Source organism: Delphinus delphis, chromosome 4, assembly GCF_949987515.2.
Source record: "Delphinus delphis chromosome 4, mDelDel1.2, whole genome shotgun sequence".
NCBI lineage: Eukaryota > Metazoa > Chordata > Mammalia > Artiodactyla > Delphinidae > Delphinus > Delphinus delphis.
The window spans coordinates 118988052-119221614 of NC_082686.1; the positions used below are offsets into that span (position 1 = coordinate 118988052).

General features: G+C 36.6%; 2 protein-coding genes across 3 annotated transcripts; both read right to left on the minus strand.

Annotated features, from left to right (window-relative positions):
• Positions 1 to 14990: 14990 nt before the first annotated feature.
• XRN1 (5'-3' exoribonuclease 1) lies at positions 14991 to 116187 on the minus strand. Of its 2 annotated transcripts, none has more exons than XM_060011367.1 (42): positions 116077 to 116187; positions 108326 to 108558; positions 104742 to 104839; positions 103458 to 103567; positions 103257 to 103367; positions 101186 to 101268; positions 98880 to 98967; positions 98629 to 98797; positions 97660 to 97727; positions 97205 to 97342; positions 95441 to 95507; positions 95121 to 95226; positions 91708 to 91797; positions 89516 to 89672; positions 87616 to 87735; positions 82713 to 82882; positions 81395 to 81515; positions 81197 to 81295; positions 76947 to 77050; positions 74414 to 74545; positions 71543 to 71705; positions 70729 to 70842; positions 68303 to 68401; positions 65765 to 65880; positions 65105 to 65251; positions 59240 to 59329; positions 58716 to 58851; positions 47885 to 47941; positions 47613 to 47745; positions 44927 to 44996; positions 42154 to 42361; positions 40519 to 40614; positions 33903 to 34005; positions 30887 to 30948; positions 28883 to 29005; positions 28321 to 28468; positions 25772 to 25953; positions 23818 to 23931; positions 23621 to 23723; positions 21299 to 21337; positions 20777 to 20937; positions 14991 to 20294 (listed from the first exon to the last, which is right to left on the minus strand). In XM_060011367.1, the coding sequence occupies exons 1-42, from the start codon at positions 116149 to 116151 to the stop codon at positions 19995 to 19997; spliced, it is 5103 nt and encodes a 1700-aa protein (XP_059867350.1). In that variant the 5' UTR covers positions 116152 to 116187; the 3' UTR covers positions 14991 to 19994. The 2 variants fall into 2 exon arrangements, with proteins under 2 accessions (XP_059867350.1, XP_059867349.1); XM_060011366.1 differs by having other exon boundaries at positions 28309 to 28468.
• Positions 116188 to 117272: 1085 nt separating this feature from the next.
• ATR (ATR serine/threonine kinase) lies at positions 117273 to 220485 on the minus strand. The gene is made up of 47 exons (XM_060011368.1): positions 220309 to 220485; positions 211246 to 211337; positions 209963 to 210112; positions 207642 to 208519; positions 206652 to 206830; positions 205843 to 206034; positions 204297 to 204490; positions 203445 to 203594; positions 202512 to 202704; positions 202017 to 202279; positions 200299 to 200489; positions 200042 to 200142; positions 199215 to 199386; positions 198421 to 198591; positions 196629 to 196823; positions 194872 to 195057; positions 190006 to 190098; positions 188373 to 188503; positions 186821 to 186964; positions 184656 to 184749; positions 183543 to 183668; positions 176045 to 176251; positions 174853 to 174966; positions 170588 to 170703; positions 166773 to 166893; positions 165286 to 165423; positions 164245 to 164455; positions 162039 to 162217; positions 160018 to 160182; positions 158863 to 158954; positions 155968 to 156059; positions 155554 to 155731; positions 154189 to 154368; positions 153587 to 153746; positions 151145 to 151324; positions 146740 to 146882; positions 135503 to 135600; positions 134679 to 134911; positions 133606 to 133740; positions 131884 to 132084; positions 130383 to 130526; positions 127980 to 128130; positions 125185 to 125341; positions 124917 to 125070; positions 123531 to 123682; positions 118992 to 119097; positions 117273 to 117760 (listed from the first exon to the last, which is right to left on the minus strand). Exons 1-47 carry the CDS (start codon positions 220365 to 220367, stop codon positions 117587 to 117589), a joined length of 7935 nt encoding a protein of 2644 aa, XP_059867351.1. The 5' UTR covers positions 220368 to 220485; the 3' UTR covers positions 117273 to 117586.
• Positions 220486 to 233563: the final 13078 nt, after the last annotated feature.

Sequence of the window (233563 nt, forward strand, 5' to 3'; positions counted from 1 at the left end):
ATAGCTGATTCACTTTGTTATAAAGCAGAAATTAACACACCATTGTAAAGCAATTATACTCCAATAAAGTTAAAAAAAAAAAGAATAGTGTTTTTGCCACCTGTTCTGATAATAGGATAATAAGGTTTGAATTTCAGTTTAATTTAATGCTTTCTAATCAGGATATTCAGTTCTTTTCTGAAAACTAGAATAATGTCATCTGAAAAGTTGATCCTTTTACGTAAACAGTGCACATATTTTGTTTAACCGTGTTTTTAAAAATATCGCATGTTGGAATAAGCAAACCTTTATCTTTTATTAAGTTAAAACTACAAACACAGGCATACCTCCTTTTATTGTTTACATTTTGAAGATATTGCATTTTTTACAGATTGAAGGTTTGTGGCAACCCCATATTGAGCACGCATATCAGCACCGTTTTTCCAACAGCATTATTATTTTTTTAAAAAAATAAATTTATTTATTTTATTTTATTTTTGGCTGCATTGGGTCTTCGTTGCTGCGCGCGGGCTTCCTCTAGTTGCGGCGAGCAGGGACTACTCTTCGTTGCAGTGCGCAGGCTTCTCATTGCAGTGGCTTCTCTTGTTGCAGAGCACGGGCTCTAGGCGCGCGGGCTTCAGTAGTTGTGGTGCACGGGCTTAGTTGCTCCGCGGCACGTGGGATCTTCCTGGGCCAGGGATCAAACCCATGTCCCCTGCATTGGCAGGTGGATTCTTAACCACTGCGCCACCAGGGAAGCCCGCAACAGCATTATTTTTAAATTAAGGTAGGTACATTGCTTTTTTAGACATAATGCAATACTTAAGAGACTATAGTATAGTGTAAACATAACTTGTGTATGCACTGGAAAACCATAAAATTTATGTGACGCACTTTGTTGTGATATTTGCTTTGTTGCGGTGGTTTGGATCCAAACCTGCAATATCTCTGAGGTATGCCTGTATTGAAAATAAGGAGAAATTATTTAAAAAAAGAAAGTTGCCTTGTGGAGTTAAGATAGATTTCATGCAAAAAGACAACTCAGTTTAGGAATGGGCAAAGGACTTGAATAGACATCTCTCAGAAGAAGATATACAGATGGCCAACAAGCACAGAAAATGGTGCTCACTGTCGTCTGTCATTAGGGAAATGCAAATCAAAACCACAGTGAGGGCTTCCCTGGTGGCGCAGTGGTTGAGAGTCTGCCTGCTGATGCAGGCGACGCGGGTTCGTGACCCGGTCCGGGAAGATCCCACATGCCGAGGAGCGGCTGCGCCTGTGAGCCATGGCCGCTGAGCCATGGCCACTGAGCCTGCGCGTCCGGAGCCTGTGCTCCGCAACGGGAGGGGCCACAACAGTGAGAGGCCCGCGTACCGCAAAAAAAAAAAAAAAAAAAAAAAACCACCACAGTGAGATACCACTTCATACCCACTAGACTGGTCATAATAAAAAGGTGGAAAATAATAAGTGTTGGTGAGCGTGTAGGGAAGTTGGAATCTTTGTCCATTTCTGACAGAAATGTAAAATCATGCAGCCACTCAGAGAATGGTTTGGAGATTCCTCAGTACATTACATACCACCCAGCAATTCCACTCTAAAGAATATACTGGGAATATGCTTTAAAGAATTGAAAATAGGTGTTCAAATAAAAACTTGTACATGAATGTTTATAGCAGCACTATTCCTAATAGCCAAAAGGTGGAAACCATCCAAATGTCCATTACATGGATGAAGGAATAAACAGAATGTGGTATATCCGGACAGTGGAATAGTATTCAGCCACAGCAAAGAATGAAGTAGTGACACCTGCTACAACATGGATGAGCCTTGAAAACACTGCAGTCAGTGAAAGAAACCTGACACAAAAGGTTGCTGTACTATAATATTTCACAAGTGCTCTCTTGACCCAATTTGAAGTCATGGTGAAAATTCTCATTTCCCCTTTGTGGGCAGTTTGCTAAGCATCCACCCCAACTACTTCCCTCTGGGGCTCTGACACTCCTGGGGTATGTACAAACATTCCCAACTGCCAGAGGCTCCCAGATACCTAACAGGGGTGACCTCTTCTTCCTTAGACCTACATAATTCTTCAAAATTCCCACTTCCCAGGTAGCCCATAAAACCAAGCTCAATCCCACCCTGCTTGTCACACCTGAGCTGCCTCCTACGGCTCCGGCTTCTTGCTGCCCTGTCCCCTGCCAACCCAGTGCGTTCCTGCAAGGAAGCCTTCTCTCATTTGGAGCTGTAAGTAACAACATGTTCTGCCTTTCATCTACCCAGAGTGCCTTTGTGTTGTGTCCTGGCAACCAAAGAGTCTATAGTCATACCTACTATCCTATAATCATAGAACAGCCACATTTTGTAGTATCCAATTTATATGAAATATCCAGAATGGGAAAATCCGTAGAGACAAAAATCAGATTTGTGGGTGCTGGGGGCTTGGAGGAAGGAGAAGGGTGAGTGAAAAGTGGGGTTTCCATTTGGGCTGTTGAAAAAGTTCTGCAGTTAGATACAGTGATGAGTGGACAGCATCATACATGTACTTAATACCACTGTGTTGTACACTTTAAAATTGTTAAAGTGGTTAATTTCATCATGTGTATTTTGCCACATTTTTAAAAAACTACAGAAAAACAACAAAAAAGAATCTAAGAAAAAAAGAGAGACTGCATGTATATATTTTAAAGTATGTCAATTTCCTGTGAGTGCAAGAAAGCAAAGTCTTAACTTCTCTAAGTGAGGGTACACTTTTTTTCTAAAAACAGACTGATTTTAATGGTATTAATGTGTTTATCAAAGAATAAAGAATACACACCAACAGAATGGCTCATATTAAAGACGAAGAAGACAAACGTTGGTGGACATGTGGAATAAATTGAATTCTCACCCATTGATGGTGAAAGTAGGAGTTAGTATGACCACGTCGAAAAAGTCTGACAGTTTCTTATGTAACTAAACATACGCATATCCTATGACCCACAAATTCCATTGCTAGGTATTTACCCAATATAAATGAAAACAAACGTCTAGGACTTCCCTGGTGGCGCAGTGGTTAAGAATCCGCCTGCCAATGCAGGGGACATGGGTTCGAGCCCTGGTCCACGAAGATCCCACATGCCGCGGAGCAACTAAGCCCGTGCGCCACAACTACTGAACCTGTGCTCTAGAGCCCAGGCCGTGCTCCGCAACAAGACAAGCCACCGCAATGAGAAGCCCGCACACCGCAACGAAGACCCAACGCAGCCAAAAATAAATAAATAAATTTATTTTTTAGAAAAAGTACATTAAAAAACATATTTTAAAAAACCCAACAAATGTCTACAAAAAGCTATGTACAAGAACATTCATAGTAGCTTTATTCATAAGAACCCGAAACTGGAAACAGATCAGCTGTTCATCAGTTGGAGAATAAATCTTAAGCTATCTTCTTCACACAATGGACTACTATTCGGAAATAAAGAGAAGCAAACTACTGATCCACACAACAACATGAATGAATGCTAAAACATTATATTGCGTAAAAGAAACCTAGCATAAACAGTATATACTCTATACTGAACCCCTATGTTGTACACCTGAAACTAATATAATACTGTAAATCAACTATACTTCAATTTTTTTAAAAAAAGAGTACATACTATTTTTTTCCATTGATATGAAGTTCTAGAGCTGGCAAAATTAATTTTTGGTGAAAAAAATTCAGAACAATGGTTGCCTCTGGGCAGTTGAGGATTTATTGGGAGAGGGTGTGAGGGAATTTTGTGTGTGTAATGTTCCTGTTCTGTGCCTTGGTGATGATTTAGGTTGCCTGTGTGTGTATATTTGCCAGACCTCATGGTCCACTTAAAATTTGTGCATTTCACTTTATATAAATTTTACCTGTAAAGAAACAAAAAGGCACCATAAAATATTGAATTCTAGTTAGTGATATGCATGCTCAAGTATCTGGGGGAAGTATACTGATGTCTGCAACTTAGTTTGAAATGCATACAAAAACAAGATGGACCGGTAAATAGAAAGAGAGATGGATCGATGCATAGGTAATAACGTAAGAATAGTAGAACAGTAATGGTAGAATTTAGGTGGTGTGTATATGGATGTTCAGAAGTAATTTTTTTTTAGTGTGTTTGGAAACTTTTTATAATAAGATATAGGGGAAAAGAATAAAATATGCATCGTCAAACACACCCTTATTGTTTGGAGCCTTAAAACGTGGCAAGGAAATTTTTTAAAACTAGCCAAGTACCCCAAATTCTAAGAACTGTTTCTCTTTGTCTAAAAATCTCACTGGTGACCACAAGCAGCAACAAAGCTTCATTGTCTGTCCTGACTGTGCTGACTTTTGACAGCTGGGCCAAACGTTGGGAGCCAAAGGCTTACAAGCTTCTTAGTATCAATTACTAAGCTTTAATGGTCAATTAGAGGGTGAACTGATGAAACCCTCTAATTAGGTAGAATGGATTCTTTACTGCCTGAGAGGGACCACTCTGCAATGTCAATGTCAATTTCCCTTCCCAGCCAATACTGGACTGTGGTCTTTGTAGCCTCCTGGTTTTCCCTCTTCTCCCCTTTCACTGCTGTTGGTGTTATCGTTCTTAAGAAAGAGCACAGATCACTGCACAGTGGTGTACTCACTATGCAGTAATGGCATTCAATAGAAGATGAATGATTCATGGTACATGAAGGAAAGATTACTGGAGCAGAAGTGCGGCCACCCTAGACCTGGCTCCGCTGCTACATAGGTGTGTGACCTTGGGCAAGTCACTTAACTCTGCTGAGCCTCACTTTATTAATCTCTACAACAGAGGAGGCAGGCTGAGAGGTTCTCCAGGCAAGTTCCAGCCCTAAGACTCAACTGCTAAACGTAAAAAGTACTAATTTCCAAATGACATTTATCAAAATTGTAATGTTTCTCCTGTTGGCTTTTTTTTTTTTTAATGTTTATTTATTTATTCAGCTGTGTCCGGTCTTAGTTGTGGCACGCGGGATCTTTTACTTGCAGCATGCGGGATCTTTAGTTGCAGCATGTGAACTCTTAGCTGTGGCATGTGGGATCTAGTTCCCTGATCAGGGATTGAACCTGGGCCCCTTGCATTGGGAACGCAGAGTCTTAGCCGCTGGACCACCAGGGAAGTCCTTCCTGTTGGCTTTGACTGATTTTATTTTATTAGTTTTTATCTTTATCGAGGTTAAATATGTACTATGTAGATATGTAGATAGAGCCCACGCTCAACAAAGCTTATTATGAAACAATACCCCACCAATTCCCACATTTGTTCCTCCTCAGAAGCATTTAAAATCTTTTCTTTTGAATCTGCAGAAGAGTTGACAGAATAGTCTTCAGTATTCTTACCTGAATAGTCCTCATCAAAAGGGCTATTGTTGACATCTGATCACATTCCCTCCATCTTTTTCTATGCTTCCTTTATGCCAGACCATCTGAAAGTGGGAGGCAGGTACATGACACTTCACACCTAAATACAACAGTGTGTGTCTTCCAAGATTATGAACATCTCCTACATAACTGAGGCATCATTGCTGTACCTGAGAAAACTGACCCTAATTCAGTAATATCACTCATATTCAAAGAAGTCCATTGAGCCATAAAGTGCCTTATAAATGTTATTTTTTTCCTAACCTAGATCCAAACAAGGTTCACACATTGTATCTGACCATTAGTTTTCTTGAATCTCTCCCAGCCCTCCCTGCCCCCAACCTCCCTTGGAGAGAACAGGTCAGTTATCTGGCCCTGATTTATGCTGTAAATCCCACGTGTCTCCCTCTACTAGAGTCAGGACAAGCATTTTTGGCAAGAATACCACACTGGAGATGTTGAGTCCTCAACAACTGGCATCACATCAAGAAGTATAGAAGGTCAGTCCTTCCCTACTACTCTTGCAACCGTTGCCAAGCTTGACTGTTTGCTTAAAATAGTGGCTGCCAAATCTCCACACTTTGAAGGTACATTCTCCCCTTCTGTACTTAATAAGTAATCCATGGAGTGATATTTTTGAGACTGTGAGAATCCAGTTTGTGAGAATCCTAATTTAGGATTTTTTGTTTTTCTATTCACGGCATGCGGGATCCTAGTTCCCCAACCAGGGATTGAACCTGCGGCCCCTGCATTGGAAGTGTGGAGTCTTAACCACTGCACCGCTAGGGAAGTCCCTAATTTAGGATTTTTAAATTTCTAATCATTCTTTTTTTTTTTTTTCGGTACGCGGGCCTCTCACTGCTGTGGCCTCTCCAGTTGCGGAGCACAGGCTCCGGACGCGCAGGCTCAGCGGCCATAGCTCACGGGCCCAGCCGCTCCGCGGCATGTGGGATCTTCCCGGACCGGGGCACGAACCCGTCCCCTGCATCGGCAGGCGAACTCTCAACCACTGCGCCACCAGGGAAGCCCCTAATCATTCTTGAGGTGGAGGTTTCACTAGTCAAATGTAGAATTTTCCACCTATGGACCATGAGAATAATAATAATAAGGTGTTAGGGCTGAGAAAGATGTGAGAGGTCTTCTCGGTTAATTCTTTTATTGTTTTATTTCATTTTATTGTAGGCAGTTACATTAAGTCTTCTTTTCGTATTTCCATTAGTGACATATTTTATCAGTTTGGGACATGATCTACTGACGTTCACCATGGAAGAGTACACACGCATTTCCATCCACCACCACCTATGTGCACCCTTTCCATCTTCCTAATACAGTTATAACATGCTTTTGTTTAGATGACTATTTGGCTTCCATTATTATAATCATATGTTTTAACATGCTTATTATAACCATAATCCACAGTTGACCCAATGTATCAGTACTATGCTGTGTCTCTTCTGTTTGCCTTTCCAGATTCACTCTTCATCCTTCTCCATTCTGCTGTGTCTTGGGAGGCTGATCTGCACGGACTCCATCAAAGGGTTCCCTTGCCCCATGGTTACTCAGTTGGGTTTGACCAATAGAAAGCACCAGCAGGACACTGGAGGGAGAAACAATGAGGTCATAGTATATGTTCCCCAGCTCCTGCCCAACTAGGTGGCCATGGGTTAGCTGCTTAGTTCTACAAAAGGTCACAGCTCTTGTCAGGCAACACCCTCCGTCCCTTTGGAGTCAAGTAATGGCATGTTCTTTTTGCCTTTTTTGTCCTGGAGTGGTAACAATTCTTATGTTGTTATTAGTCTTTTTAGTTTTCTTAAGTCTACCTACACCCTTACAAGTTTTTAGTGTCTTTATTAAGGTCTCCTGAATTATGCTATTTTCTGCTAGACCTAAATTATGAATATTTTCCTTTCCTGCAAAACTTTTCCATTTTCTCTGGAGTTAATATTTAATCTGATATTTCTGGTTTTCTATAAATTTATTATTAATTCAATCCAAGTACCTTTTATAATTTTCTAAATCTCCCCTTAGGATGTTCAGAAACATCAGGAATTTTCTCAGTTTCATTTTCTTAAAGCCATCTCTTCTGGGGCTTTCTAACTTTTTCCAGTTTGTACTAGTCAACCTCTAGACCTGATGGACAGCTTCCATACTGAAATCTCCGTTTGCTATCACTGAAGAAATTATCTTGTGTTAATTAGGTTAGAACTTCTCTTTCCATCTGGTTTAAATCTTCAATCTTGGGTCACATTCTCACGTTGTTAGTGCATATCTTCTAATAGTTTCTTGAGAAAGGCCACTTAAAAGTTACATTATTTGGGGCTTCCCTGGCGGCGCAGCGGTTGGGAGTCCACCTGCCGATGCAGGGGACGCGGGTTTGCGCCCCGGTCCGGGAAGATCCCACATGCCGCGGAGCGGCTGGGCCCGTGAGCCATGGCCGCTGAGCCTGTGCGTCCGGAGCCTGTGCTCCGCAACACTGAGAGGACTGCGTACAGGAAAAAAAAAAAAAGTTACATTATTTGAGGGAATTCCATGGTGGTTCAGTGGTTAGGACTATGTGCTTTCACTGCTGAGGGTACGGGTTCAATCCTTGGTTGGGGAACTAAGATCCCACAAGCTGCACAGTGTGGCCAAAAACAAAAAAAAAGTGTTACATTATTTGAGACTTTTACGTTAGAAAATGTCTTTATTATATCCTAATATTTTATCAATACTTTGGTTGAGTATAGAATTGTATGTTAGAAATTATTTCCTTTCAGTATTTTGAAGACTTTGCTTCATTATTCTCTAGCTTCTGGCACTACCTTAAGAGATGTCTTAAATCATTATTACTCCTAACCCTTTGTATGTGATTTTTTTTTCTTGAAAGCTTTCAAGAGCTTCTTTGCCTCAGTATCCTGAAGTGCCATGATGATGGACCCTAGCATATGTTCATTCATTGCTGGGTAGTTGAGGAAAATTTCAATCTGAGGTGGTTGCCAGGGGTTGAAATTGAAGAATTTCTAGTTAATGAGCATAAAGAGTTTTTTTTTTTAATGATTTTTTCCAATTTTTTTTAAAAAAAATTACTTATTTTATTTATTTTTTTGCTGTGTTGAGTCTTCATTGCTGAGCACGGGCTTTCTCTAGTTGTGGCGAGCGGGGGCTACTCTTCGTTGCGGTGCATGGGCTTCTCATTGCAGTGGCTTCTCTTGTTGCAGAGCACGGGCTCTAGGCACGCGGGCTCAGTAGTTGTGGCTCGTGGGCTGTAGAACACAGGCTCAGTAGCTGTGGCGCACGGGCTTAGCTGCTCCGCAGCATGTGGGATCTTCCCGGACCAAACCTGTGTCCCCTGCATTGATAGGCGGATTCTTAACCACTGCGCCACCAGGGAAGTCCCGAGCATAAAGTTTTAAGTTCTACATGAATTCAGTTTACGGGAATAAATTCTAGAGATTTGCTGTACAATATTGCATCTACAGTCAACAGTATTGTGCTCTATATTTAAAATCTTGTAAAGAGGGTAGACCTCATGTTGTGTTCTTACCACAATAAAAAACTTAAAAAATGCCTTTCTCACAACACTGTGGTGAGAGTTAAATGGCAGAATGCTATAAAGCACTTGGTCTGTAAACAGTACTTACTATTGTTGTTCTTATGGACTGGAGTCTACAAGCAGGAAAAAAAGAGGACCATGTCAATAGGCTAAGCTTGAGAAGAAGAGAACCTACATTAAGGTAAGGTAACCATGAGGATGGAGAGAAGAGGGCAGATATAGGAGGTGACATTGCACCACGACAAGCGAAGTGCGTGTGGTGGGTGAAGAAAAGGAGGAATCAAAGATGACTCATGCAGTTGTGACCTCTATTATTAGCAATAAATGTAGAAATATCACATGATGGCATTTCAGGCCAAAATGATGACTTCCTTCACTTAGTGGTGATAAGGAAGTGTCATTGGGAAATTATCATGTGACAACCCCAGAGACACTGGTTAAGACTTCACTGGTGTTTGATTAAGCTATTGAGATGGGGAAAGTTGTTTGCGTGTGTTGAACTCAGGAAGCATTTATCTAGCAATGGTGAACTACAGCTTAAAGAAGAAAAGCAAAGATCACAAAAGCTGCATTAATAGTTTATCTCATAGGGACTTCCCTGGTGGTCCAGTGGGTAAGACACCGCTCTCCCAGTGCAGGGGGCTGGGGTTCGATCCCTGGTTGGGGAACGAGATCCTGCATGCATGCCGCAACTAAGACAGGGGGCAGCCTAAGTAAATAAATAAATAAATAATGTTTTCTACTTAAAAAGAAAAAAAAAATTGTCTCATAGTTTATCCTGCAACGTGTGCAGGCCTGGCGGTTTTAGCTCCCAGACTCCTTGCTATGGACACCCTCGTTTGTCTGATACTGCTCATTTGAGCTTTGCATTGTATTCTCAGTCAAGCCCCCTTATGAGGACTCTCTGATATCACCCTGTAATGTTTTTTTTCTTTCTGGGGGAGAAATAGATGAAATCAGTGAGCTGTGACTAATATCTATTGTGCTTAATCAAGCGTCTGTGTGCTCATTCCCCAGAAGAGAAATATACATTATTTTGCAGCAAAGGAAGAGAGCAAAATTCCCTGTCTAAAGTCCCTCTTTGGCTGGAAATCATGTCAGCTTACTTTTAAATGTTCTGATTAAAAAGAGAAAAAGAAAACTGACCTTGAGGGTCCTGAATTAGGTAGCGGCCTTGTGTGATAAATACACAGTCACCTCTATGTGAAGGGAATAAAGTCTGTATGCTGGCTGAGTCCTGGCTTCTCTTCTCCTTCCTCTGGAGTCCTTCCCTGGAAGCCTGGGTTTCCTGACAGTGCCCAGCCCATAGCAGGCCTTCAACTAATACTTGTGGAACAATATCAAAGCATCTCCTTCAAGCAGTATAGGAAGTTTTCCCTTCTGCACTGCCAGCTCCACTAAATCTATCCTTGGTCCCTGCTGGCACTCCCTCCACTAATTTCTTGCCCTCTGCCAGAAAGTTCACCTCTTCTGGTGCCATATCACCCCTTGCATTCCTTGAGGAACACTTCTGCCTCAGCTATGTGTGGGGATACCACAATGGCCTGTTAGTACATGTCACAGGCCCAATAACCCGAGTCACAGGGGTGGGAATATACTCCTGGAATAAACCTAACTCAAGAATCCCTACAGACAAAACTGCAACCAGAATGCTGTATGCCCGTTAAGTTTTGCTGCAAATAGGCAAAGCCAGCTTTAAGATAATGCTCTGTTTTAAAAAACGTTGATTCATTCATTCACTCTTGGCCACATTCCTTAAAAAAATATCTGCTATGGAGGGACACAAAACCTGGCAAGTTTGTACTTAGAGATCTGTACTGTCTTTACAACCTGCCCCACTGTACTGCACAGTAAGGATCTTGACCACAAATTTCCTCATGTCAAATGAAATAAAGATAGACTTACTGTCATAAATGGTCGTTCCTGACCTCCTGGTGCTGCAAATAGTTGTCTCTCTCAGGGCTGTTTCTCCAGAGGTTTGAGTTGGATAGGGGAAGACCTGGATCCATTTGGGGAAGCTATCGACCATGATGGTTTCCTTGAAGTCAGTCTGGATTCTTGATGGAGCTCTTGGGGCCGCCCTCCCGAAAAGGAGGGACCCAGGATAGTTTGCTTTGGCAGGCTGATATGTAATCCATTCTCTTACAGTCTTTTCAAACCTTAAGTACAATTCTAGGCCATTTTGAGTGATTCCTTCAGTCAAATCGTCTTGGATGTCCTGCAGGATAGGTAGTTTTTCCATAAAAGACATCCTTTCCAGGATAGAGAATTCTGCTGACATCTAACAAACTGGGTTCCACAGGTAGTTTGACCACTGCTCCCCGTGCATCCAGTTAGGTGTCATATGAGTCATTTGACAACCTGAGCAGAGCTGATAGCTCAATGAGGTGCTTCAGGGAGCTCTGCTAATGTGGTTGGATGGATATGTAATAAAGCAAGTATAGTAAATATGTTAACGGTAGAATCTAGGTATTGGGTATATGCATGCTCATTGTATAATATTTGCTATTAGAAAATTTTCATAATGAAATGTTGGAAAAAAGAAAAAAATTCCCTCAAAGTGTCTGGTGCTGTCAGTGGTGATCAGCTGAGATCTTCATCACTACCTCTTACTCTGCCAGGTGTTCAGAGAAGCAGGTGGGCCTAGGAAGGGGAACAGCATGAGTGGCAGAGCAGGCCAAGTCTCAGAGATACTTGCTGAGGGAAACAGGCAAGTTTCAGAATGATGCCTAAAGCATGACGCCATTTATGTAAAATAGAAAAGCAATTATAAGTAGTTGTATGTGCAGATAGGGTGGCATCAAAAAAGGCTAGAAGGACACACACCACATGCTCACAACAATTACTTCTAGAAGGTGGTCCAAAGATTTTACTCTTACCTGCCATACTTTCAAAATTTGTAGGCAATGCAGCCATATGTTGCCTAAATAATTAGAAATTAATTTCAAAAGAGAAAGTAAACTAGAACATGGGTTTGGGGATGCAACAGATCTCTTCTGAATTCCAATTCAGCTGCATATTGTATCTTTGGGCAAGTTAGCCACTTTTGTGTCTTACTTTCCTTATTTGTGAAATGAGTTAATACTATTTTATATTACTGTTGTTTTGAAAATTGAAAGTGTTATATAAAGTGGATGGTACCTAGCAGATAGCCCGTAAGTGGTAACTATTATTATCACTGAGCCTGGAGCACAAACCTTCAGTGCTATATTCATAGAGACATAATTAATGATGTGGCTTGTGCCTGTGAACAATACAAATTGCCCTGCAACCGACATAGTGGAGAAATTCCCAGCCTTGGCCATAACACAAGGGATATCTCCATCAGTTTGTGCTCAGTTGTCTTTTGTAGAACATAATGTACTAACATAATGAGCAAAGAGTACCTACTGTCATTCAGGATTTTGTGATTGAGGCTAGCTCTGACTCCATGTGATACATTCTTGGTAAGAAATGGGAGTTTGTGGGACTCCCCTGGTGGTCCAGTGGGTAAGACTCTGTGCTCCCAATGCAAGGGGCCTGGGTTCGATCCCTGGTCAGGGAATTAGATCCCACATGCATGCCACAACCAAGAGTCTGCATGCTGCAACTAAGTCCACACACTGCAACTAAAAGATCCCGCGTGCCGCAACTAAGACCCAGTGCAGCCAAAATAAATATTAAAAAAAAGAAATAGTTTTTGCTTCTGCTATCCACGAATATAGTTGCAGAAGTCATGTTTGTTTGACATTCTAGGAAGTGTCATCAGGCTGAGAGAGACTTCTTGGAAAGAGCTCATATTTCTTAGATACTAAAGTCAGCAGGTCATACACGGGAGGATGTGGGAGAACGTGATTGTCCTCAGGAAGGCTTGGATCTGTTGTGTTGCTTCCAGACCAGCTACACCATGAATTACAATATGCCAGAGAGAATCTCTGGTAAAATATTAATGGGTCAGCCTGAGAGGGTGATGCTGGAACTCTGATTCCACATTTCTTGTTTCTCTTTGACATTCAACATACTGAATATAGGAGCTTCTAAGAGTTAGTGCAGCTACATCATTCTTACTTGGATGACTGAAACAGCTTTCTGTTTGTGTATGATTTCCACTCTCTCTAATCAATTCTCTGCAATGCCACCAGTTTTCATTTTGAGAGCCAATAACCCCTACTTAATTAAAATCATGTAATAGCTCCTATGAGAATAGCTTTTAGGGGTATCTTCACATCCTGATCTTTCTTGCTCCGAAGAACATCGCTCCACATGAATGGGCCTTGGCAGCCATGTTTGTGTTAGTTGATGTTAATTGCTTACATGGAGGTGGACACCTGATACAAACTTAGCCCATCTGGAATGGAGATGGAGAGATGCTAGTCCGAGGCTGGTTGCTAGAACTAAAGCAATGTACAAAGGGAATATGGAAGGCTTGAGTGATAAACAGAAAGGCAGAGATAAGACTGGAGAAGTTAGGTATCTATGTTTCTGACAGCTTTCTTGCTCTTGGCCCAAGCCCCTTTGAAGCTCAGCCGTGTTTCTGCTTTTGGATTCTAGGTGGTTTCTGTACATCCTGGACTACGAGAGAAGTCCCTGCAGGCCTTCTTTTATGTATGAACTATGAGGACTGACTGCCAGTCCAGAATATGGTTGTTTCTTAAGAGCCTACCTTTGATAGGTCCAAATTTCCTCATCAACCCACAGTCCAGCAGGGGTGGCCCCTCAAGGTGACCTGTCCCCCACCCCCAAATATAGATGTCGGAGCAAAGACCTGATCTACAGAGAGTCACAGACACTATAGAGCCCACGGCCCCATGGAGAGGAGACAGAGAGTGAATTGGAAGGTGACACCTCGACTAAGGTTCAGTTCCTGAGAAGCCTGCTTGGATTCTCTGAGATAGCCCCATATTCTTACAGCAAATTTCCTTTTCTTAAGCTAGCTTGAGTGGGTTTTGGTTTGTTTAGTTTTGATTTTCAAGTAAAAAAACTGACACCAAGGTTGGGGGAGCCCAGTGATGCTACAGAGTTGGGGTAGACAGGGGTGGTTACTGTGGGGGGCTGGCGGTCTGGGGGATGAAGTGGAAAAGCAGCTGGCGATGTCTCCACTGGTGATCCCAGGCCTCGTGCCTTCTGCTGGATGAAGGTGGCCCAACACCGTATCAGAATGTGACCACTCCTTGGGGTCTTGAGTAAAAGTACAACAGTAGAGACAGACTCAGGTTGAAGGGGCAGAGCTGGAAGCAGATTTAGTAGGTAGAGATTGTCTTCCCTCTTTAACCCTTTCTTTCCAACTCCTTCCCACCCCTACCATAGAGAGATTTTGGTAATACGCATAATAATGCATTGGAGTTATATTGTGAGACATGGCCAATTAGCAAGATGTTAGTATTGTAGGTTCCCCAGTCTTATGAGTAAGAATTAAAGCCTCTTCCAACATGGCTCTGTAAGAACCTTCCCCTTGGTAGAAAAGCTAGAGGGGATCAATGGCAGGGAAAAGGAAGAACAGAAAGAGAAAAGTCTCCCAGATGCCTAAGAGAGGCATGGGGACTCTGCATGAACTGAATACCGGAGAGGGACTCAGTGGGAAAAGCATAGAGGTATTTGGCACCATACAGGACTCTGTGTGTTTGGGTACATGTGACAAATCCTTATTTACTAACATCTGTAATATACCTGCTATGTACCCAGTGCTTTAAACATATTAACCATACAAGGGGTGTTGTTTTCTTCCTTTAGGAGATGAAGAAACTGAGGCGTAGGTATTACATAACTTGCCAGTCCTAAAATGAGAATGATTTATTTACAATTAGAAGTAGAGGTAGGATCTGAACAGTGGCCAACAGAATCTATAGTCCAACTTTCTCCACCAATCGTGCTGTTTAGTTTATGCTAACTGACATAGTTTCAAAATACCAATATAAAAGGATATGGAGTTTGGGACTTCCCTTGTGGTCCAGTGGGTGAGAATCCGCCTTCCAACGCAAGGGATGCAGGTTTGATCCCCGGATGGGGAACTGAGATCCCACATGCTGCAGTGCAGCTAAGCCTGTGCGCCACAACTACCGAGACTGCATGCTCTGGAGCCTGCGTGCCACAACTAGAGAGAAGCCTGCACGCTGCAACTAGAGAAGCCTGTGCACTGCAACAAAAGATCCCACATGCCTCAACGAAGATCCCACGTGCTGCAACTAAGACCCGACACAGCCAAATAAGTAAATAAATACTTTTTATAAAAACTTGCTAAAAAAAGGATATGAGGTTTAAGTGAATACTGTAATGTTTCTGCTTTTAATATCACTGCAAACATACAAGAACAAACAACTTATGAAATCATTCTCAAAGGTTTAATTAAAATCCATATATCATTTAACATGTATAGATGTTTAAACTCTTTCAGTGATTCATATATTTTAAAATCCTTTTGCACATTTTGAGGCTAACTTCATGCTAGAAATCTACAAATGTACAGCTTAACACAAAAATACATTCGGAGTCCATTCCAATGCAAGTTTAAAACACTTTAATTGAAGACAATGTAAAGATATTTATAAACCAAAAACTACAAAATGAGCACATAAAAGTCTTCCCTTTTGAACTTTTAATAAAATACTGCTCTGTATAAGATCTAATGAAAAATTCCGGTTACTTATAAAATACTTATGTGAGGAAAGAAAGGAATTAAGATATATATATGTATGAGTTATACTTACTTACATTGTTTAAAAGAACAAAACTTTGGAACACTCTGATGATATAGTACACTATCTATTACTCATATATCAAAATAGATGAAAACACTCAAAGAAGCAACTGGGTGCAGGCAAAAGAAAATGTATGACACTTCAGGCAAAAAAAAGCCCCCAAGCTCCAAAACAAACAAAAAAGTCCTTTAACTGTAAGGGAAAGAAAGGAATAAGAGAACTTAAAGCAAACTGAGGACCAAATTCTCATTCTTTATGAGAAAACAGTATGAGGATTTGGCTCAAATTACTAAAACATCTACAGAAATTTAATTATTTGGCCTGGGCAATTTAATAGTATACCAATTGCTGAAATAATAGCAATAGGTGTACTGTTGAAAAAAAATTAATTTTTACAGGTTTAACTACGTAAAACTTTATCTGTTGGAAACCAGAGTCTCCATCATGAATTGCACTTGAGATGGCTGAATGCGATTGAGCAAGGCATTACTGCTGGTTCACTCTCTCTCTCTCTCTCACACACACACACACACACACACACACACACACACACACACACAAAGCAGCTATGGATTGGTGATATTCTTAACTATGAAAACTATTTTATACCTGTCTTTTTCTCTCCTTCTAAACAAAGGATAAGTGGTGCTGGAGTTAAGTCAGTGAAACTTCCACCTGCCCCCATTCTGTCTGTCTCGCCGCTGTCTCATACTGCTCCCTGGCAGAAGATGGAGTGGTCTGATGGAAATCTGAACCAGCTCTGTCTGAAACACATTCATTTCTGGAATTTTAAGCATTATCCTAACTAGGAAAGGAAGCTCCTGCAAAAAAACACTGTTTCACTGACAAAACTTATGAAATAAGAACACTGCCAGTTTGAGTTCTATATCACTGTCTCTAAAAAAAATAAGGGAATTTCTGTGATTCATTTCTTTTTAAAGGTTGAGAATGTCTGTCATGGTCATTTCTCTCCAATAAATTAATTCTCCTCCACAGTAAAAACACAATTTGGAAGCCAGATGGTACTAAGAAATATAGCAAACTCAAAAAGCTGGGAGATTGTACACAGTTGCTTTAAAAAAGAGGCTCTGGACAATGAGATGAAGCATATTACAATGAACTTCAAAGGACAGCTGGACAGTCCTAGCTATCTTAAAGGTAAAAATTAGACAACCACTATGAAAATGTATGATTTATTAATACAAATAAAACAGATGATTTAAAAGTGAGTGAATACTAGTATGTATAAAATAGATAACTAGTAAGAACCTGCTGTATAGCACAGGGAACTCTACTTCACTTTGCTGTACAGTAGAAACCAACACAACGTTGTAAAACAACTATACTCCAATTAAAAAAAAAAAATCATAAAAAAAATGAGTGAATAAAAAAGACCCTGCAACTTATCTATTTCCTTGAGCTAGAAAGATATAGTCTAAAAATGCAGTGTTGGATGGGTCTTATTTAACTGTTTCCTTCTTCCAACTGCCTCCCTCTCTGACCCCTCCCCCCAAAACCTAGATTAGTTTGAAAAATATCAGTCTAAAACCAAAGCACGTACCTGATTATAGAAAAGGAAATAAAAAACAAAAAACCTGCATCAGGAGTTTTTCATCTCTCCCACCAACAGGAAAAAAAGATCTCCTTATCTTTTTAGTTCTAAAAGAACTACTTATCCCTCTGAAAAGCAAGGAAAGTCTTAAACTGAAACCAAGATACAGAGGTGAAATTAATTTTTCAGGCAACTGAGTCTCAGACGTTTAAGACGTGAGTCTACATGATGTTTCAGTCAATTAATACAGTCTATCTGTAAAATTATAAAGCTCAGGTAATGTAGGAAATGGTGAAAAGGAACAATGAGACTGAAGGACCAATCTTCAAAATTCACTTAATTTGCTCAAAAAAAAAAAAAGAAAAAAAACTTTATTGAACAAAGATATTTAGAAATAATGTTTCAGCGAGGAGAAGAAGGTTTAAATAGATTTAACTGCTCTTAGTACGTGGAAACATGAAGTATTTTGGGGAATCTGATCCTCTGTGCCCTGTACAGCCCATGGTTTCCACAGAAAGGCCACAACAGACTCAACAGTTGAATGGGCGTATTTCTAAACTTCGGGGTATTCTGAGTCTGCACCATCCAAAAAAGGAAAAACTGTAAGTTTCCCAGTCTATTAGTGGATCTAGTCTCCTCAAGATTGTCATGAGAGATTAAAAACAGTCTCTGCCTCTTACATCCTCCCCAGAGAGGGCACATCTACTTCTCTCAGGTCCACATTTAGAATAGGTGTACAAGGTGAAGAGAACATAGATGAATGCCTGACACTATCTAGTCATTATGGAGCTCTCTCCCATTTTAATCTCTCTTTAGTCTTGACTTTTAGAATAATACATTTTTTAAAATGAGAAGAAAGAATGAAAAGAAAACACTTTTACTGCCTATCCACCTAGAATTGTCAGCTTGCTTTGCTTGAATACTGAGGAAACATCCGTATATGGGTTCAGCGGCACTGTGCTTACCGAAATTTCTCTTGGAGTTTTCAGAAGACGGCACGTGCTCCTTCTTCTGGGCTTTAAAAAAGATGTGGGCTGTACATTGTTTATAGAGTGGTCACAGAGCAATGATGAGTGAGGCAATTCTTGAATGCTGGAGTTTGTAAAGTTACATAAGGTGAAAAATATTATACACTTTAAAGTAGTAAGAGGTTGACATAATCTTACCGTCACAATTTAACTTTTTTGTATTGTATGCCCCAAACAGATGTTCCCTTAAAAAAAAAAAAAAGGTCGTGAGACAATAAGGACAAACACTGAGAATTACTTGAGCCTCATTACTCAAGATCCCATTACAGAGAAACAAATATTCCCCAAAAAAGAAATTCTGGGAACCAATGAACATCTGAATCTAGGAAAATTAATAGAAAATAAAATCACAGAAACTCACATGACTGTGATAAATGACAGATAATGAACATTTATCTCTTACACTAAAGGCACGACTAATATACAAATATCCTATTAACATTTAGAGAAACTCTAACATTTAGCAGTTAGAGAAAGAAATCCATTTAATTCAGTACTAGCATTTTTAAAAACAAACAAAGACTCATAGCAGAGTTTTCAATGAGCCAAATGAAACTAAATATAATCATAATCAGTTCCATACAAAGATTGTTGTTCGTACTTTTAAAAAAGTATGATAACTTACTTCCTTAAAAATACAAGCATATCACAAAAATGAAAGCACAAACATATATATAAAAACTCAGGCCCTGGTACCACTGAGACATTTTCATAAACTCTAAAATAATTTCAACAGCTACAGCTTGAACAATACACACCCACACGTGACATGCAAAGACAAAACGCCAGAGTCCCTGGGCAGTTCAGCATAAAGCTAAAAATATGGAACGAGAATGAGACGGGCACTTGTCATATAAATAATGTACAGTATACACTGATGGTGCCTGTGCACACCTTGTTATTTTTAAAAAATTTAGAATTTCATCAGTTCCAGGAAGCACTACACATGGACCAACAACGGAGCTCTCATGTATGTTTAAGTAAGCAGGTAAAAAGCTATACAAATTGATAACACAATTTATTTTAATTAACATGATTAATATTTTGTACTTTATTCTATTAGAAGATTAATTTGTAATCATTATACCCTGCAGATTTTGAAACTTAATTTTATTAGAAATTACTAATGCTGGTTCTTGAATAATCTAAAAAATTGTAATTATTTACTCAAATCTAGATTGCTATTTATAATTCTAAGCAGTTAAATGAAATATTCTGATCAGTATTCTGAAGTTGCTTTGGTACAAAATTGAGAATAAAGCAAAACTGGCAGCACCACCACAAGTGTGATCACTTCACAACAGGTCCAAAGGACCCTCAGATATAATAAAACCTAAGTTAAAATACCTATAAATAAGAGCCATTCTCCTGACACTTCTGTTACATCATTAAAAAGAGAAATAAAATCCACATTCAGTAAATTATACTTGAGGCCCAATTTTCATGCTCCATTTAATTATCCCTCAATGATAGTGTAAAAAATGTTTATAATTATTGCAATATGATGTCTAATTCATAGTTTAGGATGCTTCTAATGATGAGGCCAATGATTAGAGTGGTACATCTGAATGCTTAGTCCGTTGATATTATTTTAAAACAAGGTTGAATTTAGTCTTTTTTTACAGCTTTATTGAGGTATAATTGATGTAAAACAAATTGCACATACTTAAGATGCACAATTTGATGTATAGTCTTTTAAATAGCATGAAAAGTGCCTGACAACTAAAAATTTAAAAAATTTTAATTGAAATATATTGTTTTAAAATAGTACACTGTAATTTTTTATGAGACACAGATATGGATTTATAAAAAGGTGGGAGGAAAGGAATGAAATTAACTTAATTCCAAGTACAATTTATTCAGAAGGTTTAGAAACTCCAAAATTGACAGCCAGTTTTCTTGATTTTCTTCTTGAGGAGCTTGGTGTTGATTTATGGTGAGACATACTATGGCCTGGGGAGGCAGCTTCAACTTGAAAAGGAGACGCAAGTTGAGTAATCTGAGGGGACTTGAAGGAAGCTGATAAACTCTCCTGTGGAATCACTTTGGTGACATCAGAAGATGCTGACTGGCTAGTCTGAAGTAGGGTGGCTTGACAACTCTGGGCATCCTTGTTCTCAAAATTCTTTTTGTTTGCAACCCTTTTTTTAGTTACCTTTGAGGAATAAAAGCATCATTAATTAACAATGTAGACCAAAAAAGCTAGTGTCAGAAAATACCATAAACCATGCTGCTAATACTTGTCAATCACTGCTGACTTGTGACTTCCACTTATAACCTCCAAACCAGACTTTAGAAATTCAAGGAATATGGTTACAAATAAAATATTTAAAAATTATCCATAACTTAAATATAAAGAAAATTGATATTCCTGATTTTAAATCCCTTTGTTCTAGAAAAGGATGTTATTACTTGTTGCAATTATTATTATCTATTAGAACACAAACTCAGATAGCAGGGAACAGGTCAGACTGGTCACCACTGGTCAAAATATATTCTCAGTACCCAGACCAGTACTGAATGGACCTCTAGTTGGCACTGAATAATTACTGAATAAACAAAATTTTATCAATGGTCTTTGAGCAGTGAGAAACTAATTCTGTTAAAAAAATATAATAATTCTCTTTCAGGTCTCACCTGTAGAGGTATGAACTGATTGTGCACACCAGCTGGCATTCCTCCAGCCATGGGCATGGTCCCAGCATATGAAGTATGATGGAAGGGCTTCCCAGGAACTGGCACTGGTGGTGCCCATGGCATTGAGCCAAAGAGATGAGATGATGAGGGCATTATATTAGCTGTTAAAAATTATGGAAAAGCTGTTTTAGTAAAATGGTATCATAAAAGCCTTGAAATTTAAGACCTCCTTCTGCTACCCTTTTTTGGCTTTTTTTGCTTTGGCAAAGGGCACATACACTTAACTTCTGATTACCCTTGCTTACAATGTTCAACCTCAGGAGCCCCTTAAGGACTGTGAATCATCTACAGAAGTCAGCTTATCATTATGCTGTCTGGCCTACGAAGGCCAATAGTACCATATACTGATATAAGCTTTAGGAATATTTGTAATAATATTTTAAAAAATAATAAAAGGGTCATGAAACTGTCCCTTGGGGGAGAAAAGCCAGGGCACAAAGAGAGAAATCTTAAGAATCTCACCTGCCCCCAATGCTAAGTTGTTTCCATAGTGATCCCAGCCTACAAAAAAACCAAAAAAGCTTAAGTCTTGAAATCTGATCACTTTCATATAACAGTAGAATCTTTCTCCCTATTCTAATATTTGTAATTCAAGAATTTTTAAAAAATTTACATTTTCTTATTAAAAGCACATTGAATCAGTGGTTCCCAAGACTGATTTGTGTATCTGAATCACATAGGGAGCTTATGAAATACAGATTCCTGGGCAAGGCTCCAGACCTAGTACATCAGACTCTGAGAGGCCCAGTAATCTGTATTGTTAATAAGCTCCACAGGTGATTCTTCCACAGTCAGCACCAGTGCAACATTTGGGAACTACTGCATTAAACAATGACAATTGAGACACCAGCACATTGCCACCAAAGAAGGTATGTACTGTGCTCAAACCTTCTTTTTAAAGAGATAAAAAGGCAGCCAGAATTATAAGACAGTATAGCTTAACTAAAACTCAGCTACTTAAAAAATGTTTGGATCAGGAGAGAAGAATCATAATATATTTCAATGTTATGAATTACACATGTAAAAATTCCAGGATAAAGAACAGTCTTAATACGAAACACACTAGTAAGATTTAGAAAGTTATGTGCAAGTTTGGTGGCAGTTATAAGACTAAGAAGACCTATTTAAAAGATGCTATAGTAATCTTATGCATAGGTCAACTCAACCATTTCCCAAAATCACTGTCCTAAATATAAAATGTATTTTTCTCCATTGGGACCCTTTCATACCGTAAAGTGGAAATCTATAAAATAACTTTAAAATCTTAATCTGATGCATAAGTTGTTTTCTCCTGATTAACATTCAAATCTCATGGCTTTTATATCATATATCATTATTGGAACACTGGAGAGCACAAAACCAAAAGAACTCCAATTAAACTTTAAAATTCTTGGTAGGTATGAATACACTAATAAACATGATATAATAATGAACGTAAACATAATAATCAACATTAAAAAGGTAAAATATCAAGCTATAAAATATCAATAATAAATGGGAAAACAATCATTTCTTTTAGATAATATATTCTCATAAGACAAATCCTTTTTGAGAGAAGCTTGTGGGTAGACCTTTAGGTAACCTGCATGAACTAATTACTTAAAATTAATTGATATATAGTTGCTGGATTCATTTTTGAAAGTGAAAAAGTAGTTAAATTAGATTTTCCAGGTTATAGTGGACTTACTACCTTGAGCTATATGAAAACTTCAGATCCACTGTGTCATAAAGATTTTATGCCTACACATTGTTTATACAGGCAAAGGAACGCCAGTGTAGTACAGTAACAAAACTGTGGGCTTTGTAATTAGATATATTTGCTTTTGAATGCTACTACTGCTACTTAGTAACTTATGACCTTAGACAAATTGCATTTTTAAACAAATCAAAGTAAAGATAATTATACACATACATATTGTAATAAAAAGGGTTTTCAACATAATATAGCAGTCATCCGGTCCATCCCAGGTTTAACTGTTTTAGCTGTTTATTTCCAAACTGTTCAATAATTTGCTTATACTGCTAGTTGATTTTTCAATTTTAGGCATTTTTAGACTTCCTGTTATGATAGATCAAAATTCAGTTCTTTCATACCACCCCTCACTACTTACCCTGTCCTCCCAATGTAAGTATATTACAATGTTTGTTTAAAATTATAAAGTGTTTATGATATGTGACTGTATAAATATTATTACTGCAAAGCCAAGTAGGGTACTCTGATTATGTTTCTTTTTTTTTGTAAAACTTAAAAAAAAAATTCTTTTAAGAGTAATTATCTTTTAAAAGCTCTTTAGTCTTCTATGTACCTATCCTTAATGTGAGAGAATATTAAGAAACATACATAGAGTAAGCTCAAAATCCCCTCCGCTCTTCATTTCCCTCATCACCAAGGGCAGTTTCTTTCAAATCCACAGCTTCTTATTCCCTTCATCTCTGTTTTTTCTTCCCACACCTCCCCCAACTCCCTACAACCAACCCCCGCCCCCCCCATCCCTGTGTTTTTGATGTCTACCTTAAACCCAAACTCATGCGTTGGCAGCTACTGGGCTGCCCAAAACGGAGAACAGTCCTACTCTATCTAGCCACACTAGAGACTGTAGGAGGGCAAATGGTATTTTTAGATGAACCTGCAGACTCTGGTTTCAGGCTTACTTCTCACAACTCCTTAAATTACCTAAGCATTTAGGTAATTTTTTTTGTTTCCTCAAAATGATGCTTCTTAAAAGAACTTTCCAAAAACAATATAATTCAATAACTAATATTGAAAAGAGCAAAATACCTTACCAGTAGGTTGGGGAAAAACTGGAGGAATGGTTCCAGGTGGTACAGCAGGAGGATAACTTGGAAATATTGGTGGAGGCAAAGGGAAATTCACTCCTAAGGAGCCCTATGGAAGTATTTAAAAGTTATAAAACAATGCAACAAAAACATCCAGAGGGATTAATTAAAGAGTTAGTAGAGAATTCATGGACAGTTCTCACCAATTGTTGTAAAGCAAAAAGTGCAGCTTTTTCCTTGGCTTCATTTTCAGAATGGCACTGTGGCCCATGTACCAGTAAGCCGTTAGATAATTTTACCTGGCAAACTGTCATTGTCTAAAAAAAAGAACATGAATGGTTATGAAGTTATCTGTCCAGGAAGTCGACCTCCTCCTCCAAAGCTTAGTTTAAACAAATGGAATAATTTCATCTAACATTTTGTAAAAAAAAATTTAAGAATTCAAAAAGGGACTATCAGCTTAAGTTCTGGTTTATGATGCAAAAACTACAATTGTTGCCTTATCTTTCAATGTTTACAAAGTTAAAATGATCTCTAAGCTAGCTGAAGGACCAACCATCATAATGTAAATGAAAGCCAGCAAAACTTTTTTCTTTATATCTCGGATCAGGAAACTAGGTTTTCTACTTGTTTTGTATGTAAGATTTTATTGGAACACAGCCAAGCCCACTCTTATGTATCACCTATGGCTGTTTTCATACTGGAATTGTAGAGGTGAGTAGCTGTGACAGAGACGATATGGCCCACAAAGCCTAAAATATTTACTATCTGGCCATTTATAGAAAAAATCTGCTGACCCCTGCTTTCCACCATCCTTTACAAAGCACATATTTTGCTAATATGAATTAACTGCTAAAATTTAAAAGACTCAGAGGTTCTGACTGATTTTATATTTACATTTAAATGATAACTCTTTACAGTATGCGCTTTTCTTTTATAAAAAAGATTTAAAAAAATGTTACTTTTTCAAAAGGTAGCCATTTTTATGTAGTATTATTAGTTTAATCATGCTTTCTGCTTTAGGTGAGAATGTGTCAAGAATCTGGATGTAAAAAGGAGAAAACAGCCTTCCTGCTGTGGTTCTCAAGGTGCAGTATGGGGATCCTGGAGGTCCTTGAGTCCCTTTCTGGGGATCCTTGAGGTTCAAACTATTTTTATTATAATATGAAAATGCTATTTGCCCTTTTCACTCTCATTTTTTCATAAGTATACAGAGATCAAAAAGTTCATTGATATAATTTCAGATTCTACATTGCACTAACTTTTAAGAAAATACCATGTTTTAATGTAGTATCAAAGAATATCCACAGTTATATGAAAAGGCTATTAAAATTTTCTTCCTTTTTCCAACTATCTATTTGTGTGAGGCCAGATTTTCTTCATATATTTCAACCAAAACCACGTATTACAAGAGATTGATAGTAAGAAGCAGATATGAGAATCTAGCTTCTCTATTCAGCTAGAAGATGGATAAGACTTGCAAAAATGTAGAGCAATGTGACTCTTCTCATTAAATTTTTTTTGAAGTCTTTTTTTTTTTTTTTTTTTTTTTGTGGTACGCGGGCCTCTCACCGTTGTGGCCTCTCCCATTGTGGAGCACAGGTTCCGGACGTGCAGGCTCAGCGGCCATGGCTCATGGGCCCAGCCACTCCGCGGCATGTGGGATCTTCCCGGACCGGGGCACGAACCCGTGTCCCCTGCATCGGCAGGCGGACTCTCAACCACTGCGCCACCAGGGAAGCGCTCGATGTCATTTTTAATTAACAACATTAAAAATTTTTTTCAGTTTTAATTTTTAATTTGGTAAATATGGATATAACACAAGTAAACAAAAGTTCTTTGGGGTCCTCAAAAAAAAGATGGGGAGTTTCTGAGACCAAAAAGTTTGAAAACTGCTGCTAGAGACCAAGATCCCTAGCTCTATCAGTCTGAAGAATCTTGCGAGGCTACCTGCTGCCCAGTTCCTCTACCAGTTTCTCTGAGGGGTCTGGTTATGCATAAATGGAAGACCCAGAGTGAGAGGTATTAATCTATGCTGCTCATAAAGTCAAAAAAATCAGCTCCACTATATTATTTCTAGCCAAAGATTTTCAGTCAATTTATTTAAGCTCAGTGTTCAATAAGTTATGTAAATGGAAGAACGGTAATATACAATACCTGTGGTGTTCTCAGAAAGGAGAAATCTGGTTGTGGCATTCCAACAAGGGAACAAATTCGAGAAAGTTCAGTTACTGGTGTGGACACAGGAGGAATCTGGCTGGCAGCAGGCCAGCACACACTGTCCACAGACTGAACATTATGGTACTCACTAGCACTGTGAGGCTTGTTCATGTAAGATGCTGCCAAAAAAGAGAAAAGGACATATCCACATTAAATGATATCTCAAACTATGCAATTATGGCAGGGCTTTACAGAATAGCAAGGAGGACATTGTTAAAAAGTGAGAAGAGGAATCTCCCATGAAGCAAATATAAGAACTATTTAGTTTTGCCTAAAATGACTAAATTCAATGAAGATTTTAGATGATTATAATTAATTACTGATATATAATTAAGACAAAGATTTAAAAATGTAAGTAGATGACTGCCAAAAATTAGCATTGTGAGAGATTAATGACTACTTAGTTATTCACAGGCAAAATCTAAACATGCAAATGGCTTTCTTGAGCTGATTTACAATTAATTCTTAAGTTCTGAGGCTTTAGCTTCAGTCTTCTCAAAATTCCATCCTATTTTCTGAGACACATGGATGAATGTTTCTTTTGCTCTAAAATAATGCTTCTTAAAAGTTTTTCTGAAATTAAGTCTTTTAAGTGCCTTTATTATGATATAAAAATTCTGAAAGTTCACATTCTTTATAATCAACAAACTCACCAACAGAACAAAAAGCACACCTCAGTGAAGAATGAATCTAAACCTCTTACTGTTACAGATTAAAAAAAAAAAAAAAGTGGGCTTCCCTGGTGGCGCAGTGGTAGGGAGTCCGCCTGCCGATGCAGGGGACACGGGTTCGTGCCCCGGTCCGGGAAGATCCCATATGCCGCGGAGCGGCTGGGCCCGTGAGCCATGGCCGCTGAGCCTGCGCGTCCTGAGCCTGTGCTCCGCAACGGGAGACGCCACAGCAGTGAGAGGCCCACGTACCGCAATTAAGTGGCTTGCCTGAAGTCACACATTAGTTCTGTTACATGAGCTGGATTCCGAGTTCATGACTCTAAGGTAGATGATATTTTTTACTATACTGAAGTATAGTAAAAGTTACTTGCTTTTGACAGTGGGACCATATTTATCCAATATTGTTTTAAAATTTTATTTTGCTCTATTTCAAGAGCATATCTGTCCCTAGGATAAATATTGTTTCCTGATAGTTACTGGAATTTTAAATTATTTATCCCAATACTCAGTGGAGTATAAATGAAGTTAGGTTCTGATTTTGATACTTAATAAACGCAGATTACCTTATTTCAAAATGTTTTTTACCTCTCTGAGAAACTTCTGTCCCCAACCTACTTTTACATGAGTCATTTTTCCTGGTAGGCTTTTGCAGATAATTACAGTCAAAATATTAAAGTACAGGGGATGCAGAAGGTAGGGGTAATGATGGACATCTACTGAAATCCAGCTATGTGCCAGATGTTATGCTATAGGCTTCTTAGACTTTAGGTAAGTGCCCACTTTCCAGCATGTGCCTCCATTAATTATTTTAAATTGATTTTACAGCTTCTCCTATTTTTATGTTGTTCAAGTTATTTTAACGTAATACTAATATCAATTATTCGCACCTATGATGTGTCAGACACAGTGCTAACTGCTTTATATATGTTATACAATTATCACAACCGTCATTTGCAATGTTATTTTGTAGATAAAAGAATTTATAGAAAAGTTAAGTAATGTATTTAAGTTACATAATCATTTTAAAATTACTGAGAAAAAGCTAAAATGTGAAAACCTTTCCAGGTTTGGGATCTCCAGAATGAGTATCTGTAATAGTATAATTTAAGTAGTCACAAGGAGGGACTTCCCTGGTGGCGCAGTGCTTAGGAATCTGCCTTCCAATGCAGGGGATGCTGGTTCGATACCTGGTCAGGGAACTAGATCCCACATGCATGGGGCCTGCTGGTCGCAACTAAGGAACACACGTGCCACAACTAAGGAGCCAGCGAACTGCAACTAAGGAGCCCACCTGCCGCAATTAAGACCCGGTGCAACCAAAAGAAATAATAAAATAAAATAAATAAAATTAAATTAAAAAAATAAACTTATTAAAAAAAGAAATATTGAAAAAAACGTCACAAGAAGACATTTAGGGACTACAGATCTATTGGTTACATAGTTACATTGTTATATAAATGACACAAGTATAAAATTATACTCTTATTTGTTACTCTTTTTTTTTTTTTGAGGGCCTCTCACTGTTGTTGCCTCTCCCGTTGCGGAGCACAGGCTCCGGACGCGCAGGCTCAGCGGCCATGGCTCACGGGCCCAGCCGCTCCACGGCATGTGGGATCTTCCCGGACCGGGGCACAAACCCGTGTTCCCTGCATTGGCAGGCGGACTCTCAACCTCTGTGCCACCAGGGAAGCCCACGTTACTCTTAATTATACTTAATTATCTTTAAAAATCACATGATTAAAAAATAAATGAACTGGATTTTTGAAGTGATTGGTTATTAGTACTAGTACTTAGCTTACTTACTTAATTTCTTACTTTGTTTAGGCTGTGAGGAAGATCCATATTCATCTCTTCTACTGGAGGAAACAGTGACCTTATTACCAAATTGTTTCATCTCATTCTTATGGTCCACAGTGTCAGAGCCATCAATTTTTAGAATTTCTTTAAGCATCCGAGTTCCCTTCTGTTTTGAAAATGATTGGTATGGAGATAGTAGGGATAAGGGAGAAAAGTTAAAAGCTACAGACCTTATTGATGTTTCTTTTAATAAGTTCCATTGTTAAAAATTATGATGATAACTACATTCAGATAGAGAATAAGGAAAATAAGAGTTGAAAAAAATTCACATTTCCTGGCAAAGAAACAATACTTATCATTCTGCTTAACTTTTGACCAAATTGTCTAGTGGCAATGTTTGAAAAGCAAGGGAGCTATGGTGGCTAAATTGCCCAGGGCAGCCCGATCTTTCTCACAGGATGACAATAATAATGCCACACACCAGTCTACATAAGAGAAGGTGTTTTAACTGTTGCACAGAGTATGTGTGGCTAACAGTAATGAAATTACCATAGTGTACAAGCTCTTACAAAATACGAACCATAGCAAATGACTGTGGTGACAAATGTTCTTCGCTTGGAGGCTCTTCATGATGAGATGACTGTACTTCATTTTCTTTGGAGATATTCAAGGATGCTAAGAAGTTCTCAATTCCAGGATTAGGCTAAAAGAATAAATATTTTGTGCATGAAGATGAAAGTACAAGGACACGAAAATAGCTCAGAGTTTTATGTACAAAAATGATCATTTAATTTTCACTCAATCTTCTTCCCAGGTGTTAAAGTTTGGGAAGAGAACTTGTATAAACCAGTCTTTTAGCTTATCAGTGGCATTTGGATAACTAGTTTCAACCTTTCGGTTTTCTGAGACTTCTGCACTCTCATTTCTCTTCAAAAGCTTAACATTACATTTGGCAGGCCCTTCAAACACCTGTAAGAGAGTACGAATGAGTTTTTGTGCAAATAAAATTATAATTCCGACTTAATAGTATTCTAAATAAATTGCTGCAAACTTTTTAATGTGTTATTTTCTCTTTTATACCATGAGAAAAAAGGGGGCCCATAAACTTGATGAGGGAAAAAATTCCATCTTTATTTTCATTAATTTCTAAATGAGACTTAGTATTCCCTTCAATTATGAATGTAGGCAATAAAACACAATGGTGGTGATTCTAATGGTATTTCAATATTACTGGTTTTCTTTCAAATCTTATGTATTTTACTGTAGCATTAAAACTATTATTCTGAGAAAGAGTCCATAGGCTTCACCAAAGAGGTCCACGGCACAAAGAGTTTATGAACCCCTTCTCTAGAAGAAAGGAAATTATAGCATAAGAGATGACTCTGAAAGTCATGCAATTCAACCCTTTATTGGTATCTAAAAATTAACGGGCTGAGAACCTGTTATGTGCCAAGATATCTTCTAAGGTATCTCTTTTTTTTTTGCGGTACGCGGGCCTCTCACTGTTGTGGCCTCTCCCGTTGCGGAGCACAGGCTCCGGACGCACAGGCTCAGCGGCCATGGCTCACGGGCCCAGCCGCTCCGCGGCATGTGGGATCTTCCCGGACCGGGGCACGAACCCGTGTCCCCTGCATCGGCAGGCGGACTCTCAACCACTGAGACACCAGGGAAGCCCTAAGGTATCTTTTATAAATGTAATATATTATAGCTTATAAGAGATCTAATTTTTAAGAACTTTGTGTTATATAATATCCATATAAAATGCACGTAAGTGTACATAAATATTTTTAGACTTAAAATGTTTTTTTGACTATAAAATATATACATACTCCTTATCAAACAACAAACTATATAAAATAAAACATAAATGATCTCAGTTTCCCCCATTAACCTAACTCCACAGAATTAACTGTTAACTTTGCCATGTTGGTCCATATACTTTCATTGAATATACAAACATATTTCTACATATTTTATACATATAATGTATCCACATATATTCATATATGTAAGTATGTTTGTATGTATTTATGTATATACAGACTATATATAATGAGAGACACAAGTGATATATTTTTATCTCCATTTTAAAGATGAAGAAATTGAGGCTGTGAGAAGTGTAGTGAATTGCTCAAGGCCACCCAGCTGTTAAATGGCAGAACCAGAACTTCAGGTCTCTCTAGTTCCAAATCCTGGACTCCAGCTGTACAACCTCCCATCCAAGTGACTGACAGGCTCAGCAACGCTCCTGTCATGCACTTTATGAATCTGGCTGAAAGGGCTACAAAATTCAGTCAGATGCCACAGAGCCACCAACTACAATAAAAAGTGGGCTACTAGCATAGTGCAGGGAGATCAGCTCGGTGCTTTGTGACCACGTAGAGAGGTGAGATAGGGAGGGTGAGAGGGAGGGAGGGAGGGAGGGAGATGCAAGAGGGAAGAGATATGGGGACATATGTATATGTATAACTGATTCACTTTGTTATAAAGCAGAAACTAACACACCATTGTAAAGCAACTGTACTCCAATAAAGATGTTTAAAAAAAAAGTGGGCTACTAGAAATGTGATTTTAAGAAGCTTACCTGCCTATTTGATATTTTTTGTGACTGACTCTCAGTTTTAGGACTCTTACACTCTTCTTTAACTAGAGACAAGAAAACAGAGATTTTGTTAAATGAAATTTGCTGCACATCAATTAAATTTACCAAGTATTTACCATAGCAAGGCACTGTCTAAAAAATTCACAGAATTCCAAGGAAACAAAGGCCCTGATCTTGAGGAACTTATAATTTAGATGAGGGTGAGAAGAGAAACTCACAGATGACAACAATAAGGGAAAAAGAAAGGTGGCATCTAACTGAGCCTTGCAGGACGGCAGGTTTGCAAAGGGCAGAATAAGAGGCTAAGTACTCCAGCAAAGGAAATAATAGGAGAAAAGATAAATAATAGTAGAAGCAGAAAGCAAGGAATATTTGTAGAACTAAAAACAGACCAGTTCTGCTGGAGGTTGAGGAGTATAATGCAGCTTAATTTAACTAGAGAAGCAGGCTGCAGCCACAATCTGCAAAGGACTGAAGACTATGGAATTACACTGGTAGGCAATAGGCACAATCACAGAAAGGTTTTGAGCTGGTAGGAATCTGATCAGAATTGTGCCTTAAGAAAATTATAGTATGGCAGTGGCTTATTAGCTAGGTAGAAGGAGTAAAAGACCAAGCAGGAAGCTATTTTAGTATTCCTGTTAAGGGGAAATGATGGGAACAGAAATAAAGTGAAAAGGATGGATTACAAGAGGAAGAAGGAAAGGGAAAAAAGAAAAGAAGGAAGGAAGAAAAGGTGGAAGAAGGGAGAGAGGGAGAGACAAAAGAGGAAAGAGAGGATGAGGAAAGAAGTAAGGGGAAGGGATGGAAGGGGGAGGGAGGGGATGGAATGAGAGAGGAAGGAAGGGACAAAGATGGGAAGGAAAGGGAAGAGAGGGAACAGAGAGGGGAAAAGAAAGGAAGAGAGGAAGGTAAGGAAGAATTCTTGCAAAAAGGAGGAAAATAAAAAGTGACACCACTGCTATTCAACATTGTACTGGTGGTTTTATCCACAGCAATTAGGCAAGAAAAATAAATAAAAGGCATCCAGACTGTATAGGAAGAAGTAAAACTATCTCTATTTGCAGAAGCCAAAAAAATTAGGGCAAATAAATAAGTTCAACAAGGTGCGAGGATACAAGGTCAATATATAAAAGTCAGTTTTATTTCTATAAATAGTAATGAACAATCTCCCCCCCACAAAATTAAGAACACAGTTCCACTGACAATAGTATTACATAGAATAAAATACTTAGAAATAAATTTAACAAAAAAAGTTCAAGACTTGTACACTGAAAACTACAAGACATCACTGAAAGGAGTAGAAAGGCTTAATATTGCTAAATGACAGTACTACCCAAAGTGGTCTACAGACTCAATATGATCCCTATAAAAATTCCAGCTGCCATATTTGCAGAAACAGACAAGCTGATCCTAAAATTCATATGGCAATGCAAGAGACCAGAACAGACAAAATAATCTTGAAAAAGAAAAACAATGTTGGAGGATTCAAACTTCCCAATTTCAAAACTGATAACAAAGCTATGGTAATGAAGACGGTGTGTTGTTCCAAAAAGATGGCATATAGATAGGTGAAATGGCATTGACAAACTAGAAATAAATCCATACATCTATTGATTTCTGACAAGGGTGCCAAGACAATTCAATGGAGTGCAAAGAGAATTCAATGGGGAAAGAACTGTCTTTTAGCAAATAGTTCTGGGACAACTAGATATCTACATGCAAAAGAGTGAATACGGACCCCTATCTCATACCATGTATATACTTATTCAAAAATGAAAAAAGGACCTAAATGTTAGAGCTAAAACTATAACACTCTTAGAAGAAAACATAGGTGTAAATTTGTGTGACCTTGAATTAGGCAATGGTTTCTTAGATGATACCTAAAGCATAAGCAAACAAAGAAAAAGTAGAAAAAAACAGATAAATCAGACTTGATGAAAATTAAAAACTTTTGTACTTCAAGGACACTGTATAAAAAGTTAAAAGACAACCCAGAGAATAAGAGCACATATTTGCAAATCAAATATCTGCTCAGCATACAGGATACAGAATATAAAAAGAAGTCTTACAACACAAGAATAAAAAGACAACCCAATTTTAAAATGAGCAAAGGATATGAATATATATTTCTCCAAAGAAGATATACAAACAGCCAATAAGCACATGAAAAAATGTTCAACACTATTAGTCATTAATGAATTACAAATGAAAACCACAAGGAGACCCCACTTTACATTCACTAAGATGGCTATAATAAAAAAGATGGATAATAACAAGTGTTATAGAGGATGTAGAGAAATTGGATCCTCATATATTGATGGTGGGAATGTAAAATGGTACAGCTACTTTGGAAAACAGTTTGGTAGTTCCACAAAAAGTTAAGCATAGAGTTAACACATGACTCAATTATTCCATTCATTCATATATACCCAAGAGAACTGCAAACATATGTTCACACAAAAACTTGTACATAAACATCCACAGCAGCATTATTTATTACAGCCCAAAGGTGGAAACAATCCAAATGTCCATCAATGGATGAATGGATAAACAAAATGTAGTATTCATACTATAGAATATTGTTCAGCTGTAAAAAGGAATGAAGTACTGATACATGCTACAACATGGATGAACCTTGAAAAGATTATGCCAAGTGAAAGGAGCCAGTCTCAAAGGTCCCATATTTTATGGTTCTGTTTACAGGAAATATCCAGAATAGGTCAATCCACAGAGGCAGAAGTAAATTAGTGGTTGCCAGGGCTAGGGGAATCACTACTAATAAGTATGGTATTTCTTTTTGGGGAGATGAAATTGTTCTAAATTTAGACAGTGGCACTGGTTGTACAACTTTGTGAAAACACCAAAAAACACTGACTGTATACTTTAAAAGGATGAATTTTATCATGTATGAATTATAACTCAATAAAGCTGTTAATTAACAAAAATAAAAGGAAGCAGTTAGCACCACAAGTATACTTTCTAACTCATAACTTACATTTTCTGTGAGGCTCATGTTTTCTTTGCTTAACGCTGTTCTCATTAAAGCCAGATTTGTGATGTTGAGTTACTTGACTTATTTCTTGAGGTAGAACTGCACCCTGAAAATTAAAATTCTTATAAATGATTTAAACAAACTCTTAAAATTAAAACTACTTCTCTTCCTCAATGCTTAATAAATACTTTATTATTTTTATAAAAGTTATAGAGCTCACTAGAAAAAGATTTAAGGAATGCAGAAAAGTATAGAGAATTTAAGAAAACCACTCAAATTCTACCGCCCCCAAAATAACCATTAACATTACGATCACCACTCCAGACGTTTCTCTATGCATTAGTTAGATAGTAAGGTACACAGAAAACAATCATTTTACAAAAATGCTTTCAACAGAAAGAATTCAATCTAATTTTCTTTGAAGTTAAAGAGAAACTAAAGATTAAACTTTAGGTGAATGTTTCTTCATAACAGAAATATCAGCCTCTAAAGATCCCTCTAGATTTGCTTCAAAATAATCCTATCTCTGGGGTATGTGGGGATAGGAAATGAATAGGTATCATGGAAGAAACAGAAGTGGACATGTTCAAGGTAAAGGATGGGTACATGTAGATTTATTATACTATTTTCTTGACTTCGTTATTTTAAAAATTTCCATCAGAGTTTTAAAAAATTCATCATTCCTGTCCCTATGTTATAAAAGTTGAGGATATTATTAGCCCTTTCACATCCTTTCCCCTAATATCTGATTTTTATTAATTAATATTTATAATGTCAAGGTTTTCAATTGCTGGAAGACTATTACCAGATAGCAAGACTGATTATAAAGCTGCTGTAATTGAGACAGTGCATGAATGGGCAAAATTAGCAAAATGACATGAGTAAGTTTCATATAAAGATCACAGCAGATCCTTTCGCTTTCTGATAGGGAGAAGAGACCTGAAGGCAAAAAGAGACAGATAACTTGCCACAGCTGAAGTGGGAAGGGGAAGCAGAAGTAGGGGCTGGAGATGTTCAATACAAATTAATCACTTTACAATGATTACACAATTTTGCTTTTGGTGGGCCCTATTTAATTTTTTCTGAGCACAGACAAATGAACACTGGGTACATGTGGGCTCTTTACCAGGGCTCTTTACTCTTTTAAAAAAAGGGCTCTTTACTCTTTAAAAAAAAGGGCCAAGAGATTTCCATCCACATAGCACAATGGCTTGTGAGGGATTCTGACTCTAAAGAAGGGAATTAGAACAGCAGGTTCAATAAATTGGTGTGAACGAATACTGTGTGTCTATTATGTGCCAGGCATGGTTAAGATGTACTTTGCATCCATTATCTTAACATCATTATAATAATGCTATAATCATAAAAATGCTATGGTGTATTTTGATTCCATGTTATAGAGGAGTAAACTGAGGCTCAAAGTGATAATGTAATTGGTTACAGAACTAAATAGGAGAGCTGATATCTGAGCTCTAACTCTAAAACCCATGTTCACAGTACCATTTCAGAGAAAAAGTGCCCTAAGTTTAATTAGAAAGAAAATATCCTACTTTTAAGTATGTTTTTTTGAGTTCTTCTGTTTGATGTCTACATAAAGCTATTTGTGTCAGTCACATTGCCATATTCTGCCAATAAAGACTTGAATTTTTTTTAAACACTTTTTTAAAAAAATAAATTTATTTATTTATTTTTGGCTGTGTTGGGTCTTTGTTGCTGGGCACGGGCTTTCTCTAGTTGCGGCGAGCGGGGGCTACTCTTTGTTGCGGTGAGTGGGCTTCTCATTGCGGTGGCTTCTCTTGTGGCGAAGCACGGGCTCTAGGCGCGTGGGCTTCAGTAGTTGTGACACACGGGCTCAGTAGTTGTGGCTCGTGGGCTCTAGAGCACAGGCTCAGTAGTTGTGGCGCACAGGCTTAGTTGCTCTGCGGCATGTGGGACCTTCCCAGACCAGGGCTCGAACCCGTGTCCCCTGCGTTGGCAGGTGGATTCTTAACCACTGCGCCACCAGAAGCCCTTAAAGACTTTTTGAAAGAGCAGTTTTAGGTTCACACCAATACTGAGAGGAAGGTACAGAGATTTCCCCTATACCTCCCGCCCCACACATGCATAGCCTTCCCCATTATCAACATCCCCACTGGAGTGGTGCATTTGTGACAACTGATGAACCTACAATGACATATAATTGTTACCCCAAGTCCTTATTTTACATTGGGTTCACTCTTGGTGTTGTATATTCTATGGGTTTGGACAAGTGTGTAACGACATATGTCCATCACTATAGTATCATACAGAGCATATTCAATGCTCTAAAAATCTTCTGTGCTCCACCAATTCATCTCTCCCATTCCCAATAATCTCTGGCAACCACTGATATTTTTACTGACTCTATAGTTTTGCCTTTTCCAGAAGCATGAATACCTTTTTTTATAAAAAAAAATCATGTTGAGTTCTCTATAATTTGCTTATCAGATGAATTCCAGGCTGCTTATTAAGGCTTCATGGATATAAGTGTTGTATGTGGTGGCTCATAATTCTTAGAATATACAAGACATAAAACATGGGAGTGTTCAGCTGATATAAATAATGAAATAGCACCTAATAATAAGAGATACATACAGAAGATTCTGAGGAAATATAATATCAAGTGTGGCATTCCATCTCAAGGAAATTGGTGGTCATAGCTAGTAGACTTTTTGGCAGTGAGAGAGGAAAGGGCATCCTAAGTGGAAGGAACAATGCAAACACAGAATCTGAAGTGGAAATTACCTGTTTATGGGAAAGGGAAAGTTAGGAGACCAATCTGATTAGAACAAACCATTTTACCAAATAGTTGACATACTTTATATAAGAACTAGGCAGAGTTGGATTATAGAAGCCCTAAATATTAGTTTGAGTTGAGGTTGAATTCCACTACTATTAAACAGGAAGCCCTATACATTCTAGAGTATTTGAACAACACTATTTGAGGGCTGGAAAAGACCTCAGAGTTCATCTAAGTCCAAGCCGTAATTTTATACACGAGGCCACAGAAGCCCAGGGAAATCAGATTTGTGCAACTTGAGGCACAAAACCCAATTTCCTGATTCTGAGTCTAATACCAGATTTATCTTCACTACACTGCCACAGGGCATAAACTGAGTTCAAAAGCAGGAGTCCTTATTATTAGATACGTTGCTCAATTATGCCATGATTGAGCAACACTGGTGAAAGGCTCTTTAGGAAAGATTAGGTAGGAAGTACTATGTAAGAAGGACTAGAAAGGAAAGACATAAGAAACAGGAAGCACAGATAGGAGGTTAATCTAGGGCTGGGATGACAATTTAAGGTCCAGTTGTAAAAACTGAGAAGGGGTAAAAAGATTTGGGGATTCAATGCAAAAAATGTTAGAGAGAAGAAGCAAAAATTTTTGACTTCATGCTTTTCAGATTATATGCCTGAGTAAATGGTTGCGTTAGAAAATAAGGATAAGAGAAGAGGCTTTAGATGAGGTCAGTTGTGAGACATCCTGAAGTCGAGGTGATGGCGGAGCATCCATCTATACCTGTCTTCTAGAAAGTTGGAGATATTGGGTTAGATCTTGATTGAGAGGTTGGAATTAGAGACATAGATTAAGTGTTAATTAGCAGAGAAGAAAGACCCAAAGTCACCAGTCAAGGAATAAGGCAAAAGGGAAAAGAAAACTGTTGCGTTTTAGGGAACAGCCCCCAGTGAAAGGCTGGAAGAACAGAGGTTAACAAAGAACCTGAACAAATAGGGAAAGGAAAGAGGAGAGACTCGGGGTAATGTTTTCTCTTAGAGCAAAACTCCTTGAAAGAATTATCCATATTTGCTGCCTCCAATTTCTCTCTTCCTCTTTTCTCTTAAACCCACGCAAATCAGTATTTCGCTCCTATCACTTAACTGAAACTGTTCTTGTCAAGGTTCCCAATGGCCTGCGTGTGCTAAATTCTGTGCATAGTCAATTCTCAGTTTTCATCTTAATTGATCCATCAGCAGCGTTTGACACAGTTGATTACTCTGTTCTCTCTGACATCTGTTCTTCACGTGGCATCTAGAAACCACCCTTCCCTGATTTTCTTCCCGTCACCAGCCATTCCTTCTCAGTCTTCTTTGTTAGTTCCACCTAGTCTCACTGACTCTTGAAGGATGGAATGCTCTAAGGCTAAGTTGTTGAACTTTTTTTCTATCTATCCACTTTCTTGGATATAGATAAATAGATATAGATATATACACATATATGCACATATGCACATATACACACATATATGTATATGTGTGGGTGTATATACATATATATGTATATAATGATTCCCAAATTTCTCTCTCCAGCCTGGACAACATTGATGACCTTCAGACTCAATGTCCAACTCTACATCTCCACTCAAGTATCTAACTCCAATAACTCTTCTTAAATGTTTAGTATACATCTCAAACTTAACAAAATTGAACTCCTGATCTTCCCCCACAAACCTACCAGATCTGCAGTCTTTCCCACCTCAGTTAATAGCCCCTCTATCCAGGCCTTAACAGTCACGTCCTTTAATACATTCTTTCTCTTTTACCCGCATATCCAATTCATCATCAGCTGGAAATCCCTTCCAAATATGTTTAGAATTTGACCACTTTTCACAGGGTCCTACTATCCTGGTCCAAGTCAATATCAACTCTATCTTGATGATTTCAATAGTCTCTGAACTAGTCTCTGTTTCCACCTTGGTTCCTCTACATTCTATTCTCAAGATAGCAGGCAGAGTGATCCTATTAAAATATAAGTCAAATCATGTCACTCTGCTGTGCAAAACCCTCTGCTGATTCCCTATCTCACTGAGTAAAAAGCCAATGTCCTTATAATGGTCCAGGAGGTCCTACATAGTATCAATCTCTTACCTCTCTAATTCCATTTCCTACAACTCACCCTACTGATTCAGCCAAATGGTCTCCTCATCCTTGTGTATGCCAGGGGTCACCACCCCCAACAGGGCCTTTGACTTTGTCTTGAATACTCTCCCCTCAGATATCTGTATATCCACTCCTCATTTCGTTCAAATCTTTGCTCAAATGTTACCTGAACATTCCACTTAAAACTGCAGGGCATTTCCCTGGTGGTGCAGTGGTTAAGACTCCACACTCCCAAGGCAGGGGGCCCGGGTTCGATCCCTGGTCCGGGAACTAGATCTCACATGCATGCTGCAACTTAGAGTTCGCATGCCACAACTAAGGAGTCCATGTGCTGCAACTAGGAAGCCAGTAAATCGCAACTAAGGAGCCTGTGAGCTGCAACTAAGGAAACTGCCTGCTGCAACTCAGAAGCCCATGTGCCGCAACTAAGGAGCTGATGAGCTGCAACTAAGGAGCCCACCTGCTGCAACTAAGGAGCTGATGAGCTGCAACTAAGGAGCCTGCCTGCTGCAACCAAGACCCAGCACAACCAAAATTAAAAAAAAAACCCAAACCAGAAAACAAATCAACAAAGCAAAAAAAAAAAAAAAACAAAAACCCCCCTAAAAAACCAACAATAAGAAAACAAAAACAAAAACCCTGAAAAACCTTGCCTTCCCCCTCCCCAAAATTCCCTATCCTGCTTCCCTGCAATTTTTCTCAAACTTATATTATCATCTAATATACCATTTTTTTGGTCTTATTTATTGTCCTTTCCTCCCTACAGTACTAACTGTATGAGAGCCAGGATTTTTGTTTTGTTTGCAGCTATATTCTCAGTGCATAGAACAATGCCTGGCACATGGTAGGCACTTAATAAATACACGTTGAATGAATGATAAAAAAGCACTCTTGAGGAATTAGCCATATTAAATAAATGAGAGAGGAAAAGAGGGTTAAAAAATCTGGTTATGGATTACATTTATGTAGAAAGATTTATGAATGATCTAAGGAAAACTTAAAAGAGCATATTGGCAGAAGTGACCTGTGCGTTGTAACTCTCACTTTTTTTTTTACTTTGTTTAGATTATTTTTCCCACTTTATTATTATTTATTTAAAAACTTAAGTACAGTTGACTTACAGTGTTGTTGTCACTCTCACGTTTCATGTTTACTTTACGAACATTCCCTTTGCTATTTTCCCCTCCCTAGCACTGATGATGCCACCATCACGGGGGGACATTAGAATAAATTAGGCCCTCATGGTGCAGGCTACTGGTTTATAAACCTGAGAGGACATTCCTTTTTGACCTAAGCTGAGAAGTTAGGTTAGTAATTAGCAAAAAATGTAGTAGGAATTCATTCCTTTTCTTTTTCCTTTTTTTTGGTGCCTGAGTCTACTCTTTCAGCAGAATTTCTTTCCTTTTCTTAAACTCTATCAAGGAATGTGAATTTGCTCATTCACATCTAAGACAACCAACTGCCAGCATAAAGCTATATATTCAAGTGGAAGTGAATAAGTTAATGAGTGCCATTAAAGCCTTTATTAAAAAGAAAAATTGTCTACATTCTTACTCATTAGTCCAAAAACACATGTAGCCTAAGAGAACTATGAAAATTCAAGATCAAAGTGTTATTTCTATTTTATGAGATTTCAGGAGGAAAAGTAATCACTGCATACCTAAAATAGAAATATAAAATAAATTAAAAAAAATTAAATGTCCATCAAGCAAGGTATACTAACCTTCTCTTGTAGAGGTGGCTGAAAGTGTTGAACCTTTCCAGATCCCTGTAAGGATTGCCAAATGTTGCAAAATTCATCATCATCTTTAGCAGGTACCTGGGAAAGTACAAAAAACTTAAGGAAAACTGAAACATGAAAAAATAAAGATTCAGACTAAAAATCAAATAATTTATTTATTAAAGCTATTTAGCAGTAGACAGGATATTTAAATTTCATTATCTGTTATCTTAGTTCTTTTTTTCTGGAGCTCTGTATAGTAACCATAAAAGTATACTGCTGGAGTGAAAATGTTCTTCTACAGACGTAATTGGTTATTAAAAAATATTTAAAGCATAACAAATGCTATAAAAGATTATACTGAATCAATATCCCACCAGAAGATTTTTTTTTGGTCTTCCAGTGTACTGGCATATTATCTTATTCAAGCTAATATTTAATAATATTTATTTAAAAAATTTTTGGGACTTCCCTAGCGGCTCAGTGGTTAAGAATCCACCTCCAATGCAGGGGACACAGGTTCGATCACTGGTCCAGGAAGATCCCACATGCCGTGGAGCAACCAAACCCCTGCACCACAACTACTGAGCCTGTGTTCTAGAGCCCATGCACCACAACTATTGAGCCCACGCGCCGCAACTACTGAAGCCCGCATGTTATAGGGCCCACGTGCTGTAACTACTGAAGCCCGTGCACCTAGAGCCTGTGCTCCGCAACAAGAAAAGCCACTGCAATGAGAAGGCTGTGCACCACAACAAAGTAGCCCCCTCTCGCTGCAACTAGGCTCGCTGAAAGCCTGCGTGCAGCAACGAAGACCCAATGCAGCCAAAGATAAATAAAATTTTAAAAAAATTAAAAAATTTTTTATCTTACACAAAAATAATCTGATTAAAAAAATCAGCTATTACTTATGGAGAACTGATTTCATGCAAATTAAAAATCTAGAAAAATATGCAACAAAATTTGACAGTGGTTACCTATGAGATTTGAGAGGATTTTTGCTTGTTTCCTTTGTTATCATCTACTTATCTGTTTTCTAATTAGTCTATAATAAACATGTGCTATTTGGATTAAAAAGTTTGGTTAAATGTAAAACAGATAGCTAGTGGGAAGCAGCTGCATAGCACAGGGAGATCAGCTCAGTGCTCTGTGACCACCTAGAGGGGTGGGATAGGGAGGGTGGGAGGGAGGCTCAAGAGGGAGGGGATATGGGGATATATGTATGCATATAGCTGATTCACTTTGTTATACAGCAGCAACTAACACAACAATGTAAAGCAATTATACTCCAATAAAGATGTTTAAAAACAAAACAAAACAAACAAAACAAAAAGTTTGGTTAAAATTTGGGGCCATGGAATTAAATAAAGTTAAGTATCTCACACAAAACAATTCAAGTTTTGCCCTGAGGAAGATGAAATAAAGGAAATCACCCATGAGTTATATGGTGGGAATTTGAAAATTGCCTTTGATAAACATGATATAGTCCTCTCCCTTACCTTTCAAATTAATGTCATTTTGTAGGAGATAATATAGGACATTTGGGTGATATAAGACAAAATAAGTGTTAGTCTACCAAGTAAATATACAAAGAGAAAACAGATATTTTCAAGATCATTATTTAAATAAAAGTCTTACTTGAGTAGGAACAAAAAGTGATTGAGGGGAATGGTTCAGACCTCCCAAATGCCCAGATGAAATTGATGAACTTGAGCTATAGTGATTCACAGCTGGCTGTGGTTTCACAATGGCTGTCAACTTCTGATTTCCTGTTTCAGAGCGACTCCCATGAGACAGGTTCACCAAGGCACTTGTTGGCAGTCGATAACCTCTACCAGGTGAGCACCTAAAGGTAAAAAGTTTTATCAGGGTCAGAGGAAATTAATACTAAAGGGAGCTAAAAGAATCAAATAATTTTGGGGTGGACAGTCCGTAATCCTAATTAAGAAATATTACTTTTAAATTCAGTAAAGGAACTTGAAATCATAGAAAGATCTCAATTTATAAGATTTCTGAAAAGTTTCTGAAAATGTTCTAGAGGTATAGTTGTATGTGTAGAGGTGTGTGTGTGTTAGTTTGTCCTCAGAAGGCTTGCAACATAATAGCTGAGTTAACCAAAAATTCATGAATTAAATGTCAAACTTCTTTAAAAGGTTATGAAGCTACCCCGTGTGGAGCTAGTGTGGCTCTACCTATGCAACAGGGCAAATGTTAGCTTTGATCACTTTTGTCTCCTGATCAATTGTTGAGTCCAGTTCTTTTTATCCTCATCTTCCCATCTTAATGTTCCAGAACTGGGAAGGCTAAGAGACAAGTATTTGCAATTTCCTTCCTTCCTGGCCTTGATAAAAGTGTTTAGATATTAAAATAAGCCTTCTCTGGTCAAAAGTTTTCAACTCTATCACCTCTTTAGAAAGTAATTTTCTTATATTCTGAGATCATGGGGAAGTAGAATTCCTTCATGAGAAATCTTTGTAAGATTTCTAGAAAATATTTTTGTGAGAACTATAGTTTAAGATTCTGCATTATAGAAATGAATATATTGCAGGCATGTAATCTTTTACACAGCTCTCAGTCAGTCAAGAAATCCGGTGTCTCTACCTAGGAGAGGAAAAAAAAAACCCTGAGAAAAAAGTTAATCATCCTAAAAATATATTTCAAAGTTATTTTGCCTAAAGTTATTGGTAATCAAACATTTTCATGAAAAATAAAATCAGATATGGGATCCAGACCCTGCTGCTGCATTTAAGAGTGCAGACAGTAGGGCTTCCCTGGTGGCGCAGTGGTTGAGAGTCCACCTGCCGATGCAGGTCACGCGGGTTCGTGCCCCGGTCCGGGAGGATCCCACAAGCTGCGGAGCGGCTGGGCCCGTGAGCCATGGCCGCTGAGCCTGTGCGTCCGGAGCCTGTGCTCCGCAACGGGAGAGGCCGCAGCAGTGAGAGGCCCACGTACCACAAAAAAAAAAAAAAAAAAAAAGAGTGCAGACAGTAAAGTCTTTGGGTAATAGGCACATTCAAGTTGCAAAACAATAATAGTATTCTGAATGTGATCACTACTTGTAAGGACTGAAGATTGTGATTTTATGCAAATAGGCTAAATAAGGGTAATTAATTTTTTATTTTAATTACCACTAATCAAAACAGAGGAGAAAAAGAAACTAAGCTAACTTCAGTTCAGTTTTCCAGTTGGTGTTTAGAAGGGAGAAAGGAAAACTGGAAAGGATTTCATTTAACCCTCACAATCACCTAGTGAAGTGCACATCTTCATTATAGATGAGGAAATTGAGGGTCAGAATGCTTTTAACTAACCTACCTAAGGTAACACAAAGGTTAAGTGAAAGAGCCCACACTTTCTAATATTCCATGGCACCTCTCATTCTAACATGATCTTTTTCCTATAATTTTAAACTTTCTTTCTATTAATGCTCCCCAAAATAGATTTGAACAAGTCTCCGCCATGTTAAATTAAAAACAAACAATCCAATCCTCTTCCTTTAAACCTCCTCACCCCCAGTTATCTTTTCTCCCCTTCATGGTCAAACTTCTCAAGGGTCAGCTCAGTTTCTTGCCTCCCTTGTTACACCTGCCATTCACTCCTCAAACCAACCCAATCTAGCTTGAGCACCCACAACTCCACTAAAACAAATGACAAAGACTTAAAATGTCACTCAATTCAAAGAACATTTCTATTCCTCAAGTTATTTAACCTTAAAAAAAATGCAAATCTGATCATGTCACATTTCTGATTTTGATGGCTTCACATTGCTTTAATGATAAAGACCATGATACCAAGATCCTTAGCATGTCCTGAAAGTGGCTTACCAGTTCCTGCGTAGTGTGGTCCTTGCTCTTCTCCCTTACTCTAATCTTACACAGTTGCTGAAGTTGACACACCTGCATTCTTTTAGTTTTTAAATGAGTGAAAATGTCCTCTGTTGCATATGCTATTCTTTCTTCCTGACCACTTGTCACTCTTCCTCCAGTTACCTATTCTTCATGTCCCATTTTAAACGTCACTGCTTAAAGAAAGCCTTTCTAGAACTCTCAGGACAGATCATACTCTTATAGACACCTGAAATACTTCTTCCCAGCACTTGTCACATTTTAATTAAAAAATTAATATTGTAGTAAGTTAATTATTGGGTTGGCCAAAAAGTTCGTTCGGGTTTTTGGTACCATCTTACAAAAAACCCGAGCGAACTTTTTGGCCAACTCAATGTATCCCCCCTACTAAAATGAAAGCTCCATGAGGGTAGAAACCATGTCTGTCTTATTCACTGTTACACTCCTGGTAGCAAGTACGATGTCTTGTACATACTAGGAACTGAAATTGTGGACAAATAAACAAGTAATGTAGTTATTGGCCACATGGGCATATTTACAAAGTATAATTATCATCTGGAAATACAAACCTTATTGTTAAACCTCCAGGAAATTCTTCATCAAATAACACTTCAAATAGTACATCAGCTTCTCTATTAGCTGTTTAAAAAAGAGAGAGACTGAAAAATCATACGATAAAAGAAAAATCAGCATGTAAGTTTTTGGGGGATAAGAAGCACTACAACTATCAATACAGAGAGTGAATGAAAAGAAAATAAGCTCACAGAGTAAAATAATACTATTTTAAATTAGATGCTGTGAGAATTAATTATATTTTTCTCTCTGTTTTGCTGTATGTTGGAAATTATTCATAAAAAGAGAGTAAATAAGAGATAACTTTGGAATTTGCGGTTTAGAAGGTCTTACAATCAGACAAAGGAAATGAAGATTTGAAGACATGGCAGTAATGAAAGGAACAGAATGGAGAGAACGGATATACTACTAGATAGAACTGGCAGGAGTTTGTGACCTGTGTAGACAAAAAGAACAGAGATGTCAAAGACTACTCCGAAGTTCTGGCTGAGATGACTTGGTAGTTAATGGATGGCATGACTGAGACATGAGACACGTGAGAAAGACTGTGGTGCAATAAACTTAAGGAGGAACAGAAAAGAATAAATTTTGGCAGAGAGGATGATGGGATATAACTGGAAAGTTTAAATTTACTAAAATGCCAAGATAAAGTGAAATAATTAACTATAATAATATTTGAATTCTAAGCCCAAATTAATAATAGAGTCTATCACATAACTTTAGAATTGACTCTGTCTCTCTCTCTCTCTCTCTCTCTCTCTCTCCCCATCTCTATCCCCACCCCTTTCCACGCTATTGGTTCTGTTTCTCGGGAGAATGCTAATACCATACCTGATACTATGTTAGGGGTTGGGGGATGTTTCCCTCATTCTTGGTCCCTCATTCTTGGTCCCTCATTCTTGGTCCCTCATTGCCCAAATGAAACCAGGCCTGCAGAGCTTACTCATTCTCCCCCATCTAGCTGTACCTTTCACCTGACACTTTTACCTAAAATCTAAACCCAAGAAAGTGGGGCTCAATGGGAGGCAGGAGTTTCTCCTCTGAAGGCTTAAGGTCCACTTTCTAAGTTCCTGTTTCCCGTCTGAGGGAGAAGCCACTTACTCAAAAGATTATTGATAAGAGGATTGTTCACCCCCTTTAGTGGAGATGACAACGGAGATGAGGTATCAGCTGAAGGCAGTAAGACAAATATTTCCCTTTATATTCCATGTCCATGGCAGATATGGTTAATCAATGACAGAGCTTTTTCCACTCAGAGTAGATGTAGCTTTAAAATTTTTGTCAAGACAAAATTCCAAGTGGTCACTACTACTGATAGGGGTTGTCAGAAGAAAGGAAACTTCTATGTTATCAGAGTTCTAAGGCTTTTTCAGGACAATCTAATTAGAGTACAATCCAATAAGCTCAACATTTGAACTGCCAATGCCTGAGGCTGAACAGATAGCAGCAGGAGGGTTGCTTCATTGCACCCATCTGACCCTTACCATACTTAGCCTGGGCTTAACCTACTTAACCTTCCCACCTCCATTTTCAGCACCAGAAATGTACCCAAAAAAACTCAAAGAAAAATCAGGGAAGAAAATTCTCTTTTTAGAGGCAGACCCCAAGAAGATGTGCAAATGTGGAGAACCACTGCTCAAAGTTAGAAAAGAAACAGGGCACAGAGTTCAAATCCCAGCTCTGCCACTTATTTGTGTAAATTTGGGCAAGTCACTTAAACTCTTAGGCGAGGAAATAATATCTCCCTCTCAGGTGGTTGGGAGGGTTAAATGTAAAATGTAAAAGTGCCAGGCACACTGTTGGCAATAAATAAGCAGCTCTCTTAGGCTCATGGCCTGTCTGCTCTTCCTTCTTTCTGGCAGTGAGACCAAGGCTGAGTGCCTGGGATATGGAGGGACAGTGCTGCCAGCGCTCTGACCTCTAGGTACCTGATTTGCTGCTTCATGTTGGGTTGACTTTTTTTTGGAATCTATGCTGCAAAGCTACTCACTCCAGGCATCCCTTTGAGGCATTTTTAGATCCTTAGCTAATTCTTCCCTTTTCTTTCCATACTCTCATTTTTCTTTCTTTTTTTTTTTCTTTTTTTGTAAAAAACATATAATATAAAATTTATCATTGTAACCATTTTTAAATGTATAGTATTGTAGTGTTAACTATATGCACATTGTTATACAACAGATTGATAGGTCTGTTTTACATACAATATCTAGTTGTATTCATAAAATTCAAATAAATATGCAAATCTTTTAACCACAAATAAGCTGATGCATCATGTTTGTTTATTTCTCCACAGATATCAAGAGATTACAATGACAATTAAGGTAAAGCCCTGAACAAGGTTAGATGAAGCCCGATGAAATGTTTCTCTTAGTTTCATGAAAACACAAGTATGTATTCTAAGGTTTTAGATAATTTTAATGTGCTACACATAAGCTACCAAATTTTCAGCAGCCGTTCCTCAACTTCCCCACGTTTTAATCACTTCCCAGATGATTACACAAGATAGAGAAGAAGAATTTTCTCTGAAAACCTAAAGCTGGAAAAAACTTAACTAAAACATAAAAGGATTTAGTGTTTTTCCTGATTTATAGTTGCTTACTGCTTACGTATAACACACACAAGTTTGTGTTTCACTCTACAATATAAACACAGTTGGAGACACGTCAAATATTGAATTATTACCCCCTTTAATTCCTATGATGGTGCCCCGAAGGCCAACTGGAACGGAAAAGTTCTCTCTCACATTTACAACTCGGTCAAAGAGACGAAACTCTGCATCCCGATCAGGAATGACTCCATGTTGCTGTTCTAAAGGCTGAAGAGAAGAAAGATTTAATTATTATTATTAACACTAATTTTAAGAAGTTTTTCTACTAATGTATTGAAAACATTTTGTTCCTTCTATACTTTCAAAGCAAAAACAACAACTCTGAATTCTCTGACAGGAAACTTACTCTGTATAGCAAATGGGGCTTCACTGTCACTCGAACCTTCTTATTATTCTTTCTTTGCTGAGGAAAGAAGAATTTGAAAATATTTTTAAAATATTAAAATTTTAAATTATTTTTCAATATATGGACATGCCTGAATGTTAAAAAGCCAAAAGAAATGAGTAATTTTAAGATTTGTGAATTTCTTTAGATGCAAGCAAGGATGAATAAATAAATTCTTACATTTTTTGAAGTAAAATTTTTTTGTTGATATATAAGACATATAGAAAAATGCAAACTTATAAGTATAAAATCTGATGAATTTTTATAGTATGAGCATATGTATGTATATCCACACTCAGTTCAAGAAACAGAACACTACTAAGCACAACTTAAAAGACCTTGAAAAAAGAAAATAAAAATAGGGAACGCTTGTATTGTCTTCCAGTTACTACCCCTCCCCAATGTAACCTTATTTCTAACACTAAAGATTATACTTGTCAGTTTTGAACTTTATGTAAATGCTATCCTATTCAAATGCCTTTTTATCCTAAGAAGAATTGTATATAATAGTCAATAAAGATTAACAGTAAAGGAAAAACAGGTATAAAGTATTGATCTATGTCAATACTTTGGGTTTTGTGGCTACTTATAAAAATTAAGGTAACATTCATACAAAGTCTTTGCTTTTGAAAACTGGCTTTGGTGTTTAAATTTTTGACTATCTAAAAATGCTGGAAGAAGAGTTTTCTCCTCCATTTGCTACTTGTTAATTCTGTGACCTCACACTTAAGCACCAGCTTCCTTCAATCTGTAAGATGGAAATAATATTACCTGTTCTACCTAATAGAAATGTGAGAATAGGAGTCAAGATGGTTGTGTGGGAAGATGCAAGTTAGCATCGCCCCACAACTAGGGTGCCTGCCAGCCGCTGGTGGGGGACCCTGATGCCCAAGGTGGGGGAACTCAGGGGGGAGGAGAAGTGGAGGCCTGACAGGATGGGTGCCCCTGGGAGATCAGGAAAGGCAGGCAGGAGGGGCCCTCCAAGAGGAGCAGGAAAGGAGCAGAGGGCGATCACCCGGCCCACTCTGGCCCAGGGAGCCTGCTGAGCTCCCAGGCCGGTAGCACCCCCCCCCCCCACCAATGCCTCCTTCAGGCCACGTGGGTCCTAGAGGCATAGGAGGGAGGCTGGGGAGAGCAGGATAGGCAGGCGGGAAGGGCCCTCTGGGAGTAGTGGGAGAGGAGCAGAGGCTGTTTGCCCCACTCATGTGGGCACGGGGAGCCTGCTGAGCTCCCAGGCTGGACCCTGCTCTCCAAAGCCCCCTCCAGGCTGTGGGGGCACAGGAGGGAGGCTGGGGAGATCAGGCGAGGCAGGCGGGAGGGGCCCTCCAGGAGGAGTGGGAGGGGAGCAGAGGGAGTTTGCCCTTCCCAATCAGACTCAGGGAGCCTGCTGGGTTCCCAGGTGAGGCCCTGGCCTCTGAGACCAGGAGTGGGGGGTACGCCTGGGTCCCTCCTGTTCCTTTGAGCCTAAGCCCCACCCCCCACCCCACACAGCCATGAGGGCCTTTTCCCGCCCTGTGGGTCCTGAGCACAGGCCCCACCCACCGCCCAAACCTTGCCCTTGCTTAGGCCCCGCCCTCCACAGCCAAGGCCTCCATCCCTGCCTTTTTTTTCCCCTCTTTTCCCTCTGCCTCCTTTTTACAATTGTACTATTGTACCTTCCAGTTGTTGATTCATCTATATTTTTATTTTTATATTCTTTCTAACATATCTGTTAGCTTCCTAGTCTAATTTTATCTTTTACTTTGTTATTGTTCTCTCTCTCTTTTTTTTTGCCACCCCATTTGGCTTGCGGGATCTTGGTTCACGAGCCAGGGGTCGGGCTGAAGCTCCTGTGGTGGGAGTTCTGTGACGGAACCACTGGACTAACAGAGAACCTCAGACCCCAGCGAATATTCATTGGAGTGAGGTCTCACGAGTTCCTCATCTCAGCACCAAGACCCAGCTCTACCCAACAGCCTACAAACTCCAGTGTTGGAAGCCTCAGGCCAAACAACCAGTAAGACAGGAACACAATCCCGCTCATTAAAAAGAAAAAAGAAAGAGAGAGAGAGACGGCAAAAACATATGTCACAGACGTAAGAGGAAGGTAAAAACCTACAAGACCAAATAAATGAAGAGGAAACAGGCAATTTAGCTGAAAAAGAATTCAGAGTAATGATAGTAAAGATGATCCAGAAGCTCAGAACCAGAATGGAGGCATGGATTGAGAAAATACAAGAAATGTTTAACAAAGATCTAGAAGAACTAAAGAACAAACAAACAGAGATGAACAACACAATAACTGAAATGAAAAACACACTAGAAGGAATCAGTAACAGAATAACTGAGACAGAAGAACAAATAAGTGAGTTGGAAGACAAAATGGTGGAAATAACTGCCGAGGAGCAGAATAAAGAAAAAAGAATGAAAAGAATTGAAGACAATCTCAGAAACCTCTGGAACAACACTAAATTCACCAACAATCAAATTATAGGGGTCCCAGAAGAAGAAGAGAAAAAGAAAGGTCTGAGAAAATATTTGAAGAGATTATAGTCGAAAACTTTCCTAACGTGGGAAAGGAAACAGTCACCCAAGCCCAGGAAGCAAAGAGAATTTCATACAGGATAAACCCTAGGAATAACACACCAAGACACATACATACTAATCAAAGTAACAAAAATTAAATTCAAAGAAAAAGTATTAAAAGCAGCAAGGGAAAAACAAAAAATAACATAAAAAGGAATCCCCATAAGGTTATCAGCTGATTTTTCAGCAAAAACTCTGCAGGCCAGAAGGGAGTGGCAGGATATACTTAAAGTGATGAAAGAGAAAAACCTACAACCAGGATTACTCTACCCAGCAAGAATCTCATTCAGATTCAATGGAGAAATCAAAAGCTTTTCAGACAAACAAAAGCTAAGAGAATTCAGCACCACCAAACCAGCTTTACAACAAATGCTAAAGAAGCTTCTCTAGGCGGAAAACACAAGAGAAGAAAAAGACCCACAAAAACAAACCCAAAACAATTAAGAAAATGGTAACAGGAACATACATATTGATAATAACCTTGAATGTAAACGGATTAAATGCCCCAACCAAAAGACACAGACTGGCTGAAGAGATACCAAAACAAGACCCATATATATGCTGTCTACAAGAGACCCACTTCAGACCTAGGGACACATACAGACTGAAAGTGAAGGGATGGAAAAAGATATCCATGCAAATGGAAATCAAAAGACAGTTGGAGTACCAATACTTGTGTCTGATAAAACAGACTTTAAAATAAAGACTGTTACAAGAGATAAGGAGGGACACTACATAATGATCAAAGGATCAATCCAAGAAGAAGATATAACAATTATAAATGTTTATGGGGCGTCCCTGATGGCACAGTGGTTAACAATCTGCCTGCCAATGCAGGGGACACAGGTTAGAGCCCTGGCCTGAGAAGATTCCACATGCCGTGGAGCAACTAAGCCCGTGCACCACAAGTATTGAGCCTGCACTCTAGAGCCTGTGCTCCACAGCAAGAGAAACCAGTGTAATGAGAAGCCCATGCACCACAACAAAGAGTAGCACTCGCTCGCTGCAACTAGAGTGAGCCCGCTAACGGCAACAAAGACCCAACACAGCCAAAAATAAAATAAAGTAAAAAAAAAAAATGTTTATGCACCCAACATAGGAGCACCTCAATACATAAGGCAAATGCTAACAACCACAAAAGGAGAAATCGACAGTAACACAATAGTAGGGGACTTTAACACCCCGCTTACACCAATGGAAAGATCATACAAACAGAAAATAAATAAGGAAACACAAGTTTTCAATAACACAATAGACCAGGTAGATTTAATTGATATTTATAGAGCATTCCACCCAAAAGTGGCAGAATACACTTTCTTCTCAAGTGCACATGGAACATTCTTCAGGATAGATCACATCTTGGGTCACAAATCAAGCCCCAGAAAATTTAAGAAAATTGAAATCGTATCAAGCATCTTTTCTGACCACAACGTTATGAGACTGGAAATCAATTACAGGAAAAAAACTGTAAAAAACACAAATAACATGGAGGCTAAACAGTGCATTACTAAATAACCAAGAGATCACTAAAGAAATCAAAGAAAAAATAAAAAAATACATAGAAACAAATGACAATGAAAACACGATGACCCAAAACCTATGGGATGCAGCAAAAGCAGTTCCAAGAGGGAAGTTTATAGCAATTCAATCTCACCTCAAGAAACAAGAAAAATCTCAAATAAACAATCTAAACTTACACTGAAAACAATTACAGAAAGAAGAATAAAGAAAACCCAAAGTCAGTAGAAGGAAAGAAATCATAAAAATCTGAGCAGAAATAAATGAAATAGAAATGAAGAAAACAATAGCAAAGATCAATAAAACTAAAAGTTCGTTCTTTGAGAAGATAAACAAAATTGATAAGCCCTTAGCCAGACTCATCAAGAAAAAAAGGGAGAGGATACAAATCAGTAAAATTAGAAATGCAAAGGGAGAAATCAAAACTGACACCGCAGAAATACAAAGGATTATAAGAGACTACTACAAACAACTATATGCCAATAAAATGGACAACCACGAAGAAATGGACAAATTCTTGGAAAGGTACAATTTTCCAAGACTAAACCAGGAAGAATTAGAAAATATAAACAGACCAATCACAAGCACTGAAATTGAAACCCTAATTAAAAATCTTCCAACAAACAAAAGTCCAGGACCAGATGGCTTCACAGGCAAATTCCATCAAACATTTAGAGAAGAGCTAACATTGATCCTTCTCAAACTCTTCCAAAAAATTGCAGAGGGAGAAACACTCCCAAATTCATTCTACGAAGCCACCATCACCCTGATATCAATACCAGAAAAAGATATCACAAAAAAAGAAAATTATAGATGAATACACTGATGAACATAGATGCAAAAATCCTGAACAAAATACTAGCAAACAGAATTCAACAACACATTAAAAGGATCATACACCATGGTCAAGTGGGATTTATCCCAGGGATGCAAGGATTCTTCAATATATGCAAATCAGTCAATGTGGTACATCACATTAACAAATTAAGGAATAAAAACCATATGATCATCTCAACAGATGCAGAAAAAGCTTTTGACAAAATTCAACACCGATTTATGATAAAATCTCTCCAGAAAATTGGCATAGAGGGAACCTACCTCAACATAATAAAGGCCATATATGACAAACCCACAGCAAGCATCATGCTCAATGGTGAAAAACTGAAAGCATTTCCACTAAGATCAGGGACAAAGAAGGATGTCCACTCTCGCCACTCTTATTCAACACAGTTTTGGAAATCCTAGCCACGACAATTAGAGAAGAAAAAGAAATAAAAAGAATACAAATTGGAAAAGAAGAAGTCAAACTGTCATTGTTTGCAGATGACATGATACTGTACATAGAAAATCCTAAAGATGCCACCAGAAAACTACTACTAGAACTAATCAATGAATTTGGTAAGGTTGCAGGATACAAAATTAATGCACAGAAATCTCTAGCATTCCTATACACCAACAACAAAAAATCAGAAAGAGAAATTAAGGAAACAATACCATTTACCATCACAAAAAAAAGAATAAAATACCTAGGAATAAACCTGCCTAAGGAGGTGTAAGAGTTGTACTCAGAAAACTATAAAACACTGATGAAAGAAATCAAAGATGACATAAATAGATGGAGAAATATACCATGTTCTTCGATTGCAAGAATCAATATTGTGAAAATAACTATACTACCCAAAGCTATCTACAGATTCAACGCAATCCCTATCAAACTACCAATGGCATTCTTCACAGAATTAGAACAGAGAATTTTACAATTCGTATGGAAACACAAAAGACCCCGAACAGCCAAAGCAATCTTGAGACAGAAAAACAGAGTTGGAGGAATCAGGCTCCCTGACCTCAAACTATATACCACAAAGGTACAGTAATCAAGACAATATGGTACTGGTACAAAAACAGAAATATAGAGCAATGGTACAGGATAGAAAGCCCAGAGATAAACCCACGCACATATGGTCACCTAATTTATGACAAAGGAGGCAAAAACATTCAATGGAGAAAAAATAGCCTCTTCAATAAGTGGTGCTGGGAAAACTGCACAGCTACATGTGAAAGAACTAGACTAGAACACTCCCTAACACCATACACAAAAATAAACTCCAAATGGTTTAAAGACCTAAATGTAAGACCAGACAATATAAAACTCTTAGAGGAAAACATAGGAAAAATACGCTTCGATATAAACCACAGCAAGATCTCTTTTGATCCACCTCCTAGAGTAATGGAAATAAAAACAAAAATAAGTAAATGGGACTTAATTAAACTTAAAAGCTTTTGCACAGCAAAGCAAACCATAAACAAGACAAAAAGACAACCCTCAGAATGGGAGAAAATACTTGCAAATGAAACAATAGACAAAGGATTAATGTCCAAAATATACAAACAGCTCATGGAGCTCAATAACAAAAAAACAATCCAATTAAAAAATGGGCAGAAGACCTAAACAGACATTTCACCAAGGAAGACATACAGATGGCCAAGAGCCACGTGAAAAGATGCTCAACATCACTAATTATTAGAGAGATGCAAATCAAAACTACAATGAGGTATCATGTCACACCAGTCAGAATGGCAGTTATCAAAAAATGTAGAAACAATAAATGCTGGAAAGGGTGTGGTGAAAAGGGTACCCTCCTGCACTGTTGGTGGGAAGGTACATTGATACAACCACTATGGAGAACCATATGGATGTTCCTTAAAAAACTAAAAATAGAGGGCTTCCCTGGTGGCACAGTGGTTGAGAGTCCGCCTGCCGATGCAGGGGACACGGGTTCGTGCCCCGGTCCGGGAAGATCCCACATGCCGCGGAGTGGCTGGGTCTGTGAGCCATGGCCGCTGAGCCTGTGCATCTGGAGCCTGTGCTCCGCAATGGGAGAGGCCACAACAGTGAGAGGCCCACGTACCGCAAAAAAATAAAAACCAAAAAACTAAAAATAGAACTATCATATGACCCAGGAATCCCACTACTGGGCATATACCCTGAGAAAACCATAATTCAAAAAGAGTCATGTACCAAAATGTTCACTGCAGCTCTATTTACAATAGCCAGGACATGGAAGCAACCTAAATATCCACTGACAGATGAATGGATAAAGAAGATGTGGCGGGTTTCACTGGTGGCACAGCGGTTAAGAATCCGCCTGCCAATGCAGGGGACACGGGTTCGAGCCCTGGCCCGGGAAGATCTCACATGCCGCGGAGCAACTAAGCCTGTGCGTCACAACTACTGAGCCTGCGCTCTAGAGCCCGTGAGCCACAACTACTGAGCCCACGTGCCTCCCACATGCCTAGAGCCCGTGCTCCGCAGCAAGAGAAGCCACCGCACCACAATGCACACCACAATGAAGAGTAGCCCCCGCTCACTGCAACTAGAGAAAAGCCCATGTCCCAACAGAGACCCAATGCAGCCAAAAATAAAATAAATTAATTTTAAAAAAAACACCTTTCACTTTATAAAAGAAAAGATGTGACACATGTATACAATGGAATATTACTCAGCCATGAAAAGAAACAAAATTGAGTTATTTGTAGTGAGGTGGATGGACCCAGAGTCTGTCAATAGAGTGAAGTAAGTCAGAAAGAGAAAAACAAATACCGTATGCTAACGCATATATATGGAATCTAGAAAAAAAAAATGGTATGGATGAACCTAGTTGCAGGGCAGGAATACAGAGGTAGACATAGAGAATGGACTTGAGGACACAGGGTGGGAGGGGGAAGCTGGGGTGAAGTGAGAGTAGCATTGACAATATATACACTACCGAATGTAAAATAGTTAGATAGTGGGAAGCAGCAGCATAGCACAGGGAGATCAGCTCGGTGCTTTGCGATGACCTAGAGGGGTGGAATAGGGAGGATGCGAAGGAGGCTCAAGAGGGAGGGGATATGGGGACATATGTATGCATATGGCTGATTCACTTTGGTGTACAACAGAAACATAGTATTGTGAAGCAATTATACTCCAATAAAGATCTATTAAAAAAATTAACAGGGAAAAATATACTGTGTAAAAAAAAAAGTGAGAATACTTTATAACCATTGCAATCCATTACTATGATTTACATTAAATATTTTCAAAAAGTGAATTCTTACCTGGTAGGAAAAATGGCAGCAGTTTACTTGTAATGATAGTCACCTATTTTTAGACTATAGCTTATGGACATAAGTACAAAAGGGCACAAAACAGCCCTAAGCTACAGAGTCCATGTACTATAGAGTTCTTGTATTTATATACAGTAAAATGCTCCAGCCTTTAAACAGAGTCTATTTTCTTTTATTATAGAGATATTTCATTTCTATCTATCAATAAATATTTACTGAGTTCTATTTATGTGCCATTTATTGATTTAGGTACTGGAGATAGAACAGTGAACTGTTCTTCTATTCTAGTTGCGGGAGACATACAAGAAACAAACTAAGGGAAAAAAATAGCATGTTTGAAGATAAAAAGCATAGAGGAATATAAAGCAGAGAAGGGGGATCAGCAGTGTGGGGAGAGACTGAAATTTTAAATAGGGTGAAAAGCGAAGGTCTTACTGACAAGGTGTCTATGTTTCCAGGGCATAGCAGACTAGAAGTACTGATAGAGTACAACTGGTGCCTACTGACAATAGCAAGAAAAAAGAACATGAGAAAAGATTTAAAGTAATTTAAAAAAGCAGACACAAGAACTGTGCCTGGAGGATTGCATATGAAAAAACAACCCATATGATCTAACACATCCCTAGGCATTATTACTATAATTACAGCATTGATTAGAAAATATGGCATTCAAACCTGACTCACTAGGCAAATTAATAGACTAGGGCATTTTCACTATAGGCCCCAACCCACAGCTACTAAAATGAGAAGTTCTGGGGAATGACTACTGAAAGTGTGATCACCTGGGAGCTTGGTAGAAATGCAGAATATCAAGAGCTGCTCATCCTAGAGCTACTGAATCAGAATCTGTATTTTATCAAGATCCCCCAGTGATTCATTTGCAAAGTTCAAGAAGTACTGCTCTGAGGGTGGAATCCAGAATGCACGTTTTTTAAAAAGCTCCTCCAGTAATTTTGATAATTAGCTGAGTTTGGGAACCACTGTCAATAAGAAAACTAGGAATACTTTTAATGATGACCCAGCATTAAAAAGAAAAGTTTAAATTATATTCAGAATGTTATGTTCATTTTTTAGTTTTTTCTCCTTCTTTTCTTTATTACCCTAATAACATTATAACACTGAAAAGGGGAAAAAAAAAGTCACTCATAACTGCTCCTCCTTGACTCATTAACAGGTTTAATAAAAAAGTCCTGTCTTATCTATATGTACATACATTTTAAAAATGTTGTAATCAAAATAATGGACTACAACTTTGTATGTGTATCTTCAGTTTGCAAAGTAAGGGGAGAATGTGTAAAACATTTTAGAAAGCTCTGCATCCAAATGGGTTCAAATAAAAATTGAGGGCTTAAAGCTATAAACTTTTGTTAAGTGGAAAACTCATTTCAAAAACCATACTGGACAAATAGACTTTACATTGAAAGACAATTAAAAAGAAATACAGGCTTTCTATCCTCAGCTGAATATCATTAACCTTTCAAAATATCAAACTCTTGGCTCTGAGCCTTACATTTTTTCTTAAAGAGTCATCTAGTGGTGGTTTTCCAGACCGAATTCATAGCTCTTGAGCATGTGATAAGAGAATTCAAATAATAATAGCTAAGTATTATTAAGCATTAATAATAGCTAGGCATTATTAGGAGTTTATATGTATTAACTCAGTTAATTCTTTTGAGGACTATATGAGGACTATTTTATTCTTATTTTACCAATCAGGAAATGGAGGCATGGAAAGGTTAACTATCTTGCCTAAGGTTTTAAATACTGAAAGAGGGATGGGGGAAAATGACGTGAGAGACCAGTTCTTAACTTACTCTGCTATTAGTTCAAACAAGAGAGCACTGTGTTAGGAAAGCAACATCATTTTAATAAAAAGGCAAATATATGAAAAATAAAATTGTAAGTTAAAAAAAGGAATCAAATTAACCCATTTTCTATTGCATCAAGATTGGGAATCAAAACAGATAAAACAGTTAAGCCTACACAGGTTACTGCTTTTTAAAATCAAGACATAAAAAAAGGATAGTTTAAGTGGGATTTCAAAAATACTTAGTAACTGAATGAGTTTATCAGTGGGAAATAAAAGTGAAATAAATATAATTTTTATGTTCTATAAAAAGATGAACTGTATCTTTTAAAGAACTTAGAATAGGAAAGAATAGGGAATTAACCTTATTTCTCAATCACAAACTTTCTATTGACTAGACTCAGAAAATATTAATTCTTAAAATTAGAAACACTACAAGGACATAAAATTTAAATGCTATGGCTTTAGGGACTTCCCTGGTGTTCCAGTGGTTAAGACTCCATGCTCCCAATGCAAGGGGCATGGGTTCGATCCCTGGTCGGGGAACTAAGATCCCACATGCCACAGGGTGCGGCCAAAAGAAAAAAGATGGGCATTTATATTTATTTAGACAAACTTAATGGACACTGGAAAAGGCTGGAATATTTTTTTAAATTACAGAATATTTTGACATAATTTAGAATCACTAAGTATATGTTTTATATGATTGAAATACAAATAAATTATTTGTAGGATAACATATAGTTCATTTAACTTCAAATCTCATCAGTAATCTTCGTTATTGAAAATTAGTACCTTGCACTTTTCAACTTCTTCTTCAATTTTCTCAACAATAGCTGCATCCAGAATTTGTAAATCACAAGAAGAACGAGACAAAGTACTGACAGGATGTCCCTTTAGCCAAGTAATAATTTCTTGAACTTTCTCAGCACTATATTAAAAACAATAATTTTTTCACATTAATTGAAACTTTCTGAGGGTTTATATAAAAGGCCTGATATGAACTTTCTGAGGGCTACGAATTATAAAAGATATCAAATATATAATCAATCACACCACTTAATTGGGGCTAATTATGAATCCAATATAAACATGGACATGTTATTTCTCAGTAATTATAATGAAACACAAAAATTAGTTTAAAAGTACTTTACTGATTAAATGAAATAAAAAATTATATTAAGATCATAAAGCAAGAACAAAACAATACAAAACCCTCCCCCCAAGAGTAATATAAATTCTTGATAAACTAACTACTACCCTTCAGTAGAACCACTAAGTTGAACTATGCTGCAATAAATCTCATAAATTTTGCTTACCCATTCTCATTTTCTCCAGGCCAAATGTCGTCTTCATAGAACACATCCTCTTGGCTATTTTTGGCTATATAACTAAACAGTTCTGGAGCTCTAGCCGAACAAACAAACAAAAATACTGCTTTTAAAAATATGGCTAATTTCATATAAACTTCCTATCAAATTTCTGGATCCTAAGGGGATATATTAAATATACTGAGGACTAATTATGTAAACATATAAGGGATAGAGACCAAAAGATTGAAAGTATTCATAGGTCCTCAAAAAAAGATGAGGGAGAAATGATTCAATTCTTAAGTATAATTAAACTATGATTTTTATAACTGAAATTTTTATAATTGAAACTATGATGATTCAATTACTGACTCTATCCCTCTTAGACTATAATGACAGGTGATAAATGGACAAAAATAATGTATACAGGTTCATTTTCTAGTTTTCACAATAAAGCTAGAGCACTCCACAAAAGAGCAAATGAAAATCCACTAAAAGTTTCTTCTGATATTCCTCAAAATTCCATTGTTCTCTAACAGTGTACTGTAGTACTTTCAAATACACATAGCAGACTGAACACATGTGCTTATTTCTGCTCCCTTCCCAGCCTGCTAAAAGAATAGTAAAGTAGAAAAAAGGGCATGGACCTATAAAGACAGATGAAGAGAGAAGCAGAGAATCTGATAGTACATGCTGAGTTAACAAAATTTTAGAAACTGAAAACTGAATAGATATGTATGAACTGACTTGACAGATAGGAATAAGCTGTACCCTAAGTCAACAGAGTGGGAAGTCAACAAGAAGCAAGCTGATGTAAACTGTGAAAGTCTGCAAAAGCTCAGGAGATATGGGCTCCATACATTTTGATGCTGCAGTATGGGGTGGGTTTAACAGGCTTTTAGTTGAAAATTTTGTATAAGTAGTTAGGCAGTCACCTCCACCTCAGCGTAAATCATGTAGTTTACTTTCAGAGAGGCTAAATGGGGGCTGCTCGAGCCTTGGGTAATCCAGGCACAGGAAACTGGATGGGTGGGGCATGAGGAAGAGAGGATAGGTGCCCTACTGAAAACAGGGGATCAGTGAAAATATTACTATACAACATGCCACTAGGAAGCAGGCTAGGAAGTATAACATCTTTAAGAAGCAGACTCTGAGATGGAGATAAACATGGAAAAAGTTTATTAGTGTGTTCTGTGGAAATAACACCTGTGGAAGGGAAAGAAGGAAGGGGAATTGGGCTCAGGGAGAAGTTGGGCTGTGGTTCAATCTTAATGAACTCCTTGGCCAGTAGCATAGAGATCTCAAAGTAGGATGGCTCCTCAGACTTATCCTGAACTGGGGCAATCAGGTTGGCTGAGCCTTTACATCTTCTTGTTGATGAGGTATTGGATGTGTGGCTGTTGTGGGAAAGGGACATAACTTTAGGTGAGGCAGTTCTCTTCTGTCGGGCAATTCCTGAAGAGGGCTCACTGCTGAGGGCTGTGAGACAGCAGCATTCCTGCTGCCCAGGGAGTAGGTCCTGAGTCGTGAAGAGACATCTGGGTGTGTACCACAGTATCCACTATGTAATGAGACCCCCTTACTCTGGTTAATTTCCAGAACACTGGAAGTCAGTTTTGTTCTCCATATCTGTCCTCCAAGAAAAAGGCTGCAGAATACCTTTCTGGGAAAACTACCCAGCTCAAGAGAAAAGATATACATATAGGTAGTGATATTTGGAGATGCTCTGCTGCAACAGCCAAGTCCCACCAGAGAAGCCTCACTGAAGCACATTAAATTTCCAGTCAGCATTTTTTTTTTTTTTTTTTTTTTTGCGGTACGTGGGCCTCTCACTGTTGTGGCCTCTCCCGTTGCGGAGCACAGGCTCCGGACGTGCAGGCTCAGCGGCCATGGCTCATGGGCCCAGCCGCTCCACGGCATGTGGGATCTTCCCAGACCGGGGCATGAAGCCGTGCCCCCTGCATCAGCAGGGAGACTCTCAACCACTGCGCCACCAGGGAAGCCCATCCAGTCACCTCTTTAATCACTGAATAGAAAATATGAACCACAAGACCAAAAAAAAAAAAAACTTTAACATGAAAACAGAGATCAAATCAAACAGAAAAGGAAAAATAAAAGCAATTTGTAGTAAACAGAAAGTATTAAGAATAGAAGAAAATCTAGATTACTATCTTCAGAGAAATAAAAGAAGATATTTCATTCATTATAAGAACAAGATGCTACAAAAAAAGGAATGCCAGAGAATAAGGAAACACTTCTAGAAATTAAAAATGATTAAATAAAAAATAAGTTAAAGCTGAAGAAATCTCCCACAGAGTAGAACAGGAGTATAATACAGAAAACGGATGAAAAGAGATAAGAAAATTAGGAGAATTAATCCAGAAGGTCTAACATCTATCAAAAGGAGTCCTAGGGCTTCCATGGTGGCGCAGTGGTTGAGAGTCCGCCTGCCGATGCAGGGGATGCGGGTTCGTGCCGCGGTCCAGGAAGATCCCACATGCCGCAGAGCGGCTGGGCCCGTGGGCCATGGCCGCTGAGCCTGAGCATCCGGAGCCTGTGCTCCGCAACAGGAGAGGCCACAGCAGTGAGAAGCCCGTGTACCGCAAAAAAAAAAAAAAAAAGAGTCCTAGAAAGAGAGAATGACAACAACAAAATGGTGAGGAGGAAATTATCAAAGAAATAATACAATAAAGTTTCTCAGAATGGAAGGGCATCAGTTTCAAGTTTGAAAGGGCTGAACAGCAAAATGAAAGAAAAAAGACCCATTCCAAGGCACACATCTTCACATTATTAAAATAGTATTGGTAAAGGGAAGATTCTAAAAAGGTTTCAGAAAATGAAAAACAGATCATGCACAAAGATTAAGAATCAGAATAACACAAGACTTCTTGACAGCAAAGGAAACAGGAGAATGGAGCAGCGCTTTTCAAATTCTGAAGGAAAATAATCTGCAATCTAGGATTCTAGACCCAGGCGAGCTATCAACCAAGTATCAGGGAGGTTTAAAGAAATTTCCAGACATGTAAGCTTTCTCAGGAAGCCACTGGCATAAGTGCTCCATCAAAATGGAGACATAAATCAGAAGGAATAAAGCATGAAAGCCCGGAAATAAAGGAATCCTATGCAGAAGAATGGTGAAGGGAATTCCTAGGATGAGAGTAAAGAGAAACTTGAATGAAAGCTGTACAACAGCCCAGGAGAGCAATTAGTTCACACTGAAGCAGGAAGAAAGACAGTTTTAAGAGGAAGTATACAAGAAGAAAATGGAACTGAGAGGTCACATGACCTGTTTGACTGTATTAAGTTTTCCAGCTATGGCACAGAGTTTGGGGCCGCATTGGTTACGTGAACATAGATAAGAAACAAATGAATAAACAACACAGAAAAGAACAAAAATGTGTACAAGAAAGGAAATGCAATACTCTACAAGATCCAGAGGTGACCATTTACATTTACCTTAATCAACTAAACCTTAAGAACAGATTTAATTTAAAAAATTGTGATAAAACTATAATGAGAGGGGAAATGTGTTCATGTGTGTAGGGAGGTAAGGGAATGGGAAGCGGGGCTGGTAAAAGAAAGCTAAAGCTTCATCATTCATGGCATGAAATCAATGCATATGTCAAGTTGAAAAATCAAGAAAAAGCAGTCTAAATATGACATTTTTAAGGAAACATGGAGGTAAATAGAAGAAATTATCTAAATTTTTAGATGGTAATATGCAGTTGAAATGTGTCTCCCCCACGCCCACCCCAACATAAGACATAACTGAAGTCCCAACTCCTAGTACCTCAGAATCTGACTTTATTTTGAAATAGGATTTTAAAAGAAGTAATCAAACTAAAATGTCATTAGGATAGGCTCTAATCCAATATGACTGGTGTCCTTATAAAAAGGGGAAATTTGGACACAGACAGAAACAAAGGAAAGATGATATGCAGCAAAGGAAACCATAAACAAAATGAGAAGACAACCCTTAGAATGGGAGAAGATATTTGCAAATGAAGCGACTGACAAGGGGTTAATCTCCAAAATACACAAACAGTTCATGCAGCTCTATATCAAAAAAATAAGCAACCCAATCAAAAAATGGGCAGATCTAAATAGATATTTTTCCAAAGAAGACATAAAGATGTCCAAAAAGCACATGAAAAGATGCTCAAATCGCTAATTATCAGAGAAATGTAAATCAAAACTAGAATGAGGTATTACCTCACATGGGTCAGAATGGCCATCAGCAAAAATTCCACAAACAGTAAACACTGGACAGGGTGTGGAGAAAAGGGAACCCTCTTACACTGTTGGTGGGAATGTGAATTGGAACAACTATGGAGAAGAGTATAGAGGTTCCTTAAAAAACTAAAAACAGTACTACCATATGATCCAGCAATCCCACTCCTGGGCATATATCTGGAGAAAACCATAATCCGAAAAGACACATACACCCCAATGTTCATTGCAGTACTATTATTTACAATAGCCAAGACATGGAAGCAACCTAAATGTCATCAACAGAGAAATGGATAAAGATGTGGTACGTATGTGCAATCAAATATTACTCAGCTATAAAAAAGAATGAAATAATGTCATTTGCAGCAACATGGATGGACCTAGAGATTATCATACTAAGTGAAGCAAGTCAGACAAAGACAAATATATGATATCACTCATATGTGGAATCTAATTTTCAAAAAAATGATACAAATGTACGTATTTACAAAACAGAAACAGACTTACAGGTATCCAAAACAAACTTATGGTTACCAAAGGGGAAATGTGGCAGGGAGGGATAAATCAGGAGCTTGGGATGAACATACACACACTACTTATATAAGATAGATAACCAACAAGGACATACTGTATAGCACAGGGAACTCTATTCAATATTCTGTGATAACCCGTAAGAGAAAATAATCTAAAAATGAATGAATATATGTATACGTATAACTGAGTAACTTTGCTGTACACCTGAAACTAACACAACATTGTAAATCAACTATACTCCAATAAAATTTTAGAAAAAGATGATATGAAGACACATAAGGAGAGAACCATGTGAAGATGGAAGATTGGGGTGATGCATCTATAGGCTAAGGAACAAAACTCGTGAGGCTACAGGAAGCTAGGAGACAGGTATGGAACAGGTCCTTCCCTAGCACCTTCACGGGAGGCATGGCCCTATCAACATCTTGATTTTGGACTCTGGTGTTCAGAACTGTGAGACAATAAATTTCTGTCGTTTTAAGCCAACCAGTTTGTGGTATTTTGTTAAGGCAGCTCTAGGAAACTAATACAGGGATCCTCAAATATAAGAAGGTTAGAAACCAGTGGAACAATGGACAGAACATTCAATTGCTAACCAGAAGTACAGCATTTCCTATGAATCGTTGACACTAATTCAGTAAATCTTGGTACTCAGATTTCTCAGTTTTATGAGGAGGAGCTGAGACTTGTTGACTTCTTAGACTATTTATTTCAGCAATTAAATTCAGTGATTCTAGGATAGTAATCTATTGTCCAGCTGGAGTTTTAAGAAAATTCACTACGCCAAGAGTTGTTTTGTTTATCCATACCAATCCTCTTACTACTGACACAGACATGCAGAGTAGTGAATAACTTAAGATAGTAAGTTAAGGAAATTTTTAATTAAAAGGAGGCCAATTCTCACCTTCCTTTTTAATTTTGAATAATATAAGTACAGTATTTTTCTACTCTATTGTAACTAGTGGCTATGATGCTTCATGACACTAAATTAAGTTTATATTAACATATGTCACATTTTACTAAAGGAAACATTTTTCTTATCAGCAAGGCAAAATAGTTATCACATTCCTACATTGTTGGATGCCTAGCAGGATCTTGCTAGGCACTTACCTCTCCAAGTACTCTGCAAGAAGTTGCTCTGCTGCAGATGAATACATCCATTCACTTCCAACTTTCTTAGTATATCCAGGTACCTCCTCATTTTTTTTGTTGAATTTGAGATTCAAACCCACATTTGCTTTATGGTCTCCATGAGGGCTGAATTTAAACCACACACACACATACACACAAAAGTTTTAAAATTTTGTTCAAAGAATAAAAAGCTTTGCTTTCAATTTTTAGAAAAGTTTAGTCTTGATTGGTTTTCTACATTTTAGTTATCATGGTTATTTCCAAAGTAGCAGTAGTGGAAAAACTAGAGGAAAGGCTTCAAAACCCAAGTCAACAAAGCATACAAATAGATTATGTAATTGAGAGGAGAATGAAATAAGGAAATGTAGGGAAATATATAATTGAGATTCACACACACCATCTGATACCTTTTTTCAAGGTTCAATTTGTTAGCTGCTAAAAATAAGAACTGTCTTTCCAAACACCTAAAGCATGTGCCATTTAGATAAAAGATCACCATCAGAGGAATCTATGCATAATTTTTAAAGAAAATTCAGAGCAATTAATAAGAGAAAATAAATACTGAAATATTAACCATTTTATCTTTATTATTTAATTTTTTTCTGCCACTTTAAGTAAATTTCTCTAACATAAACTTACTTTCTCCTAGATCCTCTTCCAATAAAAATACTTCCTGTAAACCTTGAAACAAGGTATCCACTCACTCCAAGGCGACTGGCCAACACATATCCTGGGTTGTACTTTATAGAATATTTCTTTAAATATAAAAACAAAAAGGTCAATTATGGAAACACAAAGCATTAAAGCAGCATTTCTTTACCTTTAAAATCTGGAGATAAGACATCACTAACATTTTGGATTGTGGCAATGTAAGGATTCTCAAAAGTAAGTGACCTATTACCCCCCACCCTGCTTTTTGTTAAAGGATTTATAGGCAGAATATTTCTGCTCCTCTCTCTCCTTAAAGAACAGAATTCCCAAGGATGAATGAAAGGGGGAGGAAACATACAGTTTGTGAAACTGCCTCAAGAAATGAACTCTACAGTAAGTATTAGACGGCAAACTCTGTAGGCGAGAACGATTTTTAAAAAATTAATTTTCATGTTCTAAGAAGGACCTGGTAAAATACCTGGGAAAAATTGAGGTCTTGATAATTATTACATTGAATTAAAACATGAGTATGTCATCAAAATAGTTGCTACTGAGCAAAACTGAGTGTCCTTCATATATAGATATAAGTAATATTTGTTTCCCCAAATCATTTATCATATGAAAATAAGTATGAATAGGCTCATAATTAATACATTGTTAATATAATTCAGTCAATGAAATGTAACCTTTATTTGTGTACTTATGGGAAGAAACTATGAAGACAGTCAAATTAAAAAAAAAATTACCAGATCATACAATTTTTAACCAGGAAGTAAATTACTCACAAATCCAGTACCAACTATGGTAAGCTACCATATACTCCTAACATTATGCATGTAATAATAATAATACATACTTATCTTATATGGATTTCATATACTATGTTCATGTAAATGAATATATAAATATAATAAATATACTATATTTAATAAATTATACAAATATTTTATATTCTTATTTCATGGGAATGTAAGGATTTTTATCATCAGCAAAGCAAAATTTACAGAGAATGGTAAGGAATTATTTTCCACGATTATTTTTTTAATGATCATGTCTACAATGACCCCTAAATGGATAAATTTTTTTAGTCACCTGGTACATAAAGTCACTATTAAAATACATTAATATGCTAGTAAAGAATGCAACACAATCAAAAATATTATCAGATATAGAAATAATTTCAGAATATAAAGGAAGAATTAAGGCAATAGTTCTCTATCACAGGTAGTACCACTTTTCTAATAAGTATCTGAAAATGTGTTGAGGCATATTCAGTTACAATAATTGACACAGGTTAAGAACACTTAGTGTCCAGGCACCAAGATGCCAATTGTCTTGCCATATACAGGGCAGTCCTATTTAATACACAGTAGTCCTGCTCAAAATACAATTAGTACTCCTTTTGAAAAATATTGGATTATGGTATAGTTAAAGTTAATTAAATCACCACAAATATCCTAGAAATTATAAAATAAAAAGTAGAGAAAGAAGGCTTGAGTAAAAGATAAAGAAAATATGTAAAGAGAAAGAAAGTATACTGGAGAAGGCATGCCTAGCAACACTGTACCCTTAGAATTGGGCAGGCTCTGTCAGATCTAAAAAAAGCCAGGGATGAAGCAACAAGTTCTTCTGCCTCCACTGACTCCCAAACAGAGTTCCAGCTTCTTCATCTAAAGGGCCACTCTCCTGATTTCCTGACTATGCCTTCTGAATTATTTCTCCAAAAGAGACCTGATGGCAAGATTTTAGGGACTTCTCTGCTTTCCATAAAGGTTCCTCACGGGTATGCTGATGCCTAATGCCTTAAACGCATTTCACAGGAAATGAAGTTTTAGATTTTTACTACTAGCAAAAATAAAATATAAGTAGCAATGGCTGGCTGAATGTGAATTAATTTCAGTCAAGTTAATTATCTAATCAATCAATAAAAACAAATGATAGATATCGGGATTATCCCCTTACTTTAACAGAGAAAAATAAAAGGGTGCCATGAACTTAAGTGCAGTTTCCCAATTTTCTCTAGGGACTGTTCATCTTTAGCTGAGTAGAGACATATAACCTTTGCAAGAAGGTCATTTGTTACTTGTAACTAAAAATGCAGACCTTGATTAATTACGAAAGGTTTAAAAAAACCCAAGTCTATTCCCAGAGGGTATGCTAATCAATGTGCCACTGGGAATTCCCTGGCGGTCCACTGGTTAGGACTCCGGGCTCTCACTCCTGAGGGCCTGGGTTCAATCCTTGGTCATGGAACTAAGATCCCACAAGCCACACTACCAACAACCATTAACAACAACCATTATAGATTAATAGTGGGATCTCAGCAGTTTTTCCCCCAAAGATTTGCATGAAGTTTTGAGCACAGATTCCACTTATTTTTAACTAATACTAGATACAACTGTGAGAGAATTTAATCAGTGTTAAATAAAATATTTGCAATAATTCAAAGGAGGTACCAAAAATATCTTTCTAACATTTTTAAAGGTAATCAATTCTAAATTAAATCACACGGACTATAGTACTCACATGCTGGTTTTGTATTAAAGCATCAAGATTGGGTTCACATGGAATACTGAAAATCACACGAATCCTGCCTTCTGTAATCACATCCCCTGAATCCTGAACCTTGGAGGGAAAAAAAAAAAAAAAAATCACAGTATGTTTTAGTCTCTTTCACTACATTTTATTTACTTGTTTTTCTACTTATTTGAGTAGTGTTTAGTATTTCTGAAATACAGTAACACAATAAAAGTAGATAGTGGACATTTTCTTCGAATTTGTAAGTGGATGTGCTTATAAATTTGAGTCATTGTACCTTGCTTTAACCAGTTGTTAACCAGCCTTTTAAAAAAAATTAACTTTAATTTGCAAATAACTTCAAACTACCAAAAAGTTGCAAAAATAAAACAAGTCAAAGAACATTTACCCAGATTCACCTATTATCGACATTTAACTCCATTTAACATTTGTGCTCTATGTGTGTATTTACATACACATAATTATTTTTTGAAACTTTCTGAGGGTATATTATATATATCATGTCCATTATCCCTAAATATTTTGGTGCATATTTCCTAAGAAGAGGATATTTTATTATATTACCACAGTACAGTTATTAAATACATAAATTTACAACACAATACTTTTATCTAATCCACTGTCCATACACCAGTTTTGTCAGTTGACCTAAAAGTGACCTATATTTATAGAAAACTCTTTACTCCCTCTACTACAGGATCAGGCTAGGATCGGATATTGCATTTAGTTGTCATATCTCTTTAGCCTCTTTTAATATATCCAGAGCCTTTGTCTTTCATACACTGACATTTTGAAGAATATAGTTCATTCCTCCCTCTCTACCCTGACTTTTTTTTTTTTTTTTTTGCGATATGCGGGCCTCTCACTGTTGTGGCCTCTCTCATTGAGGAGCACAGGCTCCGGACGCGCAGGCCCAGCGGCCATAGCTCACGGGCCCAGCCGCTCCGCGGCACGTGGGATCCTCCCGGACCGGGGCACGAACCCATGTCCCCTGCATTGGCAAGCAGACTCTCAACCACTGCGCCACCAGGGAAGCCCCCTACCCTGACTTTTTAAAAACATTTCTACATTTGGGATTTGTCTAGTGTTTCTCGTGATTAGGTTAATGTTACATATTCTCAGCCAGAATAGTGCACAGAGGATGTGTCCTTTGTAGAGTACCCCATCTGGAGGTACATGATGTTCATCTGTTCCTCACTATTTTTTAATTTTGATCACACAATCAAGATGTTGCTCAATTTCTTTACTGTACAGTTATAGTTTTTTGTTTTCCTTGCAACTAAATAAACAATCTGTGGGGAGACACTTTCTAAGACCATGAAAATATCTTGCTCCTGATCAAAAATTCCCCTTAGATTTAGCTTCCAATGATGATTGTTGCCTGATTCAATCTGAATCATTATGCTTGTTAAATGATGGTTTTCCAACTCCCTCATTCCCTCCACAATTATCCCTGACATGATAATATAGGCAAAAGTCTTTCCTTTCTCCATTTATTTACCTATTTATTATCACTATGGAATCATGCATTCCTATTCCCCGCCCCTGATGGTTTATAATTCAATATGTACTCAATTACTTTGGTACTTAAACAGTCCCAGATTTGGCCGGTAGGAGCCTCTTCAACCTGGTACCTGTGTACCACATATGCTCACATCATTCTTGTGAGTACTTCCTTGCTTTCCCGCATAACTAGTAGTTCTAGGCTCATCGTGTACTTATTCTGCCTCAGCCCTGTAATCAGCCATTTCTCTGAGAAGGCCAGTTCCTTTTTGTGGGATATGGTGTTAGAGATCAAGATCAGAGTGTTACATGCTACCAGGGTATCTTTGCTTCCAATCCTTATGAGCAAATAGGGCTAGAAAATATATGTACGTATAGGCACATATGCATTCATATTATCTACAAACATACATAAATATACCCATATACATGTGCCTATATACATACACATACACACGTATAAAGTATTTTAGCAATCATGAGTTCACATTAATACCTCCAATTCTAATCTGTTCCCACAGGTCCTTTCTTGCATTCTCCTGTTCTATACTTACAAGTACCTTTTCCCATGTGAGAGCTGGAGTTCCCCAAAACATCAACACATTTATCAATTCATCAACCCAATAATACATTGAAAATAATTTCAGAATTGCTTCATCCGTACTACAATAAATAAACCTATGAAAAAAGAGATTAGAATCTGAATTCTTCTTCCACCACCTCCTGATCTCAGTGTGCTCAACACTAAAGATATATAGCCAAATATTGTGTTTATAAATTAGATGAATGAACTCTTTCTTTTTCCCCCTTCAGTATTACATTTTATTTTATGCCTAAATGAAGAGAAGTTAAATAACTGTATTAACTTGAAACCATAAAGAAATTTAATAGTAATAATAACAGGTACTAACTTCTCCAGTGCATCCATAATAGGGTGTTCCCAGCATAAAGACCATACTTCTAGGAGGAAACAAGTCATCCAATGTTTTAATATTGGAGAAACGGGAGTCAAAAGCTCGGATGTCCTATGTATAATGAAATATAAAAGTGAATCGTTACAGTCAAAATTTCTATAGACTGCATATCAAGATTTTTTCCTATGGGATTATGACTATGCTGTCTACAAATGTCAAATGTAAAGATTTTCTACATAACAATACCAGAATCTAAAATTTATTATCTCCTTATATGCCAGACACTCTTCTAGGTACTTTACATATTTATTAGTTCATTTCATCCTGAAGACAACCCTCTGTGGCAGAGACCATTACTAGCCCCACTTTATAGATGAGGAAACTAAAGCACAGAAAGGTGATCTTGCCCAAGGTCATATGGCTAAGAAGTCAACTCAGTCAGTACTCTTAATCACTATGCTATACTGCTTCCCCCAAATTACATGATCACTACATGCATTTAAAAAAATTTGCCCCCTTACAACATCTAAGATCACAAACACAAAAGCAAATGCTTTTTGTATTTACTAATTTATTTAAAGCAAACTTTTTGTGAGAATAATAAATAAATACAAAAGAAAAGTTTCCTAACCATACACAGAATGAGTGTCTGAGCGTGTTATACTCCTTTTAAACACTACAGTATTTTGCAAATTACATTAAATAATAATATCTATTATATATTGCTGCATATTAATATGATATAGTGTTTTCTTTATACAGTGTGCAACAGTGTACATTAAGATAGAATTGAGACCTGAAGGAGACTTACTTGGACAATAGTTTGATAAACAAATGGAAGAACTTGTTTTGACCACTGTTTCTCTAGACGGACTTCACCATTTTGATTTACTTGGTATTTACGACCTGTGAGTAACTGACCATATACAACTGCAGATGTTTCATTTATTATTATTCCTTTTCTTCTCAGGTAGCTCAAAGAAAAAATAAAAAATAAATATAGATGTGTATGAGTGTGCATATATTCTAAGATGATAATCATCATTCAAACTACCAACTCATAATCAAATGCTTAAATAAACTTTAAATAAATATGCTAGCAGTTCTGAGTACCTAACTTAAGACTTTTTGCATTATCCTGTGGCTACCTTTCCCAAAGTCTGTAAGATTAAATAAGAACTCATAGAGTTGTAAGAAACTCCTGTGTTTCATACCCACTAGGCTGGCTATAACAAAAAACTGAAAACAAGAAGCGCTGTGGGACTTCCCTGGTGGCGCAGTGGTTAAGAATCAGCCTGCCAGTGCTGGGGACACGGGTTTAAGCCCTGGTCTGGGAAGATCCCACATGCTGTGGAGCAACTAAGCCCATGTGCCACAACTACTGAGCCTGCGCTCTAGAGCCCGTGAGCCACAACTATTGAGCCCGTGTGCCACAACTACTGAAGCCTGTGCACCTAGAGCCCGTGCTCTGCACCAAGAGAAGCCACCACAATGAGAAGCCCGTGCACTGCAATGAAGAGTGGCCTCCACTCGCCACAACTAGAGAAAGCCCACATATAGCAACAAAGACCCAATGCAGCCAAAAAAAAAAAAAAAGAAAAGTGTTGGAAAGGATGTGGAGAGACTGGAACACTTGTATACTGCTGATGGGAATGTAAAACAGTGCAGCCACTGTGGAAAACAGTTTCACAGTTCCTCAAAAAGTTAAACAGAGAACTGCCAAACAGCCTGGCAATTCCACTCCTAAGTATGTAACCAAAGAACTGGAAACAAGTAATCAAACAAATATTTATAGACCTATGCTCATAACAGCACTATTCACAATAGCAAAAAGGTGGAAAGAAGCCATATGTCCAACAGATGAATGCACGAACAAAAGGTGGTATATCCATACAATGAAATATTTGGCCATAAAAAGAAGTAAGTATTGACATATACTACAATATGTATGAACCCCCTAAACATGCTAAGTAAAAGAAGCCAGACACAAAAGGTCACATATTATGTGACTCTATTTATATGAAACATCCAGAATAGGTAAATCCAGAAAGAGAAAATAGAGATTGACAGGGAGGGGCATTCAGTGAGCCTTTTCAGTCTAAAGTAGGGGTTGGCAAACTATGGTAACGGGCTAAATCCAGACTGCCTCCTATTCTTATAAATAAAATTTACTGGAACACAGTCAATCATTTATTTAATATCTATGGCTGCTTTTGTGATATAACAACAGAGTTGAGAAGTTGTGACAAAAACTGTAAAGTCTACAAAGCCTAAAGTATTTAGTATTTGGCCTTTACAGAAAAAGTGTGCTGATTCCTGATATGAAGATGCAATCATTCTTCACCTGAGGGATATTTTCTTGTCTCCTTTCCATTTCCTCTTTCTAGAACTCCTCTCAGCTACATATCAGAAATTCTGACTATACTATTTTCATCTCTTTGTGTACTATGTGCTGAAGAAATTCCTTAGCTTGATCTTTTAGCCCACTGATTCACTTTTCAGTATGCCCATATTACTATTCAGACCATCTACTGAGCTCATTATAGAAATCATAATTTTATTTTCGTATATGTGTTTATACAAAAATATATGTATTATATAATATACACTATATATAGTTAAATAACATTATTATATATACATATATTTTATATAGCTAAATTAAAATTATGGTGAAAAAATCAGATATGTTCCCTACCCTTATGGAGCCTACTATCTATGAAAAGAGTCTTAAAGTAACCACATTCATAAATTTATTATTATGATTCTATTTATATGCGATAAAAGAAAATTCAGAATGATGTGAGCTATGACAGGGGTATCTAACTTACACTATTGGGAGGCCAAAAATGCTCTTCTCCCCCTGACAGCTGTGTTCATCTCCTTTTATGTTGGATAGCTTTTCATGGTCTTTTTACATATTTCCTGTTTAATCATCTTTGAATAAGGATATTATGGCCTGTATTAGCTCCTATAATTGTAGAAGAGGTGTCTCCTTGAGTTCCCATTTATCAATGGATGCTACTACAGTATGAACAGGAGGGCTGACTGATATACATTTATAACACCATTTCACGTGCCACTGCCAGTTTCTATTATTCTGTTTTGGTTTAGGGAATTCTAGTGTTTGGATGAAAAAGGAGAGGTACTGTTAGGGTGGGATCATGGGACACAAAGCACCCTGAAAATTAGCATTCCAAGGAGGGTTAGCTTCTTCTTTACTTAGCTGGTATAGACCTTGCATTTCTGAATTCAGAGCATAAGGGACTTGGGTGTAGGGAGGAGGGGAGTAGGGAGGAGGGAAGGGTGAAGAACAAAGGAGAGTATGCCCTCCTATTTTTATTAGTTACATGTGGCCAAGAAATTCAATGGCCTTATGGTTAGTGAAATTAACTCTCAAATTCAGGCAACTTATGAACTGTGTATTCCTAGTGTAAGTGATTATGTCTTTTCTTTTTTTTTTGTACATCATGAAGTATTTTAGTGACAAACTGGGCAAGGCTCTAACTGCTGCTAACCAGATTTTATTTTAAATTAGAACTCATTACTTTTTTAGACCATAAAATGAAGATGCAGTCAGTATTCAGAGTAATCACACTAAGTGGAAAATAAGTTAAAAAATAAGTACATTAGACCACCACATTCTAGTTCAATGACATTAAATACTATTTATGACACTCACTATTCTGAAATTCCTTGTACTTCTTTTGTCCAGTTAGATTGTTCTTTGTCTCCAAGATGGACCACTTTAGAGGGTGGTGCAGTTCTTCCCAAATAAAGCTTCTGTGTTCCTGCAGGTTCTTCCAAGTAAAACCTTAAAAATTAAAATTATATTACCCGCAAATTTGTGGTTTAATATAGAGTTCTAGTAGTGTGAGTCTTCAAAGTGAAAAGATTTCTACATGGTATAATGGCAAAAACCCAAAAAACAAAAAGCCTCCTTTTTAAAAACTGTAATATGAATTTCAGAACAAACACTTGTAAAAAATTTTAATCAAAATTTAAAACAAATTATTATTCTTTCTCTATAAGAAATTAAACTAAATACATAATAAAAATATAAAATTTTAAAGAATTAATACTCTCAAATTCAATAAAGTAGTTTTTTTTTTTTTTTTTTTTGAGGTACGCGGGCCTCTCACTGTTGTGGCCTCTCCCGTTGAGGAGCACAGGCTCCGGACGCGCAGGCTCAGCGGCCATGGCTCACAGGCCTAGCCGCTCCGCGGCATGTGGGATCTTCCCGGACCGAGGCACGAACCCGTGTCCCCTGCATCGGCAGGTGGACTCTCAAGCACTGCGCCACCAGGGAAGCCCCAATAAAGTAGTTTTGCTAAAAAAGTTTAACTTGATTCTAATCAAGCCACTATACCTAACTCCCAGTTTCACAGGAAACATGTGGGATGGAGGACCAACTTAAATGACACTAAGAGGAAACAACTAGGTAAATTCAGAATTCTAAAAAATAACTGGCTTGGACTTTAAGAAAAAAGGCAGGGAAGTAAGTTTAGCCAGGTCCTAGGATATAAAATCAACATACAGAAATCAATTACATTTCTATATACTGGCTGGGGAAACTGAAATTGAAAACATAATACTATCTATAGTTGCTCCAAAAAGTTTTAAATACTTAGGTAGGTGTAAATCTAACAAAACATATACAGGTTCAGTATGCTGAGGAAACAAAATAGTGATAAAAGAAATCAAAGATTAAAATAAATGGAGAGATAAATGGAGCTTCATTTATCCATTTGGATCAGAAGACTCAACATAGTAAAGATGTCAAATCTCCACAAATTATAAGTTTAGTACAATTCCTATCAAAATTTCTCAAAGATTTTTATAAATATAAAAAAAATTATTCTAAACTATATATAGAAAGGCAAAGGACCAAAAATAGTTAAAACAATTTTGAAAAAAAAAAAAAGTAAGGAATCGCTCTACCTAAGGTTAAGACTTACTACATAGCTACAGTAACAAGACAATGTGGTGTAGGCATAAAAATAGACATAGAGGCAAATGCAACAACACAGAGAACCCACAAGTAGACCCATACAAATATGCTCAACTTATTTTTGACATAGGTGTAAAAGCAAACTAATGGAGGAAGGAGAGTTTTTTCAACAAATAGTACTCGAGTTAATTCAATATTCATAGGTAAACATATGAAACTTGACCCAAACCTCATACCTTATATAAAAATTAATTCAAAATGGATCATGGATTTAAATGTAAAAGGAGAAGGTAAAACTATAAAACTTTTTGGAGAAAATCTTCTTTGGGACCTAGGGCTAGGTCAAGAGTTCTTAGACCAAAAGCACGATCCATAAAACTAAAAACTGATAACTGGACTTCATCAAAAAGGCAGGGGAACTGAATTTTGATGATTAAAAAAGAATGTTCAATACCAGTTCATACTGGTACTGACTTCTCATCAACAAAATTACGCAACAAAACACAACTGAGATACGTTTGCAGAGACCTAAGGAAAAAGGATTAGGCCTCTAACTCTAAACCTATGCATGAGAAAAACAACCAAAAAAACCTTTTGGATATGTAATAACTCAGAAAACATTAACATCCTCACATTTTCTCCGAAAAAAAAATTACTTTAGAAAGTTCTAGACATGAAAAATAACAAAAGAACAAGATATCAGACCAAGTAAAAGATGACAAAGAATAGCTTGTCTAAATAATCACTGATAAAATGATTGTGAACTTGAATAAAATGTTAAGAAATTATTTTTAGAATAGAAGATACGTGTTTTTTAATATATTATTTAAATGAAACCTGGGAAAGGCATGGAAAAGGTAAGGTTACATATGCTATTTATTCTTGTCAGAAAGAAATATATTTGCTAATTTATATAATGATAACTGGTAGAAAAGAATTAGGATATAGAACCTCCAAGCTATTGAAAGGAAAAGAAGGCAAAAGGGAAAAAATAATATATGCATCTCAACATTATAAAGCAACTATACTCCAATAAAATTTAATTTAAAAAATAAAATAAAATACTAATAAAAAATATGCATCTCAAGGTATGTACAATAAACTGTCAATAGTGGTTGAACCTGGAGTGGTATGATTAGAGGACTTTCATTTTCACTATAGAGTGTAAATATCTTACAAATATTATATCAGTTAAAATGTATGAATAAAAGCCAACAAATAGCAAAGCACATATAAACTTTAAAAATTATAAATAAAATCTTACTTAGTTTCTCCATCTGATACACCAACAACTCTAGCTTCTTCAAGATGAGGCCAATTAACAAAGAGAGACTTCCCAAGCACTGATGAAGCTATATTTTCTACACTCTTAAAGTAAAAACAGAAAAGTTCATTCATGTTTTAGGTCCAAGAGAGAATTTTACAGAGACAAAATTAAATAATTAAAACTGGCTTGTGTTTATAACAGTGTACTTAAAATCTATAAAAACCATGCCTTAATAATTAAAACAGATATAAAATATTATTTGATGGCTCAGGCCAATTATTCCCTATTAGTAACTGCTCTTCTCAGCTTTATTCCCACTTAATTATTCCATCCACTTGAATTCAATTTTTAAAATTTCTCTTCTCTAAGTTGTGCCTTTATTGCCAACTACTCTCTGTCTTTCTAGTACATTTTCCAGGATTCCTGTTCTTTTAGATTTTTTCCCTTTCCTTTAAGTTTATTTATTTTTATTTAAAAATTTTTTTTGGCCATGTCATGCGGCATGCAGGATCTTAGTTCCCTGACCAGGGATTGAACCCTAGCCCCCTGCAGTGGAAGCGTGGAGTCTTAACCACTGGACCACCAGAGAAGTCTTCCTTCTTAAAAAAAATTTTTTTTTCAGTTGTTTTTACTTATCTGCCTTTCTTTATTCTTTAATTTATTATGAATCTGTATAAGTTTACCAACTTTACCTTCCCCTCTGCCAATCTCTTCTTATTAGAAGGGAACTATGACCAACTTAAAAGTAATTTTCTGCAGTATAAACATCTCAACACTAGGAAGCTTGCCTCCTCATTTGTTCAGCAGCACTGGCAGTTATTAGTGAAGGATGGCCCACTGATTTTAATCCTAAATGAAATTACTTGGCGAGAAAACAGGTTTCAGTAAAATCAAACAGAAGAACACTGACCTATAATGTGAGTATTACTGTTCACAATAATAGCCAACATTAGTAGAAATAATGTTCAGCAAGAAACCTAGGTTCTTAGTTCTGCTGCTAACTAGCTGAGTGAATGTCCCTTTCCCAATCTCCATTTAAGTTTTTTAATTTGTAAAATTAATGAGCTGGATTAGCTGCCTCACAAAATTCCATCCAGTTGTAAAATTCTATGATTCTATTATTCTCATGATTATCAGCTTATTTTTCTCATGGAAACTGAGAAAAGTGAAAAGAACAGCATAGATGTCTAGAAAAGGGCTATTATTATTTCATATCAAATAATCAGATAGCATAAAACAGAATCTAAAATATGTAATTCATTTCAGTTTGTGGTTGGTATAATTAAATAGAACACTAGACTTATTTCAAGTTAGAAACTATGGGTCCAAAATTGGGTTCTGCCTCTCTTCAGCTATGGACTCTTAGGCAAATCCTTTAATCCCACTGAGTCTCAGTTTTCTTTTATGAGAAGAAGTTATAACATCTACCTCACAATATTTATTTAAGGATAAAATAATATACACAAAAGCTTTTTTAAACTATAAAACACTGCACAGTTGGTCCTCTGTATCCATGGGTTCCACATCTGCAGATTAAACCAACTACTGATGGAGAATATTTAAAAAAACAAAAAGAAAAAACTCCAGAAAGTTTCAACAAATGCTGGCAACTATTTACATAGCATTTACATTGTATTTACAATTATTTATATTGTATTAAGTATTATAAGTAAAAGAGATGATCTAAAGTATAAGGCAGGATGTGTGTAGGTCATATGCAAATATTACACCATTTTATATAAGAGACTTGAGCATCCACAGATTTTGGTATCAGTGGGGAGTCCTGGAACCAATGTCCCATGGATACTGAGGGACAACTGTATAAATATTCTGTATGAAATAATACCTTAAGTACAAATTCTTAAAAGGAAACATTATTATTATTATTACTGTTGGTCAGACAACAACTTTGTGGTAGAAACTGAAGTTGAAATATAAATTTTGATTCACATTTTTTCTTTTCATTATGCTTAATCATTATTAGCAAATACTTCTTTAACAAATAGAGATGACTATTTTTAGACTTTTGGGGGTAACCTTTTATTTTATTTACTATATTTAGACATCTCTTACAGTGAACATATAAAAGAATGACTATTCTGATAAATAAAACAAGTTTCAACATTAGAACTAGGCTCCCTTAATTATCCTTTTCCCTTCTTTCCTAGATTAATCCTTTCCCCGTAAGCCCTAGAGGCAATCCACTTCACATCCTTTCCCTCTACAGTGCCTTTAAGACCTCCTTTCTTCTTGAGCTCTACCTCTCTTCTTTTGTACGGATTTGCTAAATGAGCTGCCTCTTCTTTACCTACAGTTATGTTTCTAGCCCTCTTTTCAATGATAAACTTCTTAACCAAGGGCTTAAGACTTGCTACCTCGACTTCCCACCTAACGAGTCCCGGATTAGTACTTAGGAATTGGACTTCTGCCTCCAACAACCTATGGGAATGGAATCCTCAAAGTCCAGTAATGATGCCCAAAGGACAAACTCACAGACCTTATTTTAGTTTTCACTCTTCTTGAACTGTATGTACCATCTACTCCATGCTTCTGTGACACTACTAAACATGGGAATTATTCTCTTTCTTCTCTGAACACTATGTAACTTTTACTGGTTCCTTTTCCACCCTTTCCACCCATGGGTACTTCCTCATGCTGGGGCCTTGAACCCTGAGAATCCCCTTTCTTCAAGGAAATGAGCCCCGAGGCCCCAGCCATTACTTCCTTGCCAACGCCCTACATATCCCTATTGCTTTACAAGCTCTAGCTCCAGGTATTCAACTGTGTATAAGTTGCCTTTCTTTTTTAATTAATTAATTAAATTTATTTTTTCATTTATTTTTTTCGGTACGCGGGCCTCTCACTTTTGTGGCCTCTCCCGTTGCGGAGCACAGGCTCCGGACGCTCAGCGGCCATGGCTCACGGGCCCAGCCGCTCCGCGGCATGTGGGATCTTCCCGGACCAGGGCACGAACCTGCGTCCCCTGCATCGGCAGGCGGACTCTCAACCACTGCCCCACCAGGGAAGCCCATAAGTTGCCTTTCTTGACTGAAGTTTTTCATCTGAACCACAGAACACAAAAAACAATTTGACTATGTATTTCCCCAATTCTTCCAAGGATGGTACATAACTAGTACCATTCTAAATGCACAAAAGGTAAATTAATCTATTATAAACGAACAGATGACTTAGGGCAAGAGGGCTTAAAACTCTTGTGGAACTCTGTTGAGAAAGGCTGAAAGGGCGGCTCCAGTTAAATGTCCTAGCACCAACTTGAAATTCTATTACTGATAATTAATCCCCTCAAGCCAGTGCCTCTCCCATTTTAACTTCTTTATTCCAATAAACAGTAATTGTTTTTCAGTTAATTAGTCTGATATCTAAGAGTGATTCATATTTAATATTTTCTTTTTCTTTTCATCCCCTATTTTTGAACAAATGATGAAACTTGTGAATTTTATTTAGTCCTGTTCATCTAGATCTATTACCACTTCCACAGTTTATGTCCTTATTGTCTAAGGCTTCTATAACCACAACCTCAACTTGCAGGCTTTTCCATTTTCTTCCATTTTTTTGTATGCACTTTAGTCTACTATATTGCCACCAAATTAATCTTTATGAAAATACCAATTTCAAGATAACAGTCATGAAAAATAAGTCCAAACTCCTTAGCCTGGTATTCAAGGTCCTCCATAATCTGGCCTCAATCTGTTTTTTCAACCTTATTGTCTATTATTTCCCAATATAAGTCCTCTGATTCAGTCAGGTTTATCTATTCCTTCTCCTCAAATACATCACATTTACTCTAAAAAAAGAAAAAGTATTAAAAAAAATTCAGACCTATAAAAAGGTTAAAAAAAATAAGATAATGTATCACATTTATTTTTTACTATAACTCCCAGCTCATGTTATTCTTTTCAACTGGAATACCTTTCCCCTCCTTTTTCCTCTTTGTGATAATCTTTCTTTTAGCACCCAGCTCAAGCTTATTTTCATTTATAGATCTGTACTTAATCTTTAGCTCACACAGCTCATCTCCTCTTCAAATTCCTACAGCATTTTTTTTGCTCATTATGTCACAATTATATATGTCCTTTAATTTGTGTAAATGTTTCTTTACTTTACCCTTATTTCCTGTGAACTTCTGGAGTTACTACATGTTATACCACTTTGGAAAACACGTTGCAGCTAAAACAGTTTTATGCATAATAAGCACCTAAGAAATATATAATGAAGAAAATACTTACAAGTTCATCTGATTCTGCATTCACTAATATTTCCAACATCATGTTTTCTCCACGACTGCTTTGCTGGAATACTTGAACCCCACTTTTCTTCAAAAAAAACTTTAAAAGAAGTCATAGAATTTAATTTTAATTTTTTCTCCATTATCACTTCACATTCAATAAAGTGAAAAAATTTTATGAAAATAAATAGCCACTGACTTTGTGTTTGATGTGTTTCAAAGTAGGAAATCCACAGAAATATAATGCCTTTTGGTCAACCCTGGTTATTTTGTTTTTGCTTATGTCTACACGCCAAGCATCTAATGATATTATTCTATACCTAGAAAATAAATGGAGGCATTTAATTTAAAATTCATACATTGCAAGCAATCACAGGTTTTCAGCATTCCCTTCAGTATTTTGCCAGAGTCCTTCTTGCTTTTAACAGGAGAATTAACAATTCGTCCTTTAAGAGAAAGAAAATATAGAGCAGCAGATTCTTCGTTGGTATTGATCCAGACACAACCATGCCTGTAAGATACTGAGTGGACGTCCTCCCCATTAATTTAAAATATATATATATTAAAAAAATAATATATATAAAATATATAAATTATATATGTATATATACATGATTTTTATACTAAAGGAACATACAAAACATACTACAAATCTCTATATCCTCCATGTTCCAAAACCCAGAATGGAAAATAAACATTTTATAATGTCTATTTCATCTTTCTCTTTGTTTTAACAAAAGGAAAAATCATAACTGAGAAACGTTTATCTGCAACACGACTGCCATCTAGATATTATTTGCAGAGAAGATGAGAGAAGAGAAAAAACAAGGAAGACATCTAAATGAAGAAGAGAAAGTAGAAATAGGTTTGAGGCAAGAAACAGAGGAGCTATTTTTTTTTTTTTTTTTTGCAGTACGCGGGCCTCTCACTGTTGTGGCCTCTCCTGTTGCGGAGCACAGGCTCCGGACGCACAGGCTCAGCGGCCATGGCTCACGGGCCCAGCCGCTCCGCGGCATGTGGGATCTTCCCAGACCGGAGCACGAACCCGTGTCCCCTGCATTGGCAGGCGGACTCTCAACCACTGCACCACCAGGGAAGCCCCCAGAGGAGCTCTTTTATTTCTTGTTCTCCTTCTTTCCAGTTGGGTGGTTGGGGAGTATAAGAGGCAAAGTCATAGCATGTCAAATAATGCTGAGAGCAGACACTGGCAATGGAAACAAAAATTCATAGAACTTCTTGAGGGAGAGAACAGATATATACAGGGGCAGGACAACTTTAACAGAAGACGAAAACAGAGAAGCAGAATTGGACCAAAGCAGAGAACTATAGAAACAACTGTGAGAGAGAGAGAGAGAAAGAGAGAGATGCTATGATTCTTGGCAAGTTGTATGTAATTCATTATCAATTGACTACAACTGTCACAAATTATTTGTTAATTCTCCAAGTAGATATTCAAAAGCTTGCTTTTTTTTTTTTTTTGAGCTCTCTGTTGTTGAAAAATTACCAAACAACATTACCTGGCGCAGCATCGTCCTATGGCAGGGAACTTTTCTGGCCATGGAGAGGGGTACGTGAACTCTGTCTCGCTATCATACCAGCACATTAGGCACTCACTATGTTGGTTTCTTTTCCTCTCTTCTTTTTTCAGGGAGTGGTTGCATGTCTCCATGGCTTCCAACAATCGCTTCTGAATATAAAGATTGGAGAGAGGGGTTAAAAATACAAAAAGTCTGTAATCTCAACATACAGAATAAATATTTTCCCTAGGAATACAGAATTACTATTTGTGTTCTTGAAAAACAAAAATCTTAACTAATACAATTCTTTTCCATTTCATTAAATGAAAAACAGATGTGCTATTCTTGTTTCAAAGGGCCCTAGAATATTGCTTGTCACTACAAATTCCTCTGAAACTTATCACTCTAACAGCAATCACTAACGTGTGGATAAAATCAGCAGAAAATCAAAATTTAAATATGAATTGATCGTAATTATAATTTATCTTAATTCACTGCTCATTGATCTCTTACTTTACAAATTGTACAATGGTATAGGTATGTTCATCTTTCCAATTATCTTTTGTATTTAACATAATTCCAATCAAATCACAATGGTTTAAAATACTTCTTTTTAAAGGACAAAATGATGTTAGTGTTCATATTGGAAGGATGAATGTGTGAGCTGCACAAAGTTACCAGGAACTTGTCTTACCAGATCCTATCACTTTTTATAAAACTACCTGTAAGCAAAACATTTAAGTATTGACACCACAAGAGACCCACAGACCAGAAGAACAAAACAGAGTTCAAAAACAAATCCAAATCTACGTCAAACATGGTATTTCAGATATTTAAATAACGCTTTTGTCATAACTAGCCATCCAGCTAGGAGAGAAAGCACATATATTTTCCAATATCATACCGTATACAAAAGCAAGTGTCAGAGTAATGAGACAACAAAAATAATGGGAAAAAATCTAGGAGATTATTGATAATTTGGAGTGAAAAACTCTTAAATAAGGCAGGAAAAAGCTGAACAGCTTTAAGGAAAAAGACATTTTTCAAGTAAAAGAAAATGTATGTGATAAAAGATGTCACAAAAAAATCAACAGGCAAATGCCACACTGGGGAAAAATATTCCTAATATAAAAAGAGTTGTTCAAAATCAAAGAAAGAAAATGAGGAAAAGGATATAGACAGACAATTTACAAAAGAGAAAATGCAAAAGACAAACATACATCAAAATATACTTAAATTAGGAATCAGGGAAAAATAAATTTGAATGAATGGCATTCTTTATCATCAGTAGACTTTATCAACAAAATTAAATAAAGCAATAATATTCAGGACTAGAAAAGCAGAGAAGTAGGCACTTAAATATTGCTGGTGTAAATTACACCAGTCTTCTTGAAAAAGAAGACTGGTAATATTCATTAAAACAAAAAATACACATTCCCATTAACCAAGCATTCCTGCTTTGGGGATTCTACCTTATAAAAATAAAATCTCTGATATATAAGAATGCATTAACAACAACAACAAAAAAAGAATGCATTAACAAACAAACAAACAAAAAGAATACATAAACACACAAGTCCTTTTTTCATAGCATGTGTACAGTGGCAAAAAACATTAAGATTCATAAGAATTTGCAGAATTAGTAATGGTGTGTTCCCATGTACCTTTCAATGATAACATCTTACAGCCACAGTACATCATCAAAACCAGGAAATTGACACTGGTACATCACTACTACAGATTTATTCGGATTTCACTAGTTTTTATATCTAAATTTTGTGTGTGTATACGGTACTATGGAATTTTTATCATATGCAGAGATTCATGTAACCACCACTAAAACTGGAATACAGAACTGTCACATCATCATAAAGAAACCCCTTCATGTTATCCCTTTATAGTCACACCCTATCCCCAACCCTAACCCCTAACAACCACTGATGTGTTTTATATTACAATAATTTTGTCATTTCAAAAATATTATATAAATGGAACTATATAAAACCTTCCAAGATTGACTTTTTCACTCAAATGAACTTTTTTCCATCTGTTGTTTATATCAATAGTTCTTTTTATTGCTGAGTAGTATGCCTTTATATGGATGTACTACAGTTTTTTTACTCACTCACCCATTGAAGGATATTCAAATTTTTTCCAGTTTGGGGTTATCACAAATAAGTTGCTCTGAACATTAGTGTACAGGTTTTTTCAACATATATAGCCAGCTGTTTCAGCACCAATTGTTGAAAAGCTTTTTCTTTACCCATTGAATAGTTTTGATGTCTTAATTGAAAATTTATTAACTGGACAAGTACAGATCTATGTTTGGACTCAATTCTGTTCCACTGATCTGTCTATTGCCATGTAAGTAACATACTCCCTTGATTACTTTAGCTTCATGGTAAGTCATGAAATCAGAGAATGAAAGTCTTCCAGTATTGTTTTTCTTCCTATAGATTGCTTTGGCTACTCTAGATCCTCTGCAATTTCATAAAGACTTTAGGATTTCTGATTTCTACACAAAAATCTGCTGGCCTTTTCATTGGGATTATGTTGAGTCCAAAGATCAATTTGGGAAGAGGGTACATCTTAACAATACTAAATCTTCTATTCCTTGAACATGGTATGTCCCTCCATTTATTTAGGTTTCTGTATCTCAACACTATTGTAGTATTCAGTGTGCATGCTGTTAAATTTGTAACTGTGTATTTTATATATCTTAATGCTATTGAAAGCAGAATAAAAATCTTTTTATTTAAAAAAATTTATATTTTCCAATTGTTTACTACTAGTATATAGAAACAATTGAATTTTGTATAGATTTTATATAGATTTTGTATAGATTTTCTGTGGCCCTGCTAAATTTCCTTATTGGTTAGAGTATCTTTTTGAAGATTGCTTAGAATTTTTTATATATGTAATAGTGCTATGTGCATATAAAAACAATTTTTCTTCTTCCTTTCTAATTTGCATGCCTTTATTTCTTTTCCTTGACTTAATACACTGGACTTCCAGTACAGTAATAGAATTGGTTAGAATAAACATCCTTGTCTTACTCTTGATTTTACAGAGAAAACATTCAAACTTTTATATTGTTAGCAATATAGTATATTGTTAGCAAGTTTTTTTAAGATGCACTTTATCTGGTTGAGGAAGTGTCATCTTATTTCTAGTACTGTATGTTGAGCATTTTTATTAAAATTGGATGTTGAATACTGATAGTGTGGTAAATCACATCGCAAATCAACACTGTTTCTAAAATAAATGACATTTGGTTATGAGTATTATCCTTCTAACATATTATTGGATCCCATCTGGCTTTATTTTGTTAAACGTTTTTGCATTTACTTTTAGGAAGGATATTAGCAAGTAATTTTCTTTTCTTGTAACATCATTTACTATGGGTATCTGCATCATGCTGGTCTAATATATTGGGAAGTGATTATTCCTATTCTATGTTCTCAAAGTTTGTGTAAAATTAGTATTATTTCTTCCTTGAATGCTTGCTAGAATTCACAAGTCAAGACATCTGAACCTAGAATTTTCTTTGTGAGAAGATTTTAAATCATGAAACTAAATGTCTTTAAAAGATATAGGACTACTCAGATTTTTACATGTTTTTTGGTCAGTTTTGCTAAACTGTGTCTTTAAAGAACTGTGTTCATTTCACTTAGGTTGCTGAATTTGTTGTCATAAAATTGTTCACAATATCCCTTACGGATTCTTTTAATAGCTGTAGAATTTATAGGACAGCTCTTCTTTCATTCCAAATATTGGCAATTTATGTGTTCTCCCCTCGTGCTCTGGCTTTTCTCAGCCTTTCTTGATCTGTCTAGCTAGGATTTATCAATTTTATTAATCTTTTCAGAGGACCAACTTTTGGTTTCATTGATTTTTCTCTATTGTTTGCTCATTTTTCATAGATTTCTGCTATTTTTATTTCCTTCATTCTGCTTAGTTTGGATTTAAATTGCTCTTGTTTTTCTAGCTTCTCATGGTAGAAAGCTTAATTTATTTTAAAATGTCTTATTGCAAAAAAAAAAATGTCTTATTGCTTAGGATAAGCATCTAGAACCTTAAGTCTCCCTTTAAGCCTTGCTTTAGCTTTATCATAGATTACGATACGTGTTCTCATTATCATTCAGATAAAGTATTTTCAAATATCCCTTTTAATTTCTTTAATCTATGGATTATTTACAAGTGTGTTATTTAATTTCAAAATATCTGTAAGTTTCCCAGAGAGTTGTTACTGATTTTAAATTTAATTCCATGTGGTCAGAGAACATTCTCTTTATGATTTCAACCCTTTTAAATTTATTCAGACTTTTTTTTTTTTTTTTTTTGCAGTACGCGGGCCTCTCACTGTTGTGGCCTCTCCCGTTGCGGAGCACAGGCTCGACACGCAGGCTCAGCGGCCATGGCTCACGGGCCCAGCCGCTCTGAGGCATGTGGGATCTTCCCGGACCGGGGCACGAACCCGTGAACCCTGCATCGGCAGGCGGACTCCCAACCACTGTGCCACCAGGGAAGCCCCAGACATGTTTTATGTCTCACCAAATAATCTTGGTGAATGTTCTTTCACTTAAAAATGTGTATTCTTTAGTTGTTGGGCACAGTGTTCTACATATATTAATGAAGTTGAGTAGGTTTACAGTGTTATTCAAGCCTTTCATTTCTGGTAATGCTCCTTGTTCTGAAGCCTACTTTGTCTACTATTAGTAAAGCAATGCCAGCTTTCTTATAATTAGCATACCTACAAGTTTTGATGCACATAATGAAGATTAGAGTAGTTAAAACTCATTAAAAAAACAAAAATGGTGATTAAAATCCACTGCTTATTAATTTATGTGAAATAATATCTGATTAAAATATACATGTATATATAACTATTTCATGCACTGACCTCATCAATAAAAGGTATTAGAACCACAGCTTCCCATTCCTGTTGCTTCCCATTTAGGTCAGTTTTAAAATCAGGTGGATAATATTCTATAATTGGCGAGTCTTCATCTGTCATCAAATGCTGTGAAAATATAAAATAGCGTAATAGAAATGTAACAACTAATATCAATGTAGCTTTTTGTTAATATATTTATAATATTTCCTCAATTGTAACAGTTTAAAATTTCTAAGCAAAGCAAAAGTAAATTTTCACATCTTAGATATGTTGTGATATACTTGTTATATTTTGATTTTCAAGTATGAGGCTTCTAATTTCACCACCATTCACCACTTTCCTGTTCCACTAAGCTAGTTATGTAGCAAAACTATCTTTACTCTGAATTTTATCATTTCTATCTTCTATTGTCTTTTCACTTTACAAGGCCTATCTAAATTGTTTTCCCATTCAGACTTCAGTTCATTTCACACACTCCATTTTTAACCTTAGGCAATTTATTTTCATGTCCTAATCAACTGATTTTATTAAGTTATATAAGAACTAAGATAATTTAAAAAGAAAAAAAATCCTAAAATCCAAAATCTTTTTACTACCAATAGCAAAGATAAGAAGTTCAATATGACGTGTTTATCAGAGATTTTATAACAGAAGTAGATAAAGAAAGTTAAAGATGTCTTCTAGGAATAGAATATAGAAGATTATGATATAAAAAATTTAAAGAAATAGCGTATTTCTCAAGGTCATATTCAAAGTATTTAATAATCAGCAAGTCATGAGCACAGAACAATCAAAACAGATGTGGCTATAAAAACCTGCATGGTTACTGGTCCAGAGTGGTTGAGTATCAATCCTTAATGTATGTGAAGGTAGGAAAAAACCATCAAAGAAACTTAAGAAAGAAAGGCCAGGGGCCAGGATGAAGGACAGGTTAAGTTTCAGAAAGATACAGAAGGAAGCCTGATACTGTTCAAGCAGTGAAGGCAGGTGTGTGTGTTTGTGTTTATATGTGTCTACTCCAGTTCCTTGTACGAGACCATGGAATTAGAAGAAGAGATTGATGCTCTAGAAGAACTAAATGAAGTTTACTCTCAGAATCAGCTTAGCAGGCTTGGCTTAATTTTGGTGACTCAATCACCCCTGAAATATCTTTTTCCTGTTACGTGAAATACGTTAACCAGAGAAAAGCCTTTTATTCCACAATTTGATAAATGAAATGCTTAAAATCCAAATATAAACGGAGGTAATACTTTTGTTGATATAAATAACTTATTAGAATCATCCGTATTCTAATAGGTAGAGGGTAAAAGAGAACTGAAATGAAATCTGTAAACGTTTGGACAAAGTAGATGGCTTCGGATTTTGCCTATCTCAGTTTACTTTCATCAGTGCAGAGACAAATTGAAGATGTGCTTAAAGGTACTGAAAATAAAGAAGCTATGCTCTGAATGGCTTATGAAATTTGTTTGCCTTTTTAAAACAAAGCTAACTTGGGGACTTCCCTGGTGGCGCAGTGGTTAAGACTCCACGCTCCCAATGCAGGGGGCCCAGGTTTGATCCCTGGTCAGGGAACTAGATCCCACATGTATGCTGCAACTAAGAGTTCGCATGCCACAACTAAGGAGCCCACCTGCCGCAACTAAGGAGCCCATATGCTGAAACTAAGGAGCCCACAGGCTGCAACTACAACCCGGCACAACCAAATAAATAAAAATAAAATATAAAACAAAGCTAACTTTAAATCAAGCAACTACTTTTCAAGGGACTTGTTTAAGGAATCCTATATTTGAAACTGAATATAAATATATTTAGCTATTAAAGAAATTTGGGTATGATGTTTCTAAGTTTGCAGGAGGAGCTCCTAAATATTAAAAAGACCGTAAACACATTTAATTCTAAAACTCACCTGGTAGCATGTAGGAAGTAAATTTTTGCTAGCTGCTGGAAGTACAGCAAGAAGCTGTTCAAATGGCTTAAAAGGTTTTCCTAGTTCAAAATGGATTTTGAGTGTACTGATGTTGCGGATATCAGATAGGAAAGGTGCATAATGGTACGGATAAAACCTATAAAACAAAACTGAGTTTTAAACAATTGGCAATTTTATGAAACAGGTCAATAGTAAGTATATACTTCTCCATATTCTATTTTAACAACACATGGCAATAATTCTAAAGACAAAAAAATCATTCATAATTCTGCTACTTGAATATAAAAAATCAGCAATGTTGGAGATTTAGGTCATTTGATGGCAACAAATATTCTATTTCCTTAATTTTTTAAGTGCAGTTTCACACTCAAAATTTGGATGCATGTAAGGATATATATATTAATAATATATAAATATATATAATATATAATTTATTATTTATATATATAAATAAGATAATGGCTGTTCAGTTTCGAAAATGTTGACTGTGAGTCTTCCAAACAATAGATTCTTAGAATGAAGTAATGAGGTACTCAGAAGACGTTCAGTTAGCTCATGTGGGCCTGAGCTTCTCTCGTAAGGACAGAGGGAACAGTGAGTCTGAGCTCATATGGCTGTTACTGGTCAGTTCTAAGAACTTTTATCTTTGCATTAGTATATATATATTGTGTTTGTGGTAAGAATTAAACCACTTATCAATCATACACACCAACTATTTTTGTTTTTAATACCTTCCCATATTTAACTACAGAAAAAATATTTTTACAAAACTTGAAACATACAATTTTTAAAAAACTTTCTATGTTCTTAATGTTTGACTAAAGATACCAACAAAACAATGAAGAAATTTTTTTTTTTTTTTTTTTGCTGTACGCGGGCCTCTCACTGTTGTGCCTCTCCTGTTGCGGAGCACAGGCTCTGGACGCGCAGGCTCAGTGGCCATGGCTCATGGGCCTACGTGCTCCATGGCATGTGGGATCTTCCCAGACCAGGGCATGAACCCGTGTCCCCTGCATCGGCAGGCAGCCTCTCAACCACTGCGCCACCAGGGAAGCCCAAGAAATATTTTTATATTCCACAATTATGTCATACTTCAAAAGGGTGGGAAAGTTTAGGAGGCAGAATGGCATGTGAAACAAGGCAAAACGTATAGACTTTGGGAATCAGACAGCCTTGGACTTGATTCTTGGGTATATGTCATCTTGGAAAGATTACTTAACCTCTCTAATCCTCATCTGTAAAAGGCAGAGAACAATGCTTACTTTAAATAGTTGTGAGGATTATATGAGAACATGCTTTTCAAGTGCCTAGCCTTAACGCCTGGTAATATAATAGGGATAACTTATACTCACCCTCTTAAAAAATGGCAAATCAAGGATTTTTGTCATAGAATACTCTTCAGAGACGCCCTGAGAATCATGTTAGTTATTGCAAAGATTTCTAAAGGCTATTAGTAAGTGAAATCATGTGAAATTAATGCCACGTTATTTTGCACTTGTTTGTTTTGCTGTTGGTGCTTTAAAACAGAGCCTAGCAGGTGTTCTGAAAACAAAACAAAACAAGCTAGCTATCTCATCACTTAAAAGTCTCTGCTTTTCCCTGCAGCATATTTTGGCTTGTTATTTTTTCTATAACAAGTGGATGGTTTGGAAATGTAGATGGAACTTGCTGAAATAGGAAACAAGACAAATTATTATTATTTCCAGGAAAAGCAAGTAATTCCTTTCTCCTTTCTTCTTTACCCTTCCCAGTCTAACATTCATATAACCCATTCTTCAATAATTACTCCTGATAGAAAAATTTTTTCAAACACATAAAAATGTAGAGAAGAATATAATAAACAATCCCACTTAACCACTGCTCAGACCCATTAATTATCAAGACTTTGTCACACTTCATTCATTATAACAGAAAATTTTAAATCCTCAGATTAACAGAGAGCTTTTATTATGGGCCATCTGCTATAGCTGGAAGTATCTTTGTTATAAAAGGGTCTTTTTAAAGTATTTTCATATAAAAAAAGATTACCTGTATTTCATTTAAACTTGGCTGTATGCATCTTTTAAAAAATACTATCATAAACAGAAATAAAAAGAAAAGAGATTCTCAAATGAGCTTACAGTAGAATGAACCATTATAAAAGACAAAACTTTTTGTTTTTATTCCCTCACCAGCTCCAGGACTGAACTCCATGATAGTAATAATGCAAAATCCATTGTATTGCCTGAACATAACATGCAGCTTGATCAGCCAGAAAGTCACTGAAAATAGAAAAGAATATTTTCATTATAACATTATTTTTTGAAGACAGGCCATTGTGTTTAGAGCATATCTCCTGATATCACATTCTGCCTCACGTTTTATTTAATCAATGAATAAACCAAAAACTGCAATCAGAAAAACTCCAAAATATTATTTTTTAAAAATTCCATCATGCCGGATTAAAGGTTTGCCTTATAGTTTTCCTAAACCAACCATCAGAATACTTAAACATGCTGTGCATATTTATTCAGTGAATGTACTGTGCCTTTGGTTTAAAGTTTGAGGATTTAGTTAATGAAACTTTCTATAATGTGGCACTACCAATGCCTTAAATATTCAGGGTGTGACGAGAGATAGGGATGGGAATCTTCTTTATTTGGGAGGATGCCTGAGAGAATCACAGGAGGAAATCAGAAGATCTTAAAATCTAGTTATAGAGCTAGAACACACTTTGAAAAGTGCGATATCCACTGAATAATATTCCCTCTAATCCCTTTTTCTCAAAAACCATCATTTAAGGTAAAATAATCACACACACAATACACACGCACACACACACACACATGCGCATACACACACACACACACACACAGAGCAAAAAAGAGCACTCTAGGTTAAACCCCAAAGTGGCTATAAACCTTGTTAGTGTCTGTTACCAAAATTCAGGTAGAGATACACTTAGATATTCTTGATCTACATTATTTCTGGGAATTACGCTTTTTTTAAAAAAAATAAATTTATTTATTTTATTTATCGATTTTTGGCTCTGTTGGGTCTTTGTTGCTGCACACAGGCTTTCTCTAGTCGCGGCGAGCGGGGGCTACTCTTCTTTGCGGTGCGCAGGCTTCTTATGGTGGTGGTTTCTCTCGTTGTGGAGCATGGGCTCTAGGCACGTGGGCTTCAGTAGTTGTGGCACGTGGGCTCAATAGTTGTGGCTCACGGGCTCTAGAGCACAGGCTCAGTAGTTGTGGCGCCTGGGCTTAGTTGCTCCGCGGCATGTGGGATCTTCCCAGACCAGGGATCAAACCTGTGTCCCCTGCATTGGCAGGCAGATTCTCAACCACTGGGCCACCAGAGAAGCCTTTTTTTTTTTCTTAATTTATTTATTTTTGGCTGTGTTGGGTCTCCATTGCTGCTCGCAGGTTTTCCCTAAGTGAGGCGAGCGGGGGCTACTCTTCATTGTGGTGCACGGGCTTCTCATTGCAGTGGCTTCTCTTGTTGCAGAGCATGGGCTCTAGGCGTGCGGGCTTCAGTAGATGTGGTGCGTGGGCTCAGTAGCTGTGGCTCATGGGCTCTAGAGAGCAGGCTCAGTAGTTGTGGCGCACGGGCTTAGTTGCTCCATGGCATGTGGGATATTCCCGGACCAGGGCTCGAACCCATGTCTCCTGCATTGGCAGGCAGATTCTTAACCACTGTGCCACCAGGGAAGTCTTGGGAGCTATGCTTTTTAAAATGAAATGCATTACTTTTTTATTATAAAAGAAATATTTCCTCATTACTGAAAATACAGATAATGACAAAAAGCATTTTTATCACCTTATAGCAATCACTATTATCTTTTGGTATTTTTTTCAATCTCTTTTCTATGCCCAGGTTTTTTTTGTTTTGTTTTAAGTATTAATGAGAGGATACTGTGCATTATGATTTTTGTATCCTGCTTTTAAAATTTGTACTTAATGATATACTGAAAGTATCTTTCTGAATTGTTATGAACTTCCCATAAGTACCAGTTTAACAGTTCCGCATATTCTGGAAATACTGGAAATGGCAGAGATAGTGACTGTAATGAGGAGGAGGTGGAGACAATTATGATGAACATTCTTACTGGACATGTACATCGTTTCTAATTTTTTACTTTTAAAAAACTTTGTAATAAACTTCCTTGTGTATAAAGATCTTCTGTGTTTAACTTTATATTTTTAGGATATTTTAACAATTAGAATTATTGGGTCAAAGGGATGACTATTTTAAAGGCTTCTGGATATGTAGTTTCCAAAATAATTTTACCAATTTATATTTCCACCAGTAATTAAGGGAAGAAATCTACTACCACTCCTGGACCAACACTGAATATAACAACTTAAAAAGATTTGCTTATTTACTAGGCAAACAAATAGTATCTCATTTTCATAAGTCTATATTTTACTATATAAAAGGAAAAAGAAATAGAACAGAAGACTAGTTTCCTATCAAATTAAGCATTTAATGTCAACTGCATGTACTACAGTTCTATCTAACTGTAATCAAGGAAATATAAGAACAAAGGGAAAAAGGATTAAAAGCATAACTATTTTAAATATGTTATTTCTCAAGTCTCAGAAGTCCTACTTGCTAATGTAATAAGGGTACATAGCATTTCATGAAACTCTTATTTCACTTATACAAAAGCAGCTTCATCTGGTGGTTAGGCATGGGCTCTGGAGCCAGACTGCTTGTGTTTAAATCCTGGCTCTGCCACTCACTACCTATGCATGTCACTTCGAGCAAATCACTTAAATCTCTCATTCCTTAATTTCCTCTATTTTAAGGTAATAATAATTCAACTTATCTTAAAGAATTATTGTGAGAATTACAAGTTAACATTTTCATGTTATATATATATATTTATATGTTTATATTATTAAAATATAAATGAGTTAATATTTTTCAAATGTTTAGAATAGTGCCTGGCACTTGGTAAGCACTTTATAAGTGTTTGTTAATTAAAATAAATAAAATACGAATATATGTAATTCATACTGTGGGCTGTAGTTTAGAAGTGTGGACCCCCATTCTAGAGGTCAAGTTGTTAAGGAACTTTTGTACTAGTTATTAACCTGGGGCTGAGCCAGGTGCCCTCTGAAATAAGTGTGATGTGAGCTTTAGAAGATAGGAAGCAAAACACTAACCATTTTCTATTTGGCAATTTTTATCATAGCACCCTTGAACAATGCAGGAGTTAGGGGCACCAACCCTCTGTGTAGTAGAAAATCCACCTATAACTAGTCGGCTCTCTGTATCTGCGATTCCGCATCTGTGGATTCAACCAGTTGTGGATTCAACCAATTGTGAATCACGTAGTACTGCATTAAGTATTTAGTAAAAACAGTCCGTATATAAGTGGACCTGTGCAGTTCAAACCCGTGTTGTTCAAAGGTCAACTGCATAATACATGTCAATTAATGTTACCTTGTCCAAAACGGTACTAGTTGAAAGGCTTACAATAATTTATGAAAACAAAAAATCCTTTCCACCCATTACCATAACTATCAAAATTATGTCGTTTTCACTGCAAAGTCTAATTTTTTTCTACTTTAATGTAAAAGCATTGGCAAAAACGTACTCAGAAACTACGTCAACTCCCATCTTTGTCATGTAATATGTTCTTTTATATTGTCTAAACTCGGTTTCAAACAAGTCATCATCTTCAGTCTCATCTTCTAAATTGTCTAGAAAAAAGACAGAAAGACAGTGGCTGACAATTACGAATATTCTGTTTTTACATCTAATGCTTTGATAAATACATATCAAAGCAGATGCTTATAAACTATCATAGACATCTATTTCATCCAATATTACTGAATTAGTACTAATAAAGGAAAGATATAACAACTATTCTGTCAAAAAAAATTGCATATATTAAAATACATAGTTTGTACTCACCCTTAGAAGTTACCACTTCTTCTCCATTTTTGTCTAAAGCAGCCCAACATATTGAGTTTTCCTGGCCCTATACAAATTATAAATCAATATAAAATTAAGGCAGGATATACTTTAAGGTGAGACATTTAACAGGAAGATTTAAAAAATACTAAAGATAACTGAATGATCCTTAAGTGACACACTGCAAAAGTCTGTTTTAAAAATATTCCTCAAATGCTGTGTAAATGCTTTTGGTTTTATATCACTGTTTCCTGAAGCTATAAATCTTTATTATGTAGAACTTAACATTCAGACCCCTCAATGATAAATAACAAGTAATGTTCACCAATATAAAAGATAAATATATTTAATTATATATGTGTTCCAAAAACAAAACACTTCAAGAATATTTCATTTACTTAGAGAAAAGTACACAATCAATATCAAATTCTTTCAACTTTAACATTTTTATATGTCAAATTCTGGGCTATTGTTAACACAATCTGTTTGTTTATGATTGAATCCAATAACTACAAACATTACCTATTTTTTTGGGATCTCTGGATCCCATCATTCCTATGACTCTACCAGCCACTTCTAAATTTTCTTCCATGTAACTCATCTGCTTTTCTAAAGTTCTTCCATTTCATCACATCCTTCATATCCTGCCCATCTATTCTTCCTCCTTGTGATTTCATCCTTTCTCTCCTCTACTTCTAACTGCCTATCAACTGCCAGTGCCTCTCATTAGTTCTTCCTACTCCCTTATTCCCAATTTCCTTTTCTTCATCCAAGCTAGGGCCTCTGCCAATTTCCTGCGTCTGGGCTGTTTCTCCAGGTCCTTTCAATCTACCAGTGTCTCTAATGTTAACTACACACCCCTGGATGACTGGTGAAGCTTAAGGACTGAGCTGAGGTGGGCGGAGTCATGGATTATTGATATTTAAGTTTGTGGGTACGGGTCCCCCAAAAGTTGCAGAGCCTGTTTTATTAAGACAAGAAACAGAGTAGAATGCAGACTGACTACTGCTAAGCTCCACTGAGGAAAAGTTAAGCAATTAGAAAGACTGCACTAAAGAAAATCAGGACAGTTGCCCTTCCTGGAGCAAGAGATATTGGGCTTGAGCCTGAATAAAACCAGTACAGCAAAGAGAGTGCAGGAAACTCATCAGTTTCACCAGAATCCAATAACTATGGGTTAGCTGAGGAAAATTTCGGAAGAGGTTTATTTTCCAAGCTAACACACATAAGACATTCTTTAGGGCTTCTTAGAGGTGTTTTACAGTGTACTAGCATATTCTAACTGACTCTAATCACTTATTGAGGACCTAACAGTTACCACATATTGTGCTATTAACTACTCTTAGCCTAGCCTATCACTGTATTTTACACACGATTTTATATATAAATTACTTCTAGAGAAAAATCACTAATCTAGTTAATGTCTCATAACATTAAATGCTATAAATATCCACACTTTAACTAATTTTCTGGGCTCTTATATTTAGAAATGTTTTATATACTTATTAATAGAGTGGAAGAACAAAGAAAACACAATGTTCTTCGATGGTAAAAATAAACTGATTTCTAAAGATCAGATTTAAATGATAGGATCTAATAGAGAAAAAGAAACCAAAACAATTTTTAAAATGTCCATAGAGGAAAAGAAGAAATGAAACTAAAATGAGGCAACCCTAAAATCATAAGAAAGAAAATGAGAAACAAGGAATATCAGTTTTACCTTTACAGCTAAAAAAATGAAAGGACACCTAAAAAAATGGACACCTTTGATTTTTTCTTTTCCTTGTAGTTCTTGGCTTCTTCTGCTGCGACACCTGCTGCTTCATTGAGGTACTTGTTACCAACTTTGCTTTCAAACCACTTTAGGTCCACAAAAACTTCACTGAAGTGCTCTCGATCAAACTGTACAGAAATATTTACATTTATTTTAAAATAACTTAAGTATGTTTAGAAGAATACAGACCAAACTTTTAACAGTGACTACTTCTAGGGCATAGGAAATCAGAGGATATTACTTTTTTACATGGGGACTTCATCTATTACTCTGAAAACTAAAAATGAAAAGCAAATAGAAATAAAAATAACTTAGGTGAAATTACTTATACAGAATGACCAACTTGAGTAGAATCACAAAAACTTTTTCTTCTGGTATTATGTAATTGGTTACTAACCATTTATAGCTACCTGGGACAGGAAAACAAAAACTTCTAGTTACTTACATCTGATAGTTTCACAAGGTATTTCTCAAATCGAGGTAAGTTGAGATGTCCACTTTCATTAATATAACCTAAAAGGAACAAAATCTAAACTTGTACTAAAAGCTGACATTATTTTTTCTAAATAATTCTACAAAATTTTTACAAAACATTGAGTTTTGACATTCTACTAATCAAGAAAAAACAGTGTTGGACTATGTAAGTGGCCCTAGTTTCTATGAACTTGATGTTACTATAATACACAGTATGTAAGAACTGAAGGAAAATATAAAAAATTCCAGGTTTACATAGTAATAATCTTCCCAAATTTCCAAACAACACTGGGAGACAGTTAATTAAATTAAATATGTTCTAGAATCTATCTAGGTCATTCATTTGATATGTTAACTTAAGAAAGAAAAGACTAATGTCCTGCTACTCTGTTGATTGACTGATTGATTAGCTGATTGACTTGCTGTGCAGCGTGACTTGCCGGATCTTAGTTCCCTGACCAGGGATTGAACCCGCGCCTTCTGCAATAAAAATGCGGAATCCTAACCACTGGACGGCCAGGGAATTCCCTGTCGTCTGTTTTATTCAGCATCACCACTGTCAGTTTCCCATTTTAACTTGAAAATCTCTCCCTCATATTAAATACTCTGATGATTATCCATTCAGAAAACTAAATTTCTATGCTTAAATACGAAACGAGCTAAGTGAAACGAGCAACCTCTGCTGGCTTTCTTAAGCCATTTAAGGTGGAGATTAGTTAGGTATCAATAAATGAGACTGCTTAACTGGCGTCATCTTCTTTGCTTGTGAACCATTGAAAATTACAACTTTAGAGAGCTTGGCACCTTAGACTAAAAGAAACTCCAAATTTTTTTCCTACTTTAGTTGTACATACCATAATCTAATAAACTGAGTGACATTTTTAGGGTTAGTTGAGTGCTAACTTAAAGTAGCTTCAAACAAATATTAAACTTTTCTTACCCCCAAGTTCTGGCAGGATGGTAATATATGTTCCATAAAGAAGAGGCAGTGCATCATGATTAATATGTAAATGAGGTAGATGAGGGATAAAATCATTCCCAACAAGAAATCCCATCAAAATCCAATCATCTATTATCCTTTCAATATCATATTTAAATGTGATCTTGTCCTATGCAATATGAAGAGAAGAGTCAAATCCTATGGAAATTTCTGCATATTCATCTTTGGCCCATGGTTATATTAATACTTACTTTTAATGCTGAAAACTCATAGTCAATATACTCTCTCATTAAAGACAAGTGTAGAAGGTGAAATGTGGTTTCTTCTGGTGCGCATACCCTGTAATTAGTCAGATGATCAACACAGAGCTTATTATATTTTTAAGGTTCAAGTTTAAAAACGTAGCTTAAAATAAAACATCATTAGAAAATAGTTAATTCTTGTCATTAAGGCATGTAATTTATAGGCAAGCTGCAGGGTAATGTTAAGATAAAAATATAACTACAATTACAACAGAGATAAAGTTCATAATAATAGGTTTACAATATGCTTTCTGTGGAAGGACTCTCAGAATTGAGAAAGTCTAAATAATACATAATAGATGTAATAAACCAGTGGGATCTGGTCCATTTAAGGCTGGCCACCAGCAGAAAGCATATAGATAAGTGAGTACGTATACTTTTATATCTACTGCAGTACAGTCCAAGGCTTCAATGTTGAGGCACCATCACTTCCTCCTCTTACCTTTTCCGGGCTTGGTATAGGGGTCTATATTCCTGGCTGTGGCCTATACTCCAGGATTAATTACAAGTTAGAATATAAGCTGTTAACAGCATATTAAAAGCATTTATACACCATGAACAAATGGGATTTTCTTCAGGAATGCAAAGATAGTCCAACATAAGAAAATAAATCAATGTAATACACCATATTAATAAACAAAGGGAGAAAAAACCCCGCATAATCATTTAACAGAAAAAGCATACGTCAAAATTCAACACTCTTTCATGATAAAAACATTCAGCAAAGTAGGAACAGAAGGGAATTTCCTTATAGCATAATCAATGGTGAAAGACTGAAAGCTTTCCTCCCAAGGAAAGGAATTCTTGTTCCTAAGATCAGTAACAAGACAAGGATGCCCATTTTCACTATAGTTATTCAACATTATGCTGGAAGTCTAGCCAAGGCAAGTAGGCAAGAAAAGAAATAAAAGGTATCCAAACTGCAAAAGAAGAAGTAAAACTCTATTTACAGATGGTGTAATTCTATATGTAGAAATCCCATAGAATCTACAAAAAAAAAAAATACTACCACTAAAAAATGAATTCAGCATAAGTGCAGGGTATAAGGTCAACACAAAAATCAGTTGTGTTTCTACATACCAGCAATAAACAATCCAAAAAGGAAATTAAGAAACAATTCCACTTACAATACCATCCAAAAGAATAAAACACTCGGAAATAAACTTGACCAAGGAAGCAAAAGAAAAAGCCAGAGGCAAAAAAACTGAAATCAAAGATACAGAAAACAGACTGATGATTCACAAAGGTAGGGGATGGGGGTGGGTGAAATGGGTGAAGGTGGTGAAAAGGTATAAATTTCCAGTTATAAGATAAATAAGCTCTGAGGATGTAATGCACAGCAGGTAACTATATTTAAAAACATTATTTTCAATTAAAGGAAAAAAAAGAAGAAAGGAGGCAAAAGACTTGTACACTAAAACTACAAAACTGAAAGAAATTAAAGAAGACACAAATGAATGGAATGACATTTTATGTTAATAGACTGGAAGACTTGATATCAAGATGTGAATGCTACCCAAAGGGATCTATAGATTCAATGCTGTCCCAATCAAAATCCCAACTTTTTTACAAAAAAACCCAGAAAACCTATCTTAAAAATTATTAACCTCAGGAGACCCCAAACAGCCAAAATAATCGTGAAAAAGAAGAATATAGTTGGAGGTCTCAACCTTCCTGATTTCAAAACTTACTACAAAGCTACAGTTATCAAAATACTTGTGGTACTGGCATAAAGACAGACATACAGACCAACGGAATAGAATACAGATCCCAGAAACAAACCCTTCCATATATGGTCACGTGATTTTTGACCAGGGAGCCAAGATCATTCAATGGGGAAAAGACAGTTTTTCAACAAATGTTGTTCAGAAAACTGGACATCCACATGCAAAAGAATGAAGACAGACCATTACCTTACACCACATATAAAAATTAACTCGACATAGATCAAAGACCTAAATGTTAAGAGTTAATACTTATAAAACCCTTAGAATAAAATGGGAAAAGGCTTTATGACATTGCATTCAGCAATGATTTCTTGCATATTACACTAAAAAGTACAGGCAACAAAAGAAAAAAATAGATTGGAATTCATCAAAATTAAAAATTTTGTACATCAAATGATGCTATCAACAGAGTGAAAAGGCAACCCAGGGACTGGGAGAAAATATTTACAGGTCATATACCTGTTAAGGGATTACTATTCCTAATTTAATTTCTGTTCTACCTTCTGATATATAGGCAGTATGATTTACCTTTGTGTCTTTTTGCCACCAAAACGAACCTCTTCTCTTAAAAGAGAGAAATGTGCTTCATGACTTGTTAATCCAAGCATAATCTGTTGAAAAATGATGAAGAAATGTTTCTATTCTCTCATTTTTTATAGCATCGGGTTCACAAAAGCAATCAAAAAACGTTTCTATATAGAGAACATGCTTATTTAAGGAAAATAATTCATTAGCAAATTAAATGTATAACTATCAAAATATGATACATCTACAGGTTATAAATTGGGTAAATTCTGTGTACTTTTCTAAGAAAAAAATGTTCACTTTAGACTCAAATAACCTTTATAACCACCCCACTGTATCCCCATAAAAAAATTCCAATAATGTTCTCTTGGTTTTTACACCTTTCCACTTGCCACGGAGGAATGGGTAAGGAATTAGGGCAACAGCATTTCCATGACAGAAGAATACAGGACTCTTCTGGAGGCCAAGATACCTTTAGTATGTGGAAACTCAGAAAAAACTGGAAAAGGATATTTTCAGTTAATATTCTCACATACTATTCTAATCCCCAAAGTAAGTCAAATAGTCTAGTGAGCCATATCAACCAACTGCAATGTATATTGTTTATTTTCATTTAATCCTGATTCAAAGAAAATAAAACATTTATGAAGCAATCAGGGAAATGAGAATACTAAATGGTTATTTATATATTAATGATTTGTTAATTTTTGTTTTATGTGGGATATCATTGGGGTTATCATTTTTAATATTCTCCATCATGAAATATTTATAGATTAAATAATACATGTCATATACTTCAGGAATACAGGGGATGGGCTTCCCTCATGGCACAGTGGTTAAGAATCTGCCTGCCAATGCAGGGGACACAGGTTCGAGCCCTGGTCCGGGAAGATCCCACATGCCCTGGAGCAACTAAGCCCGTGCGCCACAACTACTGAGCCTGTGTTCTACAGCCCGTGAGCCACAACTACTGAGCCCACGTGCTACAATTACTGAAGCCCACGTGCCTAGAGCCCGTGCTCTGCAACAGGAGAAGCCACCACAATGAGAAGCCCCGCACACTGCAACGAAGAGTAGCCCCCGCTCGCTGCAACTAGAGAAAGCCCACGCGCAGCAACGAAGACCAACGCAGCCAAAAAATAAATAAATACATAAATTTATTAAAAAAAAAGAAAAAAGTCTTAAAAAAAAAAAGAATCCAGGGGAGGAGAAGGAAGGAGACAGATGATTAGGGAAAGGAGCTGAAGGTTACTGAAGACAGATGAAGGACACAAGGAGGTTCATTATGCTCTCTCCTTTACATCTGTTTATATTTGCAAACTTCTGTAATAGAAAGTTAAAACAAAAAGAGTCTAGCAAACTTGGGTTATGGAGTCATCAGATCAGGTGGTATTAAAAATCGTGTATTAAGAATGAGGGTAAAAAGGGCCCTCTATCCTGACCTCAGCAGAGTATTCATAGCACTAGGGTCAGTCAGGTGTGAACACTAACAATAGAGACCTGTTGATCATAAACTATGGCAAAAGAACTCCTTTTCCAAATGTTTTAGAACTTTGGTAATAGCAGAAGTAGCAATCATTATTATATCTCTGATATTTGTTCCCATAGCCAGAAATCTTCTTAAATGTTTTTTTTAATTTTTAATTTTTTTTTTTGGCTGCGTTTGGTCTTCATTGCTGTGCGTGGGCTTTCTCTAATTGTCGCGAGTGGGGACTACTCTTCGTTGCGGTGTGCGGGCTTCTCATTGTGGTGACTTCTCGTTGTGGAACACAGGCTCTAGGCGTGCGGGCTTCAGTAGCTGTGACACACGAGCTCTAGAGCTCAGGCTCAGTAGTTGTGGCTCGTGGGCTCTAGAGCACAGGCTCAGTAGTTGTGGCACACGGGCTTAGTTGCTCCGCGGCATGTGGGATCTTCCCGGACCAGGGCTCGAACCCGTGTCTCCTGCATTGGCAGGCGGATTCTTAACCACTGCGCCACCAGAGAAGCCCAGAAATCTTCTTTTATTAAGACCAAGTTTCCTAGATATTTTAACTACAATGGCATAAGATTAGAATACAATAAACATTATACCTACCAAGTCAGCATCTAAGCCATAAAGACAGTGTCTGGTGTTTGGATCATGATCTGGCTTTGCCTTCTCGGATCTGATAAATTCCATGATTTTATGTTCTCCTTCTCCAGGAGTCTAAATATAATGTTTAAAAAAAATGTGGTAATATGCTATATTTCTCAAGATTAAATTTAAAAAACTCTTTAAATAAAATAAGATAATAACCTCATGGCCTGAGAAATAGATGGTAACTCCTTGCCACGACTTGTCTGTAGAAATTTTCATATTTACAAAATACTTCAGATGTTCGTGTAACCTGGCCATGAATTCAGTCCCTAAAAATAAAAGGTTTTTAAAAATTTAATCTGAAAGAGATATAAAAACATTGAGTTCCCAGTGACAACATGAAATTGGATCTGGGTATCCAGGGAATAGCTAGGTATAAGATCTCCCAAGGAGGTCAAAAGCTCTCTTGCTTATCTTGAAAAGCGAGTAATGTTGTATCTTTCCCAACCAAATATCACAACTATTTCCAACTTTACCAGGCACCCCAAAATGAAGTTAATGTCAGATGGGGAAATTCAAAGAAGGTTACTGCTGCCTCAGGACTATGCTTCGAATATTTTCACACAAGGGCAGGGTTTCAACACTCCAACAAACTTCACTCTTCTATTTCTCTGCTGGATTCTAAAGTTTTTTGTTTTTTTTTAAGGCATGTAGCTTCAATAAGATTGCCAATAACAACAACTATTATCATTACTATTTTTAACCTGAAAAATTACTATTAATATGGAAACTGAGTCTACAATGATTATGTTTCAGGAAAAGCCCAGATAGTCAATAGTCAAAGGCAATAAGTCTTAAACTGTATAACGATAAAACTGGTTATTAAATTGGGCAATGTGTCATTAGGGGACTTAATGAAAGAGAAAACTAGCATAGCAAAAATTAATGAGATAGTACGATTATAAGATTTTTTTTCAATGTAAAGAATTATAATGATGTTAGACAAAACTCTAGGAAGGGCAGACTGTGCTGTTGCATATAAGATTAAACTTTTAATACTGATAAATTAATTCTTCCTTAAAGTCACAGAAATCTTAACAGCCTCTGAGAAGAAGAGTAAGCACTCTAGACGAGGAAAGTGGGTTTCTTCTCCTGAATACAAGCTAGCTCTATGAACTTGGGTGAACCACAACCTCATTGAGTCAGCTTTCATACAAATAAATGGCAAGAGTAGGACTGATCTTGTAAGTTCCTTCTAGGTCAGGAATTTTGTGCATCTGGGAGAGTCCTGTCCATAGGTGCCCTTATCAGCATCTGTAAATCCCTAGAGTGGGTCTCCATAGGGGCATTTATGACCAAGGTGACCAAACCATCTCATGAAGAGACATAACTGGGAAAATACAGCAAATAGAATCCTAAGGACAAAATACATAGAGGTTAGAAAAGAAATAAATTTACATTTACATTTTAAATCTGCCAGAATTTTTCTCTCAGTGAATTTACCTGGTGTAATACAGTTGGAATCAAATCTGGCCTCTGTAGGAAGAGTTTCTCCTTTTTCTATTGCCTTTTTAATTTTGTCTTCTGCCTCCTTTGCTGACCTTAAATGTTAAGGGGGAAAAGAAGTGCTCAACTTTCTGGAAAAAATAGAGATCTCTACATAAAGTAAAAGGTTATTTAGAAGTTTTTGTAACTAAAATACTAATTCATCAATTTTAAGTTCAAAACATATAAGTTTTGAAATGTCTATAATCAATAAAGATGAGCCTCAGAATTGTTTCTTTTCATTTAAAGAACTGAGTTTTTCAGCTAGGGACTATAGAAGTAGAACATTATAACAGTATAAAACTGACAAAGAATGTTACAAATACTTATTATAAAGTAATTCTTTTCTAATCACAAATATACAGCATATTAGTTCTAGAAATAATTTCAAAAGTATCGCATAAACATTCATTATACACACTACATTTAATAATATCAAATAAGTACATCATTAAAATGATCTCTAAGAATATTATATAAAAATAATTATAAAATTGTAATGTATATCTTTGGGTTTCCTCATGAAAACATCTAAAGCGAAAGCCTAATAACATTAATGACATCAGTAGCCAAAATGATCTCATTTTTGAGGCAACAGGATTTACTAAGAAGAACATGATTTTTAGAGTCCGATAGACACAGGTTTGAATACTGGCATCCCAATTCCAATCTGGCTTCTCCAGTTACCCATGTGTGGCACACAAATATGCCACATGGCATACAAGTTAGGAAGTCCTGCTTTATGTACGTTTTCTACAGCCTTGTTATTAGCTCTATCTACTGTGCCCTGTGGAATTCTATTTCTGCGATAAACAAACTCTTCTTCGTATTTAACCTCTCTCTCTTACCAACCTCTTCAATATAACAAAGACTCTGAAGATATCAACTCATTTGTAATCACTCCAATGGAAGCCATTCTTTCCTCTTTTCTCCCCTTCCTTCTTTGACTGAAGAAATGATTATTCAATGTTACTATGTGACAAGTTCTTGGGTTACAACAAAAAAGAAATGATTCCTCTTCTCGGAATTTACACTCTAGTGGGGAGATAGAAATTAAACAGCCATAATGTCTAATGTAGCTGCAATATAGAGAATGTTTGGGACAGGGGCAAGGCAAAACTATTAAAGTAATCTAGGTAGAAGATTATGGTGGCCTAGGCTGACAGTAGCAGTAAAGATGAAAAGAAGTAAGTAGATATGACTTAGATGTGAGGAATAAGGAAGAGAGAGAAGTCCAATTCCTCTTGGACTTTGGAGTTGAGCAGTTATTTACATGATGTTATTCACAGAAACATAGAAGGAAGGCAGGTTTGAGGCAAAGATGAGTTCAGTTCTGAATATATTAAGCCTGAAATGTATCTATGGTATCCAGAGGAGGCATTTAGCAGGCATTTGGATGTATACAAGCTCTGGAAAGAGATATCCACCAGAAAGATAAGTTTGGGAGTCATCAGTACAGATTCAGTACTTAAAGTCATCGGATAAGATATCTTAGGACCCAGGACGGAACCTTAAGAAACATCAATATTTGAGACAAAGCAGAGGAAGAGAATATAACAAGGAGATTAAGAAGGTACAGTCAGAAAGAATTCCCTGGTGTACAGTGGTTAGAGCTTGGCACTTCCACTGCTGGGGCCCAGGTTCCATCCCCGGTCATAGAGTATAGTTACCTGAAGGTCATGGGAAGGAAGTTCAAGAAAGAAATAATGGTCAACACTGCTAAATACCAGGGATAAATGAAGTAATATAAAGACAGAATTATTCTCTAGATTTAGCCCCTTTAAGGAGTCTATTAATAATCTCGTAAGGAAGTTTCAGTGGCACGGTGGGGATGAAAGACAGATGGCAGCAGATTTAAAAGATGGCAGAGATGCAAAGTGATGAGGATTAAAGATTATGAGCGAAGAAAACAGTCGTCATGGAGAATGAGGAAAAGCTGACTGGGGGATTTGGAGGAAACATGGCACACTCGATGCCGCCACAGTACCGAGCGAACGCTTGTGGTGGTTAGGGTCAACTGGCCCTCGATGCCCATTCCTCTCTCCTAGTCTGTCTTCTGATACTGGAGAGGTTGGAAGAAAGCTATAAAAAAATTAAACTCTCAGGCTTCCCTGCAGCTAGGCTTCTGGATATGACTTAGCTTCTTAATCTCTGGATCAGAGCTAAAGGAATAAATTCCTAGAACTACCTGTTCTGGTCAGGGCCTCTGAACTCCTCACCTTCCTGAATGTTGCAGTAGTGATGCCATCAGTGGGTGAGTTCTATGGTGTTGTTCTGGAAGTCATTCTTAAAGGCTAACCTAAATGCACAACCTTTTGGCTTTTACAATGATTTTTATAAGCACCCAATTCTCTGTATTATATTTCTTTCTGCTCAGAATAGTTAAATTTCTATTACCTGCAACTGATTGATACAGTGGGCTTATATAACCCTTTCTCAACACTAGATTATCTAGCCCAGCAGCGCCCCAAAACTAGTTTAACAAATACCAGGGGAATCTGGTAAACATAGTTTCCAGGGCCTAGTTTTTAGAGGTTCAGATTAAGTAAGTCTTGGGTGGTACTTGAGAATCTAAATTTTAGTAAGAGATGGCCCTTGTCTTCAAGGATTTCACAGTTCCAATATCTTCAGTATCTTTTCTCTTTTGATATTTAAATTAGTAGAGTTTACCATCCCCTACCCATTCTCACTGCTAGCCTTCTCCAAGGTACTCTCCCACCTTCCTTGATGATTTCCACATCTGATTCATAGGTGCCCTTTCTACTTCTTTACCTGCCATTGTGATGAAAGGAAAGGATCTATTAGGCTAATGACCTATCAAACTCACTAGACTCAGGGTTTCTTTCCTTCAGTTCCAACAACCCTCTTAACTTTACTCCTGTTACTCATAACAAGGACACTGCATGTTTTCATTGTTATTTAGAAATATTCCACAGGTCCAGGATTTTGACTTTAAAATCCTCTCTGTATACAACTCCTTTTCAACCTTTTGCTTCTACTACCCAAGTCGTACACTGGGCTGATAATATCTCGAGTGTCCTAACTCAGTTCTCTTCTCATACTCTATCCATCCCCTTCTAATCTAATTTGCCTTTCTACCCAGTGGGGACCCATGTTCAAGCAGGGTCAGCATCTAGCCCAGGGTCAAATTAAATGTCAGTGATATTCTCATTAGAACAATCTCTCAGTTCACTCTGCAGTTCCACAGCTCAGGACGAAATACTCTAGGAACTTTCTCTACTACTACCATTTCCAAATTACCAAGTTTTAGGAAGTCTGAAAAATTTGTGACAGAGAACAACAGAGTAACTTTATACAACCCATCATATACGTTGAGAAATGACACCTCATTTGAATTCCTAATTCATTTACTTGATTGATAAAACATGACATTGTAAGTCTGAGATACTCCCACTTCTGGGGGGAAATTTAAGCAGAAAAGAAACGTGAATGGGAGATGCACTGTGTTAAGTCAATTACCTTTGAAGTAATATATTTTATTAATCTAAATAGTATTCGAAAATAAACCATAAATGTTTTACCTAAAACGCCTCCCACGCTGCTGGTTCATCTTTGCTCGAGGAGCCACACCGTCAACGGCCATGAAGAACACTTTCCTAGGTTTAATAATGCGAAACAACACCTCCAAGTAGTGAAAAATATCAGTAAAGATTTTATCATCTGAAATTCTGAAGTGAACATCATCATCATTAGGATGGGAACATTGATGTATAATACCATTCATATCCAGGTATAAGTTATCAAATTCAGGAATCTAAAAAACAAAGAAAAATGATCAAGATCATTATTATAATCAAACACAGATACCTAGACATCTGATCAAAAGCAGGATACAGGGGCTTATTCTTATTATATAAAAACTGAGTAAACAATCACAGTTGAATAAAGAAAGTAAACAGGAGGAATAAGTAAGACAGAGACATATTATATGGTTACATTATGCACCAAAAGCTTGATCACATTTACTGTCAGGAAATTATCTACTTATTTAAAATAAGATAACCTGAGAAAACACCAAATAAAGCTCTTGGTTGATTTGGTACTCAAAATATTAGTTTCCTTTCTTCCTACAATTTGACATTAACTCCTCAAAGCCTCAATTTCCTCTATAAATGAGTAACATAATGCCCATTTATATCAAAAGGCTATTTGTACATGGTCATTAAAAGGTTTTACAAGTGATTTAAAGCCCTATTGTATATCTGGTTTCACTGAAACAGAATCATTAATTTGGTTATATTAACTTAAAAAGCTTAGATTACGCCAAGAAATTTAGGAAACTTTGAAAACTGATTTGTTTTTTATAGGTGGATTAAATAGTTTCTAAACTTTGGCTAACAGGCATCTACTTTTATAGAAAGGCCTTCGTGGTTCTGACTCTGATTGACGTTTCCTCTATTTAAATGTCTGTGAACAAGTAATGGGAACACTACTGAAACAAATATAAACTAACAAGGAACTAAAATGGGCACAACTTAATATCTAGTGTAATTAAGGGATCTGAGAGTAGTCTGCCTTACATACTAATTGAAGAAAAGTATTTTGAATTTTCAAACATAAAAACATAATGGGCATTTTTGTATAAACTTAATGAAAACTATCTGTGAAACAATTATTCAAATTTTACCATATTCATAGGTAATAATACATTTTCCTGTTATTGAGAAAATAACATGCCTTTGAGTTTTAGGAGTAAAAAGTTTTGGTCTTTGAATCAATGAACACCATAAAAATACATTTATAAAACACCTATTTACATAGGATTGGACTAAGTAAAAAAAAATTTAAATGCCCTTAGTGAGTATTAGACTCGAATGAAATGACAACTGTGATCATGAGGTTTTAAATGTACATTCAAGATTTACTGTTTGTTTCAAGAAATCTAAAAACCTCAATCAAAATCTCAATGTGATTTTTTTTGAGGGGGTGGGGGTACTTTACAAAATGATTACAAAGTTTCCTTAGGAGAATAAACATGTAAGAGAGCATATTAAAGGGAGCGTAATGAAGGAAAACCTGCCCTATATGATATTTTTAATTATAAAATAGACAGTTTAATTGAACCAAATAGTTTAGAAGTAGTCCAAATGTACACAGAAATTTAGTATATAAGAGACATTTCAAATCAGTGAAAGAAAGGGATGGGGCACCTAGGTAACTATTTGGAAACAAAACTGTATTTCACCTTATAACAAAATAAATTCCAGAAGGATTAGAAATTTTAATGTGAGAAATGTAAGTAAAACAATTATATACAAATATTTTGGCAATTTTCATGTGGGAAAGTTAGAAATCATAAATCAAACAAATGATGGAGTTGGCTACCTAAAAATGTATTTTTAAAATCTTGTAGGGAAAAAATAGTGCCATAAACAAGCCCAACTGAAAATGACAAAATGCAGGAAAATACTTGCAAATAAGGACCAAGTCAACATTCCTAATGTACAGAACAACCCTCAAATATCAAGTAAGAAAAAGAGCATATGTTAAAAGTAAGTACGGAAAATGCAAAGCAATTCAAAAGAAGAAACACAAAAGTCTAAATGATATGAAAAAAATGTTCAACATTCCCAAATTTCTAATTAAAATGATACATCATTTTCCCCATCATGTTAGCAAAGATTAGAAAGATGGATGTCACCCATTATTGGTAAGGATTTGGAGAAATGCATATTTCATGTTATTAAAAGCAATAGCTGGCACTTATTAGCTTATTAGGTGCCAAACATTGGGCTAAACACTTACATTCATTCTCTCACTTAATTATGGTAACAATCTTAAAAGAGAGATATTTCGATTCCCCATTTTATATTAGAGGAAAATCACAGGGCTAAAAGGGAGAGAGGTGGCATAGACATATACCCAATAGTCTGGGATGGGAATATAAACTGGTGTAACTAATATGAAAATATATATCAAAATTTGAGGTGTGCACATCTTTTGTGTGTGTGTGTGTGTGTGTGTGTGTGCACATCTGTGACCCAGGACTTCTACTATTGGAAATTTATCCTGAGAAATAATCAGAAATGTGCACAAAGACATAAGTACAAGATTATTCATGGCAGTACTGTTCGGAAAAGATAAAAAATTATATTATGTAACAAATGGGAAAAGAATTTGAAAAAGGATACGTGTCAATATATGTGTAACTGAATCACTTTGCTGTACACCTGAAACTAACACAACATTGTTAATCAACTATACTCCAATATAAAATAAAAAGTTAAAAAAAAGAAAAGATAAAAAATGAAAACAATGCCTAATAATAAAGAAAATTGATAATGGTACATCCACACAAGGGAATACTACAAAGCAATTACAAATTATAATATAGATTCATATTTGGCATGGGATAATGTACATAATACATATGGTCAAGTGACAAAAGTAGTTTATAAAATGGCAGGTAAATTATTATCCCACTTATTGAAAATATTTATCTACATATGTATCTGCATAGAAACTGGACCATAGTGTATGGGCAATTTGTGGTTTCTTAGAATGGTAAATGTTATTGGTCAGAGGGTTTAATTCTTTTCCCCCATCTACCTCCAGTAACCTAGGACATTGAGTAAGCATATAGTAGACATGCAACTTCCCCTTGGATTTTCTGTATTAGGCTTTGTTTTTTGTTTGTTTGGTATTTTATAATCTTTAATTTCCACATTCTGGTCTAGTCTATTGTCCTCAACTTTAAGGAAAGTGCTTTTTTTAAAAAATAATATTTTGCTTGGTTTCATCCCTCCTCCCTCTCCTTTCCTTCCTTTCTTTCTCCCTATTTACTTATTTACTTAACTCCTTACACTCCCAAACCTTCACTGAACAAGAAATATGCTAACAGTAAGATAAGACTGCACAAAGTATTATATATCTCCATATTTTTGGATCCTATGGTATATAATTTTTATATTCAATACAGATGTATGAAATAACTATAATTTTATAGTCATAATATACTTCTACCAAACTACTGGACCACTTGAACTAGGCATCAAAAATAGTTCTAGGTGTGTACACATTCAAACACCAATATAAGTCTTGTATATACTATCCATGTCAAGAATTCTCTAAAATAGGAATAGAGTTAAGCTCTACTATTTGTTTGTGTCACCTTTCTTTCTTTTTTCTAATATTACCAGCCATTGGTGCTTAATGCCTATTTCTATTAACTTATTTGAGGTTGCAAAATGGTGATATTCTATCACTTCTTTTTTTATTAATTGTAATACTCTTATAAAGGGGATCATTCTGCCTCTTGGTTACCCAGTGGTACAGGAAAGGTTTTCAAAATTGCGAACTGTGGGGCTTCCCTGGTGGCGCAGTGGTTGAGAGTCCACCTGCCGATGCAGGGGACACGGGTTCGTGCCCCGGTCCGGGAAGATCCCACATGCCATGGAGCGGCTGGGCCCGTGAGCCATGGCCGCTGAGCCTGCGCGTCCGGAGCCTGTGCTCCGCAACAGGAGAGGCCACAACAGTGAGAGGCCCGTGTACCGCAAAAAAATAAATAAATAAAATAAAATACCCTTTAATTAGGTATTTATCATATCACACACACGAGTTTCAGAAAAACAATATTAATATTACCACTAATATGATTAATGGTAATATAATTTTTTTTGCATAACTTTTCCCCATTCTCTCTTACTCCCATTTATTTTATAGTTGTACTATCTAAACATTGTCAGAACACATAGCCATTATACACTAAACTCTCTCTTCACTCTTATTTTGATTTTGTTCTACAGGAAATTATATTTAATGTTCACCACTGGTATTTATGTTGATATTTCCCCAGTCCTTTTGATTGTCTGAAGCTCATTCTCTGGCAGATTCCTCAAGAAAGTGCTCAAAGGAACAATATTGCCTGACTTCTACACTGATCATTTGACCAGCTTATCGTTTATACTTAAAAGTCAGTTGAGGGCTTCCCTGGTGGTGCAGTGCTTGAGAATCTGCCTGCCAATGCAGGAGAACGGTCCTGGTCTGGGAAGATCCCACATGCCACGAAGCAACTGGGACCGTGAGCCACAACTACTGAGCCTGCGCGTCTGGAGCCTGTGCTCCGCAACAAGAGAGGCCGCGACAGTGAGAGGCCCCCGCTCGCCACAACTAGAGAAAGCCCTCATACAGAAACGAAGACCCAACACAGGCAAAAATAATAAATAAATAAATAAATAAAAATTTTTTTAAAAAGTCAGTTGAGTATCTTTATGTTACTCCATTTTTTTCTGGCATAAAGCACTACTGTGAAAAACTATGATGGGAACCTGATTTTCTTTCCCTTACAAGTCATATGTTCCTTTCTTGTAGGTAACAAAAGCTTTTTTCTCTTTTTCTTTAAAGTCCATGAATTTAACTAGAACATGTCTTGATGTTGGTCATCTGAGTCAATATTCTTGGGTACATGGTATATTCTTTCAACATGGCTTCAATTTTTTTTTTTTAATTTCAGGAAAGGTTTCTTTAATTACAGTTTTAGTATTTGTTCTGTTATATTGCTTTGAACCTTTTTATCTTCTAAAATTTTCTCTTATTTCCACCTTCTATTTTTTTCTTATGGCATTATTTGTTTTTGCCTTGCTACTACTTTAGGCTTCACTTCTGATGTGATTTTGCCATTTATGTCTCATTTTCTTTAGGTTCTGTCACCTTATTCCTGAGTTTTTGTAATTGATATATGTTGTTCTTTCATGTCTTATTTTCTTAGTGCCTTTAGCTCATTCTGAAATAGTAGGTTATAGTTTTGGTCTGTTATGTGTGCATGTTTTTATTGCAAGCTTTTACTGTCTGTATGAATATTATTTTGTTTCCCTTTTCCCCCATAATAACTTTGTATACTATTTGACCTTGACACTTTTCTATCATTCATTTTTATGTAAACTTAATTTTCCTGAACTTTTGGAATGAGAAGGGGTTCAGGAAAGCTTTAACTTTACAAAGCTCCCTCTTCTGCTATTTTGGGGTAGTATTAAAAAATATGGTGGCTTGCCTGGTTTGTTTTCTAAGATTTCTTGACTCTGTAACCCTCCCTCACTTTTATCTTGACCTTATCTCTCTTGTCTCCTTCCTGATAAAATTTTATTTCACTCCCAGCACTTTCTCCTTAGGGTGGGCTCTACCTTAGAATGGTACCTTGCCAAGTCAGTTTTGTGGGTTCACAGGAGTTAGACTACTCCTGCCCTTTAAAACCCCCCAGTTACAGCTACTGCTATCTAATAGGCTTGTAGAGTCTTAGTGAATATTCTGGAGTTCTGCTCTCAGGTTCATCAGATGTTGCCCCATTTCTCCTTCTTCCTCTTGCACACATGCCAATACCAACTGGGTCTAGAGGCTATCAGTAGTCTGTCCCCACCAAATTGTATCTTGGGGTTCATGGGGATACCCTGTCACATGGTTTTGTTGTAATTGTTCTATGGATTTTAAATTTAGCTATCTAGTTTCTCTTTCTGTTTTCAAATGAGGATTCAGAGAAACCAAAAACTATGCTATGTCACCACTGCCACCATCTTCCCAGAACCCACCCCTCCATCCAGTCCCTTTCCCCAAGGACTAGCTTTTGAACTGCTGTGACTTAGGAACTACCATGTTTTAAGTACTGCTTGAGAGAGTAGCTGGTGATTTCTTTTTGAAAGACATCACTTTGATGAACCAAGTTTTAAACCTATTGTTAGTGTTCGTGTCATAAAATTGCCTTAAAGCCATTATTTTTGTTCAGTAACAAAATTCCTCAAGATGGAGAAAATCCAAGATCCTTACACCAAACCAAATTCTGTGCCAAAGAGTAGAGAGTAAAAAGATTACTGAACAGATTGTGCATTGTCAAGTTAGTCTGAATTTTTCAATTTAGAGATAAAGTGCCTGATGCATGGCAGGTACTCAAATATTTGAGTGAAGGATCCAGGAAACGCCTAAGTTAGTTGTCACCATTTTTATCCTCTTCTCTGGAAAGAAATGTTTCCCTAAATCTAATTCAACCCATGCTTCAAATAAATTAAAGACAAACCACCATTCTGGAATTTTTGGTAAGCTTTTTCCTCATATACCAAACCTGACTGGAATCCAACAACAAAGAATCCTTTCCAGAAGTTTAACCCCATCTTCATCCTTACAGTACTTTTTAAAAATAATAAACCATAATTTAATAGACAGCATGATGGTGTTCACTGTATTATTTCTCTCCATGTTAATACAATGCTATCCATCTCAACTAACTCAATTAGCTGTACAAATTTCAAAAATGACTTTGTGTGTGTGTGTGTGTGTGTGTCAGAAGTGGGATTTGAACCCACGCCTCCATTCGGAGACAAAAATGACTTTTTCCTGTAAAATATAAAATGGGCAAAAGAGCTACCAAAACCATTAAATGTGACAAACACTAGACCCAAAGTCCAGTTTACCTAATAGACGACTGCTTACTATTTTTTTCCGCAGTTCTAATACCTAAACTACATTTTTGAAGTCTGCACATAAACGTTGCCCTGGGGTCATTATATACCGAATATTACTATTCCTAGTATTAGTGCTCTAACAATCTGTTTCTCTCACCGTTCACCCCACGTCTCCTTCCTCCCTCATCTCCTTCCTCCCTCTCTCTCCCTTCTCTCTTTCACACGCACACACATTCACACAATGAAGCTTCCAAATAACTGCCCCGGCCCCGTCCAAATGTATTTTTATTTCTTTTGGAACAGGGGATTGGTACGGTCCTTGGGGTAACAGAAAAAGAGTAAGGAACTGTATCATAAATATGAACCATCAGCCACGTCAAAAAGTCTACGCGTTGGGGGTAGGGCGGGATGCAGCTCTAGATACGGGAAAGTAAACAAGGGGATTCAACTGCGTTGGCCGATATTACTGTTTGTACGTAGGCCTGTTGCTCTGGCTGGGGATTGGGGGAAGGTCCTAGGAGGACAACCATCCCACCTCCAAAAAGAAAAACGAAACCTGCAGCTCCCTGGGGAGGAAAGGGAAGCACTCCCGAAAGCGCTCCTCCCCGGGACTTGATTGCGAAGTCGCGGCAGGCCCGGCCCGGGCAGAAGCTGTCAGAACAGCCGCATCCCCGCCGCTCTGCCCACAGGAGAGCGACTTGCGTCTTCGCCCCCACTCAGATCACCAGGGTGTCCTCAAACGTTCTGCTCCCCTCTCTTCGCCACTCAGCCAGCTGACGACGAGCAAGAAGGAGGCGGCGGAGACCCCCGGTCCCAGGGTGGAGAAAGGGCCGCCGAGCCCCGGGTCCTCCGCCTTCTGGGCCTCTGACCCCTTGCTTACCCACCTGATGCTCCTTCACCACTTCGCTGAGGCAGGGATACCGCTCCGAGATCCATCGATAAAACTTAGGGACTCCCATTTCGACCGTCAGTACTAACTCAAGTCAGGGCCAAATCGAAACCAAACGCCCCGCCGGGGCCTACGCTGCCGCCTCCGGCCGTCGCTCCGCAGATGACAACACACTGCCCGGCCAACCATAGAGAGCGGCCGCCGGGCCTAGAGCGGCCGGCTTCGAGACTGCATCTCCGGGGCGGGGCTCTAGCCCCGGCCCGAACTCGCTGCCGCGGAGCTGCCTGGTTACATTTAAGAGCGCCAGGCGTTTTTGAACGCGTGTGTGAAATTCAGTTCTGAAAATGTCAGTTGACAGACCTGAGCGCTGTTAAGTGGATTTGGAAGGGGGTGAAAACCTCACGAGACGACTGGAAGAGTCCTGCCGGCTTCCGTTTTATGGGATTACTAATCTCTGTTTTTCAACACAGATTTGGAAAGGTCTGATGATTTATTTGGTTTAGTTTGTTTTGTGAGCGGAAATTTTTTCTTTCAGGATACAACAAAAATTTCTCTTAAAAACGTTCTTTTCCAAATTATTTGCGTAAAATGATTTCCTAACTCCCCTCCACCCAGCTTCCTCCTTAACTCTTAACATTAGGCCTTCGATAGGAAAGTATACGTTTAGTTTTCACATTTATACCTCTTGGGTTATTATATTTTCCCCCATCACACTTCAACTGTACAAAAAGGCAGAATTTTGTAAGGTAAACTTAAGTGAAATTATCTGTTACAAAAAGATTATGTTTTCATTTATTTGTATGTAATTACCTCTTTGCTTTGGAATTATTTTAAATCTTCTGCAATAAAATGTACCCCCAAATTTAACGTTAAAATTTTTTAGATTATAAAACCTCATGAAATTTTAAGTAATGCTGTTTCCCCCAACCACTGGATTCTGCATTCTGGTACACTTAGTATGGCAGCATCTTTAAAATTACAGAATGTTTATATAGTTTTCATATTCATGTTAATTGGCTAATTTTTTTTCCCTATCACATTTTCAACAAATACAAAAAGAGTATTACTAAGTGAACTTAATGATGTGCTATTTATGTTTACATCTCTCTTACTAGAAAGTTCCCAGAGGGAAGGGGATCCGTGCTTTGTCTACAGTATTTATTCAATATGATTTTTTGTTCAAATGAATCCTTATGTTAGTACTTAAAATCAACGAAAGTTGTAAAATGAAATTAGGCTGGCTTGTTTCTCGCAAATACATCTTTGTAAGAGCATAAGAACATATGATATTCCATTTCTCCAGTTATACACAGTATATGTTAAGAAAGCAGTTTATTTAACAACATATATTATTTTAAATATTGTTAACAATCAGGGAGAAATATCAGTTACTGTGAGAACATAAACATAAGTTGTACTTTGGAACTGAATAGATACAACCACAGATTAATGATCCAAGTGCATTAATTTTAGATTATTAACATATTCTTTGAAGTAACTCCATTTCACATATATGGGGTCCAGCCAAGGTACATCTGGCATAGCAAGTTTTCATCAGTTGCTTCTTGTATAAGGTAATGCACATGTCCTTCAATAGATAACGGCAGTCCTGTCACTCTATTTCGGGTCTTGATTACACCTTGTAGTCTCTGCTCAATGTCAAGAACATGGGTTTTGGCCTAAAAAGAAATTGAAAATCATAAGGACTAAGGACCCAATGACGTAGATGTTTATAATTTGGAATTACTGCCTTTCTTTTATCTAACAAATATTAATGCCATTTTACTGATCATTACCCCTTTTGTAAGAGCAAATGCAGACAAAGGAGAGAAGCAATGAAACAAATACAATAACTTTAGATACTGATCTCGAGGCTTGCAATGTTGATCTAACATCAACTGGACATTTTTCAGGACTCTGAAATACAAGGGAATCTCTTCCATGTTAGGAGTCTAGAAAAATAATAGTATAAAAAAATCTACTCTGAAAAGTGTTTAGGACTTAAACATTTGAATATTAGTATTCTAATAACAGCAACAATACTCTAATGCCTAATGTTTAGATTATGTTATATGCAAATGGGAGTTCTAAGTGAGCTACTTGGAATTCTACATATTTTTCTCAATCAAGAAAGCATATCAGAATGCAAAAGTGAGAATGATGTAATTAGAAAAACCATCCTCAAATCTATTCTAACTTATTTAAAATAACTATCTGGAAAATTTGAGGATTCGGCTAATATAGTCAGCTCTCTGCAGCCAATGATTCAACCAACCACGGACTGAAAATATTCAGGGGAAAAAAATTCCATAAAGTTCCAAAAAGGAAAACTTCAACTTGCCATGCACCAGCAACTATTTACATAGCATTTACACTGTATTTGCAACTATTTACATGGTATTTACATTGTACTAGGTATTATAAGTAATCTAGAGATGACTTAAAGTATATGGGACGATATACACAGGTTATATACAAATCCTACAGCATCTTATATACGGGAGTTGAGCATTCCAGGATTTTCGTATCCACAGGGGGGTCCTGGAACCTATCCCCCATGGAAATCAAGGGGCAAGGGACTACTATGTTAGTAAAGAGTTCTACATATTGAAGCTGAGACCTGCTGCTCTATAAATTCAGGCAATTTGTGTTCAAGTTTTTCCCACTCTATATCATAACTGTGATTTGTTTATGGTTAAACAAGCATGTGTTGAACTCTGTTTTTACTATACTAATGATAAGAATGTTAACATTAGTAATGACAATAAAGAAAACTTATGGCCTTGTCATACTAGATAGAGAACTAAATTTCAGAGTATTCAATGCTCAGTCACTGACAGTATTTAGAATTAGTTCCCATTTGTAGAGATATACAATATCGGTTCATATCAAGCTACACCTTCTACTAACCTTTTCGTTGACAACTTCCCCTGTTTCATTCAGTGGTGCTTTGGAATGCCCTTTCACTGGTTTACTCCATTCCACAAGAGGATCATGTAGAAAAGTCTTTAAGACACTAAAATGGAAACAAATATTATGGTAATAATACAATGTTATCTTTGTAAAAAGAACTCTCATTAAAGTCAACACTTAGGTGAAGGATAACTACTGAAGGATGAGAAGCTAATGGTAATACTCTTACAAAACACATTACTACCGTTTCAGAAAATGCTATGCTTCCTCCTTCAGAGAACTTGCTTTGCCTACATCTAACTATCCAATGTATTCTACCATAATGCCTGGTAGACAGGTTTTAAATAAAAAAGTGAGTAAGTGAGCTTTAAATGTCCTTTCGAAAAACTACTTCCCACAGCTAACATCATATTTAATGGTAAAAGACTGGCTTCTTCACCCCTAAGATTAGGAACAAGACAAGGATGTAGATGTCTCGCCATGGCTATTTGACATTGATCTAGCTAGGGCAATTAGGCAAGAAAAAGAAAAGGCACTGAGATTAGATTAGAAAAAGTAAAACTATCCCTATCTACAGGTGACCTGTTGTTGTAGAGAGAAAATCTTAAGGTATCTGCAAAAATAACTATGACAACTAACAAATGAGTTCATTAAGGTTGCAGGATACAAGATCAATATAAAAATTTAGTTATATTTCTATACACTAGCAATGAACAATCCAAACATGAAATTAAGGAAAAAATTCCATTTAGAAATACTTAGGAACACATTTTTAAAAAGTTAAATACAAGATTTACAAACGAAAAATTATAAAACGTTGAAAGAAATTGAAGAAGACTTAAATAAATGGAAAGATATCCTATGTTCATGGATCAAAAGACTTAAGATGGCAATACTCCCTAAATTGATTTACAGATTCAATGCCATTCCTATCAAAATCCAGGCTGGCCTTTGCAGAAATTGGCAAGATGATCTTAAAATGCATATGGAAATGCAAGAGACTCATAACAGTCAAATAGTCTTGAAAAAGAAAAAAGAAGTCAGAGGATTCACACTTCCTGACTTCAAAACATACTACAAAGCTATAGTAATCAGGAGAATGTGCTATTGGCATAAGGTTAGACATACAGATCAATGGAATAAAACTGAGTATCTAGAAATACACCCTTACATGTATGGTCAATTGATTTTCAACAGAAATGTCAAGACAATTAAATAGAGAAAAATAGGGCTTCCCTGGTGGCACAGTGGTTGGGAGTCCGCCTGCCGATGCAGGGGATGCGGGTTCATGCCCCAGTCCAGGAAGATCCCACATGCCGCGGAGCGGCTGGGCCCGTAAGCCATGGCCGCTGAGCCTGCGCGTCCGGAGCCTGTGCTCCACAACGGGAGAGGCCACGACAGTGAGAGGCCCGCGTACCAAAAAAAGAAGGAAAAAAAAAAAAAAAAGAGAAAAATAATCTCTTCAAAAATGGTGCTGGCAAAAACAGAAATACAGATCAATGGAACAGGGTAGAAAGCCCAGAGATAAACCCACGCATATATGGTCACCTTATTTTTGATAAAGGAGGCAAGAATATACAATGGAAAAAAGACAGCCTCTTCAATAAGTGGTGCTGGGAAAACTGGACAGCTACATGTAAAAGAACAAAATTAGAACAGTCCCTAACACTATACACAAAAATAAACTCAAAATGGGTTAAAGACCTAAATGTAAGGCCAGACACTATCAAACTCTTAGAGGAAAACACAGGCAGAACACTCTATGACATAAATCACAGCAAGATCCTTTCTGACCCACCTCCTAGAGAAATGGAAATAAAAACAAAAATAAACAAATGGGATCTAATGAAACTTAAAAGCTTTTGCACAGCAAAGGAAACCATAAACAAGACAAAAAGACAACCCTCAGAATGGGAGAAAATATTTGCAAACGAAGCAACTGGCCAAGGATTAATCTCCAAAATTTACAAGCAGCTCATGCAGCTCAATATCAAAAAAACAAACAACCCAATCCAAAAATGGGCAGAAGATATAAATATACATTTCTCCAAAGAAGATATACAGATTGCCAACAAACACGTGAAAGAATGCTCAACATCATTAATCGTTAGAGAAATGCAAATCAAAAGTACAATGAGATATCATCTCACACCAGTCAGAATGGCCATCATCAAAAAATCTACAAACGATAAATGCTGGAGAGGGTGTGGAGAAAAGGGAACCCTCTTGCATTGTTGGTGGGAATGTAAACAGATACAGCCACTATGGAGAACAGTATGGAAGTTCCTTATAAAACTAAAAATAGAACTACCATACAACCCAGCAATACCACTACTGGGCATATACCCTGAGAAAACCATAATTCAAAAAGAGTCATGTACCATAATGTTCATTGCAGCAGTATTTACAATAGCCAGGACATGGAAGCAACCTAAGTGTCCATCGACAGATGAATGGATAAAGAAGATGTGGCACATATATACAATGGAATATTACGCAGGCATAAAAAAGAAACAAAATTGAGTTATTTGCAGTGAGGTGGATGGACCTAGGGACTGTCATACAGAGTGAAGTAAGTCAGAAAGGGAAAAACAAATATCGTATGCTAACACATATATATGGAATCTAAAAACAAAATGTTCTGAAGAAACTAGGGACAGGACAGGAATAAAGATGCAGATGTAGAGAATGGGCTTGAGGATATGGGGAGGGGGGAGGGTAATCTGGGATGAAGTGAGAGCATGGCATGGACATATATACACTACCAAATGTAAAATAGATAGCTAGTGGGAAGCAGCTGCATAGCACAGGGAGATCAGCTTGGTGCTTTGTGTCCACCTAGAGGGGTGGGATAGGGAGGGTCGGAGGGAGACGCCAGAGGAAGGAGAAATGGGGATAAATGTATATGTATAGCTGATTCACTTTGTTATACAGCAGAAACTAACACACCATTGTAAAGCAATTATACTCCAATAAAGATGTTAAAAAAACCAAATAATCCAATTAAAAAAAACAGGCAAAGGATTTAAATAGACATTCGTCCAAAGAAGTTATGCGAGTGACCAATAAACATGTAAAGATGCTCAACATAACTGGTCATTAGGGAAATGCAAATTAAAACACAATTAGATACAATTTCATACCCATCAAGATGGATAAAATAATATAGACAGACAATAACAAGTTTTGGTAAGGATGTGGAGAAATTGGAACACTTAGACATTGCTAGTGGGACTATAACATATTACATCTGCTTTGGAAAACAGTTTGAAAGTTCCTCAAAATGTTAAGCTTAGAGTTAACATATCCAGAATCCTACTCATAGGTATAACCAAGAGAACTGAAAACATATATCCACATAAAACCTGTACACAGATGTTCACAGCTACACTATTCACAATAGCCAAAACAATCCCAAATGTCCATTAATTGATGAATGGATAAACGAAAGGTGGTATATCCATATAATAGAATATTATTTGACAATAAAAAAGAATGAAGTACTGATACATGCTAGAGCATAGATAAACCTTAAAAACATCATGCTACTGAAAGAAAACAGACACTAAAGGCCAAATGTTGTATAATTCTACTTATATATGAAATATCCAGAATAGGCAAATCTATAGAGACAGAAAGATTCGTGGTTGCTAGGAGATGGTGGGGAGTAGAGTTAGGGAGTGACTGCTAATTTCTTTTGGAGGTGATGAAAATGTTTCATAATTAGATAGCAGTGATGGTCACACAATCTTGTGAATATACTAAAACCACCATAGTATGTATATTAAAAGACCAGATTTTGGACGTCCCTGGTAATGTAGTGGTTAAGAATCCGCCTGCCAATGCAGGGAACACGGGTTTGAGCCCTGGTCTGGGAAGATCCCACATGCCATGGAGCAACTCAGTCCGTGCACCACAACTACTGAGCCTGTGCTCTAGAGCCTGCGAGCCACAACTACTGAGCCTGCATGCTACAACTACTGAAGCCCGTGTGCCTAGAGCCTGTGCTCCACAACAAAGAGAAGCCACTACAATGAGAAGCCCACGCACTGCAAGGAAGAGTAGCCCCCGCTTGCCGTAACTAGAGAAAGCAGCAATGAAAACCCAATGCAGCCAAAAATAAATTAAGAAAAAAAAAAGACTAAATTTTATGGTATGTAAAATATATCTTAATAAAAGCTATTATTAAAAAACATCTACTTCAGGGCTTCCCTGGTGGCGCAGTGGTTGAGAGTCCGCCTGCCGATGCAGGGGAAGGGTTCGTGCCCCGGTCCGGGAAGATCCCACATGCCGCGGAGCGGCTGGGCCCGTGAGCCATGGCCGTTGAGCCTGCGCATCCAGAGCCTGTGCTCCGCAACGGGAGAGGCCACAACAGTGAGAGGCCCACATACCGAAAAAAAGAAAAAAAAAACCCAAAAAAGCCCCCCAAAAAACATCTACTTCAATCAGTATAAAGTAGCTCTATATAAAGAAAACAACTTAGAAACCAATAATCACATTCAAAGTTACTACTGTTTACAAAATATAGATGATTACCTCATTAAAGGTTCTCTCTGATCTCGCATCAGCCTCATTGTAACTTCACAAGCTCTTCGAAAAAGACCTTCTGTTCCCATAGGACCCATTCCATTAACCATATTATGAGTCATGCGAAATGGAACAATTTCTGGGACCTCAAAGGTTTCTCCCTTAAAACAATGCATTTTATTAAAAAGTAAAGATGCTGGAATTTAAAAATCTTTATGCAAAAAATTAAAAGCTTTTAGGAGAGAGCAAACATACCCTCAAAATATTCGTATGTGCAACTTATGTTAGAGGCCTACATCCTGAAGGAGCCATATGACTCTACCTTTGCTTTTGAGGAGCTGAAACACAACTCCTTGGGTAAGATCTAGAGGATGGATGGATTCATCTTTCACTGAATTACTAAAGTAATTACAGAGAATTATAGAGCAATATTTATGCATTCAATATTTAGCCTTATATTAACTCCCTTAATATCCTTCTTGAATAGTATAAAGTACAAACAAAATACTCTCACAATTTTCTTCTTTTCTTTAAGACTTTCACTTTAAAACAGGACGGGAAAAGAAATAGCCAAGTGTTAGATGCTCACAATCCCTGAGACAGGAAATGTAACATGTAATATAATGAAGTCCAGTTCATTTATTTTCTTCCATTCTCTAACACCTGCCTTTCCTAGGGCTTTTTCATCCCTCCAATCAGTTTCCCTAAATTCCTCTCTTGTATGAATCCCCTATACCAGTGGTTTATCTTTGATTTGTTTTCAGTTGGGTCTGTGACCTTTCTTGGTTTCCTGTGATAGCAGACTGCAACCCATAGAGAACTAAGGATGAAGGAAAAAATGGGTTTAATAATTAGTCTGCCTTTCAGGATCATGACATTGGAAAACTGGAGGGGGCCCTTAAGGAGAGCTGAATGACCTCAATTTATTTCCAGACCCCAGCTGGACCTACACAATCTGAATTTCCTGTGATGTTTCCTAGGTACCTGCATTAAAAAAAAAAAAAAATTCTTAGATGCTGCTGCCAGGTTTGGAAGCAATCACATTAAACTACTCTGTCTCTCTAAAACTGAGTCTCAGTAAAATGAACTGTTCATATATTATATAAACACCCCATGTTCATATAACCAAGAACCAATAAGTCAGAACTTGGATCTATGCTTTTGGACTTCAAGTTCAGTGCTAGTTTTCCTATATGACTCTTCTGAGTTCTCTCCAACCTAAGTTGCTTTACTGAGGTCTATGGGATCCACTGATCAAAACCAGTCAACAAACTCTCAATGTGACTCAACTGTGACTACAGCTGCTACTAACAGGTATGTCTAGGAAGAACAGTTGTTGTGGAAAGGAAATTAGGAGAAAACATACAATTAACTACAGTAAGTCATATCATATACCTTATTGAAGAGACAGTTGAAATCCACATGTACACATTCACCAGTCAAAGAATCAAAGAGAATGTTTTCACCATGACGGTCTCCAAGGCCCAGGATATAACCAACCATTGACATAACGGCAGTGGAACGGCAGTATGCTGATCTGCTGCTGTACCTAAAGGAAACACAATGCCTATCAAGTATCCTTGTATCATATGGGGCCACATACATCTAAAATATTTTTTAAAAAATCTAACCATAACAATGTATTATATTTTTGGTAACTTACCATGATGTAGGATCAGGGAATGTTCTCAGAAACCACTCATGAAAAACAGGAGGATGCCTGGGCAGGAGAAATTCTTGGAATACTTTGAGTTTTTCAGACAAAGCTGCCGATTTTGGTAGCATACACTGGCGAAGTTCCTTCCCTGTCATATAAACTCCTGCAAGGTAGAGTGATTTCCATTAATCACACAAGCCAAATGAGAAAAGGGGCAATGTATTTTTTTTTGGTGAAAATAGGACAGGAAATATCTACTTTTATTCAAAAGCAAGAATAAATGGAAACATTTCAATTATGCATAGGTAAACTTTCTTCTGATACTATATGAAAATAATAAACACATTATCTTCACTTAATACTCATCTAGAGTGAGGCCTCTTGTTGATGATAATCAGTGCCAAGTAAGACCACACATACCAGAAGATACCACTCAGAATAAATCCAATGTGAATAGTGCCCCTGCATGTAAAAATGCTTACAGCCCTCACTAAATTTACAGTGATCTCTCTGTTAATCAGCAGGCAGTATGGGTCCACACTGAATCATTACTAAGAAACCTACAATGGTGCTCTGAAATAATTTACTCTGTGTGAAGGCTAGCCTATAAGATTCACAGGATATGTGATTTTAAAACTAATCTTGTACAATTCAAATCATAAATGGAAGCAGAAGACATTTTCCTTCTGATGTATTTGTGAGTTCATATTATATGGTTGACATGACTCCAGTCTATAAAGTGCCTTTTAGGCCCACCTTCGTTTGGTGCTTTTGGGACCCAAGGTTCAGCTAAAATTTCCATAGACAAGTTTTGAGATTAGAGATTTTTAGCCTCAAATGTTGCACAGTTCAACTATGTTCATGATAGGATGGAAAATATATATATATTTAAAAAAATCCAATAGCAATAACTAACACTTATATAATATTTCATCTTTAAATAAAATAGTCAATAGCAAGTTCCTTGAAATCAGATTCAAGTGTGCTTGAACTTCAGCTCTACAACATATTAGTAACTTGCATTAAGTTACTTCACTGTCCAAAAATAGTGATAATTAGGCTTGTTAACAATAATAAAAAATGATATATACAAAATACTTAGCATAATACCCATAATATAGTAATTTATCAATATTACTTAATGCTATGCGTTGATTGTATCCGTCAAAAAAATAACCCTTGTACCTGTGAATGTGACCTTATTTGAAAATAAGGTCTTTGCCCATGTAATCAGGTTAAGACGAGGTCATTACGGTGAGCCCTTAATATAGTATGACTGATATTTTTATAAGAGAAAACAGGGACATACAGACTTAGGGAGAATGCTGTGTGATGACAGAGGCAGAGAATGGAGTGAAGCATCTACAGCCAAGGAATGTCAAAGATTGCTGGCAACACCAGAAACTTACAGAAAGGCATAGAAAGGATTCTCCCCTTTGGCCTTGAGAGATATTGTGGCCCTACTGACACAGTGATTTTAGACTCCTTGTCTCCACAACTGTGAGAGAGTAAATTTCTGTTGTTTGTGAACAGTTTGTGGTAATGTGTTATGGCAATCCTAGGGAACTAATATTTTTTACTTTACTCTAGTAACTTGATATATTTGTTTTTAATGTATTACATCACAAACATTTTTTTATCATAAACATTTTTAAAACTTTTTATTTTGAAATAATTTTAGTCTTACAAAAAATTGCAAAAAATATACAGATTTCCCATATATTCATCACCCAGATTTTGTCAGTGTTCATCTCTTTCATAACAGAATACAATTACCTAAACCAAGAAATTATTTTTTCATAGTATTATTAACTAACTTTCAGACTTTATTCAACTGTCCCACTATCATCCTTTTTCTGGGTCAGGATCCAATTCAGGATCCCTGACTGCATTCACTTGTCATGTCTCCTTAATGTCCTCGAATCTGGGAAATTTCTGTTTTTGTCTTCCATTACCATGAAATTTTTAAGGAGTTCTGACCTGTTATATTTTTGTTTCTTCATTGTAAAGTTACTACTTTTTCCCCTTTGTAATTAATAAGTATCTGGTGGAGAGATACTTTGAGACTCTGCAAATAACCTATTTTCCATCATACTTTTGCCAACGAATTTCAGCAGTCATTGCTAATCACTGTCTGCAACAATTATTACTGTGATATTTACTAATTGGCAATTTTCTGTTTTCATCATCTCTTCTACATTAATTCATTGTAATTCTACTCTAAGGAAGAACTTGTTCCTACCTTCCTACTTATTTATTTATTAATTCAAGTATTTGTTTACATAAGTGTAGACTCCTGTCTATTTTATTCCATGGGTTATAATCTAATACTATTATTATTTATTTTGGTGCTCAAGTTATCCCAGGTTTGGCCAGTGGGAGACTCTAACTCTAATCTAACACTTTCGGTTTCATTCTAGCTTTCCCTTTCTTTTTCTTTCTCTAATATGAAAAACTAGCTCTCATTAGCCACAATGTATTTATTTATTTGCTGAAGTCTAGTTTACACAAAAGTAGTTTCAGAATTGCTAACCAGTAACTCCTAGAAAAACACATTTTCATATATATTTTTGTAAGCTACCTCAAATTCTTTTGGGATAAAGATAGAGAAAGAATTAAAACGCAAGGAAGGAAAGAAGAAATCACTTAACTACTTCTGTATGTATCAATAGTACCAAGAAATTTTACTATGGCTTATACCCCCAAAATGTACAATGATAATAACCATTATACCTATATTATATGTTAGCAGCTATTATACCCATATTACATACTTATATAGTAAGAGTTAATTTTAGTACCCTTTTCCTTATACAGTTTGGTCAAAATAGGTCTCAAGCCAGCAGTGTTGTTAACCCATTCAATAATCCCACATTCATCATTCAGTGGAATAACTGCATATGTTCTAATATGAAGTTCTCTTCTACGAGACTCAGCATCTTTTCTTAAGCACTATAAAAAAAAAAACACACATAAACTTAAAAGTTAAAAATTTCTAAATGTTATATCAAACCTATCTAAAGATTGCTCATTTCATAGCAAAATAATGTCCATAAAAGCTTATTATGTAGTATAGATGAATAATTCTTCAGAAAGGTAGAGCAGGAAACTACTAGGACAATATCCTTAATTTATTTGCAAATCATTAAAAATGCCTTGGGTAAGTACTTCTTTTAATTATTCAGTACTAATGTGACAACAATACTGGGTTCAAAAATGTTATAGTTATATATTTAACAATGACAAAATACTCTTTAAAAATTGCTTCTAAGATATTACTGAAATAGTAAGTCCTTGGGCGCAGGGAATGCTGTTTAATTTTACCTAAAACAATGCATGAACAGAAAAGTATGAGTCTTATGATATCCCCAAAACATATATCTTATTCTTACAGTTTAATATCATAGCTTCATTTGAAAAATGATCTCCTAGCAGAAGAAAGCTTTACACATCTCATCTGATTAATCCTGAAATATACTAGGTAAGGATAAACAGTATTTTGTTTAATTCTGGAACTGTATGAAATAAACAAACTAAGCACACATCTCTAATTGTAACCTGTCAAATTTTAAAGCACAATCACTGACCAAAAATACATTTGAAACTTTAGGAATAGATAGGCTACATAAATGTCAGCCAAATAGTATGGCATGAGAATCACATGTAAAGATCAGTATATGGCCTCCTAGACCAACGTAATGAGACGAGTTTTTCACAATCAGGCTATTTTATTTGACCATGTTAATGTGGGGGAAAGGTAATGAAACAACTTAATTGGTAACAAGGCTGATTAAGATAAATTTATAAATTAAATCCAGGCCACCTGATACTCCCAACTAGAAAAACACTCCGGGAGCTTTGGGAATTAAGTTACCAATTTACCAAACAACATTTTAAATAAAAATATTCTTTCCCTTAATACCTATGAAATGGGTTTTTATTGTGGTATTAATTTTTAAATTACTTTTGGTTAAACTAAGCACAAACCATAATTCTCCTTTTTAAAAAATGAACTCATCTGCTGCTATTTATTTTCTATGTTAAAGGTCCATAACTTTTTCCTGTTAATAAAAGAGGTACCAGTAAAATGCAGGAAGGGGATAGAGAGGCAGAACAAAGAGCTTATAGGAAAACAATAAAGTTTTCACAGTATGGTTTAATTTTTTACCAATGGAAAAACAGATGCTATGCACTTATAAATACCTGGCTAGAGAATAATTCAAAACCCCTAAGACTATGCATTTATAATAACCCTTTAGTGAGATTTCTCATATCATCTCTGAGATAGAAATCAAGCACTTACCAACAGAACTGAAAAAAAATACTAATGATCACCTCTAAAAAGTGTGTTGGTAAAAACAGAACCTAACATTTTTTTTTCTGGCATCAAAATATAAAATATAAATAAATCTGATAGAAAAAGTATCTTATAGATAATTTAAACATTAAATAGAAAATATTTTCCTTTGTTAATATGTCTTATACATTTTTCTCAATATAACAAAAAGTATCTTATTTTTAAAAAATTAAGTGAAACCAGCAATTCCACTTCAGGGCACATATCCAAAAGATTGAAAGCAGGGACTTGAACAGTTATCTGTACACTTATCTTCATAGCAGCAATATTCACAATAGCCAAAAAGTGGAAGCAACCCACATATCCACTGATGGCTGAATGGATAAACAAAATTGGTATACACATGCAACTGTATATTATCTAACCTTGTAAAGGAAAGAAATTCTGATGTGCTATAACATGGATGAACCTTGAAGACATAATGCTAAGTGAAGAAAGCCAGTAAAATACAAATACTGTATGACTTCACTTATACAAGGTATCTAGAGTAGTCAAATTCATAGAGACAGAAAGTAGAATGGTGGTTACCAGAGCCTGGGGGGAAGGGGAATAGGGAGTTACTGTTTAACAGATATACAGTTTCAGTTTGAGAAGATGAAAAAGTTCTGGAGAGGGATGGTTGCACAACAGTGTGAATGTACTTAATGCCACTGAATTGAACTGAACACTTAAAAATGGTTAAGATGGTAAATTTTATGTTATGTATATTTTATCCCAATAAAACAAATTAAGTGAAAATGAAAAAGGCAGTGTACTTCATTTCCTCTTTTTAAGAGAGATCTATTTGCCCATATCTCATTGATAGTAATTATGGCAATTCTAAAATAAAAGCAAACTATATCCAAACCTTATTAATCAAGGAATTGAATTCCATTAGTCTACAATCCTTTCTCAAGTCATCTTTTGGCTTACACATCATAATGTAGAACTTCCCATCAGATCCTTTTAAAGAGATCTTCTTTGGTTTCTGAAGAGAAGCAAGAATTTCTACCTAAAAGATGATGAGTTATATATAAATAAAGGTCAAAATTCTTTGTTTAAACTTCTATGTGTATTATAAATATTGTGTTACCTAACACAATAAAAAGGAAAATATAATAACCTATATTATGTAGCAAATTTATTATTTTAATAATTTATCTTAATTATGATCTATGAAAAGAATGGTTGGACATAAATAGAGACACATTTTCACCCATTAGAAATGGCTATTGAAGTAAAAGGATTACTCTGTCTGGGGCTTCCCTGGTGGCACAGTGGTTTAGAATCCGCCTGCCAATGCAAGGGACACAGGTTCGATCCCTGGCCTGGGAAAATTCCACATGCCATGGAGCAACTAAGCCCGTGCGCCACAACTACTGAGCCTGCGCTCTAGAGCCCATGTGCCACAAGTATTGAAGCCCGCGCGCCAAGAGCCCGTGCTCTGCAACAAGAGAAGCCACGACAATGAGAAGCCCGCGCACCTCAACGAAGACCCAACACAGCCAAAAATAAAAACAAACAAATAAATAAATAAATTTATAAAAAAAAAATCAGGATTACTCTGTCAGCAGTGTAAGTAAATACATACACATTCAAATTTAGGCAGCCTCTTAAAGCAGCCGTAATGTTTAAGATTTTTGAAACATTTTCTTAGGACTTTTCTGCAGAACCTAAGATGGTTTTTAAATTTCTTTAATGGTAAGAAATGTTTATCAATGGAAAGTAATTTTATTTTTGACAAAAGAAATGCCTCCAAAATCATGTCCAACTAAAGATGTAAGTAAATAAGTTGAATAATATTAAGTTAAAAACAAAGCATGACTATAAGTGACGAGAATGATTTTATTATGTGGCTTATTAACTGGTCTGAAGCAGTTAAACAAATGTTTTGAGCCACAGAAGTACTGGAATAAATACAGAGTTTTCAAAAGTATTTACTCAGAAGTGCTCTGGTACCATTTCTTTAAGATAGTAACAACAGCAACAAAAAAGAATCAAGCTCTTCCTAGCTGAAATTCACTTCCTCCCAAAATACAAATTACAAACAAAAATTGTATTTCGTTCTCTTTCTGTTCCCCATTTTTAGGACAAAGATGAATATGGAAAAATCAAATTGTGGAAAAAATAAAGATTTTAGTCATATTAAAACAATATGAACATCTGAAAAAATCAAAATACTAGGTTGAACATGAGATTTTTATTAATTTTGTCCCATCACTATATAGTTTTACTTTTCTGTATTTCCAATCATTTTTTCTTTGCAAATAAAATCCATTTAGTCTCTGAGAAAAACACTTTTAAACTTAATTTGAAATTTCAACTTAATTTTAAAAGCATAGTTACAGTTATATAAAATTGCAGTTTACCATATCATCAAAGCCTGCAATATAGGCCCAATGCCCAGGAAATGGCTCATGGTTAGCATGGGCACCCGGAACTGATGGAAGAGTGGGTATCATGACTGATTGTAAAGGAATGAGGATTTCACTAAATGTTGCTTCTTCTACCAGCTTTTTAAGCATTTTAAAATGAGTGCTCATGCTCAGCGTGGAACTACTTCCATCCACCTGGGGGGGGGGGAAAATAGTACATTTTAATTTCTCTGTTTACCTTGAATTATAGAATGCTTACTTTTACTCAAAACAAAAATTTCACTTCTATAATAGCTTAATTACAATGGCTCAGCAGTCTGTACTTTTCTAATTTTTAAAAATACATCACCTCATTTAAACCTTTCTGTACTCTTTTACTTATCAATAAATAGTACCTACATTATACGATGTTAAATGACTAAGGTAGGTAATAGTGGCCTACAATTTGTTATCACACATTACAAATTCCAAAGAGCTCTGTAAATCAAACTTTTTTTTTTGTACCAAATCTCATTTGGCAGCAAAAAGATATCTGAACGTCTCACTTAGTACAAAGATTAATATGTTTCACTGAAGAAATAGTTATGTATCTGATTACAGGATACTCTACCAGATTACCCCTAGTGATGATACTTAATAAAAAGTATATGTACTGCATTACCTTTAAAAATCTAAAAATCCTGAATTTCTAAATGTAGTTGGCCACAAAGGTTTCACATAGAGAACTGGAAGTTTGTACAAGTAAAGCACTTAGAAAAGTGCCAGTGTTTAATAAATGTTGGCCATTATCATAACACTATCTTTCATAATGTCAAGACTGTCAGGGGACAAACAGGATTAATGCAGATAGCAAAAACAGATTACTCTTTCAAGATGTTTATTGGAAGGGAAGGTGAGAAATAGGGTAGTCTCTACCTCCTCAACTGTAAATAGATGATAGAGTAAATATTTGTTAGGGGAAGTCTAGTTATTTACCTTATAGAGTCTGTCCCTCCTTATAATTACCCCTACCCCCACTTTTACCCTTCCTACACATTCTTCAGGATTTTTTCCCCTCCAATTCCTTGGGTAGAATACTAGTTCATTCCTATAAGCATGTCTATACTCTAGTCATAAACCTACTGAAAAAAGTAGTTATACAGTATATGATAACCATCTGAGTGGCTTCCTATGAGACTGTGAGCACTTCAAGGCAGGAGAACATGTCTTACTCATCTTTGTTTCCCTTAGGCACAGTGCTTGTTCCCTGGTAGACAATGAAATGTTACTGAAAGGATGAAACCCAAAACTCCAGTCTTCTTTCCTATCATGTATGTAGGTTAATGTATATGAGCTTTGAAAGTTCAAAGATATGACAGAAAACAATCACAGAGAGAACTTTAACTGAGTATTTTATATTCTTATATTTCATATCCTCTATTATAAAAAACTTCTAATAAATATGGATAATTTACTCTCAGAAGAATTTACACTAAGAAGAACTTTTAGAAATTTAGAGGATATTTGAGAGAGGGACATATGTTAGAAATTTTAAAAACAGCTTTATTAAGGTAAACTGCACGTATTTAAAGTATACAATTTGATAACTTTTGATATATGTGTATACCAACATATATGAGAATTTAAATTTAATTAATCAAATGAAATACAACCAGCTGAAATCATATAGAAGTTTCATCCAACTTGGTCTATAAGTAGTAAGATTTATGATAGTACCGATTTATTGCACAATTCTAGAAGCTTATCTGTTAGGCGAGTTGCATCTCCAACAAACTTTTCTAAGGATTTTTTCATATGAATAGCTTTATTTAGGATTTCCTTGCATCTGTTTACACGCATGGGATAAGAAGACTGTCATAAAAAAAAAAGTTAAATGCAATTGTTAAAAGATAACAAAACTTCTGATTGACAAAAATCAACTTAAACAGTACGCATGATGAAAGTTTACAGTGATAGAAATTTCCTGGAAATCAATTTGGCAATACTATCAATAGCCATAAAAATGCTGCTATCCTGCGACCTGATGAATTCCCTTCTTAGGATCTATCTTGAAGGAATAATCAGAAATGAGAATAAATATAGATGTGTCTAGATGTTTTGCAACAGCAAAGAAAGTAAACAACCTTAATGATCAACAGCAGTTAAATAAATTATAGATGGCTAACCATTATAGAATTTTATAAAATTTTAAAAATTGGTTCTTCAATGAATATTTAACATGGGAACATGATTATGGTAACAATTTTAGGTGAAAAATATGAAATTACATATCTATGCAATCCAAATTTAGTGTTAAAATATGCATAGATAATAAACATACAAAAATACATCAAAATATTAATGATATAAACAGTGAATTTTAATTTTCTTTTTTATATTTCTCTGTATTTTCTAAATTCTCTAAAATATTTATTAATTCAATATATTTACCAATTTGTACATTCCTATTAATAATGCAATAAAATTTTCTAGTATTAATAGTTCTGATACTTTGGATTAAAAAACTTGGAAAAAAATAGGTTACCGTTTTATACCAAGCACTAACACTTTACTATACTTCATAAAGAAAACACATGATAAATCCTTCAATCTTAAACATACTAGTCACTTCATTTGATACAGTAAATATTTCTAAATTTTATAATGAGACATAGTACTATAGTTTCTTTTTAAAAATACTTAAAATTTATCTTCTTGCTACAAATCTAACATAAGAGAGAAACCCTGGAACTTGTATCTACATATTAGCATTAATATGGAAAAAGACACTATTGTGATTAATATATCACCTTTGACACAGCTGTCATCATCCACATTGCTTGTTGAGGATAGGCCAGAAACACTTTGGCTATAATTTCCATCAAGACAACAAAAACTTCATCATGAGAATGACAAATTCGGGAGATTAATTGTGAAAAGGCAGTCAAAAATTGATATGGAGCTAAGTGATTTGTGTGCTCTGTGATAACTTTGTTTATCTTAGCTAAATCATTTCTCATTTGTACACGATCAGAGCGGCCAGCTGGAAAAAAAAAAATCAAAGTTAAAAATAGCAGTAAAAAAGTATATCAATTTCACAGAAAAAAAATTTTGTTTTAAAAACTGCTTTAAGATATATGTTATTCCCAGGTCCAAAGCTAGATCACTTGCCAATTTGTGAAAAGATACTTTTCTCTGTCCAGGTAGGAAAAAATATTTAAGTCCACTGAAAATCTCAAGGCCCGTTTCTTTTCAAATTTTTTAAACAGACTTTATTTATTTATTTATTTAACATCTTTATTGGAGTATAATTGCTTTACAGCGGTGTGTTAGTTTCCGCTGTATAACAAAGTGAATCAGCTATACATATACATATATTTTGACTAGAAGCAAACAGAACAAGCCACAATCCATTGTAATTTTTAACGTAAATTATTTGGCTTAAACTAATATTTTTCAAAATGTGTTAGGTTTACCAAGGAACGAGCAGGTTTACACTTCCAGGCCCTGCAACTCCAACTACTTTAAAAAGTCTATGCTTAGTCTTTCTCCTCTTTTTTAACATTTCGTTTCTTGCTCTCACATAAATCATAATTCTTCTCAGTCCCTTAAAAATTTTACCAAAAAATTATACCTTTTTCCCATTCATATGCCTTAGCACCAAAATCAAGCCATAGTGATAACATTCGTGGCATTGATTGATATATGAACTGATTTCCATACTGTAAAGACCTGCAATTACATAGAAAATATATTAACGTAGTATTCTTTTTTAATTATATGAATTAAATATAAAGACTTAAACTACCACTTGAGAAATATATGGCCTCTGACAAAAATTTTTATAGCATCAGTATTTCTTCCTAGTACACATTATCTTTGACTCCTCTCTCCCCACTTTTTTCTTTCTTCACTCCTCACTAACCTCTATAGTATCAATACACTGACCAAAAATAATTCAAGTTTTGACCTGGTCAAACTCCTGTCAGTACTTCTTTTAAATTGTCCTTAGGATCTGTGCCTTTATTTGTATTCCATGGTCATAAGCCTAGGTCAGGCCCAATCACTCAATTTCTGGGAAATTACAGTAACTTGGTCTCCCTAATTCCACATTTCTTCCCTTCAATAAATTCCAGGCTACCATTTCTGAAATTCTAGCTTTATCATACTCCCCCCGTTTAAAAACAGCAATCACTTACCTTTAGATTAAGACTATATGAATGACTCTGCTCGGGATTCAAATATATACAACCCTTTTTCTTTATAACTTTGCAATCTTAGTCTCTCACTATTCACCACATACATCTTCCATCAAGTTCAATTTCCTCACCATCCTCTCAACAAACCACTCAACCCTGTGCCTCTGCCAAATGTGTGAAAAGTTAGTACAGGCATACCTCGGACATATTGCAGGTTTGGTACTGGACCACTGCGATAAAGCGAATATCACAATAAAGGGAGTCACACGAATTTTTGGGTTTCCCAATGCATATAAAAGTCATGTTTACACTATACTGTAGTCTAATAAGTGTGCAATAGCATATGTCTAAAAAAAGCAATATACATACCTTAATTGTAAAATACTTTATTGCTAAAAAATGCTAATCATCACCTGAGCCTTCAGCGAGTTGTAATCTTGTTGCTGGCGGAGGCTCTTGCCTCGATGTTGATGGACGCTGACTGATCAGGGTGGGGGCTGCTGAAGGCTGGGTGGCCGTGGCGATTTCTTAAAATAAGACAACAATGAAGTGTGCTGCGCTGACTGACTCTTCCTTTCATGAACGATTTCTCTGTTGCGTGCAATGCTGTTTCATAGCATTGTACCCATAGGAAAACTTCTTTCAAAACTGCAGTCAATCCTCTCAAACCCTGCCACTGCTTTATCAACTAAGTTTAGGTGAGATTCTAAATCCTTTGTTGTCATTTCAACAGTGTTCATAGCATCTTCACCAAGAGTAGATTCCATCTCAAGAAATCACTTTCTTTGCTCATCCATAAGAAGCAGCTCCTCATTCGTTTTATTGTGTTTTTATCGTGAGATTACAGCAATTTAGTCACATCTTCAGATTCCACTCCTAATTCTAGTTCTCTTGGCTACTTTCACCACATCTGCAGTTCCTTCCTCCATAGTGGTCTTGAACCTCTCAAAGTCATACATGAGGAATGTAATCAACTTCTTGCAAATTCCTGTTAACGTTGATATTTTCACATCTTCCCATGAATCACAAATGTTCTTAATGGCATCTAGAATGGTGAACCCTTTCCAGAAGGTTTTCAATTTACTTTGCTCAGATCCTTCAGAGGAATCACTATTTATGGCAGCTATTACTTGTGGCAGCTATTACAATATGAAATGTATTTCTTTTTTAAAACATTTACTTTCATTATTTATTTATGTTATTTAGGTTAACACTGGTTTATAACGTTATAAAAGTTTCATGTGTACGTTACATTTCTACTTCTATATACCTTATAGCATGCTCACCACCAAAAATTTAGTTCCCATCCATCATCATACGGTTGATCCCCTTTACCCATTTCACTCTCCCCTTCCCCTCTGTAACCACTACTCTGTATCTACCTGTTTGTTTTTATTTGGTTTGTTTTGTTCATTTGTTTTGTTTTTCTTTGTTTTTTAATATTCCACATATGAATGAAATCATACGGTGTTTGTCTTTCTCTGTTTGACTTATCTCACTTAGCATAATACCCTCAAAGTCCATCCATGTTGTCACAATGGCAAGATTTCATCTTTTTTTAAGGCTGAGTAGTATTCTATTGTATACGTGTATACACCACAACTTCTTTGCCCACTCTTCTGTTGATGGGCACTTTGGTTGTTTCCATATCCTGGCTATTTTAATAATGCTGCGATGGACATAGGGGTGCACATACCTTTTCAAATTAGTGTTTTCATATTCTTTGGATAAATACCCAGAAGTGGAATAGCTGGATCATATGCTAGTTCTATTCTTAAATTTTTGAGGAATCTCCATACTGTTTCCACAGCGGCTGCACCAATTTACATTCCCACCAACACTGTGGGAGGGGTTCCCTTTTCTCTACAACCTCTAACACTTGTTATTTCTCTTGCCTTTTTGATAACTGTCATTCTAACAGGAGTGAGATGATATCTCATTGTGGTTTTGTTTTACATTTCCCTAATAATTAATGATGTTGAACATCTTTTCATGTGTCTGCTGGCCATCTGAATGTCTTTTTTGGAAAAATGTCTATTCAGCTCCTCTGCCCACTTTTTAATTGGGTTGGTTTTTGTTGTTGTTGTGTGAATTCGCATATATTTTGGATATTAACCCCTTATTGGATATACCATTTGCAAATATCTTCTCCTTTTTGGTAGGCTGTCTTTTCATTTTGTTGATGGTTTCATTTGTTGTGCAGAAATGTTTTAGTGCGATGTAGTCCCATTTGTTTATTTTTGCTTTGGTTTCCCTTGCCTAAGGAGTCATATCCACAGGGATATTACTGAGGTGGATGTCAAAGACTGTACTGCCTAGGTTTTCTTCTAGGAGGTTTGTGGTTTCAGGTCTTACATTAAAGTCTTTAATCCATTTTGAGTTGATTTTTGTGTATGGTATGAGATAGTGGTCTAGTCTCATTTTTTTTTTTTGCACATGGATGTCCAGTTTCCTAACATCATTTATTGAAGAGACTACCCTTTCTCCATTGTATATTCTTTGCTGCTTTGTTGAATGTTAGTTGTCCATAGAAGCCTGGGTGTTTTGCTGGTCTCTCAGTTATGTTCCACTGATCTATGTATCTATTTTCTGCCAGTACCATGCTATTTTGATTACCACAGCTTGGTAATATAGTTTGAAATCAGGGCATGTGATACCTCCAACTTTGTTCTTTTTTTTTTCTTTTTTTTACGGTACGTGGGCCTCTCACTGTTGTGGCCCCTCCCGTTGTGAAGCACAGGCTCCAGATGCACAGGCTCAGCGGCCATGGCTCACGGGCCCAGCTGCTCCACAGCATGTGGGATCTTCTCAGACCAGGGCATGAACCCGCGTCCCATGCGTCGGCAGGCGGACTCTCAACCACTGTGCCACCAGGGAAGCCCCCTGTTCTTTTTTCTTAGGTTTGCTTTGCCTATTTGGGGTCCTTTGTGGTTCCATGTAAGTTTTAGAATTTTTTGTTGTATTTCTGTGAAAAATGTCCTTGGGATTTTGATAGGAATTGCACTGAATCTGTAGGTTGCTTTAGGTATGGGCATTTTAACAATGTTAATTCTTCCAGTCCATGAGCACGGAATATCTTTCCATTTATTTGTGTCTTTTTCAATTTCTTTCAGCAATGTCTTATAGTTTTCAGTGTACAGGTCTTTCACCTCCTTGGTTAAATTCACTGCTATGTATTTTATTCTTATTACTGCAATTGTAAATGGGATTGTTTTATTAATTTCTCTTTCTGCTAGCTCACTGCTAGCATGTATAATAGAAATGCAACAGATTTTTGTATACTGATTTTGTATCCTGCAACTTTACTGTATTTGTTTATTATTTCTAATAGTTTTTTCGTGTATTCTTCAGGCTTTTCTATATAAAAAATCATGTCATCCACAAGTAGTGACAATTTTACTTTTTCCTTTACAATTTAGATGGCTTTTATTTCTTTTTCTTGCCTATCTGCTCTGACTACGGCTTCCAATACTATGTTGAATAAGAGTGGTGAGAGGGGGCATCTTTGTCTTGTTCCTGATTTTAAAGGGATAGCTTTCAGTTTTTCATGGTTGACTATGATGTTAGCTGTGGGTTTGACATACATGGCCTTTACTAATTTGTGGTATGTTTCTACTATACCCACTTTATTGACACTTTTTATCAAAAATGGATATTGAATCTTCTCAAACGCTTTTTCTACATCTATTCAGATGATCATATGGTTTTTATCCTTCATTTTGTTAATGTGGTGTACCATGTTGGTTGATTTGTGTATGTTGAATCATCCTTACATCCCTGGAATAAATCCCACTGATCATGGTGTATGATCCTTTTAATGCATCGTAGCAGCTGGTTTGCTAATATTTTATTGAGGATTTTGGTGTCTATGTTCATCAGAGATATTGGCCTATAATTTTCTTTTTTGTGTGTTGTCTTTGTTTGGTTTTGGTATCAGGGTGATGTTGGCCTCATAAAATGAGTTAGGAAGCGTTCCTTCCTCTTCAATTTTTTGGCAGACTTTGAGCATTAAATCTTCTTTGAATGTTTGGTAGAATGCACTGTGAAGCTGTCTGGTCCTTCTGTTTCTTCATGATTCAGTCTTGGAAGGGTGTATGGTTCTAAGAATTTGTCCATTTCTTCTAGGTTGTCCAATTTGTTCATAATATTCTCTTACAATCCTTTGTTTTTCTGTGGTATCCGTTGTTATTTCTCCTCTTTTATTTCTGATTTTATTTATCAGACCCTTCTCTCTTTTTTTCTTGGTGAGTCTAGATAAAGGTTTGTAAATTTTGTTTATCTTTTTAGAGATCCAGCTCTTATTTTCACTGATCTTATCTACTGTCTTTCTAGTCTCTATTTCATTTATTTCCACTCTGATTGTTATTAATTCCTTCCTTCTATGGACTTTGGGCATCGTTTGTTCTTTTTCTATTTCCTTTAGGTGTAAGGTTAGATTGTTTGAGATTTTTCTTGTTTCTTGAGGTAGGCCTGTATTGCTATAAAGTTCCCTCTTAGTACTGCTTTTGCTGCATCCCATAGATTTTTTTGGTATGTCATATTTTCATTTTCATTTGTCTTCAGGTAATTTTTAATTTCTTCTTTGATTTCTTTGTTGACCCAATAGCTCTTCAGTAGCATGCTGTTCAGTCTCCATATACTTGTCATTTTTCTACCTTTCTTCTTGTAGTTGACTTCTAGTTTCATACCATTGTGATTGGGAAAGACGCTTGATATGATTTCAATCTTTTTAAATTTATTGAGATTTGTTCTTTAGAAAGTTCCACGTACACTTGAGAAGAATATGTATTCTGCTGCATTTGAATGTAATGTTCTGTATAGATCTATCAAATCCATCTGGTTCTGCTGTTTCCTTGAATTTCTCTCCAGATGATCTATTCACTGACACAAGTGGGATGTTAAAGTCCCCTACCATTACTGTGTTGCTGTTAATTTCCTTTTTCTTGGTAATTCCTTCACTTTCAGCCTATGTTTGTCTTTAGAGCTGAGCTCCTGGAGGCAGCATATAGTTGGGTCTTGTTTTTTTTAACCCATCCAACCACTTTGTGTCTTTTGGTTGGTGAATTCAATCCGTTTACATTTTAGGTGACAGATGAGGACTTAGCACTGCCAGTTTAGCTTTTGTTTTCTGGTTGCTCTATATATCCACTGTTTTGTTTTGTTTTGTTTTTTCCTTGTGTTTCTGTCTGCCATTTTGGTTTGGAGGTTTTCTGTTTTTCGTAGTTTCCTCTTTTTTTATGTTTCATGTCTCTACTCTATATTTATGTTTTGTGGTTACCATGGGGTTTGTATGAAATCTCTCATAGATAAAATAGTCCTTTTTCTGCTGATAGGATCTTACCTTCATTTACCTATGTAGGTTCCATCCTTTTCCTCTTCCCCTTTTATATTTTTGTTGTCTCAAATTATCCCATTTTATGTTGTGAGTTTGTTACTGAATTGAAGCAGCTATATTTATTTTTTCAACATTTTCCCTCTTTAACCTTTACGCTATAACAAAGTGTTTAAAAACCTGTTGTGATAAAGACTTGCAACTTTTGATTCTGTCTACTTATCGCCTTAGTCAAAGTTTTGTGTACTTTTTGCCATTTTGTTTCTGGTAGAAAAGCTCATTTCAACATTTCTTGTAAGGCAGGTCTCATGTTGATTAACTCTCTTGGCTTTTGGTTGTCTGGGAAAGTCTTTATTTCTCCTTCATATCTGAATGATAACTTTGCTGGATAGAGTATTCCTGAGTGATGACTTTCAGTATTTTGAGAATGTCACTCCACTTCCTCCTGGTCTGTAGAGTTTCTGCTGAGAAATCTGATGGCCCAATGAGGTAGCTTTGTGGGTTACCATTCCTTTTTCCTTAGCTGCCTTTAAAATTCTTTCTTTGTCATTGACTTTTGACAATTTTAATACAATCTGTCTTAGAGAAGGTAATTAGGTGTTCTCTTAGCTTCATGAACTTGTATACCCAGTTTCTTCTCCAGGTTTGGGAAGTTCTCAGCTATTATTTAAATAAATGCTTTGCTCCCTTCTCTCTCTCTTCTCTTCGGGTATACTCATTACCCTAATGTTGCCCTTCCTAAAAGAGTTGAATAGCTCTCTAGAATTTCCTCATTTTTAAAATATCTTCTCTTTCCTGTCCTACTTGTACCATTTCAAGTTTGCTAATTCTCTCTTCCATATGGTCTGCTCTATTTCCAATGCTTTTAAATGTACTCTTCATCTCATTTATTGAGGTCTTCAACTCGAGAATTTCTGTTTGGTTCTTTTTTAGAGTTTCACTCTCTTAGTTAAGTACTCCTTCTGTTCATTAATTTTATTCCTGAGCTCACTGAACTGTTTTTCTAAGTTTTCTTGCAGCTCACTGGGTTTCTTCATGACAGCTATATTGAATTCTCTATCAAATTGCAATATTCTGCATCTTTAAGTCTGGTTCCTGGAAAATCATCATTTGCTTTTTGTGGTACTGTCACTGTGGTTATTCATGGTGCTAGATGAGTTGTTCCTCTGCCAGTACATCTGAAGTAGGGGCAGGTTTGAGATTAGAGGCCTTTCTTTTGTTTTCCAGTAGGTGGCACTATAGCATAGGTTTTTGGTTTCTTTTACCTGAGGCGCCTCTGGCTCTATTTGAGTCGGCCCTTTCCACCTTCCACCTCCTCTGTTAGAGGTGTGACTCCCTGCCCTCATTATCGCACCTTGTGCCTCTGGAGTCGATGGTAGCTCCTTCTCCCACTGTCACTGGTGTTGCTGCTTGGTGCATTTAGATGGTAGGCTCTGCCATCTCATCTAGGATCCCATGAATTGCAGGCTCCACTGCCATGGGGCGAGGGGAATGAGGAGAGTTGGGAGGTGAGCTGAGGTTGCATGGGCCTCTCTGCTGTGTCTGGTATTGTAAGGTTCGTGGGGCTCTGCCACAGTGGACCTGGAGTTGTTGGCGCCTCAGTGGCTGGAGGGACAGGGTCTCAGGCCCCACTGCCACTGTTTCCCAGTTACCCGTGGCCACAGGAGCTGCTGGGGCCAGGAGGCTAGAATCATGTGTACCTCCCTCCTCTGCCACTGTTGGGTTCTCTGGGGCTGCAGACTCAGTTGCTGTGGCTGGACGGCTGGGTTTTGCAGGCACCACCTGCTGTTCTCTTGCTTTCAACTTCTCTATGTGTTTCAGTACACCCACCTTTAGATGTACCAATGTGTGGATTCTCCGGTGTGCTGGTGTGTTGAGCGGAAGTACCCTTGTTGTACTGTGGATGTTTTACTGGTTGTAGATTGATGGGGTGAGACAAAGGTAGCTTTTCACTCTGCCATAATGCTGACATCACTCCAATCACAAAATGTATTTCTTAAACAATAAAACTTGAAAGTTGAAATTGCTCCTTGATTCATGGGCTGCAGAATGGATGCTGTGTTAGCAGGCATGAAAACAACATTAATCTCACTATACATCTCTATCAGAGTTCTTGGGTGACCAAGTGCATTGTCAATGAGCACTGACATTTTGAAAGGAATCTTTGTTTCTGAGCAGTAGGTCTCAACCGTGGGCTTAAAATATGTAGTAAAACATGTTGTAAACAGATGTGGTGTCATCCAGGCTTTGTGGTTCCATTTACAGAGCACGGGCAAAATAGACTTAGCATAAATCTTAGGGCTCTAGGATTTTCAGAGTAGTAAGTCACTAGCTGCATTAGGCCCTAATAAGAGTCAGCCTGTCCTTTGAAGCTTTGAAGCCAGGCATTGACTTCTCCTCTAGCTATGAAAGATGGCATCTTCTTCCAATATAAGGCTGTTTTGTCTACATCGAAATTCTGTTGTTTAGTGTAGCCACCACTAATGATCTTAGCTAGATCTTCTGGATAATGTGCTGCAGCTTCTACATCAGCATTTGTTGCTTCACCTTGCACTTCTCTGTTATGGAGACGGTTTCTTTCCCTAAACCTCATGAACCAATGTCTGCTAGCTTCAGACTTTTTTTCTGCAGCTTTCTCACCTCTTTCAGCCTTCTTAGAATTGAGGCAAGTTAGGGCCTTGCTCTGGATTAGGCTTTGGAAATATGGTGTCCAATTTGATCTCTGTACACTACTAAAATTTTCTCCATATCAGCAATAAAGCTGTTTCACTTTGTTATTATTCATGTGTTAACTGGAGTAGCACTTTTTTTTTTTTTTTTTTTTTGTGGTACGCGGGCCTCTCGCTGCTGTGGTCTCTCCCGTTGCGGAGCACAGGCTCTGGATGCGCAGGCTCAGTGGCCATGGCTCACGGGCCCAGCTGCTCCGCGGCATGTGGGATCCTCCTGGACCGGGGCACGAACCCGCGTCCCCTGCATCGGCAGGCAGACTCTCAACCACTGCGCCACCAGGGAAGCCCTGGAGTAGCACTTTTAATTTCCTTCAAGAACTTTTCCTTTGCATTCACAACTTGGCTAACTCTTTGGCACAAGAGGCCTAGCTTTTTGCCTGTCTCAGCTTTTGACATGGCTTCCTCACTAAGCTTAATCATCTCTAGCTTCTGATTTAAAGTGAGAGATGTGTGACTCTTCCTTTCAACACTTCCTGTGAACACTTAGAGACCATTGTAGGGTTATTGATTGGCTTAACTTCAATGTTGTTGTCTCAGGGAATAGGGAGGCCCAAGGAGAAGAAAAGAGATGGTGGAATGGCCAGTTGGTGGAGCAGTCAGAACACACACAGCATTTATGGAATAAGTTCGCTGTCTTGTATGGGTGCAGTTCATGGTGCCCCAGAACAATTACAATAGTTAACATCAAAGATCACTGACCACAGATCACCATAACAAACACAATAATAATGAAAAAGTTTGAAATATTGCAAGAATTACCAAAATGTGAGTATACAGAGACCTGAAGTGAATAAATGCTGTTGGAAAAATGGAACTGATAGACTTGTTCAACACAGGGTTGCCACAAAACTTCAATTTGTAAAAAACACAGTATCTGTGAAGCTCAATAAAATGAGATATGCCTGTAATGTCCTCTCTTTCTTGAATTTAATTACCTTTTAAATCCTACCTTCTTCACAAGGCCTACCAAACTTCTCTGGCAATGCAGTGCAAAGAGATACTTTTGATATCATGAAGCCAGTGGTTTGAGTTTTGACTTCAGATTTGCCCCAAATCCATGACTCCTGGACTTGTTTGGTTCATTTTTGGTATCTTGCTAGTATCAAAAAGATATTTCTAATATTTGTACCACTTATTTTGATATTTGATCACATTCTACTATGTACCATTATTTAAATATTTTGTGTGCTAAGGTTTCTCTACCCAATTGGACTGTAGCTCCTTGAGGGCAAACACTAATGCTTAATTAGCAATAACACAGTAATTCAATGACTCAGAGGAAAAGCATCGATAGCTGAGCTTATTTACTCCTTTAAGCATCCATATGTTTTATTTTAACTACTATGGATAAAATATATTCTAAAATAGTCTTACTTTCTTAAACTGTACTTTTAAAAATCTCACACTATACCTAATAGTTTTATGCATATCAAGGACTCCAAATAACTCGTTTTAGAAGAAATGTATTAAATAAATTCTGTATACCAATGTATATGATATATGTCAAGACTAAAGAGCAAATGAGAGGTATTATTCATTTTAGAAAAGAAAAATGAATTTAATAACTGTCCTCTGCTTATGCTTCCATTTCAAAATGCCAATATGCCAGGAATTCTTCCTCAATAACAAGTCATTAATAATCAATAAAAAATTAAATTAGGTTTGGATTTTATAAAACTTGAATTCCAGGGAGTTCCCTGGTGGCCTACAGGTTAGGATTCCGGACTTTCACTGCCGTGGCCCAGGTTCAATCCCTGGTTGGGGAATTGAGATCCCACAAGCCATATGGCATGGCCAACAAACAAACAACAAAAAAACAAACAAGCAAACAAAAATTGAATTCCATTTTGGGAAGAAAGGCTTGGCCAAATCTTGCAATCCTAACACTGCTGATGAACAAAAATACATTGCTTTGATTCCTGAAAATATTGAACTGAGAAGTCAAAATACCTGATAATAGGCAACTTTAAATAAATTTATTAGTATGAAGTAAGTTATTCATCAGTAAAGCAATGGTCCACGAGTATGACAAGAAAATGAGTGGAACGTTATTATTACTTCTTAGGAATTAATAATTTGTGATAATATAAACAGTAGGCATGAGACAATACACTATTTGACTATAATACACTAATATACGAAATTAAGTTACATTTCACCTGTTACCTAGTTTAAGCGATAAGCTCTTTCTACAAGTCTAATGTCAAAACCATTTTTATATATACTACTTCTTAGAGAATGGGCTGGAAGGAAACATTCCACAGGCAATTAAATAAAACCATTAAATGTACTAGATTTAGGGCCTTCTGGAATTCTAGGGAAGGGGACTCAGAGGATGAGGGTCCAGAATGGGAAGGACACTTAATTTTCATTGTATATTCTTGGTACTACTGAATTTTAAAAAAACATGCATATATTACTTATTCCATTAAAATAGTTGTTATTTAAAGGGAAGGAAAAAATTGTACAAAGAAAAAATTTATATCTTATCTAAGGTGATAATCATAAAGCAGAAAACATCCTACATATGCTAAGATCTGTGATAATAGTTCAACATCAACAGAGTCACCTTGATATATTTAATCAGCAAACATGCAGTTCTCACTCTCACCTTCCAAAGTGAAGGACTATATACCGAATGAGATCACCCTGCTTTTCCATTTTGTTGTCTGTGACCATGGGCATCAATTTGTCATAGTACTTGGCAAGGTAGAAATGCCCATCCTCCCACTCTGGCAGGAACAAGGTCACATCCTGTAAAAGATAACAGAGAATATCCACTTAATAAAACCCCCCACTATGTTGGGAAGTAAAGTATAAATAGATAATTAGGGATCAAAAGTATGAGACCGACATCTAGGCAGAGCAAAGTCAAAGGCAGACTGACTGGTGTAAATAAGGAATAGCTACTTTCTTACAAAGGTTTTCTCAGGATAGCTGGTGGGTTCTGGTGGGTTGCCCGCTGATCAACATGTCATGCTAATTTGCTATATAGGGAAAAACACTCCACTTACATTGCCACTTTATATGATATATCAAAATAATTTTCAGATGGATTAAGGTATTTCATGTATGTGTGTACAGGTATATTTTTATTGTTTTAAAAAAAAACCTCAGAGAAAGAAGAATACCAAATCTCTGAAGAGGACAGGACTTTAAAGGCATTCAAATATGGTTTAAAAAAGAAATCACATATCATTTTTCTCTAAGATCTACAAGTCATTGCCCTCTCTCTCAACTCCTTCATAATCAGGCTTTTGAAAAGAATTCTCCAACTCACTGTCATTCCTCAAACTATTTCTTTTTGGTTCAGTAGACACCACTCCACTAAAGTAGCAACTTAAACAGACATACTTTCCAATTCTGATCTCATGTGAGTAACCTCTCTTCAGCATGTTTCTGTTGTCCATGCCATTTCTTCTTTGAATCACTTTCTTCCTTTTGCTTTTGTGAGGCCACAATGTTCCAAGTTTTCTCCTACCTTTCTGGCCACTCCTACTCAGTCGCCTTTGTCATTTCCTCTCCCTTTCCCTTATATTTGTATATTGTGTGTGGTTTATTAATTTTTAACTATATTACTTGAAATGTGATGGAAAATACATAGAACAGCTGAGTAAAAAAAAAAATTTTAAATAAAGCTCGACTCTTAATTCAAGCAAATTTGAGAACACAGTTTAGACCAGGAACCTTAAAATGAGATCGTAAGTTTCCTCCAAATCTAATCCTAAAACCTTACAGATACAAACCTGCTTGTGGATAGAGGACAGAATGACATGATTAGATATATGGAACAGATGCTGGATTCATGTGCCTAAAACGGGCCACAGGGACGAGGCTCCCAGTGTGCTTTTCCCATCTAGTCAAAGGAGAAGCAAACGGAATGAAGGAAAATGCTAATTAAGATTGCTTCTAAAAAGATATTTTCAATCTGGTTTCATCATCTTTCTATCTCCCTTCCTTTGCTTTCTTCCTCCCTCCCTCTCTCCTTCCTTCCTGGTTTAAGTTAAAATTTTATTTTAGAAAATAAAATCTACATACAGAAAGATAAATCTTATATGCAAAGCTTGCTCAATTATCACAAAGTGATCACACTTATATAAGAACTCCAGAAACACGAGCCTCCCCCTTCGCCCTCCCAAACACTACTCCCTTTGTTCTCCTCCCAAATAACCACTACTACAGATTAAATATTTGTATGTTGTCCCCCCTCCCCCCTCACCCAATTCATATGTTGAAGCCTAATCCCCAATGTGATGGTATGTGGAGGTGGGGCCTTTGGGAGGTGATTAGGTCATAAGTGTGGAATCCTCATGAATAAGATTAGTGCCCTTATAAAAGAGGCCCCAGGGCCCTCCCTTGCCTCTTCTGCCATGTGAGGTCATAAGGAGAAGATGGCTGTCTATGTAAGCAGGGCCTCACCAGACTGAATCTGCTAGCACCTTAATTCTGGACTTCTCAGCCTCCAGAACTGTTTGAAATAAATGTTGCTTAAGCCACCCAGTATATGGTATGTTTGTTATAGCAGTGCATATGGACTAAAAACAACCACTATCTCCATTTCTGATACAAGAATTTTGTTTTGCTCATTTCTGAACTTTATATAAATGGAATCATACTACATGTATGATTTTTTCATATGACTTTTTTCCTTCAACATTAAGTTTGGGAGAACCATTCAAGTTGTTGGATGTAACTTTGGTTTGTTGGTTTTCATTGGTATACATACAGTATTCCATTATAGGGATATGTTATAATTCGTTTATCCATTCTATAATTGATTGACATTTCTACTTCCAGTTTAAAATCTACAAATAACGTTGGTATAAACATTTTTGTACATGTTCCATGGAGACGTGTTCAGCATTGATAAAGTGGCTGTCACAGTATTATCACCTTTAGGAGAAAACACCAAACTGTTTTCCAAAATGATTGTAATAACTTATACTTCCAGCAGCACTGTATGAGCGTCTAAATACTCTATAGCCTTGCTAACACTTGAAAATATCAATCTTTTAAATTTTAACCATTCTTGTAGGTATATAGTGTTAGCTCATAATACTTTTCTTTAAACTGAACGGCAGTTGATTTATAATATTGTATTAGTTTCATCATAATACTTTTTAAATTTGCATCTATTCCTGTCTACTACAGTGAAGATATTTTCTTTTTTGGGGTCATTTATATATATCCTTCTGTTAAGTCTTCTATTCAATTTTAAAATTGAGTTGTCTGTATTTTTCTTATTGACTTTTAAGAGTTCTTATTATATTCTGGATATAAGCCTCACCATTTATGTATTGCAAATATCTTGTAATCTATTGCTTACCTTTACATTCTTTTAAAAAATATTTATTAATAAATATATATTTTTATTTTTTAAGTAAAAAATAAAAGCTGATGTACAATATCATGTTAGTTTCAGGTGTACTACATAATGATTTGACATTTGCATACACTATAAAATGATCACCATGATAAGTCTAGTAACCACCTGTCCCCATACTAAGTTATTACAATATTATTGACCATATTCTTTATGCTGTATGTCTCCATGACTTATTTATTAAATAATTGAAAGTTTATACCTCTAATCCTCTTCATCTATTCCCCCCTACCCACCTCCCGTCCTTCTTGCCTTTACATTCTCAATGGTATCTTTTGATGAACAGAAATTCATAATTTTAAGTTAGTCAAATTTATTAATCGTTTCTTTTATAGTTATTGTTTTTGATCTGTTTAAGATGTCCTGAGCTACCTCTAGGTTTGAAGATACTCTCCTATATTCTATTTTGGGACCTTTATTATTTTGCCTTTCACATTTAGATCTACAATCTACCTGAAGTTTATTTTTGTTTATGTTGTAAAGAAGGGATCAAGTTTGATTTCTCCTCCCATAAGCTATCCAAATAACACAACAATGTTTACGGAAAAGATCATTCTCTCAACTCTACAATACCACCTAGAATCTGTTTCTGGGTTCTCTCTTCTGTTCTATTGGTTATTTGCCTAGCCTTACATGAACACAACATCATCTTAATTTCTATACCTTTATAATAAGTCTTGAAACACATCCTGGTTATCCTCAGTTTGCCCCTCTAAAATATACTTGTCACTCCACTCTTTTCTGCTCTATAATCCAAAAGATTGACATTGTTGATTTCTATCAGTGGGCCTATTTGCCTTCTGGAAATTGTTCTTCTTATAGTTCCCCCATGATTGTTCTTTCCTTAGCAGCTGTTTCCAGCTGGGCCTCATAGAGTTTTGAGTTATGCATGTGTATCGTGGTATTCAGTCAAAGACTCAGTGGTGATTCTAATGCAGATCTAGAACTTTTTGTCTAACTCCTTTTTCCAGGTTAGTCTGCTTCACAATTCTAGCCATCCACTCTTATTTTATTATTTTGTATCTTCTATATTCCATGTTTCTAATTTTTTTTCAGTTCCTTTTCTAACTTCTTGAGATGGATTCTTAGCTTATTAATTTTGAGCCTTTATTTTCTTCTAACACATGTAAATAATATTTCAAATTCCCTGTAAGAATGGCTTTAGCTGAATCCAAGTTTTGCCATGTCATATTTTTATTATCATTCAGTTCAAAGTATTTTTCCATTTCCATTGCAATTTTTTCTTTGACCCCATGGGTTACTGAGAAGTATCTCTTTTCTAACACCATCTATGTAAGGCTTAATACGTAGTAAGGAAGGTATATACTGTGTTTGTTCAAAAATTTTCAGGCCAGACTGTGGTTAACTTTGGGAAGGAGGATGAAAGGGTGAGTTCTAGAGCATTAAGAACATTCTACTTCTTGATATGGATGGCGGTTTCATGACTATATTTATTTTGTGATAATTCCTCCAACTATACTTATGTTATATATTCACTAAAAAGCCAAAAAAGCTTCCTGGCTATTTTTATACATGTGCTCTTCCCATATGGACCTTAAAGTAATTTTATCTACTCTCAAAAACAACAAAAAAAGTGAGTTTCTAACTGAAATTGCATTATACATTCACTTACCTTATATTTTTTCATAACTGCATTGCTTTCAAAGTTAGCTGTTTCTTCCATAAAACGGCCCACTAGTAGCATAGCTCGTCCATGGATTAACATGTTCTTACTTTCAGTTGGGGTTTTATTTTCAGGAAAACATAACTCAACACCCTTCTGAAGAACAATTAGTGCCTGGTGAACATCACCCTGAAAGAAAAAAAGGCAACAACAAGCCTTTTAATTTAAGAACATATTTCCATTTTCTGAAAAGCAAATAAAACTGTTAGAATTTAAAGTTCATAAGGTATTTTATGTATAAATCTATTCGTAATTTCATGTTCATCTCTCATTTTCCTCCTATGAAAGTAAAATCCTAAACAGGAATCATTGCTTCATTTCATATAGAACTCCTGTATTCATTCATTCACTTGTTTTTTACAGTCAGTCAAAGTGCAGGGAACTGAAGATATATGTAGATGATTAGGGATAAACAAACATAAATATGTCAAAATCTCTAGCTTAAAAAAGTTCACAGTATGGGCTTCCCTGGTGGCGCAGTGGTTAGAGTCCATCTGCCGATGCAGTGGACGCAGGTTCGTGCCCCGGTCCAGGAGGATCCCACATGCCGCAGAGCGGCTGGGCCCGTGAGCCATGGCCGCTGAGCCTGTGCGTCCGGAGCCTGTGCTCCGCAATGGGAGAGGCCACAACAGTGAGAGGCCCGCGTACCGGAAAAAAAAAAAAAAGTTCATAGTCAAGTGAGGGAATAAACTATAAAACAACAACACAATGTGCTAAGTGTTATTAACAGAAGAATATACATGCATATTATGTAGGAAAGAGAAGACAGTCTGCTAAATCTACCTGAAGATATAGGAAAATGGAGTTGAGCAGTGGTCAGGCAAAGTAATCACATGAGGAAAATCTAAATTAGGTCTTAAAAAATGAGTAGAAATTTTCCTGGCAAAGAATTCAGTGAAGGACACTCTTGGTAGAAGAGTGTCTCAATTTTAGTTGAGAAAAAGGCAAGTAGTCTGGTTTTAGCTGAAGATTAAAGGGTTTGTGAGATAAAGGGTTTGTGAAGACTAAAGGGTTTGTGAATACTAAAGGGTTTGTGACAACTGAACCTGAAGAGGTAGGCTGAGACTCGATGAGAAAGGGCCTTGTGTACTTTCTAAAGTTCTGACTTAATCCTAAAGCCATGAAGAATACTTTGAAGGATTTTAACTGGGGGAGTGACATGATTCAGTGTACATTTTAGAAAGATGACAGACTGCAGTAATGAACACCAAGAAATGGTGAGACCTCAAAAAAAACTTAATATTGCCAGAGGGTGTAAATGCTAAGGGCATGAAGGAAAGCAGCAAAGATAAACAAGAGGGAGAGGATTCAAAAGATATTTCTAAGGTCAGTTTAGTCTCCAACTTGATGTGGAAAGTGAGGGAGAGGAAGAAGTCCAAGATGATGCCCAGATCACTGTCATAAATGAGAGGATGTGACAGAGTCCTACTCAGAAAAATAAGGAATATGGGAGGAGAAACAGGCAGTGAATTTTACATGATGAATTGCATTTTGAGCATACTGAATTTAAGGTATTACAATACATACATGTTCTAGCACTAGTTCTGAAAATGACCTGACTAATGCAGGCTGAATTATTACTTTCATCTCCCATCCAGGAAACATCTCCTCCCCTGTCCTTTCTTAGCCACCATAAAAGTTGGTTTAATCACAGATGGCACCAACTATAGTTGCTAACCGTCAATTTCAGAACATGCTATGCCTACTACTAATTCTAGACTGGTGGCAAGCATGAGGAGACATGAAAGTAAGAGTCCTTTAAATCTGCGGCATGAGCTTTTCAAGGAGTTTGTATATTTTAAAGCCCCCTTCTTATAACTGTAGCTTTAATCTGAGGATTGCTGAGGACGTTTGTTCTGAAGCTAAGCCCTTTCTGACAGGCTAGATTAGAAGTGGATCTTTACAGCAACAGTGGCAAGTCTACACAAAACTAATTATCTGCCAAGAATGTAATAAGGACAGTGTTATGTTCACCTAAACATTTCTTGAGTGCACTCATGTATATATATATGTGTGTGTGTGTGTGTGTGTGTGTGTATATATATATATATATATATATATACACACACACACACACACACACACACACATATATATATACACACACATATATATATGGTAAAAACAAAGTAAAAATTGGTCATTTCCCTCAAGAAAAAAATGGAAGACAGATGAAAACAGAGAGAACTGCACTTTCAGTCTTGAAATGGGAAAATATTTGGGGACTTCAGGATAGAAGGAAGTTTCTTCCAGATGATAGTAGATAAATGATGCAGAAAGGTGACAGAAATAGAAGGTTCTGAATTTAGATTAGGGATCTAATCTCTGTCATGCCTTTGTAGGAAGTACCTATGATGGAAGTATGTACAATGACGTCCCCTTGGCCATTACCTTGGACCACAGCCACTTTGCCCTTTCCACATACAGTTCAGCAAGTCGTGATTCTCCAGCATTAAGGAGAGCATTGTAGGCTGTCTGGTGGTGACCAGCCTTTCGAGCTACTCTGGCACTCTGTAGCCAGCATTCTCCAACCATGTCTTTGTAATCTGGTCTAAAGGAATGTGACAAAATGGGGGGGGAAAGAGCATTTTTAAGTATATTCAACAGCTTAATTAAAATATCTCTTCCTAACATGGAACCTTCTCAATATATCTTTTCAAAGGAATCAAAGAATATTTATTTGTTAAAAAACTAATTTTAATTTTCTTAGAGTTCTCCATTGTTATCAATTACAAGCCTATGAAGACCTTACTATTGACTTATATCTGTACCTCCCCCAGATACGTTTTCAACATTAAAAAAATGATATATTGCACATCAAAGTAATTTTTAAGTTCTAGGCTCATTTTAACTATATAGTGTAGACTTGACAACTGACAATAGAAAAATACAGATTCAGAGAGAAAATTAGGAAAGATAAATACTCCCAAGTAATATGCAAATATAATACTGAATTCACAATAACTGACATGCAAAAAAAAAGTGTGTAAAACCTTTTGTTGAGGCTTAATAAAGCTCTCCGGAGAGCCAGTATGGGCTCCTTTGCTCTGTAGGAATTCTGGGTCATTTCTAGTCGAGCCACCCAATTTAGTGAATCTTCTTGAGTACTGTCACCTGGAGACTGGTGAAAAAGTGGTTTGACGCTATGCTCCAACTCACACAACATGTGCAATCTGAAGACACATAGAGCCTATGTTAATATGTTATAATAGTCAGCCATATTAATCTGACATATAAAGCATGTACTTTAAATTAACCATAAAGAATATGAAATGTGCAGTTTTCTTTGGAAAAACTTTAACCAATATATATATTCTTGGTATATAAACAGTAACATTTAAAACTTTTCAAATTGGGTATAAACACTAATTTATGTTGATTTGAATAGTTAGTGCTTTGCTATGATCCCTAGACCCCTCTAATTAAATTGGAGAAGGGTATATAAAACTAAATTCAAATGTATGAAAGCCAGACTTTACCACCTGTATAAAGATAAAAGAAAATATAAATCAATGTAAATATTTGTATATATTGCTGGTGCTATTGTAAGAGGACCTGGCATAGTAGATGCCAGTAAAAAATTGTGAAATGAATGCAATTTTAATTTTTTTTTCCCTAAGGCTGATGGAAACATTTGTGATACATTCAAATTAACTTTTTCCCATGTCTATAACCCAGTGTTCAAGCATGCAGTTGAGTAGCTACATAATTGAATTAATCCCAGTGGTCCAATCTCTGGTTTCATTAAGCTGTTACCAAAGGGGCTGATACAAAATATAATTTAAAAAATAGCGTATTTTTCTTTTTAATTTACTGTTGTTCAATTACAGCATATGTTTTATTCTTTTCTTCAGGTAAATTAACAGACCTAAAATGTTTTCCATCATTTTCTTCCTTACCTCTAAAAATTAATATTACTTGTGAGTAATATTAATATTACTTGTGAGTAATGTAGTACCTACATTTGAGGGGGGAGTGGGAAATGTCAACTGCATTTCTCAAAGAGAAAAAGGAAAGGGAACCAACAAGTACTGAGCACCAATGTGCCAGGCAGAGTAGACGTCTAGTTATTTAGGTTATATAGAAAATAAACTATGACATCACAACAAGACAAATGTAAGATATTTTTGCTATTTTTTAGAAGTCTCATATTTGCCTTTCTAATTAAAAGGATGTATGTTAGGACATTTTTAAAAAACTATAGATAGGGTGATTGTGAGGTAAAAAAATGAAAAGAGCCATTTTGTGAGCTCTGCGTAACACCAAACACACTATCACTTATTTAGCGAGCACAAAATTCCAAGCCTGTCATATGACACCTACAGACCAGGAATATAAAAATGGAAACCTCAAAATACCTCACAATATATTCATATCCTCGTTGGTAAGAGCCTCTTTCAAAGCTTGCAGCTGAAAGAGGCACAATTTGTTCTGCTCTCACTAGTTTCAATGTGTCATAAAAAGCTGTGATATCTTTTTTTTTAGCTGATAATAATAACTGTCCCAGTCTGACACTCCATGTTGTAGATTTCCCATCTGAAAAACAAATGAAGAGTCAAGGCATGCCATGATAGCTGGATTCCAGAACAAGCTTTATTTCATTTGATAAAATGGTCAACAGAAATTCGGAACAAATAGTTTCATTCCACTTTGAACTTAAACAAGGCAATCATAAAACAAGCTGAGAGATTAATTACGAATGTTGCTTAGCTACTTAAGTCTAAATATTTATGGCATATTAAAACTGCTTATATTTTAAGAAGTAATTTTACCTGCTGCCAAATAGTTTTCTACCAAATCCCACTGTGACAATTTCCAAGCTGCTTCCACTCTGTATGTGTTTAATTCATCTGTCCATTCAGACCTGTTAAAAGAAATACGTATCACTTAAACATTTATTTAAAGTGGCATTTAGAGATTTTTTCATTGGTTTAGATACTCTATTTATTGTAGTTATTTGTTGCTCTATTCATTGTATTTGTATGGTATTGTATTTTGTATGTAGGTACAAAATAATTCTCTCTATCCAAAACAATCCCCCAAATTTTAATGTTTCCAGTCCCCCAAAACATTTTTTTCAATAATTGCTTCTGATACAGCCATTTAAAAATGCCATTTTTTGGGACAAATTTGTCATATATTAGAGCAGAATTAATGCCTGGATAATTACAAAGAGCAGTTGTAAAATGAGTTGCATGCTTAACTTGAACAAAGAGCAGGGAGAAAAAAGAGCCAACTGAACATACATGCATTCAGAGGTAAGCAACTCTAATAACTTGGTATTTTGAATTAAATTTAAGACAAAAAACATAGAAGCTGGTGGCCTGGATAATTACAAAGAGCAGTTGTAAAATGAGTTGCATGCTTAACTTGAACAAAGAGCAGGGAGAAAAAAGAGCCAACTGAACATACATGCATTCAGAGGTAAGCAATTCTAATAACTTGGTATTTTGAATTAAATTTAAGACAAAAAACATAGACGCTGGTGGGGTAGGTTGAGTACTGGGGTACATAGGACACTCAATAATAAAGGCATAACAATGTTACAAATTATGTGTCAATAGTATGACAAAGGATACAAAATTAGCTACCTAAAATACATAACTATTCTTAAATTATTTTCAGTTACTTTAAAATTGGGGTTTTTAAAAGCAGCATTATATAGGTAATTATTTTTTCTAAGTATCCTACTTATGTGACACTAAGATGGCTAGTGATGTTTAGATCATGACTGTATAGAAGAAGCTATACTTCCCCATGTTTCTTCTTTATTAAATCATATCATTTGAATACCTGCTATATACTAGACCCTCAGCTAGGTACATTTTTCTATTTAATTACCTAATAATAACAAAGGTACACATACTATAAATAAGGTAACAGACTCAGGGAGGCTGGGATCAATGCCCTTAAAAGCCCTCCTTGTTCTTTCTGTAGTAAAAACACATAAAGAAAACATAACAAATGAGTCAATTAATTTTTATTAAAAAAAACTAAAGTAGTAGCATAAATATCAAATATTCTCTAATGTCTAAGTACCACCAAGAACAATTTAGAACAAAGCTAAAAGAAATACAATAGAAATATAATTTTCAAAAGTCCAACTTTGAATAACTTCACTAGCTTATCACTCGATGCCAAAGTATCAAAATTTTAGGATACAAATCTGAGTAGAGGCACAGGGATATCGGCTGGGTGCTTTGTGACCGCCTGGAGGGGTGGGATAGGGAGGGTGGGAGGGAGGGAGACGCAAGAGGGAAGAGATATGGGAACATATGTATATGTATAACTGATTCACTTTGTTATAAAGCAGAAACTAACACACCATTGTAAAGCAATTATACCCCAATAAAGATATTAAAAAAAAAAAAATCTGAGTAGAATTAGCAGGAGTTGCTCTCCAGAGGGTATATATCACACCAAGAAGTACCAAATGGCAATGAGGATCAGGCTGTGAGAACTTACTTCCATAAAAGTATTAAAAAAAAGATTGTGTAGGTTAAGCACAGTCAGTAATTTTGGAGAAATATTTGTTTAAATGCAAATATTCTCCCCAAAGAAAACTCATCCCCTCAATGACCATTTGCTTCAAGGATACAGTATCCTTCATTGAATATTGAAACTTGCCTTTCCACAAATCGAACGATCAGGAGGCTCTATGTATCACAGATCCAAAGAGAAGACTGTGCAGTGTGCATCATAAGGAAACATGACACCTCAGCTTGAGCCAAAACAAACTTTCCCAAATTTCTGCAACCCCTTTATTCACAAGGTCTCTCAATTAATCTGGAGAAACATATCTAAAACATATAACAAATCTTTCCTTGCTTCTGTAAAGCTTCTTTCATCATTTCATAAATCCACTAACCATCCAACTAACATTGAGCTTCTCTACTGCCAGACATTGTAGAACAGTGGTCTTTAAAATCACAGTTTGGAATTTATAGAAATTATAGAGCTGTTTTCAGCATGAACTAACTAAAAACAGTGGCCTGTGCTCTTTGGCAAACTAAGATCCCATCACTTTTGACCAGATCTCACTGTCCAGAAAAGTCAACTGGGGTCTGGTAAATACATTAAGGAGTAAGGCTTTTTCAAGAGCACAACCAACCTTCCTAGTAATTCTCTAAACTAGAAGAACCATGCATGTCTTAATCTCTGCCACATGTAAGTACTTTTTTGGGGGGTATCGTTTGGTTTGCTATAAGAAACCCATTTTCTTTAGGAAAGGAAGGCTACTTTCATTTTTACTAGTCTTTTAGGAGAAAATCAACCCACACATTCTAGAGTGGTATTCCTTAGTTCAGTCACAAAGTTTCCCTCTCCCCAGCACAGAAAATAACTGGTGCTGATAATGTAGGCAGAGGTTAGATATCTTCTGGGAATACTAATATGAGCTTCACCAATAGTAGGTAAAGTCTTGCAGGTTCCTGTCATAAAGCAAATTTAATTCAAGGATGACTCTTTGCATAGAAGATAAGCTGTTAAGTGCTAGATTGACTTAAGAGACAGCAGGAAAAATTATTTTTTGGTGTTTATCTCCAATACCATGAAAACAAAAAAGATTTCATTACTTTAGTAAACATTACTTCAACCCAATTAATTAATTAAAAATTTCCCATTCCAAACCAACAACAAAAGAAAATCATTCTTTTAAAAAACATTACCTGTTAGCATGCACTCCATTCACCTGAGTGATTACAGTAGACAGCTGACCAAGACCTAACATGGACTTCACTACGCCATGATAGTGAATGATCTGGAAATTTAAAAGTATATAAAATAGCAACTGTTACTTCAAATACATCTTAGGAACCAAAAAGTGTTTAACTGATATTCATTAAAGAATGCTATTTACCTCACTGAGTCTACCTTTCTTAGTTTAACAACTGACTTGCTTGGCTGTATGGCAGAGCCCTCTACCGATGTCCTAAACACATCTGAATTTTTTTTTTTTAATGGAGATAACCTATAAAAAACCTCAGATTGCATTTATTATCTTTTCCAGATATGGTCTGATTTTTGGTTCAGATCAAATATAAAAGTAACAAGTACTCCTTAATACTTTGTTTAAAGATTATTTGTCATATTATTTCTCACGTAAAAATTAAAACTCAAACGTCACAATATTACTAATATCGATTTTGGGCTTCAGTAACTGAAAAGTTAAATAGGATTGTGAAATATTCTTTAAAATTGAAAACAAGCCTGTGAAAAATAAAGGCCCTACACACTGAATTTCTGAGAAAATGAACATGTCAATTATGACAGAAAGGAATACCCCGAGATTAGAGAGGATCTAAGTCAAGATTATAAATCAATGATTCTAAACCCCTTTCCTGTTCCAACATACATGAGATATGCAACGTCCCCCCATTAGCAACTGTAGCCCAGTGATTCTAAGGGACCATTTCAGAGATTCCCAGATGGTGATAGGGGGCATGTGTAATCTGAAAAAGTTTCTTAGGCTGTAGAGAATCACTATTATTATTAAAAATTGATGCAAGTCTTATACTTTTAATAGCAAACTAAAATTATATCAATTTTAGAGTAATGGAACATAGAGTTTAATGTAAGTATACTTCACAGTAAATCTCATTTATTTGGGAGATTTGTAAGGTCACAGAAGTTTGGTATTGGAAGGGATCTCTGAGATCCTCTAGCATGTCTCTAATTTTATCAATCAGGAAACTCAAGTTCAGAGACGGTTAAATATTTTCCAGACACACTGTGACCCTGGTAGAGACAGTATTGAAATTAAGGTTTCCAAAGTTCCTAGTTCAGAGTTCTTTTTGTTACAAGGCCTTTCATTTATCTCTTACCTGGTCTGGTTCTAACTGAATAGCCCTGTCATAACAAGCAGTGGCATCCCTCAGTAAGCCGATGCTTTCATGTTCAAGGATCTGTTCTTTTAGAGATGGTTCTGCCTTTCGAATTGCGCTTACTCCAGCCACTCCATCTGGTTCATGCATAGCAGCATACAATTTCTTTGTTCAATCATTAAAAAACAATCAAGGGAGGAAAAAAACACAACTGGAAATAAAACTATAAAGCCACCAGTTTATGTAAAAAAAATATATAAGAATTTTTTTCTCAAAGCAACAATATGTATTTGTTTCAAGACAGATTCACAGTGAAACTGCAAACTTATTTCCAGGCATTCTGTTCCACTTAAATATACTCATATTCCGCTTAAATACAAATCTATACTAGTAACTGTTATTGATAATGAGAGCTGTAAAGAACCTCAAAGTCCTGAACTCTTTTAAAAATCCAATATATAATAAATTCTGTTGAGTATAGCTTATAAGTATTTTATTGCATTTTAAAACTTAAAAACATTTTAAACAGCATTTTAATATATTCATATTGAGATGCTTTCAAGAAACACAAGAGACTAAATCTGGGTTCAAAGGAGATGTTCAGGCTGAAGATAAAAATTTGGGAGCAATTAGCACAAAGATGGCAGGGGAAAGGATGAAATGATTTAGGAAATGAATAGAGGGAGAGAAGAAAAGAGGCCTGGGGAAGGACATCAGAGTACCTGTATATTTATAGACAAGGAAGAACTAACAAATGAAACTGAGAGGAGAAGCCAGAGTAGTTTGAAGAAACCTGGAGAATGTGGTATCCCAGAAGCTATTAGAGAAAAGAAAATATCTTAATAAAGAAGTGGTCAAATGATGCCATGAGATTAAGAAAATGAGGACTGGGAAGCATTTATTGGATTTGGTAACATGGAGGCCACCAATTTTCTTAGCAAGAGTAGAGTCAGTGCAATGGAGAAAGAACTCTTGTTGGAATGGGCAAAGAGTAAATGGGAAGTAAAGAAGGAATACAGAGAAGATGGGCAATTCTTTTAAAAACTGACTGTGAAAGGAAACAGAAAGATGGGAAGTATCTGAAGAAGATACTGTAAGATCAAGGGAATTATAAAAAATTAAGATATTTTACAGGCGACACCAGAGCATGTCTATATGCTCTATGGACTCTGGTTGAGAAAGAAAAATTAATGATGTTGGAGAAAGCAGGAATATCTGAAGGATTGAAATCAAGAACAAAAGTAGAAGAACTGAATTTTGGCAGGAAGGGATCCTTCCTTAGGAACAAGAGAAGGGAAGAAAGAGAATATGGTACAGTAGCCAATGTATTTTCGGATTTGGTAGACATCTGGCTTCTACTTTCCTAATGAACAATGAAGCAAGATCATCTCAACAGAGTAAGTAAGGTGGAAGCAGAGAAATGAAGAGAAGGTAAGAAATAGTCATCTTGAAGAGTGCGAAAGTAGTCTTTACTAGAGAAACATAGAATGACTGAAGGCACTGTTAAAGAGTCCCACTGATGTTTGAGACTATGAGTTGAAAGGAAAACCAGTTAAAAATCCATTGTGTGATTTTTCTCCAGTGATGTTCAGCTGCTTACATGCAGACACTGGGAAAGCAGATGGGTGAGTTTATCCAGCACTGGAGTCTTACAAAGTGAATACAACACAGAGGGAGAAAGATGAGGGAGCTGAACATCCTTGTAAAGGAATGACTTTAACAATGAACAAGAGACTCAGAGCTAGACAAGGGAGAAAAAGACAGGAGAGGACTAATCATCCAAAGACTACAAGCTACTCATTTTCCAGTTCTCTCACCACACTCTGCTTTTTGACCTGAAAAGAAGCCCAACAATCTTGACCTATTATTTCATCCATTGTATTAGGCCCACTGGCCCTTACTTTCTTTTCTTCCCTACACTGTCATAGTATTATTGTCTAAACTGATAAAATGAACACTCTAAACATAAAAGACTGGCAATATTAAATGTCATTATTAAGTTCACTATATTAATATCAAACCTGTAAAAATCCAAGATGCTCTTGAATATTTTGCTTCTTTTCTGTAATAAATGATTCAAAGTGCATTACAGCTCGTGTGTATGCTTTGGAGCGAAAGGACGCTACTGCCAGAGTATCCTGAGGTATGAGGTCTAGAAAACGAGTTACACTCTGATAGTCTTCATAATCCACAGTAGGTACTAGATTATAAAAAGATAATTGAGTAATTAAAGACTGAGAAGATGAAATTTTAAAAGTATCCATTTAAATTTCAATTTATTTTTAATCTATTTCATGAAATAAAGTAATCTAAATGTATTAGGGTATCTTACTTAGAATGTAACTACCAACAAGAAGATTGCTCAGAAGATTCTTGCTCCAACAGCACCATTATGACTTATCTTGCCTTGAACAGTCATTTAACTTATTTGAGCTTCTGTTTCCTCATTTAGAAAAGGGAAATATTAGTATCTGTCTTGCCTTACTTACAATTTTGTTGTGACAATTAAATGTAAATTTATATTAAATGTTGAGGAGATATAAAGATAATACAAAAGATACAAAGATGAGTTATTTATTATTAATAACTATAAAAACACTGATAAAGTATAGCTATTAGTAGGAAAAAAGCAGAATTATAGAAATAGCCTTCTTTTTAATTTTAAAATTATTTGTTAACAATCCATTTTTTTCCTGTGTTGCTATATATACAATATTAACTAATACAATGGACATAAAAAGTAAAAGTACCTTTCAAGTAAAATCACAAATACTTTAAAATGGTAATTTTTTTAAAGAGTCTAAGAAAAGACCTAACTGAGGAACTTCTGGACTACCCAGTTTAAGAATTCTTATTTAAAACTTATAAATTTTAATAATGATTCATAACAGCATGTAGAAAACAGGAAACAAATAAATTTCATAATCAAGATAGTAAATTTAAAAGAAATTATATTTAAAATAAATTCTTTACTTCCACCAAAATTTGTAAATCATTTCAAATTATGAGAAATGTTAAAGTATTGTACTTTTGAAACATTACAAATGTTACTCTTAAAAGCTAGAATTTTCATTACTATGTTAGTAAGAAATGGTAATAACGGAGTTCGCGTTTGGTTTTTTGTTATCATTTTCAGATGCAGAAACAGAAACAAACATTCAATTGTTGAAATAATGTAAAATATATCAATAATTAGTCTTACTGCAGAGAAAAACATTCCCCTAAACATAATTATTTGCAAGTCCAAAAAATCTTAGAAAATAACAAACTGTTGTGCTTAACAACAGGAATATATGTGCTTCCACAGATATAGGAACAAGAGGGAGATGCTCACAAACTGAGAACTTGGTGTAAGTGAAGGCCTCTTTAAGGGTCTTAGTCAGTTTTTCCAATTAGCCTCGAAGCTTTGGGGGAAAATCATGTGATCCCACTAAATGGCTAAAGTATACAAGAAGCAGAAGTATCATATACTTTACCCACTTGCTGCAAGAATGAAAAACACAAAAGTTCAAAGACATTAAGAGTATCTATTAATGTCTGATGAATATAATTCTTCTCACCAAGTGCTTGTATCATAGGGGCAAGTGTCATTTTAAACTCTAATGAGATTCCTCTTTTAGACACCTTTGTGGGAGTTGTAATATCACAGGGAAAGAAATAGCACGATAGTAGGTGTAGCAGAGTATAGTATAGTAACATATATTAAGCATATCTGGAGAGCCTGCTGGATACCAAACACTACCAGAGAAAGGGAAAAGAAGAATAAAAAGAATGAGATGAATTTAAAAAAGAAAAAAAAAATAGGCCATGAAATGAATGAAAGTAAACTCTTTGAAATTTAAAACTTAAATGTGAAAAAGACTGCAAAGAGTATCTTATAAGTGAAAAAGTATAAAGAACACTTCACTATTCATATATATACGCACTTAACAATTTATATCATCACCATCCCAATTAATCCTCAATCTTCTAAGGGAGATAAAATCAACCCTATTTTATGCAAAGAAAAATTAGGTATGTGTTTTGCTTAAGGAAGTGACAGTAAGAATTTAAAGAGAGGTTTTCTAACTATAAATTCACTGCTCTTTCTCAGTAAAAAGGCCATCTTAAAGGGAAAAAAAGGCATGCAAGAAAACATAGGTCTTTTAAAAGCTAATGCTTAAATTACTGAAAGGAGCTAACTGGTTAATAATTAAGAGAAGGAAGTATACAGAAGTTATGACTTACTCATGGAGTCCACCTTATTTCTGCTTGATTTGCCTTGTGGAAATTTTTCAGCATTCAGTGCCTGAAATTTGTGCCTTGCCCACTGTGTGAGATGGTCAAGCATGGAGAACACAGTCTGTGTACTGAGCTGACACAGATCAGATGCACTGTCTTGGGTACTTATGGTATGCTGATCGTCATGCTTTAGAACTGCCATAATTTCTGCATAAACCTAAGAAGAATCATTTTATGGTGAATAATATGTCTGCATAATATCATTTTACAATTACCTGACATATAAGACTAACCACTTTAAGGCAATAATTTTCAAAAGAAAAAAATCCATCATACATTAATAATAAATCATTTTTCTCATCTATAATTAAGCCAATAAAATGTTTCCCTGAAAAGAAAATATACTGTAAAAGAGTCACGAGAGTAAATATAAAAATATTTAAAAATTATTCTAGATTATTCAATAAATGATCACGAAACTACTTGTTAACTAGTAGAAAATAAAACTTTAAACAATATCTCACAGTATCTGTAAAAATCAATTTCAGAGTAATTGAAGGGCATGTTAAAATAAAAGGATCAAAAAAATGTAGGAAAATATGTTCATGACATTGGATAAGAGAAGGTATCACATAAAAGGTTTAAATTAAAAAGCTATAAAAGATTTATAAATTTGGCATTTATATTTAAAATTTCTGCATGGCAAAAGGTATAAACAAAGGTTAAAAAGAAAACCACTAACTGGAAAAAATTTCTGTGAGATATGACTGGCACAAACTGGTATCCAGAATACATATCAAACTACCAATTATTTAAAAAGGACACACACATACACAACCACAAATAGGTAAAGGATATGAACTAAGCATTATATAACTCTTTGATAAATAAAAGTATAAAAAAGGATTTTGTAAGCATTTTCATATGTATTTACATATTATAGCATACCTTGATCTACATTTCCTACTAATATGTAGCCTTTTTAACACTAATTACATTGCATAAATGTTTGGACAAACAGAAACCAAATAAAATGATATTTCTTACCTCCTGCTGATCTTCTTGATTACAACCCAACAAAACATACACTAGAATATGTGGAAGAAGATAGATGGTCACCTTGAAATCATGCTTCATCATAATGCTACAGCAGGTGAAGATTTTACTGGCAAGATCATGCCGCACCTATAAACTCCAATGGTTTAGAGAGAGTAAGTAGTTTTATTCATTTTATTCTTTTGATTAATGCCAAAAAACAACATGTGAGCTAATTTAACATTGCAGAGTGGGTATTCTATGGAGAAATGCACTCAAAGCAGGGAGGATTTCACATCACCATCCCTCTGGTCAAGTGCCTGAACTGCTGAGACCCCTACAGCCCCTACCTGGGCTGCCGACTATCTCAGCAAAAATGGTCTTTTCCCCTTACAGTTCATTTTAAAATGAATCACGTTTTGTTACAGATTAACTTCCCTAAATACAGTATATTTTACTTAGCTAACTTTAAATTTAGTATATTTATTCCTTGAGCACATAGATGACGAAAGTAACCAGAAGGTATTCTCTGGGCCAGCACATTAAGTACAAGATCACATTTTTATTAAGTAGTAAACAGTGATTAAGTATAGGAAACAAAATGGAAGAAATAAAAAAATTAAATTACTTGGTGTTAGAGTCAAATTTTATTGGTATAATCTAACCTTCAATTTACCAACATTACTGTTCTCTTATAAAAATTTAAAGGTTTTTCCTTCTTCAAATACAAATCCTTCACTTAAAAAAAAAACAAACTAAACTACAACTAAATAAAATATTCCATAGCTGAAAGTAATTAAAGAGTATTAATTTAATATTTCACATATTATATTTTCAGTATGTTCATTAGAAAATGAGAGACACTTTCTTGAAATTACCAGGTACAAATTATAGTAATATTTTAAAACACTAATAGAAATATGAATTAAAAACAAAAGTTGTGAAATTTAAATACACCTTAAACATTTTGGGTGAACACAGGGTACCTTTTTGTTTGTCAGGTATGTAAAAATTTCATATTAGGAAAACGTCAGAAATATACCTCTATTTTTCCATGAAATTTCATTTTTAAAAAACCTCTACTTTTATTTTGGAGGAAGTTCAGATAATGTATCCTCTTTTAGAAGTAGCCACTAAGGGATAATATTATCTTTTTATTACCTAAGAAATCGTTTTATTATGTAAAAAAGTCTGATAAAGCATTTATATCCTTTTAAACAGTATTATTTTACAACCTTAAATGAACAGACATAATAGACATTTTACAAACACATGAAGAACATAGCAATTTGCTTGATAAAACAACTACCTTCTTACTCAGAAACTGTTACTAGTAACAACAGAGAAATTGTTACTCTCTAGTAGTAAACATTTCCTATGAAAACTTCTATATCAGCACAAATATTACAATTCCTACTGTGTGTACTATGCATTCAGATAGATGTTCTCGTTTCCTTTACAATTTCTGTTCAGTTAAAAATTCTGAACAGAGTTCTTACCTTTGTTATAAGATAACCTGCCCAAGATGCTGACCATTCTGCAAAGTTATTACCTAATTTACTTAAGTAAATTGGCTTCTTTACTCCAGACCAATCTGTTGACTTCTGCGAACTCTTATATCTGTAATTTAAAAAATTGTTTATTAAAATATATATACATATTTTTATAATATAAAAAAATATATATATGTATATATCCATCTGTTTAGAACTTTAGTAAAGAAAGCATAAGAAACTACATCAACTCTTTCACTGACTACCCCACTACTGCCTTGCCTTTACTGAAATCTGGCTAAGGACACTACTTTCCCTAAAGCCTTCTTAATGGCAGGGCAGTAGGTCATTCACGCACACCCCAAGTACTTCAAAGGATTTAAGTCTGCTTCCTCCCTTCCTCAATGCTCTTTTCAGATCCTTCCAACCCCATCATTGTACAAGAAAGATCTGTTCCTTTGAGGTTCAAGCCACCCAGGTATATATACTATTCTCTACTCCTCATTATGGGCATCTACCAAACCCACTGATTACCAAACTCACTGATAAATTTAGTAAATTGCTCTGCATTTTCTTTCTTCACCAAGTTTTATCATCCTGAGTGACTTCAATGTCTGGCTGGACCATCTAGTCAAAATGAAAACTTCTCAATGACTTTCCCCTCACTTCTTTGTCCGGACTCCCTTGCCAATACAGAGAAAGGTCTTCACTTCCAAAATGTACTATTTAGACCTCACTTTATGGCCAGTTTCCCAAAGTTCCAGTTCTTTTGCTCAGTTACTCTGACACATCTGTTCTCTCACTGAGACCTTCTGTCCCTTGACTCTGCTAAACTCTCCTGATCTATAATACCCTCCTTTTCATTACCTCTCTCCCTAGCCAGCTTGGTCTCCACGGTACTTCACTTCAAGTACTCTCTTGGTAATATCCTGTATGCACTCCACTCCCACATTTTCTTTACCAGCTGTACCCATCCACCAAGCTCCCAACCTTGGATCAGTCTAAATGCCTGCCTTCATTGAAATGATACCTAGGCCACTGCATTGATAGAGGAAAAATCACTAAATTGCTTATGAGATTAGTACTACTACATATCTTAGTCTTCAACCTCAATGGACCTCTATGCTGCCCAGAAATCCTTTTAAGTTTTCCTTATCAGCTCTCTCTTCTCTTTCCACAGTGGCTATTTCAAATCATCACCGCTCTCCTTACATCACCTATACCAACTCCACTGCCACTTTCAGCCAATAATCTCATCTCCTATACTTCTTACTTCATGGAAAAAAAAAAAAGAAGAAACCATTAACACAATCCCACAATTAAATCTGTAAAATTTGCTGAGTTCCATCCATTATTTTATCTTCCCCTATTACAGAGAAAGAGATTTCACTTCCTCTAATCTAATCTCCCATTAGATATATGGCTACCATTTGGATGCCCCTCGGGGTCCCTATTATATCAATTACCACTTCTCTCTTCCATAACTTCAACATGATCCTTTCTATTTGCTCCTCAGTGTTAACACTTAAACATGTTCAAACAGGTCTCATCTTACCCATGTGTACAGCAATTTTTTGAGGTGAGTGGGTTCCTTTTTAATCACCAAAGCAAGGTTAGGAAATGACAAATATAATTAATGCCCTATACTCAAGGTTCTCGGCAAACATTATATATTTCACTGTATCACAAATGGCTAAAAACTGAAAAAACCCAATAATCTCTCACTTAACCATCACTATTTTGAATCTTCATGAATTCTCTAGATGATTTTACCAAGTTTTATGGTGAACTTAGTTAGAAAACTACTGATATTGGGGTACAAGTCAGGTTCTGTCAAGACACACCCTGATATTTTCTCCTAAAATTATTTCTGTGGCAATTTTGAACTGTAGTTGATCTATCTAGTTCTAAAAATCAAATCTCCCAAACATAGCCATCCCTTTGATCTACGTTTAGTGACTGCGTATAAACAGCCCAAGTGAAAAAAAAATAAATTAAAGGAGAGTATAGGAGTGTAACTTTAAAGCAGCAAAAACAAGGATATGGTTTTAGGAAGTCTTTTATTTCTCCTAGGCCCTGTGAAGAAAATATCAAGCAGTCCAAGCTATAAAACTGCCCTACAGGCTAACCTGGTATCTTGGTGTTTCATACAAAAGTGAGTCAATTCCATTAATATTGCTCTCTATTGACTTCTTACATTTATGAGGTGGTGATTTCAATGAGCAGATTCCAGCTAGATAAATTGAACTTCTACCATTGAGGGACCATCTGAGAGGTTCCTTCAAACTCCCAGATGTAAAAGTAGAAGGATCATAAGAATTCTCATTGCTTTGCTAAGATCACTCTTATAAATGACCACTTAAATATTCTTCTTATGAAAGAATAAGAAGTTGGCAGAAAATGTTGGCTTCTTAAGAAATACTAAATTGAATAACAAGTGGGCAGAAATGGTGGCTTCTACTTCACATGAAGTAGGGAATAGCCACACTACCCCTTCCTCAGAAAAAAGCAAAATTCAACAAGCTGACATTGAATAAGCATTTATTATTGAGTCTAAGTCAAATGTCAGGCACTCTGCTAGGTACTTTTTAACATTATCTTCTCTATTTCTAACAATCATATAACATAAGTAAAGCTATTCACATTTTCAAGATGAAAAAAACTGAGACTTGGAAATATTAAGTAAATTGCCCAAGATTTTTAGAGTGAGCAAATGCAGAGTCAAGATTCAAATTTCGGGGCTTCCCTGGTGGCGCAGTGGTTGAGAGTCTGCCTGTCAATGCAGGGGACACGGGTTCGTGCCCTGGTCTGGGAAGATCCCACATGCCGCGGAGCGGCTGTTTCCGTGAGCCATGGCCGCTGAGCCTGCACGTCCGGAGCCTGTGCTCCACAACAGGAGAGGCCACAACAGTGAGAGGCCCGCGTACAGCAAAAAAAAAAAAAAAAAAGATTCAAATTTCGGTCTACATGACTCTAAAAACCATAAACTTTCCACGAGATCACAGAAACTCTTAAGCATCTATATGTGCTATAAAATATAGATAAATGGAGAAGTATGGAATCCTCAAAAAAGAAAACACAAACATTTATTTTACATCTTTAAACAATGCTCTTCCTAAGAAATAAAATGATGTTTAAAAGGTTTCTAAATATTAAAGGGTATCTAGCAAATAAGTATGCATACTTAAGGGCTTTTATAAAGAATTTTACTACATGTCTACTAAGGCTCAAAGACTACATTTATGCAAGGTCACATATCCAATAAGCTTGTGACTTAGACTACCTAAAATTAAAGTTTCTAACGAAAAATTATTTATGGCCTTCAATCAGTCCTAACAAAGTTATTAAAATGGGGAGGAAAAAAGGTAGAAAATACTTTTTTTAAAAGTAGAAGGAGAAAATATTTTCATGAGGAGAAATTGGTAGGGCTAAAAATCTCTAATCTCTAACTGGGATTACTAAAGGCTTTGGGATTAGCTTTAAATTCTTAAATTTCTGTGTTAATTAGACCCATCAAAAGTTTCAACTCACATTCAATTTAAAGTAGATTTTTCAAAGTACTACTGACAGTTGAATTAAAAAAAAATCAATCCTTTCAGCTTCACTGAATTTGTCTAAATACTAAATAAAGTTACAGAATTTAAACAATGAGCAGACTATACTTCTCATTTTGACAATATCATAAGCATAAATCTTAGTGCAAAACACATATTAGAACATACTAAAAATACTTTTAATGCTAAAAAGTTATATCAAAGATAACATTTAGTTTATAAAGTTAAAAACAATTTTATGAAAATAGTTTTAATGAGTCTACAGACCTAGTATTTAGATGAGGTTCCAGTATTTCCCGAACATGTTCGGGAAATCTCCTCCACAATTGGTGACCTGGGCCATCAGTCTGCATCTCTCTACAGTCATAAATAGAAAGTAACTCCTACAAATACATATTTTACAGTTGTAAATCGTCAATGAAACAGATAAACCTTTACATCCATCAACATTCTTCACATTACAGCCATAAAAATACATAGAAAAATACATAAAATGATAAAATTTTGGAGTTGTCTCAATGCTTAAAATCATTTAGGTGACTTACTCAAGGTCACAAAGCTGTGGTAATATTTGAACATGCAATTTCTGTGCTGTACATAACATGTATTGAAACAAATGACTAAGCTATTTGGAGGAAAAAATTGGAATTTTCTATATTTGTAGAATTTTTAGAATTTAACCTTTTCTGAATTTTAATGAATGTAACTACAAATCCAAAATAGTTCAAAAATTCAAGATATCTCAATTTCTATATATAAAGTACTGAGCTTAAAATTCTGAAAATAAGATGCAAATGTTAAAGACCAATTTACTATTCAAGTCCATCAATGAAATGGTTATATTTTACTTTCCTGAAAATAAAACAAGTGGGATTTTATAAAGAAAAAAAAAAATCTTTGTCTCCAATACCAATCTTTAAAACAAGACAAATATGTTAGGGTATTATATCTCCCATCATCTACTATTCTTTCTTTCTAATTTCACTGAAAAGGACCACATGCAATAGATGTATTCCTAATAATTATAAAGTATAAATACTGTCTAATAGAATATGTACTTTATATTTAGCATTTTTTAATAAAAGTAAGGAAGTTTATGAAAGTTCAAATACAGAAATATTCAAAACATTTTCATTTAACTTTAAAATGTTATTAAAATTTTGTTTGAAGCCAGCTTTTTCTGATGTTTGCAAAGTCACTCTGGCTACAGAAGTCCTCAGAAGCAACCTCCAATAACAGACTTAGTAAATCAGCAATCGACTAACTTTTTGGTCTTGGGACCATTTATACTTTTAGTGTTAGGGGAGGGGAATTAGATAAAGGCAGTCAAAAGGTACAAACTTCCAGTTATAAATAAATACTAGGGATGTATTGTACAACATGATAAATATTAATTAACACTGCTATATGTTATATATGAAAGTTGTTAAGAGAATAAATCCCAAGAGTTCTAATCACAAGGAAGAATACCTTCTTTAAAATTTAATTTTGTATCTATGAGATAATCGATGTTCACTAAACTTATTGTGATAATCATTTCACAATGTAAGTCAAATCATTATGCTACACGTCTTAGACAGCTCTGTATGTCAATTATATCTCAATAAAATTGGAAGAAAAAACAAAAAACACATACACTTACAGTTGTAGATCTTGCTTCATATTTCACTGAGAAAACAAGCAATCACAAGAGATCTCCACAACTTCCATGCTAATATCTCCCCAGCCTGGCAATATCAGTATCAGTGCTTATATGCTCTGCTTTCTCTTTTGTTACTACAGATGAATTGGTTTCTTCTTTTTAATTTACTCTAATTTAATGAGTCACAATTGTATGTTTTATTTTTTAATTAATTAGTTAATTTATGGCCACGTTGGGTCTTCGTTGCTGTGCGTGGACTTTCTCTAGTTGTGGCGAGCTGGGGCTACTCTTCGCTGCAGTGCGCGAGCTTCTTTTTTTAACATCTTTATTGGAGTATAATTGCTTTACAATGGTGTGTTAGTTTCTGCTTTATAACAAAGTGAATCAGCTATACATATACATATATCCCCACATCTCCTCTCTCTTGCGTCTCCCTCCCACCATCCCTATCTCACCCCTCTAGGTGGTCACAAGGCACCAAGCTGATCTCCCTGTGCTATGTGGCTGGAGGGGGAAGGGTAAGCTGGGACGAAGTGAGAGAGTGGCATGGACATATATACACTACCAAAGGTGCACGGGCTTCTCATTGCGGAGGCTTCTCTTTTTGCAGAGCACGGGCTCTAGGTACGTGGGCTTCAGTAGTTGTGGCGCATGGGCTCAGTAGTTGTGGTTCGCGGGCTCTACAGCACAGGCTCAGTAGCTGTGGCGCATGGGCTTAGTTGCTCTGTGGCATGTGGGATCTTCCCGGACCAGGGCTCAAACTTGTGTCCCCTGCACTGGCAGGCGGATTCTTAAACACTGCGCCACGAGGAAAGTCCCTTGTTTGTTTCTTTTTCTTTTAAATTTTTTTTTTTTGGCTGCACCAGGTCTTAGTTGCGGCATGCAGGCTCTAGTTCCCTGGCCAGGGATCAAACCCAGGCACCCTGCATTGGGAGTGTGGAGTCTTAACCCCTGGACCACCAAGGAAGTCCCAAATTGTGTTTGTTTTTAATTAAGCCTACTCTTTCCACCGGTACACTATATTCCACATCTCTTTACCTATTTAAAATAGTATTATACCAATTCTCTTATACAACAACGCTATCCTCCTCCCACTGAACTGTTTCCAAGCAACAGATAAACATGTTGTTTTTTTGCCATCTTTACGCCCTTTCCTCCCCAGCTACTATCTCATTCTCCCGCTCTCCTTGATAGCAACACTCCTCAAAAGAGTTTCTGTAATTTCTCTAATTCCTCTCTTCCCACATGTTCTTAAAAATACTCTAATGAGGCTTTCTAAACTACACTGAAACTGCTCTTGTCAAGGTCACCAATGACCTTTATGTTAATACAGCCAATGGTCAATTCTCAACCCTGAAATTATCAAACCTATGATCAGCATTTGGATCACTCCATACTTCCTGAAACACTGTCTTCCAGAAAACCATATTCTCCTACCTTATTGGTAGCTCCTTCTCAGTTTTCTTACTTTTTCCCTCTTCTCACTGAGCTCTCATTTTCCAGGTCTCAATTATTAGAACCTTTTAATCTATACATACTCCCTCTCTTGATCATCCCATCCAGAATCACAGTTGTAAATGCCATCTCTACTATGAACTATGAAAACTTCCAAATATGTTTAAATCATACCTCTAACCATGAATTTCAGACCTGAATATCTAACAAAATAAAAAAATCTTTTAATTAAAAAAATATCATGAAAAGGGGCAAAAAAAGTCAAACTGGAAAAATATTTATTACACGTATGGTAGACATAGGGTTAATTTCCACTACATCCAAATAGGTCTTAAAAAATCAGTTAAGGGCTTCCCGGGTGGCGCAGTGGTTGAGAATCTGCCTGCTAATGCAGGGGACACGGGTTCAAGCCCTGGTCTGGGAGGATTCCACATGCCGTGGAGCAACTAGGCTCGTGAGCCACAACTACTGAGCCTGCGCGTCTGGAGCCTGTGCTCCGCAACAGGAGAGGCCGCGATAGTGAGAGGCCTGCGCACCGCGATGAAGAGTGGCTCCCGCTTGCCACAACTAGAGAAAGCCCTCGCACAGAAACGAAGACCCAACACAGCAAAAATAATAAATAAATAAATAAACTCCTACTCCCAGTATCTTAAAAAAAAAAAAAAAAATCAGTTAAAAAAAAGACCAATACCAAGGAAAAAATGGGAAAAGATCATGTAGAGAAAATTCACAAAAAAGCAATAAATATATAAAAGATGTTACACCTCTCTCGTAATTAAATGTAAATTAAAATGAAACAATATCATTTTTTATTTGTCACTGGCAAAGACTTAAAATTTTAATTAAGGGCAGGTTTGTCAAGGGAATATAAACTGGTGAAACTTTTTTGATGAAATCTATCAAACGTAAACTCTGTATCTGCTCTGAGACATTTTAATTTCTGGATATTTATATTATTGATATATATTCACTCAAGTACTTCGAAATTATGCATGTTTTCAGAAATCATTTTTTTGTAAAAAACAAAACATTGAACACAACCTAAATGTGTTAAATAAATTTCTTAAACAAATTACGGCACGTTCATACTGAATATTAAGTCATTGAAAAGAATGAATTAGAGATATATGTACTGACATGGAAAATTACACAAGATAAGACTATTAAGCATAGAAGAAAATAAAGTACTATGATCTGCTTGTTTGGTGGAGAAAACATATATATTTGTATATACATAGAAAAAACTTCAAAGTACATATAATAATCTGTTAGGAGGGTACATTTCTGTACTCTGAAATTTTTGTTAAGAACTTGTATTACTTTGATAATAAAAATGACAGTCAAAAAAAAATAAGAGTTTCTAAAGCATAGAATTTACAACCTTCTTACTAGAATTTAATAACATAAAGCCAGTAATGTCTATATACACTCTTACCTGAATGGCATAAGCAGCTGAATCTTGAGCTCGGCTGTTATCTGCATATGCGAGGTAAGCTCTTGTTAGTTCCATCAATAATCCATAGGCAAAGTTTGCATCTTCTACTCCAGTCTCAATAAGAACAAGAAAAAATTACAGGCTAATTTGTATAAATTTTCTTAAACTGTACCTCATTCCATGGTGAATTTAACTTAGTCACCTAAGTCAATTTAACTTAGAAAAGGAAAGCTCAGTAAGGTTTAAACAAAGTTTGGTACCAAGACTAAAATATAATCTGTAGCTAAGAAGCCAAATCTAAGGCTTTTCAGACCATTTATAAAGTGTTAGATTCATTCAACTTTTACATAAATCCAGCAATTTGCATTTTTTGTTTTTTAACTCTTAGAAAGAAAATTGTACATATAGAATTTCCTAACTTGCATTCTGTAGAACCTTGGTCAGCTGAGAAGCTCCAAAAAATAATTTTCACACACTCTTCTCTAGGAGATTCATAACATTCCCCAATATATTAAAAGTTCTGTTTAATTTTGTTTTACAAGATTTCCCACACTCATTCGACTATGGAAACATTTTTATATACACACTATTAAAACACCCTGGGAATCAGTTTCCCATGGAGACACTTAGCAATTGTGTTTAAATAGTAAAATTTAAATAATTAGATTTTAAGTATCTGTCATGATTAGGTTAGAAAGCTTATTTATTTTTTGTTTTTTATTTATTTTTGGCTGCGTTGGGTCTTCGCTGTGGTGCGTGGGCTTCTCATTGCAGTGGCTTCTCTTGTTGCGGATCATGGGCTCTAGGCGCGGGGGCTTCAGTTGTGACACGCAGCCTCAGCAGTTGTGGCACACGGGCTTAGTTGCTCCACAGCATGTGGGATCTTCCCGGACCAGGGATCGAACCTGTGCCCCCTGCATTGGCAGGCAGATGCTTAACCACTGTGCCACCAGGGAAGTCCCTAGAAAGCTTATTTAAAAGAACATAGCACACTAGACTGGACTCCAACTTTATAGTTTTTGGCTAAAGGTCTCTGCAATAGTATTAAGGAATAAACTCAGAAATTACCTAAATTGTCTAGTTTAGATCAAGCTGCCACTAAGGATAACCTGAACAGTTTCTTGTAAATGCAATATAGAAACCCCATTAGGACAGTGAACTCTTCTGGTCATTCCAAATTACCAGAACTTACCACAAATGTAAAGTCTTTTCCTTGGGTTTCAGTGGTTGAGAAATCTAGCCGACCTGGATCTATTGCTCCCAATTCCCCTAAGCATTCCCCACAGAGCAACCGAGCTTGAGAGTTTGCATCTTGGCAACCTTTCAAAAGCACTGTCACCAACTGTGAAATAACAGGTTCCACTGTTTCACTATCTGTTGCATATCTGATCAGTTTTTCCTAAAATAAAAGTAGAAAGTTTATATATAACTTCTACAAACTAGTATATTGTCCTAACCAGAAAGCTTAAAAATATTAAGGAATATCTGACAAATATTGACAAAATTAAATTACTGTATCTTTAGTCTTTTCACCTAGTTTTTGCTGAGTTCACATAATATAGTCCACAATATGTTCTGTGGGATTAGAACCATTAAGTGTACTTAAAAGTTTTAATCATTAATCCATTAAATAAACAGTTACTAAGTATTATTACATCAGTATACAGAAATAAGACATAGTCTTATCCCAATGAGTTTATAATCTAAAGGGAAAATAAACATGCAAACAAACAGATAAAATATCATACAATGTGTACAATAACAAATATGTGTACAAGGTAAAGAAGAAATGAAGAAGATGAAAAAGAGCTCAAGAGTATCTTTTCAGAGATAATAGATATTTTAGTAAATAAGTCAATAAGGAAGAGCTATTAATTAAAATAAGAAAACTGAGGAGTGTATAAAAAGCTAGTACAGCAGAAAAAGATATGGGAAAAGAGTCCTGTGGGGATGATTTAAAAAAAAAGACGTAGGAAGAAAGAGGTAGGCTTTATGAAAAAATATGTTGGTTCAAGTCATCTTTTTTCATCTATCTACTGAGGATGCTGTAAGAAAAACTGTTAGGCATAAGAAATGACTATTCTCAAGCCAGTTAGATTTAGATATTGTAGCTGTGTGACCACTTTAGAACTACTTTGTTTACATAATTTTCCTTCTAGCAAAAGTAAAGCATATATGAGCATCTCAAACTCCATGTTAAAACTGTGATTCAAATTAGAGTAATACGTTTCAAAAGAAAAATAAAAAGACATTTTATGTCATCCAGAAACTTCAATATTAACTCATTTAAATAACATTAGAGGTTTATTCAGGCATAAATACTTAAAATAGATGAATTAGTAACCAATAAACAGCAAAACTAATATAATTATAGACATACATTACCTTGCTAAAACTAGAAAACAATAAGGAAAAGAACATTTTAGTTGGCAAAGATAAATGCAGTTCATACTCAAGACAATAAATACATGAACACTAAATGAAAGGTAATTTTAAAATATACCTCTCTCCTAAGTGCTTTAAAAATGTTTTTACTTCACTTCTAGGTTAGATAAACTGGGTTTCATTTTTCAGCAAAAAATATTCAATTCCAAAAGAATTTATAAAATGAGTGTGTGTTCAATAAAGAAAGAAAGAAAGAAAGAAAAGAAAAGAAAAAAAGAACAAATCCATGTTTTTATCATGTCCTAAATGTCCATATACACTTGGGTCTATTTCTAGACTTTCTATTTTTTGCCCACTGGTCTGTCTGTTTACTCATGTACCAGTATCACACTGCTATAATTATAGAAGCTGTAGAGTATATTAATGTCTGGGAGGGCTACTGAACTCCCACAGTTTCTTTTTTTTTCAGATTTTTCCTAGCTATTTTTTACATGTTTGTTTTTCCATCTTAACATTAGTATGAACTTCTCTAGTTAAAAAAACAAACAACTTGGCATTTCTTCGGGATGGCATTAAATTTATAAACTATCCTAGGGAGAATTAAAATTTTTGTAATATTGAGTCAACCTACCCAATAAATAAGGGGTATTTCCGTTTGTTTAAATCAATTACATTTTTGTGTCTTTCAGGAGTGTTTCAGTTTTCCTCTTATTGGTTTATACATTTCTTGTTACACTTACTCCTAAGTATATTATCTTTTTCTGTTACTACTGTAAATTGGGTTTTCCAACAAGTCTTCCAACTGGTTATTGTTGCTATATGAAGATTATGATTTTTATATTCTCCTATCTTACTGAATTTGTTTGTTGTCTGAGCTAGTTTATTGATATTTTCTAGAGTTTTCCAAGTATATTAGCATGCCATCTGCAAATAGAGATAGTTTCATGTCTTTTCCAACTCTTATGCCTCTGATTGTTTTCTCTTATCTAAATTCATTGGCCAATATTTCCAACTGAATGTTAAGTTGTAGTGGAGATAATGAGCAAACTTGCTTTCACTGGGAATGCATCTTATTTTCCCATCAAGTGTGCATGCGTGCATGTGTGTGCACGTGTGTATGCAGTATACATAAACACACATATGCATATCTATACATTTATAACATATTAGTACTATCCATCGATTCCTATTTTCTTTAGTGTTTTTATCTGAAATGGATGGTACAGTTTGTCAAAGGCCGTTTCAGCATTTATGAAAATAACAGTATGATTTTTTTCATTAATTCTATTATTAGTTCACTCACCATTTCCTCCCAACCTCCCAGCCCCAGGCAACCACTAATCTATCTTCTGTCTCTATGGGTTTGCTTGCTCAGGAGTATATATATTCATAATGTATCGTCTTTGTAAGTTCCATATCTTCTATTGCATTTTTGTGAATTACAGCTTTTAGTATTATAAAGTACCCTTTTTTGTCACATTTCATACTTTTTGGTTTCTATTCTCCTTTGTCTAGGGGCAGAATCAGAATTCCTGCTTTCTTACTTCAACTTAAAAATCTGCTCACTCCTTTATTTTTAGCCTTTCTAAATAATTTATTTTATACGTGTGTATTACAAACAGCACAGAGTTGTTTCCTGCTTTGTAAGTCAATTTGTAATATTTTTTCTTTTAAGGTCTTTCACATTTATTAATATGACTGATATGCCCGGCCTCAATTCTATAAGTTTTTTAAAATTATAATTAGCTCCTAAAAATTAATTTCTTTTGGTATAGAAGAAAATTTATACTTTTGTTCTAGAGGTACCCTTTACAGAAATATCTTTTGTAATGTCTCTGGTCTCTTTATTTAAGCTTCTTTAACTGTTTACCAGTTTTAAATAGTATATTTTGATTCCTAGTTGTTGCCTACGCAATAGTGACTAAGCTCATTTAATTTATATCTTAGTCTCTTCTTCTCCCATTTAAAAACTTGCATAATTTCTATTTTATTAAAATATATAGCATTTACATAGAATTCTCCCAAATTTGTCCCCACCGTTGTTTTAAATATATAACTAGTAACCATAAGTTCTTTTGCCAAAGTCTCCCCAGTCATCTCTTGATTGAGTGAAGCCATTCTGTAGCATACCTCTTAGGAAGGGCTTGCTTGTGAAACTCATATTTCTTCAATTCTTCTTTTCGTTGCGGAGAACAGGCTCCAGAAGCGTAGGCTCAGCGGCCACGGCTCACGCGCGCAGCCGCTCCGCGGCATGTGGGATCTTCCCGGACCAGGGCACGAACCCGTGTCCCCTGCATCGGCAGGCGGACTCTCAACCACTGCGCCAGGAAAGTCCATTTCTTCAATTCTTGTATGTTAAAACTGTGTTTCTTATCTGTGATATTCTAAGGACAGCTTGGCTTATTTTTGTGTCCCTTACGTTTTTGAAAATGCTGCTATCCTCTAGGCTCACTCTGTATATTGCTGTTGAGAATTCTGATACTTTTCTTGCCCTTTTAAGTGATTTTTAAAAAATATTTTACCTGTAGGTCCTGAAGATTTCTTATTATTAAAGTCTAAGATATGTCTCAGGGTTGACTATTCTGGGGTCAATGTTCACAGGTACACAATGGATCCTTTCATTTTATGAAATGAAAGTCTTTTATTTCCAGAAAATTTTCTTGGGTTATAGTTTTAAATACTAATTATGTTCTATTGTTTTATTCTTCTTTTTGAGAAACTCTATTTGTATGTGAAATCTTTGCCGAGCTTCTATTTCACCTACTTCTTTGATCCTTTGTACTCCTTTCTCTAATCTCATTTTTGTTCTCTTGATAATTCTTCTGCCTTTCGTCAATGCTCCTTACTAAAGTTTTAGTCATATATATTCTCCCCCCACAGTCCTTATAATTTAACCTTCATTTCTTCAATTTCTTCAGTTCAGTCACCTCTTGTTTCATATCTTGTTTTTTTATCCATTTCTCTGTTTAAATTTCTCACTTCTTTTTTTTTTTTGGCCACGCCACACAGCTTGCAGGGTCTTAGTTCCCAGACCAGGGGTTCAACCTGGGCCCTCAGCAGTGAAAGTGTGGAGTCCTAACCACTGGACTGCCAGGAAATTCCCTTAATTCTTCTTTTATATCTGCAAATGCTTGCTTGAAATATTTAATTCAGGTTATAGTGCTAAGTCTAGTTTACTTATGCTTTATGATTGGTTTTGGGGGAGAAACTGTCATCAACCAAAGATTTCATTTTCTGTTTTTGTCTTACAGTAACTTTGTATATGTATAGAACATATATATTTTTTTCTATTTATATTGTGGGCCCTTCATAATAGCTGTATGCAGTTAACAGTAAGGATTTTGTAGTAGCTTACAAGATTCTGATTTTGTAAGTACTCTTTTCTGTCAGCATAGCTCAGTGTAGTTTTTTTCATAAGTAGCTTTTACTGGCAGGAGAGTAGTATGGGGAGGTATATCTTTGATTTTGTGGATTTCTTTTTATTTCTGCAGGACCCTTAAAATTCTCTCTCTTACTTTCTTCCTTCTGTTTACTACTCTCTCCAAAAAGTGCCTTCCCCTACCTATTCTTTTACTTCTCCCCAGAGATAATAGCTTCCAAAGACTGCAACCTTAGGATCTACACACTTTCAAGTACCTTCCCCATAACCAATTCTCTGATGTACCACATCTTAGACCAACTTTCAGTATCGTTGTACCTAGAGTGGGATCGTCTCGGTTGGTGATTTTGTCTTTGCTTTATCATCATCCATAGTTCCTTCAGTCCACTTTTTTTTCATAGGGTCTCCTCAGAATCTAACTGTTCTCAACACAAGCTTGTGGCATGAGCTCCAGAGATAGCTCTGCTGATTACATGTAATTTGAAGTTCATAGTATTCTCAGTCTCACAGTTATGTTGAAGGTGTGACTTATGTGTGGCTTTATTTGCTCTCCTTTTTGCTATTTATGACGTTTTGCAGGGTATACAGAGATTCACATTTAGACATCCACCATTATCCTAGGATAACTTGGAAGTCCCTAGCAGCTTTATTTTCAATGGGCTCATTCTCAGATTTGTAATTATTAGTAAATATATCTTTTTATTATTTATTCTGCATTGTCATCCAAGTTTATTTTGGTCTCAACACAAACAACTTGTCCTTCTGGGATTTAACCATAGGGATTCACTTCAACCTGAACAGCATCAATTTTCATAAAGTGGTTATACGGTTGCTTAGTTTGATCTATAGCCTGATTTTTTTTGACACAGAAGTTAAATTTTTCTGCTATCCACTGAGCTTAGCTGTCCTCTATTCCTTCAAAAATGTATATTCCTCCTTAAAAGTAAGGAGTAGAAGCTGTCATTTCTTTAATGTCAATGATCCTCTGGTGACTACCCTAGAGTACAGCACTTTTGCAAGGTCAGTCCATCAAAGTAGTTACGCATCCAAGGCTACATTAGCCATCACCTTATTAACTGTCACACCATCTTTAAGTGTGCTTTATTACTACATTATACCAAATTATTTGTTTATACAGTTATACAACTTTAGATCTACTTTTAGATAAATACTGTCTTTCAACGCACTCCTAAAGTATCTTTTCCTTTCTCTGTGGCTAAGATTTGAACTTTTAAAAGAATATCTTTTGTGTTTGTTCTTTCATGGACTCTCACAGCATCGCTACAAAGACTCTCTTGATCTCTAACCCTGTTATCTTACATCATTTTCCTACTCTGGTTATTGCTGTAGGTTCTTCTAGAGCTGCACTAAGATAGTCCAATAAGATAGCCACTATCCACATGCAGCTGTTTAAATTTAAATTAAGCAAAATTAAATAAAATATTCAGTTCTTCAATCATACATTTCAAGTGCTCCAGAGAGCCACATGTGGCTAGTGGCTGCAGTGCTTATATAGTGTAGGTGCAGAACATTTCCATCCTCACAGAAAATTCTTTTGGATAGCACTATTCAAGAACTTAACTGAACTGCTTTCAACTTTGATGTTACCTTCTTGCCATAGTTGGCAAAGAAACCATTTCCTTCTCTCTTTTTTCCTAGGTGTTTTGGGCCAGTATACTGACTGTATTATCTACTGATAATCTAGATCTACAGTTAGGAGGGTGTTAAACCTACAGTGAAGGAGATTCAAGGCTCCTCACATGTGGTAGGATCATCTCCATGTTGGCTGTTTCCCACACTGGTTACACAAGTGCACTGACTCTGAAGCATGTACTTGGTTACCATCATGTATATCTTTTGTCCTAAGTAAATGCTTCCTTCTATCATGAAAACAAATATAACACAGTTTTGCAATTCACTAACTCCTGAGGGTCTTAGGCTCTCATATCTTATCATATGGGTTCTTTTTCTTTTTTTTAAGATTTTTTTTTTTTTGCAGTACGCGGGCCTCTCACTGTTGTGGCCTCTCCCATTGTGGAGCGCAGGCTCAGCGGCCTCCGTGGCATGTGGGATCCTCCGGGACCGGGGCACGAACCCATGTCCCCTGCATCAGCAGGCAGACTCTCAACCACTGCGCCACCAGGGAAGCCCTAAGATTTTTTTGATGTAGACCATTTTTAAAGTCTTTATTGAATTTGTTACAATATTGCTTCTGTTTTATGTTTTGGTTTTTTGGCTGCAAGGCATGTGGGATTTTAGCTCCCCAACCAGGGATTGAACCCGCACCCCATGCATTGGAAGGCGAAATCTTAACTACTGGCCCACCAGGGAAGACCCATCATATGGGTTCTTGATATGCAAAAATGAATACCTCATTTAAAATTTTTCCACTTTATGATTTATAGTCTATAGTGATCTGGTATTTTAAATACCAGTTCTCACTCTTACCAAGGTTAGGGATAATCTACATTATGCTGACAAGGAAAAGAATAAAGTTCATGGTCCCATAAAAAAGGAAATTTAAAAATTCAGCTTCATTAAAACATTTAATTCGATCAAAATGTAAAATGGCATAATTACTGAAATTGTATATGAAAGATAGCTACAGGAAGTTATATGAGAAAACTCACAGAAACTGCTGCTGTACAAACACAAACAACCCTTCCTCAGGAAGATGCAGTAAACCTAAAATATAACTGCCAAATCATGACACTTCCAAAACAACAAAAAAATATGCAAAGCTCTTCAGCCTCAAAGGGTAACTCATGAATTACTGATTCTAAGTCATATCTGATAATCTTGGTAAAATAAAAATCACTTCTTTCATTGAACCTACTGAATCTCAAGCAAATACACCAATCGGTCATCTTTTCTTTAAACTTCCAACCTTTCTTTTCTATAGCTCTTTAATTATATCTTGGTATACCTGATTTTTATACAAGGTTTCCTTCAAGCTTGTAAGAGCATGAATACGAACATCTACATTTTCATGTTGAATTGCTTTCATTGATAGCTGAAGAGTTGTCTGAAGATCAGTACTCTCAGAGGTCTCCTATATAAAGAGCACAGAGAGATACACCTTATCAATTAACCACTTCAGGAACCATTTCAGAAGGCCTGTATTTCCTACATAGTTACCATTAAAGTAGTTAAACTGTACCCCAATTGAAAGCAGTTTTAAAAAATAATTTCTATCTCTTCCTTTGTATAGCACATGAACTTTTAGTAATTCTCAGGGAAAGGGATTTCATTCTAAAATCTTTAGATCTGGAGAAAAATTTTATTTCAACTAAAGACCTTACTTATCCAAAATAAATCCTTCTTGGTAAGAAAGGCAAGTTTCCCTTAATTTACAAAGGGCTACACAATAGCCTTGAACGAGGTCTACAGATTAAGCAGATAATTCACCCCTTATTTTGACTACTTACTTTCTTATGACTGATGATTTACCCAGTAAAAAAGCATATAAAGTCTTCAGAATCAATCTTGCGATCTGTAGTAAATACATCTGCTACTCTGACCCAAGGTCAGGTATCCCACTCCCTGCCCTAAAATTCTATGGAATCATCACTAATATTTTTATAATTTCAGAGAGTTCACTGAACTTCAGGATGTTGGAACTACATATGATTCCCCTTGTAAAGCTCAGAATCAGATCTGACACTTCCATAACATGGTTTGTAGCACAAAAAAATTGGAATCCTCCCACAGCTTTTTTTCTTTACTCAGAGTATGCAGCTACAGTCACTTCTTTTAGGGACTGTAAGGAAGAACATAGTGATCTGGGTAGTAAAGGCATAAGAACTGTATCCTTTGCTCTCTGTTCTATCTAATCCTATTACATCTTTGATCTAGATGAAAACTTCCTTCTAAAACTCATGGACTCAAGATAGGATTATCTAGTCATCAGAAATTAGTCATCAGAATATGACTATAATATCCTTAGATATGATTCTAAAGAATCTCTACTCAGTGCTCTGGAACTCAGGAATAATTTTATATCAATGATCTCCTAAACCATACATAAAAAATTAAATACCTTTCTGTATTCCTGTAGAACTGCTTTTATCTTTTTTAATTCTGGGTGATCAGGTAAAAAATATATTTCATGAAGAAAATCTTGCACAGCATCCCTAATAGTTAGTTGGAAGAAAAAGAATTACTTGCCAAATATGAAATAAAAAAAAACACAAAGCAGAGGTTGAAACTAAGGCCAACTTAATTCACACTTGAAAGTGCTAGTTGACTGTTGACATGCAAATTATTTTTCCTAACCATGTCTAGGATTCTCAGGTAATAGTGACAAATAATCAAATCTAACAAAATCACCCTGTGGCAGTCTGCTACATTGGTGGCCCTGAATAATCTCTATGTCTTGGTATATACTCCTATGTGTAGTCACTTCACCTTCAATTTGGGCTACGTGTGTGACTTGCTTTAAAAAACAGAATGTGGCAGAAGAGATGTTGGGCCTATTTGGGGCCTAAGTGTTAAAAAGGTCTGGAAGCTTCTGGTTTTGTCCTCATGAGAGTCCTGAGTCACCATGTAAGAAGTCTGCCTACCATCAGAGACAGGTTACATGGAGACAGAGAGAAGCTCTGAGACTAAATGAAAGAGGGAGAAGCCCAGCCAAGTCTACCTGCTGCCTGACTGCAATGACCATTGGTAAGAACAGCCAAGGAACTGACCAGCTGAACCCAGCCCAGACTGCAAAATCATGAGTAAATAAAAATGCTTGTTGTTTTAAGACACTAGGTTTTGGAGTGGTTTATAATGCGGCAATACAAACCCAACTCCAAAACACAAATTCTCACAAAGATATACTAGAGAAAAATAAGTAAGTAATTCTTACTGAGGCTGCAATTTTTAACTTGCTTCAAATATAAAGCCCTAATATTTCTGGGTCCAAATAAAAGTGTTTCTAAATTCTAGTCTTCATTAACTCATGCAACAAACAGGTATTAAGTAACTACTGTGTGCTACTATTTGCTAGAAACTGGGGATGTAAAAATAAAGAAAGCTGCGGTAACTCCTTCACTCAGAGACCTTAAGGTCTTCTATCTGGCAGAGTGAAAGAGAATTTTTTTATTATATGAAAAGGCAGAGAAATAATTCCTCTAAAATAAACAGCAAAGATATGCTATTTGCTTAATAATCCAAAAGGTATTTAAAAAGTGATCTAGATCAGTGATTATATTGTTCCATTATGTACAAAATACCAAAAATAAGAGTATTTTAATTGGAAAAAACTCCATTAACCTTTTCTTCTGTATTTTCTCCCTGATTGAACAGTTACAGAAAATGATTAATGGAACTGCAACAGAATAAGGATAAGTAGGTAAATAAATAGTACTTAAATCCTAATTTTTCAGAAGTAACTATGACATACAACAGTATGTGTAAAAATGGACAAAAAAACTTTCAGTGTATAGAAAGACATTCCAGGCTAAAAAGCAGCCTGAGTGAAAAATAAAAATGGGAAGGAGTAATGTATATTCTTGCATTAGCAGTCTGGATTGGCTACAGTCTAATATCTGCTTTGAAAAATCTTGGGAAATGATTTTAAGAAATAAGATGTGGCCAGATTTTAGAAAACCTTGAATATCAAAATAAACAATTTGGAATTTATCAGCTAGGAAATGGAGAAACACAGAGTGTCTCTGCACGCTGAAATGATACAGATAAAGAGATGTTTTAAAATATGAACAATATGAAGAAACATAATAAAAGCTTAAAGGAAGGGAGGCTGGTTAATGCAATGAAGTAATAAGGGTTTCAACTAAGGTAAGCTGTAGAAAAAAAGTTATTAGCTCTCCTAATCTTTCTCATGCATTCAATTGTCTGCCTTTTAACTGTGAGAAGAAAGGTAGTATTAGTCTCACCCCTTTCAAAATTGACGAAAAATAATTTTCAGTTATTGATGTACTAACTACTAAGCTTAAAATATAATAATAATAAAAGCCATGTCACAACTGAAAGAGCATCAGTTTGGTATGTACTGACTTAAAGCATGTCAATTACTTCTGTTTATTAACGGACTCTAAATTAAAAAGAATGTGAACAGTTCCACACTACCAACAGTAACCTTAATACCCTGAGACACAAAAATGCAGTAATAGAAAGCTGTTATCTTTATTAATTTCATTTAGACATAAAAATGCAGTAATAGAAAGCTGTTATCTTTATTAATTTCATTTACAATACCTGTTTTCAATTATGAGGTAGTGAAATATAGCTGCAGTTTCTTTAGGCTGGATGTGTATGAGAGGTAACAAAGCTACTATTACATGACTGAGAAGGGAGCCTAGATAAGCGTGATCCAGGCAACGAACAAAGCAGTCCCAAGCCCTATGTGAAAAAACAAAAGTTAAAAGTCACATCATTTTTATTCTTTGCAAAGCTCCATCAGTTAATTATTAGATGAACAAACAATGATACATACAAGCAAAAAGATTACAAGGCAGCTATAAAAATGGAATAAAGATCAGTACTGTATACTCAAATAGAATGATCTCTATAATACACTAAGTCAAAAAAAGCAAGGTGAAAAACAATGCTTATAATATGCTACCTTTTGGTGCAGGGTTAACATGAAAAAAAAAGTATCTGTGAGTAAGTGTGCATTTGCTTATACTTTTAGAAAGGGGGAGATTATACAAAAATTAATAAAAATAGACACATCTATTTTTAGCAATTCAGGAATGAAGGCTAGATTCTCTGAGTGTAACTTGTTACACAAATTTGAATTTGGGACAAAGTAAATGCTTTATATGATTTTTAAATTAAATAAAATAGAAGGAAAAAGCAACCTCTAAAAATTTTAAGCAAACTTAAACTGAACCTAATAATACCAAGTAGATGGCAGAGCTATATAGGAAAGAATTCTTTCACATGACTTTAAAACATATTATTTTTTTTAATTCTTTCTAATATTCTTTTCCATTATGGTTTATCACAGGATTTTGAATATAGTAAAATATATTATTCTGACTGTACATCTCCAATAAAATATAGTCAAGAACAAAAAGAAACTTTCAGAAGCTTAAACTGCATTCGGTAGTTTTATTGTTAGCAGTATTACTGAAATTAAATTAAATTAGCAATCAGCTAAATCCTACACGCCAAAATCTCAGTGGCCTAAAAGAAATGTGGAGAGGAGACTTAAGGGACGAATCTGTTGTAAGAGTTACTTAGGGGGTCAAACAACCAAATGTGTGACATATGCATCTTATGTGGATTCTAATTCAAGCAAACCAACATCTTTGGGAAAAAACATCTTTGAGACAATTGGGGAAAGCTAAATTTTAGATAATATTAAGGAATTCCTATTAGTTCTGCTAAGTATAATAATTTATGATGGTTATATATTTTTTAAAATGTCCTTATCCTCTAGATACATCTGAGGTATATTTAGAAGTACAATGATATGATACTGGGTTTTCTTTAAAACATTCCAAGTAACAATAAAAAAGGTAGAGGTGGAAAGATTAAATAAGATTAACAATATTGATAACTACTGAGGCTGGGAAACGGGTATATAGGGGTTCATTATATTATTCTATTTCCCAATGTATTAAAATACTTCACAGAAAAATGTTTTTAAAGAAGGAAACACATTCCCTTTTCAAAACAAATAGACTTTCTATCTTAACTATTTCTTATTTCTGGTTTGAACCCAAATTCCCTCAAAGAGATTAAGAAATCAAGTTAGTATTGGGAAATGCAAAAAATCTAATGAACTCAGGCAGTCATTTACCTGCAACACAATTCAGGAAAATCATCCTTGAATCGAAGTCCAGTTCTCAGTGTGGTCATCATCTTCACCCTCACAGAACTGACATGTTTGGGTCCCATTAATTTCATCAAAGACATCAAACTGTTCAAGGCCTATAAAATAAGCAGGGCTTCAAAATAAAGCCATAAAGAAGCTGGCAGGAGCAGATGAGCCCTAAGGACAAGTGCTTCCCACACTAATCTCAGAGTACCTATTCTCTGGCAACACAAGGTCTAATAAATGTTGGCAGTTTATTCTGTCCAAGTGCTTATGTAAGAGTTATAAATTGGAAAAACACGAGTTGAGTTCTTTTTTTTTCCCCTCTTTGAAGGTGATTTGTTATTTTGGTTCTGGTGGTCCCCTTAAGCAGTAATTTTCAAATTTATTAAGAATCTAATACCTATTGTTTAATCTTCTTCATATCCATCCCAAACTGCTATGCAGCACATGCATTTTTGTCCTAATGGTACTAAATTCAACATGCTCTAATTTAGTAATAAAACAAATAGGTAACTAATGACATACTCAGAAAATAATACACACATTTGTATTGGTGTGGAATACAGAATCAGACTTGTATGAATAGCTCCAGATTCTAATGAAGGGGTAAAGAAACTCTCCAGTCAACCTTAACTATGTGCCAAAATACGCAAACTCTTTATGGTTTAAAACAAACTCTAGTATTCTTAGATTTGAGGTTATTCTCTCACTTGGGATAACAGTAAGAAAGATTTCACATAGATAGAAGTTATTTGGGGGATTAAGTTTACCAGTTGACATCAAAAGGACAAGTATTGGTTGCTGAAATTTTTAGAGGTTAATTAATTAAGAGAAGGGGAGTACAGACTGAAATAAAAGCTTCCATTCATGGGTTTTCATTATAATTTTACTGACTGAAGAGTGGAGACAAATAAAAAGGGAAATTTAATCAATACCTAAAATTCTATCCCAATCTACAGACAAACATTTCCAGGGGTGACCAATTGTGACAGCAATCATAAGGAAATTTCACTGTGCCAAATGCATTTAAACATACACTGACAAATACTGAAGTTACTTTACTTTCTGTAACTTAACATTTTTGGTATTCAAAAGCACCACGGGCCATGACTCACATGAGACCAATTTGGGCCAATGCATTCAATAATGCAACTTCTGTTTGAGCTATCAGGGACTGCTGGTCTCTTTTCTTCCCACTGAGCTAGATGTTGTGACGACGTGAGCCTGAAGCCGTTAGGGCCATCACCTAGCACTTAAGTTAGAGCCAATCCAAAGGAATTTGAGCTAACTGATTAATTCTGAGAACACCGTGTCCAAAATCAAGCTATGCCCGAAGCTATATTATCCTCACACTTTTAGTTACAGAGCCAACAAATTCCTTTAAGCCAGTCTGGGTGAGTTTTCTGTCCCTTATAAACAAAAGAACAGTAAATGATATAATTTTTCTGTTTAGATTCCCCGAAAGCTTATGTGAGTTGTTCAGGAACACAGAATATCATGCGTTTGATTATTTTTCATCTTTGAATGTTTGCAGCTAGAAGGAGAAGGTCATGTCTCCTGCATATTCTATATGAATTCTGTTCTGGCACTTTGCAACTCAACTATCACCACCTACCATTTTCTTATCTTCAATGCCAACACTGGAGCTCAGTAACTGCATGTTAAAAAAGGCCAAGATGCCCAACAACTTGGGTTGCAAATAATCAGCCTAAGGGGAAAAAAAAACCCACATAAAAAAGGTACTACATAAGTTTTATACAGATCAAATTTCATAAATCAACAATTTATTTATATTATTTCTATTTTATCTAACTACATTAGAATATTGGAAATAAACAGTTGGTAAATTAAATTTTTCCCAAAGTATATATTTTCACATGTAATACTTTAAAAATTAGTGAAACTGATTTACAATCAAAATATGATTAAACAGTACTGTACAGTGAGAAAATCACAAGCTTTTGAATTACAGTTGAGCTACAGTGGGATTTTCAGGATCTGACTCATGTCAGCATCCAGAGTGGAGAGGATATTTATCTTAAGGAGAAGAAGAATAGAGAAAGACAAGTGAATGTCCTTATCCAGAGCATTTAGAGCTAAGGTGGAAAAAAAAAAAGTACTTGATTACGGAACAGGTACCCTGCCAGAATGAAGGTCTGACATAGAGGTCAATATCCACTGATGTAATAGTAATAAAGGGGTACAAGCCTTGGGCATCAACCATTACAGGTTAGGTATCACTGTCCATGGCACTTTGGGTCTCCTGAAGTGGACAGGGTTAATTCTTTCTTGAAAAAGGGTCCTAGAGGAGTGGGTATGGGCTTTAACTCAGCCAAACCTGGGTTTGAATCCCAGTTTTGACACTTCCTAGTATTTGATACTGGATAAGTTACTTAGCTCCTCTGGGTCTGTAAGATGGGACAATGAAAGGACCAACTGCATAGAGTTTGTTGTAGAGATTAAATAAGATATCGCGTGTTAAGTCCTTAGAATATAGTAAAGTGTTAAATAAACTTAAGTTAGTATTATTAAAAACTGGGAATGTGAGTACTCTGCAAAGAAGAATTTTCCCCTCTTTAAAAATCTTTATGTATAGGCAAGAAAAGGGACCAAAAAAAAAGGGGGGGTGCTGGGGAGAAGTAGCAATTAGAATATTTTCCAACTCCAGGAAAAGTTGCATTGTTTGGCATTGAGGCACCTAATTTAAGTATCTCTAGGTTACACACACTGCCAGGCTGGGGTCGGGGGGCAGTAAGAAGGGTGTGCACTACCTCACAGTAGAGAGGAAATTAGGTGTCCAACACGTTCTCCAGGTTAGATGTTGGGATAAACTTTTTTTCTCTTCCAAAGCACAGAGAATCATCAGTTTTACCAAAGCCTAAAATTACATTTAATTTACGAACTTCTGATTTGGATTAAGACTCAGCTTAGGTTTAATAAGCCATAATTCACTAATCGCATGGTTCCAGCCCATTCTTAAATGAAAAGCAGATATAGATGATACTCACATAGTCTGTGTCAACATTCTAATTTTAAAGCTCTTATATTTAGACAAATAGTTCGTTCATCTGCCACTCACCAAATATTTATTATGTATGCCTAGAATACTGTGCCAGGTGTACGAGATAAGCTCTCCCTACTTGCTTACATGGGACACTGATATGAGAAGAAGACATTAAACAAGTACGTACATAAGGTTGTGATAAGTGCTATAAAGAAATAAATGTGATCACATGAGAGAGAACTGGGATGAGGTGATCAGGAACTTAGATAGGGTGATCAGGAAACTCTGAGATCTAAAGAATGAAAAAGATCCAGGATAATATTCCAAGTAAAGAAACTACGTATTGCAAAGGCTGTAAAGCAGGAAAAAAACTTGACATGTTTAAGAAACACAAACAAAACAATGCTGAAATACAGGGAGAAAGGAAGATAAAAGTTGCACAATATGGGGCCTCCCTGGTGGCGCAGTGGTTGAGAGTCCGCCTGCCGATGCAGGGGACGCGGGTTCGTGCCTGGGTCCAGGAAGATCCCACATGCCGCGGAGCGGCTGGGCCCGTGAGCCATGGCCGCTGAGCCCGCGCATCCAGAGCCTGTGCTCCGCAATGGGAGAGGCCACAACAGTGAGAGGCCTGCGTACCGCAAAAAAAAAAAAAAAGTTGCACAATATGATGGTGGAAAGATATACAGACCACGTACAGCCTTATAAGAGCAATGAAAACAATAGAAGGAATTTAGGCAGGAGATAATGTGAGTATAAGTTGTAAGAAGAGTACTTCAAATGCTGTGTAAATAACTGATTAAAGATGCAGGAAAGGAAGAGCAATAGGAGAGAACTGTTAGGAGGTTTTTACAGTATTCCTAGAGAAAGATGACAGTCACTTGTATAAGGGTGGTGGCGGCAGAGATGGAAAGATATATTTTGGGGCTAGACTTGGAAGGCCTTGTTGATACTCAATTTTAAAGGATATAAGAAATGAAGGGCTCATGAATACCTTCCAGGTTTTGAAGCAACTGAGCTTCTAGGTAGACACTGGTACCATCTCCTGAGAAGGGAAGACTGTGAGAGAAACAGGTTAAAGGGAAAATAAAGATTTTTTAACGGACATGTAATGTTCGGAATTGAGATGTTTAAAAGATGGACATATAGAGATTACAAAGAGAAAGCTGGACAGTCTCTATCTGTCATCTTCCCTCATCCTCAGATCCATTCTCTGCTCTTTCCTGCCTTGCTATGTGCCTAGGAGGCTAACCAGATTTCATCACTCAAGATATCTTTCCCTCTGTCTTCCCACTAAATTCAGTCAACAGGAGGCACCAACAAGGGAACAAAGGGCAGGAGGAGAGCATGTGGTATTTATACTTCCTGTTCTCTCTGCATTGTGAGGTGGCCCTGGCAGTGGTTATATACAATGAGAGCCCTTCCCCCGCACCATGATTCTAGCTCTCAACCAGGCTCTGGTAATGCCATTTCTTCCTGCCCAGGACTAAGGGGAGCATATGTTTTCTGCCATTTCTAGTCCCTGGGCTCCTTAACATTCCATGCTGGTTCTCTTAACCTTGCCCATATCAATGAAAATAGTCCCTTCATTAAATTCTTTTCAGTGAAACATTTTTGTGTATTCCATCCGTTTCCTGCCAGGACCTAACTTGCATAAGCCCAAAAGTCCAAAGCTCAAGAGAGGCCTGGACTAGAATTTCCACTATGAAATCATCAAAACGTAAATCATATTACAGGACCAGATGAATTCAGATTCTTTCTCATTTAAAGAGAGAATATTTATAGAGAAAAAGACCCAATTACACAGTACTGAATCAATCTAACATTTAGAGGATAAAGTAGATAAAGTAAAGATTAAGAATGAGTGGACAGGGCTTCTCTGGTGGCGCAGTGATTGAGAGTCCGCCTGCCGGTGCAGGGGACACAGGTTCATGCCCCGGTCCGGGAGGATCCCACATGCCGCGGAGCGGCTGGGCCCGTGAGCCATGGCCGCTGAGCCTGTGCATCCGGAGCCTGTGCTCTGCAACGGGAGAGGCCACAACAGTGAGAGGCCCGTGTACCGTTAAAAAAAAAAAAAAAAAAAATGAGTGGACAAAAAAAAGAAAAAAAAAGAATGAGTGGACAATCAACAGATGAATGGATAAAGATGTGGTACATATATACAATGGAATCCTACTCAGCCATAAAAAAGAATGAAATAATACCATTTGTAGCAACATGGATGAACCAAGGGATTATCATACTATGTGAATACTATGTGAAATAAGTCAGAAAGAGAAAGACAAATACCATATGCTATCACTTACATGTGGAATCTAAAATACGACACAAATGAACTTTATCGACCAAACAGAAACAGACTCACAGACATAGAGAACAGACCTGTGGTTGCCAAGGGGGAGGGGGTGGGGGAGGGATAGATTGAGAGTTTGGGATTAGCAGATATAAACTATTATATATAGAATGGATAAACAACAAGGTCCTACTGTATAGCACAGGGAACTATATTCAGTATTCTGTAATAAACCATAATGGAAAGGACTATGAAAAAGAATATATGTATGTTAACTGAATCACTTTGCTATACAGCAGAAATTAACACATTGTAAATCAACTATACTTCAATAAAATAAATTTTAAAAAAAAGAATGAGTAGACAGTGAAGCAAAAAGAAAATCAAGAAAATGCAGTGTCACAGATGCCACATAAGAAAGGATGGTCAGTTGTACTGAATGCTACTGGAAGCCGAATAAGATAGGAAAAGAGAAGTGACCATTAGATGTGATAGCAGGAAGACTGCTTTTGACCTTAAGATGAGAATTTCAGTAGAATATTTAGAACAGAGTCAGGCTAGAATAAGCTAAAGAATGAATGGGAAATGAGAAAGCAGAGATAGAAACCTCTCAAGATATTTTGCTGATAGTCAAAATATCAGCAAAATATCAGCAAAATTTGAGTCTCTTGAAAGAATGAAAGCAATCAAAAGAAAAAATAGTAAGCCTCAGGATTTATGTTTTTTCAGGTGAAGAAATAAAATAGTAAGATGATTTCAGATACGAATTTAAGACAAGGAAAGAAAAAGGAATAACATATTTTCTAACTTATCTTAAATCTAACAATGGATTTAAATATAGTTAGAAGTGATAAAGTTAGCATGTCATGCCACGGAAGGGGTAGCGTGGGGAGCTACAAACGCACTCTAATCTACAGTGAAAAAGTGGTGAAGAAAAATGAACATTTTTACCCAATGAAAAAATAAAATCTAAGATCATATGAAAATGCATATTTTTCAATGCTAATATGTATGCTGTGACCATGTAATTTAAATCATCAGCCTTTTCAAAATAAAAATCCCAATTGAAAATTTAAATAAATCTCTAACATTTGGAAAATATATAAAACACCTGTTTCTCCAATTTCATAATTAAGCCACAAAAAGGAGAAAAACCAAGCAAAAAACCCATACAACATATTCCTTACCATTAGTTCGGGTGACGTGATATCTCTTGGGCCCTGATATGGATCATCACTAGATGCAAATGAGGCAAGTATTGACAAACCATTGAAAACCTGTTGATAGTGTTCTCCAATACGTAGCAATAATTCATTATGCAGTCCTTGGAAATCTTGTCTCAACAGGCTCCCGAGTTCAATTTCTGTTTCATTCTAACCCAAAGACACATTTCAGAAATTTAAGAAACAAGTTTTTTTTTTCTCCATACTAGTATCTTGGAAATAAGTATACTGATTTTAATACACTATTAGTTAATCAGGAGCTCTAGATCAGGTGACAAGAATTACTAATGATATAAAAAAAGTCATTGGAAAAGGATTCTGACCTTGATTTCTCCTGGTAGGTCTGCCATGGGCTACAGGTAATGAAAATAAGTGATCAGACTTTATTTTGAAATAAAATTTTAAAAACGGAGTCTAGTTTTCTATAAAGGTTCAAAATGTCATTAACTCATTATTCATGGAAATGTAACCCTGACAGGAAAATCAGTGGCTCAGAGCACAGTCTTTCTGGTCAGACTGCTGATATCTAAATTCCAGCTTTATCATTTATTAGTTGTGCTGTGACTTAGACAAGTAACCTAATCTGACCTTTCTCTGCCTTAGTTTTCTCATCTATCAAATGGAAAAATAGTACTTTTATCTCACTGGGTAACTGTGAGGAGTTATCCAAGTGAAATGATCCATAAAAATTGTTTAGTAAAATTTCTGGCATGTAGTAAGAAGTACTGAAATGTTATTATCATTCCACCTTTACAATAAAGATTTTCTTTCTCAAAATGAATAAATACACTCAATATTCAAAAAGTCTCATGTGGAAAGAGATCCATAGCTGGCATATCATGAAATATGTGAAATAAATTAACATCAGAGAAAAAGAGTAGAGTTACATATGCATATCTGATAGGTTCTCTTGTTCCCATACAGCCTCTTATTGCTTAGATACTGTTGCTACTATAACACCAAAAAAAGAAACACAAGCTATAATTTTAAATTTGAAAACTAGCAAGAAACTGGGCCAAACTGTAATCAGAGCACTAAGTAACTAAACTCAGGGCTGACACTGTACTACAGTTGAAGGATACTGCCTCTTCCAATAGATGTAATCACTTGCATATCATTAGTCATTTTACAGCTCCAATCAATTAATAAATTCTAAAATGAAATTAGCTGGGACTTCCCTGGTGGTCCAGTGGGAAGGACTCCATGCTCTCAATGCAGGGGTCCCAGGTTTGATCCCTGGTCGGGGAACTAGATCCGACATGCATGCCACAACTAAGAGTCCGTGTGCTGTAAATAAGAAGCCCACATGCCACAACTAAGAAGTCTGCATGCTGCAACTAGGAAGTCTGCATGCCACAGTGAAGATCCCGCATGCCCCAACTAAGACCCGGCACAGCCAAAATAAAAATAAATAAATAAATAAAATTTAAAAAAAGAAAATGAAATTAGCTGAGAATCTGATCCATGAATGGATGACTACCTATCATATACCATTATGGTAAAACAAAGAATATAACAAAAGAATAATTCTATTTAATACTCTCCTTGGCCCAGGGCAAAGCTTATTTACGTACCATTTGAACTTATATTACCCTAGGATAGACTATAAACTACAGATAGACTATAAACTACTCACTCTATTTCCTATAAGAATGTCACAACAGCTTTCCTATAATGCTAATTTAAACAAAAGAGTAAAATATAAACAAATATTCAATTACCTTTAGATAATGAAGGGCACGTTCTAATTCATCCTTGGAACAGGAACAGACCAAATGGGAAAAAATATACTTGAAATTATTTATTAAAATCTCTCTACGATTGACATTTAATTGTTTTCCTAAAGTTCGAATGAGAGCAGAAGCTGCAGGGCTTGCTTTGGCAGCAAGGTCAGGTAGCAGAACTTGTAACGTTCTCTGAAAAAGAAACACTACAATTACTAAAAAGTACATTTGTCCAGGTGATAAAATATTCATATAAGCTATGTTCAAAAATAATTTAAAATGCCACACAAATTTGGAGTCCACATACAACATATCTGAATTCAGATATACCATTTATTCATTCAACACATATTTAACGAGCATCTATTACGATTCAGGCACTTCAGATACAGCAGTGAAAAAATAGACAAGGTCCCTGATGGCACAGAGTTTACACTGCAGAAGGGGAGAGACAGACAATAAATAAGCTAATGTACAAGTAGCAAAGAAAATAATTTCTCATGAGTATGTGTTAAAATGTACTCATGCTCTTAAGGCAGTGGTTCCAAGCCTGATTTACTATTTGAGCTAACTATAGTATTTAGACAATAAGCAAGAGTAGCCATAAATACAATATTTTAAATTTTTTAAATTAAAAAGTTGATGCTGCAATATTAAAGAAAACCTTTTTAACACACCCACCATTCCAACATGGCAACAAATCTACTTTGATTTTGGTCTGTTTCCTTTAAGATCTCGTTCATAAAATAATACACAAAATTCCAAACATAAAATGGTTGATCTTTCATTTATTATGTATCTAATGAACAACTACTACATGTCAGCCACTATCCTAGGCACCGAAGATGTGACAGCAAATAACACTCAGGCCCTGCCCTCAGAGACACTTAAACCTTATTTCTGTTATGCCTTTCAACTTAATATTAATCCTGTAAGACTGTTATGACATTATAAGGTAGTTTCTCTAAAGTATTTATAATTATTATGTTAAGGTACATAATATTCTAGGACCTAAATATTAGACACCTAGTTTCTTCTCTGGGTTTTGTCTATTTGCTACTTGGAAAATGTGGCAATAAACATCTGTGCTTTGGGGCTCCCAGATGGAACTACCGAGGGAAAAAGTAAGAATATCTTTGTGGTCCTTAGTGTATAGTATCATATTTCCTTCTAGGATTTGTCCAATTTACATGCAATTTAACTTTGTTAAAATATGATAATACTGTAGAGAAAAATTCTGCATGGATCACTATTATAATATTAACTAAGAAAAATAAACTTTGCCTTCAGGAAAACATAAGAAGATAATCTACACCATCCATCTTTCAAACCTCAGCCCCACTAATGACTTTTCAAAGGCTTCCCAAACTACTCCATACTACAAACTCTATCATCTGAATTCACAGGTCATCTACAGCACTAGTTTGTACTATATTACTCCAACTCCTTAGGGGTAGGTAAGATCATATTAGACTTTCCATTACCAATGGAACCAATCATAGCACTAAAGACATAAGGGCTCAGTAAACTGAACTAATTAGCATTAATTAAATAGTATGAACCTTTCAAGATAACTAACTCTATAGAGCAATGACTCAAATCAACACGTATTTCACTTTTATAACATAAGTAATATTATCATATCAAAGTCAAAGGAAAACATGCAAATTTGAAAATCTATGGTCTACATTGTACTTGCCAGATTTTCTTTAAAAAAAATCTAGAATGGAATAAACACAAAATATTAAATTGAAAACCTCAATTAAGTCAACTATACTTTGCAACTTACAGTAAGGAAACGATTAAGGTCAGGAAAGTCAAAAACATTGGCAATTTCAGACAAGGTATTTAAAGCCATTTCTCTCTGGTGAGCCACATCTTGTTTCCGCATCTCAGCATTCTGGCATGGAGTACTAGGAAGCACTGTCATCTGACTGGAGTGGAGGGATTCTACCAAAAACTAAAGCAAAATGATTTATTAGTTTTCACACAAGGAAGAACATTTAACTAATATGTTTTAAGTTAACATAAAGGACAGTATTGGACAGTGTTCTAAACATATTACCTAAATTAGTTCATTTAATTTTTGTAACAACCTTAATGAGGTAGATTGTGCATATACTCCCTTTTACAGATGAAGTAACCAGGCTTAGTTAAGAAACTTGAATATCTTGCTAAGGATTACACCACTAACACAGTGCAAAGCCTGTATTTTAACATATCCTTACTTTTCAGCCTTGAATCAACCTTTTTTTTTTAAAACAAAGTGCCTTATCCATAATATCAAGGCATAAAAAAGTTTATTATCACTAAAAGAAAGGCTAATACAGAAAGGCTTCTCTTAACAGATTAACAATAGAGAGTAATAATTATTATAAGATTTTTCCCCTCTCCCATTTATAAACAATATCTTCAGACCAAGATACGAAAATATAAAATTGATGAGATTTAGATTCTTTTAAATAAACCATTTTTAAAAATACCTCTTTTTTAAAGCAAGAAAAGTAAAACATATATGTGTTCTTTTTTAACTTTTGCAAAGTAATTCTATTTCCTATAGTCAAGGCCAATGCTGACTCTCACCTGACAGATGGGTTTCTTATACTGGTTGAAAAAGTTTTGCAGTTTAACACTTTTAGCTGCAACCAGAGCTCTAATTTCTGTGTATGCTGCTCCAGAGACAGATGCTGACTTGGATAATAAACAATGCAATAAGTGCAAGAGTGCAAAAGGTACCAAATCCCCTTTTGCTGCCCTAAAATTATTAAAAAAAAAAAAAGTTACCATCAATGTTTTGAAAATAAATGGAAATCCACAAATAAATGCATACTGATATCACACTTCTTCCTATAACATTACATCTCTCCTAACACCATTTCTTGTTTTTTTTAATACTTGAAAATCTTTTATTAGTCACCTCTTAAGCTTCTCTGCAACAAAAATGTACACAAATTAGAATTTTAACTGTTTTATGTTCTTGATTCTTTTTTTTTTTAACATCTTTATTGGGGTATAATTGCTTTACAATGGTGTGTTAGTTTCTGCTATATAACAAAGTGAATCAGTTATACATATACATATGTTCCCATATCTCTTCCCTGTTGCATCTCCCTCCCTCTCACCCTCCTTATCCCACCTCTCCAGGCGGTCACAAAGCACTGAGCTGATATCCCTGTGCTATGCAGCTGCTTCCCACTAGCTATCTACCTTACGTTTGTTAGTGTATATATGTCCATGCCTCTCTCTCGCTTTGTCACAGCTCACCCTTCCCCCTCCCCATATCCTCAAGTCCGTTCTCCAGTAGGTCTGTGTCTTTATTCCTGTTCCTATCACCATTTCTAACAGCAGGCAAACAATAAAGGAAAATGGCCAAAATAAATAAGGAAGTATACAAAAGCTGCCAAACATACCTTCCAATATCCCCTGTTGTAAGAATCAAGGTATCCTTCAACTCATTATTTCTTGAGATCTGAGCATGTGTATATGCTTCCTTCATTCTTAAGACAAAAAGCTAGACCAATAAAATTAACTAGTTAAATTTTTAAAGTCAGGTTTATGAAAACACAAAAAAATAAAATTTAAATAAAATAAAATTTTAATAAAATAAAATAAATAAAATAAAAATAAAGTAAAATAAAATTTTAAATTTACAATAAAAATCATCAACCTCTTTTATAAATCCATCTTCAGCATCCAAGGATTCCAATATATGCTTGATATTTCCACTAAAAGCCACTCTAACATCCTTGTCTGGATCTTCCATTAAATTTAATAAAGTTCCGAGAACCATTTTTACATCTGTTTCATCTTCTCTAAAATCAAGGTGCTTACAAAGATGATACAGATTATCTATGAAAGCTAAAGGGCAAAAGCATAAAATACTTAATTTAACACAGTAAACAGAAAAGTTTTACTATAAAAATACTGTCAATAAATAACATACTACAAAGAATGCTAAGTTGTCTAATAAAGTCAATATTTAGTGTTTAAATTTGTAAAGCACACAGAATTGTGGAGGATTAAAACGAATAAATACTGAATACTTATAAAACTGAATACTTATAAATTTAAATTTACTTTTACTTAATAAAAGTTATACATAATTTAAATCTAAAATAAATTCTAGAATTTTTTAAAGTTTTAAAATGACTAGTCACTTAGATTTTGTAGATCATTATATTACTGGGATAGATTTAAAAGCACATTTCACTAATCTAAAGAACTGTGAATTAAGGGCAAGCTTAGCCTTACTGTTAATCTTACTTTGTTTTTACAGATTTATTTATTATTTATTTATTTTATTTATTTTTGGCTGCGTCAGGTCTTAGTTGCGGCATGCGGGATCTTTCATTGCAGTGCTCGGGCTCTTCGCTGTGGTGCACAGGCTTCTCTCTAGTTGTGGCATACGGGTTTTCTCTCTCTAGTTGTTGCGCGCAGGCTCCAGGAAGCACAAGCTCAGTAGCTGTGGCACAGGGGCTTAGTTGCCCCGCGGGTGTGGGATCTTAGTTCCCTGACCAGGGATTGAACCTGCGTGCCCTACACTGTAAGGCGGGTTTTCTACCACTGGATCACCAGGGCAGTCCCTGTTAATCTTATATTACATTACATTACATTACTAGATTTAGGGAGTCCTAGAAATCACCTGTCATACATTGTTTTGAAAACTTGAGGGCAAGTTGTAATTTATTACACAAACAAAGCAATCTTCCAAGTATGTGTATACATCTCATGCTCCCAACAAATCCATACACCATTACCATCGGAAAGCAGCAAAGATACAATCCATACTCCCCAGCTGGGCAAAGTATCTAACTATTTGAAGTTTTAAGGTCCAAAGTAGTGGCAGGGGACACATTAACAAGGTCCCTGGGATCACTGAAGAGGATACAGAATACTGAAACTCACAATATTGAAACAAACATCAGGTATGCCCCATTATACTGTCAAATCACAAAAGCATTTAGAAAATCTAAAAATTATTTCCATTGTTAGTTCTGTGATACAGTCTAATACCAGACATCCCTTTTATGAATGATCATTACCTAAGCATTGACTCTATCAAGCAAGTCTAATTTTTTAAGGCTTTAGCCTAATTCCACCACTGATTTTAAAAACAGAGCTTAAATAGTTGTTTTTTTTTTTTTTTTGTGGTATGTGGGCCTCTCACTGTTGTGGCCTCTCCCGTTGTGGAGCACAGGCTCCGGACGCGCAGGCTCAACGGCCATGGGTCACAGGCCCAGCCGCTCCGCAGCATGTGGGATCTTCCCGAACCGGGGCACAAACCCGTGTCCCCTGCATCGGTAGGCAGACTCTCAACCACTGCACCACTAGGGAAGCCCTTAAATAGGTTTTAAAATATTAAATAAATCATAAAAAACCACTCACCAAGTTTCACAGGACTAGGTAATTTTTTTTTCAGTAGGAAAAGGAATGGCTTGCAAACAGACACTTTTAGTCGAGAAGATGAACATTCATGTTGAGAAGTGACTTTTAGGCTCTTACATAAGAGGTCAATACGTCTATGTTCAGAGAAAGGCTCTGATAAAGAACTTGTCAAATAAAACATGCCATGAAGTGTACAGACAAGCTGACCAAGTATAGATGCAAATTCTTTCTTGACAATGTCAGAATCATCTTTGACTTTATCTCTATGGGGAAAAAAACAAAAAGTACTAAACCTTCTTGCTTAATTTTGTGGTCTAAATAGTCTTGTTTAATTTGAGGCAAAAGTACTGGTAAAACAAAAGGTAGAAGGAAAAAATTTTTAATTCTAAAACTAAAAGCAATGTTTGTTCTATATACCCAGCAATAAACATAAATTTGCATATATGATATCTGTCCAATCAAGTTGTATATTCAAATTAAAATGTTAATACATACATAAGAATCTTGGGAACTCTGTTATAAGAATTCTGCTGCTGTAATAAGATAAAAAATCCATTAATACAACTTGTCCGGATTACTTCATGGGAGCTCTGCAGGGCCCAGCTGTAAACTGCGGTTCTCCACTCAAGGTATATTCTTCTTGGAAAAAGAGTTAGAAGAAATACGCATCGTGACTGTGCCTGTGGTGCTGAAAAAATTAAGTCTATTAATCAAGATTTCTAAGTGTTAATTTTATACACACACACACACACACACACACACATATATTTATTCTCTGTTGTAAAGTCAAATAACATTTAAAATACATATAGTATTTAATTAAAAGCTCCTTTTCCAAAAATAAAGCATGTGCACTGAAAAAGGTCTATGCCCAATCTTACTAGATAATCATGGAAATCCAAATTGAAACACCCATCAGATAGCAAAAAACATATGTTTGTTTAGGTAGTTATGTCTCTGACATTCTTTCTTTCTTTTTTTTTTTTAGCCGCACTGCGTGGCTTGTGGGATTTTAGCTACCTGACCAGGGATCGAACCTGGGCCTTCTGCAGTGAGAGCACAGAGTCCTAACCACTGGACGGCCAAGGAATTCCCTCTTTTTTTTTTTTTAAGATAACAAAATTTTAAAATTTGACAATGCCAAGTGCTGGTGAGGATATGAAACAACAGGAACTCACATATTCTGCTAACAGAAATATAAACTGGAATGACATCTTTGAAGAACAATGTTGGCAGAATAGAGTTGAGGATGTACAAATCCTACAATTTACTCCTTTCTATACATCTAACTCCTTCGTTTTAAATTATTAAAAAATGTACCTTCTCTTCTAATTATTGAAAAAATAGAAATGATAAGTGTTAGAAGTCCTATATAGAGATAAATGAAAAGAAAACAAATCACACATAAAGAATTTTGTGACCACTTACAGTAGCTATCTGAAATCCTCTGGCTTACTGTTAGAAGGCTGGTGGCAAATGTGGTCAACTTTAAAGAGCCATCAGAATGGGAACAAATCCACGGAAGCGAGAGCATTCCACATAAGTCTTCCAGGATATGATCTTCAAATGAAGTTTTTACTACAGAAATACACAATAGGTGATTAATTATACCTTTTCTTTAATCATATTTACCTGTGTCTTCTTTCAATAAAAAAAAGACATTCTAAACATCTTTTACAAGTGGAATTACAGCAAACATTCAATAAACAGGGGTTCTTAACACAGAGATGATGTTCTGAGGTCTGTGAATTCAAAGGAATTAAATGTGACTTTATAAAAATATGCATTTACAGGGGCTTCCCTGGTGGCGCAGTGGTTGGGAGTCCGCCTGCCGATGCAGGGGACACGGGTTTGTGCCCTGGTCCGGGAGGATCCCAGCCGCGGAGCGGCTGGGCCCGTGAGCCATGGCTGCTGAGCCTGCGCGTCCGGAGCCTGTGCTCCACAATGGGAGAGGCCACAACAGTGAGAGGCCCGCGTACCGCAAAAAAAAAAAAAAAAATGCATTTATATGTTTTTTAGGAGAAGAAGCATAGCATTCTTCAGATTCTCAAATCAAAAATTTTAAAGTTATAGTTTCTATTGACTGAAAAAGAATAAATCAAAATGTTAGACAAATAAATTTAGAACTTACAAATTACTCAGCTTAATAGAACTAAAGTCAAGAAAAAACTTTTGGGTAGTCCCAACAATTGCATATTTAAGCCTTAGGCAAAAGAGAAAACCTATTCTATACTGATTACCTTTTAAGGTTATTCTGATCTATTGGGTTTTTGTACTCACCTTGAATATACATCAAAGCATCATATATTTTTACCACTTTGTCAATAATTGCCTCCAGGTCAGGTTTCTGAACAGATTCTAACAAAGTCCTGCAGCTCTTAAGCACTTTTGTGTAAAAATCCAAAGACATCCAAGTTATCACTACTGAAGGTTTCTTCTTACATTTCTGTTTACAGTCCTTGAAATCACAGTAGCTGCAGTTAAAACATTTTTTAAGACATAGAATTAAAATGAATTTTGTTATAGTCAAAACTAGTACCGTAGTAAGCCAAAAGAAACTTTGAGTATGGGACTTCCCTGGTGGTGCAGTGGTTAAGAATCCGCCTGCCAATGCAGGGGATACGGGTTCAAGCCCTGGTCCGGGAAGATCCCACATGGTGCAGAGCAACTAAGCCCGTGCGCCACAACTACTGAGCCTGCACTCAAGAGTTCTCAAGCCACAACTATTGAGCCCACATGCCACAACTACTGAAGGCCACGCGCCTAGAGCCTGTGCTCCGCAACAAGAGAAGCCACTGCAATGAGAAGTCTGCGCACCGCAAGGAAGAGTAGCCCTGGCTCGCTGTAACTAGAGAAAGCCTGTGCGCAGCAGAAGACCCAATGCAGCCAAATATAAATAAACTAATTTAAAAAAATTGTGAGTATGAAACTAACCTATAACTTTAAACTAATTCAAAGTAAATGTGCATATTAATGAATGTATCATTATTATTTTGTTTAATCCCTTTATGCCTAAATCACTCAGGATTTGGTAAAGCTAATCTATGATACCTAAATGTGACACCACCAGGCTTTAAAATAACAGAAGATACGCCTGTGTAAACCGTTTCTTAATTATATGAGAAAGGCAGACTTCAACCTAATTAGCTATTCCTTCAAGTTATCTCAAATTCCAAATTTAATGCAATCTGAATTAATATAGTTTCTTTAAAATCTCCTTCATAACTTTGTATTAGCTAGTTAAGAGTCAGAAAATACAGAATAAATGATTATGTAAAAAATTAACCAGGAGTGTTGGTCTATAATGTGGAAGTAAAAATAAGACTAAATATTCAGAGGGGGTTCACACTTTGTTTCTTCTGATAATTAGCCTATATTAAGAATGCTAAACTGAAAATATACCTCTAACGAGTTTTAAATTCCTACTTTTATGATCAAAGGGCAAAGTTCTCTTGACGAAACGTTTGGCTAGAAGAGCACTGGCTTCTGAGTTGTATAAAAATGTGTTCTACTTTTCTGCCCAGGAAAGTTAGTTTAGGCTTCAGACAAAAACGAGCCTCAATTTCTCTGAGCCTCAATTTCTAGTGTGTAAAGTGGACATGATAGCATTTACTTCATTCACAGAACTGTTGTAAAGATTAAATAAGATATGTACAGTACCTAACACAGTATCTGGCATTTAGCAGGTGCTCAAAAAAAAAGTTTCTATTTCACTGAAATGTTTGTGTTCTAAGGTCACAAAAATCAAGTGAATAAAGAGGTCTTCTAAAACAATAAATTCAAATTTATTACACAAAACCCACCCAGAAAATACAAGTTGTTTTACCAGTCCATGTTTTGATGAGAACAATGAACAGTACACAGAGCAGTCAGTTGTAGGATGACAGCGATTCCTTCTAAAGTCTCAATAACAGGATTCTTCAGGTTATTGAATTCAAGGAAAACCTGAAGGGACTCAGCCTTCTGTATCAGTGCACTCCATAATATGCTCTTTTTGTTCATATCCACATGTTTAGTTCTGTAATTAATTATAACCAGAGTATAAAGATATTCATATTCATATGAACTTACATAATTTTGCTCACATATGAAAAATATTTAAAACAAAAGATAGCATGTAATGGCAACTACTGAAATTTTTTTTTTTTTTTGGCCACACTGTGCGGCTTCTGGGATCTTAGTTCCCCAATCAGGGACTGAACCTGGGCCCCGGCAGTGAAAGCGCCGAGTCCTAACCACTGGACTGCCAGGGACCCTACAACTATTGAAATTTAAAACAACTTTTATAGTTGGCTGAAGCATGGGAATTCTTTGGCTACATTACAAAAAAATAGTTTGTTAACATTTTTTAAATTGCTTATAGATGTAAAGTCTCAGAGATTTTTCATGTATTAAAAAGTTAAATTAGGCAAGTAAAGACTTAAAAAGTCTTTTAAGTAACCATATTTAGCCATGAAATCTCTTATACTAGAATAGACTACAAGCACTATTAAGATATTTTAAGCATTCCTTTGACTACCTATAGAAAGAACAAATGTTCTTTGTGTATTTAAGTCAAAGCACTTACGTAAAAATGATTTTTAAGTGACTAAAGTTTTATTAAGTGGCTAAATACAAACTGAATGAAGGTCATACTCCTCTGTCTGTTTTGGTGCTCTTTTGGAAGAGTTAAGAGATGAGCTGAGTCGACGCCTTTTGGGTGACAGTCCATCGCTATTACTGCTGAGGTTTTCCTGTTGAATTTGGCACTGAACCTCCTCAATGATTTCCATACTTTCCATTTTTAAGGCTGCATAAAGTGGGCCCAACAAATACTGAGAAAGCAAAAATAATTTAAAAAACTAATTCTTAGAAAATAAGTTTATATTATTCATAGCAAAAATGCATTAGGTAGTAAGATGTCAAATAAGGTAAATTATTTTCAGAGTCTCATCAGACAAACAAAAACCTAAGTTAATCTATATTATTTCAGTCTATACATTGACATATGTATAGTTCTATATCTAGAACTATGGTCTATAGTCTTAGAAGGCCTAAGACAAATCCTTCTCTCTATAACCTGTTTTTCCCTAAACCAAAATGACACAAAGAAAAATTCTACAAGGGAATTACTAACTTCTTTTATACTACAAATCTAGCAAGACTTACAGATAAAATAAACTAAAATATTTAATCAATTTATTGTATATCTTATTGTAGTGTCTCCCACAGTCCAAATAGAAAAAAAAGGCATAATTTGGCATGACTAGTACTATATACCCATAGGTTTTCTAGAAGTGACTGATTATAACCTGTCAAAGAAAAATCTATGCGAGTGCTCAAAGTTTTTGCAATGAAGTTGATAACTGGCTCCTTTTTAATTAATAATGCAACGAACATGTTTACACTTCACAAACTCTACTTTAAAACTCCATTGGCAGTTCATTACCAATGTAGTGCACAAATGTTTCTAAAATCAAATTAAAAATCCATAATAGGAAGCCACAATAGATTATGAAAATCATCCCATTCTGAATGTACATTATTAAAGATATTTTATTTTCTCATTATTAATCTTGCATATATGCATACACTTAAATTAAGAACAAATTACATGCTTAACAAGTAACCTTACAAATGACTTACCTCTGCATCTACCTGAACTCCAAGCACATCCACAAGAGCTCTACAAATATTTCTCACGTGAACCTTCCTGACTTGTAAAGCAGATTCATACCCAGCTGGCACATATCTAAGGAAATACTGCAGTAAATGGCACAAAGCTGCTTTTAGCAAATCAGACTTAAGCTGCATAAGCACACCATCTTCAAACATGACACAGAGTTTTTCTAGCAGCATATTTAAATAGACAGGCTCAACATTTCTATAAGCTTCTGCTTCAAAGGGGAATAGTGTCTTTATCAGCTTTGACAATGGCTCTTCATAGAGTTTCAATTGGTCAGCATCCATTTCTACAAGGTGTTTTAATAATTCCAAAAATGAGCTGAAAAAAGTGCTGGCTGGTTGTGCCGGTAGTCCTCCAAGCTCAAAGAGTTCAGTTAAAAGGCTAATTGCTAAGGATTTAACTTTTGGACTACCATACTCTAGCAGAACACAAACTATCCGCCAAAGTAAGAGTTCTTGCCTTCTAAAAAACACAATTGCAATAATACGAATAAGAACCGTTAATAAAGTGACTTCGACAAACTCTAAATTTTGCATGTTCATGAACTGCAAAGGAGCTGGTTGTAAATACCCTACATGTTCATCTAATTGACTTAAAAATCGGCTAACTACCACTGGCCATTCCACAAAGTGTCCCGTTGCATCTCTTTCGTGGAGGTAAATCAAATCTTCAAAAAGATATAATAATTCCTTCGTCAGTACTCCAAAAATGGCAGGACTCTTGCTTTTAAAAAGAAATAATAATGAGCAGATGACTTCACAGATTTTTTTGTGTAACATGTGACAGGATGGAGTTGCTGCAATCCGTAGAAGTCTTGTTATGATCCAGTTACTGAATTCTTTGAAATAAACAAACAAAAAAGATATTAAATAAATAAATACATCAGAGTGCCAATCAATTTGCTAAATGCTTGATGATTTATTTTTAAAGTGTAAACTTCACTAACAAAATAGTCTAAAACATTCCCTACACAATGGAAACATATTATAATAATTTAGAATACCAATTTTGGTGTCAGACAAGTTCCTAGCTCTCCACTTATCAGTCGTGTGAACTTTTCATTTCTCTAAACTTCTGTAACTTCATCTATGAAAGGGGAATAATGACACCTACTTTATATGCTACCCTGATCAAGTAAGATAATATATTTGAAATCTCAGCATAGTGCCTCAAGTTAAATAAAGGCTCAATAAATAGTAATTATCACTCCTTCAACAAATATTATTGAGTAGTGACTCTGTCTCAGATGCATAAGAACAAATCAGTCATAGTCCTGTCCTCCTGAATCCTATAATATAGTTTCTCGAACTTCTTAACTGCAACTAAGAGACATATTTTATATCACAACCCAGTATACATATGCATATTTTTAAAATTTAAATATGTGAAACAAAAGTTTCATGTACTTATTACATGTACATTGCATGTACTTATTACATGCAATGTACTATGATATTTTCTAGTCAATTATATTTCATCTTCAATACCCACTAAATGGGTTATAACCTGTTTTTTAAAAATCAGTGTAGCAAAGAATATTAGACAAACAGATATTTATAATATAGTTTAAAAACTACTATGATAGAAGAAATATAGAACACCCTATACTAACAGCATAAAGAGAGCAACTAAGCCAGTCCTAGAGTAGGCAGTCAGTAATGGTCAGAAAAGACTTTTGAGAGGACATACTATCAAAGTTGAGTCTTAAATTCAAGCAAAAAATTTTTTAAATACTCTATGCATTGTACAGAAAAAGAAAAAGCTATGTGCTTTACACCTCTTTATGAGGAAGCCAATAAAGAGACAAAAGTAGCATTTTAGGCTTGAGGGCCATATGATCTCCATGTCCACTACTCAGTGTTGCCTTTGAAGTAGTTGCAGACAATAAGTAAACGAATGATCATGGCTGTGTTCCAATAAAACTTGTTCACAGAAACAGGCGGCCAGCCTGTGGGCCATGGTTTGCTAACGCCTGATCTAGAAGAAAGAGATTACCAAAATCAGAAAAAAGAAAACTTCTAAAGTTTTCAATGGCATATGAACATATTCAATTACTTCCACTCCATTCTGGGTACCTAGTTCATAATAAAAGAAAACAATAAGGATGCATGAAATAAAACTAACCATTACCATTTTGCTCCCTCAGTTTATACCAAATTTGACAAAAATATGTGTAACAATGTGTATATTGTTATATTTATAATGTTATATTTCAGAAGAGCAGAAGAGGGTAGAAATCATAGAAGAAATTGAAAATGAATGCACAAACAGCAGGACTTACCAATACAACTGCCTTTGGCCTCATTTTGTCCATGGCTTCCATTCACATTTACAAACATAAGTGGGGAGGACTTCATGATATGCTGGATGAAATCAAGCAACATCACAGAGGTTGGCTGAGAGTCAGTCTTCTTTACAAGTTCTAGAGCAACTAAAACAATAAAAGATTCATTTTAAAGAGTCATGACAAATTAAATGGCAGTGCTTTTAAGAAACTAAACTTCGGTGACAAGAATTATGTCCAACACAGTGCTCATGATAAACCGATGGGGCTAAAAACACACTACAATCCTATCTTTCTAATTTTAAATGTTTAATAATCACATGTATTCATCTGTTATATATCCATTCACCAAACATATGCTATAGGCCTACAATACGCCTGGCACTGTGTGAAAATCTGAGGATTAAAAAACCCTCAAAATCAGGTGAGGGAGTCAGACAAATAAACTAGTCATTATATGTTAACTGCACTAATCTACAAAAGAGGAAACAAGTGTCTGGGAATATGCCTGAAGGAGTTGATTCCTAGATGATGAGGAGTTGGTCAAACAGACAGGGTAAGGACAAGTGGTCTAAACAGATGGAGTACCATATGAAAACACATCCTGCAAGTATTCAGTAGTCATTTGTTATTTTTCAGGAACGTATAATTTTACTGATTGAAAAAGAAAGGCTAAATGACTATTGTTAAGTCATGAAATCTGTGTCAAATTTGGAATTAAATTTATAAACCATGAGCCAAATGCCACTCTGTATTATCCCTTCCACGTAATTTTAACAGACATGACACATATGACACCATCTTGCCAAGTTGGTAATATTTGTCTTTTAGATTGCCACAAACAGGAAATAGTTGATTCGACAACTCACAGAATCTTATTACCTCCCATAGACAAAGGTGCCAACCCTTATTTAAAGAGTTTTTTTTTAATGGCATTTGCTGTTTCTCAACCACTGACACAAGAACTAGCTAAAACAGAACTGGCCAAATATTTTTACCTATAATAATATCATATATCAAAGAAGAACTCATAGCAAGCAGCAGAAAATCTAGATAACAAAGAGGAAAACAGAATTACTTTAAAAGCCTAAATCACATTAGGCCTAAATCACATTATGTAACAAGTAATATTGTAAAGAACTTGCTTGAAAATAGTAACTAACATAAACACTAACTATATATCTAAAATTATATGGAGAAAAATGCTAGTATAATGTGTATACACGGAAAAGAAAACAATTTAAGTTATAAAATTTATATCAGAAATAATTGTTTCTTACCAACATTTACATCTGTAAGTATTCGGTCAATGAACTGACAAAGAATTTGTCTTGGCTTCTGTACAACAGTATTATATTCCTCTGGACTGGAACTAAAATACAAATAAAATGTTATTAACCCTTAAAGGGACTCACAATGTCATTTGTAAAAAATTCTCTAAAGTTGAACTTATCAAATGTGCTTAGTTTTAATGTTGACACTGATAGTATTCTTCTGCAAAGTATCCAGTCTGCAAACTCTAGACCTGCCCTGCGCAATATGGACTCTCAACCACTGCGCCACCAGGGAAGCCCCATTTTCTCTTTTATTGTAAGTTTGAAACTTTCCACAATAAAAATTCAATAAATGTTAGGGAAAAATACACATATTGAGTCTTAAGAACAATCAGGAAAAAATAATATTAAAAGGCGATAGGGCCTCCCTGGTGGTGCAGTGGTTGAGAGTCCACCTGCCAATGCAGGGGACGCGGGTTTGTGCCCCGGTCCTGGAGGATCCCACATGCCGCGGAGCGGCTGGGCCCGTGAGCCATGGCCGCTGAGCCTGCGCGTCCGGAGCCTGTGCTCCGCAACGGGAGAGGCCACAGCAGTGAGAGGCCCGTGTACCGTTAAAAAAAAAAAAAAAAAAAAAATATTAAAAGGAGATACAATAATTAAGCAGAGGAAGAGTATCCTAGAATCCTGAATGAACTCGAGTTCCATGATTTGTGTAAATAACCAAGGAATAGAACATAATAATAGAAAGCCTGTGTTCCACCACATAATGAGGAATCATACAGTTATTCGTGTAATCAACAAACATTTACTGAGTACCTATAATGCGCCACACAACACATCAGAAGCTACTGTTGGGAAGGTGAAAGACGACAGTTTAATGGAGGAGACTGATAAATCAATCTAGCCCTCTATCCAGGCTGGATTATGAGGCCATTCACCCAAACAGTTAACACAGGTGGAAGCACACATACGGGAAGAAAAAAAATTCAGTTTTAGAAATACTGAGTTTAAGGTCTCAAGGGAACAACTAAGTGGAATGTCCAAAAGATTTTTGGAATTACAGTTCTAGACCTCAAGTCCTAGCCTAGAGATATAGATTAACTTATCGATATATAATATTACATAACAAGCAAGGCTAAACACATTGTATTATTTCATATTTCACAAGAAATAAGATAGGGATATTAGACCCTAATTTGCATATGTGGAGACTGGTGCTTACAGAGATTATATAATCTACCACTATTAGAGCTAGTAGTAGTGGAAGCCTTGGATATGAACGCAAATGTAATAAATAATAAGAAAGCCAGAGAGAACCCAAAGTTAAGGTTAGTAGAGGCACGAGGAGAAAAGGAAAGGGCCAGAGAAACAGAAAGAAAAACAATGAGAGATGTGTTCTAGAATCCAAGGAGGTTAGAATTTTAAGGAGGGAGTGTTCCACACAATCAAATAAAACTAGTTTGTTAAAATGTCCTTTGGATATATTTTTTTATTATGGTAAAATACACTTAACATAAAATTTACCATTTTAACCATTTTTAAGTGTACAGTTCTGTGGCATTAAGTACATTCACATTATCCTACACCATCACCACCATCCCTCTCCAGAACTTTTTCATCTTCCCAAAGTGAAACTCTACTCATTAAACAATACCTCCCCATTCCCCCGCCGACAATTCTGTCTCTATGAATTTGACTACTTACATCTACACGTTGAATCCTATATTTGTCCTCTTGTGACTGACTTATTTCACTTAGCATACATCTTCACAGTTCATCCATGTTGTAACGTGTCAGGATTTCCTTCCTCTTTAAGGCTAGATAATATTCTACTGTGTTTATACCACATTTATTTATCTATCCATGTTTCCATAGACACTTGGATTGCTTCCACCTTTTGGCTACTGTAACTAATGCCTCTATGAACATGGGTGTACAAGTATCTGTTTCAGTCCCTTTCAATTATTTTGGGTGTATACCTAGAAGTGGAAATGCAAGATCATATGGTACTTCCATGTTTAGTTTTTTGAGATACTGCCATACTGCTTCCACGGTAGCTGCACCATTTTACATTGCTACCAACAACTTACAAAGTTCCAATTTTTCCTTATCCTCACCAACACTTGTTGGTTTTGTTGTTGTTGTTTTAAAATAGCAGCCATCCTCATGGGTCTGCAATGGTATCTCATTGTACTTTTGATTCACAATCCCCTAATAATTAGGGATGTTGAACATTTTTTCATGTGCTTTTTGCCCATTTGTCTTTCTTCTTTGGAGAAAGTCTATTTAAGTCCTTTCCTCATTTTTGAGAGTCTCATACTCTATTGACCCTTTCCTCATTTTTAAATCAGGTTGCTTTTTGTTGTTGATACTGGGCTGTAGTTCTTAATATTTTGGGGATATTAACTCCTTATCAGATATATGACTTGCAAACATTTACTTTCATTCCATAGGTTGTCTTTTCACTCTGTTGATACTGTCCTTTGCTGCACAAAAGTTTTAAATTTTGATAATTTTTAATTTTAAATTTGATCTATTTTTTCATACGCTGTCACGCTTTTGGTGTCATAGCCAAGAAGTTACTGCCGAATCCAATGTCGGGAAGCTTTTCCCCTAAGAGTTCTCTTCTAAGAGTTTTATAGTTTCACATTTAGGTCTTTGATTCATTTTGAGTTAATTTTTTTATGTCCTTTGGATTTTAAAGTTTTAGTGTAGAGATAAAGGCAGAAGCCAGATTGCAAAGGGTGAAAAACAGATGAAATGTGAATATTGAGAATAGCATGCTCTCTCTAAAGCTTGACCATGGAATGAAGAGAAGAATTGGGAGTCAGTGGTAACTAAAGGAATATATGAGGTCAAGAGGGTTTTGTTTCGTTTCCCTTAAGATGGAAAGACTTGAACAATTGATTCTTGAAATTTGGCTTTCCTTCCTGGGACCATGTATAAGTAAAGAGATAATCCTTGGACAGGATGATTATCATTAATCCTAATGACAATCATTAATATATATTTATTAATACAGGAGGAAAGGATGAGTACAGACTTTAATAATACAATAAATTCAAAACACAAATAAAACCAGATGCCCTGCTTCAAGGAAGTCACTGGGGAGAGGGTAAGAAAGCACACAAATAATTTTAATCAGGTGTCATATACACCCAAAGCAGGAAATAACTAGCTCTGCAGAGAGGATTCATGGAAAGTTGTGTATAAATGATTAGCTCACTCCATCACTTCTACTGACAAAACAGCTGAGGATATAGTAGGTAATCTGGTTATTTACACAAAATAAAATTATGTATTTCATATAAATAACAACTTATAACATCCACATAGTACTATAAATGTACATGTTTTCCCACTTAAACAATGCTAAAAGAAAAAATGAGGTTAATTATTTTCTTGATTATTCAATCACAAAGTCCAATCCTAATTGATTACGTACAGGATCCAAGGCATCTACAGCTAATAACTGCCATGATGGAAATGGTCCTGGTACATAGTAAACACTCCAAAAAATTTTGCTGAATGAATGAACGGTTCATAAGAATCTTTCTGCATCTTGTGTCTCCTTCATCCTTAATGTATAAACTTTTTCGGACCTGTGGAATATCTATCTACCTGTTCTCTGCCACTAGACCATAGGCTCCTAGAGGTGGAGACTATGTTTTATTTCTCTATGAATTCCTGCAGCACCACTAGACCATAAGCTCCTGCAGGAGAGAAAATGTGTTTCACTTCCCTTTGCATCGCCTATACCACACCTAGAACTGTGTCTTGCTTGATAGAAAACAACTAAGTTACTGAAGTTAATAAATATTTGCAAGTAATATAAACTCTAGGTGTACAGAATCAAAGAACAAGTAGTTGTATTTATACATGAAAGAGAAAACATTTGTGTTTCTTATCTTATTTAAACCAGCACTGACCAATAGAAATACAATGCAAGCCACATGTGTAGTTTTAAATTTTCTAGTAGTCAATGACATTAAGAATGTAAAAAGAAACAGGCAATTTTAATCCCAATAATATATCCGAAATATTATCTGAACATGTAATAATATAAAAATTATTAATGACATTGTTTACATTCCTTTTGGAGGGGGGTGGTAATTAAGTCTTTGAAACCCAGTATCTTACATTTAGAGCACATCTCAGTTTAGATTAGCCACATGTGAAACGCTCAGTGGCAACATTTGGCTGGTGTCCATAGTAGGTTATAGGACATCACAGATTTAAATATAACAAAAAAAATTTTAAGTCTGAAATTACAAGATAACATGAATTGTTTTAGACAAAGTCAGGAGATTTTGTCATAAACCAAGTGTAATTTGACAAGTGTCATTTAAGAATGTTAATGAGGAGGTTTGTGGTGGAGAGGAACCAGGATTGTGGCTGGTGGTCAGAGTTTCCTATAAAGTAACTCTGTAAAGAAGGTTATGCATTCATATTTCATTTGCATAATTTTTAAAAATCAGTTTTTTAAACTTGAAGTGATTGTCATTTATTAGATGTATTATCAGAATAAAGAAATTCAAGGAAGAGTAAGGATTTCTTATTTTGCAACCTCTACCTTGGAACTGAGCTAAGAGGGTATACTTTTTCAAAAGTATACAGTAACATTTGGGTGGTAATTTATCACATAAAGTTTGGATACATTTAACAAACACTTGAAAACCTCCCGTGGGGTAAGTATCAAACGCCAGGAAAACCAAGGTACCATATATCTGCCCTAAAAGAATTCGTAGTTTAAAGGACAAAAAAGTAAGCAGGCAGTTTTAACACAGCATGGTTAAGTGTTAATAGAGCCAAGATAGAACGTAAGAGGGACACTCAGCCCTGAGCAGGACCTATCAGTCAAGGCTCCCTGGAGGAGGTGACACAAAGCTGAGTCCCTAGGGGGCTAGGCAGGTAAAATAAGGGAAGGAAGGTGAGTATTCCAGCAGAGGAAACAACATGTGCAAAGGGTCAGGAACAAGAACATAAGCTGCTCTAGAAACTGTCAGAGGTTCTACATGGCCAAAGAACAGGGAGGAAATGAAGCTGAAGAGGGAAGATAAGGTCAAAGCGCAAAGGACTAACGAGTTTGAATTTTGTGCTGAAGGGTTCTAAGCAGGTGAGTGAAGGTTAAACATGTTTCTAAAACATGAATTCAATTATGTTATTTCTCTGTTTAAAACACCCCAATGGCTTCCCACTGAACTTAAAATAAAATCTAATTCCTCATTCTGCCCTATAAAGTGCTAAAGGATCTGGCCTCTGCCTACTCTTCCATCCTTAATACTACTCCCATCTTTGCTCCCTATGTTCCAGGCTTCTTCCTCCTCTTTAAAAAGTAGCCTCATTCCCACCTAGAGATCTTTGTATTTTCTATTCCATCTCAGACACTTCTCCTCCCAGTTTCACATGACTGGCTTCTTCTCACCATCCAAACCTCCTCTAGTGGCTAATGTTGCTGCTCCCCAGCCCCTCATCTCCCTCTCATTTCCCATTTAACATTTTAATGGCAACTATCACTGTTGGAAAAGATCTTGTGATTACAAAGTAATTTTAAACAGGAAGGTCAGAGAAGGTTCTTGGAAATGACAACTGAATGGAACTAGCCAGTGTTCAGAGAGAAGAAACGAGTGCAAAGGAATGACGGCAGGAATGATCTTGGTGTATTAAAAAAAAATAAAGCGAATGTCATTGGAGTAGAGTGAGCAAGGGAGGGATGAGGTAGGCAGGATGAGCAAGGCCATGAGGTCAGAGGTAGGCAGAGGCCAGATTATGGCAGACCTTAGAGGCCCTGGGAAGGAATTTGGATTTTATTCTAAGTATGTTGGAAAACCAAAGGAAGATTCTGAGCAGGGGAGTAATATTATATAATCTACAATATGATTTATAGTTGTAAAAATCACTTTGGTTGCTAAGTGGGAAATCCACTGTAAGTGGGTAAAAGTGGAAATGGAAAGATCAGCTGAGAGGTTACTGTAATAGTCCAGATAAGAAATTTTGGTGATAGCAGTGGAGATGGTGAAAAGTGTTTTTTTTTTTTTTTGCAGTACGTGGGCCTCTCACTGTTGTGGCCTCTCCCATTGCGGAGCACAGGGTCCGGACGTGCAGGCTCAGCGGCCATGGCTCACAGGCCCAGCCGCTCCGCGGCATGTGGGATCTTCCCGGACCGGGTCACGAACCCGTGTCCCCTGCATGGGCAGGCAGACTCTCAACCACTGCGCCACCAGGGAAGCCCAAAAAGTGTTTTTAAAGGTACAGTTGACAGGACTTGCTGATGGATTATTAAGGGGTAAGGGAAAAAAAAAAAAATCAAGGATAATTCTTAGGCTTTTGGTTCCTACATTTACAATAAGCTGGGGAAGGAACAGGTTTAAGGACAACAAATCAGCAGTTCTGCTTTGGATATGTTAATTTTCATTTCTGAGTATAGATGTTGAGTAAGCAACCTAATATATATCTCTGGGCTAGAGTGATAAATTTGGGAGTTATCAGCATATAGATGGTATTTTAAGTTATGGGACTAGACAAAGTTACTGAGGAAGAGAGTGAAGATTGAAAGAGGACTAATGATATAGCCCGAAAGCACATACAGAGTCAAGAATGATTCCTAGATTTCCAGTCTGGAAAGAAAAGTGAACACGGTATCATTTACTGAGATATCCCTACCTCAGTGAATAAGAGGAATTAAAAAAAAAAAACCAAAAAGAAAAACCGCTTGCGGGCTTCCCTGGTGGCGCAGTTGTTGAGAGTCCGCCTGCCGATGCAGGGGACGTGGGTTCGTGCCCCGGTCCGGGAGGATCCCACATGCCGCGGAGCGGCTGGGCCCGCGAGCCGTGGCCGCTGAGCCTGCGCGTCTGGAGCCTGTGCTCCGCAACGGGAGAGACCACAACAGTGAGAGGCCCGCGTACCGTAAAAAAAAAAAAAAAAAAAAAAAAACCGCTTGGGATATGCAGAGAATTTAAATTGGATATATTGAGTCTTAACTGCATATAGGACACCCAGGGAACAAATGGGTTATACTAACATAGTCTGCCAGTATACAGTTGCATATATGGTTCTATATGAAAGAAACATAGCTTGGAGACACAGATTTGGAGTCATCAAATAGCAGGTGGTAGTTGAAGGCAGGAAGAGTGGATGAGATCACCCAGAGAGACTAGGCAGAGAAAAGAGTGCTAACAGAATAAAACACTGAAGCAAAATTTATCCCTGAGAGACAGAGGAAGAAGAGCCCACACATTAAAACAGTAACATCTTACTTTTTTCAGAAATCTAATTGCCATGGTCAATGAAGAAAAAAAAAACAACAACTGAGGAGACAAGGTCTTGATGGCTTGAATCTGAAACCCAGCTCTAATACTAACTGCTATCTCTCTGACTTTGGTACTTCAATTTCTGTGACTCTGATTCTTAATAAACAGTGATAATATTTGCTCCATTCTATATCATGGAGATACTGTGAGACTGAATAAGCTTGAATGAAGCAGTTGCAATGAAAAAGTCATGACAAGTAAAAACTATTATCAGACAATTCACTACGGGTCAGTTTTTCTATTCCATCTCTTAGAATGGCTACAAATGAGTGAAAGGTAACTATAAGCTCTGTTGATGAAAGCGACTAAAAATAAATCCAAGATCCTATTATTTTTACTAACAAGTATCACAGAGAAAGAAAGAAAAGGGAAGAGAAGTACTAATCAGCAAATTCTATATTAAAGCAAGGTGGGAAAAGTACACTGAGCTTCACATCGAGCCTGAAAGATGAAATCTGTACATCAACTTCCTATATGAACACTTGCCTTCATCTTCTTTTAGAAAGGTAGATGTTACTTTACAAAATGTTAACACAAGTATGCTTGCAACATTCATACAAAGCGGAAAAAAATCATACACACAACAATATGATGATTCAGTTAAGACAAGTATGGTCCCTTCATTTATATCCTCTTATGTATGTAATCGAGGAAGACTAAATGTCAGTGTCTCTGTACGGTCAACAAGTGGAGATGGACACACAACTGCACTGCAAAAAGAAAGGGAATTAAATATCCCATGGGCTTAACGTCAGCTGTGGCTGTGTGCTAAGTTTCCAACCAGTTCAAGAAATCGGAAAGCAACTATTCCAATTGATAGTTCAACTGCAGCAGTGGTACAAGCTCACTTATTTTCTGTTCACAGTGGGTTACAAATATTTTTTTTTTAAAAAAGCAAACGAACAAAAACCCTGCCTTCTCGTCTTTAGGTCAGGTTTAGGAAAGGCTGTGTGTGTCCTGAATGGGGGCAGCAGCCATCAACATCTACCTACTCTCTTCGGGCAGAATACTGGTTTACACGATTTTACTCTTGGGTTTACAGAAAGGAAAAAAAAAAAAAAGAGCTTTTGCAAATGGAACATTATCTTCAAATGTTGGCAATACTCTGTGCACATTTATATTCTGTGGATTTTGTGGCCGATCCCTGGGGTTTCTGACTAAAATAACGGATTGAGGACTGGATGATCGATATGAAAGGGGTCCCATCTCCAGAATAGCATATGGTTTCACTTAGAAACGAACTTTTCCTAGCAACTGGCCTTCCTTGACAGAAATCAGAACTAGTGATTTTTCTTCCGAGGGTAGTTTTGGGTCAAAACGTAAAGGTAAAAATCAATCCCTCCACCAGCGATCATAAAGCACAGAAACTAAGGAAAGTCCATGCGTCAAGTACTCCATGTAAGGAAAGAGGCTTTCAAGAAGCAAATGAATGTAGGAAAGTGACCAGAAAGTGTTCGGAAGGGACCTTTCCCTCCCGCTGCGGAGGCAATCCCCCTGGGGTTTGAGGGGGGGAGGGAGAGGGACGAGCTCCCCGGCGCCGCTGAGGTAAAGTGGGGCCAGCCGACTACCCCTCCCCTCGGATCCGCAACCCGCAGGTTTGCGGCGACGCCCCGCGTCCTTTCAACGGCCTCTCTGAGGGAGAAGCGCTCAAGTCAGCGGAGGAGCATCTCCACAAGGGCCGCGGCCTGGGTTAGGGGATCGGAGCCGGGACGTGCGTGGCTGGGAAGGGAGAGCACGTGAGACGCCGGCCCGGCCCTACCTGCCCAGCTCCCGCAGGGCCGGGATCATAGACGCCAGCTCCAGGCCATGCTCGCCCATGGTGAGGACGCGAGGCACTCTTCAACCACGCCGAGGCGGGCTCCTGGCGTCTCCTCAGCTCTCTCTGGTGAAAAAGCGCGGCGCCCGACGGGGGCTCGCAGGGCCCAAAACTCCTCCCGGAAGCCGCGGCCGATCCGCTCTCCAGGCCAGAGTTCTTTTCCGCGTAGGACTTGAGGGGGCGGGGCAAGGGGCGGGGCAAGGGCGGGGTGCGCTCCGGTCAAATTTCCAGCGTTGGGGGCGTTCTGAGCCGGGAAAGCTCGGCAGGCGAGATTCGCGAGAGTTTTGGTTTTTTGCGGTCCTGCTCTTGTCACTCACTCCCAGCCTGAGCGGCTCAGATAAGACAGACCCCTGGATCTGGGGAGGAAAGGGGAGTGGTGGGCACCAGCGCAGAACGCCTCGCATCACAAATGTGAAGACTGAGACAATTCAGCAACTAAAGGCCCAGGATTAGACCGCAGGTCTCTCCGCGGAGTCACACCTCCAGGTCCCTCATTTTCTACCACTCTCTTGGCATCCTTTCTGAGAGATACGGGGCAAAAGATGGGCTCCTCCTTGTCCTTTTTGTTTCAGCAGGGTTTTTTTTTGTTTCTTTGTTTTTCCCAACTTGAAGTCTCCCTTAGGTTTCCTTGAGAATTCTCCCAACGTTTAATATTTAAAAAGAGGGTTGAATTATATTTATTTGTGTCTCATTTAGTCAGCAGCAGTACTATGTATTTTTATGTCACCATTACGGGCATCTATTACCTATGATTTAATTTTTAAAGTAAAATCAGTGGCTTTTGGCTGTAGACATTTCCTACCTCAACCCAGTTTGTTTATACGAAAAATGGTCATCATAAGAAGCTGTTAACATGTCAAAATTATGTATTTAATCAGGCAAGGCCATGCAGTGTGCTTACATTGGTTCCTTACACATGAGAATAATCGTTATACAGTATGCTAAAAAAAATCAAAGTGATGGAGTGACAGACAGCCAAATACGCTTCCGCCTCAGGGATTTTGCATTTGCTGTGCCCTTTGCCTTGACCTTAAACACCCCTCTTTCATCACCTCTCTTCAGATGTTTGCTGAAATGTCACCAGAGAGCACATAGACTAGCACACTTACACTCACACTCTTTTCCCCTCCATCCTGCTTTATTTTCTTCACAACACGTAGAACCAAATTATATACTATTTTATTGACTGTCTCCTCCAATTAGAATATAAGCTAAAATCCTGAGAGCAGGATTTTGTCTGTTTTATTCACTGCTTAGATACTCGGGACCTAAAACAGTGCCTGGTACATAGTTGGTGTGTAGTAAATATTTGTAAAATTGTGGAATGCTATAGTGGGAAGAACATGGGATTAGAAGTTGAAGCCCTGTGCAAGTTCTCATTTCACCTGCTAGCAACTATAGTTACTAAAGTTACTCAGTAAAGTTACTTAACCTCTCTGTACTTCAGTTTTTCATCTATAAAATGAGATTAGTAATATCTATCTTGTAAGATTACAGTAAAGATTAAATAAGAGGGGCTTCCCTGGTGGCGCAGTGGTTGAGAGTCCGCCTGCCGATTCAGGGGACACAGGTTCGTGCCCTGGTCCGGGAAGATCCCACATGCCGCGGAGCGGCTGGGCCCGTGAGCCATGGCCGCTGAGCCTGTGCGTCCGGAGGCTGTGCTCCGCAACGGGAGAGGCCACAACAGTGAGAGGCCCGCGTACTGCAAAAAAAAAAAAAAGGTTAAAAAAGAGGTGGTAGTGCCCTACAGTGGAATACCATTTCTTAGTTAAAATGAAGTATGAATTCTAAAAACGATGTTGAGTGAAAAAGAAAGCAAATGGCAAAGGGATACATAACAATATTAAATCACATACCATTTTAAAACCACAAAATAAGACTTTTAGTGAGTGAATTTTGTATACATACATATATGATAAAAGTATAAAAACATGGTTGGGAAGGATATACATCAACTCCAGGAGAGTTGTACCTCTGCAGAGGGAGAGAAGGGAATGAAATGAGAAGGTTTCAACGTATCTGTGAAAGCTTTCTTTTAATAGGATTGGATTAACCATGACAAATTTACAATTTATTATATTTGGATGACGTGCTGATCTCTCCCAAATTCTTCCTTCTGTTCAGATCTCTCTCTGAGCTTTATATTTCATTAAGTCTTCCTTTCTACTGAATTATTTTCCCTTGAATTTTTCCCAGGTATTTTATTTTATTTTATTTTATTTTCTGCCATGTGGCACGTGGGGTCTTAGTTCCCCGATCAGGGATCGAACTCGCACCGCCTGCATTGTAAGCGCAGAGTCTTAACCACTGGACCGCCAGGGAAGTCCCCCCAGCCATTTTATTTTTGTTTAAATTTTTATTATGGAAAGTTTCAAATATATACAAAAGTAGAGAGAGTAGAATAAGGACCCCCTCCTTATGCCCATCATCCAACTTCAACAACTATCAGCCTATGACCAGTCTTTGTTTCATCTATAACTACCCCTCCCAGTTCCCCTGTCTCTAATTGGATTATTTTAAGGAAAATCTCAGACAACTCATCAATTTATCTGTAAACACTTTATTTTGTATCTCTTAAAGATAAGGACTAAATTCTACCTACTAAATATCAAACCCATCCACTTCCCTCCAAATCCCATTATCACCATTCTAGTTTCAGACCATCGCTGTCTTGTGCCCAGATTACTTACATGACATTCTAGCTTGCCTTTCTTCCTTTGGGCTTGTTTCCCCTCCAATGTATTCTCTACACTGAAGTATTACAATTTTTTTTCTCTTCAACAGTATTATTGAAATTTTTAAAATATGCACCCTAATATGTGCATATTTACTAACCACATATGTTTAATAATATATTCTAATATGCATGGACATAATGCAGCTGTTGATCGCTTCCTGTCTTCCTCTCACCCCCTCCCGGTTTTATCATTTGGGAAGTTGAGTGTGTCGGGAGAGTGAAGCAGGAAGCTGAGAGACTGAGGTGGGTGGGTTCCTATGTCCTTGGGACCTTGGTTTCCTAAGCCCAGCATCTCAGATCAAGTTGACAACAGGGCACCAACCAATGTCCTGGAAGTTTCAGCCGGCCTGTGTGTATAGAATTGTCCCCAAGGATGATTAAACTAGAGTGGAAGATGACCACCAGGTGGCACCACAACCCAAATGAGACGAAGATGGACTTCGTTCTCAGTCAGATGCCCAAACCCCTGGCTGCCTAGCTCTGCAAGTTGCATTGTAATGCATTGGATTTTTTTTTTTTTTTTTTTTTTTTTTTTGGCTGCGTTGCGTCTTCGTTGCTGTGCGCGGGGCTTCCTCCAGTTGTGGCGAGCGAGGACTACTCTTCGTTGCGGTGCGCGGGCTTCTCATTGCGGTGGCTTCTCTTGTTACGGAGCACAGGCTTTAGGCGCAAGGGCTTCAGTAGTTGTGGCGCACGGGCTTACTTGCTCCGCGGCATGTGGGATCTTCCCAGACCAGGGCTGGTACCCGTGTTCCCTGCATTGGCAGGCAGATTCTTAACCACTGCGCCACCAGGGAAGTCCCTGGATTTTTTTTTTTTTTAAACTCCATTTTGTCAGGATTTTACTGTGTACACTAAAATAGAAATCTTAAAGAAATGAGATTTAAAAATATAAACAATTTTCCATGTTCCTTTCTACAACTGAATGGACTTCAATATACACCTCCTCGGTACGCACACACACACAAATTTTCATTTTAAATAATGTTTAATAACTTTGATTTTTAATAATTTTTATTTATTTATTTATTTGGCTGCATCAGATCTTAGTTGCGGTACCTGGGATCTTCGTTGAGCCATGTGGGATCTTTCGTTGTGGCGCGGACTTCTCTGTAGTTGTGGCATGCGGGTTTTTCTCTCTCTAGCTGTGGCTGTGGGAGCGTGGGCTCTGTAGTTCGTGGCACACGGGCTTTCTCATTGAGGCGCATGAGCTCTGTAGTTGTGGCGCGCAGGCTTAGTTGCCCTGCGGCATGTGGGATCTTAGTTCCCCCACCAGGGATTGAACCTGCATCCCCTGCATTGGAAGGCGGATTCTTTATCACTAGACCACCAGGGAAGTCCCTCATTTTTAATAATTTTGAAAGTTATTTATTTTTTATTATTTAATAATTTCCATTTTTAATAGTTTCTAAAACTTTGCTCCTAGATGATGCCAGCGTTGTTTGGAATTGTTCTACATGGCAGACAGAGCACCTTTTCAAAACCCAGGTGTGATTATGCAATTCCCCTGCTTCAGTAGCTTGACTGTGTATTGAATATTGTCAGATTAGTGGGTAAAAAGGGGCACATGTCTAACGGTCTTCATTGGCTAAAGACTCAAATAACAGACCAACATAACCACAAGTCAACATTCTGAAACTTAATAAAGCAGAACAAATGATCCTGTACAGCCAAACTGCATTAATGAATTAATTTAATTCTATTAAACCCATTTAGTAGAAACATTGAAAAAGCCCATTATCAAAAAACACCTAGTTGTCATAGAGGAACTTAAAATATTGAAGAAACTTAAATGTAAAGCTATTTGTCTTCCTATCCATGTGGCAGCTTCACATCTGCTAAGGCTGTATTTTGGAGAAGAACTCCATTGTATTTGGATACAATTCAGAAATGACATGGAGTACCTTTGCATGTTTCCAGGAGATTTCTATCTCAGTAATGAATTATTGGCACTGACATTGCTAAGGTCTCAAGCATGACCCTAATCTTATATCAAATGTGTTTAAATGGTAATGATTATTTGCATTTGCAACCATTTTTTTACTTTTCTCAAAATCCTTTCATCTGTTTCATCTGCTGCTATCCTCCCAGTAGCTCTGTAATGAAATAAAGCTTGAGGAGAGGTTTCTGAGTTCTCGAACTTGAGCATGCAGCAGAATCACCTGGAGGGCTTTACTGAAACAGATTTCTGAGCCCCAGCCCATTCGGATTCAATGGGTCTGAAAGAGAATGCAATAACTTGCGTTTTAACAAGCTCTTAGGTAGTGCTGATGCTGCTTGTCCGTGGACCACACTTTGAGTTAGCACTGTTATAGAGTAGCATTTCTTAACCTTGACTATGCATTGAAATTATGTGAGTGGGAAGCTTTTTTTTTTTTGCGGTATGCGGGTCTCTCACTGTTGTGGCCTCTTCCGTTGCGGAGCACAGGCTCGGGACGCGCAGGCTCAGCGGCCATGGCTCACGGGCCCAGCGGCTCCGCGGCGTGTGGGATCTTCCCGGACCAGGGCACGAACCCGTGTCCCCTGCATCGGTAGGCGGACTCTCAACCACTGCGCCACCAGGAAGGCCCAACGAGTGGGAAGCTTTTTAAAAGTATCTGGGTGATGATGGAGCCTCATTAGGGTCCAAGATGGAGGAGTAGGAAGACCTTGAGCTCATCTCCTCTCACAGACACATCAAAATTATAATTTATTTTTTTATATTTATTTTTGGTTGCGTTGGGTCTTCGTTGCTGTGCGCGGGTTTTCTCTAGTTGTGGCGAGTGGGGGCTACTCTTCATTGCGGCGAGTGGGGGCTACTCTTCGTTGCGGTGCACGGGCTTCTCATTGCGGTGGCCTCTCGTTGCGGAGCATGGGCTCTAGACGCGTGGGCTTCAGTAGTTGTGGCTCACGGGCTCAGTAGTTGTGGTTTGTTGGCTCTGGAGCACAGGCTCAGTAGTTGTGGCACACAGGCTTAGTTGCTCCACAGCATGTGGGATCTTCACAGACCGGGGCTCAAACCCGTGTCCCCTGTACTGGCAGGCAGATTCTTAATCACTGTGCCACCAGGGAAGTCCCCCAAATCATAGTTATTTACAGAGCAACTATTGATGAGAAAGACTGGCAGACTAGCAGAAAAGATCTTCTACAACTAAAGATATAAAGAAGGAACCACCATGAGATGGGTAAGAGGGGCAGAAAGACTGTATAGTCAAGACCTAGGTGGACAGCCCACAAACTGGAGGATAATCACAACTGCAGAGGCTCTCCCCAAGGAGCGAGGGGTTTGAGCTCCACATTGGGATCCCCAGCCTTGGGGTCCTGCACCAGGAAGAGGGACCTCAGAAAGTTTGGCTTTGAAGGCAAGTGCGGGAGAGCTAGAGGGCTGGGGGAAATAGAGGCTCTACTCTTAAAGGGCGCACATAAAATCTCACACTCCAGGACCCAGGGCAGAAGGAATAATTTGAAACAAGCCTGGGTCAGACCCACCTGCTGATCTTAGAGAGCCTCTCAGAGAGGCAGGAGCAGCTGGAGCTCATCCTGGGGACAAAGGCACTGGTAGGAGCCATTTGGGGGAGCACCATCTACCCCATGGACACTGGAGCTGACGAATGCCATTTTGAAGTCCTGACTCTAGCTCATTAGCACTAGCGCCCAGCCCTGCCCACCAGCCTTTTGGCACCAGTACTGGAAAACCTCAGGCCGAGCAACTAACTGGATGGAGACACAGCCTCACTACCAGCAGGCTTGCTGCCTTAAGACCCCTTGAGCCCACAGACACCCTAACCCAGCCCCACACAGCAGAGGGCCCAGGAGAGTGCACCAGCACTAGCCCTGGGACCCCACAGCCCTAGAGCCAGAGACCCTGGGATCTGGCTCCATCCACCGAGGGGCTGGCACTAGCCCAAGGACCAGCCTAGCCCACCAGTGGGTAGGCACCAGCCCTAGGACCCCTTGGGCTCCAGCCCCACCCACTGTGGGCCAAAACACCAGCTCCAGGACCCCCAAGCCCTGCAACCAGAGACCCCAGGATGCAACTTTGCCCACCAGTGGGCTGGTACTAGCCCTAGGACCCACCCTTACTCAACAGTGGGTGGACACCAGTCCTAGGACCACTACAGCCCTGCACCCTACCCACCATCCTGCAGGCCAGCACCAGCCCCAGGACCCTCTGGGTCCCAGTCCAGCCCATGAGCAAACTAACACCAGCCCTAGGACACCCCCCACCCGGACACTGACCCTGCCCACCAGCAAGCCGATACCAGCTTTGAGACACATTGTACCCCTCAGCCAGCTGCCCTGGGATCCAGCCACACTCACCCATGGGCCAACACCAGCTTTGGGACACCCTATATCAGGAACTGGCCTCACCCACCAGCAGGCCAATACTAGATCCAGGACCTACAACCCTGTAATCTCATACTCCAGAACCTGACCCTCCCCACCAGTGGGTCAGCACTAGCCCCCAGACCCACCAGGGCCCCAGAGCCAGCAGCCTCTGCGCAAGGCAGGACCTGGCAACCAACCAGACCAGGGACCAGCCATGCCTAACAGACCGCCCACAGTAGTCAGCCCACCACAACAGAAGGGCCCATGCAGCCCAAATGGGGAGCACTCCTAGAATATATAGGTCTGGTGGCCAGAGGGCAGTGTGTTTTGGGATACATAGGACATCTCGTACAAAAGGCCACTTCTCCAAGGTCAGGAAACATAACCAACCTCCCAGATACATAGAAATAAAAGCAGCCAATTTGGCAAACAGAGGCAATAGAGGAATATGTTCTAAATGAAGGAAGAAGATAAAATCCCAGAAGAAGAACTAAGTGGAGATAGGCAATCTACCTGATAGACAGTTCAAGGTAATGATCATAAAGATGTTCAAAAAACTAGGGAGAAGACTGGATGAACAGAGTGAGACATGAGAAGTTGTTTTTTTTGTTTTTTTTTTCAGAGGCCACTGTGGGCTCTTTTTTTTTTTTAAAACAGTTTTTTTTTTTTAATGTATATTTATTTTTGGCTGTGTTGGGTCTTTGATTCTGTGCGAGGGCTTTCTCTAGTTGTGGCAAGCGGGGGCCACTCTTCATCGCGGTGTGCGGGCCTCTCACTATCGCGGCCTCTCTTGTTGCGGAGCACTGGCTCCAGACGCGAAGGCTCAGTAGTTGTGGCTCACGGGCCCAGTTGCTCTGCGGCATGTGGGATCTTCCCAGACCAGGGCTCGAACCCATGTCCGCGGCATTGGCAGGCAGATTCTCAACCACTGCGCCACCAGGGAAGCCCCCATGAGAAATTTTTAACAGAGTTAAAAAATATAAAGAACATAGAGAGATGAAGAATACAATAACTGAAATGAAAAGTATACTAGAAGGAAGCAACAGTAGATTAGATAATACAGAGGAACAGATTAGCAAGCTGGAAGACAGAGTAGTAGAAATCACTGAAGCTGAACAGAAAAAAGAAAAAAAAAAAGAAATGAGAACAGTTTAAGAGACCTCTGAGACAGCATCAAGCACACTAACATTCACATTACAGAGGACCCAGAAGAAGGAGAGAGAAAGGGACAGAAAACATACTTGAAGACATAATAGCTGAAAACGTCCCTAACAGAAGTTAGGAAACAGACAACCAGGTCCAAGAAGCACAGAGAGACCCAAACAGGATCAACCCAAGTGGGACCACACCAAGACACATTGTAATTAAAATGACAAAAATTAAAGATACAGAGAGAATATTAAAAGCAGCAAGGGAAAAGCCACAAGTTATGTACAAGGGAACTCCCATCAGCCTATTAACTGACTTTTCAGTAGAAACTCTGCAGGCCAGAACGGAGTAGCGTGATATATTTAAAGCGATAAAAGGGAAAAACCTACAATCAAGAATACTCAAGCCGGGACTTCCCTGGTGGCGCAGTGGTTAAGAATCTGCCTGCCAATGCAGGGGACACGGGTTCGAGCCCTGGTCCTGGAAGATCCCACATGCCACAGAGCAACTAAGCCCGTGCGCCACAACTACTGAGACTGCGCTCTAGAGCCCGTGAGACACAACTACTGAAGCCCACACACCTAGCGCCCGTGGTCCACAGCAAGAGAAACCACTGCAATGAGAAGCCTGCGCACTACAACGAAGAGTAGCCCCCGCTCACCACAAATAGAGAAAGCCTGCACGCAGCAATGAAGACCCAATGCAGCCAAAAATAAATAAATAAATTTATTAAAAAAAAAAAAAAACTCAAGCTGGCAAGGCTTTCATTCAGATTTGATGGAGAGATCAAAAGTTTTACAGACAAGCCAAAGCTAAAAGAGTTCAGAACCACCAAACCAGCTTTACAAAAAATGTTAAAGGGACTCTGCTGAGCAAAAAAGACCACAACTAGAAACGTGAAAATTATGAAAGGAAAAAGCTCAAAGGCAAATATACAATAAAAGTAGTAAATCTACCATGTATAAAGCTAGTAGGAAGGTTAAAAGACAAACGCAGTAAAATCATCTATATCCATGGTAAGTAGTGAAGGGATACACACACACAAACAAAATGTAAAATACGATGTCGAAAACAGTAAGTGTGGGGTGGGGAGAAAAAAATGCAGGCTTGTTAAAATACCTTTGAACTTAAGGGATCAGCAACTTAAAATAATCACATACATATGGCTATGTGTAGTGTGGGATATATAGTCTATGACTATGTAACATCCTTGTATGGTGACGTATCGTAACTAGATTTATTGTGGTGATCATTTTGAAATATATAGAAATACCAACTCACTATGTTGTGTAACAGGAACTAATATAGTGTTTTAGGTCAGTTATACTTCAAAAATAAACAAACATAGAAAAAGAGATCAGATTTGTGGTTACCAGAGGAGAAGGGTTGGGGGAGGAGGGATTGGATGAAGGTGGTCAAAAGTTACAAATGTCCAGTTATAAGTAAGTACTAGGGATGTAATGTAAAACATGATAAATATAATTAACTGCTATATGTTATATATGAAAGTTGTTAAGAGAATAAATCCTGAGTTCTCATCACAAGAAAACAAATTTTGTTTTTATTCCTTTAATTTTGTATCTGTGAGATGACGGATGTTCACTAAACTTATTATAATAAACATTTCATGAGGTATGTTAGTCAAATCATTATTCTGTACACCCTAAACCTATACAGTGCTGTATGTCAACTATATCTCAATAAAACTGGAAGAAAAAATTATAAAATAATGTAAAAAATAAAAGGTATCTGGGCATTCCCAGAGATTCTGATTTGATTGATTTGGAGTAAGGTGTATATATATATATGCATTTGTCTACTTACCAAAAGGCTCAAGCATCTACTCATATGTCTATTAATCATTTGGATTTTGTTTTCTGTTAATTACCTACTCAGGACTTTATGAGTTTTATTTTGGTTGTATCTTTTTATTGATTTATAGGAGCATTTTAATATATTATGGATATTAACCCTTTTCTGATAGATACTCTGAAAATATTTTCTCTTTGTCAGTTGCTTCTTGTCATACAGAAATTTTAATTTTTATTGTATCAAATCTGTCCATATCTTCCCTTACGGCTTCTGGGTTTTGAGTCTTGCCTAAGAAGGTTAACCCCAAGATTAAAAGTGTTCTTTTGTACTTTTTACTAAGATTTTTGTATTTGAGTTTCCTAGTATTCATTTTCTCATTTATTTACTGATCATTTTCAAATAAGACAACGTGTTTCCCAGATGGAACATGCATTTGTCAGTATCGAAGTCCCTTTTGCTAGTTTAAGAATAAAGAGGTTTATTACAAGATGCAGATAATACATGGAATCATTGGGAGAAACAGACTTCATCGTGAGAATCCAAGAACTCCCCAAATTACCGTAAAGGCAGTTGCTAACTCTGACAGGATCAGGAAGCTGCCAGAAGAGGATCATGCTTTCCCCCTCTCCTCATGCGATTCAATTTTCAACCAAAGTCTTACATGACCTGATGAAACCTAAATCATATCTGGAACCATACCTACAAGTAAATCTGGGAAATGTAGTTTTTGGCTTTCCAGGAAGGGATTAAAGAAGCGAGTTAGGGCAATCCACAGTGTCTGTTAATGTGTTATCGACTAGTCCATCACTTTCCCATTATTATTATTATTATTTTTTTGTGGTACGCGGGCCTCTCACTGCTGTGGCCTCTCCCATTGCAGAGCACAGGCTCCGGACACGCAGGCTCAGCGGCCATGGCTCACAGGCCCAGCCGCTCCGTGGCATGTGGGATCTTCCCAGACCGGGGCACAAACCCGTGTCCCCTGCATCGGCAGGCGGACTCTCAACCACTGCGCCACCAGGAAAGCCCTCCCATTATTTTGATGTATCATTGTTTTCATAAGTACAGCACAGATGAAAAAATACTTGAGGACAATCAGTCTTTGCCACACTCCACAGCTGTTTTCCTATTTCCCATCTGTTTCAGTTAATGTTGTACATGAGTTTATTTTTTTCAACTAAGGATGGGCAGGGTGTGGAGGGAGGATAAAGAATGTAGTAAACTGCCCCAGATCATCTTTCTATGCCCTGAAGCCGTTTCCACCCCATTGCCTGTTAGGCTGACTTCATCCTGAAATAATTCCTCAGCTTGATCTTCCAGTCCCTACCTGCTCATCATCTGCGTCTTTTCTGAAACCTGGATCATCCATTCAGTTCTTTATCTCAGTCACCAAAGTTTTAAATTCCCAACTATCTGGTCAAAATTTCTGTACTTGCGACATCTTCTCATGATTATTTGAAGGTATTAATTATACTTTGCAAATGTCATCTTCTGATAGTTGCCTACCTCTGTTTTCTCTACTGTTAGTTGTAGAGATGGTGCTTCTCTCATAGTTGTTTTTTCCTCAAATGTATGATATAATGTTTAGTTATCTGTTCAATTTTGTATTTTATTTTATTTATTTATTTTTATTGAAGTAGTGTTGATTTAACAATTTTGTATTTTAGAATCTCTATTCATTTTACCTTTTTATTCACTGTAGCCATCCTTTGCCAATTTGGGGTAAGGAACAGTACTCGAGAGGCCAGGATGTATTGGCAGCTCACCCTCCGGGTATGGGAGACTCGTGTTCTTCCTGGAAGTCTGTAGCTATCAGGACCACAGTTTAGACCCGGCTGCGGAGGAAAAAGGTGTTGACTAGCCTAGCTGCTCTAAATCTCTTTCCCCAGTTACTCTCTCTGACCAGTGCCTCAGTGCCCTCCTTCCATTTCTTGATCTGTTAGCTGAGTTTGCACGCCCTTCCCCCAACTGCTCCATCCTTTGCCTTAGCCTCCTCCTCTGTATGATTTGAGCTGAACGTTCCTTCCATCTTCGTTCTCTGAGATATGATCCTCTCTGTATTTTGTCTTTTCTCAACATTTCTGGTTTGTTCATGGCAGTTTTTCTTGTTTTCCTGGGATATTTTTTTCTTTTAACAAGTATCTTGTGGGCTTCCCTGGTGGCACAGTGGTTAAGAATCCGCCTGCCAATGTAGGGGACGTGGGTTCGATCCCTGGTCCAGGAAGATCCCACATACTGCTAGAGCAACTAAGCCCACGCGCCACAACAACTGAAGCCCACACGCCTAGAGCCCGTGCTCCGCAACAAGAGTAGCCACCGCACTGAGAAGCCCGTGCACTGAGAAGCCCGTGCACCACAACAAAGAGTAGCCCCCGCCCGCCTCAACTAGAGAAAGCCCACAGGCAGCAGCGAAGCCCCAACGCAGCCAAAAAAACCCCACCATTTTTTTCTTTACCTTTATGGGGAAATAATTTATATAAAATACATTTAATAAATTTAAAGTGTACAATTTAGTTTTGACAGTTGGAGACTCCTGTGAAATCTCCACTATAATCAAGACAAGATTTCTTTTCCATCATCCCCAAAAGATTTTTACTGCCCCTTGACAGCCCATTCCTCCCTTTACCCCTGGCTCCAAGCAATTACTGGTTTGCTTTTTGTCACTTTAGGTTAGTTTGAACTTTATATAGATGGAATCATATATTTGTCTCTGGCCCCTTTCACCCAGCATAATAATTTTGAGATTTATCCATGTTGAAGCCTATATGAGTAATTCTTTCCTTTTTTTTTTTTGCTGAGTCGTATTCCATTGCATAGATGGATATCGCACAATTTGTTTATCCATTCACCTGTTGGTGGGCATTTGGGTTCCTTCTGGTTGGGGCTATTGTGAAAAAAAAAAAAAGCCACTGTGGACATTCATATTCAAATCTTTGTGTGAACATGTACTTCTCTTGGGTAATAACTATGAATGGAATGGATGGGTTATATGGCAGATGTGTGTTTAACGTTTTAAGAAATGTATTGTGATAACTCACAACTCCTTTACATCTGGGCTCAGATAAGGATACTTAAGCCACTGATTTCTCTAGGTGTAAGGCAGGGAGATATCCGTATTGTCCTCAGCCTTAGCCCACGTACTTCCATATTTAATTGATTATCGATTCTGTTGGGTTCCTAAACTAATTCCAACAT

Coding starts and splice junctions, on each gene's coding strand:
- XRN1 (XM_060011366.1), bottom strand. CDS start 116,151: ATGGGAGTCCCTAAGTTTTATCGATGGATCTCGGAGCGGTATCCCTGC. Junction 98,798..98,879: donor ATGAGTTTTCAGCATTAAAA/GTAAGTATTAAT, acceptor CATATTGCATAG/GACAAGATCACATTTAAATA. Junction 77,051..81,196: donor ATGCAGAATCAGATGAACTT/GTAAGTATTTTC, acceptor TTTTACTTTAAG/AGTGTAGAAAATATAGCTTC.
- ATR (XM_060011368.1), bottom strand. CDS start 220,367: ATGGGCGAGCATGGCCTGGAGCTGGCGTCTATGATCCCGGCCCTGCGG. Junction 204,491..205,842: donor TCTCATCAAAACATGGACTG/GTAAAACAACTT, acceptor TTTTAACTGCAG/CTACTGTGATTTCAAGGACT. Junction 190,099..194,871: donor TCACGTCACCCGAACTAATG/GTAAGGAATATG, acceptor TTTTCCCCTTAG/GCTGATTATTTGCAACCCAA.